We start from the raw sequence: 236,299 nt of genomic DNA, 5'->3' as shown, positions 1-236,299 counted from the left end.
TCGACAGTGCTGTCCTCATCTCTCCCGTCACATCCAAACTGGATCGATATTTGTTTTTAATGCAGAGAGCACTGAATCAGCGTACTATGAGTTTAAATGCTCTGAGGAAGACAGCACAGTATTCCCTTTGAGTCAGGAACCAGAACTTCTCCATGTATGGGTTGTCTGAGGCATTTGGTCACGACAACGCGATCAGCTGTTCGATTTCACTTACCGGCATGTCAACAGAGCCAGGATCACAGTCAAACGGATTTTGCTGATGCGGTCACTCATATGCAGAATTTTTTGTATTTCCCTGCATGCTTGCGTTCAATTTGTTCAGTTCCCCGAATAATGTATTACATTCTAGTCATTTAGCAGACGCTCTTATCCAGAGCGACTTACAGTAGTGAATGCATACATTTCATAATTTTATTTTTAATTTTTTTGGTACTGGCACCCCGTGGGAATCGAACCCACAACCCTGGCGTTGTACACATCATGCTGGCGTTGCAAACACCACGCTCTACCAACTGAGCCACAGGGAAGGCCATGTATGCATGTCTGTTACATAGGCAAGGAGACACATTTTCTTTTCATTAGACCAAGTCAGCAAAGGCAGTTTGTTTTTACATCCATTGTGATTGATAACAGTTGCTCCAAAATTGCTGGCCATCAACCTCCTCATGGTTTGCCAGTTGGGGTTAGCACGCTGTCCAACTGTTGCCTGCCGTATAGCCTCCTGCTGATCCACCGACAGTGCCATGCCAGCCAGGATCCCTGCATGCCCCAGGTGCCCTTGTTTTTTAACAATGTCCGGTACAGACAGGGAGGGTAGTGGTTGTTCTGGCTCAGGTTCAAGGAGACATGACATTCCACTGAACCTGCCCCGGAGATGGTTCCTTAGACACTGAAGAACCTTGTCTGTGGGCTCTCGGGACAGAGGGTTGTAGTCTTCAGCCGGGTACAGGTCCTCCACTGGACTCCACCTGGTTGGGCATGGCTGGCTTCCTCCACTCACATTCCAAATCCATACAGCCGATATTGTGAACAGGAAAAATAGCCAATGTGGCCACATTTGCACGTGGTAGAGAGAATCCCCTGGTCACCTATAGAGACCTGCCAAGAGGAACGAAGTTAAGAGCCACATGCCTTTCAATGCATGACTTAGAAGAAATGCATTTCAAAGTGTTCAAAGAAATGTGCTATGAAAATAAAGTTTGATTGATGACATTACAGCTGTAGAATATTTAATAAAACTGTAATTTTCACAAGGACAAGTGCAGTTCCCCCATGGAAAGTTATATAAATTTGTAGACGCATCAAAATGTTGTCTTTATTTCCCCTTTTAGACATGCGGAACATCAGGCTCACCCCAGAAGAAGCATTGCATGATCAACGCCACCCGTAGCAAGGAGATCTGCAGGAAGTGATGAACTCTCTCACTCTGGGGTAAGACATAATTTAAACCCCACAGATATAAATTCTCACTGTGCCCATGAAAAAATGCCATTTCAATTGTGTTGTACTAATGAATGAAACTGAGGAGATGCACTCAGACCAGCCTTTGTGATTGAACTTACGTTAACTATTTTAGTTGGCCGCTTTGAGCAAAACTTTAACGTAATTATAGCCCATTCTAAGAGCCTATTGTTTGTGTATGATCTTTATTAAATCATTCACTTGTTTTTCAACAATGTCAGGTACAGGCAGAGATGACTGGAGCCTTCAGCAAGTAAGACACAGGGGTAAGAAATCATTTGAACATCACAGATATAAATTCCCAATGTGCCCATGATAAAGTTAAGTACATTACTTTAGTTGGCTGCTTTGAGCAACACTTGTATGTAATATAACCTATTCTGGGAGCCGAGTCTGTATGATCTATGTGGAATATTTTGGGATCATCGGCTTCTCTGAGAACAGGTACTGACAGGAGGAGCAATATTAGTCTGCCAGAGGTCATCACGCTGGATGGAGATGGTGATGGAGGCTTTGGTGGTCCACACAACAAAGAAGCAGGTGTCTCTTCCAGTGATATGGAGTTGACATTGGACCTGGTGCCAGTAAGGATGGTCTTCACCGAGGCTGTAAAAACCTCCCTCCTTGATATCGAAATCCTTCGACTTCACTGCCTCTTCAATGGTAAGGTCCCTTGTACCTGTTGGATTCTAGCTTGAAATATACTTATTCATGTTATTATACATGTACAGTAATCAATATGTTGGTGTCAATAGAGAGCGGATAAAAACTAGATGTTTGGAAAGTTACTGACTGAGGAAGGGGGAGTGCAGATAGTTTACATTCTGTAAAAACACGGTGTTGTTAAATCTCATGGATCCTATGGAGGGAGGCAAAGGGCAACAGTCTGGTTTCAGTCACTGATCAGGTAGGACAGCCGTGCATTAGGGAGGAGTGAGGAATTCAGCCCGAGGTCAGATCAGGTCAGGTCTGATGAATTAAGGAGCAGTCCTATCCCACACACATTTTTTCACACCCACGAAGGTTCTAGCATGAGGCAGGCCATGACTACACAAGTGAAAGGAACCAGTTCAGTTCCTGCCTAACAACGGAGATGTATTGGCTGTCTAGATGTGCAAGGAGTTGACTCCTAGTAGGAGGGTATAAATATATGTGTTTGCGTAAACATGTCTTTGCAGTTGTTTGACCCAGTGGGGGAATAAACTTGGCTTGAGTTTTTATTCTGTTTGTTTAGAACCTAACACACCATAGGGACACTTGAGCTCCACCACTGCTGTGGTGTTCACCAGACCATCTGGTCAGACACCCAGGATCCCAGACCCTGTGACGCAAAGCCCTGAATGCTCCACATCTCTCTCTGTAGCCATTTTGAATGCCTTTAAGCCCTTTTCTTCGCTATCTGTGCCCCACTTTACAGACAACACCCCATCTAACGACTGAACACCTTGAAATGCATTCGTGGTAAGAAATGTGCTATATAAATAAAGTTTGATTTGATTAATGTCATTACAGCTGTAGAATATTTAATAAACTAATTTTCACATAAGGACAAGTGCAGTTTTCCATAAACTGAATTGATAACTTGGGATTTCATCACTTGACATATCAATCATATAGTGGGAAGGATCTTATAAATCAAGACAATGCATGTACCACTCTGAATAAATAAATACTGTGCCTTTGAAAGTGTGTTTCTGGTCATGAAACTACAATACAGGCCAGATGTCTAAAAGCTCCTTTCATAATGTCAATAGATTTTTAGATTAATTCTTATCAATGACATTCTAGAACTGAGTTATTACTCGAGGTAATCTGCTTAATGATTAATTAATTAAGTGGCTTTTTCCTTGTGTAATGTTGACAGATGTATAGAAAACATTGTATTGCTAAGATGCTCAAACTGAACTTAATCACTACACTCACTGACACAGAATAAACTTTCTGTCATGCTGGTCATGACCAAACCGGTAAATTGCCCCTCACTATAGCTGCACTTCTCCGCATAACCACACTTTTAATGGTCTTCTCCCCTTTTAATGCTCATCCTTGAAAATTGCCATACAATCTAAAATAGACACCAAAGTAGACATACTGTACAAACAATTATCTAGGCTAAGTAAAACAAAATTATTTTTGGACTGCTCTGCTACATAGGCACTGACTACACTTTAGCTAAGACAGAGAAAGGGGAAGCAAATTCATGGATTGGGCACAGGAGGTCTCTAGGTACAAAGGTCTCCGATTGCCCTGGTGAAGGGTAACCGGCAGTGTCAGCTAGAGGTGACGTGCAGGGTCTTCCTGCAGGAATTTGTATTGAGAACTCACCTTGTTAGAGAGAATTACATGGCTATCAAAACGTCACGCCAGGGTAAGCCTAAACGGAATACATACCTTATATGAAGTAGTTCTAAAATTCCAGATGGCAAAATGAATGGGGACAGAGTGGCATCAAATCAAAGGCACTCCTTCAATATAAAAGTTGTTTTTGACTAAAATGAAAACGTGTCAGTTTGTCACTTTCACAAGAATGGAGTAACAACATGTTCAGCATTGCCTCAAATCTAGGTTGTGCCTTTAGATTGAGAAAATGATCAACTAAGGATGAATTTTTCACTTCAAACCCTTGCCTGGTCTGTTTCACAAGCTTTCCCAGATGTCTCACTATGTTGCGCCTCCGGGTTCAGAAACTCTGTGCGAAGGCTGTTCTCAAGGTAGGCCTGGTCGTAGCTAAATACAGTATGTTTGAGTCGTGTCGGGGACAATTTTAGCTAAGGGAGAGATCGAAATGTACACAACAGTTACCCAGAGGACAATGGGGGAGGGTCATGCTTTTTCAATATCAGTCAACGGGAGGGTTTAGTATTTTTTACATTTAGTCCAGGGGAGGGTCATCTAATTTATAATCAATTAAATGTCATATTGCTCAGGGTTTTAGAATTAGTTTCTTATTATAGTATCTCATGGGCTCCCGAGTGGCGCAGTGGTCTAAGGCACTGCATCTCAGTGCAAGAGGCATCACTAAAGTTCCTGGTTCGAATCCAGGCTGTATCACATCCGGCTGTGATTGGGAGTCCCATAGGGCGGTGCACAATTGGCCCAGCATCGTCCGAGTTTGTCTGGGGTAGGCCATCATTGTAAATAAGAATTTGTTTTTAACTGACTTGCCTAGTTAAATAAAGGTTAAATATTAGAAAATAAATCATGTGCCCGATGATGCCCCTAATATCTGCTGGGCAGCAACATCAAGTGTGCCTAGTGTGGTCTCAAAATCTATCCATAGGCTACAGGCCTAGGCTATATGAAGATCGTGCTCGGAGAAGCACGTTATATTTTCTTACAAAATGTACTTTAAGTTTTTGCGTTGCTGGGATGGTGTATATAAAACTAGGCTACACTGCATTACACACTACAATGGATAGGCGTTCCCAATCAAGAGGCCCGGCCTGCCCTGCTCTTGCTGATGTAAACCCTTTTTTACTGCCTAGCCAATCAATGACTGTGCTGTGTATGGTGGCACTTCAGGAGGGGAGTCAATTTGTAATTTAAAAAAAAAAGAATCAATATCTGTGCGTGCGGACGAGGCCTACGGATGTCCTGTTCAATTTGAGAAGGAGAACATGAAGACGAGAAGGAGGACCAGAGTAAAGACTGCTACGGCTATAATCAATGCTCATAATGAAGCAATTTATTGGAGTTATTGACTTTACAATACGCCATATGACAAATTTACATAATTTTGAAGAGGGAAAGTATTCCCGAGAATATATAGTGCATTCGGAAAGTATTAAGACCCCTCAACTTTTTCCACATTGTTACGTTACAGCCTTATTCTAAAGTTGATTAAATCGTTCCCCCCCCCCCCCTCAATCTACACACAATAGCCCATAATGACAAATAAAAACTGAAATATCACATTTACAGAAGTATTCAGACTCTTTACTCAGTACTTTGCTGAAGCACATTTGGCAGCGATTACAGCCTCGAGTCTTAGATATGACGCTACAAGCTTGACACACCTGTATTTGGGGAATGTCTCCCATTCTTTTCTGCAGATCCTCTCCAGGTCTGTCAGATTGGATGGGGACCGTCGCTGCACAGCTATTTTCAGGTCTCTCCAGAGATGTTCAGAGACTTGTCCCGAAGCCACTCCTGCGTGATCTTGGCTGTGTGCTTAGGGTCGTTGTCCTGTTGGAAGGCGAACCTTCACCCCAGTCTGAGGTCTTGAGTGCTCTGGAGCAGGTTTTCATCAAGGCTCACTCTGTACTTTGCTCCGTTAATCTTTCCCTCAAACCTGACTAGTCTTCCAGTCCCTGCTGCTGAAAAACCTACCCACAGCATGATGCTGCCACCACAATGCTTCACTGTAGGGATGGTGCCAGGTTTCCTCCAGACCTTACGCTTGATTAACGCTGAATCACCTCTGCCACATTCAATTGTCTGGTGCCTGGCTGGGGGAGAAAGGAGCTAGACCCGTTGGGTAATTGTCGCCGAATTACCTCTAACAAATAAAAATCATCAAGCTTTCATTTCATTCATCCTATATTGACATCATGCATTTCACCAATAGCCCGTTACGTATTTTCACCAAACTAGGATCCGACTATGTCATATTCAAAGTGTATATCTATATTTTAGATTGAGTGAGGTGCCACTTACTTGTTAGAGGGAAACCACACCAGTGAATGCCATTTAATTACAGACTTAGATTAAAACGGGTGTCTGCTAACCTTTTTTTTATTTTATTTGGAGCTCTGGCACCATGGTGTTGGCGGTGGCACCATCCTCCAACCGGGGTTGACACTCACTCCTGGCAAACTCGCCAAATGTTGGGGTTTGTTCCTTGTTAATCATTGGCTAATTGGTGAAATTAGCATGCAGACAATATCTTTAAGTAAATCATTCATTCATTTATGCAATTGCAGACAGAAGTTGACAACAGGAACATAGCACGCATGTTTCCGAGTAAGTTCTGCAAAATAGAAAAGGTCCCAAGTTGCTTTTATCATGGTTGTAGTCTAACCCCTGTGATGTAACTGCCTACATCATTACCTTCTACTCATGAGACCAAAACCATGCTTACATAGCTATATAAACAAGAGTTTTATTGTTATCTAAAAGCTTAGCAGTAAATGTCCAAGTTGATTTATAGTGGAATGTCTGACGAGTCTCTTATACTGCCCTGCAGAGTTCTGTCTTCACAGTCACACATTTCAGACAGTTTCTTTATAAAAGGAAGAGATTAGAAAAGACTGTGGAACAATATTAAACCTCTATAATGAATATATATATTGTTAATCTGTAGTCTAGGACCCTATAAATGTAAGGAGGGAGGGGTCTTATAATCCCTCCCCTTCTATTAATACAATATAAGCATAATCAATTATTAGAATACATCAAAAATTTGGTACAGCCCCTATCATGACCCCTAGGTGAACCCCTGACACAAGCCAGTGGGATTCAGGGTGGTAAAACAGAAACCATTTAAACGCTTTGAAAATGTCATAGAAAATATGTCACACCTGATTATATCGGTTCGGTCAATCGAGACCATAACTTAACCAGTTCTGGTCACGCAGCTATAGCATTTCCTTCTGCCATTTTGTACCACCGAGCCAGCATCGGGGAAGCAAACAGTAGAACATGGTGCATTTCATTAATGTTTTAAAGTGCAGTTTTAGGAGTTTAGGGCTTCTGACTCAGACGGTCAGTGCCTAGCTACCATATTCCCACTTAGGTAGCCCAGTGCCTATGGAGTTGGACCTGTAGCTGAAAGGTGGCTGGTTCAAATCCTGAGCCTAGAATTTCTTTGGGGAGAATTGATTTGGCAACTGGAGAGCTGCTGTGTTCACATCCTAAAGACATTCCCCTACCTTAGGGCCCTTGAGCAAAGCCCTTAAAGGAGAAGTTCACTTAATTTGAACCAAATCAAATTTTTTATGTAAATGGCATGTTATAGAAGCGCTGAGACACTTGTTTTTGAGAAATGTACAGTATATCACCTCCAGCGATATACTTCCACATGCTCATTCAGCAGTTATAGGGGCAGAGATGGGGGGGGGGGGGGGGAGCATTTCCGTTGTTCACTGTAACATATGCAGTAATGATTAACATATTTTTTTTTTAGGTAGATACACCAACAGCAAAGAATCATTACCTGAAAATGCAGCAGGATTGCCAGATCTGCAATGAGACTAAGTCAAACAGCCAGCAGCTGAGCGTAAAGCACCTAATCAGAAACAATAGCGAGAGACAGATCCTCTTGGGATTTGCATCTTTACAAACCTAAATAATAGTAAATAAAAGTAAACTGTGTGTGTGTGCACGCGTTTATATGTGTATTGATGTCCTTTGTGTTCATTCTCACCAGAATAAGAGGGAACATTCAATTGTCTGGTGCCTGGCTGGGGGAGGAAGGAGCTAGACCTGTTGGACAAGCACTTGGCTGCCATGCATCCTGCTGTTGTAAGTCACACACCTTTTTGCAGATCTTTCAGTCCCCCATTGACTTCCAATCAAGTGCTTTATGCAGTATAACTTACATTTACAGGATGTTAAAGTCGCTAATCTCCTAGCAAAGAGAGAGGCAGCCATAGATCTCAGTGAACTGAGGTACTCCAATCAGCCATAGGGATGATCTCCGACCTGGACCTCCTCCTTCACACGCTGCTATGCTGTTAGACGTAGACTTAATGCCAGACACAGCCTCCGGCAGCAGCCCTGAGAGGGAGTGGAGATCTCATTGCCACCTTCCCCAGACAACCAGATCCCGCTGGGCTGACCCAGCCGCCAACAGGAAGACCAAGAGGAAGTGTCATCTTCTCATGATGTCAACGATGAAACAGACCGTCCCCCACCGGCAGCCCTCAAACCAATGGTCATGCAGCCCTCCACCCTCCCCTCCAAGAGAGGAAGGAAGGTTGAAAAGGCAGCAGACCCTCTTGAAAGTCTACAACGCCAAGCTCACAGATTCTCATAGGCAGCCCTCTCTCAGCGGTAGGGAGAATGTGCGGCAAAGTAGTGGTGATGGTTAGGGTTTAGAGCAGGGCTTCCCAAACTTTTTTGGCCCATGACCCCACTTTGATATCTGAACATTATTGCAACCTCAACCATGTGAAAATACATACTGTAACTAACAGCCAATTTTTACCTTTTCTTTTACTTTTTTTTTAAAACTTAAAAAAAAATATATATATTTAAATTGGGGCTATGGCAGTCAATTGAAAAACATTCTTATTGTATTCTCAACTCACCACAATATACTTTGAATTTAAGGCTATGACAGTCAATTGCAAATGAGTCTGATATACAGTGGGGGAAAAAAGTATTTGATCCCCTGCTGATTTTGTATGTTTGCCCATTTACAAAGAAATGATCAGTCTATAATTTTAATAGCAGGTTTATTTGAACAGTGAGAGACAGAATAAGAACCAAAAAATCCAGAAAAACGCATGTCAAAAATGTTATAAATTGATTTGCATTTTAATGAGGGAAATAAGTATTTGACCCCTCTGCAAAACATGACTTAGTACTTGGTGGCAAAACCCTTGTTGGCAATCAGAGGTCAGACGTTTCTTGTAGTTGGCCACCAGGTTTGCACACATCTCAGGAGGGATTTTGTCCCACTCCTCCTTGCAGATCTTCTCCAAGTCATTAAGGTTTCGAGGCTGACGTTTGGCAACTTGAACCTTCAGCTCCCTCCACAGATTTTCTATGGGATTAAGGTCTGGAGACTGGCTAGCCCACTCCAGGACCTTAATGTGCTTCTTCTTGAGCCACTCCTTTGTTGCCTTGCCCGTGTGTTTTGGGTCATTGTCATACTGGAATACCCATCCACGACCCATTCTCAATGCCCTGGCTGAGGGAAGGAGGTTCTCACCCAAGATTTGATGGTACATGGCCCCGTCCATCGTCCCTTTGATGCGGTGAAGTTGTCCTGTCCCCTTAGCAGAAAAACACCCCCAAAGCATAATGTTTCCACCTCCATGTTTGATGGTGGAGATGGTGTTCTTGGGGTCATAGGCAGCATTCCTCCTCCTCCAAACACGGCGAGTTGAGTTGATGTCAAAGAGCTCAATTTTGGTCTCATCTGACCACAACACTTTCACCAGTTGTCCTCTGAGTCATTCAGATGTTCATTGGCAAACTTCAGACGGGCATGTATATGTATTCTTGAGCAGGGGGACCTTGCGGGCGCTGCAGGATTTCAGTCCTTCACGGCGTAGTGTGTTACCAATTGCATTCTTGGTGACTATGGTCCCAGCTGCCTTGATCATTGACAAGATCCTCCCGTGTAGTTCTGGGCTGATTCCTCACCGTTCTCATGATCATTGCAACTCCACGAGGTGAGATTGACAGTTCTTTTGTGTTTCTTCCATTTGCGAATAATCGCACCAAATGTTGTCACCTTCTTACCAAGCTGCTTGGCGATGGTCTTGTAGCCCATTCCAGCCTTGTGTAGGTCTACAATCATGTCCCTGACATCCTTGGAGAGCTCTTTGGCTTTGGCCATGGTGGAGAGTTTGGAATCGGATTGATTGCTTCTGTGGACAGGTGTCTTTTTTACAGGTAACAAGCTGCGGTTAGGAGCACTCCCTTTAAGAGTGTGCTCCTAATCTCAGCTCGTTACCTGTATAAAAGACACCTGGGAGCCAGAATTTTTTCTGATTGAGAGGGGGTCAAATGCTTATTTCCCTCATTAAAATGCAAATCAATTCATAACATTTTTGACATGCGTTTTTCTGGATATTTTTGTTGTTATTCTGTCTCTCACTGTTCAAATAAACCTACCATTAAAATTATAGACTGATTCTTTCTTTGTCAGTGGGCAAACGTACAAAATCAGCAGGGGATCAAATACTTTTCCCCCCCACTGTAATTCCTATTTTCACCACCTCTAATGAGATGGGTGTGCTTGATATATGTCGCGTCAGAGCTTCTCAAAATCAGGGGGCGTGGTCGACAGTGCTGTCCTCATCTCTCCCGTCACATCCAAACTGGATCGATATTTGTTTTTAATGCAGAGAGCACTGAATCAGCGTACTATGAGTTTAAATGCTCTGAGGAAGACAGCACAGTATTCCCTTTGAGTCAGGAACCAGAACTTCTCCATGTATGGGTTGTCTGAGGCATTTGGTCACGACAACGCGATCAGCTGTTCGATTTCACTTACCGGCATGTCAACAGAGCCAGGATCACAGTCAAACGGATTTTGCTGATGCGGTCACTCATATGCAGAATTTTTTGTATTTCCCTGCATGCTTGCGTTCAATTTGTTCAGTTCCCCGAATAATGTATTACATTCTAGTCATTTAGCAGACGCTCTTATCCAGAGCGACTTACAGTAGTGAATGCATACATTTCATAATTTTATTTTTAATTTTTTTGGTACTGGCACCCCGTGGGAATCGAACCCACAACCCTGGCGTTGTACACATCATGCTGGCGTTGCAAACACCACGCTCTACCAACTGAGCCACAGGGAAGGCCATGTATGCATGTCTGTTACATAGGCAAGGAGACACATTTTCTTTTCATTAGACCAAGTCAGCAAAGGCAGTTTGTTTTTACATCCATTGTGATTGATAACAGTTGCTCCAAAATTGCTGGCCATCAACCTCCTCATGGTTTGCCAGTTGGGGTTAGCACGCTGTCCAACTGTTGCCTGCCGTATAGCCTCCTGCTGATCCACCGACAGTGCCATGCCAGCCAGGATCCCTGCATGCCCCAGGTGCCCTTGTTTTTTAACAATGTCCGGTACAGACAGGGAGGGTAGTGGTTGTTCTGGCTCAGGTTCAAGGAGACATGACATTCCACTGAACCTGCCCCGGAGATGGTTCCTTAGACACTGAAGAACCTTGTCTGTGGGCTCTCGGGACAGAGGGTTGTAGTCTTCAGCCGGGTACAGGTCCTCCACTGGACTCCACCTGGTTGGGCATGGCTGGCTTCCTCCACTCACATTCCAAATCCATACAGCCGATATTGTGAACAGGAAAAATAGCCAATGTGGCCACATTTGCACGTGGTAGAGAGAATCCCCTGGTCACCTATAGAGACCTGCCAAGAGGAACGAAGTTAAGAGCCACATGCCTTTCAATGCATGACTTAGAAGAAATGCATTTCAAAGTGTTCAAAGAAATGTGCTATGAAAATAAAGTTTGATTGATGACATTACAGCTGTAGAATATTTAATAAAACTGTAATTTTCACAAGGACAAGTGCAGTTCCCCCATGGAAAGTTATATAAATTTGTAGACGCATCAAAATGTTGTCTTTATTTCCCCTTTTAGACATGCGGAACATCAGGCTCACCCCAGAAGAAGCATTGCATGATCAATGCCACCCGTAGCAAGGAGATCTGCAGGAAGTGATGAACTCTCTCACTCTGGGGTAAGACATAATTTAAACCCCACAGATATAAATTCTCACTGTGCCCATGAAAAAATGCCATTTCAATTGTGTTGTACTAATGAATGAAACTGAGGAGATGCACTCAGACCAGCCTTTGTGATTGAACTTACGTTAACTATTTTAGTTGGCCGCTTTGAGCAAAACTTTAACGTAATTATAGCCCATTCTAAGAGCCTATTGTTTGTGTATGATCTTTATTAAATCATTCACTTGTTTTTCAACAATGTCAGGTACAGGCAGAGATGACTGGAGCCTTCAGCAAGTAAGACACAGGGGTAAGAAATAATTTGAACATCACAGATATAAATTCCCAATGTGCCCATGATAAAGTTAAGTACATTACTTTAGTTGGCTGCTTTGAGCAACACTTGTATGTAATATAACCTATTCTGGGAGCCGAGTCTGTATGATCTATGTGGAATATTTTGGGATCATCGGCTTCTCTGAGAACAGGTACTGACAGGAGGAGCAATATTAGTCTGCCAGAGGTCATCACGCTGGATGGAGATGGTGATGGAGGCTTTGGTGGTCCACACAACAAAGAAGCAGGTGTCTCTTCCAGTGATATGGAGTTGACATTGGACCTGGTGCCAGTAAGGATGGTCTTCACCGAGGCTGTAAAAACCTCCCTCCTTGATATCGAAATCCTTCGACTTCACTGCCTCTTCAATGGTAAGGTCCCTTGTACCTGTTGGATTCTAGCTTGAAATATACTTATTCATGTTATTATACATGTACAGTAATCAATATGTTGGTGTCAATAGAGAGCGGATAAAAACTAGATGTTTGGAAAGTTACTGACTGAGGAAGGGGGAGTGCAGATAGTTTACATTCTGTAAAAACACGGTGTTGTTAAATCTCATGGATCCTATGGAGGGAGGCAAAGGGCAACAGTCTGGTTTCAGTCACTGATCAGGTAGGACAGCCGTGCATTAGGGAGGAGTGAGGAATTCAGCCCGAGGTCAGATCAGGTCAGGTCTGATGAATTAAGGAGCAGTCCTATCCCACACACATTTTTTCACACCCACGAAGGTTCTAGCATGAGGCAGGCCATGACTACACAAGTGAAAGGAACCAGTTCAGTTCCTGCCTAACAACGGAGATGTATTGGCTGTCTAGATGTGCAAGGAGTTGACTCCTAGTAGGAGGGTATAAATATATGTGTTTGCGTAAACATGTCTTTGCAGTTGTTTGACCCAGTGGGGGAATAAACTTGGCTTGAGTTTTTATTCTGTTTGTTTAGAACCTAACACACCATAGGGACACTTGAGCTCCACCACTGCTGTGGTGTTCACCAGACCATCTGGTCAGACACCCAGGATCCCAGACCCTGTGACGCAAAGCCCTGAATGCTCCACATCTCTCTCTGTAGCCATTTTGAATGCCTTTAAGCCCTTTTCTTCGCTATCTGTGCCCCACTTTACAGACAACACCCCATCTAACGACTGAACACCTTGAAATGCATTCGTGGTAAGAAATGTGCTATATAAATAAAGTTTGATTTGATTAATGTCATTACAGCTGTAGAATATTTAATAAACTAATTTTCACATAAGGACAAGTGCAGTTTTCCATAAACTGAATTGATAACTTGGGATTTCATCACTTGACATATCAATCATATAGTGGGAAGGATCTTATAAATCAAGACAATGCATGTACCACTCTGAATAAATAAATACTGTGCCTTTGAAAGTGTGTTTCTGGTCATGAAACTACAATACAGGCCGGATGTCTAAAAGCTCCGTTCATAATGTCAATAGATTTTTAGATTAATTCTTATCAATGACATTCTAGAACTGAGTTATTACTCGAGGTAATCTGCTTAATGATTAATTAATTAAGTGGCTTTTTCCTTGTGTAATGTTGACAGATGTATAGAAAACATTGTATTGCTAAGATGCTCAAACTGAACTTAATCACTACACTCACTGACACAGAATAAACTTTCTGTCATGCTGGTCATGACCAAACCGGTAAATTGCCCCTCACTATAGCTGCACTTCTCCGCATAACCACACTTTTAATGGTCTTCTCCCCTTTTAATGCTCATCCTTGAAAATTGCCATACAATCTAAAATAGACACCAAAGTAGACATACTGTACAAACAATTATCTAGGCTAAGTAAAACAAAATTATTTTTGGACTGCTCTGCTACATAGGCACTGACTACACTTTAGCTAAGACAGAGAAAGGGGAAGCAAATTCATGGATTGGGCACAGGAGGTCTCTAGGTACAAAGGTCTCCGATTGCCCTGGTGAAGGGTAACCGGCAGTGTCAGCTAGAGGTGACGTGCAGGGTCTTCCTGCAGGAATTTGTATTGAGAACTCACCTTGTTAGAGAGAATTACATGGCTATCAAAACGTCACGCCAGGGTAAGCCTAAACGGAATACATACCTTATATGAAGTAGTTCTAAAATTCCAGATGGCAAAATGAATGGGGACAGAGTGGCATCAAATCAAAGGCACTCCTTCAATATAAAAGTTGTTTTTGACTAAAATGAAAACGTGTCAGTTTGTCACTTTCACAAGAATGGAGTAACAACATGTTCAGCATTGCCTCAAATCTAGGTTGTGCCTTTAGATTGAGAAAATGATCAACTAAGGATGAATTTTTCACTTCAAACCCTTGCCTGGTCTGTTTCACAAGCTTTCCCAGATGTCTCACTATGTTGCGCCTCCGGGTTCAGAAACTCTGTGCGAAGGCTGTTCTCAAGGTAGGCCTGGTCGTAGCTAAATACAGTATGTTTGAGTCGTGTCGGGGACAATTTTAGCTAAGGGAGAGATCGAAATGTACACAACAGTTACCCAGAGGACAATGGGGGAGGGTCATGCTTTTTCAATATCAGTCAACGGGAAGGTTTAGTATTTTTTACATTTAGTCCAGGGGAGGGTCATCTAATTTATAATCAATTAAATGTCATATTGCTCAGGGTTTTAGAATTAGTTTCTTATTATAGTATCTCATGGGCTCCCGAGTGGCGCAGTGGTCTAAGGCACTGCATCTCAGTGCAAGAGGCATCACTAAAGTTCCTGGTTCGAATCCAGGCTGTATCACATCCGGCTGTGATTGGGAGTACCATAGGGCGGTGCACAATTGGCCCAGCATCGTCCGAGTTTGTCTGGGGTAGGCCATCATTGTAAATAAGAATTTGTTTTTAACTGACTTGCCTAGTTAAATAAAGGTTAAATATTAGAAAATAAATCATGTGCCCGATGATGCCCCTAATATCTGCTGGGCAGCAACATCAAGTGTGCCTAGTGTGGTCTCAAAATCTATCCATAGGCTACAGGCCTAGGCTATATGAAGATCGTGCTCGGAGAAGCACGTTATATTTTCTTACAAAATGTACTTTAAGTTTTTGCGTTGCTGGGATGGTGTATATAAAACTAGGCTACACTGCATTACACACTACAATGGATAGGCGTTCCCAATCAAGAGGCCCGGCCTGCCCTGCTCTTGCTGATGTAAACCCTTTTTTACTGCCTAGCCAATCAATGACTGTGCTGTGTATGGTGGCACTTCAGGAGGGGAGTCAATTTGTAATTTAAAAAAAAAAGAATCAATATCTGTGCGTGCGGACGAGGCCTACGGATGTCCTGTTCAATTTGAGAAGGAGAACATGAAGACGAGAAGGAGGACCAGAGTAAAGACTGCTACGGCTATAATCAATGCTCATAATGAAGCAATTTATTGGAGTTATTGACTTTACAATACGCCATATGACAAATTTACATAATTTTGAAGAGGGAAAGTATTCCCGAGAATATATAGTGCATTCGGAAAGTATTAAGACCCCTCAACTTTTTCCACATTGTTACGTTACAGCCTTATTCTAAAGTTGATTAAATCGTTTCCCCCCCCCCCTCAATCTACACACAATAGCCCATAATGACAAATAAAAACTGAAATATCACATTTACAGAAGTATTCAGACTCTTTACTCAGTACTTTGCTGAAGCACATTTGGCAGCGATTACAGCCTCGAGTCTTAGATATGACGCTACAAGCTTGACACACCTGTATTTGGGGAATGTCTCCCATTCTTTTCTGCAGATCCTCTCCAGGTCTGTCAGATTGGATGGGGACCGTCGCTGCACAGCTATTTTCAGGTCTCTCCAGAGATGTTCAGAGACTTGTCCCGAAGCCACTCCTGCGTGATCTTGGCTGTGTGCTTAGGGTCGTTGTCCTGTTGGAAGGCGAACCTTCACCCCAGTCTGAGGTCTTGAGTGCTCTGGAGCAGGTTTTCATCAAGGCTCTCTCTGTACTTTGCTCCGTTAATCTTTCCCTCAAACCTGACTAGTCTTCCAGTCCCTGCTGCTGAAAAACCTACCCACAGCATGATGCTGCCACCACAATGCTTCACTGTAGGGATGGTGCCAGGTTTCCTCCAGACCTTACGCTTGATTAACGCTGAATCACCTCTGCCACATTCAATTGTCTGGTGCCTGGCTGGGGGAGAAAGGAGCTAGACCCGTTGGGTAATTGTCGCCGAATTACCTCTAACAAATAAAAATCATCAAGCTTTCATTTCATTCATCCTATATTGACATCATGCATTTCACCAATAGCCCGTTACGTATTTTCACCAAACTAGGATCCGACTATGTCATATTCAAAGTGTATATCTATATTTTAGATTGAGTGAGGTGCCACTTACTTGTTAGAGGGAAACCACACCAGTGAATGCCATTTAATTACAGACTTAGATTAAAACGGGTGTCTGCTAACCTTTTTTTTTTTAATTTGGAGCTCTGGCACCATGGTGTTGGCGGTGGCACCATCCTCCAACCGGGGTTGACACTCACTCCTGGCAAACTCGCCAAATGTTGGGGTTTGTTCCTTGTTAATCATTGGCTAATTGGTGAAATTAGCATGCAGACAATATCTTTAAGTAAATCATTCATTCATTTATGCAATTGCAGACAGAAGTTGACAACAGGAACATAGCACGCATGTTTCCGAGTAAGTTCTGCAAAATAGAAAAGGTCCCAAGTTGCTTTTATCATGGTTGTAGTCTAACCCCTGTGATGTAACTGCCTACATCATTACCTTCTACTCATGAGACCAAAACCATGCTTACATAGCTATATAAACAAGAGTTTTATTGTTATCTAAAAGCTTAGCAGTAAATGTCCAAGTTGATTTATAGTGGAATGTCTGACGAGTCTCTTATACTGCCCTGCAGAGTTCTGTCTTCACAGTCACACATTTCAGACAGTTTCTTTATAAAAGGAAGAGATTAGAAAAGACTGTGGAACAATATTAAACCTCTATAATGAATATATATATTGTTAATCTGTAGTCTAGGACCCTATAAATGTAAGGAGGGAGGGGTCTTATAATCCCTCCCCTTCTATTAATACAATATAAGCATAATCAATTATTAGAATACATCAAAAATTTGGTACAGCCCCTATCATGACCCCTAGGTGAACCCCTGACACAAGCCAGTGGGATTCAGGGTGGTAAAACAGAAACCATTTAAACGCTTTGAAAATGTCATAGAAAATATGTCACACCTGATTATATCGGTTCGGTCAATCGAGACCATAACTTAACCAGTTCTGGTCACGCAGCTATAGCATTTCCTTCTGCCATTTTGTACCACCGAGCCAGCATCGGGGAAGCAAACAGTAGAACATGGTGCATTTCATTAATGTTTTAAAGTGCAGTTTTAGGAGTTTAGGGCTTCTGACTCAGACGGTCAGTGCCTAGCTACCATATTCCCACTTAGGTAGCCCAGTGCCTATGGAGTTGGACCTGTAGCTGAAAGGTGGCTGGTTCAAATCCTGAGCCTAGAATTTCTTTGGGGAGAATTGATTTGGCAACTGGAGAGCTGCTGTGTTCACATCCTAAAGACATTCCCCTACCTTAGGGCCCTTGAGCAAAGCCCTTAAAGGAGAAGTTCACTTAATTTGAACCAAATCAAATTTTTTATGTAAATGGCATGTTATAGAAGCGCTGAGACACTTGTTTTTGAGAAATGTACAGTATATCACCTCCAGCGATATACTTCCACATGCTCATTCAGCAGTTATAGGGGCAGAGATGGGGGGGGGGGGGGGGAGCATTTCCGTTGTTCACTGTAACATATGCAGTAATGATTAACATATTTTTTTTTTAGGTAGATACACCAACAGCAAAGAATCATTACCTGAAAATGCAGCAGGATTGCCAGATCTGCAATGAGACTAAGTCAAACAGCCAGCAGCTGAGCGTAAAGCACCTAATCAGAAACAATAGCGAGAGACAGATCCTCTTGGGATTTGCATCTTTACAAACCTAAATAATAGTAAATAAAAGTAAACTGTGTGTGTGTGCACGCGTTTATATGTGTATTGATGTCCTTTGTGTTCATTCTCACCAGAATAAGAGGGAACATTCAATTGTCTGGTGCCTGGCTGGGGGAGGAAGGAGCTAGACCTGTTGGACAAGCACTTGGCTGCCATGCATCCTGCTGTTGTAAGTCACACACCTTTTTGCAGATCTTTCAGTCCCCCATTGACTTCCAATCAAGTGCTTTATGCAGTATAACTTACATTTACAGGATGTTAAAGTCGCTAATCTCCTAGCAAAGAGAGAGGCAGCCATAGATCTCAGTGAACTGAGGTACTCCAATCAGCCATAGGGATGATCTCCGACCTGGACCTCCTCCTTCACACGCTGCTATGCTGTTAGACGTAGACTTAATGCCAGACACAGCCTCCGACAGCAGCCCTGAGAGGGAGTGGAGATCTCATTGCCACCTTCCCCAGACAACCAGATCCCGCTGGGCTGACCCAGCCGCCAACAGGAAGACCAAGAGGAAGTGTCATCTTCTCATGATGTCAACGATGAAACAGACCGTCCCCCACCGGCAGCCCTCAAACCAATGGTCATGCAGCCCTCCACCCTCCCCTCCAAGAGAGGAAGGAAGGTTGAAAAGGCAGCAGACCCTCTTGAAAGTCTACAACGCCAAGCTCACAGATTCTCATAGGCAGCCCTCTCTCAGCGGTAGGGAGAATGTGCGGCAAAGTAGTGGTGATGGTTAGGGTTTAGAGCAGGGCTTCCCAAACTTTTTTGGCCCATGACCCCACTTTGATATCTGAACATTATTGCAACCTCAACCATGTGAAAATACATACTGTAACTAACAGCCAATTTTTACCTTTTCTTTTACTTTTTTTTTTAAACTTAAAAAAAATATATATATTTAAATTGGGGCTATGGCAGTCAATTGAAAAACATTCTTATTGTATTCTCAACTCACCACAATATACTTTGAATTTAAGGCTATGACAGTCAATTGCAAATGAGTCTGATATACAGTGGGGGAAAAAAGTATTTGATCCCCTGCTGATTTTGTATGTTTGCCCATTTACAAAGAAATGATCAGTCTATAATTTTAATAGCAGGTTTATTTGAACAGTGAGAGACAGAATAAGAACCAAAAAATCCAGAAAAACGCATGTCAAAAATGTTATAAATTGATTTGCATTTTAATGAGGGAAATAAGTATTTGACCCCTCTGCAAAACATGACTTAGTACTTGGTGGCAAAACCCTTGTTGGCAATCAGAGGTCAGACGTTTCTTGTAGTTGGCCACCAGGTTTGCACACATCTCAGGAGGGATTTTGTCCCACTCCTCCTTGCAGATCTTCTCCAAGTCATTAAGGTTTCGAGGCTGACGTTTGGCAACTTGAACCTTCAGCTCCCTCCACAGATTTTCTATGGGATTAAGGTCTGGAGACTGGCTAGTCCACTCCAGGACCTTAATGTGCTTCTTCTTGAGCCACTCCTTTGTTGCCTTGCCCGTGTGTTTTGGGTCATTGTCATACTGGAATACCCATCCACGACCCATTCTCAATGCCCTGGCTGAGGGAAGGAGGTTCTCACCCAAGATTTGATGGTACATGGCCCCGTCCATCGTCCCTTTGATGCGGTGAAGTTGTCCTGTCCCCTTAGCAGAAAAACACCCCCAAAGCATAATGTTTCCACCTCCATGTTTGATGGTGGAGATGGTGTTCTTGGGGTCATAGGCAGCATTCCTCCTCCTCCAAACACGGCGAGTTGAGTTGATGTCAAAGAGCTCAATTTTGGTCTCATCTGACCACAACACTTTCACCAGTTGTCCTCTGAGTCATTCAGATGTTCATTGGCAAACTTCAGACGGGCATGTATATGTATTCTGGAGCAGGGGGACCTTGCGGGCGCTGCAGGATTTCAGTCCTTCACGGCGTAGTGTGTTACCAATTGCATTCTTGGTGACTATGGTCCCAGCTGCCTTGATCATTGACAAGATCCTCCCGTGTAGTTCTGGGCTGATTCCTCACCGTTCTCATGATCATTGCAACTCCACGAGGTGAGATTGACAGTTCTTTTGTGTTTCTTCCATTTGCGAATAATCGCACCAAATGTTGTCACCTTCTTACCAAGCTGCTTGGCGATGGTCTTGTAGCCCATTCCAGCCTTGTGTAGGTCTACAATCATGTCCCTGACATCCTTGGAGAGCTCTTTGGCTTTGGCCATGGTGGAGAGTTTGGAATCGGATTGATTGCTTCTGTGGACAGGTGTCTTTTTTACAGGTAACAAGCTGCGGTTAGGAGCACTCCCTTTAAGAGTGTGCTCCTAATCTCAGCTCGTTACCTGTATAAAAGACACCTGGGAGCCAGAATTTTTTCTGATTGAGAGGGGGTCAAATGCTTATTTCCCTCATTAAAATGCAAATCAATTTATAACATTTTTGACATGCGTTTTTCTGGATATTTTTGTTGTTATTCTGTCTCTCACTGTTCAAATAAACCTACCATTAAAATTATAGACTGATTCTTTCTTTGTCAGTGGGCAAACGTACAAAATCAGCAGGGGATCAAATACTTTTCCCCCCCACTGTAATTCCTATTTTCACCACCTCTAATGAGATGGGTGTGCTTGATATATGTCGCGTCAGAGCTTCTCAAAATCAGGGGGCGTGGTCGACAGTGCTGTCCTCATCTCTCCCGTCACATCCAAACTGGATCGATATTTGTTTTTAATGCAGAGAGCACTGAATCAGCGTACTATGAGTTTAAATGCTCTGAGGAAGACAGCACAGTATTCCCTTTGAGTCAGGAACCAGAACTTCTCCATGTATGGGTTGTCTGAGGCATTTGGTCACGACAACGCGATCAGCTGTTCGATTTCACTTACCGGCATGTCAACAGAGCCAGGATCACAGTCAAACGGATTTTGCTGATGCGGTCACTCATCTGCAGAATTTTTTGTATTTCCCTGCATGCTTGCGTTCAATTTGTTCAGTTCCCCGAATAATGTATTACATTCTAGTCATTTAGCAGACGCTCTTATCCAGAGCGACTTACAGTAGTGAATGCATACATTTCATAATTTTATTTTAAATTTTTTTGGTACTGGCACCCCGTGGGAATCGAACCCACAACCCTGGCGTTGTACACATCATGCTGGCGTTGCAAACACCACGCTCTACCAACTGAGCCACAGGGAAGGCCATGTATGCATGTCTGTTACATAGGCAAGGAGACACATTTTCTTTTCATTAGACCAAGTCAGCAAAGGCAGTTTGTTTTTACATCCATTGTGATTGATAACAGTTGCTCCAAAATTGCTGGCCATCAACCTCCTCATGGTTTGCCAGTTGGGGTTAGCACGCTGTCCAACTGTTGCCTGCCGTATAGCCTCCTGCTGATCCACCGACAGTGCCATGCCAGCCAGGATCCCTGCATGCCCCAGGTGCCCTTGTTTTTTAACAATGTCCGGTACAGACAGGGAGGGTAGTGGTTGTTCTGGCTCAGGTTCAAGGAGACATGACATTCCACTGAACCTGCCCCGGAGATGGTTCCTTAGACACTGAAGAACCTTGTCTGTGGGCTCTCGGGACAGAGGGTTGTAGTCTTCAGCCGGGTACAGGTCCTCCACTGGACTCCACCTGGTTGGGCATGGCTGGCTTCCTCCACTCACATTCCAAATCCATACAGCCGATATTGTGAACAGGAAAAATAGCCAATGTGGCCACATTTGCACGTGGTAGAGAGAATCCCCTGGTCACCTATAGAGACCTGCCAAGAGGAACGAAGTTAAGAGCCACATGCCTTTCAATGCATGACTTAGAAGAAATGCATTTCAAAGTGTTCAAAGAAATGTGCTATGAAAATAAAGTTTGATTGATGACATTACAGCTGTAGAATATTTAATAAAACTGTAATTTTCACAAGGACAAGTGCAGTTCCCCCATGGAAAGTTATATAAATTTGTAGACGCATCAAAATGTTGTCTTTATTTCCCCTTTTAGACATGCGGAACATCAGGCTCACCCCAGAAGAAGCATTGCATGATCAACGCCACCCGTAGCAAGGAGATCTGCAGGAAGTGATGAACTCTCTCACTCTGGGGTAAGACATAATTTAAACCCCACAGATATAAATTCTCACTGTGCCCATGAAAAAATGCCATTTCAATTGTGTTGTACTAATGAATGAAACTGAGGAGATGCACTCAGACCAGCCTTTGTGATTGAACTTACGTTAACTATTTTAGTTGGCCGCTTTGAGCAAAACTTTAACGTAATTATAGCCCATTCTAAGAGCCTATTGTTTGTGTATGATCTTTATTAAATCATTCACTTGTTTTTCAACAATGTCAGGTACAGGCAGAGATGACTGGAGCCTTCAGCAAGTAAGACACAGGGGTAAGAAATCATTTGAACATCACAGATATAAATTCCCAATGTGCCCATGATAAAGTTAAGTACATTACTTTAGTTGGCTGCTTTGAGCAACACTTGTATGTAATATAACCTATTCTGGGAGCCGAGTCTGTATGATCTATGTGGAATATTTTGGGATCATCGGCTTCTCTGAGAACAGGTACTGACAGGAGGAGCAATATTAGTCTGCCAGAGGTCATCACGCTGGATGGAGATGGTGATGGAGGCTTTGGTGGTCCACACAACAAAGAAGCAGGTGTCTCTTCCAGTGATATGGAGTTGACATTGGACCTGGTGCCAGTAAGGATGGTCTTCACCGAGGCTGTAAAAACCTCCCTCCTTGATATCGAAATCCTTCGACTTCACTGCCTCTTCAATGGTAAGGTCCCTTGTACCTGTTGGATTCTAGCTTGAAATATACTTATTCATGTTATTATACATGTACAGTAATCAATATGTTGGTGTCAATAGAGAGCGGATAAAAACTAGATGTTTGGAAAGTTACTGACTGAGGAAGGGGGAGTGCAGATAGTTTACATTCTGTAAAAACACGGTGTTGTTAAATCTCATGGATCCTATGGAGGGAGGCAAAGGGCAACAGTCTGGTTTCAGTCACTGATCAGGTAGGACAGCCGTGCATTAGGGAGGAGTGAGGAATTCAGCCCGAGGTCAGATCAGGTCAGGTCTGATGAATTAAGGAGCAGTCCTATCCCACACACATTTTTTCACACCCACGAAGGTTCTAGCATGAGGCAGGCCATGACTACACAAGTGAAAGGAACCAGTTCAGTTCCTGCCTAACAACGGAGATGTATTGGCTGTCTAGATGTGCAAGGAGTTGACTCCTAGTAGGAGGGTATAAATATATGTGTTTGCGTAAACATGTCTTTGCAGTTGTTTGACCCAGTGGGGGAATAAACTTGGCTTGAGTTTTTATTCTGTTTGTTTAGAACCTAACACACCATAGGGACACTTGAGCTCCACCACTGCTGTGGTGTTCACCAGACCATCTGGTCAGACACCCAGGATCCCAGACCCTGTGACGCAAAGCCCTGAATGCTCCACATCTCTCTCTGTAGCCATTTTGAATGCCTTTAAGCCCTTTTCTTCGCTATCTGTGCCCCACTTTACAGACAACACCCCATCTAACGACTGAACACCTTGAAATGCATTCGTGGTAAGAAATGTGCTATATAAATAAAGTTTGATTTGATTAATGTCATTACAGCTGTAGAATATTTAATAAACTAATTTTCACATAAGGACAAGTGCAGTTTTCCATAAACTGAATTGATAACTTGGGATTTCATCACTTGACATATCAATCATATAGTGGGAAGGATCTTATAAATCAAGACAATGCATGTACCACTCTGAATAAATAAATACTGTGCCTTTGAAAGTGTGTTTCTGGTCATGAAACTACAATACAGGCCGGATGTCTAAAAGCTCCTTTCATAATGTCAATAGATTTTTAGATTAATTCTTATCAATGACATTCTAGAACTGAGTTATTACTCGAGGTAATCTGCTTAATGATTAATTAATTAAGTGGCTTTTTCCTTGTGTAATGTTGACAGATGTATAGAAAACATTGTATTGCTAAGATGCTCAAACTGAACTTAATCACTACACTCACTGACACAGAATAAACTTTCTGTCATGCTGGTCATGACCAAACCGGTAAATTGCCCCTCACTATAGCTGCACTTCTCCGCATAACCACACTTTTAATGGTCTTCTCCCCTTTTAATGCTCATCCTTGAAAATTGCCATACAATCTAAAATAGACACCAAAGTAGACATACTGTACAAACAATTATCTAGGCTAAGTAAAACAAAATTATTTTTGGACTGCTCTGCTAGATAGGCACTGACTACACTTTAGCTAAGACAGAGAAAGGGGAAGCAAATTCATGGATTGGGCACAGGAGGTCTCTAGGTACAAAGGTCTCCGATTGCCCTGGTGAAGGGTAACCGGCAGTGTCAGCTAGAGGTGACGTGCAGGGTCTTCCTGCAGGAATTTGTATTGAGAACTCACCTTGTTAGAGAGAATTACATGGCTATCAAAACGTCACGCCAGGGTAAGCCTAAACGGAATACATACCTTATATGAAGTAGTTCTAAAATTCCAGATGGCAAAATGAATGGGGACAGAGTGGCATCAAATCAAAGGCACTCCTTCAATATAAAAGTTGTTTTTGACTAAAATGAAAACGTGTCAGTTTGTCACTTTCACAAGAATGGAGTAACAACATGTTCAGCATTGCCTCAAATCTAGGTTGTGCCTTTAGATTGAGAAAATGATCAACTAAGGATGAATTTTTCACTTCAAACCCTTGCCTGGTCTGTTTCACAAGCTTTCCCAGATGTCTCACTATGTTGCGCCTCCGGGTTCAGAAACTCTGTGCGAAGGCTGTTCTCAAGGTAGGCCTGGTCGTAGCTAAATACAGTATGTTTGAGTCGTGTCGGGGACAATTTTAGCTAAGGGAGAGATCGAAATGTACACAACAGTTACCCAGAGGAAAATGGGGGAGGGTCATGCTTTTTCAATATCAGTCAACGGGAGGGTTTAGTATTTTTTACATTTAGTCCAGGGGAGGGTCATCTAATTTATAATCAATTAAATGTCATATTGCTCAGGGTTTTAGAATTAGTTTCTTATTATAGTATCTCATGGGCTCCCGAGTGGCGCAGTGGTCTAAGGCACTGCATCTCAGTGCAAGAGGCATCACTAAAGTTCCTGGTTCGAATCCAGGCTGTATCACATCCGGCTGTGATTGGGAGTCCCATAGGGCGGTGCACAATTGGCCCAGCATCGTCCAAGTTTGTCTGGGGTAGGCCATCATTGTAAATAAGAATTTGTTTTTAACTGACTTGCCTAGTTAAATAAAGGTTAAATATTAGAAAATAAATCATGTGCCCGATGATGCCCCTAATCTCTGCTGGGCAGCAACATCAAGTGTGCCTAGTGTGGTCTCAAAATCTATCCATAGGCTACAGGCCTAGGCTATATGAAGATCGTGCTCGGAGAAGCACGTTATATTTTCTTACAAAATGTACTTTAAGTTTTTGCGTTGCTGGGATGGTGTATATAAAACTAGGCTACACTGCATTACACACTACAATGGATAGGCGTTCCCAATCAAGAGGCCCGGCCTGCCCTGCTCTTGCTGATGTAAACCCTTTTTTACTGTGTATGGTGGCACTTCAGGAGGGGAGTCAATTTGTAATTAAAAAAAAAAAGAATCAATATCTGTGCGTGTGGACGAGGCCTACGGATGTCCTGTTCAATTTGAGAAGGAGAACATGAAGACGAGAAGGAGGACCAGAGTAAAGACTGCTACGGCTATAATCAATGCTCATAATGAAGCAATTTATTGGAGTTATTGACTTTACAATACGCCATATGACAAATTTACATAATTTTGAAGAGGGAAAGTATTCCCGAGAATATATAGTGCATTCGGAAAGTATTAAGACCCCTCAACTTTTTCCACATTATTCTAAAGTTGATTAAATCGTTTCCCCCCCCCCCCTCAATCTACACACAATAGCCCATAATGACAAATAAAAACTGAAATATCACATTTACAGAAGTATTCAGACTCTTTACTCAGTACTTTGCTGAAGCACATTTGGCAGCGATTACAGCCTCGAGTCTTAGATATGACGCTACAAGCTTGACACACCTGTATTTGGGGAATGTCTCCCATTCTTTTCTGCAGATCCTCTCCAGGTCTGTCAGATTGGATGGGGACCGTCGCTGCACAGCTATTTTCAGGTCTCTCCAGAGATGTTCAGAGACTTGTCCCGAAGCCACTCCTGCGTGATCTTGGCTGTGTGCTTAGGGTCGTTGTCCTGTTGGAAGGCGAACCTTCACCCCAGTCTGAGGTCTTGAGTGCTCTGGAGCAGGTTTTCATCAAGGCTCTCTCTGTACTTTGCTCCGTTAATCTTTCCCTCAAACCTGACTAGTCTTCCAGTCCCTGCTGCTGAAAAACCTACCCACAGCATGATGCTGCCACCACAATGCTTCACTGTAGGGATGGTGCCAGGTTTCCTCCAGACCTTACGCTTGGCATTCAGGCCAAAGAGTTCAATCTTGGTTTCATCAGACCAGAGACTCTTTTTCGTCATAGTCTAAAAGTCCTTTAGGCGCCTTCTGGCAAACTCCAAGCGGGCCGTCATGGGCCTTTTACTAAGGAGTGGCTTCCGTCTGGCTACTCCACCATAAACGCCTGATTGGTGGAATGCTGCAGAGATGGGAGAACCTTCCAGAAGGACAACCATCTCCACAGAGAAACTCTGGAGCTCTGTCAGAGTGACCATTGGGTTCTTGATCACCTCCCTGACCAAGGCCCTTCTCCCCCAATTGCTCAGTTTGGCCAGGCAGCCAGCTCTAGGAAGAGTCTTGGTGGTTCCAAATTTCTTCCATTTAAGAATGATGGAGGCCACTGTGTTCTTTGGGACCGTCGATGCTGCAGACATTTTTTGGTACCCTTCCCCAGATCTGTGCCTCGACACAATCCTGTCTTAGAGCTCTACGGACAATTCCTTCGACCTCATGTCTTGGGTTTTGCTCTGACATGCACGATCAACTGTGGGACCTTATATAGACTGGTGTGTGCCTTTTCAAATCATGTCCAATTAATTGAATTTACCACAGGTGGACTCCAATCAAGTTGTAGAAACATCTCAAGGATGATCAATGGAAACAGGAAGCACCTGAGGTCAATTTTGAGTCTCATAGCAAAAGGCCTGAATACTTATTTACATAAGGCATTTATTTTTAATAAATGTGCAAACATTTCTAAAAACCTGTCTGTCTGGCCCTACCCAGCTTTCTGGCCAATAGCCTACTTTATTGGAATCTCAATTGCTCTATCCCTCATTCATAGGTTGATTACTTGTGTTGCCCATGTTTGAATGGGCAATGAGCAAAAAAATGTATGACAAAAAAATATATATATTCTCACTTGATGTTCAAGATAAGTCATTCCAATTGAGCCAAATGTTGTGGAGATTGTTGCTGTGTAAGATATTTGTTTTAGCCTATAGTCGTTCATTCATAATGCCATGATACCGAGCTAGAACATTTAATTTAATCATTTAAAACTCTTCTGACAGCTGCCAAAATGGCTGACTGAAAGGCTTGACATGCATGAGGTTGCAGAACCTTGGCTGTTGATGTACTGTAGGCTTATTTGTGTTAAACTATCGACTGAAAAGTATACATAGGATACAGTAAGAAAAATAGTAGTAAACATGCAGAAGCAATATGAGATGGTTTTGAATCATGTTAGTTTATTTCCCTCTGGCTATAGTTCGTCACAAGTTAGTAATGAGTATTCTGGGGACAATATTCAGGATAATATTTTAATAATAATAATGCCTGAAGCACAATGCGGGATGGATTGAGATGGGACTGTTTTGTATCATGAGCATAGAGTAGGAGAGTTGCTAAAAAATGTAGACGACTCCTTTTCATGAAGAATGGTGCAATTGAAAGTGCCTTAACACCTTTTTTTCCCTTTTCTGCAGTTTCTCCAAATATGGTAGCCCCGCCTTCTTCTTTCTGGATTTCCCTCCCCCATCACACTTCCTGCTTTGTTTGAGAGGGAGCGAATTGGCAGACTGAATAGGCTAGCTGTGGAGTTTAGAACATACGAATGTGGGCTGGGAAGTTAAGAACATACTAAGAATGTGCTGGTTTTGAGTGGTTGTGATTCACTCCCAAATCAGTGACAACAGACAGGTCAAGTTAGGTTGTTAAATGACTGTGCAAGTTAGCATTTGCTGATTCAATTTAGCACTTAGCAAGTTCTGGTCACTACAGGATCCTGTTTTGAAACTGGATGTAAAGGGTGAGTGGCCTCACGTGTTTAACATTGAGTTACTGCATTAAGATATAGTTGAAATCTTAGTCTAAACTTCACTGAATGGATCATTTTATGTAAGTGGTGATGAATTGGTGAGGCCATTGAAGGCATCTACATACCTTACTGATGTAGCAATTGTAGGTCCGTTAACGCAGCATTTTGACTGAATTAAACGTACATAAATGTACTTAGTCCTCCTCATCTTCTACCGCTGGAGTGCCTTGCCACAGTGCCTGTCTCATGAGACCCAGCTACTCCAGCACAGCCACCACTGTCCGTCAATATGTGTCCAAGCCATCAGGTCCTGCACATCCTGATTTCAAGGGCAATGTTCCTACGGCCAGTCTTCTTATACATGTTCCATTAGAGATCTTATTTTGCCAGTGCAAAACAAACCACTGTGTCAAATATTCTCACTTCATAATTGAAATATCACAATACTCAACTTCAAATTGTTTGAGGCACGGAAGTGTGTCGTGATTTCTGGGCTGGAACAAAAGCCTGTGCTCTCCATGGCCCTCTAAGTAATGTCAGGATCGATGACTTAGTCAGCTAACTGAGAAAGATTCCATTTCAAGTCAAACGGTACCGACTCAATATTCTCAATAATCCATCATTTACTTGAGCTTTTCTTAATAAACCAGAAAACAAACCGCTATATCTGAAAGTTTGTTAGTTACCTGGCTAACTTATTGATTCTGCTTTGTGACATACACTGTAGGACTAGGTTGGCCACGCCTTCCTTCACTTAGCCAACACCTGGTGCGACAAATCAACAGTAATCAATTAGTATGCAATTAAATTCAGGTGTGCAGATTGATAGTCTCTACTGGAATTTTTTTCACTGGAAAACTAAAATCAAATGTCGTACTTAGTCTAGCCCTTGATACTTAGTCTAGCCCTTGATACTTAGTCTGAGTGTCCACAGGTGCATTTAATTGCCTCCTTTCACAGGGTAATCTAACTGGGCTAAATAGAATTTCATCCAACTGCAAAGGGAATCCTCCAGGAATGTGATCATGGGGGATTACCCCATACCCTTGGGTTTGACAAGTCAATTCAGGCGCATACTGTCAGTGGGGAGTCACATGGAGCTAATCTCTGAATCCCAGAACTGATCTTACATAATTGCGTCAAACGCTCAATTAGGTTCTGGGGGGGAAATTTCAGAAAAAATATTAAAGAGACAAGTAAAAAGTCTCCACCCTCCTAAACGGAAACACTTTACGTGGAGCAAATGCATCGCATTACATTTTCAGCTGCAGGTAGTACTGGATTTATGATGGGGCAGTTTAAGGAATGACATTCCATGAAGGCAACATTAAGTTTTCAACTCATTTTTGAAAAAGTGTACTAATGTCATTACAGATTCTTCCAACTCAATGGGGTTTATTTTATTGCTTTAAAAAAACTGAATCTTACTGGCTCTAAGACCTGTCCTAAATTTGTCAAGATGACATGGCTAAGATGGCATGGCACTATGCAATGTTACTTGATTGATTTGTTTTCATTCCTATTTTGATGAGGCAGTGGTAAGTATATGCAGAACTTACCACTTAGTTGGCTATAGCCTGGAAACCTGATGTTTTATTTAATGGAACTCTACATTGGGCATAAATTAGTGTTTGGATCAGGAAAGTTTCCTCTCACGACCTCTACAAGCCAGAATGTTGAATAAAATTGTATTTTAACTTTACTGGTTGTCCATGTGGTTGGTCTGTTTGCAGGTAGGAATGTGAGACAATATCCACAGGAAAGTATAATTCAAAGTGCTGGCAGAGTGTTCAGATTTGTCACCTGAAGCATGTAAGCATGAGCCTGGCAAGTATGCATGCATACATGTATTTATCTTGTGCGTGCTTCAATGAAATTCAACGTCAGGTTTCCAGGCTAGGTTGGCTATTGCAAATGAAGGGTAGGGTTCTTGTATCCTTCCTTCTCTCGCCTGCAGGCTTGGAGAAACTAGCAGCCTCTGTGAATGCTGCTAGGTGACATGAAAGGTCAAAAGCGGTGAGGGAGGAGCACCCTTCTCAAATGGAACAGTAGTCTGGGCTGCATGCTCATGCTGTCAACATGGCAGCATGGTGCATCATTCAGAAACATCTCTTTTGCATAAAATGTCAGAATAAACACAGATAAAGCGTTTAAAGAAAAAAAAATAAAAATTTGCATGTGAAAAGAGAATCCTCCTCATTACTCCACCTGCTTCACCCACTTTTTTTGTTTTGAGCCGCGGTCAGCCAGAGCAGGGCACCTGGCTCACGCCAGGAGGCAGCCTGGTTCCAAAACAAATGCAATCACTTTTCACCCGGTGCAAACACCTCACACCGGGGCCAGATATTTGAAACCCGTCACTGAATCACCTGCTTGAGTTGCCTGGCAGGCTTTGCACTCTACCAATCAGAGTTGACAGGGTGTAAAGAGGAGGAGCTGCATGATTGTGGGTGTGTCCTATCTTGGACTTCAACAATAGTGTGTACGGGAAAGTCAGTGCTCCCACTTCTACTTGAATTTAATACACTTCATTAATGAAGAGATTAATGAAAATGTTTGTTTTTCATTTGCATGAATCAAAGGCATTGAAATGCAATTAAGTAGAGTAAAACAAAAACAGAATTGTATATGATTGACATTCTTTTGCTCGCTCTTCTCCACCACCATTCAGGTCAAGCATGGATATTGCTGTCGCAGAGGAACCCCTGAGGAAAATCTTCAGAGCAAAAAAGACTATGAAAGTCAGTGATCGACGGCAACTGGAATCCCTTCACACCACTCTTTCCTCTCCATGTTCTTTCCCATCCCCATCTCAGCCAACAATGGTAAATGGGAAGCACTGTGAAGATGTGTCTATGGAAGTAGATAAAGAACTTCATGGAACTACACATACCACCACTCATGCCCCTTCCTCCCTGACAGCCACATCCCTAACCACTGAGACCTCTGAGGAACCAACAGCCTCTGAATTACTGGTTTCTTCATCACAGAACATACACTCTGATGTAAAAGATGTTGAAGGAGAGGGGGACAAGGAGTCTACATTACCCAGCCTCGAGGTAGAAGATAAAATGAATGGACTGATAAAGGGGGATAGAAATTCCAAGGAGGATGTTATCGTTTCCTCTCCTGTGAGTTCAGAGAAAACAGAAGCAGTAAGAGAGAGACAGGTTGATGGTATGGAAGTAGACCTGGTACCAGGTACCACTCAGGACACAGTGCCCATATTGAACCCTGCTGCCTCCCTCCTGCTGTCCTCCAACACGGCTGTAGAGTCTGTCTCTTCCCCTTCCCTCTCCCCGTCATACACGGCAGAGTCAGACCAGGAGGTCAGGCCAGGATTCCTGGTGCTTAGTGAAGATGAGGATGTCCAGGATGAGAGCGATGAGGAAGAGGAGGAAAAAGATGCGAAAGAGGAGGAACAGAGGGAAAGTGAAGGAGGGGTAGAAAAAGTTGAGGTTAACATGGAGAATCCAGAACAATTTGAAAGTGGTGCTCCAGTTGACTGTCCGTCCTCTTCATCACCGACGCCCCTTCAGATTGATGAAGGTAGTCCTATAGTCTTTTCCAATCCCAACTGAAGCACCAAAGGGATTATGTCAAGTTTAGTTTGTTATGTTAGCTAAGGTTGCAGGAATTGGTCATATTTCTGACTTCAACTGGCCTGTTGGCTAGTGGAGATATATTTGTTTTCAACATGTTAGCTTCGATAACAGCGGTGTTTTGATATTATAATGTTTTGTGTTCTCTCTAAACAAGAAGAGGAGGGTGCTGCTCTACTGAAGAAACGATCCTTGTCTGGAGACTCAGAGGATGGTGGCGAAAAGCAGGGAGAAAGAGAAGACTTGGTAGTGGTGGAGAGGCATCACAAGAGGCCCAGAGTAGATTGTGAAGAGCTGGAGGCTCATGTGGAGCTGAAGATCAGTGGGAGCGCTGAAAGGCAACACAAGCTAAAGAAGGTTGGTCCTCAATTGAGATGTGGTTTCTTTAAATAAAATATGAAACGTCTCAGTTCCCAAGTTGTAGTCATGTATCCTGAGTTGCATGGCATATTTTTGGCAATTTTTTATTTTTATTATTGGTGCTACCTTCTCGTGTTATTTATTTAAAAAATCTCAGTTGGACTGGTTTTAAGGTTAAACAAATAAACTAACCTTCCATCTTTTTTCCTCACTTGCCCATTAAAATCCCTGTCCTCTGTAGGTGGTGCAGCAGCTTGTTGAGGAGCAGTTGCGTGTTCTGCAGCTCACACTATTTGACAAGAGTCTTCAGGGGCTCAGAGACAGACTGGACAAAATAGAAAAACACCCGAGTGCACTCAAGAGCCTGCAGGTCAGTTGTCAAAAGATGACAAATAAAACACAAACAGGGTAATCTAGGATAAAGACATTGGAATGTATTGCCCATTAGACAAGCAAATCCATGCTCCACGTATGCCCTTTCAGGCAAAGATTGGCCGACTTTCTAAGAAAGTTGGAACTGCCAACCAGGTCAGGGAGAATGCCAAGAATCCTCCAGAGGTGAGTGAAAATGGAGGCAATTGATCTTTCAATAATGACGGTGATTTCAGAGGGAACTTGCTTTTTTGAAAGATTGATGGTACCATTGGAACTCTATACAAAGTGCTCTTCCCTATATTCATCAGGTACTGTTGCCACCTACCTCTACTTATGCCACAGCAACCACCCAAGCAGGATCAGCAATTCTCGGCCTGAGGTAAGTCAATGATTTGAAGTGTAGCAGCGTGTCCCAATTAATCAGAGGAAAAAACATTTCACTAGAGGGTAACCCAAAGAAATGGGTGCATTGACAACGAAAATTCAATTTATCATTGAGTTATTTGGGATAAAAGCAATTGATTGGATGCACAGTGACGTCCTACTGTATCTCTCAGCATCCACTTATGTTTGTGTTCTCCATCATTCTCCACTGAGCAGCCTTTTGATCAGCTTCCTGAATCCTCTGCCTGTAATCATTTCCTCTCCTCCTTGTAAACAGAACAATGGGGAACAACACACCAGATCCAAAGCGTAATGATCAGAGCAGTCAAACCCCTACTCCTGTATGTAATGATCAGGGCTGTCAAACCCCTACTCCTGTATGTAATGATCAGGGCTGTCAAACCCCTACTCCTGTACCCACAGGTGAGCAGGAGGGAGTTGGTCTGTTGGCAGGTTTCTCTTTATCTTAATCTGTGTGTTTTCTTTAACCAACTAATAATATCATTGTATACAGTCTCTTCCTTTCTTTTTTTTCAATCTCCATTTTTTTCTCCTCCACAAGCCCCCTTGCTACCTTCCCACCCTTCCACAGCCTCAGCCGGATCTCAACCCACATCCCAAACCTTGATGCTGAGCACCTGTGTTACCCCAACACCAGGCCCGTCCGCCTTCCCTCTCCAGTCATTCCTCATACAGCTGCCTGGTGGAGGGACAGCCATCCTTACCAACCCAACCAACTCACAGCTAATCCCAGTGTGCGCACTTCCCGCCATGACGAGTTCCACCGTGACACCCACCACTGCCTTCCTCCTGCAGAGGACTACTCCTTACACCCCTGCTGCTCCCAAGCCCCCCTCTGCTTCTGCCCTCTTATCTCATTTCGCTGCCACACCCACACCCACAACCACGACTACACCCACTGACTCACCAGCTGCCACAACGTCCCACATAACCACACCCATAACCATGCCCAGGGCCACAACCATAACCACAACAACACCCTGGGCCATACCTATGGCCACACATGCAACCACACCCTGGGCCACAACCATAACCACACCCAGGGCCACAACCATAACCACAACCACACCCTGGGCCATACCCAGGGCCACACATGCAACCACACCCAGGGCCACAACCATAACCACACCCAGGGCCACAACCATAACCACACCCAGGGCCACAACCTTAACCACACCCACACGCAGGGCCACAACCATAACCACACTCTGTGCCACACCCAATGTCACCTACCCTGGAGCCACTGGGACAGTCAGCAGGCCCAGCTCCGGTGTGTCTGTCTCCGTCTGTGAGTCCATTCGGCTTGTGTCTGTGGCGAACTCCACTTTATCCTTACCAAGATTCTCAATGCCAGCCACCACATGCACTCAACCCAATGTGCGACCAGCTACCTTTTTGCATCCAGCTGCCCCAGCACAACTAGCTGCCCCAACACAACTAGCTGCCCCTGTACCACAGGTGCCTGCGAAAACAGGTTAGCTTACACCTCAGACGCTTGGCTTGTCATCTTGGAAGAGTAAATGTAAGTAGTTTGTTTTGCCCAGATTCTCAGTGTTGTTCTGAGAAGCTGTGTTTTCCTACACTCTCCTATGTAGGTAGTGAATCTACAAACCCTCCTTCAGACTCCACACAGGCATCTCACCCTGCCAAATCAGAAGCATTCATAGACCTGACAGAGGAGGAGGATGATGATGATGTTCTAGGTAAGATTGATATTCCTTTCCCTCCCGCTTCCTTTTGGTGAGCAGTATTTTATGATATTATAGAGGCCAGACGTGCAGTGAGTTGTACATCTCCCGAAGTTGTCCCCATGTGTTGTGTGCAGTTACTGGAGTGCTGAAGGCTCCGATGGCTTTGAAGGCCTCACCCTCGCCTTCAACAGCGGGTCAGCGAACAACAGCCACACAGCAAACCGCCACCTCCACTTCAGTCGGAACACAGGCCGGTAAGTGGTGTCTTGTGCCAACACTGTCTGTGGTTATGTTGACAGTAGAATACCCAGATTGTTTTTCTCTTTAATTTATTGTTTCAGTGAGGTCATCTCTTGGTCAGACTTCAGCTGTTGGATCTCCGCAGGCTGTTTATCAGCGCCCCCTGCAGGTGAGACTACCAAATATTTGAAAGCATAGCAACTGTCTTTCAATACATGGGCTGCGTTTCAAACTTATAAAAGACACACCTTCCTCCACTTACCCTCGCCTTATGCAATTGGGGGATCCCCGCGGCCATCTTTGTTGTCGGTCCAAATGATTAGCCAAGCAAGGGAAGTTAGCAACGTAAGCCCCTCAGCCCTCGTTTTTGATTGAGTTTGTAAGTGTACAATTTAGAGGTCGACCGATTAATCGGAATGGCTGATTTTAATTAGGGCCGATTTCAAGTTTTCATAACAATCGGTAATCACCGTTTTTGGACACCGATTATGGCCGATTACATTGCACTCCACGAGGAGACTGCGTGGCAGGCTGACTACCTGTTATGCGAGTGCAGCAAGGAGCCAAGGTAAGGTGCTAGCTAGCATTAAACTTATCTTATAATCAATCTTCACATAATCACTAGTTAACTACACATGGTTGATGATATTACTAGTTTATCTAGCTTGTCCTGCGTTGCATATAATCGTTGCGGTGCCTGTTAATTTATCATTGAATCACAGCCTACTTCGCCAAACGGGTGATTTAACAAGTGCATTCTCGAAAAAAGCACTGTCGTTGCACCAATGTACCTAACCATAAACATCAACGCCTTTCTTAAAATCAATACACAAGTATATATTTTTAAACCTGCATATTTAGTTAATATTGCCTGCTAACATTAATTTCTTTTAACTATGGAAATTGTGTCACTTCTCTTGCGTTCTGTGCAAGTAGAGTCAGGGTATATGCAGCAGTTTGGGCCGCCTGGCTCGTTGCGAACTGTGTGAAGACCATTTCTTCCTAACAAAGACCGTAATTAATTTGCCAGAATTGTACATAATTATGACATAACATTGAAGGTTGTGCAATATTTAGACTTAGGGATGCCACCCGTTAAATAAAATATGGAACTGTTCCGTATTTATCTTAAAGAATAAACATTTTGTTTTCGAAATGATAGTTTCCGGATTTGACCATATTAATGACCGAAGGCTCGTATTTCTGTGTGTTATTATATTATAATTAAGTCTATGATTTGATAGAGCAGTCTGACTGAGCGGTGGTAGGCAGCAGCAGGCTCGTAAGCATTCGTTCAAACAGCACTTTCCTGCATTTGCCAGCAGCTCTTCGTTGTGCTTCAAGCATTATGACTTCAAGCCTATCAACTCCCGAGATTAGGCTGGCAATACTAAAGTACCTATTAGAACATCCAATAGTCAAAGGTATATGAAAGACAAATGGTAGAGAGAGAAATAGTCCTATAATAACTACAACCTAAAACTTCTTACCTGGGAATATTGAAGACTCATGTTAAAAGGAACCACCAGCTTTCATATGTTCTCATGTTCTGAGCAAGGAACTTAAACGTTAGCTTTTTTACATGGCACATATTGCACTTTTACTTTCTTCTCCAACACTTTGTTTCATAATGTTTCATAATTTATTTGAGACTAAATGTAATTTATTGATGTATTATATTAAGTTAAAATAACTGTTCATTCAGTATTGTTGTAATTGTCATTATTTTATATATATTATATATATATATATATATATATATATATATATATATATATATATATATATATATTAGAAGTGCAATATGTGCCATGTAAAAACAAATGTAAATAGGTTAGAAACGGTGCTACTAATGCACATGACGGCACAAACACTTATCATAAAAGTAATGATGTTTTAGTTTGGTTAGCTTTTGGAAACGATAGTTTGCGCACAACTTTCCCTGACATCACACTTATACTTTGTAATTTTTGATGTATCTGATATAGTAGGATGGCTAACATTCGATGTCTGCGGAGGCGTTGTCTCCTAGCCAAGATTATGAAATGCAATCAGAATTGACTGTAGCGTATATAAGGCACTCACAACAGCTACCAGTGGTTCCATGATGACTGACAACAACCATGAGATGAACGAGTGACACATTTCCGGGCAAGAGCGGTCCATTTAAAATATATTTCTTCCATCGCCCCTTGCCCTGCAAGTGTCAACTCATCAGACGTCATGATATGTCATCAGAAGTGTCCACTTAATTTGAGGGCTGAGGGGATAGGGTGTGTCTTTTTAAGTGTTTGGAATGCAGCCATGGAATACTGCATGTTCCAGAACGTTTTCCAATTGGAAGAACATTTACATATTGGCCTATAATCAACCAAAGAGAGTAAACATAGCAAATGGATGTGAAAGGCTGAGTGAAAGTTGATAAAATTCATCTTTCAGGGCTCCACATCTGAAAGTGTTGCCTCAGCAACAACCACTTCTTCATCTTCCACACCTTGCCCCCAGCCCTCTCCCCTTCCCCCCTTGCCTGTCCCACCTCAAACGATCAGCCTGCCCCTCGAAGCGGCCAGCACCAGACCTCCACAGCAGCCTCTGCTCAAAATAACCCGGGTTCCAAGCCAGAATGACGGCATCGTGCTCTCCTGGTCTGTGACTGAAGTAGACAGGAGCTGTGCTGCCGTGGACAGCTACCACCTATACGCCTACCACCAGGACCACTCTGGCCCCGGCACACCCCTCCTACTCTGGAAGAAGATAGGGGAGGTGAAGGCCTTGGCTTTGCCCATGGCCTGTACACTCACACAGTTTGTCACTGGCTCCAAGTACTACTTTGCAGTCCGTGCCAGGGACGTGTATGGCCGCTTTGGACCATTCTGTGAGCTTCAGTGCACTGACGTCTTAACGTCCCCTTCACTGAAAGCTCCAATTTAACCAAATGTTAAGATTTAAGTTAACTTGACACAATAAATTGTATATATTAAAACAAGAGGAGAAATGTTGATACTGTAGATTTTTTTTTTTCTGGTAACCAAGCTAGCCAAAGTGAAAAGTTCAGTAAAGCTTCTGGCATAACTAATTGCTCTATTTTCAAGTGAATGTGTTTGGTATTTGTTTTATCAGAATTGTGCACTCAAATCTTATTTGAGCCCAGGTGTTTACAAGAGTGACTTATTATTGGAATGTTACTGGAAAATGTTGTTGCCCATCTTGGTGAAATCGGTTGGCCGTGTGTTTGACCACATGGGAGCAGCATTGTACCAAAATGGTATCTTTGACACAGGAGGAGAGGATTTGAAAATCAAACCTGAAATGGCCTGGTCCCGTTTCTGATTATGGACAAAGTATTATTCTCTTAGTTTCCTGAAGGTATTTGAAAACTCAAACTTTTCATTGCAATTGTCAGTTTAACTGAAATAACAGACTATGAATGACCATGTTATTATATGGTAATACACAGTAGTTTTGCGTCTCATGAGAAATGAACCTGCCAAAGCCTATGCGATCTCTCTTTTCCTCCTGCTCAATTTCTGCCACTGTGAAGGACATGTTCTACAATTAAATGATACATGATCTAGGGCCTCCTGTGTATGTGCACGTCCTGTGCCAATTTCTTTTTTTTATGGGTGTAATTTAATGTTTTCTTTTTTAATTTGGCATGAACAGAACTAGTCATGTTTTCATATTGTCAAACAAATAACTAAAGTAGGCTACCTGCGTGTGTTCGTCTAGTCCAAAATCATTCCAGCATCCTAACATTGATGAATGGAAAGAGACATCCGTTACGAAACACCAGAAATTGTAATGACATTCTGCGATTTTCATTAGGTCGACACTCTTGTAGCCTGAATTAATTGATGCGTCTTTGACAAAAGGACCTTTTTTGTAGAAAGAAAAGTTGGGATGCCTGAAAAGGGGCTGAGAGATGGGACTGTCCCGGGATGACAAGTGCAGCCACATGGATATATATCCAATAACCGGTGGGGATGTTCGTTTCATTTGGAACACACTTTTATTTTAATATTTACCTCTGTTGCAGTACAAATTGCATTTTAAAGAAATAGTATAATTGTTCAATTAGTATTATTTAGAGACCCCGCCCCCCCACCACAAAGTTTGATTTTTATTGCATTTAGAGGGACTCATTCAGGGGTCCCCCCTGGGCCCCATGTAATTCACACACTGTCTGCTGATCGCTTTGTCTGATAGGGACATGTAAAGTCTTAATGGCTGGTTAGAAACATGTAAATAAATGCATTGGACTTGACAACAGATTGACCGAAAGGTTAAGTACCAAGAAATATTCAGACTTGTAATTGTTCATTAAAATGTTTGTAAATTATACCGGTATATTGATACTTGACTCTAGGGGGAGCTAGTCCCTTATCAGTTTTATTCACACTAACACCAGTTCCTAGACATTTATTGGAAAGGCACCCCCTCCTCCTCCACTCTCTCAATGCATACTAATTCTGCGAGAGGACCCTCCTCCCTCCCCTCCCACCCAGATTTCTCAGGGATAGGCGGGAGAGGGGACAGATAGCATTTTCAGTTCAGTAAGGCAGGCAATGCTTGTCTTATAGCCCCATGTCTTTTTCAGTAAGCAGTATTGATGAGCCGCTGCAACATGTCTAACCTGTGTGAGTGGTATGTACTAGACCAGAGCTAGAGGAAAATAACATGTTTTCTTCTGGATGGGGAGGCTTGTTTTGTTGAAAGAAGAAAGAAGATGAGCTGGGAGGGGGAATAACTGGCAACTGCCATTCCCCCCTTCCACATAGAGACAAGAAAAAACGGAGGCTACTGGAGTATTTGTTTTTTTCTTTCGTTCTTTGTTCTTCTTCTTCCTCATCGCCTTGCTGGGAGGTGCTTTATCTTTTCATTTGCTTGCTCTCTCCGTCCTCTGCCTCCTCATCTATTTCACCATTTACCTGGTCTACAATTTCTTCTATTTATGAACGAGAAAAGGAAGGAAAGAGATTTTTTTTTCCTTTTTTAATTTCCTTTTCCATTCTCCCTTCCCTTACCATTCCTATGACTCCCTATCTTTCCCCTGTTACCCACGCTCCTCCTCCCCCCCCCCCCCCCCCCCCCCATTTCTCCACTCACTGTCCACCCCATAACTTTGACTAGTTTTTGAATCCACCAGTGTTTCAATTATCCAGATTTTTCCACCAGAAAAGACAAGCTGGTTGATGACACTATTTTACCTTTTTCATGTTTTTACCTTTTCCTATTTTGTACCTCTTTTCTTCTCCCACAATCCTTTGCATCTCTATTTTGGGGATTCTTATTTATATTTATAGGTAGGTCTCTTAGTGTTTAGTGTCCGTCTCAATCTGTTTATGTGTGTGTATTTTTGTGTGTTACGCATCCACATAACACACACACACACACGTTAATCCACAGTATGGCTTGGTAGTGGAATGGTTCTTTCATCAAATCATTCAGCTGGTACTTGTTTTCATGACATGCCATCCCCCTATGCTCTTTCTCTCCTTCCCAAACATCACCTTTTTGCTTTTGACCTCCATCAAAACCACAGTGATACATCCTACAACGCCTTCCTCTCTTCTCAAAGGAGCACATTTTCTCTCACAGTATTGCACAACAGTCTCTTCTCCTTCTCCCATTAAATGTGTAACTGCCTCCGTTTCCTTATATTTAATCATTTTACTCACACACAGGAGGAGACTAATGCAAGGTCCCAAGGCATACTCCATATCTAGCAAAAAAGGAATAAACCAATATATTATACTGTTCCCATCTCATCCTGCACCTCTTATGAAATCACTGCTGTCTGATGAAGACTGACAAACATTATCTGTAGCTCTGCGCTTAATACTCACTCATTTCTCATTCTACTGGTCTGTCACCTGTGTATGCATCTCTCTCTACCCCCCTCCCCCCACCACCCCCTCTCCTATCACTCCCTCTGACACACACACAAGCACTCAAAGATAATGGACTAAACCCTTGCTGCAGTTTTTTACCTTTCAGAGGATATTTTTTGTTTCATGCTTTTCTCATCTGTCGCTCTCATTTTAAGCGCCGTTCATCTCTATCCCATCATTGTTTTCCACCTACACCCCCACACTTAATTATCCAGTCATTTCTTTATTTGTTGCTCCATCTTTTTCATTTGCCATCAGAAAATTATTCACATATCCCAATGTTCTATATGTTAGAGGGTCATTTTGTTTTTCTGATATAATTTGAGAGTTATGTTTACTTCTATGGGGAATCATTTTTGTAAGTTATTACTGGGACTACTGTGATATTAAGGGGCAGGTAATTTAGTGTAGTTATTTTTGGAACAATGTTTAGCAATAGGAGAAGAAAAGTGTTGAAGACGGTGGTGAAAAGGTTGTAGGGAATTAGGTTTATTGCGAACTAACCAAAAAACTGACTTTTTGGTGTGTGAGTGAGGGAAAGGGAGTGAGAGAGGGAAAGGGAGTGAGGGAGGGAAAAGGAGTGAGAGAAGGAAAGCGAGTGAGAGAGGGAAAGAGAGGGAAAAGAGTGTAATAACACAGCAATAGTAAACCACAATTCATTCTCTCTCCACCTCTATATTTCCTTTTGTTCTTGAAGGAGAATGTTATGATTCTCCTCTACATTATATGAAGATATTGGGGAATGGGATTTTTTTTAAAATATTCTTCACAATGATAAATGCATTCTGGATGTAGCTGTTTTCCTGAGGAATTACTCTGTTTCGGATTGGACTCCAAATGAAAGCCTCTAATTAACTGTTAATTGAAATTCAGGACTTTTTGGTGGTTTTTCCGAATGGACTAAAGCTGATTTTAATACTTTTTTCTACTAATGAATTTTAATGGGATTTTACTATCAAGGATTAAGGACTCAACATCTTATCTTCTAGTGATATATTTGTGATTGTTACAATTTCTCCTATCTACAAACACAATTACATTTAGAATCACTCAGTATTAAGGGTTAATTAGGTGAGTACAGTGTCTCTCTTACACACAAACTATCTCTATTGCTCTTCATTGTGTTGTCATTGATTAATGGTATGTGTGCACACATTTTGTCGTTCAATGTGGGTGTTAACATACATATTCCAAGTCTTTCATACATAGCATTGCACCACGGTGTGTGTGTGTGTGTGATAGAGGTGGATATTGAACGAGTTGAAGGGTGGATTATCGAAGATCAGTCATTTCCCCTAAATTCTACCATATCTATAGATGTTTTCTTTGAGCCTTTAATACCTCGTTTGAGGTCTTATATATGTTAGTCCGTCCATATAATCAAAAACTCTGATCTCATCACAGCCTTTCTATACATTTAGGCTACATAATCTGTATCTGGGTCTTTCCACGAATAGTGCCCTTTGATACCTTCAATTGTGCACCAATATTGCATTTTAAAAGCCTGTTATATTATATGAAGTACCCTTTAATATAGACCACATGGACAATTCAATATATCTGTTAAATTCAATACTTTCCCCCACGTTTTCACCATCATTGTAAAGCCGTAGTTATTTTGTTGCTTTGACAGTCATTTCTGAAGATGATTATTTATTTCTCATGATTAATGTTTCCAATTTCCCTCATTTTAAAGTCAACCTGTTACGTGAACCCAAAAGGCACTTTATTGGTGGAATGACCCATCTCCATACCTCATAAACAAGCTTCTATTGCTTTGCCTGTATCTGTACTCTTTACTCTTTAAACCTTCTCCCCACCCACTCTCCAATGCAGTTCTAGACACTTTGGTTAATGTACAGTGTGTGTGTGTCACTGTAAGAGAGTAGAAAGAGCGAGAGTGGGTCCATTGCCCTTTCCGCCTACCTCTCCCTGCAGTTTATCCGGTGAATACATCATTATTTCAAAGGAAACCGTCAATGTGTCGCAACGTACAGTATTATGCACTTTTCTTTGTTGTCTGTTTCCGCTTTGAGTTGAGAGCCTCAGCTCAGTGTGTCTGCTGCAACACACCCACCTGTCCATCCATCATATGTCCTGTGTGTTTGACCCCTTTTCTCTAATTCACTTTCCTATCATTTGGCTGACAGGGTTTGGATTTATACTGTGTGCTGAGAATTGGTCAAGGTTACAGCTCCATACGCATCAAATCCACCTGGGACTTGGTCTTGCAATGCTTGCCATTATCCATGGTGCGCTCTATTTTGACCCTACGTGTGACTAAGAGTCTACCTGCAGATGGGCCCTTAAGCCCATGTAGTCTGTCATACCTGTCAGTAACATCTCAATGAGGCTAGATGGTTGGCCAATGTGTAACTATGGGCTCAACCACAAGATAATTGTGGGTCTCCTAAAAGGAAACAACAACAACAACAATGGGTAGAAAGTTGATTATCATTAAACTGATAGAATTGAATACAATGGTTTTTACTAGTGTTACAGTATATGTTAACGTTTTATGTGTTTGTATGAGCCCACCCATCCCTTAGATTGTGGTTGTACCTGAAATGGTTAGACTGATCCTCTTGGGCTTCAGTTCCACAAGGTGTGTTGACTTTCTGTGGTCTGTGCATATCCTGAATCTATTCAGGTCCTCTGTAGCTCAGTTGGTAGAGCATGGGGCTTGCAACGCCAGGACTGTGAGTTGGATCCCCGGGACCACTCGTATGTAAAATGTAGATGTCAAATGTAGATTTAGATAAAAGTGTCTGCTAAATGGCATATTATTATTTTCTTAAATGGACATATTCTAAAATGCCATTTGGCACTGCAGGACCACGTGAATTATTCAGGATGCGTTCTGAAATTGTTTAACCTAAGTAACCATTTAAATACGCTTGAGTTTCATCCTAAAACATAGAAGTTTACATATGATCTCCACCATCAAAAAGACAATGTTGTCCTGCATCTTCTACATCTCATGCTGTACGTGCTGCAGTCATTGCTGACTCAATAGCAAGGCCAGGAGACAGCAGGGGCTGTGAACATTCAGAATCTCCATTCAGCCACCCTTAATCTTTGTCACTCGCTATGCTTTCTAACACAGACAGGGCCTAACCCATGTCTTAGGCCTACTTCTTCCCTAAGATTATGAAACCATCTCAAACTTAGAGTAATCTGTCAGTTTCCCTCTCATTCAACCCACTGAATGCATCTGTGGATCAGACACTGGTCTTGCTCACTTGGTGATAGGAGGGAGCTACAGTATATGGGGCGAGGAGACTATTTATTGGCAGTTTATTCACTCCAAGACTGGAGAATATGGGTCATGATCTGCTATAAAAAGTCTGTTTTAATAATTCATCATAGCTGATTAAGAAGAGTCGTATTGACACAACGACGGAGAGGATATAACTACAGGAAAATGTGTACAGCATTAATGCCATTTTGTGTGTATTAATGGGTAGAAATAGTGGCTGGATGGTAGCTTTCTCTATTTTTCTCTGACGTTTCCATTTAGGGTCACCCTCTTGGTTTATGTGTTAAGTGTATGTCACTGTGATTATGTTGTGTACAGCATGTGTCTGTGTGAGGCCTATCAATCTATTAAATATAGAACTTACAATCTGTTGCCCTAGAGACATAGTTAATTAAATATGCTGATAAATAATGAATAATTTATTTATCTAAAGTATGGCCTATGCAACATGCCCTTGAACAGACAAATCCACTTTCATTCATTGAGACATTGCTTGTAGGGTATTTTGAGATATGCATGGGTATAATTAAGATTAATAGAAGTTATTCATTACACTCCTACTGTACTAAGGGGGAATGGAGACAGTTTAGTACATACAGTACATTTGGGTAAAATACATAATTGCCTGTACTGAAGGGAAACAGCATCACTTGTTGGCCTCGTCAGTGTAGAGAAGCGTCAGCTGTGGTTGTGTGCAAGCACCAATCAGAGTGCCTGCTGGATTTTGGACCTACACTAGGTATAAAGAGCCTAGTGTTCTAGTGGAAGCTCTCATTCACTGTCTGTCTGACCCAGCAAGAAAGCACATGCCTATCTCGAAGTTCCAATGAATCACATTTAGGACCTCTGAAGCCTATTGCCAAATTCATGTGTGGTTGCACATCCATTTATAATGTGTTCCTAACCTCTCCCATCCTCCCTATTCCTTGATCATCAATAACAGATCCGCTGCAGTCAAATGGAAACTCGATAGCAACAAATACGGCATCGCAGAAAAGGGGTCAAAAAAGAAAAGTCGAGCTTTGGAGAGCAATTACATTGAACATCGCTTTACACAGTGCCCCAACGAGGATTTAGCGCTCGTGCCGTTTTCCCTGAAACCACTGAGTGTTTTGAGGCGCGAAAATCCAACCACATTCTCAATCAACTGATAGAAAGGATTAGGATTTAGCGAGGAGATAAATCAAAGGAAGGTTCATTTTGAATCTCTCCACACCATTCATGCTCTGCCAAATTCGTTAATAAACGCCCCATCTCATGAGGTGTCGAGGCCAATATGTGTCGATTAATATTCTCAATTTAACATTGAAAAAGCTATAGAGTAGGCCGGACAAGAGGGAGGTAAACTAAACTTGAAATCCGAGCCAATTGCACATAAAAAAAACAGGAGTGCAGTACATTCAAAACTTCAGAAGGGCATGGTACATTTGTAAAGGTTGTTGTCTACCCATTACAACCAGGGTCAATGCCATGTCAATGCCAGTGTTTTGTAGCCTAGTTTAACCATGTTCCATGAGTAAAATGAGGTGTAATACTCCGTAATATTTTGTAATGTTACCACATACAGTGCCTAGGGAAAGTATTCAGACCTCTTGACTTTTTCCACATTTTGTTACGTTTTGTTACATTTTGTTACGCCTCGAGACTTCTTGGGTATGACGCTACAAGCTTGGCACACATGTATCGGGGCAGTTTCTCCCATTCTTCTCTGCAGGTCCTCACTGCACAGCTATTTTTAGGTCTCTACAGAGATGTTTGATCGGCTTCAAGTCTGGGCTCTGGCTGAGCCACTCAAGAACATTCAGAGACTTGTCCCAAAGCCACTCCTGCGTTGTCTTGGCTGTGTGCTTAGGGTCGTTGTCCTGTTGGAAGGTGAACCTTTGCCCCAGTCTGAGGTTGTCAGAGCTCTGGAGCAGGTTTTCATCAAGGATCTCTCTGTACTTTTCTCTGTTAATCTTTCCCTCGATCCTGACTAGTCTCCCAGTCCCTGCCGCATAAAAACATCCCTCCAGTATGATGCTGCCACCACCATGCTTCACCATAGGGATGGAGCCAGGTTTTCTCCCGACGTGACGCTTGGCATTCAGGCCAAATAGTTCAATCTTGGTTTCATCAGATCACAGAATCTTGTTTCTCATGGTCTGAGAGTCTTTAGGTGCCTTTTGGCAAACACCAAACGGGCTGTCATGTGCCTTTTACTGAGGAGTGGCTTCCGTCTGGCCGCTATACCATAAAGACCTGATTGGTGGAGTGCTGAAAAGATGGTTGTCCTTCTGAAGGTTCTCCCATCTCCACAGAGGAACTCTGGAGCTCTGTCAGAGTGACCATCGGGTTCTTGGTCACCTCCCTACTTACCAAGGCCCTTCTCCCCTGATGGCTCAGTTTGGAAGAGTCTTGGTTTTTCAAAACTTCTTCCATTTAAGAATGATGGAGGCCACTGTGTTCTTGGGTACCTTCAATTCTGCAGACATGTTTTGGTACCCTTCCCCAGATCTGTGCCTCGACACAATCCTGTCTCAGAGCTCTACAGACAATTCCTTCGACCTCAAGGCTTGGTTTTTGCTCTGACATGCTTTGTCAACAGTGAGGTGTGTTCCTTTCCAAATCATGTCCAATCAATTGAATTTACCACAGGTGGTCTCCAATCAAGTTGTAGAAACATCTCAAGGATGATCAATGGAAACAGGATACACCTGAGCTCAATTTGAGCAAAAGTTATGAATACTTATGCAAATAAGGTATGAGGTATTTATAAAAAAATATATAATAAATAAAAAGAAATAACTGTTTTCGCTTTGTCATATGGGGTATTGTGTGTAGATTGATGAGGACATTTTTTTATTTAATGCATTTTAGAATAAGGCTGTAATGTATAATATTTTACATATTGTTTGGGGAGGGGGTAGCCTACTCAGTATTATTTTGTAATGTTACCACATAGGCCTAGATGCTTAAAATAACCTTGTTTTGACACGACATGAACATTTGTTGCAGTAGCCTAGTAAGCCATTGACTCCACCCCGTCCATTTAATGGATTCCTTTTTCAGAATACTGTAGGCCTATCTCTAGCCCGTTCATAGACAATCATGTTAAACCTACAGGGCCTTCAGAAAGTATTCACACCCCTTGACTTTTCCCACATTTTGCTGTGTTACAGCCTGAATTTAAAATGGATTAAATTGAGATTGTTTTGTCACTGGCCTACACACAATACCTCATAATGTCAAAGTGGCATTATGTTTTTCAAAATGTTTACAAATTAATTTAAAATGAAAAGCTGAAATGTCTTGCGTCAATTAGTACCCTTTGTAATGGCAAGCCTAAATAAGTTCAGGAGTGAAAATGTGCTTGACAAGTCACATAATAAGTTTCATGGACTCACTGCGTTCAATAATGGTATTATTTTTGAATGAGTACCTTATCTCTGTACCCTACACATACAATTATCTCTAAGGTCCGTCAGTCGGGCCTCCCAAGTGGTCTAAAGCACTGCATCGCAGTGCTAGCTGTGTCACTAGAGATTCTGGGTTTGAGTCTAGAAATGTGTTAACATCCCTGTTAGTGAGCATTTCTCCTTTACCAAGATAATCCATCCACCTGTGTGGTGTGGCATATCAAGAAGCTGATTAAATAGCATGATCATTACACAGGTGCACCTTGTACTGCGGACAATAAAAGTCTACATTAAAATATGCTGTTTTGTCACACAACACAATGCCAAAGATGTCTCACGTTTTGAGGGAGCTTGCAATTGCCATGCTGACTGGGGAAATGTCCACCAGAGCTTTTGCTAAAGAATTGAATGTTAATTTCTCTACCATAAGCCATCTCCAACGTCGTTTTGGAGAATTTGGCAGTACGTACAAACGGCCTCACATTCGCAGACCACGTTTAACCACACCAGCCCAGGAACTCCACATCCGGCTTCTTCACCTGCGGGATTGTCTGAGACCAGTCATCCAGACAGCTGATGAAACTGTTGGTTTGCACAACTGAAGAATTTCTGCACAAACTGTCAGAAACCATCTCAGGGAAGCTCATCTGCGTGCTCGTTGTCCTCACCATAGTCTTGACCTGACTGCAGTTCGCCGTCGTAACTGACTTCAGGGGCAAATGCTCTCCTTCAATGGTCACTGGCACACTGGAGAAGTGTGCTCTTCATGGATGAATCCCGGTTTCACCTGTACCGGGCAGATGGCAGACGGCATGTATGGGTGAGCGGTTTGCTGATATCAGTGTTGTGAATAGAGTGCCCCATGGTGGCGTTAGGGTATGGGCAGGCATAAGCTACGGACAATGAACACAATTTTGTCGATGGCAATTTGAATGCACAGAGATACCGTGATAAGATCCTGAGCAATTCATCTGCTGCCATCACCTCATGTTTAAGCGTAATAATGCACGGCCCCATGTCTTAAGGATCTGTACACAATTCCCGGAAGCTGAAAATGGCACAGTTCGTCAATGGCCTGCATACCAGACGTCATCCATTGAGCATGTTGGGATGCTCTGGATCAATGTGAACGATAGCATGTTCCAATTCCCTCCAATATCCAGAAACTTCTAACAGCCATTGAAAAGGAGTGGGACAACATTCCAAAGGCCACTATCAACAACCGATAAACTCTATGCGAAAGAGATGTCACACTGCATGAGGCAAATTGTCACACCAGATACTGACTAGTTTTCTGATGCACGACCCTACCTTTTTTTAAGGTATCTGTGACCAACAGATGGTTCCAAAGAAGTTTGAAACCACCAAGACTCTTCCTAGAGCTGGCTGACCGGCCAAACTAAGCAATCAATGGTCACTCTGACAGAGCTCCAGGAGAGATGGGAGAACCTTCCAGAAGGACAATCATCTCTGCAGCACTCCACCAATCAGGCCTTTATGGTAGAGTGGCCAGACAGAAGCCACTCCTCAGTAAAAGGCACATGGCAGCCCACTTGGTGTTTGCCTAAAGGCACTTAAAGGACTCTCAGACCATGAGAAACGAGATTCTATGGTCTAGTGAAACCAAGATTGAACTCTTTGGCCTGAATGCCAAGCGTCACGTCTGGAGGAAACCTGGCACCATCCCTACGATGAAGCATGGTGCCAGCATCATGCCGTGGGGTTGTTTTAAGCGGCAGGGACTGGGACACTAGTCAGGATCAAGGGAAAGATGAACGGAGCAAAGTACAGAGAGATCCTTGATGGAAACCTGCTCCAGAGCGCTCAGGACCTCAGACTGGGGCAAAGGACAATGACCCTAAGCACACAGCCAAGACAACACAGGAGTGGTTTCGGAACAAGTCTTCGGAACAAAATGCTTTGTCATTATGGGATATTGTATGTAGATTGATGAGGGGCAAAAAAACGGTTTAATACATTTTAGAATAAGGCTGTAACATAACAAAATGTGGAGAAAGTCACTGGGTCTGAATACTTTTCGAAGGCATTGTAAATCTGCTTGAAAATCTAGCAATGATCAACAACCAATTTGATAGAGCTTGAACAATTTTGAAACGAAAAGCGACAGGCAGATTTACTCAGACTCACAGCTGTAATTGCTGGGGGATTCTAACATGTATTGATTCAGAGGATTGAATACTTATCTAATCAAGATATATTACGCTTTTTATGTTTCATACATTTTTTTTATAAATGTTGGAACTTTTTCTCCACTATGACTACAGTATTTGGTGTAGGTCATTGATAAACAATTACAATTAAATACATTTTAATCCCACTTTATAACACAACAAAATGTGAAAAAAGTTAGGTGTTGTGAATTCTCTGAAGGCACTGTATACTGTCTGTACATAAACCTGTCTGCCGCCCAAGGCAAAGGCTCCGACGCTGTCCTGAAGCTTTGTCTGAACGTCACTATGCCTCGCTTGCCATATGGTTTTGGAAACATTTAGAACTTAACTTTCACATCGGTGAGAAAGAATAATAATACATAAAAAAATAGTTACTACACACCTTTACAGGGGCGGTAGGTAGCCTTATGGTTTAGAGCGTTGGGCCAGTAATCCAAAGGTTGCTGGTTCAAATCCCTGAGCCGACTAGGTGAAAAATCTGTCAATGTGCCCTTTGAGCAAGGCACTTAACCTTAATGGCTTCTGCAAATTGCTGTGTATAAGAGCGTCTGCTAAATGAATAAAACATTTAAATGTATAGGGTTAGGGCAGCCATATTTCCATGTTACAGCCCTTGTTTACGGAAGACAGAGGCGACCACCTGTTTTAATTAGTTATCGAAGTGTCTCCGAACACCTGTGTGTAACGGAAAAAGGACGTCAGAATAGTGTTGTAGCTGAAAATTACTGTTGACTGCAGCTGTGTTAAAACCATTTTAAACGGTGTACAGTAAGTGTATATTTTGCATTTGTGAAGTTATTTTGATTTGAGAATAGAGGGCTTTATGTTTCCAAAAATGTATCACAAGCTAGGATTATTAACGTTTTCAAACGTTAAAACAGAGCATCGGGATTGTAGTTAACATGGACCCTGCTGTGGTCCGTACCTTCAGTTGAGAACCCAAGAGTGGGAAGCTGTAAGCCCCCTGAGGCTAGCTCTTGAGAACCCAAGGATGGCCAATCTCAAAAGCCTATGTACACGATTATATCAAGAGATCAATGTAGTATGAAATAAAATCCAAGACCAAAAATATGACTCATATTACCTGATGTGTCTCATACCTTATTGATGCGTTGAGTCTTTTTCTATAAAGCCTTCCATTTACACACGGTCTTTGGATATTCAGGCCTGCATGCACAGTATCATCATAGCCATCCAAATGTAAATGAACTGTCATAATGTAATGCATACTTCAATGCTACTTGGTTTGTAGATGTAACAGGTTCCAGTGTTATCGTTCGATGACAGAGCAGTTTTAAAGTTTTTGATTAGGCTATTGTGAATCATCTCTTGTCTTTTTCCGTGTGTGTGCATCTCAGTTCACCCTCCCTCAGTCTGAGGCTATGAGAGGGAGAGAGGAGTCCCAGGCCACACCATCATGCTACTTCTGAGAAGCAGGGATGACATTTTGGCTGCCAATACACAAGGTAGGACACACTGATGGACCTTTTTTAGACTATCATTGTCTTACAGCAACTACCCACGCTCATCCCTGTGTGTGTGTTAGTCACCCACTGTAGTTTACACACTGGGGATACTATATGTATGATAGTTTGTCTCGTGTTGATATTCTTCTGCTCATCTGTGAAAATGAGTCAACAACATCATCTCAAATTCTACAACATCTCCAAGTTTACACATTTTTGGTGTCCCATAAAACTGCAATCTCCAGCATAAACATATCAATGTGGAGATGGTTTGTGGTGGTAGTGGTGCAGGGTGAGACCTGCAGGCCTTGTGGTGGAAAGGGGCACAGGATTTTAGCGTGGTGAAGTTTTTGGATCAATGGACTGCGTCAGTGTGTGAGCTTTACTTGGTTAATAAACCTGACCTAGCCGCTATTGACTACTAGCTTAATTTGCATGGCTCTACGGATATTGATCAAGCAATTAAAGGATTTGTTGAATGAGATTTTGACGCAAAAGGGTGTGCCCATTTGTGAGTGCTTGTTTGTGTGTAGATTGTGTGCAGATTTTGTATGTAGGCCTATGTGTGTCTGTGTTTTGTTATGTGTGATAAGATGAAGGAAGACATTTGTTATTCCCTGAAGTCCGACTGAGATTGGGCTCGCTACGTATATGAATACAGAAACAGTAAATAATGGCCCATAAACAGCTATTACCAACCAGACCCATTATCATATTTTTCTCTATGCAATGCGTTCAGCTCATCTCTCTCTCAATACTTGTTCCCGCTCTCATATGCATCCTCTGACTCTCACTATCATTTTGACTTTGAACGTACGCTCTACCCCTTTTCCACCCTCCTATCGTCTTTTTCTCCGTGCACTGTTAATCAGGCGTGACTTTCAAGAGACTGAGCCACTGTACGGAGTGTGAGACTGAGAAACTAAATTCTTCATTTATGGGCTCTGCGTAGATGCTAGCACACTACAAATGCTATTACACTATTACTACTATAACTGAAAAGCACTGCCCTTACAACGGCCTTCTTTACTGTTCATGGAACACTTTACTGTGTTACTAACGGCTGATGTCGCATTGATGTAGAACATAACTAGATCAGCAATACTATTGAATAATATTATCCATTTCACTACTCCGATTCAACTCCACCAACTTTTACATCGAGTGTGTTTAAGCCTTTTTAATAGCAATATTTTTCTACGTGAGGCTATTAGTCCTAAATTCAATCATTTTTTTCCCCCTCTAGTCTTTTTATGAAGCTTAGAAACTAAATAGGACATTTTAGAATAATGGTTTGAATAAGGATATTGGTTTATCAGAATTCTAGTTCATAGATCTGTTTTAGGTCTTATCTATAGCTCATGTATACCTATTACAAATGGGATTTCTTCTCTTTATTGTATTACTGTAGCCTTTATCATTACCATGCACAGTTATGTTTCAATGCTCTGCGGCTTGGCTCTTGCGTTAGTCATTTTTCTTTTGACTGATGGAGAGAACGGTGCCGAAGCAGATGGAGAGCAAGAGAATAGATTGCTATTTGAACTGGTAAAAAGGAAATCTTTTAAAATTGTGTTTTCTTTTACTAAGTCATCAAAGCAGTTTAAAAATAGACTCTCGCAGCACATACAAGCATGGATCCCAACACATGTCAGAGGTAGACATGCAGTAGCATATACAATACAATACAGCTACAACCTTTGATCTTGAAAATAGTCTGAAATATTCTAAAATAAGCACACTCTGCCCTCCCCCTCACCATAAAACCTAATTAAAAGATTAAAGGATGAGTAAGACTTACTACACATGGAGTTATATATCTTGTCAATATCTTGACACCTGCTCTAGTGTTTTATACTGCTTTACCCTCTTTGCTAGAGAGAGAGAGAGAGAGAGAGAGAGAGAGAGAGAGAGAGAGAGAGAGAGAGAGAGAATTTTTCTTTCAACTTATCCATAAAAATAGGCAAAATTGAGATCCTGAGAGTTAGTATAAAGGAGGAGGGAAGGATAGTGAAGAGACTAAGGCTATTCTTCAAGTTTCTGTAGATGTACAGTTGAAGTCGGAAGTTTACATACACTATGTTGACTGTGCCTTTAAACAGCTTGGAAAATTCCATAAAATCATTATTATTGGATCATCAACAATACAATTCCAATATTGTAGGCCTATTTGTGAGTATTCGGGGACATTTAAAAACAAATTATTTCTGTGTAGTCTTTCTGGGTTAAGATCTGCAGAATATATTCAACATAAATCTGGCTAATATCCAATTATTGAAGAATATAGTGGCTATTGTACAATTATATGGAAAATGTTGGCTTTAATAGGTTTTATTGCGGAGGTAATGCTGTCAATGAATATTAATTGGATCTACCAGAATCACCTTTTTAGATTGACCTGACATATGTCAGGCTGAGCATAGAACTGACTGAACTGTCAACAGGAATCAATACACCTTCACTCATCCTTGTCTCCACAGAGCAACATAAGTCACCTGGAAAACTGCCTCGAGACTCAGTCATTAGCTGAGCATTGCATTCCAACATTTGCTTTGGTGACATCTGTTACCTTTAGGTACCTCTTTGGATACTGCCGTGTCGAGACTTCAAAGATGTATGTTGATGCTCCAGTTGCTGTATGTATCTATGGAAAATCCTACATGCACATCGATAGCTTTGAACAGTTGTACAGTTGAAGTCGGAAGTTTACATACACCTTACCCAAATACATTTAAACTCTGTTTTTCACAATTCCTGACATTTAATCCCAGTAAAAATTCCCTGTCTTAGGTCAGTTAGGATCACCACTTTATTTTAAGAATGTGAAATGTCAGAATAATAGTAGAAAGAATGATTTATTTCAGCTTCTATTTCTTTCATCACATTCCCAGTGGGTCAGAAGTTTACATTCACTCAATTAGTATTTGGGAGCATTGCCTTTAAATTGTTTAACTTGGGTCAAACGTATCAGATAGCCTTCCACAAGCTTCCCACAATAAGTTGGGTGATTTTTGGCCCATTCCTCCTGACAGAGCTGGTGTAACTGAGTCAGGTCTGTAGGCCTCCTTGCTCGCACACGCTTTTTCTGTTCTGCCCACAAATATCTATAGGTTTGAGGTCAGGGCTTTGTGATGGCCACTCCAATACCTTGACTTTGTTGTCCTTAAGTCATTTTGCCCCAACTATGGAAATATGCTTGGGGTCATTGTCCATTTGGAAGACCCATTTGCGACCAAGCTTTAACTTCCTGACTGATGTCTTGAGATGTTGCTTCAATATATCCACATCATTTTCTTTCCTCATGATGCCATCTATTTTGTGAAGTGCACCAGTCCCTCCTGCAGCAAAGCACCCCCACAACATGATGCTGCCACTCCCGTGCTTCACTGTTGGGATGGTGTTCTTCGGCTTGCAAGCCTCCCTCGTTTTCCTCCAAACATAACGATGGTCATTATGGTCAAACAGTTCTATTTTTGTTTCATCAGACCAGAGGACATTTCTCCAAAAAGTACAATCTTTGTCCCCATGTGCAGTTGCAAACCTAAGTCTGTTTTTTTTATGGCGTCTTTGGAGCAGTGGCTTCTTCCTTGCTGAGCGGCCTTTCAGGTTATGTTGATATAGGACTCGTTTTACTGTGGATATAGATACTTTTGTACCTGTTTCCTCCAGCATCTTCACAAGGTCCTTTGCTGTTGTTCTGGGATTGATTTGCACTTTTCGCACCAAAGTACGTTCATCTCTAGGAGACAGAACACGTCTCCTTCCTGAGCGGTATGACGGCTGGGTGGTCCCATGGTGTTTATACTTGCGTACTATTGTTTGTACAGATAAACCTGGTACCTTCAGGTGTTTGGAAATGGCTCCCAAGGATGAACCAGACTTGTGGAGGTCTACAATTGTTTTTCTGAGGTCTTGGCTGATTTCTTTTGCTTTTCCCATGATGTCAAGCAAAGAGGCAATGAGTTTGAAGGTAGGCCTTGAAATACATCCACAGGTATACCTCCAATTGACTTAAATTATGTCAATTTGCCTATCAGAAGCTTCTAAAGCCATGACATAATTTTCTGGAATTTTCCAAGCTGTTTTAGGCACAGTCATCTTAGTGGATGTAAACTTCTGACCCACTTGAATTGTGATACAGTGAAATAATCTGTCTGTAAACAATTGTTGGAAATATTAATTGTCTCATGCACAAAGTAGATGTCCTAACCGACTTGCCAAAACTATAGTTTGTTAACAAGAAATTTGTGGAGTGGTTGAAAAACGAGTTTTAATGACTCCAATCTAAGTGTATGTAAACTTCTGACTTCAACTGAATCAACACAGCAACGATGTTATTACACAGCAATGATGTTATTACACAGCAATGGTGTTGTGGTGCTGGACATACAAATCCAGGCCTTGCTGCACGTAACTTGAGCCACAGGGAGTTCATTTTATTCAAATGTCCCATACGTATTTGAAGTAACAAAAACGTTAAGCTTCACAACCTGTGTGGAACCTGCGTGATGCGTTAATATGAATGTTCACAGACTAACCACAGCTTTATATGGAAGACTCTGTTTGAATATGCCAGGGCAAGTTCTATATTTGCTGTATGGGATTACCTTAGCATTTTTTATGGTCATAAATCTTACGAATGTGAAAGTAATGTTATTCAATATTTTTACCTTTGCTTAACTACAGAGGCAGTGGTCTCTGGGTAAAAATGAAAGCTTTGAGATGGACTGTGGTTTAATTCATCCTATCAAAGAAATAGGCTCTTTTTCTAGATGCAATAGTCTACATACAGTATGTTGTACATTACTCTGTGTTCTGATACATTATATGGTTGCCATATCAACCAAGCAAAACACTTACATTCCTAAAAGCCAGTTTGTGATGTCACAATCATATAATGTACAGTACAAATATACCAAGTGAGTGACCCTTGTCCAATCCACTGGCTCCAGGTCATCTACAAGACCCTGCTAGGTAAAGTCCCCCCTTATCTCAGCTCGCTGGTCACCATAGCAGCACCCAGCTTTAGCACGCGCTCCAGCAGGTATATCTCACTGGTCACCCCCAAAGCCAATTCCTCCTTCGGCCGCCTCTCCTTCTAGTTCTCTGCTGCCAATGACTGGAACGAACTACAAAAATCTCTGAAACTGGAAACACTTATCTCCCTCACTAGCTTTAAGCACCAGCTGTCAGAGCAGCTCACAGATTACTGGACCTGTACATAGCCCATCTATAATTTAGCCCAAACAACTACCTCTTCCCCTACTGTATTTATTTATTTATTTTGCTCCTTTGCACCCCATTATTTCTGTTTTGCACTATCTTCCACTGCAAATCTACCATTCCAGTGTTTTACTTGCTATATTGTATGTACTTCGCCACCATGGCCTTTTTTTGCCTTTACCTCCCTTATCTCACCTCATTTGCTCACATTGTATATAGACTTATTTTTCTACTGTATTATTGACTGTATGTTTGTTTTACTTCACGTGTAACTCTGTGTTGTTGTATGTGTCAAACTGCTTTGCTTTATCTTGGCCAGGTTGCAATTGTAAATGAGAACTTGTTCTCAACTTGCCTACCTGGTTAAATAAAGGTGAAATAAAATAACAAATAAATAAAATCCTGACGTGCAGGTTTTTCTAAGAGGCTATCACTGCCATAGTCCAGCCTCTCTTCCCACTGGTATTGAAATGTCATAGTTAATGGACACTTTGCTGGAGTGACCCCGCCAGCCAGCAACCCCTGCCACCCTAAGGAATCAGAAGGATTGATGTGACTAGTAGTTAATATTAGAAGTTATTGATTGGACTGTGTTAGGGAAAATTGCCCCCAGGAGTTTTCCTAGCACAACTGCCAATAGAAACCTAATTCTCCCCTGAGAGATTACCATCCAGTTACTGTCAAGATCTGTGAAATGTGGCAGCAGTGAGTTGTGAGTGTTGGGCACTGCAGACATATATTTACCACTGAGAGGAATAACTGGTTGAGCCTCTCTCTGACCTATATTAGGGAGAGGGAGCGATGTCTTGATGAAACAATGACACACTCAAGGATGTTACATTGTATAGAAGTTGCCACACTGTAACCAGCATCGAGTAGAATTGAAAACAGGGGGGTTCAATCTCAACACGCTCGTCAAAGTGTGTGATACTATAATATCTGAGAACAGCCAATGCAGAACAACATCATAATTTAAAGCACTCTGGTACAAATAATCGCATGTTTTCAATCAATTTCACATGTAACTCTCATTGATTACTGAAGCCAAACATGGTTGAGAGCTAATGAATATTGTTTATCAAGGTTGGATTATAAAAGTACAGCACCACCGCTTTGCCCTGTGGATGTCACCCTCCCACAGATTAATTTGCACAGATTTAGTCTAACCACTGTATTATAGGGAACACTGAGTTTCTCTTGTCATTTTCTATTTAGTCACATCTGCTGCTTAACTGCAACACAACTGAGTTTCAAACCCCAGGTTGAATACATGCAATATTTTCAGTATTTGATTTAGATTTTTCCCCCTTCTGACTTTTTTTTTTATCTGGGAAGCAAAGTGAATAATTGTCAGAACTTATTTTGAATCTCTTCTCAACCGCCGCTCAGCCATGGAAGCGACAAATTTCAAACACAGTGGCTGCTTAAACACCTCAGTGCAAAGTGTCCCAAATTCAACAAAGTTAAACTGCCTGGTAATGTGGATTACCTGCTACATAGTTCCGGGATGCACCTCCCCCTTGATAAATACAGACGGTACTCACTTCACACACCTTGACTTTTTCCATATTGTGCTGTTTTACAGCCTGAATTTAAAGTGTATTACATTTAGATTTTTTTGTCACTGGCTTGCACACAATAACTCATAATGTCAAAGTGGAATTATGTTTTTCAAAAATTTTACAAATTAATAAAAAATGAAAGCTGAAATGTCTTGAGTCAATAACTAAGCCTAAATGCTTAACAAGTCATAATAAGTTGCATGGACTCACTCTGTGTGCAATAATACTGCTTAACATGATTTTTTAATGACTACTTCATCTCTGTACCCCACACATATAACTATCTGTAAGGTCCCTCAGTCGACATTGAATATCCCTTTGAGAATGGTGAAGATATTAATTACACTTTGAATGATGTATCAATAATTCACCCAGTCACTACAAAGATAGAGGTTTTTCCTAACTCAGTTGCCGGAGAGGAAGGAAACCGCTCAGGACAATGAGGCCAATTTTGACTTAAAAACAGTTACAGAGTTGAATGGCTGTGATGGGAGGAAACTGAGGATGGATTAACAACATTGTACAGTAGTTACTCCACAATACTAACCTAATTGACAGAGTGAAGAAAGCCTGTACAAAATAAAAATATTCCAAAACATGCATACTGTTGGCAACAAGGCACTAATACAAAGTGTTATGTTTGGGCCAAATCCAAAACAACACATTACTGAGTACCACTCTCCATATTTTCAAGCACAGCGGTGAATGCATCATGTTATGGGTTTGCTTGTAATTGTTAAGGACTGGGGACTTTTTCAGGATAAAAAAATTAATGGAATGGAGCTAAGAACAAGCAAAATCCTAAAGGAAAACCTTGTTAAGTTTCCTTTCCACCAGACACTGGGTGATGAATTTACCTTTCAGCAGGACAATAACCTAAAACACAAGGCCAAATCTACACTGGAGTTGCTTACCAAGAAGACTGTGAATGTTCCTGAGTGGCTGAGTTACAGTTTTGACTTACATTTGCCTGAAAATGGTTGTCGAGCAATGACCAACAACCAATTTGACAGAGCTTAAAGAACTTTGAAAAGAATAATGATAAATGTTGCACAATCCAGTTGTGGAAAGCTCTTAAGAACTTACCCAGAAAGACACAGCTGTAATCACTGCCAAATGTGATTCTAACATGTATTAAAGCAGGTGGTTGAATACTTACAGTTGAAGTCGGAAGTTTACATACACTTAGATAGGAGTCATTAAAACTTATTTTTCAACCACTCCACAAATTTCTTGTTAACAAACTATAGTTTTGGCATGTCGGTTAGGACATCTACTTTGTGCATGACACAAGGAATTTTTCCAACAATTGTTTACAGACAGATTATTTCACTTATAATTCACTGTATCACAATTCCAGTGGGTCAGAAGTTTACATCCACTAAGTTGACTGTGCCTTTAAACAGCTTGGAAAATTCCAGAAAATTATGTCATGGCTTTAGAAGCTTCTGATAGGCAAATTGACATAATTTAAGTCAATTGGAGGTGTTCCTGTGGATGTATTTCAAGGCCTACCTTCAAACTCATTGCCTCTTTGCTTGACATCATGGGAAAATAAAAATGAATCAGCCAAGACCTCAGAAAAACTATTGTAGACCTCCACAAGTCTGGTTCATCCTTGGGAGCAATTTCCAAACGCCTGACGGTTCCACGTTCATCTGTACAAACAATAGTACGCAAGTATAAACACCATGGGACCGCGCAGCCGTCATACCGCTCAGGAAGGAGACGCGTTCTGTCTCCTAGAGATGAACGTACTTTGGTGCGCAAAGTGCGAATCAATCCCAGTACAACAGCAAAGGACCTTGTGAAGATGCTGGAGGAAACAGGTACAAAAGTATCTATATCCACAGTAAAACGAGTCCTATATCAACATAACCTGAAAGGCCGCTCAGCAAGGAAGAAGCCACTGCTCCAGTTTGCAACTGCACATGGGGACAAAGATTGTACTTTTTGGAGAAATATCCTCTGTTCTGATGAAACAAAAATAGAACTGTTTGGTCATAATGACCATCGTTATGTTTGGAGGAAAGAGGGGCAGGCTTGCAAGCCGAAGAACACCATCCTAACCGTGAAGCACGGGGGTGGCAGCATCATGTTGTGGGGGTGCTTTGCTGCAGGAGGGACTGGTGCACTTCACAAAATAGATGGCATCATGAGGAAAGAAAATGATGTGGATATATTGAAGCAACATCTCAAGACATCAGTCAGGAAGTTAAAGCTTGGTCGCAAATGGGTCTTCCAAATGGACAATGACCCTAAGCATACTTCCAAAGTTGTGGCAAAATGCCTTAAGGACAACAAAGTCAAGGTATTGGAGTGGCCATCACAAAGCCCTGACCTCAAACCTATAGAAAATGTGTGGGCAGAACTGAAAAGCGTGTGCGAGCAAGGAGGCCTACAGACCTGACTCAGTTACACCAGCTCTGTCAGGAGGAATGGGCCAAAATTCACCCAACTTATTGTGGGAAGCTTGTGGAAGGCTATCTGAAAAGTTTGACCCAAGTTAAACAATTTAAGGCAATGCTCCCAAATACTAATTGAGTGTATGTAAACGTGTGACCCACTGGGAATGTGATGAAAGAAATAAAAGCTGAAATTAATCATGCTCTCTACTATTATTCTGACATTTCACATTTTTAAAATAAAGTGGTGATCCTAACTGACCTAAGAGAAGGAATGTTTATTGGGATTAAATGTCAGGAATTGTGAAAAACTAAGTTTAAATGTATTTGGCTAAGGTGTATGTAAACTTCCGACTTCAACTGTTTCTCGTCAAGATATATTAGTGTTTTATTAGTCTTTGTGTTTTTTTAAAGTTTTTTTACTAATGTTAGAATTTGTAGGGTTGTGAATTCTGAAGGTACTGTATAACATCTCCATTATTATCCTATAACATCTTCCAATACTGGACCAAGGGAGTTTTCTGTCAGGGGAGTCGGCAAGCGTGAATGTATGTGGGTATCAACGTATCAGTGTTTTTCTATGTTACAGTTGGCATCGGCAGTGAACAGCTTGGCAATTAATTAACCATGACCAGAGAGGAATGGGGGAGGGGGGGTGAATTAAAGTTGGTGGCTGAGAGGAGTGCTGGGAGGAGGTGCAGTGGGGGAGGTATGAGGGTGGAGGGGGTGGAGAACACAGACTGTAAATAAAGCCCCTATAGGAAGACGATGGGGTGCTAAATGAAGCCACAGCCACAAATATTCACCACCTAGAATGCTGAGACAATTAGGCCACGTTCACACCGCCAGACAGACCCTGATACGTTCACACCGCCAGACCCTGATACGTTCACACCGTCAGACAGACCCTGATACGTTCACACCGCCAGACCCTGATACGTTCACACCGCCAGACCCTGATACGTTCCCACCGCCAGACCCTGATACGTTCACACCGCCAGACCCTGATACGTTCACACCGCCAGACCCTGATACGTTCACACCGCCAGACCCTGATACGTTCACACCGTCAGACAGACCCTGATACGTTCACACCGCCAGACCCTGATACGTTCACACTGTCAGACAGACCCTGATACGTTCACACTGTCAGACAGACCCTGATACGTTCACACCGCCAGACCCTGATACGTTCACACCGTCAGACCCTGATACGTTCACACCGCCAGACCCTGATACGTTCACACCGCCAAACCCTGATACGTTCACACCGCCAGACCCTGATACGTTCACACCGCCAGACCCTGATACGTTCACACCGCCAGACCCTGATACGTTCACACCGTCAGACAGACCCTGATACGTTCACACCGCCAGACCCTGATACGTTCACACTGTCAGACAGACCCTGATATGTCCCCACTGCCAGACCCTGATACGTTCACACCGTCAGACCCTGATACGTTCACACCGTCAGACCCTGATACGTTCACACCGTCAGACAGACCCTGATACGTTCACACCGTCAGACAGACCCTGATACGTTCACACCGTCAGACAGACCCTGATACGTTCACACCGTCAGACAGACCCTGATACGTTCACACACCGCCAGACCCTGATACGTTCACACCGCCAGACCCTGATACGTTCACACCGCCAGACCCTGATACGTTCACACCGCCAGACCCTGATACGTTCACACCGCCAGACCCTGATACGTTCACACCGTCAGACAGACCCTGATACGTTCACACCGTCAGACAGACCCTGATACGTTCACACTGCCAGACCCTGATACGTTCCCACCGCCAGACCCTGATACGTTCCCACCGCCAGACCCTGATACGTTCACACCGTCAGACAGACCCTGATATGTTCCCACCGCCAGACCCTGATACGTTCCCACCGCCAGACCCTGACACGTTCACACCGCCAGACCCTGATACGTTCACACCGCCAGACCCTGACACGTTCACACCGCCAGACCCTGATACGTTCCCACCGCCAGACCCTGATACGTTCACACCGCCAGACCCTGATACGTTCCCACCGCCAGACCCTGATACGTTCACACCGTCAGACAGACCCTGATACGTTCACACCGCCAGACCCTGATACGTTCACACCGTCAGACAGACCCTGATACGTTCACACCGTCAGACAGACCCTGATACGTTCACACCGCCAGACCCTGATACGTTCACACCGCCAGACCCTGATACGTTCACACCGTCAGACAGACCCTGATACGTTCACACCGCCAGACCCTGATACGTTCACACCGCCAGACCCTGATACGTTCCCACCGCCAGACCCTGATACGTTCACACCGCAGACCCTGATACGTTCACACCGTCAGACAGACCCTGATACGTTCACACCGCCAGACCCTGATACGTTCACACCGCCAGACCCTGATACGTTCCCACCGCCAGACCCTGATACGTTCCCACCGCCAGACCCTGATACGTTCACACCGCCAGACCTTGATACGTTCCCACCGCCAGACCCTGATACGTTCACACCGTCAGACCCTGATACGTTCCCACCGCCAGACCCTGATACGTTCCCACCGCCAGACCCTGATACGTTCCCACCGCCAGACCCTGATACGTTCACACCGCCAGACCCTGATACGTTCACACCGCCAGACCCTGATACGTTCACACCATCAGACAGACCCTGATATGTTCCCACCGCCAGACCCTGATACGTTCACACCACCAGACCTTGATACGTTCCCACCGCCAGACCCTGATACGTTCACACCGTCAGACAGACCCTGATACGTTCCCACCGCCAGACCCTGATACGTTCACACCGCCAAACCCTGATACGTTCACACCGTCAGACCCTGATACGTTCACACCGCCAGACCCTGATACGTTCACACCGCCAGACCCTGATACGTTCACACCGCCAGACCCTGATATGTTCACACCGCCAGACCCTGATACGTTCACACCGTCAGACCCTGATACGTTCCCACCGCCAGACCCTGATACGTTCACACCGCCAGACCCTGATACGTTCCCACCGCCAGACCCTGATACGTTCCCACCGCCAGACCCTGATACGTTCACACCGCCAGACCCTGATACGTTCCCACCGCCAGACCCTGATACGTTCACACCGCCAGACCCTGATACGTTCCCACCGCCAGACCCTGATACGTTCCCACCGCCAGACCCTGATACGTTCCCACCGCCAGACCCTGATACGTTCACACCGCCAGACCCTGATACGTTCCCACCGCCAGACCCTGATACGTTCACACCGCCAGACCCTGATACGTTCCCACCGCCAGACCCTGATACGTTCACACCGCCAGACCCTGATACGTTCCCACCGCCAGACCCTGATACGTTCACACCGCCAGACATTTACATTTTACATTTAAGTCATTTAGCAGACGCTCTTATCCAGAGCGACTTACAAATTGGTGCATTCACCTTATGATATCCAGTGGAACAACCACTTTACAATAGTGCATCTAAATCTTTTAAGGGGGGGGGGGTTAGAAGGATTACTTTATCCTATCCTAGGTATTCCTTAAAGAGGTGGGGTTTCAGGTGTCTCCGGAAGGTGGTGATTGACTCCGCTGTCCTGGCGTCGTGAGGGAGCTTGTTCCACCATTGGGGTGCCAGAGCAGCGAACAGTTTTGACTGGGCTGAGCGGGAACTGTGCTTCCTCAGAGGTAGGGGGGCCAGCAGGCCAGAGGTGGATGAACGCAGTGCCCTTGTTTGGGTGTAGGGCCTGATCAGAGCCTGAAGGTATGGAGGTGCCGTTCCCTTCACAGCTCCGTAGGCAATCACCATGGTCTTGTAGCGGATGCGAGCTTCAACTGGAAGCCAGTGGAGAGAGCGGAGGAGCGGGGTGACGTGAGAGAACTTGGGAAGGTTGACCTGATACGTTCCCACCGCCAGACCCTGATGACACACTCATTAAGTGAGTGAGAGAGAGTGTGTTTTGTGGCTCAAGGAGTAGAGAGAAGGTGGACTAGATAGCTACCACCATAGCACTAGCCTAATGATCCTTCTACCCATCCCGTCATTTAAGATCAATGGACACATACTGTGAGTGTGGGATAGATGGCCTCTTCTGGCTCAAACCTCCAGGACAAGAAAGACGTGGTATATTGCATCGTGTCGACCGTGATAAAGATCAGTCAAGACCAATGTGAAGGCATGAGGGAGAGTTGTGGATGGATGTGATCAGTGGCTCTAGAGAAACAAACGCGTAAGCCAGTAGAAAAGGTTCAAAAGATCTTAAAGCTTTCCACAGGTGAATGAAATATGGCTGAAGCCTAATGATGATTTACATAAGAGTTGCCACCGTATACCGTCTAAAAGTTCTTAATTAAAGGTCAATGGACACTATCTAACAAGGCCATACAAAAACATGCATAAGACATAAGTAAGAAACGTTTCAAAGTCTTGACACCCTGCTATCCTGCTTTCATTCACATTTACATGTATGATGTCCAATTAAAGGGTTACCCTGGGTTTACTGAGGAGAGGGCTCATTCCTGGTGGTGGTTGGCTCCAGCTCCCCCTGCCCTCCCAGAGCTGAGTCAGGAGTCTGAGGAGCCCGGCTGCATGCTAGAGGACCAGCCCCTGGGTTTACTGAGGAGAGGGCTCATTCCTGGTGGTGGTTGGCTCCAGCTCCCCCTGCCCTCCCAGAGCTGAGTCAGTATCTGAGGAGCCCGGCTGCATGCTAGAGGACCAGCCCCTGGGTTTACTGAGGAGAGGGCTCATTCCTGGTGGTGGTTGGCTCCAGCTCCCCCTGCCCTCCCAGAGCTGAGTCAGGAGTCTGAGGAGGCCGGCTGCGTGCTAGAGGACCAGCCCCTGGGTTTACTGAGGAGGCCGGCTGCGTGCTAGAGGACCAGCCCCTGGGTTTACTGAGGAGCCCGGCTGCGTGCTAGAGGACCAGCCCCTGGGTTTACTGAGGAGGCCGGCTGCGTGCTAGAGGACCAGCCCCTGGGGTGCAGGCCGATCAGCCACCTTTCATGTTGCTGCCATTGATTGGGCTTCGTTGAGGAGGAGAATTGATGTGTCTTATGAAGTCGGGGATACGAGGAACAGAATCCCCCATGGCTTCTTAGGGCACGAGCTACTAAGCCCTGATCTACAGTAGATACCGTGTTTGTGTCCATTTATCCGAGGTAAAGGATGTGTAATTGAGAAGGCGGTATGGTTATAGATGACTGGCTGGGGTAGTGTGTGAGTGTGTTTCTACATGTTCATTACCTAAGGTAAGGGCATTGTATAGTGTACATAAATTGATTATTGCATTGTATATGTACGTATGCATCAGTCAAAGTGTTGGTGTGTGTGGGTGTGTGTTTCTGTGTGTGCTTGTTTATGGCTGTGTGTTTGGCTGGGGTCTGCATTGCCAGTGTGTGCCAAACCTTAAAGAATCACTCAGTGAGAGGGACTAAGGAAGGGAGATGTGGAGAAGACAAGGGGAATGAAAATAGAGAAAAGGCGCAGTTACACACACACACACATTCACACACACGGTAAAACATCTGACCTGTACTGTGAGTAGAATGGGGGAAAAAATCCACAAAATGTGCAGTGAGTTATATAGAGAGGAAAGTAAGGAATAAGGGAAGTTTAAATGTACTTTAAACTTTTCCTAGTTTCATTTTACCCCTGAATACGCATTCTTAGTCTGTCTCCTCTGTCCTGCCACCATTCTCTTTTTCACACTGTTCCCTCTCTTATTTTCTTCTGTCCCTTAAGTGTATCACAGCTCTGATCTAACTTTGGTCCTGCCTCTCTATCTTCATAACTTTCTCTCTTTCATTCAATCTGCCTCCCTCTCTTGCCAGCACACTCTCTCTCTCTCTCCACCGTTTTTAATTAAAATCTCTCTGCATCAAGGGATTCCGTTGTAGCTGTGATTTAAATGGGAGAATGACATAAACCTAGCATTACTGTCAGACCAAAGCAAATTCCATCAATTTATGTGAAATTTGCTGTACTGGCCATATATACACTGCATATCATTTTTTCCCTTACTATTCTTTTTTAAAACAAACTTGCCAAAGCAACTCTGTAATGAAATGTTACCACACACACTGCCTTCCTACTGTACCACCTTGCTGTGTGAAACAAAGCACTTTCCCCCCTCCTAGGCATTTTGCCCACCACCTTCTCCCCACCCCTTCACTCACTGTGGACTCAGTCTTGGGTGGATGAGGTCGGGTCTTAATAAATCAGGATGTTACCACCGGCACTAAGGCTAGTTTTTAATTAAAACTGGGAATCAGTCGAGCCGTATTATGAATTGTACTCTGCCACGAGTGAATAAAACATCACTTCTCTCCTAAACATTTTTCTGAGAGTTGGGCGCGCTGTGCTGACAGTGTTATGAAAGAGTCTGGGAGCTTAGTGCTTGCATAAAAATAATAACTCAATAGTGAGGCCCACAGCCATTAGGGTCAACACCATTATATTACACAAAACAGCTACGAGGGCTTTAGCGCTGCTGCTAGGCCAGAGTGACGTAGACGCACAGGTTTCACATCGTGACACTTTGATGATGTTTAAAGTTGTGTCAGTTGATGATACCGAAACACTTTCACACACAACATGATTATTATGATGCTGATGATCAGGTACTCTTGTCCACTGGCTATTTCCAACACAAAACTAATGTGAAACATTTGCTTTTCAAACACAAACAATTGCTCAATATATTTAGGGCCATTCATAAAAAGAGGTGAGCAGGGAAACCTATTCTCCACCTTTCCCTTTTGATGGGCAGAAATGAAATAAATACCATCTATGGATATATTTATATGCAAAAATGTTTTTTTTTTTTAAAGCACCTCTTGAAAGTATCACCGGGTTGAAGCGTAACAACTTGTCTACTTCAATGGTCCTTATTGCTAATTTATGACCTTTTGGTGTCTGTGAGTACAACTGACACCGTCCCAGAGAGAGCAGGGATGAGCCAGCAGATGAAAATTAGCCCCGTGGAGCATAGCGAATAGGAAGCGCTTCATGAATTCAGTCAGAGGATGACTAACTGCAATTCAATCTTACAGCTTTTCACAAGCAAACTTATGAATGCTAATTGTTTCATAATTGAAGGTGTTGGCGGACTCACTTCACTGACTGTGGTGATGCAAATGAAGTCCTCTGGCACTTGTAACTACTGCCACAGAAAACTCAGGCGGGTTTAACCTGGTGGGAGTCACATCACCTTTTGCACACAGGCCTCTATGTTTGTACCGTCATTTGCATTTATTTGCATTATGAATATACTATAGGTAAGCTGTTCCATTTGGTATGTAACTAATGATAAGAAAAGTTTTGTTCTGTACAGCTAGCTATGAATCATCAGCCAATATAATGTGTGGCAATACACTGCAATTACTCACCATTATTTAATTGACTTTCTTTTTCTAAATGATATCTTGATAAAGAGTACAGAAAGTACAATGTCAAAGATATTCTACTTTGTGTTGTGCTTCTTATCAGTGCTTGATTTGGACTGAAATAGGTGTCGGTACTCATTTTGGGTGCCGCTACTGTTTACATTTAGGTGCAGGAGCTAATATTCTGTAGGAGTAACCGGAGCACAAGCAGTAGAAAATAGGAGGTTCTGCCCAGGTCAAGCACTGCTTCTTATACAGTAGTTCATGTAGGTGGGTCTCTTAGAACCGTACAACGAACACTCCAAACAAAGTGTGTTTGATTGAAATATTACGATAGTTGTCACACAGGTACCATGTTGGAGTGACAGCTCCAGATGTGGTGGTGCTGTCGACGGAGCTGAGGCTTACTCTGCGGCGTGCCTCGTGGCTGAGTGCTGGGTGGGATTAAACACGGGACATCTATTGGGAAGCGCTCCTGGATGTCATTATCCTCGTGGGGAGTCTCATCATTGGCTGGGAGCGGAGACGCACACGGCCCTGGAAGACGGCTGGAGACATGACAGCCGTACGCCTGCAAGAAATAGTGATGATCATAAAAACAATGGCGGAAATGAGATACTGAACTGGAATCCTAGTCTCCTGCGACTCTCACAGGGGTTTAAACATTCTGCCAAAACAGATGCTCCAGAGCTGAATTACACCCTTTAATAATGTAACCTATCTCACACCTTTGCAATGTGTGCCGGGTTCTCCAAATAACATGTCCCATGAATTAATGCTTACAATTAATCACAATCCATTAATTAAAACGTTAAATGAATACTTGAAAATGAAATCCATCAGTCATTCACCTGAGTGGAGAACAAAGTAACGTATTACTATTTGACCATTATCAGAGATAGAAACGTGAGGAGTTTGATACAGGTCAGGAGATAGCTGTTGTTATTGCTCTGGTAGAGTTAACAGCTATCACACACTATATTGAAGAACCCTGGTCACCATCCATCCAATCTGTAACCAAAGCAATATTACAGTCCAAGCCTCTTGAAAGTCAGTTAGGACACTGTATCTATGCACTCAATTAGTGAACTAGTTAGGACACTGTATCTATGCACTCACTAAGTGAACTAGTTAGGACACTGTATCTATGCACTCAATAAGTGAACTAGTTAGGACACTATATCCATGCACTCAATAAGTGAACTAGTTAGGACACTGTATCTATGCACTCAATAAGTGAACTAGTTAGGACACTGTATCTATGCACTCAATAAGTGAACTTTTTCGAAGCCGTAGTAGCCATTGGGAACAGAATAGAGTTGTCATCCTCAATTGTTAGTTTGTCGTACAGTAAGTCTTAGTATCACAAGGTCTGGGATGTTTTGTCCCTTTGTCCCTTTGTCCCTTCGTCCCTTTGTGCCTTCGTCCTCTGCCTTTGCAGGGGTGTAATGCAGACAGACATGGACACCACAGTACTGAACTGGATCAGGTTGTGCTCTTGCCTAAGCATATTTCAGGGTACCATTTTAATTCATTTGACTGTACACAAGAGCTGTTGGTTTTCACTCATGGGAGGCAGATTTTGAGCGGGTATCTATATCCCCATATCTTCTTTTAAGCAACTGCTGCAGCACCAAATTCAATTCAGACCATTTATATCCCTGCACGCAAGAAGGACAAATACAATATTTTCAAACTGTTGTCTCTCTTTCACACACACACACATGCACACAAAGGAAATATCCTGCACACCTACTAATCCAAAGACAGGATCCTGGTTCCAAAAATAACAGCTTGGAATGAGATGGATGGAGGAGGACAGATTATTGCGGCTCTGGTCTGTGAAAAGCTGTCAATAAAACACATTTAAAGTGATTACCGGGCCGTTATTGGCACGGGGGTCACTCTGGTTTTCTCACCATTCCAAAAGGCAACACTTTGAAATCATACACACCTGTAAAGGATGTTTAAAATGGAAATAGGCCAGCTGAAGTGGAATTGCTCACGTACACTGATAAGCATATGGGGCAGTGAGCCCACAAGTCAGGGAGGAGATTAACTTTTCTCCTCCAATCAGAAGAGTGGGTGTAAATAGAAATCTAAGAGTTATTACAGGACCAACTGCTTACCTTCATGGTTGTGTCAAAACGCATTACACAACTTCAGGCGTTGTTTAGTACTTTTCTCCTTCATGACACTTGATATTCAGACAAGCCACAGATATTGGGTTTTGTTATAACATATTATAACAATCGAATCCTTCTCCACCTGAAAACAGATTAAGATACAAACTTCATGGCTTCTTTTGGAGAAAATGTTTGGGTCTTTGACACAATTTCTCAGTACTGCAGTACTGTTACGAGTTCCGGGCAAAGATAGTGTATGAATACACGGGTCATAAACAGTTTAGACGTGCTGTTGTCCTCCGAACTCTCCTAAATATCAAAGCAGGCAATAAAAATGACATATTGTATTTGTTCTCCGTATTTATGCAAACATCCCGACTGTCAGGCCTGACACAATGAGAAAAGAGAGAGAGAGAGCGATTGGCACTCCAACATCCTCTCTCTTGAAATAGACACCATTATGCACTCAATGACTCTCGGTAAACATGTGAATGTATGCCTGGCTGTGTATGGTAATGAGGGGGCTGTGAGTGGCTGCTGCAGAACATCACGTCCAGACCTCAGGTTCAAATAGACCCCCCTCTTCCTCCCCAGCAGCCAGCTAAAGGCCATGCATGTACTTTTCCACTAGAGCAACATAGTTCACTCCTCTCAGCGGTTTGGCCCTGTGTTCTAGGGGCCAGCTCATCCCCTCAGGGACCTGATAGTACATGCTGCTGTCACAGACAAACCTCACCTTTTAGATAATACTGGGAGTCAATATTCCCCTGTATTGTATACTTTGCCCAACATCACTTGTGTTGTGACTGTAGAAAGCAAATGCGCATGAATTATAAATGACAGCTTTTGATAGCTTCTCCGTATTATGAATTTCCAGGAAACACAACAGCGTGTGTGTGTGTGTGTGTGTGTGTGTGTGTGTGTGTGTGTGTGTGTGTGTGTGTGTGTGTGTGTGTGTGTGTGTGTGTGTGTGTGTGTGTGTGTGTGTGTGTGTGTGTGAGAGAGAGAGAGAGAGCGCACTGTACTACTGTTATTTTGTGTGTTAGGCTGTCTTTTGCCAGTGTGATGGCACTCCATTACAGTACCAGTCAAAGGTTTGGACACCTACTCATTCAAGGGTTTTTCTTCATTTTTGCTATTTTCTACAGAATAATAGTAAAGACATCAAAACTATGAAATAACTATGAAATAACACATACTGTATAGTAGTAACCAAAAAAAAGTGTTAAACAAATCAAAATATATTTTCCAAGTGACTACCTCATGAAGCTGGTTGAGAGAATGCCAAGAGTGTGCAAAGCTGTCATCAAGGCAAAGGGTGGCTACTTTGAAGAATCTAAAATCTAAAATAGATTTGGATTTTTTTAACACTTTTTTGGTTACTAGATGATTCCATGTGTGTTATTTCATAGTTTTGATGTCTTCACTATTATTGTACAATGTAGAAAATAGTAAAAATAAAGAATTACCCTTGAATGAGTAGGTGTGTCCAAACTTTTGACTGGTACTGTATGTCAGTGCGTAAACGCGAGTGCCCGTCTAATTTCTGGGCTATTTTGACAAGGCATGCTCGCCACCATCACTCCGGCCCCGTACTAGTTGTAATTGTGTGATTTATGGCTGACGAAGGCGTCCAATTACAGAGCCATAATATCCACGTCATGCCTCATATCCTAACAGTGTCTCTACATCAGTTGAGCTATGTTAGCCCAAGCTTTCATTAATGACAAGTACACGTTTTATAGTCCATTTAGTCCCACTTATTACCTGGGGTTTTTCAGGGAAGTAACCACCAGTAGCAGTCGGCAGACATTCCTAATTAGTCGGTCGTTTGGATTCAGTGTTGGGTGGGGTTCTAGTCACATGGGCCGAGCGCTGCAGAGTTTAGCCCCTAGGCTGGTATCAGTGTGGGAGCCTATCTAGGGGTCCATCGGTGTGTAATTGATATCGCAGTGTGCTTTGGTGCGTTAAATAAACCAAATGGTGGGTGAGACGTCTTCAGGGCTTGCTGTGCGGTCTTCTCTTAGACTTCTCCTTCTGTTATGTGATCAACCTTTGTGTGCTTTAAGTGCCGTTCTGGGAATTATAGAACTTCATGGGTTCATCATCTGAATGGACATTGTGTATACAGTGAATGTGTAATATGTGCCTGTGTGTGTGTGTTGGTGTGTAAAATGGACCCATTGCAAGGGTACATTGATTGCTTATCAGAGTTTGCAATATGCCAGGGCACATCAATGTGTAGGAATGGGCAGTGTGTGTGCATGTGTGCATGCGTGCGTGCGTGCGTGTGCGCATGTGTGTGCGTATATATCTCTGTGTCCATCAACAGTGTGTGGAGAGGCCTATGCTAATTGTTGCCATGGAAACTGAGTGCTGCTAGAGAAGTACAGATTCAAAGGAAGCATCTTCCTTTTCCTCCCCCTCTCTCTCCCATCCCTCTTTCTTTTCTCAGTCTATCTGCTGCCATTCCCCTCTCCCTTTCCCCTCATTCTTTCATTCAGTCTCCTCTTCCCTCTCACTGCTTTCCATCAAGGCCCACTCCAGCTGACTATCCTCCCTCTCTTACTCTTTCTCTCACCTCCTCCATTCTCTCTCCATGAATCTCTTTCTCTGTCTCTTGGTGTCCCTCCACCTCCTCATATGCCTTACATTTAGCAGATTGTCTGTATTTCTATTCCCTCCCTCCCTCCCTCCCTCCCTCCCTCCCTCCCTCCCTCCCCCCTCCCTCCCTCCCTCCCTCCCTCCCTCCCTCCCTCCCTCCCTCCCTCCCTCCCTCCCTCCCCTGCTCCCTCTCCCTCTCTCTTTAGAGGAGTGTACAATTGACAATTAACACAGGGACCTGTAATTAGTGCTGACGAACCTCCAGCAATTAGTTATCCTAAAGAAGTATTTTTGTCATCTCTACACACCTCGCCCTTTCATCCCCCAGCCTCTCAATCTCTCCTCTCTCTCTTTCCCTCTCTATCTTGCTCACTGTCTCGTTCCTATAGGGTTTGTTTGTTCAGGATTTGTCTTTTTACTCCCTCTGCCTTTTAAACTTTTGCTTTTGTTCCACGGTGAGTGTGCACACACACACGCACACACACACGCACACAAACACGCACATGCACGCACGCACGCACACACACGCACGCACGCACGCACGCACATACACACACACGCACGCACGCACGCACGCACACACACACACACACACACACACACACACACACACACACGCACACACGCACGCACGCACAGACGCACGCACGCACAGACGCACGCACGGACTCACACGCTATTACAACCACCTACACAATATTTAGGAGCCGCTGATATGCACGCTCACATACCCACAAATATCATATCCCCCCATAAATGTTCAACTCCCCTGTTATTGTAGTGGTGATAGGTTAGAATGTCTTGGGGGTATGATATTTGTGCGTCTGTAACTTTCTCACTAATCATTATTCATGATTCATTCAGGATTATCCGTAATCATGTTAACATCCACATTAATGTAGAATTGTTTAGAAACGTATTCTATTCTTATTTACAATTAAAGTGACTCCAAAATGACCCAAATGATTTACAATTAATCTCTATTGGGTAAAACATTGTCTGAAACACAACCAAAACAAACTTTCTAGTCACGAGCTTGATGGAATCTGGAACCAAGTATTTCACTTTTTACTATTTTAATACACATGTAAGTGAATTTGTCCCAATCATTTTGATCCCCTAAAATGGGGGGGGGGGACTATGTACAAAAAGTGCTGTAATTTGGAAACGAGTCACCCGATATAGATGAAAATACCATCAAATTAAAGCTGACAGTCTGCACTTTAACCTCATCACCATTGTATCATTTCAAATCCAAAGTGCTGGAGTACAGAGCCAAAACAACAAAACATTTCCCAATACTTTTGGAGCTCACTGTATAGTTTTTCAAATACGATATGTTTAACTACTTTTTCTTCTCACTTTGTCATTCTCTCTCTCTTCTTCCTTCCCTCAGACCCCCCCCTGCATCACTGTTAATGAAGGTCTATAAAAAATAGAGATACAGTATGTGGTCATTCAAGTAAAGTGTTGGATGGAGAGAAAATGAGTGTTTAGATAAAATAGGACAGAAGAGAGGAGGGGTGAAGATGCGGAGGGTATTGAGACTTGTTATTCGCCCGGGGCATTCATCACTCCCTCCCTCAGAATCTGTCCATCTTTCTGTCTGTGTATCAGGGAGCCAGTGTTCACTCATCCCATCAAGCCAGTTCCTCAGTCAACATGCATCTCTCTCTCTCTCTCTCTCTCTCTGCTTCTTTCTCGTCCTATCTCTCCCTCTCTCCTTTGCATTTCCCTCTTCCCTCCTCCTCTTGCCTTCTCTCTTTCCTCTCTTCCCTCCCTGTCAGGGATTCAGCCACCCATCCAGTGGGAGATTTTATGTCATCCATAATAAAGACCATTATCCTGCTTGAAAACAACCCTCATGAAATATTGATCAGTATGAGTGTATGTATACCTTGTATCCATGTGTGTGTGTGTTTATGCACTATTGATGTACTGTATGTCATATACAACCTGTCCTAGCTAGGTTTCCATCCAATTGGCGACAGATTTTCATGTGAATATAAAAAAAATCAGCATAAAGAAACCAGTGGTGTTTCCAGTGAAATGTACTTTTCGCTTAAGTTTTCATTTACCGAATAAAAACCTGAAGTTCAATGTGTTTCTACGCATTTTAAACTCTACTGATATTTTTGTCACAAAAACTGTTGTATTAAATAGCAACTGTGCCTACTCTGGTCATGACACATGATCTCTAGCTAACTGTGCCTACTCTGGTCATGACACATGATCTCTAGCTAACTGTGCCTACTCTGGTCATGACACGTGATCTCTAGCCAACTGTGCCTACTCTGGTCATGACACATGATCTCTAGCCAACTGTGCCTACTCTGGTCATGGCACATGATCTCTAGCCAACAGCTCACAGATACAGTGAGGGTAGTCTACATGATGACATTATTATGGATAAACAGCAGTCAAGCATCAATCATCGTGTCAACAGAATAAGACCCTTGATATTTATTGGAAAGGTGCATCAAGATCACCGTGCACTTTCACCACAATGTGAAGTTCGTCATCATTTATTTCATCTGTAGCCTAATAAACAGAATGGTTTCCCGAGTCATAGTGGGAGAACCACACACCATATCTCTCCAAGTTTACTTCGATATGATGGTTATTCTATCAATATTTGCGCAGAAAGGCGTTTCCACCACCATTTCTCGCATAATTAATATTTCCAATGACAAAAAAAACATGTAGAACAAAAAAAGATCTGTCAGCATTTATAAACTTCCAGTTTCCATCACAGCTGTAGTGATTTTTTTATATGGTATGACTTTACTCGCATAAAAACTGTAGATGGAAACATGGTTAGTGACCTCTCTCTCTCTCTCCACATTGACCTCTCTCTCTCTCTTTCTCTCTCTCGCCTCCCTCCCCCCAGGTATTACATTCCCACTCCTCGATTATGCCTGTCTGCGGCTGCCACAGCCCCTCCCACCCTCAGGAAAGGCGAGCGTCCCCCACGCCCCTGCCCCCCCAGGAGGTGAGACGTCCTCCCCGGCGCCGTGCGGCCCTCTCCTCCCTCTCCCTGTCCCTCCTGGGCCTCCTGATGTGCCTGTTCCACTTGCCCCCCGCCTGTTACTCTCGCAGAGACAAGGGCGGGGGCGTGGCCCACTACATCCCCATGGCCCAGCCCCCCCACCACCAGGTGCTGCCCAAGCTGGTGCAGGGCCTCAGCATCGCCGTGGTGCTGGTGGGCAACTCTAGCGAGGTGGCGTTGGCGGGCGCCCGGGAGAAGGACGACTTCCTGCACATGCCGCTGGCGCCCAACGTGGAAGTGCTCACCATGAACGAGACGGACCCCAAGAGCATCATCAAGAGCATCTGTGACCTGATGACAGAGCACTGGCTGCAGGGCGTGGTGTTCGGGGACGATACGGATCAGGAGGCCATAGCCCAGATCCTGGACTTCATCTCTGCACAGACACACATCCCCATCCTGGGGGTCCGCGGTGGCTCCTCCATGATCATGGCTGCCAAGGTACAGTGTGTGTGTTTCTATGTGTACTGTGTGAGAGATCGAGAAAAAAAGTATGAGCAATGTTTTTATCTGTTAGTGTTGATCCTCTGTATTTCATTGTTGTCTTAAACAATGATCTGTTCACAAATGAAGCGGCGACGGCTTTCTGGTGCAACGTCGTTACCACTATCAGATCAATACTGGTTCATTCATGGGAAAACAGGTGCAGAGGTTTGACAGAGAGCAAGAGGGGTTGTTTCCTTTGAAGAAAAATGAAAAGAGTGGGGAAGTTGGAGACAGGATCAGCGTGGTGCGATAGGAGGGAACAGGAAGACAGGGAGAGAAGACGTGCATAGAGAAAGAAAATAATAACTCAAGTAGACTGGCATGAGAGAGAGAGAGAGAGCGAGAGAGAGAGCGAGAGAGAGAGAGAGAGAGAGAGAGAGAGAGAGCGAGAGAGCGAGAGCGAGAGAGAGAGATAGATAGATAGATAGATAGATAGATAGATAGATAGATAGATAGATAGATAGATAGATAGATAGATAGATAGATAGATAGATAGATAGATAGATAGATAGATAGATAGATAGATAGATAGATAGATAGATAGATAGATAGATAGATAGATAGATAGATAGATAGATAGATAGATAGATAGATAGATAGATAGATAGATAGATAGATAGATAGATAGATAGATAGATAGATAGATAGATAGATAGAAGCTGTACTGTCACCAGACACACAGTGTTACCTCGGCATGACAGAGTTCCACTAGATCCCTCTATGGCTCATCCCTATGATATTTCTCCCCCACCCCTTTTCATTCTATTCACTTTAACCATGTCTAATGGGATGAAGCAATCTGGTCCTGCTTTATCTTAGCCGGCTGTGATCCGCGTGCTACTGGACAATTCTTTTCTGCAGAATAATCAACTTTTATTCAGCCTGAACAAACACAACTGTTCAAAATGGGCTCCCAGAAACTCCTAGAATTTCAAACAGCCTCCAAAAAAAATCTGCCCGGAATGAGGCCGTCCGCTGGGCATTCCAACTGACATCACGTGCTTTCAGCACAACGGGTTCCACTGTGGATAAAACATTATCTCTGCTCACCCTTCCACGTTTGACCCTGCGTCAACAGGGTCCACCAGTAAACATGACCCACCATGACACACTAGGGCCACCAGCCAGCCATTCACCCCCCCCTATATCCCCATGACACACTAGGGCCACCAGCCAGCCAGCCATTCACCCACCCTATATCCCCATGACACCATGGAGGATAGCATTGGACAGTCAAATGACATTTACCCCACACATCTCTATCGACAGGTACGACATCCACTGACCCTGCCCCTTGTGCCACGGCCATACATACGTGTCACTGACCCCATAGTATATCCTACACACATAGAAATATTTAGGATACACCACCCGCCCGTCTTAAACGTGTAAACATGATGTATGTTATTGTTCATAAAGAGGTGTACGGGGTATGCATGCAGACTGAAGGTATAATTCATTAAGAGCACGTGCCCTCCATGCGCCAGGAACACAGGCTTGTGCCGCTGCTGCTAAATGGATTTCCCAGGCCGGAAGCCAACACAGGGCCCAGGAGAGAGAAATGGAGCCACATCCAAGGCCATGCTAGTCTCCGTCTCCGAACGGATTTGTGTCTGTTGTTTAACGGGCTGAAACAATATTGGTTGAGAATATGGTAGAATAAGAGCGAGAGAAGGAGAAGGAGAGGGATGGTGAAAGAACAGCCTCTCCTCCTGAGAGGGAATCTTGGGGGAAAGATGGACAGCAGGTGTGTGGAGAGGGTGGCACTAAAGAAGCTAGCTGCTGGAAACGTGGCAGACAGAGTGAGACAGCAGCACAGACTGGAGGCGTGAAGGAGCAAGGAGAGGCCCCGTAGCTGGGAAGAGAAAAGAGAGAGAGACATAGAGTGAAGGTAAAGTAAAAGGTTGAAGCAGATAGCTTCAAATGTGGTGTAACGCTTGAGGAACTAGACTGAAGAAAAATATAAACGCAACAATTTCAATGATTTTACTGAGTTACAGTTCATATAAGGAAATCTGTCAATTTAAATTATTCATTAGGCCCTAATCTATGGATTTCACATGACTGGGCAGGGGCGCAGCCATCGGTGGGCCTGGGAGGGCATAGGCCAACCCACCTGGGAGACTGGCCCACACACTGGGGAGCCAGGCACAGCCAATCAGAATGAGTTTTTCCCCACAAAAGGGCTTTATTATAGACAGAAATACTCCTCAATTTCCTCAGCTGTCCGGGTGGCTGGTCTCAGATAATCATGCAGGTGAAGAAGCCAGATATGGAGGTCCTGGGCTGACATGGTTACACGTGGTCTGCGGTTGTGAGGCCGGTGGGACGTTCTGACAAATTCTCTAAAACGACGTTGGAATCGGGCTTATGGTAGAGAAATTAGCATTCAATTCTCTGGCAACAGCTCTGGTGGACGTTCCTGCTGTCAGCATGCCAATTGCACACTCCCTCAAAACTTGAGTCATCTCTGGCATTGTGTTGTGTGACAAAACTGCACATTTTTTCTTGATATGCTACACCTGTCAGGTGGATGGATTATCTCGGCAAAGGAGAAATGCTCACTAACAGGGATGTAAACAAATTTGTCCCCAAAATTTGAGATAAATAAGCTTTTTGTGTGTATGGAACATTTCTGGGATCTTGTACTTCAGCTTATGAAACATGGGACCAACACTTTACATGTTGCATTTATATGTTTGTTCAGTATAATAAGCTTCGGAGAATGGACAGAGCGAGATGGGGGAAAAGGAAGTGTAAAAGAAGGTGTTTATCTCTCTCTCTCTCCCTCTGTCTCGCTCACTGTTGCTCCCTCTTTCTCCCTCTCCTTCTTTCTCCCTCCCTCCCTCTTTCTCTCTCTCTCTATCTTTCTCTCTCTCTCTTTCATACAAGGCCAAATGCCGCTGATGCAGTTGGCAAGGCAACCCTTTGCTTACCTATACAGCAGGATCATAAGTGAGACAGAGAGCCGAGGGGAAATAAGATATTTTCATAGCTGATGTCTGGATTAGAAAACAGGAATGGTGCTGAAATAGTGCACAGAGTTGTATCTACAGTGGATTTTGGTGTGGTGTTGTGAAATATACAGTATATATATCTATATATTTTTTATTGTGAAATTGAAACCAAGGGATGGGTGACGGATAGATGGATGGACCAAAGGCTGGTGTTATAGAGGAACAGAGGCAAGGTGCAACAGCTGGTGGGTCTCAGACAGTGTCACCCAGGAACGAGGGAAAAGATGGTTGAGGCGGAGAGAAGAGAAAGATGGATAGAGGGAAGCTGTACTCACATCTGTATCAATGAATAAGATGGAAGAGAGAGAAGGGTGAGAGATAAGTGAGAGAGGAGCGAGTGCATTACTGCATGACGGAAGGAGAGAGAGATAGAAGGAGAGATGGAGTGCGAGAAGGAAAGGGAGATAGAAGGAGAGAGAGATGGAAAGAGATATGGAAGGAGAGAAGGAAAGAGAGATGGAAAGAGAGAGAAGGAAAGAGAGATAAAAGGAAAGAGAGATAGGAGAGAGAAGGAAAGAGATATAGAAAGAGAGATAGAAGGAGAGAAGGAAAGAGCGATAGAAGGAAAGAGAGATGGAAGGAGAGAAGAGAGATAGAAGGAAAGAGATAGAAGGAAAGAGAGATAGAAGGAAAGAGAGATGGAAGGAGAGAAGAGAGATAGAAGGAAAGAGATAGGAGAGAGAGATGGAAGGAAAGAGAGATGGAAGGAAAGAGAGATAGAAGGAAAGAGATAGAAAGAGAGATAGAAGGAAAGAGATAGGAGAGAGAGAGAAGGAAAGAGAGATAGAAGGAAAGAGATAGAAAGAGAGATAGAAGGAAAGAGAGATGGAAAGAGAGATAGAAGGAAAGAGAGATGGAAAGAGATATAGAAGGAAATAGAGATAGAAGGAAAGAGAGATGGAAAGAGAGATAGAAGGAAATAGAGATAGAAGGAAAGAGAGATGGAAGGAGAGAAGAGAGATAGAAGGAAAGAGATAGGAGAGAGAGATAGAAGGAAAGAGAGATAGAAGGAAAGAGAGATAGAAAGAGAGATAGAAGGAAAGAGAGAGAAGGAGAGAGAGAAGGAAAGAGAGAGAAGGAAAGAGAAGGAAAGAGAGATAGAAGGAAAGAGAGATGGAAGTATGCAGATTGAAGCAGTCTGGGAAAGATCATTCTTCCATGGACTAGAGTTGCTGGTACTGTATATTGCTACAGTACCTAGCTTACATGCCAATCACTCTATTTAGTGATCATCATTAGCCTCTTAATCTAGCACAATGGGTAACATATTGTTTAGCTTAGCAAAAATGATATCAAGTCTTGTGAAGATATTTCTAGATGTGCTACTTGACAAGTCTTCAAGGTTAACTTGATAGCTTGACAAATAGCTGGTGATGTAGGTTATCACCTCAGAGCATCCTACTGGATGAACAGCAGTTTATCTAGACTACACCAGCCAGCCAGCCAGCTAGCCAGCCAGCCAGCCAGCCAGCCAGCCCAGACTTCAATATGGAAGAGATTGCATCCTCACCTACAGTGGTGCTGGGATTTAAATATCACAACATCAGCAATAAATGCAAACGGGAAAAGTAACTAAATGACCCCCGAGGAATCTAATCCAATATGAATCACGGTCTCTACACATTATTTATCAGCACAATCAAACAACAGAAGACGTGCGTGGCACCATAAATATTTGATTTGCACTGCACTGTCAATCTAACTACACTGTCCAATTTGCAGTAGCTATTACAGTGAAAGAATACCATGCTATTGTTTGAGGAGAGTGCACAATTATGAACTTGAACATGTATTAATAAACCAATTAGGCACATGTGGGCAGTCTTGATACAATTTTTTAAACAGAAATGCAATGGTTCATTGGATCAGTCTAACACATTGCACATACACTGCTGCCATCTAGTGGCCAAAATCTAAATTGTGCCTCGGCTGGCATAATACATTATGGCCTTTCTCTTGCATTTCAATGATGATGGTTAAAAAAAAAATACAAAAAACGCATGTTTTTTTCTTTGTATTATCTTTTATCAGATCTAATGTGTTATATTCTCCTACATTAATTTAACATTTCCACAAACTTTAAAGTGTTTCCTTTCAAATGGTATCAAGAATATGCATATCCTTGCTTCAGGTCCTGAGCTACAGGAAGTTAGATTTGGGTATGTCATTTTAGGCTAAAATGGAAAACAGGGGTGGATCCTTATTATTAAAAGACCATTGATTCTCCACACACTCACTCACTCACTCACTCACACACACACTCTCTCTCTCTCTCTCTCTCTCTCTCTCTCTGCGTCTCTCTCTCTCTCTCTCTCTCTCTCTCTCTCTCTCTCTCTCTCTCTCTCTCTCTCTCTCTCTCTCTCTCTCTCTCTCACACACACACACACATGCTAACACACATCACGGTCACCATTGCTGTTCATATTTATTAGGACTATTTATTGAAGCTGCTATACATAGTCACTTCTCACTATACTACTTGTATATAACAGTCATCATAATTTGGCATAACACATTTTATACATCCTACTGTATATATGTCTCATAACTACTTTTGATAGCTTTTTTTTCTTGTACTTTTTATTACTACTCTTGTAAATTTGGACTTTATATTGGGCATTTGATTCTGAAATAATATATTGATATTGTATTGTTGAGGAGAGTTATCAAGTAAGCATTTCACTGTACTGTTTACACCTGTGTCCGTGACCAATAAACTTTGATTTGTTTGGAAATAGCCCCCTCCCTCTCCCTCTGGTGTTGTGTAACAGTGAGAGTCTTGTGTAATGCTAACCGCTAGGTCTACCATGATGAACAAAACAAGCCTTTTTATTTAGCCTGTCAAGGTGTGACCAATTAGTTCTTGTTCCTGCCTGGCTGCATTAAGGGTATTTTTATTTCCAGTGTTTACGTTACGGTGATTACTGTGGGTGTTTATGTGTGTGTGTGTTTATGTTTGTGTGTGTGTGAGCATGTGTGTGTATGTTTGTTTATGTTTGTATGTGTGCATGCATGCGTTTATGTGTGTGTGTGTGTGTGTGCGCGCGTGCATGTGTGCGCGCGTGCATGTGTGCGTGCGCGTGTGTGTGCGTGCGTGCGTGCGTGCGTGCGTGCGTGCGTGTGTGTGTGTGTGTGTGTGTGTGTGTGTGTGTGTGTGTGTGTGTGTGTGTGTGTAGAGGAAATGGGCTAAATGATGGAGCTGAAATGTGTCCAGGCCTAATTGTTGTGGGGGGATGAGTGCAGCAAGCTAGTTGAAGCATTTAATCACAGTATTACAGTGAATTCACTGACACCAATTATGCCCATGCCTTGTTTATGGAAGCCAATGTCCTTCTTCCTGTGAGGGAAGGACATAAGGAGTGGCACTTACCTCCCTAGGGCACTATACTCGTTGTCATTTTAGGGCAATGATGTGAGCACAAGGGCAGGAACACCATGTTTCCCCCGTGAGGAACACTCCCCCCTCCTCTTTTCTTTACCGGGGTCTTTCATTTAAATCCTGTTGAGTTGGTCTTTCTGCACACATTTATATTCTCAATTATGGCTTACAATAGCACCTTTTGTTGTACTAATCAGCGAGGTCCTGTATTATATTATAGTAATGTGCTGTTCTGCACCACAGAGCCATGTCTCCCTAAAACACTGCCGCAATTAGAAGCATTTGTAAACGATAAGGGAATTAAAATAAAGCGCCTCTCTGTCCGGCTGGCTCTCTGTCCGGCTGGCTCTCTGTCCGGCTGGCTCTCTGTCCGGCTGGCTCTCTGTCCGGCTGGCTCTCTGTCCGGCTGGCTCTCTGTCCGGCTGGCTCTCTGTCTGGCTGGTTCTGTGTTGGTGGCATGGCTCTGAGTGATTAGGTGCTACGGTTGTGGTTCTGGTTCATAACGTGGTGCGGAGGGAAGGACCACACTGGAACACTCCATTTAGCCCATCTTTTGGTCTCGTTTTTGTCTGCTCTCCTTCTTTTTGGCATTGTTTCTCAACCTGTTTTTCTTCCTCCCTGTCTCCTAGTACCCCCTTTTTGTCCTGGTTTAGAAATGTGACAGTTCAGTGTGTGTGCTCGTCTTTTGAGCGAGAGAGAGAGTGAGGAGGAGAGAGAGCCCTAAATATATGTGTCCTATTTCCCCCCCCAGTCTGACTCTCTCTGCCCATTTAGAATGTGGACCATTTTAAAACTCAACTGCAACTTTTCTCAACCTTTTTCGTCTGTCTATCTCTCACTCCCCCCCTCTCTCTGTGTCTCTCTCTCCCCATCTCTCTCTCTCTCCCCCTCTCTCTGTGTCTCTCTCTCCCCATCTCTCTCTCTCTCTCCCCCTCTCGGTCTCTCTCTCTCTCTGTATCTCTTTCTCTCTTTCTCCCCCTCTCTCTGTCTCTCTCTCTCTCTCTCTCTCCTCTCTCTCTCTCTCTGTCTCTCTCCCCCTCTCTCTGTCTCTCTCTCCCCATCTCTCTCTCTCTCTCTCTCCGCCTCTCTCTGTGTCTCTCTCTCCGACTCTCTCTGTGTCTCTCTCTCCGCATCTCTCTCTCTCTCTCCCCCCCTCTCGGTCTCTCTCTCTCTCTGTATCTCTTTCTCTCTTTCTCCCCCTCTCTCTGTCTCTCTCTCTCTCTCTCTCTCTCTCTCTCTCTCTCTCTCTCTGTCTCTCTCCCCCTCTCTCTGTCTCTCTCCCCCTCTCTCTGTCTCTCTCCCCCCTCTCTCTCTCTATCTCTCTACCTGCTGTCTCTTTCTCTCTCTCTCCCCCCCTCTCTCCCCCCTCTCTCTCTGTCTCTCTCCCCCTCTCTCTGTCTCTCTCCCCCTCTCTCTCTCCATCTCTCTCCCTGCTCTCTCTCTCTCTCCCCTCTCTCTCTCTCTCTCTCTCTCTCTCTCTCTCTCTCATATCTTCCTATCCTCCTCCTCTTTAATTCCTATCGCTCCCACATCTCCTTTCATTGTCTCCATCCCCCCTCTCTCTATCTCATTATGGATGGTAATGGCAGTGCCTCGGCCTGGACCCTGGCAGCTCACGGGGGCAGACCGATGTCCTCCAGATGCCCAGGTGTTGGCCTGGCCTCCCCCACCCCCCTGCCCTCACACCCCTCCCTCTGGACAGAGCTCCGGCCCCATGCTGGGACCCTTATTACCCTTATCTTCCAAAGCCTCTGCCCTGTCTGAAGTGGCCGGGCAGGCCGGGCAATGGGCACTATCTATTCATAGGCTGTGGAATGACTCAGTGATTCTGAATCACACAGAGCCCCAGTGTTATCACCGGCTTGCTGCCCTTGCCATGAGGGGATCAGGGCCATGTTGCTCCATGTCCACCCTCTGACCAGCCCTGGTCATCCTTCGCTCTCCTCTCTCCTCTCAGTCTTCTCCCTCACTACTCTCTCTTTTCATTCCCTCTCTCCGTACTATCAACCCGTTATCCATCCATTACATTTCGCAGGGTGTTCCTTTTTATCCCTACTTTTTTTGCTTCCACACCCACCCTCTTTCTCACTTGCCTTGCACTTCTCTTTCCCATCTTTCCCCCTTCCTTTGGCTCCTCTTCTCGTCTCCTCTTGTTTGCCCTTGCTCCGTCCTGCCTCCCCCTTCGGCCTCCTGTGTCGAACAAAGATCACAGGCTCTCTGTCAATGGAGGAAGATGGAGGAAGGGGTGTGAAAGACAGAAGGCATGACTGAAGACCACAAGATGTACTCAGTCAATTACCCAGCAGCGCCGTGCCAAGCTGGTCCCTGGAAAAGCTTCAAACTGCGAGACACATGTGTACACACTAAGAAACAAAAGCACATACACACACAGTAATGGTCTGAAACACCAACCCATATAACACAGGCACACGCACAGAAACAAACCACACCGATTCCAGGTGACAATTCAATCTATTCAGGTGTCAGAGGCTATCTCCATCTCAAGTGACCCATGTCAGTGACCCATGTTAGTGACCCATGTTAGTGACTAAGAAACAGCCATACACCAGGTGGGATAAAAGTCCTGCCTCCGGCCCACACCCCACTAGACCGACGAAACACAATGAATGCCATAGTTTCGTTATGAGGTTTGTGAAAAACAGTGAAATCACACAGAGAGATCTCCCCCTTCTTCTCTCCTGTTCTCTGAGTTGAGACAAAGTGAGCTCCTGTGATGAATGTAAATGGTGCCCCTCCCCTGTTCTCCTCAATTAGAGCAAACACTACCTTCCTCACTCCTTCCATCTACAAATAACCTGAACCCAGAACTGTCTCCCTGCCCCGCCCAGCGCTCACACACACACACACACACACACACACACACACACACACTACCTTCCTCACTCCTTCCATCTACAAATAACCTGAACCCAGAACTGTCTCCCTGCCCCGCCCCAGCGCTCACACACACACACACACACACACACACACACACACACACACACACACACACACACACACACACACACACACACACACACACACACACACACACACACACACACACACACACACACACACACACACACACACACACTACCTTCCTCACTCCTTCCATCTACAAATAACCTGAACCCAGAACTGTCTCCCTGCCCCGCCCAGCGCTCACACACACACACACACACACACACACACACACACACACACACACACACACACACACACACACACACACACACACACATACACACACACACACACACACACACACACACACACACACACACACACACACACACACACACACACACACACACACACACATACACACACACACTACCTTCCTCACTCCTTCCATCTACAAATAACCTGAACCCAGAACTGTCTCCCTGCCCCGCCCAGCGCTCACACACACACACACACACACACACACACACACACACACACACACACACACACACACACACACACACACACACACACACACACACACACACACACACACACACACACACACACACACACACACACACACACACACTACCTTCCTCACTCCTTCCATCTACAAATAACGTGAACCCAGAACTGTCTCCATACAGAGCACCCTGCCCCGCCCAGCGCTCACACACACACACACACACACAAACACCAGTATACATACAGACAGATGTACAGTACCAGTCAAAAGTCTGGACACACCTACTTATTCAAGTAGGTCTCTTTATTTTTCTTTATTTTCTTATTTTTTCTTTATTTTATTATGTTCTACATTGTAGAATAATAGTGAAGACATCAAAAACCTATGAAATAACACATATGGAATCATGTAGTAACCAAAAACGTATTAAACTAATCTAAATATATTTGAGATTTGAGATTCTTCAAAGTAGTCACCCTTTGCCTTGATGACAAAGCATCAGCTGTCCGAGCAGCTTACCGATCACTGTACCTGTACACAGCCAATCTGTAAATAGCCCACCCAACTACCTCATCCCCATATTGTTATTTATCCTCTTGCTCTTTTGCACCCAGTATCTCAACAATAATAACCCTTATAGTCAGGCGCATACGTATTGCATATATTCATATTCTGTATATTATGTAGTCCACACACACACACACACACACACACACACACACACACACACACACACACACACACACACACACACACACACACACCACAGATGCTTTGTATTGGTCTTCTCATGTTGTCTGAGTCGTTTGAGGGAGTAAATAGTGCCTCGTTGGCATGGAGAGATTTGCATTTGCAATTCTAAAGTCAGTCAAACAGGCTTAGTAGACTTTATTGGCATGAGGCACTTAGGCTTTTAAACAATACAGTATGTAAATGTCCCTCAAGACTCAGAACGCCGTGTACCAAAACAAGAACAAAAACCAGAGACATGACACAACAGAACAGACCCCCCTCCCACGTCCCAATTTCTCTCTCTCTGTTCTCATCCCTCTCTCACTTCTTTCACTGTGCTTTTGTTCCATTGTTTCCCCTGCCTCCACCTGTGGATGTGATGATGTCTTTTTAGAGAGCTTGATGACAGACTGCAGTATTAGTTGAGGATCAGTTTGGCCATTCTAGCATACTGTGGTTGAAGGCAGCCTTTGAACACGGTACTGTCTAACAGTCAAAGACAGTGTAATACAGTCACAGTGGCTGTAGAGCCCCGAGCCATGTTACAGGATCAGACCCTGCTGCTCTGTCTGTGCACTGAGACTGTCACAGCTCTGAATACAGAGCAAAGGCCATGAACAAAGACAATTAGGATGCTGCCATTCAGGTTCAAGACCATCCATTTCTCCCGACTGATCCTGCTCACTGGCTAGAACGAGATGCAGCAGATCTCAATGGAATGAGGATGGGACTGGAATTGACCTCAGGTGTGTGAGATGTGTGTATGTGGGTTAGACGGTGTGTGTGTGTGTGTGTGTGTGTGTGTGTGTGTGTGTGTGTGTGTGTGTGTGTGTGTGTGTGTGTGTGTGTGTGTGTGTGTGTGTGTGTGTGTGTGTGTGTGTGTGTGTGTGTGTGTGTGTGTGTGTGTGTGTTAGGGGGTGGGTGTGTGTCTATTGTGTGTGTGGGTAAGAGTGTGTGTGTGCCTGCAAACTGTAAGCGTACAAGTGCATCATTGCGACGAGTGGATTGTTTTGTTCACACTAATGGCATCTTTAGCAAGACCGTTACGATGGAAACCACGTTACCACGGAAACGCAACCTGTCTATGAATTGGAAGTATATCTTTCCCTCTCTCAGCCTCTCTCTCGCTCTCTTTTCCTATCTCTTGCCTTCTCTACCTTTCTCTCCCGACCTGATAGTGCAGCGGATGCCAGTTGAGAGGTGTACACATCAGAGAGAGAGAGAGAGAGAAAGGGAGAGATAAAGTGTGTGGGTTAGAGGTGAGGAGTGGGGGCAGAGGTCATGAGTCAGGAAGCAGAGAGCAGCAGCTGTGAGAACTGTTGCTCTGAAAGAGAGAGGAGGATGAGAGGAGGATGTGTGTAAAGGAATCGACAGAAGGATGGATGGAGAATTGGGGCAAACGTTGAACTGAAAGAGTAAATAGTGGGTAGTTGGAGAAATCATTTCTCACACAATTGGGTGGAATGGAGAGATGGAGTGAGAAAGGGGTGAAAAAGTATGAAATCAAAAGAGTTCAGATTGAGTCAGTAACGACAGAGTTAGAGGAGAGAGAGAGGAAGAGTTCTGCCTCATATGTATTTGGGGAGAATAGAAAGGAGGGAGAGAGAGAGAGAGACAGAGAAAGAAAGAGAGATTGATTATGCTCTTGTAAGTGCTTTTGGCATTATTGGAACAATGCTGTCCTCCCAATCCAGCCAATTTGAATTAACATTGTGGAGAGAGTGATTGAGAGAGAAATGGAGAACCTGGCAAAGAGATAGCAAGAGAAGGGTAACGGCGGATGCTGAGCGAAGGGGCGCTTTGGCAGTCAGACAGAGAGGGAGTGAGTGAGGGTCTGGAAGGAGGACAGAGAGATGAATATAAAAAGAGGGGTTTTAAGTAGGGCAGAGATACAGTGAGCTCCAAAAGTATTGGGACAGTGACACATTTTTTGTTGTTTTGGCTCTGTACTCCAGCACAAATATCATACCCCCAGGACATGCTAACCTCTCACCATTAAAAGGGGATGTTAGCATTTTTTCGGATTATGATATTTATGCCTCTGTAACTTTCTCACTTATCATTATTAACAATTCATTCCTTAATCATGGTAGAATCCATATTAATGTAGAAGTGTTTGGAAACATATTATATTCTTATTTACAATAAAAGTGACTCCAAAATTACACAATACATTATTTACCATTAATTTCAATTCGGCACAAAATAATCTGAAACACAACCAAAACAAACAGCAAATGCATCCAACAAGCTTGATGTAGTCATGGGACCAAATACTTCACTTTTGACTACTTTAATACACATATAAGTGAATTTGACCCAATACTTTTGGTCCCCTAAAATGAGGGGACTATGTACAAAAAGTGCTGTAATTTCTCAATCGTTTACCTTATATGAAAATACCCTCAAATTTAAGCTCATAGTCATTGTATGATTTCAAATCCAAAGTGCTGGAGTACAGAGCCAAAACAAATAAAAAAATGTCAAGGCCCTTTTGGAGCTCACTGTAGATGGTTAGAGACAAAGAGAACAAGATTATGGTAGGGTGTGGAAGAAGTTCCTAATGCCTCAATCACACTGACAGCGTCATTGCATTTTGATACACCAGAATTACATTCATTTCCAATGGAATGCTGAGTTTGCCTTGCAGCATTGCGTTGCAGAGGCAGTTGCAGTGCGTTCTGTGTGGTGCATACGTTGGATTTATTGAACGCATGCGTCAAACTGTATGTATAGACGGCCTGACAGAAATGGTAGCAGAAGGTGAATGTTGAACTTTTGTTGCACACACATCCAAATGATGCTGTGGACCATTTTGCGCAGTGACGCTGTCGGTGTGATGGAAGTCCAAGAGAGATGGAGGGACACTGAGAGAACATGTGAGAATTTGAAACAAGGATGGGTCGATGGAAAGAGATTGAGAAAAAGGTGTGAGGGTGTGGTGGAGGAACCAGAAGAAGAGAGTGAGGGATGGATGGATGGAGACAGAGAGAGAGAGAGAAGATGGTGAGAGCGTAAGGAGCTAGCTGGAAGGGGAGCAGATAGGAGGTAGAGAGATGGGAGACCGAGGAGAGAGAGATGGATCTGAAGGGACAGAGAGCAAGATGGGCGGAGAGATAGATGGAAGACAAATGTACTGTACACTCACAAGGTTATGAGCATTTGTCTCATTTGATTCCTTTTGCAAACTCAACTTCCTCCCTCCCTCCTGCCCTTGCTTCTCTCCCGCCCTCTCCCTGACTGCTGGCTGATTGAGGAGGAGTGACCCTGGACATATTGACTGAATCAGCCAGACAAATAAAACAAACATGAAGTGTTTTTTTAATACTGTATGGGAATACATTACTCTCAGGATAATACGCTGAACTAATTGAAATGAAAAGCCATAGATGGACGGCTGGCCTCTTTTGCTGAATTAGATTTGGTCATTTGATGGGGAATTTAATATTTGTGCTGTGAATGATTCATTCCTTTGTATTTAACTGCAGGTTAAACGTGTGTGTGTGTGTGTGGTGTGTGTGTGTGTGTGTGTGTGTGTGTGTGTGTGTGTGTGTGTGTGTGTGTGTGTGTGTGTGTGTGTGTGTGTGTGTGTGTGTGTGTGTGTGTGTGTGTGTGTGTGTGTTAGTAACTGTGTATATTTGACTTTTGGCTTCACACACGCAAATGAGCGAAGTGTTGATGAGAGAGAGTGGAGAACACACACAGGGGCCTCTGAGCTACATCACTGTAGCGGATGGTCTCAGTGTGCGTGGAGGCCGGGGGGGGTTGAGTCAGACGGCTAGTAGAATAATGAGGGATAAGAGGTGCCTCCGTACCTGAAAGGGCTTTGGCCCCATCTGATGACCTGCCGCCCAACTAATATCACTCCATTTGATATCTCACTGTGTAAATGGCCAGCGGCATGGTTCAGTAGGAGTGTTCTGTTAGCAGCGGTAGCAGTGGAGCGCAGGTTGGTGGGAGTCAGTGTTGTCTTGTGGATGTGCTGAGATTAGTATGTAGAAAGTAGAGCTACTGGCAATATCTGACTCAGACACAGCTATTTATTCGGGGTTTGTGGCTTCCATGCATCTTCGCTGGCAAAAGTGTCTGTATTTCAATTACAGATGGTGTCTGGATAGTTTCTCACAATATGAGAATAGCAAGCTGAGATTCCTCTCCAGTGTTTTATCTCAGTGTATTATTCAGGTCTGTGTTGTATCCATGAAGGACATTTTCTTTCAAGTAGTACATCAGATGCTGAGAGTGAAATGGATAGCGTAGTCGTAGTGTGGCGTGTGTGTATGTGCGTGTCTGTAGGGTGTGTGTATGTGCATGTCTGTAGGGTGTATGTGTGTGTACTGTACAGTATGTGCTCATGATGTCAATTTCTTGCATATCTTTTTTTAGAATCTTTGGGAAATGTATTTATTGTATTCAGCTCAGATAGAGAGTGAGCATGGAAAATGGGAGCAGAGATCAGGCAGGAAAAGAAAGAGAATGGAGGATAGAGGGAGAGATGGAGAAAAGGATACATGTGGAGAAACAAAAGCTTTGCTTGAAATAGAGAAGTGTTTTTAATGAATTCGCAAAGAGAGACAGATTAGCCTATTGTAGATATTCCATTTCCAATGGCTGCTGCATACAAGCATCTTGTGGGAGTTGATAGTGTCGATATGTTAATGTGGCTGCCGTTGTTGAAAAACGACTGTACAGTATATTTTGCTCTGGCGTCCCTAAATTCACTGTCATGTTGACTCAACCCCAGTTTGAATGTGAACTTGTCTTCCTGCTCAATGACAGAGAGAGAGGGAAAGCGTGTGAGAGAGGTATAGAGGAGGTGGCTGCCAGAGGCTTGTCTGTACTGTGAACACAGCTGGTGAGACAGTGTGCAGTCACAGTGTGGGAGAGGAAGTGCAGCCTCATTCCAGCGTCTGTGCTGCTCCATGCCCGCCTGCCGCTGTTAGGAGGATGGAGGGAGGATAGCCAGTGGATGGATGCATGCAGGGTGGGTTGTAATAGGGTTTGAACAATATCATATTTTGATAATAGTGATGATAGGAATATAGTCGTTTAGCAGATGCTTTAATCCAAAGAGAAATTCCACGGTAACAGAATTACGCTGAGACTGGGCCACAGACAGCATGCTGAATATGTGCTAACTTTAAGTCGCTTTGGGAATATTCCATGGTAACAGAATTACGCTGAGACTGGGCCACAGACAGCATGCTGAATATGTGCTAACTTTAAGTCGCTTTGGGAATATTCCATGGTAACAGAATTACGCTGAGACTGGGCCACAGACAGCATGCTGAATATGTGCTAACTTTAAGTCGCTTTGGGAATATTCCATGGTAACAGAATTACGCTGAGACTGGGCCACAGACAGCATGCTGAATATGTGCTAACTTTAAGTCGCTTTGGGAATATTCCATGGTAACAGAATTACGCTGAGACTGGGCCACAGACAGCATGCTGAATATGTGCTAACTTTAAGTCGCTTTGGGAATATTCCATGGTAACAGAATTACGCTGAGACTGGGCCACAGACAGCATGCTGAATATGTGCTAACTTTAAGTCGCTTTGGGAATATTCCATGGTAACAGAATTTCGCTGAGACTGGGCCACAGACAGCATGCTGAATATGTGCTAACTTTAAGTCGCTTTGGGAATATTCCATGGTAACAGAATTACGCTGAGACTGGGCCACAGACAGCATGCTGAATATGTGCTAACTTTAAGTCGCTTTGGGAATATTCCATGGTAACAGAATTACGCTGAGACTGGGCCACAGACAGCATGCTGAATATGTGCTAACTTTAAGTCGCTTTGGGAATATTCCATGGTAACAGAATTACGCTGAGACTGGGCCACAGACAGCATGCTGAATATGTGCTAACTTTAAGTCGCTTTGGGAATATTCCATGGTAACAGAATTACGCTGAGACTGGGCCACAGACAGCATGCTGAATATGTGCTAACCTTTAAGTCGCTTTGGGAATATTCCATGGTAACAGAATTACGCTGAGACTGGGCCACAGACAGCATGCTGAATATGTGCTAACTTTAAGTCGCTTTGGGAAAATTCCATGGTAACAGAATTACGCTGAGACTGGGCCACAGACAGCATGCTGAATATGTGCTAACTTTAAGTCGCTTTGGGAATATTCCATGGTAACAGAATTACGCTGAGACTGGGCCACAGACAGCATGCTGAATATGTGCTAACTTTAAGTCGCTTTGGGAATATTCCATGGTAACAGAATTACGCTGAGACTGGGCCACAGACAGCATGCTGAATATGTGCTAACCTTTAAGTCGCTTTGGGAATATTCCATGGTAACAGAATTACGCTGAGACTGGGCCACAGACAGCATGCTGAATATGTGCTAACTTTAAGTCGCTTTGGGAAAATTCCATGGTAACAGAATTACGCTGATGTAGAGCTGAAGTCGGAAGTTTACATACACCTTAGCCAAATACATTTAAACTCAGTTTTTCACAATTCCTGACATTTAATCCTAGTAAAAATTCCCTGTCTTCGGTCAGTTAGGATCACCACAAATGAACCTACTATTCTGGTGTCACCCTGATATGACGATAATATAACAAGTATATCTACTGGGGTCAAGTCCTGGTCACTCAACATTATATTATAGCTATATAGTTTTGGAAGGATCTCTCCAATGTTTTACATAATTTAGTTTTATTCTACATTGTCCCACTTCATTAAAATAAAATGTTAGATTTCATCCATATGTATGCCAGCTATAACAAAGTAACCCTCTTTTTCCCTCTCTACCCTTTCTCGTGCTATCTCTTCCTCTCCCCCTCTCCCCCTCTCCCTCTGTTCTTCTTTCAAATTCAGTTCAAAGGTGAACTTTATTGGCTTATTGGCATGACTGCTGTGTTGCCAAAGCAGTTAAACACTGGATCAGCAGCACATCACTATAGAGCAGTCTCCTTTAACCCCCCCTACACCTCTCTCTCTCTCTCTCCCCCTCCCTCCCTCCCTCTCTCTCCCCCTCCCTCCCTCCCTCCCTCCCTCCCTCCCTCCCTCTCACATTCAGGTTCTAAAGAGTCTTTATTGGCATGACATGGTTATACATGTACTGCTCCAGTGTTAACACACAGCTAGTGCAGTAACGACAACCTCTTCCTCTCTGTCTCTCACTATGTTCTGTCTGTTCTCTCCAATAATACGACAACCTCTTCCTCTCTGTCTCTCACTATGTTCTGTCTGTTCTCTCCAATAATACAACCTCTTCCTCTCTGTCTCTCACTATGTTCTGTCTGTTCTCTCCAATAATACAACCTCTTCCTCTCTGTCTCTCACTATGTTCTGTCTGTTCTCTCCAATAATACAACCTCTTCCTCTCTGTCTCTCACTATGTTCTGTCTGTTCTCTCCAATAATACAACCTCTTCCTCTCTGTCTCTCACTATGTTCTGTCTGTTCTCTCCAATAATACTTCTCTAATGTATATAGTTTTTTACTGTTGGTGGGTTCCATGGGCTCCTGAGTGGCGCAGCGGTCTAAGACACTGCATCTCAGTGCTAGAGCTGTCACTGCAGTCCCTGGTTTGAATCCAGGCTGCAACACATCCGGCCGTGATTGGGAGTCCCATAGGGTGGCGCACAATTGGCACAGCGTCGTCCGGGTTTGGCCGGGGTAGGCCGTCATTGTTAATTAGAATTCTTAACTGACTTACCTAGTTAAATGAAAAAATGTCTGTGTACTGTGCAGAATGTGTGAAAGAGAGAGATGAGAGGGAAGAGAGAGAGAATAGATGGGAGTGAATGAAAAAAAAATTATGGTGGAAAGGTTGTTACTGGGTTTACTGACATTAATGGGCCATTGTTCCATTTACATATTGTTGTGTTTAAATAGCTTTGGCAGCGTCGCCTTTCATGGCAGTCTGAATCTCACGGAGAGCCAGTGTGTGTGTGTGGGAGTGTGTGGGAGTGTGTGTGTGTGTGTGTGTGTGTGTGTGTGTGTGTGTGTGTGTGTGTGTGTGTGTGTGTGTGTGTGTGTGTGTGTGTGTGTGGTGTGTGTGTGTGTGTGTGTGTGTGTGTGTGTGTGTGTGTGTGTGTGTGTGTGTGTGTGTGTGTGTGTGTGCGTGTGTGTGCGTGTGTGTGTTGGAGAGGGAGACAGAAAAAGGAAAGTATGAGAGGTGGAAAGAGATGCATGTCCCGTTGTCCCACTTCACAGACGGAGTCAGACCAAGTCAGAGAGTTAACAAGGGAGTGATACTCTTAACAATTCATGAGTCCAGTGGCAGGTTGGATGCTCTCCCACCAGAACCTAAAAAGCCACGGCAGACACATGCCTTGTAGGAGTTTTGTCAGCCAGCCACGGCCCAAAGGCACGTTAGTGTGCCAGTGTCACGCCTGGCAGAACGAGGGCACACACACACACACACACACACACACACACACACACACACACACACACACACACACACACACACACACACACACACACACACACACACACACACACACACACACACACACACACACACACACACACACCACACACACACACACACACACACACACACACAGACGACAACAAGCGACCTGGATATGGCAAGGGGACTGTTGTGGTATCAGTGATTTTAAAGGGAGGAGGGGTCTTGGGTGGCTCAGTGACAAAGCAGAGCGAGAGGCAGCTAGGGAAGGAGGAGGGAGTGTGTAGATTGGCTTATTATCTTACCCTGTCTTGTAACATGTTCCGCTTTGGAAATACTCCTGTCATGCCAATAAAGCAGATTTGAATTTTAATCTGGCTAATTGGTGGGAGCACGGGTAAGGAGGAGCTGCGAGGGAGGGGGAAAAAGGGAGAAAGAGGGTGGTCTTTTCACACTGACAGTGACGGAGAGCATGCTTACATGTTGCCTGAAAAAGAAGACATAGAAACTCAGACACTCGCTCACACAGAGACCTAGTTGACCTGTCTGAGCTGTCTGACCTGTCTGACCTGTCTGACCTGTCTGAGCTGTCCATGAGGTGGGGATGTGTTCTGGGTGCAGGGTTAGGGGCGGAGGCTGACCACTGCCCCTGTCCTGCCCTGCTCTGCCACGTGTGTGTGTGTGTGTGTGTGTGTGTGTGTGTGTGTGTGTGTGTGTGTGTGTGTGTGTGTGTGAGGGTGAACGCATTGAGGCTAACCTTGTGTTACCTCCAGCTCTGTGGGTGCTGGCACGGGGAGTCAGTGTCTGTTAGCGCAGCGACGTCTGAGTGTGAAGTGGCGAGACGCGGCCACAGCATGACCATGGCTCAGGGCTTGGTGTGGCGGAGAAAGAGGACAGGTGCAATTTAGGATGAGGGCAGAGAGAGAGGTAGGGAAAGAGAGAAAGAGAGAAAGAGAAAGAGAGAGGACATGCAGCAAAGGAATGACATTGGCCGCCTGCAAAGGACTAACCTACTGTAAGACGGGGGTTTTGAGTGCATGTCATGACCACAGGAGATGTTGTGGGCCGATCAGTATTTCTGCAGCCTTTTTATTAAGACAGAGCTGGTAATGGGTGGAAAGACGTCAAACTGCTGCAGCCCTCAGTGGGTTGCCGTCTAAACTTAGACAGGAAATGCGCCATAGAGAAACGATCTGTGTGAGTTAAGTGGTTCGGGTTTCAGGAAGCTAACGTCTCACGTCGAAAGGCAAAACAAAGAGCTCTCCGTTTTTTTCTTTGGTCTTCCGTTGGTTCCTCTTCTCTTTTCCCTGGAAGGGCTGCTGGTTCCATTATAATCACAGTCATGTTAGGGGCAAAATTAGCCAAATATTTTAATCAAGACCTGGGATTTTTTAATTAGGGTTCAAAAAGTAGTTAGAATAAGGTCAGCGCTAATTAGGTGATGGTCTGACAAATGTGAGAACTAATTAAGTCTGCATGTGTTTGATTAAAGATAAGGAGGTTTTTATGATAAGAAATATGATGATGAAGCATGAGAGCAGGGAAGAGAGGGGAAGAGAGGCAGGTCTAATTGAGGTAGAGATAATACTGGAGTGAGTGAGAGAGCTGGAGAGAGACAGAGAGGGAAATAATGAGACACAAGTGAGTGAACATGTTCATGACATTTTTTGAAATTCATTTTGATGATGTATTCTGAGTGCATGCATTATTTGTGTTTGTATCAGCGTGTTTGATTGGACAATTCTGTTAGCTATTATGTACTTTATGCATTGTGTTGTGTGTGTATCCTGCACTGTAGATTTTAAACAAGCTAGTCTTCTAGCAAGAACCAGCTGTTCTCTCTCTCTCTCTCTCTCTCTCTCTCTCTTTCTCTCTCCCGCTTGCTCTCTCTCTCTCTCCCCTCTCTCTCTCGCTCTCTCTCTCCTGCTTGCTTTCTCTTTCGCCCTCTTGCTCTCCTCTCTTTCTCTCCGTCTTGCTCTCCTGCCTCGCTCTTGCATCTCTACCCATCAGGCAGTGCAGAGCAGCAGTCAATAGCAACCCCCCTCGCTCATGTTCAAAGAACCCTTTATAGGCAGGATAGAAATATGCATTGTCAAAACCTTGGAGCAGACAGCACACTCACACAAGTAGAAAAACAGCAGTGGTGGTTATGAAAAAAATCAAATACACTTGAACATTCTTCAAAACGGCAAAAAATCCATATTGTTGCTGAGGCATGGAGAACAGGTACTCTTACAGGCTTGCAGTAATGCAAAGCACACCCACATACAAAATACAATGTACATTGAATACTTGTGTGGGTTGGGGTGGCGTGGACTGTATGTCCTCACTATACAGTATATGCTGTACTGTGGGTAACTTTGTCCCAGATCTGTTTGTGTGCAGTCAGTGTACATAACATACTGTACTCCTTACACTGTGCATATGGTGCATAAATGTATCCCTGTGTATTTTTGCCTCTTGCATACAGCTTGTGCCTGTATGCACGTATTCAGAGGCAGGGCTGGGAGAAGCTCCATTTCTTTGCAGGCATTGGTGTGTCCCTGCGTGTGTAATTGAAATACCTGAGTTATTGACTCTCTCCCTCCAAGTCAAATGGCTGCTTGGTGAGTGTGTGAGCTCTCTCATTGGACAGCTGTGGGGCAGGCAGCCAGGCAGAGAGAGGACCTATCTTTGGCTCTGTCAGGTAGGGCTGGTAATAGCCAGGGACCTCACGATACGATGTCAGGTGCCGGAATGATATGTATTGTGATTCCCACGATTCTATATGTATTGTGATTCAATACTGCGATTTTATTGCGATTTTATGTTCCAAACATATTGCTCACAATATGTCTGCTGCAGAGAGACAAGCGAGAGCATGAGAAAATTCGTTTTGATCAGTCAGGGAAATAAAAGCGCTGAAGGCATGTTGGCTCACTGTTTAAAAAGAAGATGGAGAACAAGCTATAGGATGAAAAATACCAGAGTTTTGACGTAGGTACAGCAGACTAGCGCAAGCTAACGCTACCTAGAAAAAATATATATTTCTTATTTTTACAAATTGATACTTGGAGTCAAAGTATCAATATAATATTGTCAAGAAAAATAATATAGCGATATGTAACTGAATCGGTTATTCCCCCTCACTACTGTCAGGGCTTCTGGGTGCTGCTGAGAGGAGGGCATACATGTGCATCCTGTCTGTCCCTGACAGCACCAATCGGCTGTGGGTTAGCAGCTGTGGCTGGCGCTGCCCTGACTCCCTGGCCCGCTGCTGCTCACTCACTCTGCAGTCTGTACCAGGTCACAGCCCACCAGCCACCCGCTCCCCTCATTGTTACCATAGACCCCCCTCCCCCTCCCTCCATACTCACCTTCTCTCACGATTCCATTGGTCTCTCTGACTAATTTCTCTACCTCCTTCCTTTTCTGTCAATTCCTCTCTCTTTTACCCTCTTCGTTCCTCACCCAGCTTACTCTCTCTGTCTCTGTCTCTCTCTCCCTTTATCCCTCAGTGTTGTTCCCTCTCTCCTCCTATTATTTAGCCTCTGTTTTGTGGTCCAGTACAGTAGACTGCAGCGGCTGCTTGGGACAGACAGAGACACACTCCCTCCTCAGGTATTTTAATGTGTGCTAATCGATACCCCAGCGCTCAGGGAGGTGATCATTCGGACTGACCTTAATTATTGTTGCTGTAAATGAAGCCAGTCTTTATTTGGCTCTGGGTCCTTTTTCTCTCTCTCTCTTTTTCTCTCTCTTTTCTTCTTCTCTTTTTTTTCTTCTCCTCTTTTTTTTTGCTAATGAAAATTCTGCGGACCTCTGGCTCTCTGAATGACTGCATGGGCCAGTACATTAACGCTGCTCTTAGAAAGAGAGGAGAGGAGCTGCAGGGGACCGTGTGGAGGAGGGGGTCTGGAAATTCAATTATAACTGTGTCCAGGCAGTAATTTCACTGGAATAAATGGGACAGGGAGCGGGAGAGGAGATAGAGAGAGATCACAGGAGAGAGGGACATGAGAAAGAAAGAGGCAAAAGGGGATGAGATGGGATGAAGGTAGTGTGTAGAGTGACACATGGAAGAGAGCTAGGGGGTCAATCATGGCTTAGTGGAGAGGAGGGTACAGTGGAAATTTACATTGACTTAGACATGTGGAATATACTGTTGTGGAATATACTGTTTATTCACAGTTATTATGTACATGTATGATATATCATATAAAAGTGACAAACACACACAGCATACTTATTCACCCCTTTCCGCTGTGCCTTTTCAGTGGTTTAGTCTGATCTCATTCATGTGGAAACAAGGTAACGGATCAACCCATGTGCGTCCCCTGGGTTGTAGAGGTTAGGCTTTGATGTTGAGTGAAGCACGGATTCCTAAGCCAAAGAGATTTCAATACCCTGCCCGGCTGACACTCCGACGCACACACTGACACACACAGAAACACGGCCGCACGCAAACACACACACATACAGTATTGGAGGGAAAAAACTGCAGAGTTGTCTAGACACCTCCTCTCCAGTTCAATATTCAATGTGGACATGTAACATAGCATTACTAACCCCCCCTCTTCTGTTCCCCCCAGGATGACAACTCTATGTTCTTCCAGTTCGGCCCGTCCATCGAGCAGCAGGCCTCGGTCATGCTCAACATCATGGAGGAGTACGACTGGTACATCTTCTCCATCGTCACCACATACTACCCCGGATACCTGGACTTTGTCACCAAGGTAACTCACCAATACACGCCCTCACGACAAGGTAGCTCTCTCTTTTTCCCTCCTTCATTTGAGTACTGCCACCAGGCAGTCCATGAGCAGATTCTAACGTCACCGTGGACTTATAGTCTTAACTTCTAGGATAGTGATAGGAAGGCAACTACTAAGCCGACGGCTAATCTCAACTTGTTCATGTAGTCAGGAAGTGTCAGTAGGTATTTAAATACTGTTACGTCGAGAGAAATCTGATTGGCCTTGTCAAATGGCCCTTCAGCCCCCTCACACGCCTCTATCTTCCTCAATGTCGTTGAACACTTTTTGTGATAACTCAATATCACATATTATCATAGCCAACCCTACCTCTCACCCACCTACCTCTTCCTCCCTGGTCCCTCCGTCCCTTCCTCTATCCTGTAGATCCGGAGCACCATAGAGAACAGCTTTGTGGGCTGGGAGCTGGAGGAGGTTCTGCTGCTGGACATGTCAGTGGACGATGGAGACTCGAAGATCCAGAACCAGCTGAAGAAGCTTCAGAGCCCCGTCATCCTGCTGTACTGCACTAAGGAGGAGGCCAACACCATCTTCGAAGTGGCCCACTCTGTAGGGATCACGGGCTACGGCTACACCTGGATCGTCCCCTCGCTGGTAGCTGGGGACGCTGAAGTGATCCCTGCCGAGTTCCCTACAGGTTGGTTTGGAATAAGTTCTATATGATTTATCTCCATTTAAAGTCTATGATTGGTTGTGGTTTTGATGTTGATTTATAGTTGGGAATATGTGGGACCAGGTAGCTGGTACTGATCAAATCCTAACTTGGAATCCATGCACGCAATGCACATTTTTGGGTGCAAAATCTTACATTGATATTTCTGCATGATTTATGATAATTCATCGGAAATCGTTTGCATCTCAAGTTGATGGATATGGCCCTTAATAATATATTACCGTGTTAGCTATGTAAATCATATGATGTGTGATGGTCGAGTGGGCAGGGTAATGAACATGTTTTTCTGCAGGTTTTAACTGTCCCTTGAGAAGGTTTGTCCTGCACATTAGTCTGTGACAGATGGCAGATACTGCATGAATTAAGGATGTTTTGTGTCAAACTGTCAAAATCAACACTTCAGTTTATCACTGTTTGATGAATTTACAGTATAGGCCTTACAGTAACCTTCAGAATGTGAATTGTCTCACTAAGTTCATAACTAATTGGGAGTAAAAATAATGTGGGACGCGATATAGTTAAGGCCTGGTGTTTGCGATGGTTCAGTGTGAAGCCAAGGTGCACGCTAACATGCTAATTTGCTAACAGGCACGCTAAATACTTTTCGGCCATGTTTGATGGCCTCCAATCCTCATAGGTAATTCCACTGATGCGTTCCTTAAGTGGCACTCTGGAGAGCTATAGTATCTCACCTCCTCCCCCTCCTCTATCCCTCTCCTCCTCCTCCCCCTCTATCCCTCTATCCCTCTCCTCCTCCTCCCCCTCTATCCCTCTCTCCTCCTCCTCCTCTATACCTCTCTCTCCTCCCCCTCCTCTATCCCTCTCCTCCTCCTCCCCCTCTATCCCTCTCTCCTCCTCCTCCTCTATACCTCTCTCTCCTCCTCCTCCTCTATACCTCTCTCCTCCTCCTCCTCTATACCTCTCTCTCTCCTCCTCCTCCTCCTCTATCCCTCTCTCTCTCCTCCTCTTCTATCCCTCTCTCCTCCTACTCCTCCTCTATCCCTCTCTCCTCCTCCTCCTCCTCTATCCCGCTCTCTCTCCTCCTCCTCTATCCCTCTCTCCTCCTCCTCCTCCTCTATCCCTCTCTCCTCCTCCTCCTCTATCTCTCCTCCTCCTCCCCCTCCTCTATCCCTCTCCCCCCTCTTCTATCCCTCTCCCCCCCTCTTCTATCCCTCTCTCCTCCTACTCCTCCTCTATCCCTCTCTCCTCCTCCTCCTCCTCTATCCCTCTCTCCTCCTCCTCCTCCTCCTCTATCCCTCTCTCCTCCTCCTCCTCTATCTCTCCTCCTCCTCCCCCTCCTCTATCCCTCTCCCCCCTCTTCTATCCCTCTCCCCCCCTCTTCTATCCCTCTCTCCTCCTACTCCTCCTCTATCCCTCTCTCCTCCTCCTCCTCCTCCTCTATCCCTCTCTCCTCCTCCTCCTCCTCCTCTATCCCTCTCTCCTCCTCCTCCTCTATCCCTCCTCCTCTCCCCCCTCTTCTACCCCTCTCTCTTTCGCAATTCACTTAAACACACTTCTCGTGACGCACAGATATTGCCAACGTATTTAGCATGAGACCCTCTTAATCTTACATCACAGACAATGATGAGCTGTCTGGCACCAATGGCGTGGTTTTGTAATCAGGTCCTCCAATCAACAGTTAGAACGAGAAGGAGGGGCGGGGAGTAGAGGACTACTGCAGTTCAAATGGAAGGACAAGGCGTCTGGTTCTCAGAGCACACGTGCTCATACACCTCCAAGTCAACGCCACTGTCCCCCACTTCCTGTTTACCCCCATCGCTAAGGGAGATGAGATTGTCTAAGTTGTTGCGACATTTTCCTCATGTCCTGAGATGGACATGTCCCACTGGCTACCAACCAACCAACCCTTTCCACTAGCATGCACACACTGTAGTTCTACAATATCCTTTTTGTAGGGTGACTATAAAAGCCTTGAGAAAGTGTCAACAGAGTGTGACATTAGATATGGTCCTGGAGAGACTGAGCTGTCATCCCAGAGCCCCGTGGGTCTACAGGTTGGATGCTGTCTGTCTATTTCTGTCCAGTTGCCTGGTAATGGATTGGCCAGACCCTGTCAAGCGGGCCGGAGCAGACAGAGAGGGTGTGAGGATGCAGTTTGACTGAGAAGAGAGGAGAGGGGTGGCTGGCAGTGGTGTGTGGCACACGCCTCATAGTGTGTTTAGCCCCTTGAGTGCATAACCCCTTTTCCTCTACTCTCTTTCTCTATCTCCCTCCTGTCACTGTTATGGATCTCTCTCTTTCTGCTCTCCCTTTCTCTCTTTCTGCTCTCCCTTTCTCTCTTTCTGCTCTCCCTTTCTCTCTTTCTGCTCTCCCTTTCTCTCTTTCTGCTCTCCCTTTCTCTCTTTCTGCTCTCCCTTTCTCTCTTTCTGCTCTCCCTTTCTCTCTTTCTGCTCTCACTTTCTCTCTTTCTGCTCTCCCTTTCTCTCTTTCTGCTCTCCCTTTCTCTCTTTCTGCTCTCCCTTTCTCTCTTTCTGCTCTCCCTTTCTCTCTTTCTGCTCTCCCTTTCTCTCTTTCTGCTCTCCCTTTCTCTCTTTCTGCTCTCCCTTTCTCTCTTTCTGCTCTCACTTTCTCACTTTCTGCTCTCCCTTTCTCTCTTTCTGCTCTCCCTTTCTCTCTTTCTGCTCTCCCTTTCTCTCTTTCTGCTCTCACTTTCTCTCTTTCTGCTCTCCCTTTCTCTCTTTCTGCTCTCCCTTTCTTCCTATTCTCATCACTCTATCTGTTTCTGCCTCTTCCCTCATTTCTCTCTCTCTCTCTGTCTCTCTACAGGTTTAATCTCTGTGTCGTATGACGAGTGGGACTACGGCCTGGAGGCTCGCGTGCGCGATGGGGTGGCTGTCATCGCCATGGCAACCTCCACCATGATGCTCGACAGGGGGGCACACACCCTGATGAAGTCTGAGTGCCACGGGGCCACGGACAAGAAGGGGCCCATTGCTGGGAATCCCAATGAGGTGCTCAGGTAAATCTGGGCGGATAGCCTATCAACCCTTTGAAATCTTTCAACATCTGCACACACAAAGAGTAACACACACATACACACATCGTCCTCCCTAAACAGCCCCCCATCCCCGTGCTGCACCCCCACACCCAGACCCTCTCCTTTCCTCTGCTGGGCCTTTTGAACTGGTTGTGATGCGGAGCATTCTGCCGCGCTTTGCTTTGCCAGTGCTTTAATTGGTCCCAGTGGCGTTTCAGTCTGAGAACAGTAGCCCATTGCGCTGCTCTGTGGAACTGAGCGTGGTATTGCATTCCGGGGCAGTTCCACCCTACTCTGTGTTTTGCCACTCTGCCTCTATGTGTTGGGGGATTGTTGGGCATACTGTTGGGACACCAAAGTGGGTTTGGCTGCTTACAAAAATCCTGTTTCCTCCACTGATTCAGGGCTTGTTGGGAGCGGCTGAGTGCTATTTCTGTTGCTGTATCATGGCAGCACCTGGGGATGCTCTGAGCTTTCTCTCGCACAAGCATTTCTGGTTGCAGTTCAAAGCCTAACTGAGTCTAGCTCACTTCGGAAGCTCTGCCTGCTGTATTGTCTCACAGGAAGCATTCAGATGTCATCTCAGCGTAGGCCTCTTACGTTATGCCGTATTTGTTTGCCACTGCCCAGTGCTTTTAGATAACGGCACAGCTACTATCCCTGGTATATTTGCCCTCTGTAATACTCTCCCCAGCCTCCTCTATCCCTGGTATATTTGTCCTCTGTAATACTCTCCCCAGCCTCCTCTAACCCTGGTATATTTGTCCTCTGTAATACTCTCCCCAGCCTCCTCTAACCCTGGTATATTTGCCCTCTGTAATACTCTCCCCAGCCTCCTCTAACCCTGGTATATTTGTCCTCTGTAATACTCTCCCCAGCCACCTCTAACCCTGGTATATTTGTCCTCTGTAATACTCTCCCCAGCCACCTCTAACCCTGGTATATTTGCCCTCTGTAATACTCTCCCCAGCCACCTCTAACCCTGGTATATTTGCCCTCTGTAATACTCTCCCCAGCCACCTCTAACCCTGGTATATTTGTCCTCTGTAATACTCTCCCCAGCCACCTCTAACCCTGGTATATTTGCCCTCTGTAATACTCTCCCCAGCCACCTCTAACCCTGGTATATTTGCCCTCTGTAATACTCTCCCCAGCCACCTCTAACCCTGGTATATTTGTCCTCTGTAATACTCTCCCCAGCCACCTCTAACCCTGGTATATTTGCCCTCTGTAATACTCTCCCCAGCCACCTCTAACCCTGGTATATTTGTCCTCTGTAATACTCTCCCCAGCCTCCTCTAACCCTGGTATATTTGCCCTCTGTAATACTCTCCCCAGCCACCTCTAACCCTGGTATATTTGCCCTCTGTAATACTCTCCCCAGCCACCTCTGACCCTGGTATATTTGTCCTCTGTAATACTCTCCCCAGCCACCTCTAGCCCTGGTATATTTGCCCTCTGTAATACTCTCCCCAGCCGCTTCTAACCCTGGTATATTTGTCCTCTGTAATACTCTCCCCAGCCACCTCTTACCCTGGTATATTTGTCCTCTGTAATACTCTCCCCAGCCACCTCTAACCCTGGTATATTTGTCCTCTGTAATACTCTCCCCAGCCACCTCTAGCCCTGGTATATTTGTCCTCTGTAATACTCTCCCCAGCCACCTCTAACCCTGGTATATTTGTCCTCTGTAATACTCTCCCCAGCCTCCTCTAACCCTGGTATATTTGCCCTCTGTAATACTCTCCCCAGCCACCTCTAACCCTGGTATATTTGCCCTCTGTAATACTCTCCCCAGCCACCTCTGACCCTGGTATATTTGTCCTCTGTAATACTCTCCCCAGCCTCCTCTAACCCTGGTATATTTGCCCTCTGTAATACTCTCCCCAGCCACCTCTAACCCTGGTATATTTGCCCTCTGTAATACTCTCCCCAGCCACCTCTGACCCTGGTATATTTGCCCTCTGTAATACTCTCCCCAGCCGCTTCTAACCCTGGTATATTTGTCCTCTGTAATACTCTCCCCAGCCACCTCTTACCCTGGTATATTTGTCCTCTGTAATACTCTCCCCAGCCACCTCTAACCCTGGTATATTTGTCCTCTGTAATACTCTCCCCAGCCACCTCTAACCCTGGTATATTTGCCCTCTGTAATACTCTCCCCAGCCACCTCTAACCCTGGTATATTTATCCTCTGTAATACTCTCCCCAGCCACCTCTAACCCTGGTATATTTGTCCTCTGTAATACTCTCCCCAGCCACCTCTAACCCTGGTATATTTGTCCTCTGTAATACTCTCCCCAGCCACCTCTAACCCACTGTTTCATAGTCAACTAGGCTGTGCATTTGATTAAATCATGCTGAACTGGTCTCAGATCATGCTCTGGTTTTACTTGAACTCACCTGTTTGTTGATAACCTCTGTCTTCAGGGGGTCAATGAGCTGATTAGCAGCAAGCCCACAGATAGACAGATAGACTCTCGCTAACTCAATCAGTGCTTCCTGTCATGTGATAGATCTAGCACTATGGGGCTATGAGAGCAGCCTGATGGGATGGCAGGGGTTCTCAGACCTATAACAGCCTATATTACTATGTATCGTTATTTTATTTTATTTTTGAATTTATCGGATAAAAAAGATAAAGAAGTCTATGGCCACTTACACATAGCCTTTCTGTGTGACTCTAGCTGAAATGTGAAACATGTATGTTGATACTTTGCTGTACTTCCCTTCAGGGTTTTTCACTCCCGGAGAGTTAGGGGACCTGATTGGCGCTATAAGTCATGTGCGGAAAAACAAAATGAAATCCTGTATTTGCCCGAGGTATTTGTCAAGGATCTAAGACACCGGTATAAGGTATCATGTGTGAGTGGTGTGTTTTTTTAAATTCTAAGTGAATGGATATTTTCTTTTCTTATAAGAGAATCATGTTAGAGTCAGTAGAAACACACCATGGAATACATTGAATGACTTTTACCTGTACTTTTACGTACAGGCAGAGTATAGTATGGACCATTCCATTAGTGGAACCAGAAGGCACCTGGATCATGGTCTAACAAAGCTGACTCTGACCCACCTAAACAAGAACAAGTTACGTGTTGTAAATGAGCAGTGTGTTGGAAAAGGGGTCAAGTGCTTTTAAGTGTTGTGGAAATGCAGATCTGCGGTAGTTTGTCTGTTGGAGAAGACAAATGCTTGAGCAGTATTTTGACCCTGCATGGTCTTTGGAGTGGCCTCTGCCAGGTCCAAGTCAGTAGGCAGCTGCAGTCCATAAACTGCTGCTGAGGATCTGTTGCTGGGGATGGAAGTGGAAGTGGACTACTTCACAGAGCTTTTGGGCGATGGATGTAAAATGGTACCTGTTTATGATGGGGCTTTAATGGAACTGGGTCAGACTGCTGTTCTCTCTTTCTTTCTCTCTTTCTTTCTGTCTCTCTCTCTCTCTCCATCTCTCTCTCTGTCTCACACACACACGTGCGCGCACACACACACACACACGCACACACACACACACACACACACACACACACACACACACACACACACACACACACACACACACACACACACACACACACACACACACACACACACACATACAGGCAATATGGACCCTATTGTCATTTTCCATAGATTCTGTTTTTCAAAATTAATATCAGAGTTAATTTATTAAAGCTTCCTAATCAATATTTCACAATATTGCCTGTGTGTTCACCGTACTGTATCTACATAATCTGACATGTGGCCTGTGTGATCACCGTACTGTCTCTACATAATCTGACATGTGGCCTGTGTGTTCACCGTACTGTATCTACATAATCTGACATGTGGCCTGTGTGATCACCGTACTGTATCTACATAATCTGACATGTGGCCTGTGTGATCACCGTACTGTATCTACATAATCTGACATGTGGCCTGTGTGTTCACCGTACTGTATCTACATAATCTGACATGTGGCCTGTGTGATCACCGTACTGTATCTACATAATCTGACATGTGGCCTGTGTGTTCACCTTGCTGTCTCTACATAATCTGACATGTGGCCTGTGTGTTCACCATACTGTATCTACATAATCTGACATGTGGCCTGTGTGTTCACCGTACTGTCTCTACATAATCTGACATGTGGCCTGTGTGTTCACCGTACTGTATCTACATAATCTGACATGTGGCCTGTGTGTTCACCGTACTGTATCTACATAATCTGACATGTGGCCTGTGTGATCACCGTACTGTATCTACATAATCTGACATGTGGCCTGTGTGTTCACCGTACTGTATCTACATAATCTGACATGTGGCCTGTGTGTTCACCGTACTGTATCTACATAATCTGACATGTGGCCTGTGTGTTCACCGTACTGTATCTACATAATCTGACATGTGGCCTGTGTGTTCACCTTGCTGTCTCTACATAATCTGACATGTGGCCTGTGTGATCACCGTACTGTCTCTACATAATCTGACATGTGGCCTGTGTGTTCACCGTACTGTATCTACATAATCTGACATGTGGCCTGTGTGATCACCGTACTGTATCTACATAATCTGACATGTGGCCTGTGTGTTCACCTTGCTGTCTCTACATAATCTGACATGTGGCCTGTGTGTTCACCATACTGTATCTACATAATCTGACATGTGGCCTGTGTGTTCACCGTACTGTCTCTACATAATCTGACATGTGGCCTGTGTGTTCACCGTACTGTATCTACATAATCTGACATGTGGCCTGTGTGTTCACCGTACTGTATCTACATAATCTGACATGTGGCCTGTGTGATCACCGTACTGTATCTACATAATCTGACATGTGGCCTGTGTGTTCACCGTACTGTATCTACATAATCTGACATGTGGCCTGTGTGTTCACCGTACTGTATCTACATAATCTGACATGTGGCCTGTGTGTTCACCGTACTGTATCTACATAATCTGACATGTGGCCTGTGTGTTCACCTTGCTGTCTCTACATAATCTGACATGTGGCCTGTGTGTTCACCATACTGTATCTACATAATCTGACATGTGGCCTGTGTGTTCACCGTACTGTCTCTACATAATCTGACATGTGGCCTGTGTGTTCACCGTACTGTATCTACATAATCTGACATGTGGCCTGTGTGTTCACCGTACTGTATCTACATAATCTGACATGTGGCCTGTGTGATCACCGTACTGTCTCTACATAATCTGACATGTGGCCTGTGTGTTCACCGTACTGTATCTACATAATCTGACATGTGGCCTGTGTGTTCAGCGTACTGTATCTACATAATCTGTAACGGCTGTCGTAGGAGAGAGAGGACCAAGGCGCAGCGGGTTGCGTGCTCATCATTATAATTTATTAAAGAAACGTGAACACGGAAAACAAGAAAACAAAGAACGACAGACCGACAGTTTCACAGGCTACAATAATAACAGCAGTGCGAAATACAACTACCCACAGTTAACAACCCCAAACACATACCTATATATAGGACTCTCAATCAGAGGAAAATAGAAACGCCTGCCTCCAATTGAGAGTCCACACCCAAACCTAAACATAGAAAAACTAAACTAGACAGAACGTAGAAAATACAACCTAGAACATACCCAACACCCAGAACTAACAAATCACACACCCTAAACACAACCAACCACCCCGAACCAACCAAAACAAATACCCTCTGCCACATCCTGACCAAACTACAATACAAATAATACCTAAACTGGTCAGGACGTGACATAATCTGACATGTGGCCTGTGTGTTCACCGTACTGTATCTACATAATCTGACATGTGGCCTGTGTGTTCACCGTACTGTATCTACATAATCTGACATGTGGCCTGTGTGTTCACTGTACTGTATCTACATAATCTGACATGTGGCCTGTGTGTTCACCGTACTGTATATACATAATCTGACATGTGGCCTGTGTGTTCACCGTACTGTATCTACATAATCTGACATGTGGCCTGTGTGTTCACCGTACTGTATCTACATAATCTGACATGTGGCCTGTGTGTTCACCGTACTGTATCTACATAATCTGACATGTGGCCTGTGTGTTCACCGTACTGTATCTACATAATCTGACATGTGGCCTGTGCGTTCACCGTACTGTATCTACATAATCTGACATGTGGCCTGTGCGTTCACCGTACTGTATCTACATAATCTGACATGTGGCCTGTGTGTTCACCGTACTGTCTCTACATAATCTGACATGTGGCCTGTGTGTTCACCGTACTGTATCTACATAATCTGACATGTGGCCTGTGTGATCACCGTACTGTATCTACATAATCTGACATGTGGCCTGTGTGTTCAGCGTACTGTATCTACATAATCTGACATGTGGCCTGTGTGTTCACCGTACTGTATCTACATAATCTGACATGTGGCCTGTGTGTTCACCGTACTGTATCTACATAATCTGACATGTGGCCTGTGTGTTCACCGTACTGTATCTACATAATCTGACATGTGGCCTGTGTGTTCACCGTACTGTATCTACATAATCTGACATGTGGCCTGTGTGTTCACCGTACTGTCTCTACATAATCTGACATGTGGCCTGTGTGATCACCGTACTGTATCTACATAATCTGACATGTGGCCTGTGTGTTCACCGTACTGTCTCTACATAATCTGACATGTGGCCTGTGTGATCACCGTACTGTATCTACATAATCTGACATGTGGCCTGTGTGATCACCGTACTGTATCTACATAATCTGACATGTGGCCTGTGTGATCACCGTACTGTATCTACATAATCTGACATGTGGCCTGTGTGTTCACCGTACTGTATCTACATAATCTGACATGTGGCCTGTGTGATCACCGTACTGTATCGACATAATCTGACATGTGGCCTGTGTGTTCACCGTACTGTATCTACATAATCTGACATGTGGCCTGTGTGATCACCGTACTGTATCTACATAATCTGACATGTGGCCTGTGTGCGTTAATGACTCATCCTCCCCTGGGCTTTATGCGTTGACTAAGAGGAAGGGGTGTATATAGGTGTGTGGTGATTTTACTGAGAGCGAGAGAGAGATAGGGAGGGCAGTGAGTGGGAGAAGGTGACATAGGCAGGAAAGTTAAACACATTTCACAGCAAAGAATAGTATCGTTACAGAGATGGAGAGAAACAGGGGGTAGAAGTGAAGTGAAGAGAGAAATATGGCCTGTTTCCCCCCTCTCTTTTCCCCTCTTCTATCACACTCTCTCTCTCTCTGTGAGATTATGGTTCCCATAGCAACGCAGCAGATTGGCTTGGAAATCTTGGTGGTTGTGGGTACCATGGCAACACATTACATATGCTTGTGTGAGTCTCTGTGTCGCCGTTGTCAACGTGTGTAGGATGGTACAGTATACACATTCGCACACAAATACCCCACATGTACATTGTCATGCATAACTATCCCATCCTAAACATTCAGGAGGACACATTCTCCAGTCACCTTGTAAATGGTTTATAATTTATGCAGCATATTCCATAGGCTTTGCGTCAGTGCCAAGGTTGCTTCTGATTCACATGGCGTTTCTAACAGACGGTTCTCTACTCTTTCTCCACTTAATATTTCATACTTTATCTTTCCACGTGCAGTAGAGTGAGAGAAAAGTAGAACGATTCAGTTGAAGGATATTTGAGAAATGTTGAAAGGACGTTGTAAACCCTGTGTTTTGGACCCCTGACATTTCGGAGGAGAACACAGAACAAGAATGTTGTTTGCCAGTTTGCATCTACCTGTTTATCTATCATGCCATTCTATCAAGCAAATCCACAGACTCTCCCACTCTCCAACACACACCTCATACCAAGGTGCAGCGGTGTACTGTATACCTCTCATTACGCAACATACAGGTAACGACCAAAAGGAAACACCATAATAAAGTGTCTTAATAGGGTGGTGGGCCAGAACAGCTTCAGTGCACCTTGGCGTAGATTCTACAAGTGTCTGAAACTCTATTGGAAGGATGTGAGACCATTCTTCCATGAGAAATTCCATCATTTGGTGTTTTGTTGACGGTGGTGGAAAACGCTTTCATGCTCATCAAATTATTCAGTGACCACTCTGGGCATAGCCATGGTAGCCAAAATAATGGCCCGTCCAGCATTTTTATACATGACCCTAAGCATGATGGGATGTTAAGTGCTTAATTAACTCAGGAACCACACCTGCTTTCAATAGACTATGAATCTCTAATTTACTCAAGTGTTTCCATTATTTTGGCAGTTACCTGTAGATGTCACAGTCAAACGCTCCCTTTTCCATGTGTGGATGTGTGTGGATGTGTGTGGATGACAGGGGCTGACGTGTGAATGTGTGACTGTGACTCCATGCTGGCATGCTGAGGTCTGTGGAGAGCTGCTCTGTGTGGAGAGGAAGTGAATGGTCGGGTCCTCAGGGAAGCGAATGGGAGAACATTGATAGTGGTGAGCTTTTCTAGTGGTTTAGTATGTGTAAGTTACTGGTATGCAGTGTGCCGGTCTGTCTGGCTAGTGTTGTTGTTGGGCATGCTGCTAAGCTCTCAATGCAGAGACCATTTAGTTCAGGAGGGTAGCACAACAATGAGCATGTGCAGTACAGACACACACACACACACACACACACACACACATACATACATACACACACACATGTCACTCTCAGCTCCAGTCATGCCTCATTGTTGTCATTTATTTATTTATCTATGTATTGTGTGCGTGGTTTTGAGGCAGAGTGTTGCCATGGAAACAGTAACCCAGAAAAAAAGAGAGCGAGGCAGAGAGAGAGAGGCAGAGAGAGAGAGAACGAGAGAGAGAGAGAGAGAGGCGGAGAGAGAAGTGGAGAGAGAAGTGGAGAGAGAGGCAGAGAGAGAGAGGCAGAGAGACAGAGAGAGAGAGAGAGGCAGAGAGAGAAGCGGAGAGAGAGGCAGAGAGAGAGCGAGAGAGAGAGAGGCAGAGAGAGAAGCGGAGAGAGAGAGGCAGAGAGAGACAGAGCGAGAAAGGCAGAGAGAGAGAGAGAGGCAGAGAGAGGAGCGGAGAGAGAGAGGCAGAGAGAGACAGAGGGAGAGAGAGGCAGAGAGATAGAGAGAGAAGTGAAGAGACAGAGTAAGAGAGAGAGGCAGAGAGAGAGAGAGAGAGGCAGAGGGAGAAGCAGAGAGAGAGAGAGGCAGAGAGAGAAGCGGAGAGACAGAGCGAGAGAGAGAGGCAGAGAGAGAGAGAGAGCGAGAGAGAGAGGCAGAGAGAGAGAGAGAGAGAGAGAGGCAGAGAGATAGGCAGAGAGATAGGCAGAGAGAGAGGCAGAGAGAGAGGCAGAGAGATAGGCAGAAGAGGAGAGTAGAATGGAGGTTGGCAGAGAAATTATTTGAGCTCACCTGACTGAAACACTCATGTTCTCACACACACATATACACACACACACTCTTCCCACACATGCTGGCACACATATATCTGACAGCTAGAAAACAGAGAGAAAGTGCTGACATGAAACAGAAGCACATTGGCAGGGGTTGCAATGTCATGAGCAGCCAGGAGACTGTTGCAGTGCTGTCCTGTCTGCCTCCTCACTGCAGCCAGACAGTAGACATGCTCACTGCTCTATTCTGTTCTATTCTATCCTATTCTACTCTATTCAGCTGTATTCTATTTTATTCTATTTTCACTGCACCCATATCGCCACTCTACTCTGTGTGTGGGAATAAGAGCCTTACTAACCTGAATCTCTGTTCCTGTCCAGGTACCTGATGAACGTGACGTTTGAGGGCCGGAACCTGTCCTTCAGTGAGGACGGCTACCAGATGCATCCCAAACTGGTCATCATCCTACTGGACAAGATGAGGCAGTGGGACAAGGTGAGGCTTCAGCTCTGTACGGTGTGTCTGTGTGTGTCTGTGTGTGTCTGTGTGTCTGTGTGTCTGTGTGTCTGTGTCTGTCTGTCTGTCTGTCTGTCTGTCTGTCTGTCTGTCTGTCTGTCTGTCTGTCTGTCTGTCTGTCTGTCTGTCTGTCTGTCTGTCTGTCTGTCTGTCTGTCTGTCTGTCTGTCTGTCTGTCTGTGTATTTGTATTTCTACGTCTCACTGTATGTCTCTTTCTTTCTCTTGCTCTACTTCTTCCTCCTATTATTCTGTATTTTTCTCCCCTCTCTAATCGTGCTCTGCAATCTATATTCTGTCCTCTGATAGGAGAGCAAGGTGACTCGCTCCCCCTTCTGCCTCCTCTCCTCTCTCCTCCTCCTCTCCTCTCCTCTCCTCCTCCTCCTCCTTCTCCTCTCCTTCTCCTCTCCTCTCCTCTCCTCTCCTCTCCTCTTCTCTTCTCTTCTCTTCTCATCTCTTCTCTCCTCTCCTCTGCTCCCCCTCTCACTGTCATGTTTAATTCTTAGCTTGACTTCCAGCCGGACCACTTTCTTGGATTCTAATGAGTGCAGGTTTCCACCCCTTCTCTCTCTCTCTTTCTCTCTGTCTCTCTCTCTCTCTCTCTCTCTCTCTCTCTCTCTCTCTCTCTCTCTCCTCCACTCTCTCTCTCTCTCTCTCTCTCTCTCTCTCTCTCTCTCTCTACCCCTCTCTCTCGCTCTCTCCCCTTCCCTATTCCTCTGCTTATTTGAAGTAGTTCTGAAGCTCTGGAGTGTCCTGTCCAGTTTACACACTGTGAGTTCACTGTAACCCTTCCTTCTCTGTCTGGAGGTTTCCATCTGGCACCGGGCTGCAGCCGAGTCAGTCTGCTGCAGCCGAGTCAGTCTGCTGCAGCCGAGTCAGTCTGCTGCAGCCGAGTCAGTCTGCTGCAGCCTGCCAACTTTCCTCTCTGGAGTGTGTGTGTGTGTGTGGGTGTGTGCGTGTGTGAGCGTATGGGTCTGTGTGCGTGCACGCACGTGCACCAACTCCTTGTCCATCTCCCATCTTGACAGGCCCAATTAGTTGATCATCCATATACATTTACGCCCACGCCATTCCCTGAAATAAGTGCTCGTTAGCTGCTGTTGGAGTAGAGGGCAAAAGACAGAGTCTTCAGGTATGATTTGTCGGCGGCAGTGATGGTGAAAATTGAGTAAATGATGGTGCTAATTCAGAGCTGGGGATTGGAGGGATTGGAGGGTCCTCCGGGAATCAAGTTGGACACTCTGGTCCAGGAGTGCTTTCATTTGCATACGAATTATCTCTCCTCCCTCTCTACCTCTCTCTCTGTCGCCCCCCCCCCCCCCCCCCCTCGTTCTGAATTCAACTCTCTTTCCCCCGTTCCTCTGCCGTCCTTCACGTTAACCTTTCTCCTACCCAGTGTGCTATGTGTCCCAGTCCTCGTCTCTGGCTGCTCTCTGGCCAACCGCCTGCTGCCGTGATAGAACAAGCTACAGTTGTTCAACTCACTCTTCTTCTTTCCTGTCTGTCTTTCTTCCTTCCTTTCTTTCTGTCTGTCTTTCTTCCTTCCTTCCTTTCTGTCTGTCTTTCTTCCTTCCTTTCTTTCTGTCTGTCTTTCTTCCTTCCTTTCTTTCTGTCTGTCTTTCTTCCTTCCTTTCTTTCTGTCTGTCTTTCTTCCTTCCTTCCTTCCTTTCTGTCTGTCTTTCTTCCTTCCTTCCTTTCTGTCTGTCTTTCTTCCTTCCTTTCTTTCTGTCTGTCTTTCTTCCTTCCTTTCTTTCTGTCTGTCTTTCTTCCTTCCTTTCTTTCTGTCTGTCTTTCTTCCTTCCTTCCTTTCTGTCTGTCTTTCTTCCTTCCTTTCTTTCTGTCTGTCTTTCTTCCTTCCTTTCTTTCTGTCTGTCTTTCTTCCTTCCTTTCTTTCTGTCTGTCTTTCTTCCTTCCTTTCTTTCTGTCTGTCTTTCTTCCTTCCTTTCTGTCTGTCTTTCTTTCTTTCTTCCTTTCTGTCTGTCTTTCACACTCACTCTGTCCCCAACTGTTTTGGTGTTTGCGTGTTATCATGACATGTTTAAGGCTCATTAATGCTTCCTTATTATAATAAAAATAGTAGCAGTTTGAATTGTAATGAATTTGTCAAGGGGCCCATTTCCATAACGCTATTGCCAACCAAATATGCGTTGGCAAAAAGTCCCCCCAAATGCAAACATCAATCTGAATCCAAACCAGAATTCCAATGTGAAGACAGAAGCCAGCCTTATGGAGTGTGTTTGCTTACTGTCTCAGGTGGGGAAGTGGGAGAACGGCTCCCTGTCCATGAAGTACCACGTCTGGCCTCGCTTTGAGATCTACTCAGGGGCAGAGAGCCGGGAGGACGACCACCTTTCCATCGTCACGCTGGAGGAGGCTCCGTTCGTCATCGTGGAGGACGTGGACCCCCTCAGTGGCACGTGTATGAGGAACACTGTGCCCTGCAGGAGACAGCTCCAAACCATGTGAGGGGAAAACTCGTCACAACACTATCTAATGCCACGTACAATGTCTAGTACACAATGTATGTCCTTAATACTACTGTAATGTGTATAATACCACAGAAATTCTCACAATTCCACAACGATGTATTCAACTATAATGTAAAGTATTGATGTCAAAGCAGTGTCCAAGTCTATAATTTTCAGATGTATAATAATTCTAGTTATGCCCCTTATAGTGTCCCACAGTATCCACCATAAAAGCCTTTAGACCCTCAAACTCCATTCTTACAGTACATTATGAGTATCTGCCATCTGCCTCCAGTATCTCTACATCTGTACTGAGTTGTATTAAGCCTCTAACTGTGTGGGTACGTCCTGTCCTGTGTCTCAATATGTTCCTCTCTCCACCCTGTCTCACTCTGCCGTGGCAACATGGCCGTGATGCTATCCAAATCCAGGCTCGCGGGGTAGGAAGAGCTCTGTTAAAGTCTCTAGAAAGCGGAACGCTTTAAGCATGCTGATAATGTCTCCCTCTGTCTAATCTCTGTCTAACCATACGTTGTTCAGCATGGGAGAAATATCTTTGCCTGCCGCCTCGAGATGTATGAATGCCCGGTGTTAATAAGCCCTATTGTTCTCCCTCTCACCTTTTACATCTTTTATTTTACTTCCGCTCAGTCTGTCTATTCCTGTTGCATTTCCTGTTCTATTTCCCCTACTATATCTCCCCCTCTTCTGTTCCGTTGTTTTCTCTCTTCCTTTCCTCCATTTTATGCTACCCTAATTCTCTGCATGCTTTTCTCCTTTCTCTGCCGCTCTCCTCCTCCCTCGCTCTTTCCCTCTCTTTCCCTCTCTCTCTCTCTCTCTCTCCCTCTCTCTCTCTCTCTCTCTCTCTCTCTCTCTCTCTCTCTCTCTCTCTCTCTCTCTCTCTCTCTCTCTCTCTCTTAGAAATAAAACCGTAGACTCTGGGATCTACATCAAGCGCTGCTGTAAGGGTTTCTGCATCGACATCCTGAAGAAGATCGCCAAGCACGTCAAGTTCACCTACGACCTCTACCTGGTGACCAACGGAAAACACGGCAAGAAGATCAACGGCACCTGGAACGGCATGGTGGGAGAGGTGGGCCTGCGGAGCTGCAGCTAGTCTGTCTGTGTATGATGGTGTCTTGGGGGTTAGCTACCTGTGTCAGTCTGTCTGTTTAGCAGTCTGCAGGTATCAATCTGTCTACTGTATCTTATGTTTGTCTGTCTCTGTTTGTCTGCCAGTGTCTGTGTCTGTGTCTGTGTCAGTGGCTATCCCAACAGGAATCATGCCCTCTGTTATTAACTTGGAGCTACCTGGAAGGAAAACTCATTCTGAGTGACTTATAGACAGACGTTCCTCTTCCACTTCCATGTCACCAGTTTGTTCATTTGGGCATTAGCTAATGTCAGCCAGGTTAAGTACCTCACTGAAGGGCAAAGAGCAGTCTACCATGAAAGTCCAGTTTGTGTTATGAAGATGTTGTGTAATCGACATTGGTCCCAAGGTAAGGTTGTTGTCAGTTGTAATATACAGCGGTAGCAGCAGCTGCACTGAGGCAGAGAGTAGCAGAGTTTTTAGTTTACAACTTTGTTCTAACTTCAGGACAGTTCTAGTGTTGCCCCTCACCTTAGTAACAGCCCAAAGGCGGTGGGTAAAAATACGTAGTGTAAGTTTACTGTAGCAGGGGATGTTCTGGTTGGAATAACCTTCCACTGTCATAGACAGGACTACATATCCACTGTCCTACTACAGTATAATCCACATTGACAGTATACATTTCAGCCATTTAGCAGACTCTCTTATTCAAAGCCACTTAGATTCAATATGGATACTGGGCCTCCAAGCCCAGAACAAGTGCTGCTGTCTACCATGAAAGTCTTTTAAGGGTCTTTTACTTTCTCTACCTGTTATAAAGGGGTGTGTTTCATGTGGACTAAAAGGATGCTGGTGTACCGTTTCTATTCCACCTAGAAGAGGAGTGTTAATGGAGTTAAGCGTCCGTCCCAGCGCCGCTCAGAGGACGTATCTCACACTCTTAATGACCCCAGATCTGCACACGACGCCTGCATGGATTACGTAGATGCCTCTTGACTTACACAATGCATCAGAGCTGTGCATAAAAGAGAGAAAGAAGTCACTGCAGGGTTAAAGTTGGTCCCTCCGCTCCATTTTGTGCTGACTTCATTTTGTTCACTGGTGTCGGCATTGATGGAGGGAAGGCAGCCACTAATCCTCGTAATCCAAAATATTTGAGGCAATACTCTTGATTACGTGAGTTTGGCTTCAAACAGACGTGAACACAGAACACACACGCAAGAGTTCTCGCTCGCTCGCTCGTTCTCAGTACCACCCACATAGGTCACTTTCATAACGGAGAGAGTACAAGCCGTGGGAGGGAGATGGAGAGAGAATACGGAAAGAGAGAGGAAGTGGGTACACTGCTGGACAGACTTGCTCCCCCTGGACACACACACACACACACACTAACACAAACAAATCCTTGGCTCGCAAACCTACAGACCACAGGTAAAAGAAAAAGTCTCACTCCCTCTCTCTTTCCCTCCCTCTGTCATTCACATTCACACCTTATTCACTCAGTCAGTTCTGTCCCACTTTACCCCGGCGCTGTAGGGCCCAGGTTTTTAGGGCTAAATATACCTGGAGAGATGGAGGGGCACGAAGGGAGGGATGGAAAGCAGGGAGGAGAGGAAGGAGGAGGCAATGGGGTGGCTATTTCAAGCTGCCATGACCCACTGTGGTAACCCAATTCTCCCTCCCTCGTTCTGTTAGTCTTCCCCCCTCGTTCTCTCTCTCCCTACCTTGTTCACGTCTGTCTCTCCCTCCCCCCTCGTTCTCTCTCTCCCTCCCTCGTTCTGTCTCTCTCCCTCCCCTCCCTCGTTCTCTCTCTCCCTCCCTCGTTCTCTCTCTCCTTCCCTCGTTCTGTCTCCCTCCCTCCCTCCCTCGTTCTGTCTCTCTCCCTCCCTCGTTCTGTCTGTTCTGCCTTCCCTCCCTCGTTCTGTTTCTCTCTCCTTCCCCTCCCGCACTGTGGATCACAAGTCTCCACTTTGACTGTTCTTGATGTGTAGACACTGTCTCTCATTGACCTTTCTCTTTCTCGCTCTCTCCCTCTCTCCCTACCGTCTCTCTCTCCACCTCTCTCTCAGGTGGAGACGAAGAAGGCCCACATGGCTGTGGGCTCCCTCACCATCAACAAGGAGAGGTCAGAGGTCATTGACTTCTCGGTTCCCTTCATCGAGACGGGCATCAGCGTCATGGTATCCCGTAGCAACGGCACCGTCTCGCCCTCTGCCTTCCTCGGTGAGTGTGACCCACAAACAGACTCTTCCAACGCTGCCAACATTAAAGTATCACCCAAATGTTCCGTCCAGTGTGTACTGAGACTGAATTATAATGTGCTTAACTCTCTTTCTTTCTGTCTGTCTCATTCCCCTCCAATCTTTTCTTTCTTACTCCCACTCTCTCTCTCTCTGACTTCCTCTACCTCACCTCTATCTCACTCACTTTTTGTTTCTCGGTATACTCTTCATTTGCATATTTTTCTCTCTCTCGCCCTCCCTCCGTTGGCCTTTCTCTCTCTCTGCCTCTCTCTCAGAGCCCTTTAGTGCTGATGTGTGGGTGATGATGTTCGTGATGCTGCTGCTGGTTTCGGCGATTGCTGTGTTTGTGTTTGAGTACCTCAGCCCTGTGGGCTACAACCGCTGTCTGGCCGACGGTAGAGGTGAGAGGCTCTGGCTCCACACCGGCACGAACATTTCTCTCACAATCACACACGCGCATACACACACACATACACATTTTTCTCTTTCTCTTCCTCTGTCACTCGTTCACTCACTCACTCACTCACTCACTCACTCACTCACTCACTCACTCACTCACTCACTCACTCACTCACTCACTCACTCACTCACTCACTCACTCACTCACTCTCTCTCCCCCATCTCTCTCTCTCTCTCACACACACACACACACACACACACACACACACACACACACACACACACACACACACACACACACACACACACACACACACACACACACACACACACACCTGCTCTGCGCGGTGACCTTCCCCAACTCCCACATGGCAGCCAGTAAACCCTGACCACCCTCCTCCCCAGCCCCTCCTCCTCCCCAGCCCCTCCTCCTGTCCTCCTTCACCTCTCAGAGCCCAGTGCAGGTGAAGTCTCTTCTCATTGACTTCAACACGCCTCCCCTGGATCTTCATGTATTTTAATGTGGGCCCTGTGTTTTGCATGCATTTCCATATTCTCAGGAATCACATGTCAGGCCTGACAGGGATGGGCCCGTTTTTATTACATCTCCCAGCTTAAAAGAAATAATCAATGTCTCTCCATCCTATTCATGACGGGACTATATTTAGAGACCATATCTTTTTTTAATCTCTCTCATCCTTCATGTTCTGGAGAATAAGACCCTCTTTCCTAAAGCGTTGTAGGAGGGCTATTGTTAGCTGGTCATACAGTAGTCTTGGGAATTCAGTGTTTGTGCGAACTGGATCAAATGTTGGATTCCAACTAGTGATACTCAGGTTGGCTACTTACAGAACAGTAAATACAACTGATGTGCCGAAAAGTATTATCATGATGGATTCAATCTTGTGTGGTAGTGACAGAACCACAGCACACATATTCAACAACAATAAGCATACTGAGTAGTGGACTAAAGCCTCATCTGCACTACAACACACTTACCCAGGTGTTTATCAGAATGACACAGCACCGTGGTCCAATCAGTCATGTTCCTCCAGCTTCCCTAGCCACATTGTGCTTCATGATCCTACAGCTAACCACAACATAACTACAACACTGAGACGCCTCCCTGAGACCATTGCTCATTGTGATCACTACCTGTCTCTCCATCAGAGCCTGGAGGGCCCTCCTTCACCATCGGCAAGGCCATCTGGCTGCTGTGGGGTCTGGTCTTCAACAACTCTGTCCCAGTGCAGAACCCCAAGGGTTGGACCAGTAAGATCATGGTGTCGGTGTGGGCCTTCTTCGCTGTCATCTTCCTGGCTTCCTATACTGCCAACCTGGCAGCCTTCATGATCCAGGAGGAGTATGTGGACCAGGTGTCTGGACTCAGCGACAAGAAGGTAAGGCCTGTCATTAAACTTCATTAGTCCTTTACTCGCTCTTTCTTACTATCTCTCTCCTCTCCTTATCTCACCTCCATTCCATCTCACTGTCCATCTTTCCTTGATTCTCTTGATTTCTATCTCTCGCTCTGTCCTCTGCCTGCCACCACTTTCTTCACGCCATCATTATTTCTACACCTATTATCTCATCTCTCTTGCTCCGTCTCTGTCTCTCTCTCTCCCTATCTCCTCCCCTCAGTTCCAGAGACCCAATGACTTCTCCCCTCCATTCCGGTTTGGGACGGTCCCTAACGGCAGCACGGAAAGGAACATCAAGAACAACTACAAGGAGATGCATGGCTACATGATCAAGTTCCACCAGAAGAATGTGGACGAGGCCCTCTATGGTCTGAAGACTGGGTGAGCAGGGGGAATGGGGTCTTAGACTGGGTGAGGAGGGAGAACAGGGCCTTAGACTGGGTGAGGAGGGAGAACAGGGCCTTAGACTGGGTGAGGAGGGGGAATGGGGCGTTTGACTGAGTGAGGAGTGGGAATGGGGCCTCAGACTGGGGGAATGGGAGAATGGGGCCTTCGAATGGGGCCTTGACTGGGGAATGGGGCCTTAGAATGGGGCCTTCGACTGGGGGAATTGGGGAATGGGGCCTTAGACTGGGGGAATGGGGCCTTAGACTGGGGGAATGGGGGAATGGGGCCTTAGACTGGGGGAATGGGGCCTTAGACTGGGGGAATGGGGGAATGGGGCCTTAGACTGGGGTGAATGGGGCCTTAGACTGGGGGAATGGGGCCTTAGACTGGGGGAATGGGGGAATGGGGCCTTAGACTGGAGGAATGGGGGAATGGGGCATTAGACTGGGGGAATGGGGCCTTAAACTGGGGGAATGGGGGAATGGGGCCTTAGACTGGGGGAATGGCGGAATGGGGCCTTAGACTGGGGCAATAGGGGAACATGTATTCTATTTTCTTTTATGTATTTTTTAATATCTTAGTTGAATTATTCTCCTTGTTTTTCATTAAAAGCTCTGGCTTTATTCCTTTCCCAGCACAACAGTGTCTACCATTATACAGTATGTGACAACTGTAGCCCTTGGCAAAGCAGGCAGAAGTCTATTATCCTTATCACAACATTAGGGCTACTTAGCAGGTTAATTGGGATGAGTAGTTACAGTGTAAAGCTAGGCCAGAAGTAATTACTGTAAATTCTCTCATTAGTAAACTGGACGCCTTCATCTACGACGCAGCAGTGCTGAACTACATGGCTGGAAGGGACGAGGGCTGTAAGCTGGTGACCATCGGCAGTGGGAAGGTGTTTGCCTCCACGGGCTACGGCATCGCCATCCAGAAGGAGTCTGGCTGGAAGAGACACGTCGACCTGGCCATCCTTCAGCTCTTTGGAGACGGTGAGATCGGCGCTCAGTTAGAATTACATACAGTTTGACTTCATGTATTTCAGCTAGGGAGTCGTGCCATTTTACTGAGGGTTTTAATGGTGTTCTCTGATGGAAAACAGCCAAGTTTTTCCGGTCAGATTACTTGCCTTCATCTGAAGAGAAATGCAATAAAACAAAAAGATTGGGAAATTATTTTAGAGTGTGCTGTTGTAATGTTTCCCCATGGAATTGTAGATGACTGTGTACTTTTGGCATACTTGCCAACTGGCTAAAATATAGAACACACAATTCTACAGGTATTGTCTATGTATGTTATATTGTGTATAGTAAGACTGTGTCCCACCTTGATTGAGCACCAGTCAGAGCTGCATTCGAAGCCATAGAGAAGTAGTTTTTCTCTCTGCAGCTTGTCTGTGCTGGAGCCACTTTATCTGGGTGTGTTCCAGCCTGTCTTGAGGATCCTGGTCCAAGGCCCCTCCAGGCCCCACTATAGTGTCCTAGTTAGAGGTGCCAGTAAAGCTGCTGGTGTATTCTACACTCTGTGGACAAGGGGTGTGTGTGAATGTGGGTCAGCCCTACAAAGACTGTGTGTGAAGGTCTCTGTGTCTGTCTACTGAATGTACAGGTGTGTTTTAAGACCTGTTTGTAAGCTTTGGATAAGGAGTGTGTTTTCTGTATTTAGGGATCGGTGCCAATACGTTATTGTGTATGTGTATAGTATACAGTTTGTTGTCGATTTTCTCGTGTGTGAATGTGTGAATATGGGTCATCATCTTGTGTCATCCCCTGTGTACAGCCAGCCAAAACTTAGCAAGTGGCCCTCAATGTCACATTGACACACCCCAACATGCACTCCTCTCAGTGTGACCTAGATTGAGAAAGCGATCCTCACGTGCTGAGAGACCAGGGACCTTTGACGGGTGCAGACGGGGGCCTGGCTGGTTTGATGATGAGGCTCGCAGACAGTGACTTAGATCATAGGAGGATGCCTAGGGCCCCAGGGAGCTCTGGTCTCGCAGACGCCACTGAGCCCCATCTCTCACACCAGTCGCCCTTGTCGTCCAGGAGCCATGCAGGCGCAGCAGGCAGTGGGCCCTGAGTTCGATCGTGTGTGTGTGTGTGTGTGTGTGTGTGTGTGTGTGTGTGTATGTGTGTGTGTGTGTGTGTGTGTGTGTGTGTGTGTGTGTGTGTGTGTGTGTGTGTGTGTGTGTGTGTGTGTGTGTGTGTGTGTGTGTGTGTGTGTGTGTGTGTGTGTGTGTGTGTGATGCTCAGGGGCCAGTGGTCCCATGCGAGAGCTCTGCTGACGTGCACAGCCATCTGAATGTATGCTTAGTTAAGTAACACCAGTCCTGCCACGGACGGTCCGCCAGAACTAACTGCTGCTGATGTTACACAAAGTGACCCACAAAGAGACAGATATAGACTCTGGGACATGACTGGACACATAGACACACACATCATGCACGCACACTGATATTTCCATATACTCATGCGCACACATGGGTCTATTTTCTGAATCTGAAGTGTGCTGTCATGAATATGAAAACTGGGATGTATTGTAAAAGTGTATTCATTAAATAGCCACCAAAGGCTTGCCTTTAAGTGTTTGTCCTCTTCAGTTTTAGGGGCCTTTGACGGGTGCATTCATTTTCAGACCTATATTTTCAATTGTTTTTCCCTACCCCTCATCCCTATACCTTTTCTCTGCTCACTTTGCATCAATCTCCCATTCCAATATTTATCCTCTTGCTACATCATGTCCTCCCTTCTCCACACCCTTCTCCTACTCCCTCCTTTCTCTCCCTCCAATCCTCCCTCCTTCTCCATACCTTGTCCCCACTCCTCCCTCCATCCGCCTGTCCCCACTCTCCCTCCTCTTCCCGTCCCCACTCTTCCTTGACTCCTCCCTCCATCCTGTCCCTCTCTCCAGGTGACATGGAGGAGCTGGAGGCCATGTGGCTGACGGGGATCTGCCACCATGAGAAGAACGAGGTGATGAGCAGCCAGCTGGACGTGGACAACATGGCCGGCGTCTTCTACATGCTGGGGGCGGCCATGGCTCTGTCGCTCATCACCTTCATCGCCGAGCATGCCTTCTACTGGCAACTGCGCTTCTGCTTCATGGGCTACTGCACGGGCAAGCCAGGCTTCGTCTTCTCCATCAGCAGGGTGAGCCAGTCCAGCTCAGACACCCATAGTAACTGTCTGGACACACTCATACATGTCTGTCCTTCACTTAGGTTTTCTTCCTGTGGTCCTGTGATCTGCATCAGCGCCCTTTGGCATCTTTTTAGAGTTATGACCTTCATCATCAACCTCACATCATCAACTTTACTGTCTCTAATACCCAGTAAATGAGAGTGCTTTATTCTTGGAAAAGGTAGTCCATCAGGAAACATGGTCAAGTAGAAGGCTTATAGACACTGATAGCAGAAATCAGTATGTAGTTTATGTCCACAGTGGCCAACCAATGCCAAACTCTGAGTTTAGTTTGAACACAGACAGCTTTCTTCTTTTGTTTTGATGCTAATGCCCGTTTCACATCCGGGGTAAATATTTACAAAATGTTGAGCCAAAATCAATTGTTCACTCGGCCAGAGAAATGAGGGTAGATTACTGGTTCTCCTGGGAGCAAAGTCACCCCGATGTATTTGAATTGCATTCCAATTGTTTTGACATGGCTCCAGTGTAACTCACCAAGGTGAAACGCTTGGGGTTAACCACGTGGCTCATTCACGACAGTGCCACACAATCCATTGCTCGCTTCATTTGAAAACCAGGGCAGAGGAAAAACAGTTGATTATTTTGTGTCTAGTGTTATAGTGTCAATTTTAGTGTGTGTTTGTCAGTGTTTGTCATTCCAAAGACAGATTGGTCAGTAAGCGTTGATGATTATACCATTATCATTCGTATGAGGACGAGAATGAGGAAAATTACTGTTTGCATTTCTGTGAGGTTCCATTATGACACGAATTCATGATATTATTTCCTAGTTGTTGTGACGGTAAATATCTGGATGTGACCCTTGACTACAGTTCAATCTTAGAAAAAACAGTTCCAGAAGGCTTCTTCGGCTGTGTCACGTCCTGGCCAGTATAAGGGTTAATTGGTATTGTAGTTTGGTCAGGACGTGGCAGAGGGTATTTGTTTTATGTGGTTCAGGGTGGTGTTTTGGGAAAAGGGCATTTGATTTAGTATTTCCGGGTTTTTGGGTTATGATCTATGTTTAGGTAATTCTATGTCTAGTCTAGGTAGTCTGTGTTTCTATGTTTGATTAATTGGGGTTGGGACTCTCAATTGAAGGCAGGTGTTTTCTCTTTGCCTTTGATTGAGAGTCCCATATATTAGGGTGTGTTTGTGTTTGGGTTTTGTGGGAGATTGCTTTTGCACTGCGTTAGGATAGCATGCAAAACTGTTGCACTGTCATTGTTTATTATTTTTTGTATAGTGTTCACGTGAGCAATTAATTAAATTCAAAAATGAACACGACATCCGCTGCGTATTGGTCTACCTTTTCAGACGACGATTTCGCAATATCGTCAGAAGACGAAGACAGTCGTGACAGGCTGTCCCTATAGGAGAACCCGTTTTAGTTCCAGTCAGAACCCTCTTTGGCTCCAGGTAGAACTCTTTTGGGGTCTATGGAACTCAAAAAGGTTCTACCTGGAACCAAAAGGGTTCTTCAAAGGGTTCTCCTAGCCGAAGATCCCTTTTAGGTTCTATATAGCACCTCCAAAATATTCAGAGGAAACAACCTACAATATGTTTATTTATTAGAATTCATCGCCACATACCAGATTTTCAAGGGATAATTAAACAACAATTGTCACGGATCCCTCCGGAACTTTCATCATGCACACCTGTCCTCTATTCCCACTGATTAGTATTTGTATATATGTACCCTTTGGTTTCCATTGGGCTGTCCATTATTGTTCCAATGTCCGTTGGTGCGTGTGAGTACCTGTGCTGTGTGTTTTGGGCTTTCGTGCCCTTGTGCATTGCGCAGACTATTACTAGTCTCGTCCCATGTGATAATCATTGTACGCTTGTGTATTTATTTGAGGTACTCCTTGCTCTTTTGTTTGGGTTTCAACCCTGTGTTTTGTGTACGGGTTTGTTTGGTCTTCATCCCTGTGCCCTTACATGGCACGCCGTAATTTGGGGCGTAATAAAAAAACAAGTCATTGTTACCAACGTGAGAACAATGAGGGAAATTATGGTTTATTATCTTTTCACAATCCTGGGGTAAGGCTTCACATTGGTTCATTCTCATTTAGTTTTATATTTTCCATTGACGCCCCTTTCCCTGCGCCACTGGATTGATTCTGTTTTTTAATTTCACAGCATAATCCAATAAACGTTATTATTATTACCGCAATTAACATTTAAGCTCAGAACTGTAAGAATGAGAAATCTGTCACAGCTGATCGGAGTCTAGTGTCCAAGCCCTTGTTGGTGAGAGTTTGGTGAAAAACATTAAGCAGGGCTTCGTTAGCAAAGGTATTCCTCTTACACCTGCAACACTGCAACTAATTCACTAACTAATTCATTACATTGATTTAAGAAACCATCTAATGACTAGCTAAGAATTTAGATATGTACTGTAAATATATTAAACCTAATCGCTGCATCTTCAAATGATCACATGGTAGTATTATTTGCACAAAGCCACATATAGGCTACTCAAGGACAGGGCAGCTAGCGAATCTTTGAATTTGAAACCAGATGTACACTCTGTAATCAGTTAAAGATTGTAGGTGCCTCCATGACTTTACATTTCTAACGCTCAGGCCAGAGCTATTACCATTCACACGTCCCTGCCCAAATAATCCCAGAGACAGTCTGTGAATGTTTACTTTATGTGGGCATGTGGAGTATCTCAGTTGAGTATGAAGCACCATTGATGATGCTAAGGCATTCTGTTGTTTTGTTTATTCATCTCTGCAAACCGCTCAAACGGAGCACACATGATGTCATCTAACATTGCCAAGGGTTGAGGGTTGAGTAAACACAAGGACAGCATGTCACAGAGAATATGGGAGAGTCAGTAGCGGAGTGTGGGTAAAATCACTGGGGAAGCCAAGCCAGAAAAAAAAGCCATATTACAACCTATGTGTTGTGATAATTGCGTTGTTTGCTCTATAACCTGTTAGTTCATATGCCTTGCCACTGTGATATATAGGCCTAAAACAGAGACAATAAGAACACAGTGGCAGAATAAATTCAACCACACCTTTGTTTCATCACAAAACCAGAGAGCAACATCTGTCCGGTGAAGTCCACAAAGCATATTGAATGTAACAAAAAGCTTCATGACCTACAGCATAGTCAAGCAAGTTAATGTTTCTGACATTTTCAGACTACTAAACAACTATTGATTTAGAACCTCGGACAGTTACCGCAAGTCATAAAGACAACAGGAGCTGCCTCCACTATTCCAGCACCATTTCAACTTCAACATTTCAACATCATCAAATCACCTCTGCTTAGTCTAATACAGTGACAACTAAAATATACCCAAAACAATTTAGTCCAATCAACAGAAGCTAAATATGATGTGGCTGTCCACAATTCAGATTTGTGTGTGTGTGCGTAGAGAAACGCCAATGCCATCCTCCTATCTTTCATGTTGACGAAACAGTCTGTGACTTATAGTACACGATTTTAGTTTTTGTTGTCCTAGGCTACCTGGCTAAAATGCTTGCTCGCTAGCCCAACTTCCTTTCATGGGCAACGTTAGCAAATTAACATTAGCCTACTACATCTAGCTACATATTGAACTTCCATCCTCTCAGTTCAGGGGTACAACAATGTATGAATTTATGGTCTGATCAGAATCACTGTATATTCATTGGCCAGTTCGGAGATTAAGTAAAACCACAAGTCCAAATCCCTATCTCCATCCATGGCTAGTTTAGAAAAGGGATCATTTTAGCTTGCTAGCTAGCCACTGGAGGACAACAACACAACAAGATGCAACAATTCAAGTTGTTTCTGTCAATGACGTATTTATCTTGATGCGATGTGACAGGAGTGAAGCCAAATCTAAACTGGCCTTCAAAGGGACACTTTGTTTTGGTGCCCCAAGTCCATTCACAGTTGAGCTCACTCAGTTTACCTCAACACTGATTGGCTATTATTTTATGTTTTTTTTATCAAGGGAGGAAAAATGCTTTCTGGCTTCTCTTACATTCAATGCTAAGGGCAACATCAATGTCATACTCTTTATGACCAGACAGCATCAGACACTGTAGATGACCTACACATACAGAGACAGAGGGGCGCTGTTTCGTTCGCTCGGATGCCTTCTCTCTGATGAGATACATTCAGCCTCTTGCGAATTGAAGGAAAATTATGAAAACACAGAGAGACAAAAAATACATTATTTTATATTTCTTCTTGGTCAATGTTTTTATTACACGCCACTGGGGAGAATAGTGGTATGGCAGGCTCATGGCCACATCAAAACAGAGCAATGGAGGGCACACGGATGAAACAAAGAGGCAGAAGAAGGAGTAAGAGAGATACAGTACCACAGAGACAACCAATGACTAACAGTGAAAAGAGGGAGATGTCAAACGTGATGAAAGAGTTGACAAGGAACAAGGTTGGCATCATGGTTGTCATGGCATCAAGGCTGAGAGAGAGGACAGATGACATGAAAATGACCCTGTTAAGGAATCATTGCCATTGACCAGTACAGCTTTGACCTTTAATGGCGGCCAAAGGGTCCTATTACCTCTGCTGTCATTTCCCAGACAAAATGTTTTAAAAATCATTGGGTCAGATTGATTTGATCCCACTCATCCATCTGTCACACCTTGTTTACCCCACTCTCCATCCATTTGTATTTGAATATCGTATTATACATCACAGGATGCAAATAGCACGGTTTGTCTTTCTGTCATCATTATGTCAGTGTTTCATGGCCTCATCCTCTCTCTGGAGTTTTATGTTATTGCATGGCGGTCTACAGTCGATGCCGGGGGTATTTATTAACTGCCACAGGGTATTGTTCAGCTGAATTCTAATCACATTGATTGAAGGTATTGACCGTTGAGACCCACAGGGCTTTACTGCATCTCTGTCATTATCAATCATCTCCCCATCCTCTCCTCTCCTACTTTCTCATGCTCTCCTGTTTCATATACCCACATACAGTAAAAATACGTTAGATGTATTACATTCAGTCCATGTGAATCTGTATTTTATCACTTAATGGAGAAACAATAAACAAGGAGTCAAATCCAGACTAGAAGTGGACACTTTACTTATCTCTGTTTACACTACCGGTCCAAAGTTTTAGAACACCTACTCATTCAAGGGTTTTTCTTTATTTTTTCTATTTTCTACATTGTAGAATAATAGCGAAGACCTCAAAACTATGAGATAACACACATGGAATCATGTAGTAACCAAAAAAGTGTTAACTTCTATGGGCTAGGTGGGACTCTAGACACAGCCAGTGAAATATCAGCGCGGCAAATTCAAAAACAACAAAATGTCAAAATTCAACTTTCTCAAACATACAACTATTTTACACCATTTTAAAGATACACTTCTCCTTGATATAACCACATTGTCCGATTTCAAAAAGGCTTTACAGCGAAAGCAAAACATTAGATTATGTTAGGAGAGTACATAGACATAAATAATCACACAGTCATTTTCCAAGCAAGGACATGTGTCAATAAAACCCAAAACACAGCTAAATGAAGCACTAACCTTTGACGATCTTCATCAGATGACACTCCTAGGACATTATGTTACACAATACATGTATGTTTTGTTCGATAAAGTTCATATTTATATCCAAAAACAGCATTTTACATTGGCGCGTGATGTTCAGAAAATGTATTCCCACCAAAATGTCCGGTGAATGTGCACATCAATTTACAAAAATACTCATCATAAACGTTGACAAAATATATAACAATTATTTCAATAATTATAGATAGACTACCAATGGGAGCAACCGCTGTGTCAGATTTTAAAATAGCTTTACGGAGAAAGCACATTTTTCAATATTCTGAGTACATAGCACAGCCATCACGGCGAGCTATTCAGATACCTGCCAAGTTCGGGGCAACCTAAACTCAGTATTAGAAATATTCTCTTACCTTTGCTGATCTTCATCAGAATGCACTCCCAGGACTGCTACTTCCACAAGAAATAATCCATATTTATGTCCAAATACCTCCGTTTTGTTCGTGCGTACAGATCACTTATCCAAAGGCATAACGCGCGAGCGCGGAACCAGAGACGAAAAGTCAAAATGTTCCATTACCGTACTTAGAAGCATGTCAAACGCTGTTTAACATCAATCTTTATGGTATTTTTAATGTAAAATTGTGATAATATTCCAACCGGACAATAGCGTATTCATTCAAGGAGAAAAAGAAGGAACAGCGTGCTCGCGTGACCCGTGCATTCCAATCCCTTTGTTGCCAGGCAGTCTACTCAGAAACTGAGCTCCTATTATCTGCCCAGTGACAGGAGAATACTCAAACCACTTTCTGAAGGCTTTAGACAGCCAATGGAAGCCTTAGGAAATGCAACGTCCCCCACAGACACTGTAGTTTCGAAAGGGACTAGAAAGAAGAACTACAATTCTCAGATCCTCCACTTCCTGGTTGACTTTTTCTCAGGTTTTTGCCTGCCATATGAGTTCTGTTATACTCACAGACACCATTCAAACAGTTTTAGAAACAGTTTTAGAAACTTGGTGTTTTCTATCCAAATCTACTAATAATATGCATATTCTAGTTTCTGGGCCAGAGTAGTATCCTGTTTAAATTGGATACGTTTTTCATCCGGCCGTGAAAATACTGCCCCCTAGCCCAGACAGGTTAAACAAATCAAAATATATTTTATATTTGAGATTCTTCAAATAGCCACCCTTTGCCTTGAGGACAGCTTTGCACACGCTTGGCATTCTCTCACCCAGCTTCATGAGGTAGTCACCTGGAAGGCATTTCAATTATCAGGTGTGCCTTCTTAAAAGTTAATTTGTGGAATTTCTTTCCTTCTTAATGTGTTTGAGCCAATCAGTTGTGTTGTGACAAGTTAGGGGTGGTATACAGAAGATAGCACTATTTGGTAAAAGACCAAGACCATATTATGGCAAGAACAGCTCAAATAAGCAAAGAGAAATGACAGTCCATCATTACTTTAAGACATGAAGGTCAGTCAATACGGAACATTTCAAGAACTTTGAAAGTTTCTTCAAGTATGGTCGCAAAAACCATCAAGCGCTATGATGAAACTGACTCTCATGAGGACCACCACAGGAATGGAATACCCAGAGTTACCTCTGCTGCAGATGATAAGTTCATTCGAGTTACCAGCCTCAGAGATTCCAGCCCAAATAAATGCTTCACAGAGTTCAAGTAGACACATCTCAACATCAACTGTTCAGAGGAGACTGTGTGAATCAGGCCTTCATGGTTTAATTGCTACAAAGAAACCACTACTAAAGGACACCAATAAGAAGAAGAGACTTGCTTGGGCCAAGAAACACGCGCAATGGACATTAGACTGGTGGAAATCTGTCCTTTGGTCTGGAGTGCGATTTTTGATTCCAACCGCCATGTCTTTGTGAGACGCAGTGTGGGTGAACGGATGATTTCCGCATGTGTATTTCCCACAGTAAAGCATGGAGGAGGAGGTGTTATGGTGTGGGGGTGCTTTGCTGGTGACACTGTCTGTGATTTATTTAAAATTCAAGGCACACTTAATCAGCATGGCTACCACAGCATTCTGCACCGATACGCCATCCCATCTGGTTTGGGCTTAGTGGGACTATCATTTGTTTTTAAACAGGATAATGATCCAACACACCTCCAGGATGTGTAAGGGCTATTTGACCAAGAAGGAGAGTGATGGAGTGCTGCATCAGATGACCTGGCCTCCACAATCACCCGACCTCAAGAAAATTGAGATGGTTTGTGATGAGTTGGACTGCAGAGTGAAGAAAAAGCAGCCAACAAGTGCTTAGCATATGTGGGAACTCCTTCAAGACTGTTGGAAAAGCATTCCAGGTGAAGCTGGTTGAGAGAATGGCAAGAGTGTGCCAAGCTGTCATCAAGGCAAAGGGTGGCTATTTGAAGAACCTCAAATATAAAATATATTTAGATTTGTTTAACACTTTTTTGGTTACTACATGATTCCCTATGTGCTATTTCATAGTTTTGATGTCTTCACTATTATTCTACAATGTAGAAAATAGTAAATATAAAGAAAAACTTGAATGAGTAGGTGTTCTAAAACTTTTGACCAGTAGTGCAGATATTATGTGTAGTGCATGTTCCACGGTCTAATGTTCAACAGTTGCATGCCTGTGTTATTTATCACTCTGTTTCCCTCTCATTCTTCTGTCTACTCTTAGAAGCCCTTTTTTTAGTTCTCCTTTATTCTGCCTGTGACTCTCCCTTACCCTCTCTAATGCTGCTTAATGACCCTCTTCACTCACAGGGCATCTACAGCTGCATCCACGGGGTTCAGATCGAGGAAAAGAGCAGCTCAGCTCTCGACTCTCCATCGGTCACCATGAACAACACCCAATCCAACATCCTGCGTCTGCTCCGAACCGCTAAGAACATGGCCTCCCTGTCCGGGGTTAACGGCTCACCTCACAGCGCCCTGGACTTCATCCGTCGTGAGTCATCCGTCTACGACATCTCCGAGCACCGCCGCAGCCTGGCAGGTCACTCGGACTGCAAGCCTCCGTACATGCCGGAGGATAACATGTTCAGTGACTACATCAACGAGGTGGAGAGGACGTTCGGGAACCTCCACCTGAAGGACAGCAACCTGTACCAGGACCACTACCTGCACCACCACGGAGGCTCTGCCCTGGGGCTCAGCGGCCCACCACTTAACAGACCCCACAGCCTGGGCAGCAACAGCTCTCTGGAAGGGGGCATGTTTGACTGTGAGAGTTTAGGTGGAGGAGTGGCACCCATCTTCACCACACAGCCACGCTCTGCCCTGACCCACAGGAACATGAGTAAGTTTGACCTGATTGCCAGTCAGAACCCACCCTCCGGGCCGGGCTTCAAATCGGGACTTTCAGACCTGTACGGAAAGTTCTCCTTCAAGGGAGGGGCCTCCAGCTCAGGTTACATCCCCGGGCATGACAGGTACTGTGGGGGAGGGGGCAGAGAGGATGACGGAAACATCCGTTCAGACGTTTCAGACATCTCCACTCACACTGTCACCTACGGGAACCTGGAGGGCAACGCTAAAAAACGTAAGCAGTATCGCGACAGCCTGAAAAAGAGGCCCGCCTCGGCCAAGTCGAGACGAGAGCTGGATGAGATTGAGCTGGGCTACCGGAGAAAGCCCTACCACACAGGCTACCACCACTACCACGGCCACCGCTCCTCCTCCCCGCCCCTACTGGCCTCCGAACGCAAGAGAGGAGGAGGGGGCAATGCAGGGAGCACATCCTACCTGTTCCGAGACAAAGAGAGTGTGAGGGATTTCTATTTGGACCAGTTCCGCCCCAAAGATGGTGTCCCCCAATGGGAACATGTGGATCTGACAGACGGTCCTGGAGGGGGGGGTGGAGGGGGCGGGGGGAACTGCACCAGTTTGGTGTCAGTGGACGACTTCCTGAAACAAAATAAACCCAAGAAATCAGAGTCTAAGAGTGGGGGAGGCACATCAGGGGCGGGGTTGGCAGGAGGAGACTGGGAGTGTCGAAACTGCCGTGCCAGCGGAGGAGGGGGGAAGCAGATGTTGATGCATGGTAGCGGGGTGGGGGAGAGGGGAGGCGGGTACGGTGGAGGGGTTAGTTGTGGATCATCGGGGGGTGGAGGGAACAGCCGTCCCAGCTCTGCCACCTGCATGCGCTGCGAGGGCTGCAAAAAGACAGGCAACCTGTACGACATCAGTGAGGACAACAACCACCTCTTGGAACAGATGGGGGGTGGGAAAGTCGGAGGCATGGGGGCTGTGGGGTTAAGTGGAGGTGCCCAGCCTCAATCTCAAGCCCAGCGTAGGAAGTCTGCCGGCTTTGGAAAGCCCCTCCGACGGCAACACTCGTGCGACACCTTCGTAGACCTTCAGAAAGAGGAGGCAGTCGGAGTCAGGGGGGTCATGGGGGATCTAGGAGGGGGCAGTGGGGGCATGGGGGGTGCAGGAATGAGCGGGATGTTGCCTCCTCCCAGAAGTGTTAGCTTAAAAGAGAAGGAGCGCTACATGGAGGGTGTTAGCCCTTTCGCCCACATATTTGAGAGGCATGGAGGCTCAGAGAGGGAGAAGGAGCGAGACAGAGACCCCCTGTTCTACAGTGGTGAGATGGTCAAAGAAGCAGGGTCGCCGTTCGGCTTGTTCCGAGGTGGCGAGGGCCTTCACCGCCGCTCAGTGGGGGAGAGGGACATGAGGGACAGAGAAAGAGCCATGATGGAGGGCGGTGGAGGAGGAACCTACTCGTTATCCAAATCTCTCTACCCGGATAGGGTCAACCAAAACCCCTTTATTCCAACCTTTGGTGACGACCAGTGTCTCTTGCATGGCGCCAAACAATACTACATGAAAAAGCAACAGCAGCAGCAGCAGCAGATGCCCCCCAAAAACAGCCGAAGTGACTTCCGGGGCTCCGTGGGTGTGACATCTTTCTTGCCAGCGACTGCCACTGCTGGGGTCATGTCCACCGTGGCCCCCAGGTTCCCTATGGAGCTGTGTCTGGGAGGGAACCTCCACGGCTCCACGCTGGGTGTGGGGCCAATACAGCGCCCGTTCAATGGCAGCAACGGGCACGTGTACGAGAAACTCTCCAGCATTGAGTCAGACGTGTGAGAGAGGAGACTGGGTGGGGAGGCATGGAGGGAGAGAGGGATGGCATTAGTCCTGGGAAGTCAGGGATGATGAGGCACCACTGTCCACATTGCAACCGCAACACTTTTAACAAGGAAGGAGAACAGTCAGGGAAGAGAAGATGAACGACAGAATGGTGAAAAGTTTCGACAGAAGAGAGCAGGGTGAGTTAGAAGGAAAGATGGGGACATTCATGCCCTTTTATTTTGTTACAAAACAATGAATTCAAGAGGTGACACGTGGGTAGGGTTATGTTAACTCTATTATTTATTTGGCCGTTGCCATCAACACACTCAAAAAGAACACAAAAGTGACACCTCAATGTGATTTTGCAAGTTTGAGACAAATGGCTTAGAGTCACACCTACAGAGTGATTATGAGAAGGGAATGTGAGTGAGTAGTGAAGTGTCCATCTGGTCAAGTGTTATTAGAGAAAGGAGATGTTGTCATGACTCATGTTTATGATAGCTCTGAGACCGAAAATGAGTTAGTTGGAAGACGATGGCCGTGTTTAGCCCCTGCACTAACTCTCCCTCTTTTTGCCTCTACACTCTTAGAGAAAAGGGGTCCAAAAGGGTTATGTGGCTGTCCCCATAGGAGAACCCTTTTTGTTTCCAGGTAGAATCCTTTATGTTTCCATGTAGAACCCTCTGTAGAACAGGTTCTACATGGAACCCAAAAGGGTTCTACCTGGAACGTAAAGGGTTGTACCTGTAACCAAAAGCGATTCTTCAAAGAGTTATTTTATGGGGACAGCCGAAGAACCCTTTAAGGTTCTAGATAGCACCTTTTTTTCTAAGTTAGTTGTTCTGCTCTCTTACACCCAAACAACCGTCTTTCACTCTTGTTTGCTATGATAATTCAATCATAAATGAAAATAAGATATTCTTACTGAAATAACAGGGTAAAACAACAATAATGTTATTAACATTGTGATTAACAAAAGTGATATTATGAAGTGCTTATGACATTAAGTTTGTTTTATGTTCCTTTGATATTTCAATACTGTTTAATATTTGTTGTTATTTCTTTGTCTGCCCGATGGTGGCAGGAAGCTTGTTATCTAATTCAACTAACAAGCCTGAAGGACTGAGTGAAAAGTCATTAGGTCTCTTGTTTTTGTTTTAATGATATACAGTCCATGCTCATTCGTTAATTTGCTGTTTTTAAAATTATTCCGGAAAGATCTGGAAGACATAATTTGCACAGTACTGAAAGGTTCTTCTTTGTTTGAAGTTTCAAGAGATTTCACACCCTGTTTCTGTACTTTTGTTGGTCAACAACTGTGAAAGACGTGTCTTGTCATAAAGCAGATGGCTGAAGATACTGACTGAAGGTCTTAAAGGACTCCAGATGATGTGTACCCCAGAGAGCACAGCAGGGCGTGGTGTAACAGCATGATGCGTACTGAACACGGTGTTAAGATGTGTACTGTACAATATCCACTTGTCTCGAAGGGAAAACGTACTGCTCTGAAACCAAGTCATTATTTACAGATGTGAGACTGAGAGACTGTGGTGTGTTTCAAGACAATAACATGTTTGATAACTAACACTTAACTTGATGTGGACATTATCACACAGACATTACAATACCATCGGAAGTGCTTCATAAACCTGCCACACATCCATACTAAAGAACACCACATATACTGTCAGACTGCTGTGCCTCATCTAACAAGCATTTGATCAACCCTTTTGGATTCAGGTTCTTAGAAAACAGCCAGCAGCCTTCTAGGCTCACTTTTTAACACACCACTTATCTCGTAAAAGCCGTTGCGTTCACGCTCCGAAGTTAGGAAGGTCCATACGGGCTTATGAGACACATTGAAGAAGCATTGTGAATGCAGTTTTACTTCACGTCAGTCAGAGTGTTTCATGTGTATTATAGGCGTATGCTCTGTAATTCTAAATTTAACTCAAATCCTCTTAAAAGATGTTGTTGCCCAAAGAAGATAGTAATGGTATTGATTAAAGGCTGAATGTAAGTCGTGAGGATGTCTCTAAAAGGGACATTCCTCCTCAGACTGAGGCAGTTAGACGGAGGGTGTCTTGAGAATGCTCACGCTGTATGCTTTGACAGATGTTGACAGATGTTAGCCCCCCCACCCCCACCCCACCCCACCCCCACCCCACCCCCCCGGGTTCAGACTTTCAGAAATACATGCCTTATCATATTAAACTGACTGATGACACAAGATATTGTACAGCGTACGAGCCTTTCAGTTATTGAAGGGTTTGTCTTCAATTAGTATGAGGTGTCATGAGTTCAAGGGCTGCAGGAAATTGTGTTTCAGTGCTGAATGGAGATTGAAGGTGCTGAGGGAGTAGATTGCGCTGAGTCATTCCTACTTCCAATACGACCAAACTGCACCTCTGTAATATGGAGGTGGAAGATGGAGGGGAAATGATTGAGTGACAACAGCTGTTTTCCTAGACCTGCTGCTAATCTATTTATTTATTCAGTACCGACTTCTCTCTCCATACTATTAAGATGAAACCCATCAAGTTAGCCTTAAATCAAACTGAGTCAACACCCCCCCCATGAATTACTTCACAAATGGATGGGTATCTTTGGACTTTTTATCTGCACATGTTTTGGATGGTCGTCCAATATCAGAAAGTTTGAAGAAGCAACGGAAAAGAAGAGGAAGAAATAAGAGAGAGTGAGAAAGAAAATAGAGTTATTATCAATCAATGTCAGCATTAGTATCTTCTCTGTTTTCCCTGTAAATATATTTAAAAACTATTTTCCCTTTGTACAGTAGGCAGACAGTCAGGATGTACATTTCAATATGTTTTACAACAATTTAAGAAATAAACAAAATGGTAATAAAAACATAAAAAATACAAAAACAAAAATATGCAAAATATAGTTAAGACAAATATGATTAATAATGATACGTGATATGATTGAATCTTTTATTTGCTTTAAATCTCATATTTACTTAATTATAAAAGTTCACCAATAAATATCATTATTATTTTAAGAATATGCTTTTTCTTATTTTCAGTAAAGTGTTGGAAATTGAGGATAATTTAGTGTAGACGTTTGGTGATAAGGGGGAAAGTTTAGTTTACGAGTCTTTGCTAAGTTTCCCTTGAATTGTGTTAGATTCTCTTTTAAGATAGGCTACTCTTCATGCTTTACGGGATACACACAATTATCTATACATTTATGTAATACAGTATTACATGTATACATACCAGTAGATGGCTTTTACATATAGAGACTGTATATTGTGATCCTTCATTTAAGCAATCCTCATTAATTAAGTAATTGACTGCAAGATCATTTGTGTTATGTTGCCCTTTATTCAACTGGGATCTGATGCCGATTGCACTGGTGTTGATAGAGCCTACACTACACAGGACTGGCTCTTCCTCCTCATTCTGTGTATCTTTAATAAGGATAATACTGATATCTTCAGTGATACGTGTCAGTAGCACTGGGCACAACACATTGGACATTTCCCAGTGTTGCTCTCACAGTAACAGAGGATGGTGGTGCAGATGGGGTCAAAAGGAAGTGGTGAGCTTCATCACATTGAAGAATCCATCTGAAATGGAAATGCAGTTTTGCAACCCTTTATAGAATGATGAAATGTTTCTCATCCATGTCACCTAAACATAATGTGCAGATGGTTAGAAATGAAGGGTGAATCAAGTAATTCAAGGTAATGAGTTGACATCATTATGTTCATTTGGGTTCTTGTCAGAGAAAAAATGATATCCTTTGTGATGTATTTATCCTTGATCAGATCTCCACTGTGTGTCAAACTTTTTGGTATGCATGTGTGAGGAGATATATATGTTGTCTAAGACATTTTTTACTTATCTGCTAGTTTTTGTCTGAGCATTGTTGCTTTCAATAACTTTCAATTAGTTTATTTTCCAACTTTTTGGGAGAGATCATTTTAGCTTGGCATTTCTCATTCAAATGCATTCATGTCCAGAGGGTTTTTTCTGAAAATGGAAATTGAAAGATGTGTTTTCACTGCACTCTGTCTGGGTCTGCATATTTTATATGCAACTCCTCATGTTGATTTTACTCATCGCAATAAACTGCATGATCCCTTGGAGTGTTTGTGTTGGAATCGACTGGTGTGTTGATTAGTCTTGAATAGAAGAATCCCTTTAAATGTACGGGCCTACATTGTGATAAGGATGGTCAGGAACTCTTCTTGAAAATGACACTCTGGTCTTCACCGTTTTTTTTTCACTGATATTACAGGGTGGAATAAATTGATACTGCTTTATACAGGCTGTCATACCCTTTACCACAACTACTCTACGGCCAGCAAGTGCAGCAAGTGAGAAACAGCAAGCAGTGTTTATTTCCCCAAGGCCTTTTGGTCCCACTTACACTCTGTGCACAAGCATGTCAGTACACATACACATTTGTTTAAATGGGGTATGAAGCAAAATGCAATGTCACATCAGCCAAAGCAAGGAAATGCTCTGCCATGGTAGTGGACTGTAGAACAGGCCGATGCTATTGGGTGAATACTCCAGCTGGAACACCTTTATCTAATATGATAACAAACACCACTATGTCTACAACCACGGTTTATTCCTGCATTTCAAAGTTGAATAAACAACACTGGTTTCATTGTGTTTTTATTATTATATTTTGCCTATTGATGAAAAGGACTTACAGTTTTTGAACTATTTAATTTGTATAACAATATAAACGTTGATAGTAATAGTATTACAATTATTACATCGAGAACACAGTGATTGGTTACAGGCCTATTCTCACTTGAGCGCTTTGGACAAATTAAAGAAAAAGTTCATCTTATGAATATTGATGGGTTTTGCAAGGATTAACATTGCAACTTTATGCATTTTTTTGTTGCGCTCTCATTTCTTGTAGATTGAATGAAAGTGGTGCACTGTGTGTGTTTTTGTGTGTATGCTGGAATGGTTGATCAGTTGTGGGCACGTGTTTATTTGAGCATATAACATGTATAACGGTTTGATTTTCTTTTGTCTTCATGATTAAGATACATAACATGACAAATGTTATAGTAATGTGGGTAACATTGGTTAAGGGGTTGTTGCAAAATGTATTTTATAAAAAAATATTCATTGCTGAGAGTGTGTACAGACAGCCTGCGTTTTAGGGCAAGGTTTGTGATCTTTCTTTACCCCAGCTGAGTATCCTGATTGAATTTACCATGAGTAGGTGAAATGTAACATGAATAGTATTAACTGTATACATATTATTGTAGGCCATTATTTTCTCCTTTTGTGGCCCTTTCTTTGAAATGTTACACCATTTTTACACCATTATACAAACAGAAAATTATATACAAATAAAGAATTGTACAGATTGTGTAAATATGAATATTGGAGAAAACATTTAAACTCATTCCTTCATTTTTTTTTGTATGGAAATGATTAAATTAACCACAATAACAAATTAATAAAGTCATTGGATATTTGCACAAAAAAATCATCATGGTACCTCTAATAAGGATAATACTGATATCTTCAATGATAAGTGCTAAAATATGACTTATTTCTCTTTGTACATGATGAACAAAAATTACGTGTTGAGTATTAATTAAAAAAATGCCAATCTCACGAATTTGGGGATGAGTCTTCCTTTCTCTGCCCTTGTGTGTTCTGTACCCCTCCCTCCCTCTCTTTCTTTCTCTCCCTCCTGTCATTTTGAAGATTTGTCATCTCCCCTGTACCCCCTCAATCTTTCGTTTTCCATTTCCCTGATATATTTATGTTCCAGTAAAGTTCCGCCTTGCTCCCTGCTTGTGTATGTCTCTCACGTTCAATCGCTTTTACTGGCAAGACATACTGAGTCTGTCTGCTCAGTCTACTGGACAGGGCTGCAGTCTCCCTGTCTCCCTTACACCCCATCTCTCACTCTGTCTCCCCCTCCTCCTCCTCCTCCTCCTCCCTCTTCTCTTCCTCTCCCTCTCTCTCTCTGTCTGGGAGCTGAGCTCGGCAGAGGTGGAAGGAGCTAGGACCGTGGGTGAGAGGTGGCAGCCCAGGAAGCAGGGCCACATGGTACCTTGAGTTGCAGGGCGGCTGGGTTTCCACTGCGACCCACACTGCTGGCGCTCCACAGCACCTTACAGACCACAGCACCACAGTCCAGGCCCAGGGCTCCGGTCGCTCCTGTGCTCAACCAGATCTAGTAGTCTGTGACCGGCTCTGGAACCCTGTGCTCCTCCATTTTAATACATTTAAATACCACATGGTGCCCTTACTTTCTGTGAGAGACACACAGCCCGCCATGGTGTGAGCCCAGAGAATCTGTAGCTCAGTTACTATGCTCTATTCATATAGAGATTGTCTCCCATGCATTAACCTCAAGATGTCATTTTGCCCGGGCCCAGTAGGACCAATGGAGTCAACCTTAACAGTCTGTCAGAGACATTATTCTATTATACTATGGTTAGGAAATAGTTGTGGGAATGAACATGGGAGACATACACTCTTAGAAAAAAAATTGCTATCTAGAACCTAGAAGGGTTATTCAACTGTCCCCATATGAGAACCCTTTGAAGAACCCTTTTTGGTTCCGGGTAGAACCCTTTTGGTTACAGGTAGAACCTTTTTGAGTTCCATGTAGAACCCTTTTCATAGAGGGTTCTACATAGAACCCCAAAGAGTACTACCTGGAAGCAAAAAAGGTTATCCTATGGGGATAGCCAAATAATTATTTTATAGCAAAAGCACATGCCTGTGAATGTACACCTTACTCATGATTCTCAGTATCTCTGTCCCTCTGTCTGTCAGTTTACACATCCCTCCATTCTTGTTCAGACCAACAACCACCATGACACTTATCTCCCCATGTATCAGCTTCATCTAGCATGTCTCTCTCTCCCCCTCTTATAAATCTTTCAGTTAAGTTGGAAAGCAAGACTTATTAAAGGATTGATAGCGGGGGCGAGGCATGAGAAAAAAAGGCGCAAGAGAAAAGCAGGACTTTTTTGAAGCCCTCAGACGTCTGGGAGGCAGAGGTGACGGGAGAAAGGTAGAGTGGTGGAGAGTGAGGGGAGAGATTAGAGAGGTTAATATAGGAGAGGGAATACAGAGGTAGACAGGCTGGGAGGCCAGGGCAGAGGCCAATGATCCAGTCAGAGCAAATCCCCATTCAGGGCTGGTTTGAAGGCCAAGCTTTCAGGGACTCTAATTTAACCCCATCTAACTGGCAAAGCTCTCTCTTGCCCTCTCTCTTGCCCTCTTTCACCCTCTCTCGCTCTCGCTCTCTCTTTTTTTCTCTTTCTCTCGCTCCTTATCGCTCTTTCCCTCTCTCTCTCGCTCCAAGGCCCCTATATATTGTGTCACCTTGAGTTATTAGGATGGGGGGGCAGGGATGGAATAAAATGGAGGGAGACCTGTGAGTTATGGATGAGAGTCCACTGGATTATGGAGAATGAGAGGAGCGCGAGAACGGGTAAGAGAAAATATAAATGGGACGAGAGGTAAGGAGGACAGATGACAGCGGTGAAGATACTATCTCTCTAAGTCCATAATGCAGGCTGCTTTTTCAATGTCAACTCTTAGCTTATCCTGTAAACACATGTCGGTCTCAGACTCTCTTTATTAATATAGAATATGCCATTTTTGTCTTCCTCCCCCAATACGTGTTGCCCTATTTTCCCTTTCTCTCAATGCCTGTCCTCGCTTCCACTACATCTCACCCCCACAATCCCAGAATGCACTAGAATACAAGTACCTACTTTTTAACAATTAACTGTTACCTAGCAACAGTGTGAGTGAAAGAGGTATAGGGAGAAAGGTTTTAGGCAGTAAAGAGGAGTAATTCTTTATAGTACTGATAAAATCATTTTCTCATACAATAAAATATCAAACATACATGTATTATATGAATTAAGAGAACGTGAATTTGCTCAATTTAGTACATGAGCATTGGGCAAAATGGCAGATGTTTTGAGGTTGCTTACATCACACTTACTGTATACTATATACACCCACACAAGCACTTAACACTGGATAGGAACTGGGAGAGAATTTGGCTGGATGATGCTCCAGGACAGGTGATGCAGTGTCTATACATAGTGTGTACCTCTTAAGATAGTGAAGACTGCAGAGTAGGCATGGAGGAGCTGTCCCCAGATCTGTGAGGGCCAAAAGGCATCCAGACACAACTGAAGACACAGCAGCACACAGCTGATACACAGCAGCCCAACATACATGAGCTCCATTGACACCGACAACCACAACATTCCTGTGGGGAGAGAGAGGATCAAATCACACATATGCACACACTCTAAATGCAGAAACACATACATAGAGAAAGGATTCAGACAAAGATAACAGTTGGGTGTGTAATATCCTGGGGGCGGCAGGTAGCCTAGTGGTTAGAGCGTTGGGCCAGTAACCAAAAGGTTGTTAGATCAAATCCCTGACCTGACAAGGTCAAAATCTGTCATTATGAACAAGGCAGTTAACCCACTGTTCCTAGGCCATCATTGTAAATAAAAATGTGTTCTTAACTGACTTGCCTAGTTAAATAAAGGTAAATGAAAAATATTGTTGCAGATGTCTGTTTTACTGGTAATACAGAGAGAAGAATAAAACAAATTCACACCTAAGAACATATGACTGTTGCTATGACGGTTAATCCTTTACAAAATATTTGTTGATATTTGCAAAACAGTTGTTTGCTCAGAGCTGAGGGCGAGTCAAGGTGGGATACACAGTAGATAGCAGTAGATGCATGTAGACATAATAGGTTTGATGATAGATGAGGTATAGGCGTGGATATCATAACAGTTTATGGTTATAATAACATGAGTAAATAGGGTTGAAGATTTAGTATCGCGTGAGAAAGAGGGAGGGAGAGAGCGGGATGGGATGTGGAGAGCGAGTAACAGATGGAGTGAAAGGACATTTACAAGTGATAGAACACTGGGAGGGTGAAGGACAGAAGGTGAAAGGAAGCGCTAGGGAGAAAGGGTTAAGGAGGAGAGGGGAATGAAATGGTTGCCGCGGCAACAAGAGCCAGCATTTCCATTGCTGAGCGTAAAAGTTTTGATGGTGGAGATGACAGAGTGCCATCGTGTGCCATAAGGGGTTACAAGGTACATGCTCTACGTCAGGTTTGGGAAGCACACTATAATGACTACTGTGTCTTAACTAATCAAATAAATCAGGAGTGTTTCAATTAAAGACATGCTCCGGAACATTTGCGACTGGTAAGTATTTTTTGAACCTCCCGCTTTGGGCTGGATGTGTCAATGTGTAGTTCATACATGCTTAATCCATGAGCAGAATTACTGTTTTACCACAATTAGCTGCGAAATCCCTAGCTTGAAAGCAACTGTTCACTGAAAACCGACTGTTTCCTGTTTACTGGCACCCTTTTCCCTACATTTTCTCCCACGTGGGCCAACACCCTAGCAATTTGAGCTAGTGAGAGAGCAATGACGTGGTGCACATATTTGCACATACAGTATGTGACGTAGTACGCAATTTTCGAGGACCACTTTCGGCTCGTGAGTGCTACTTTCAGAATTACTGGTATACAAAAGTATACAAAGTATACGAAAGTACCGGAGAATCTCTTTAACTTAATGATTAAATTGAATAGAATTGATATGGATTGACCTCCTAGCCCTGCTAAATGTGTTATCATTACAGAGCATGTCCTTTCTAAGAACCGCTGACAACATTTCAATCTACATGATTAACATGACTTAACCTTCATGAAGAGAAACCTGCATTACATCATTATGAGGTTCTTTCATAAAACACTAATTAGTTGTAGTTGGAATAACAGCAAGAGGTGGTACATAATCCTTTGTTTGGTTTTATTCCAATACTCCAGCAAGGGCCAGGACATGGAAGTAATTAACATTTGCATATAGTCTCACCAGCCTCTCGTTGTACATAGCCTCTGCATCTACCAAGGTAATACAAGCAGAATGGTATGGAACCAAACGCTGTCAACCTTGTGGCTTAGCAACACTTCCCTGACAACCACAGGAGGGATGTAAGGTCACGGTGACGTCACAGCAGGGGATCGAAGGTAGAAACCATACATCATGAGAAAGGACACCTCAGACCCCCTGGAAGAGAGAAGTAATAAAGCACAGAGGCCCACCATGAGTCCCAGGGACAGCACCGAGATGATGACACCTTCAAATGTAATGGCCGCTGGGTGGGGGATCTAGAGAGGGTAACCAAAGGGTACCCATAAGACAAACTTTCATTGGGGTAATCACTCTCCTCACTTCTCATTCTGTAATATCACTGATTTTGAAATATGATCTCAATATGGCCCTCAGACTTCTCTGGTCCCCTTAGCCCCTGTTCCCTGGCCTGTGTAAACCCTCACCCAAACACATTAACCAGCACCCAGCCTTTCACTGCTGCTGGAGAAGGCCATTCCTTCCTCTAAGCATGGAGGCCTTGCTGGGATGCCGATGCCTGCCTGCCTGGCCCAGCCCCCCCTCCTTTCCTCCCGGTATCCGTAGTGATTGAGGCAGGGTTCTGCGGTTGCTAGGAAATGTGGAGAGTGTGGCAGTCGGCCTCAGCGAGAGAGAGAACCTGCCATGAGGATGTTGTGTGGGCCTTTAGGAGAGGATGCACCCTGCTGGATACACATAGTCACTCTCTCTATTAGTCATAATGCAGTTATCTTACAACATCTCTGTTATTCTGCTCTGATAAAGGACATCTCCTTAGCGTAACGCATTTAAGATGCTAAGAATTCTCTCTATTAAATGACAGATATTTGCAGTGAAATTAGACTGTCTGGGATGCATTTTTAGACTGCCAACGGTCTCGCTCTTGTTTGCTGTCTCCATTACTGTAAAGTGCCTCCTCTCTTTTGTCAAGGACAGGAGGAAAGGAAAGATGGAGGGATGAATGCAGCCAAAGCTACTCAAGATGCTGTGCTAGACTTCGACATTTGTTTTCCATAGAAAGGTATCAGACCAACCCGTTCTATTGATTCAATGTCTATTATAATTGCACCAATTGAAATATTGTAGGACACAGACGCTACACCAGTAAAGAGCAAACGCCAGTAAACTGTAGATATATGTAGAACTGTAGATGCATGGCATACAAGCACACACTTCAAAGGCCTTGTTGGATTAATATTAAAAAGGGTTAACACTTGCAAATTCCTCATATTGTGCATGCTGCTGTGACGCTCTAATGTTTTTTGATTAGCATGTTGCATTTTTCTGGTATAACTCTGACTCCATGTGGTCATCATAGAAATTGCACATTGCATGCCATGCATGCGGTGCTGGTAGTTGGTTGCCATATCAATTGGATGTCATCAGACAAGCTGTAAGGTGGTGTCTTACATGTCTCTTCTGATGCATTCCTTTAAACTACTTAATTTGTGAATATAAACATCTGGAGCCTTAATTGGGGAGGATGGGCACGTGGTAATGGCCGGAGCAGAATAAGTAGAAAGGTATCAACAACATCAAACACATGGTTTCCATGGTTTCCATGTGTTTGGTGCCATTCCATGTGCTCCATTCCATTATTATGAGCCGTCGTCCCCTCAGCAGCCTCCGCTGCTGTGAACTACACCCACATGCCTACAGCATTTCTAGAAAGAGAGATCATTCTACTAGACAGTGACAACCTTTGACCAGACTCCAATATCCTTACAGATAAAGTACAAAAAGCAGAAGTCATAGGTGAAAAGTTTCGGGAGCCCTACAGGCATAAATAAATACCCCGTGTGGTACCTTAATGAAGACTCTATGCTGAAACACATAGCTGTTTTTATATGTTATATGCCCAGTATATTAAGGCCTTTTGTAACTTTAACATTTGCCTGAGTGCCTGGACCTTTCACTCTTTGGTTGGATTTGAGTTCTGTTTTTCTGATCAAAAGTAAGTAGCGCTTTATAGTTGATGATGTGATTCTAGTAATATTATACATTTGAATACATTGGGAAATGTGATGGTTAAAAGAGGTCTGTTGAAATGTGAAGGCTACAGTATAAAGAAAGATATCCAGTACAGGTACTTAGCCAGTGTTCCTCCCTGCGTGAGTTCAGGGTTTAGAACTGTGCTCCAACTGGGTTGTTAATTGCTCATTCAGGGATTTGATTGGCATCCTGAACACTTGCTTTTCATATATTAGACCTTTTCGACAAAACCATCTCAGGTCGGTCGAGTTCATGCCTTGAGTCTTTGCTGTTACTGGATCAATTCAAGTGTTCCTACACAGGTATAGATGCAACTTAATGTATTAAAGGGCTATCGTCGTTTTTCAAGAGATTATGCATATTGTTGACCCTCCTCACTTTGATAAACTGAAGATTAGCTAAATCTACAGACTATGTTTAGATCACTGTTCTGTTGAAAGGGGCAATCTGCAGTTGCTACATCCATTGTTTTTAACTTATAAATCAATGATATGTACCCATTGATTCTTGAAGAACATCATTTACAACCTTAATTCAACTGTCATGCCCCGTCAGAACCCACAATATAAGCTTGTTTTAATCCAATGTTTGTAAACAATGTCATTATAAATAAACACTGTATAACCTCAAAACATGGTTAAAACTATAATGTTGATATCATGGATGGTCAGTCCTTGCATCCATAGCTCTGTCTATGAATTTGAGAGTGGTTCGATTTCTCCAGCCCCATCCCTCAGCTTTCTACAGAAAAAATGTTGGGGATTTAAATGTTTTAATTGCAGATTGCCCCTTTAAGGTGGATATTGAGTTCCTTCCGTAAGCAACATTGTCAGCTTTGTGCTCCCTAAGGTATATGACATGTCAGGTGAAGGATAATTCACTGAAGAGGTAGATCATTAAAACATGCATTCAAACTGTAGATTCTAAATTTAAATTCTAATTATTTTATGACCTCGCCTGGTGTAACGTCCCTATAAAAATAATATATTTCTTTATAGATAATGGAATACTTTATTGACAACAATGTATTTATATTTTTGCCATGGCCTTGGCAGAGAACTCTTGTAAATTTGTAAATATTTTATTGATTTTATGTATTTTTCATCATCTTTTAATTTTGTTAACTTATCGATTCAACATTGTCATAAGACCGGCAATTCAGTTAGTTTTGTGAAGATAACCCAAAGGCTAGATAGCTAGCTTGCTAGCCTCTGGGTTATCTTGACAAAACTAACTGACTTGCCAGTCTTATGACAATGTTTAGCCTTCTTTTTTTTTTTACTGAAGATGGCACAAGCTTGGACATCATACAGAGGCTTGTAGTTTTGAGTGGATCTCTCACTCCAAGGGTGACTATCCCAATTGATGTGTAGTGAGCCTCTGCCCCCCCCCCCCCCGCCCACCTTGCTGGATGTGACCACTGATTTCCCCCTACTCAAGCCTGCTTCAGGGTATCAGAGGAGCTGAGAACAGCATGGTCGAGGAGAGTTCTAAGGGAGAGTGAAGGCTCTTGACTGACTTGGAGACAGGTGTACTGTAGACTTGACCTATGTGCAGCCCACCGAAGTTGGATGTGACCTGGATGTGCCAGCCTCTGACTGTTGAAGACATGTACTTTTTTGTTTTTAAGCGTCTTTGAGATTATCTTTATAAGGAAAAGTGCTATATAAAATAAATATACAGTATTATATATATCATTATATACCAATTATATATATCATGTATATAATTATATATATCAGCGATGGATTGATAATAATTTGTTTTAGAGTCAACAATGTTACAGAGAATGGACAAAGACAGCACGGTCGAACAGGGACACAACAGTAACATTGCCTGTGATACATTATCTTACATTCACTTATATCAGTGCCTATGTTTCCTGTATGTATATTGGATGGATATCTGTCCTTGTTGATGCCGCTTTTTTTACCTCTAAATTCTTTCAGTGTGACTAAGCATAGAACATGTTTGAGTACTACGCTGCTTCTATGCATGTCAGGACTACTGCTACTGTATTTGTGAGTGTATGCATGTTCATACTGTGTATGTAGGTATGTATAGGCCTACATTTACTGGTAAGTGTGTGCATGTGCACATGTGTAACCGGCATAGACACATTTTCCACAGTTAGGGTTCTGTGATGCAGTTGCTATGGTAACCATGATAGAAATAGATGGGTATCTGCATGGGAACAAAATAATTGAATGGTGTTGTTTAGAAATAGAGACAGAAAATAAAAGATCGGTGAATGAGTGTGTGCACACTGCAGTACATTAAAAGTGCAGCAGCGTGGATGGGGGCCATAGGCCAAGCCATTATGACTAGGAGAGAGTGAGTGGGTCTGCATTGCATTCACTGCCTGTGCTTGAGAGGAGATAATCACTCAGCGACAACACAAATTAAATAGGGAAACGATATTGTTTAGAACCTCTGTTATTGTACATGATAACATGGTTTCCTAATCACAATGTGTTAAATCTAATCAGGCTATTCGATAGCCTAGGCTTTCATTGCTTTAATTTCAGTGCATGGTATTCCTTGCAGTAGGGTAATTTAACGAGACATTTCATAAGTCAGGAGTCAGTTGAGAAGGGCTCTATGTTATGTGTTGGGGGTCAGTGTGCTGTAGCTAAGGTAGGCTACAGTTACTGAATGTCAGGCTTTATCCCTAAACATCAGAGATTTTAAAGACCAGGCAAATAACCACATCAACCAGTATGCTGTCTGTATCTTTATTAAACCCATTTTCTTAACACCGTTCAACCACTGTCACGTCTCTTTATGGGTTCCTTTGTAGTGAATTCAGTAATCATGCACTTGGATGAAATAAGAACAAAGAGACTGATTGAAAGACCCAATCCCAGAGCAAAGATAGCAAAATGCAGTGATTTAAAATTGTCATCTTTTGCGCTCAGTGTATATATAAATACAAAAATCATTAAGTAGAAAAGATTGGGAAAGGAGGGGAGATGGAGGGATGTGATGGGAAGAGATGAGAAGAGAGGAGGGAGGGGGTGCAGGAATATGAGTGTATGCATTTTCAAGGCGGTCTTTCAGTAGCAAAAAAAAACAGTAACAGGGAAACGAGTAGGTCTACGGATAGATGCATGCTTTTATACGATGTACGTATCATGGAAATAGGCACTTGAGATTTATAGTTATTAGTTGTACAGTTAGTGCGGTGACACTGGCAATGCGTTTAATTTGAGCTCGAGCTAGGTGGCTTCACCTAAACAGTGTGTGAAAGGAGAGGGAACAAGAGGGGAGGGGGTGTATGTACCTCACTGGTTACGGGACCTACAGGCACCCCGATTGTGCTCTCATAATTTGTGGAGGTGAGGACAAAAGAAAGGGAAAATTGGAGGAAAGGCCCGGGATTTGATTGTGACGGGGCCCCCGACTCGCCGCCGCTGGTCGGGGTTGTCAAGACGACAGAGGGTAAGGGAAAAGCGGCGGAGCAGTCGACTCAAGACCGGGGTTTCCTGCCAGAGCAGCGGGAGTGTCACAAAACAACCTTTTACTCTTCGAGGGGCCTTAAGCGTTCCCAGGTAACGTATGCATTGAAAGAGTGTCTCTGTTTTGTTTTTCTCTGCGTTTAGTAAGGGAAAATTACATGTTGGGGGGGGGAGATTGTCTTAAGCAGCATCCGCTTTATTCAGCGTTATATATGCTTACCCACCTACCACTGCTGTATTTCTAACATCTGCACCTAATCACCCTCTTTTTGTAAACTGCTTGCCTCCCCGTCCTATTATGATTATTGGACAGACCAGGTAGCTAACATTGCTAGTTAGCTAGCTAATTGTGTTTGTTGTGCACAAATCTATTTGAACAGGATAGCTAACGTAGCTAAATTGCAGCAAAATAACTCAAACACAATTTGCAATGACGCAAATGGGTTTCTATAGCACAGCCTAGCTAGTCCAGCAGCACCCACTAATTGTGATGCATGAAGCTAACGTTAAACGTGCTAGCTAGCTAATATTAGCTACAACTAACGTCAACATGAAACTACTATCCAGATTCTAGAAGCTGCTCGCGCGTAGTTTGGTCTGCAACTAACGTAGCTAACTAGATAAAATACAGTGTGTGCTCAAATGGCTAGCTGATATTAAACATTTAGCATCCTATTCAATGTTATTCACTATCCAGTTTTTTTTTAGGTAGCTAGCTAGCTACATTATAATATATAGCTATGTGCCATGGCATTGGTTTAGTAGAAGACGTGGTTGATCAACCTACTTCTGTCCTGGCCTATAACTCTACAGACAACTTGTTTACAGTGCATGAGGCCAGTGGTTACGTCTAACACCTGGTGTGACAGCAGTGTTGTCAATAAAAGCGTAATTTGTCTCTTTTCGAATTGGCTGTTGTTTCTTCATAAACTGTCATGTTGTAGCTAGCATTCAATGAAAACATTTTATACCATAATGAATTTATTATCACGTCACCACCATCAACATTTTAATTACAGCCAGTAAAACGGAGAATATTGGTCCAAAGTATTCAACCCCAAACCTATTAGGCTACTGGATATAGTAGTAAACTGACTTGAAAACGAAACTGACAAAATGTGTAACGATATCATTTGTTTAACTGTCACGATTGAAACCTGCCAATTATCATTCAAATAAATGATTATTGGTCATATAAACAGATTTGTATGTGCAGAGAAATCCAGCAGTGTAGTAATACATAGCAGTACAAAATTCAATAAAAATGCACACAAAATCCAGAAAAACACAAATTCAGAAATTCAGAAATATCAGAAGGAGCAATGTCAGAGAATGGAATATAAATACATATACAGTACCAGTCAAAAGTTTGGACACCTACTCATTCAAGGGTTTTTCTTTATTTTACTATTTTCTACATTGTAGAATAATAGTGAAGACATCAAAACTATTAAATAACACATGGAATCATGTAGTAACCAAAAAAAGTGTTCAACAAATCAAAATATATTTTAGATTCTTCAAAGTAGCCAACCTTTGATAACAGCTTTGCATACTCTTGGCATTCTCTCAACCAGCTTCACCTGGAATGCTTTCCCAACAGTCTTGTAGGAGTTCCCACATATGCTGAGCACTTGTTGGCTGCTTTTCCTTCACTCTGGGGTCCAACTTATCCCAAACCATCTCAATTGGGTTGAGTGATTGTGGAGGCCAGGTCATCTGATGCGGCACTCCATCACTCTCCTTCTTGGTCAAATAGCCCTTACACAGCCTGGAGGTGTGCTGGGTCATTGTCCTGTTGGAAAACAAATGATAGTCCCACTAAGCACAAACTAGATGGGATGGTTACTTGAACTCTGTGAAGCATTTATGTGGGCTGCAATTTCTGAGGCTGGCAACTCTAATGAACTTGTCCTCTGCAGCAGAGGTAACTCTGGGTCTTCCTTTCCTGTGGCGGTCCTCATGAGAGCCAGTTTCATCATAGCGCTTGATGGTTTTTGTGACTGCAATTGAAGAAACGTTCAAAGTTCTTGAAATGTTACGTATTGACTAGAGGTCGACCGATTATGATTTTTAAATGCCGATGCCGATTATTGGAGGGCCCAAAAAGCCGATGCCGATTAATCGGCCAATTTGTTTTAAAAATGCATTTATTTGTAATAATGACAATTACAACAATACTGAATGAACACTTATTTTTACTTAATATAATACATCAATAAAATCAATTTAGCCTCAAATAAATAATGAAATATGTTCAATTTGGTTTAAATAATGCAAAAACAAAGTGTTGGAGAAGAAAGTAAAAGTGCAATATGTGCCATGTAAAAAAGCTAACGTTTAAGTTCCTTGCTCAGAACATGAGAACATATGAAAGCTGGTGGTTCCTTTTAACATGAGTCTTCAATATTCCCAGGTAAGATGTTTTAGGTTGTAGTTATTATAGGACTATTTCTCTCTATATGATTTGTATTTCATATACCTTTGACTATTGGATGTTCTTATAGACACTTTAGTATTGCCAGTGTAACAATATAGCTTCCGTCCCTCTCCTCGCTCCTACCTGGGCTTGAACCAGGAACGCATCGACAAAAGCCACCCTCGAAGCAGCGTTACCCATGTAGAGCAAGGGGAAACAACTATTCCAAGTCACAGAGCGAGTGACGTTTGAAACGCTATTAGCGCGCACCCGGCTAACTAGCTAGCCATTTCACATCGGTTACACCAGCCTCATCTTGGGAGTTGATAGGCTTGAAGTCATAAACAGCGCAATGCATTGCAAAGGGCTGCTGGCAAAATGCACGAAAGTGCTATTTTGAATGAATGCTTACGAGCCTGCTGCTGCCTACCACCGCTCAGTCAGACTGCTCTATCAAATCATAGACTTAATTATAACATAATAACACACAAAAACACGAGCCATAGGTCATTAATATGGTCGAATCCGGAAACTGTCATCTCGAAAACAAAACGTTATTCCTGTTACATTGCACAACCTTCAGTGTTATGTCATAATTACATAAAGTTCTGGCAAATTAGTTCGCAACGAGCCAGGCGACCCAAACTGTTCCATATACCCTGACTGCGTGCAATGAACGCAAAATTACACAATTTCACCTGGTTAATATTGCCTGCTAACCTGGATTTCTTTTAGCTAAATATGCAGGTTTAAAAATATATACTTCTGTGTATTGATTTTAAGAAAGGCATTGATGTTTATGGTTAGGTACAGTCGTGCAACGATTGTGCTTTTTTCGCAAATGCGCTTTTGTTAAATCATCCCCCGTTTGGCGAAGTCGGCTGTCTTTGTTAGGAAGAAATAGTCTTCACACAGTTCACAACGAGCCAGGCGGCCCAAACTGCTGCATATCACTGACTCTGTTTGCAAGAGAAGTGACACATTTTCCCTAGTAAAAATAAATTCATGTTAGCAGGCAATATTAACTAAATATGCAGGTTTAAAAATATATACTTGTGTATTGATTTTAAGAAAGGCATTGATGTTTATGGTTGGAGCAACGTGTACCTAAGCGATTATATGCAACGCAGGACAGGCTAGATAAACTAGTAATATCATCAACCATGTGTAGTTAACTAGTGATTATGATTGATTTATTGTTTTTTATAAGATAAGTTTCATGCTAGCTAGCAACTTACCTTGGCTTCTTACTGCATTCGCTTAACCTCGTGGAGTGCAATGTAAAGCAGGTGGTTGGAGCGTTGGACTAGTTAACCGTAAGGTTGCAAGATTGAATCCCCGAGCTGACAAGGTAAAAATCTGTCATTCTGCCCCTGAACAAGGCAGTTAACCCACCGTTCCTAGGCCGTCATTGAAAATAAGAATGTGTTCTTAACTGACTTGCCTAGTTAAATAAAGGTCTAAAAAAAAAATAAAATAAATCGTCCAAATCGGTGTCCAAAAATACCGATTTCTGATTGTTATGAAAACTTGAAATCGGCCCAAATTAATCGGCCATTCCGATTAATCGGTCGACCTCTAGTATTGACTGACCTTCATGTCTTAAAGTAATCATGGATTGTCGTTTCTCTTTGCTTATTTGAGCTGTTCTTGCCATAATATGGACTTTTACCAAATAGGGCTGTCTTCTGTATACCACCCCTACCTTGTCACAACACAATTGATTGGCTCAAACGCATTAAGAAGGAAAGAAATTCCACAAACTTTTAACAAGGCACACCTGTTCATTGAAATGCCATCCAGGTGACTACCTCATGAAGCTGGTTGAGAGAATGCCAAGCGTGTGCAAGGCCGTCATCAAGGCAAAGGGTGGCTACTTTGAAGAATCTCATATAAAAAAGATTTGGACTTGTTTAACACTTTTTTGGTTACTACATGATTCCATATGTGTTATTTCATGTTTTGACGTCTTCAATGTTATTCTACAATGTAGAAAATAGAAAAAATAAAGAAAAATCCTTGAATGAGTAGGTGTGTCGAAACCTTTGACTTGTACTGTACATAAACTCAGCAAAAAAAGAAACGTCCTCTCACTGTCAACTGTGTTTATTTTCAGCAAACTTAACATGTGTAAATATTTGTATGAACATAACAAGATTCAACAACTGAGACATAAACTGAATAAGTTCCACAGACATGTGACTAACAGAAATGGAATAACGTGTCCCTGAAAAAAGGGGGGGGGGGGTCTTCTAGCTAGAGTTTCTTTGTCCAGTGTTTGTGCTATTTTGCCCATCTTAATCTTTTGTTTTTATTGGCCAGTCTGAAATATGGCTTTTTCTTTGCAACTCTGCTTAGAAGGCCAGCATCCCGGAGTCAGTCGCCTCTTCACTGTTGACGTTGAGACTGGTGTTTTGCGGGTACTATTTAATGAAGCTGCCAGTTGAGGACTTGTGAGGCATCTGTTTCTCAAACTAGACACTCTAATGTACTTGTCCTCTTGCTCAGTTGTGCACCGGGGCCTCCCACTCCTCTTTCTATTCTGGTTAGAGCCAGTTTTTGCTGTTCTGTGAAGGGAGTAGTACAAAGCGTTGTACGAGATCTTCAGTTTCTTGGCAATTTCTCGCATGGAATAGCCTTAATTTCTCAGAACAAGAATAGACCGAGTTTCAGAAGAAAGTTCTTTGTTTCTGGCCATTTTGAGCCTGTAATCGATCCCGCAAATGCTGATGCTCCAGATACTCAACTAGTCTAAAGAAGGCCAGTTTTATTGCTTCTTTAATCAGAACCACAGTTTTCAGCTAACATAATTGCAAAGGGTTTTCTAATGATCAATTAGCTTTTTAAAATGATAAACTTTGATTAGCTAACACAACGTGCCATTGGAACACAGGAGTGATGGTTGCTCATAATGGGCCTCTGTATGCCTATGTAAATATTCCATTTAAAAAAAAAAAAAAAAAATGCCGTTTCCAGCATATACAGTGCTGTGAAAAAGTATTTGCCCCCTTCCTGATTTCTTATTTTTTTCCACATTTGTCACATTTAAATGTTACAGATTAAACACATTTTAATATTACACAAAGATAACCCAAGTAAACACAAAATGCAGTTAAGTTATGATTTTATTTATTAAGGCTATCCAAACCTTCATGGCCCTATGTGAAAAAGTAATTGCCCCCTAAACCCAATAACTGGTTGTGCCACCCTCAGCAGCAACAACTGCAATCAAGCATTTGCGATAACTGGCAATGAGTCTTTCACATCGTTGTGGAGGAATTTTTGCCCACTCTTCTTTGCAGAATTGTTTTAATTCAGCCACATTGGAGGGTTTTCGAGCATGAACCGCATTTTTAAGGTCACGCCACAGCATCTCAATCGGATTCAAGGCCCGACTTTGACTAGGCCACTCAAACCTTCATTTCGTTTTTTTAAGTCATTCAGAGGTGGACTTGCTGGTGTGTTTTGGATCATTGTCCTGCTGCAGAACCCAAGTGCGCTTCAGCTTGAGGTCACAAACTGATGGCCGGACATTCTCCTTCAGAATGTTTTGGTAGAGAGCAGAATTCATGGTTCCATCAATCACAGCAAGTCGTCCAGGTCCTGAAGCAGCAAAGCAGCCCCAGACCATCACACTACCACCACCATATTGGACTCTTGGTATAATGTTCTTTTTCTGAAATGCTGTGTTACTTTCACGCCAGATTTAATGGGACACACACCTTCCAAAAAGTTCAACTTTTGTCTCATCAGTCCACAGAATATTTTCCCAAAAGTCTTGGCGATCATCAAGATGTTTTTTGCCAAAAGTGAGACGAGCCTTTGTTCTTTTTGGTCAGCAGTGGTTTTCGCCTTGGAACTCTGCCATGGATATCATTTTTGCCCAGTCTCTTTCTTATGGTTGAGTCATGAACACCGACCTTAACTGAGGCAAGTGAGGTCTGCAGTTCTTTAGATGTTGTTGTGGGTTCTTTTGTGACCTCTTGGATGAGTCGTCATTTTGGTAGGCCGGCCACTTCTGGTAAGGTTCACCACTGTTTCAAATTTTCTCCATTTGTGGATAATGGCCCAAAGCTTTAGAAATGGCTTTGTAACCCTTTCCAGCCTGATAGATGTCAATTACTTTGTTTCGCATCTGTTCCTGAATTTCTTTGGATCGCGGCATGATGTCTTGCTTTTTGAGATCTTTTGGCCTACTTCACTTTGTCAGACAGGTTCTATTCAAGTGATTTCTTGATTCAACAGGTCTGGCAGTAATCAGGCCTGGGTAATCAGGCCTTAAATACTTATGTCATGCAATAAAATGCTAATTCATTACTTAAAAATCATACAAATGGATTTTCTGGATTAATTTTTTTTTTTAGATTCCGTGTCTACATGCTTTGTAAGTAGGAAAACCTGCAAAATCGGCAGTGTATCAAATACTTGTTCTCCCCACTGTGTATATATACACACAGTTGAGGTTGGAACTTTACATACAGCTTAGCCAAATACATTTAAAGTCAGTTTTTCACAATTCCTGACATTTAATCCTAGTAACAATTCCCTGTCTTAGGTCAGTTAGGATCACCACTTTATTTTAACCTCTATGGGCTAGGTGGGACGCAAGCGTCCCACCCGTGGTGCACTCCATCAACAGCAGGTGCATTTCAAGAGCGGCAAATTTGAATCCAAATAAATGTCAAAATTCAAATTTTTCAAACATACAACTATTTTACACCCTTTGAAAGATAAACATCTCCTTAATCTAACCACGTTTTCCGATTTCAAAAAGGTTTTACGGCGAAAGCATAAATTTAGAGTATGTTAGGACAGTACATTTACAAGAGTTGTGTGTAATGTTGTGCCGATTCAAAGACAGGCGTCACCAAAACCATAAAATCAGCTAAAATTATGCACTAACCTTTTACAATCTCCAACAGATGACACTCCTAGGACATTATGTTAGACAATGCATGCATTTTTAGTTCTATCAAGTTCATATTTATATCCAAAAACAGCGTTTTACTGTGGCGTTGATGTTCAGGAAATCGTTTCCCTCCAATAACCGGCATTCAAGTCAGCACCACAAATTAAATCATTAAAATTAGAAAACATTGGTAAAATATTATATTGTCATTTAAAGAATTATAGATTTACATCTCTTGAACGCAATCAACTTGCCAGATTTAAAAATAACCTTACTGGGAAATCACACTTTGCAATAATCTGAGCACTGCGCCCAGAAAAATACGCGTTGCGATACAGTCTAGCCGCCATGTTGGGGAGATCTAAAATCGAAAATACTATGTAAATAATCCATTACCTTTGATTCTCTTCATCAGATGTCACTTCCAGGTATCACAGGTCCATAACGAATGTAGTTTTGTTCAAAAAAGCTCATCATTTATGTCCAAAAATCTCCGTCTTGTTAGCACATGATCTAAGCCCGCCGGACTTCACTTCATGAACGAGGGGAAAAAATATATTTACGTTCGTTCAAACATGTCAAACGTTGTATAGCATAAATCATTAGGGCCTTTTTTAACCAGAACATGAATAATATTCAAGGTGGACGAATGCATTCTCTTTTATAACGTATTGGAACGAGGGTACCCAACATGAACTCGCGTGCCAGGTGTCTAATGGGCCATCATCGTTCCATGGCTCTTGTTCGGTCAGATCTCCCTCCAGAAGACTCAAAACACTTTGTAAAGGCTGGTGACATCTAGTGGAAGCAATAGGAAGTGCCAAAATATTCCTCAGCCCCTGTGTTTTTCAATGGCATAGGTTTAAAGGTAATACAACACATCAGGTATCCACTTCCTGTCAGAATCTGTCTCAGGGTTTTGCCTGCCAAATGAGTTCTGTTATACTCACAGACACCATTCAAACAGTTTTAGAAACTTTAGGGTGTTTTCTATCCATATATAATAAGTATATGCATATTCTAGTTACTGGGTAGGATTAGTAACCAGATTAAATCGGGTAAATTTTTTTATCCAGCCGTGCAAATACTGCCCCCTAGCCCTAACAGGTTAAGAATGTGAAATATCAGAATAATAGTAGAGAGAATGATTTATTTCAGCTTTTATACCTTTCATCACATTCCCTGTGGGTCAGAAGTTTACAATACCTCAATTAGTATTTGGTAGCGTTGCCTTTAAATTGTTTAACTTGGGTCAAACATTTTGGGTAGCCTTCCACAAGCTTCCCACAATAAGTTGGGTGAATTTTGGCCCATTCCTCCTGACAGAGCTGTTGTAACTGAGTCAGGTTTGTAGACCTCCTTGCTCGTACGTGCTTTTTCAGTTCTGCCCACACATTTTCTATAGGATTGAGGTCAGGGCTTTGTGATAGCCACTCCAATACCTTGACTTTGTTGTCCTTAAGCCATTTTGCCACAACTTTGGAAGTATGCTTGAGGTCATTGTCCATTTGGAAGACCCATTTGCAACCAAACTTTAACTTCCTGACTGATGTCTTGAGATGTTGCTTCAATATATCCACATAATTTTCCTGCCTCATGATGCCATCTATTTTGTGAAGTGCACCAGTCCCTCCTACAACAAAGCACCCCCACAACATGATGGTGCCACCCCCGTGCTTCACGATTGGGATGGTGTTCTTCGGCTTGCAAGCCTCCCCCTTTTTCCTCCAAACATGACGATGGTCATTATGGCCAAACAGTTCTATTTTTGTTTAATCAGAACAGAGGACATTTCTCCAAAAAGTATGATCTTTGTCCCCTTGTGCAGTTGCAAATCGTATTTTGGCTTTTTTACGGCGGTTTTGGAGCAGTGGCTTCTTCCTTGCTGAGCGGCCTTTCAGGTTATGTCGATATTAGGACTTGTTTTACTGTCAATATAGATACTTTTGTACCTGTTTCCACCAGCATCTTCACAAGGTCCTTTGCCGTAGTTCTGGGATTGATTTGCACTTTGCGCACCAAAGTATGTTCATCTCTAGGAGACAGAATGTGTCTCCTTCCTGAGCTCTATGATGGCTGCGTGGTCCCATGGTGTTCTTACTTGCATACTATTGTTTGTACAGATGAATGTGGTACCTTCAGGCATTTGGAAATGGCTCCCAAGGATGAACCAGACTTGTGGAGGTCTACAATTAGTTTTCTGAGGTCTTGGCTGATTTCTTTTGCTTTTCCCATGATGTCAAGCAAAGAGGCACTGAGTTTGAAGGTAGGCCTTGAAATACATCCACAGGTACACCTCCAATTGACTCAAATGTCAATAGCCTATCAGAAGCTCCTAAAGCCATGACATAATTCTCTGTATTTTTCCAAGCTGTTTAAAGGCACAGTCAACTTAGTGTATGTTAACTTCTGACCCACTGGAATTGTGATACAGTGAATTATAAGTGAAATAATCTGTCTGTAAACAATTGTTGGAAAAATTCCTTGTGTCATGCACAAAGTAGATGTCCTAACTGACTTGCCAAAACTATAGTTTGTTAACCTCTATGGGCTAGGTGGGACGCTTGCGTCCCACCTACTCAACAGCCAGTTGAATCCTGTGGCGCGTTATTCAAATACCTTAGATATGATATTACTTCAATTTTAAAAAAATATGACTATTTTACACCATTTTAAAGATAAGACTCTCGTTAATCTAACCACACTGTCCGATTTCAAAAAGGCTTTACAACGAAAGCAAAACATTAGATTATGTCAGCAGAGTACCCAGCCAGAAATAATCAGACACCCATTTTTCAAGCTAGCATATAATGTCACATAAACCCAAACCACAACTAAATGTAGCACTAACCTTTGATCTTCATCAGATGACAACCCTAGGACATTATGTTATACAATACATGCATGTTTTGTTCAATCAAGTTCATATTTATATCAAAAACCAGCTTTTTACATTAGCATGTGACTAGCATGTGACTAGCATTCCCACCGAACACTGCCGGTGAATTTACTAAATTACTCACGATAAACGTTCACAAAAAGCATAACAATTATTTTAAGAATTATAGATACAGAACTCCTCTATGCACTCTATGTCCGATTTTAAAATAGCTTTTCAGTGAAAGCACATTTTGCAATATTCTCAGTAGATAGCCCGGCATCACAGGGCTAGCTATTTAGACACCCAGCAAGTTTAGCACTCATCAAAGTCAGATTTACTATAAGAAAAATGTTATTACCTTTGTTGTCTTCGTCAGAATGCACTCCCAGGACTTCTACTTCAATAACAAATGTTGGTTTGGTCCAAAATAATCCATCGTTATATCCAAACAGCGGCGTTTTGTTCGTGCGTTCTAGACACTATCCTAAAGGGTAAATAAGGGTGGCGAGCATGGCGCAATTCGTGACAAAAGAAGTCTAAATATTCCATTACCGTACTTCGAAGCATGTCAACCGCTGTTTAAAATCAATTTTTATGCCATTTTTCTCATAAAAAAGCGATAATATTCCGACCGGGAATCTGCGTTTAGATAAACAGACAAAGGAAAAGAAAGCATTCGGTCGAAGCGGGCACGCGCCTAAGCCCATAGTACTCTGAGTGGCCACTTGCCTAAAGTGTTTCAGCCAGAGCCTGCCTCGATATCGTTCAACTTTTTCCCGGGCTCTGAGACCCTATGGAAGCCGTAGGAAGTGTCACGTTATTGCACAGATCCTGAATCTTCAATAAAAAGAGCCAAGATGAAACACTACTTCTCAGACAGGCCACTTCCTGCTTGAAATCTTCTCAGGTTTTGGCCTGCCATAGGAGTTCTGTTATACTCACAGACACCATTCAAACAGTTTTAGAAACTTTAGGGTGTTTTCTATCCAAAGCCAATAATTATATGCATATTCTAGTTACTGGGCAGGAGTAGTAACCAGATTAAATCGGGTACGTTTTTTATCCAGCCGTGAAAATACTGCCCCCTAGCCCTAACAGGTTAACAAGAAATCTGTGGAGTGGTTGAAAAACGAGTTTTAATGACTCCAACCTAAGTGTTTGTAAACTTCCGACTTCAACTGTTTATATATAATGGTGTGTAAAGACAGTATATGAATAGAAAAGGTGTTTACAGCAGTAGTTATATAGGATGAGCCATGACTAGAATACAGTATATACAGTGCCTTCAGAAAGTATTCATACCCCTTGATTTATTTCACATTTAGTTGTTACTTATTCCACATTCAGTTGTTACAGCCATCTACACACAATAACCTATAATGTCAAAGTGAAAACATGTTTTTAGATTTTTTTTCCCGAATGTACTGAAAATTAAATACATTATTTACATAAGTATTCATACCCCTGAATCAATACATGTTAGAACCACCTTTGGCAGCGATTACAGCTGTGACTATTTCTACGTATGTCTCTAAGAGCTTTGCACACCTGGATTGTACAATATTTGCACATTATTCTTTAAAAAATTCTTCAAGCTCTGTCAAGTTGGTGGTTGATCATTGCTAGACAGCCATTTACAGGTCTTGCTATAGATTTTCAAGCCGATTTAAGTCAAAACTGCGACTTGGCCACTCAGGAACATTCAATGCTCTCATGGTAAGCAACTCCAGTGTATATTTGGCCTTGTATTTTAGGTTATTGTCCTGCTGAAAGGTGAATTTGTCTCCCAGTGTCTGTTGGAAAGCAGACTGAGCCAGGTTTTCTTCTAGGATTTTAACTGTGCGTATCTCTATTCCTTTTATTTTTATACCCTCAAAACACTCCCTAGTCCTTGCCAATGACAAGCATACCCACAACATGATGCAGCCAACCACCATGCTTGAAAATATGAAGAGTGGTACTCAGTGATATGTTCGGGGCAAATCTAAAACAACACAACATTTGGTATTCAGGAAGTTCATTTCTTTGCCAGATTTTTTGCGGTTTTAGTTTAGTGCCTTACTGCAAGTAGGATGCATGTTTTGGAATATTTGTATTCTTTGCGAGGCATTAGAAAACCTCCCAGTCTTTGTGGTTAAATCTGTATTTGAAATTTGCTGCTAGACTGAGGGACCTTACAATTATCTGTATTTGTGGGGTACAGAGATGAGGTAGTCATAAAAAAATCACGTTAAACACTATTATTGCACATGATGAGTCCATGCGACTCATAATGTGACTTGTTAAGCAAACGTTTACTCCAGAACTTAATTAGGCTTGCCATAACAAGGGGTTGAATAGTTATTGACTCAAGACATTGCAGCTTTTCATTTTTAATTAATTTGTAAAAAATCTCTAAAAACATAATTCCACTTTGACATTATGGGGTATTGTGTGTAGGCTAATGACAAACAATCTCAATTTAATCAATTTGAAGTTCAGGTTGTAACACAACAAAACGTGGAAAAAGTCAAAGGGTGTGAATACTTTCTGAAGGCACTGTACATATAGTGGGTAAAACAGTATGTTAACATTATTAAAGTGACCAGTGTTAATGACTGTACATAGGGCAGCAATCTCTAAGTTGCAGGGTAGAGTACCGGGTGGTAGATGGCTAGAACAGTGACTAAGGTTCAAGGCCTTGGCTATACAAATTACACTTTTACAAAAGACTGCAGAAGTTGGCTGCAAGCAATTAGTCAATTAAGCACTTTACAGTGTATTTAAAACAGACAATAGACGTGTCACATTGGCCCCTCATGAATGATGACCCCATCAAAGTGCCGTCACCCCATAAGTCCCTGTTGATTTAATGCCTTAGAAGGCTGTTAAATACATTTACGTTGAGCTATACCAACCTGTTTTATTCATTTAGTGAGGTGATAAGAAACCACATGGCTGGCTTACCACAGCTTTATAAGATTATTTGTAATCATGTACAATCCATGTAGGCCTACATGGATTCATTGTGATCTTTACATTATTGTGCCACTGTTTTGACTTCATGCTGCTAGGCCTCTGGGTAAATACATTTGAATTCAATCACTTTTTGTAAGCACCCCTTTTGATTTGAACGAAACCTTTCATACATACAGTATCTCACAAAAGTGAGTACACCCCTCACATTTTTGTAAATATTTGAGTATATCTTTTCATGTGACAACACTGAAGAAATGACACTTTGCTACAATGTAAAGTAGTGAGTGTACAGCTTGTATAACAGTGTACATTTGCTGTCCCCTCAAAATAACTCAACACACAGCCATTAATGTCTAAACCGCTGGCAACAAAAGTGAGTACACCCCTAAGTGAAAATGTCCAAATTGGGCCCAATTAGCCATTTTCCCTCTCCGGTGTCATGTGACTCGTTAGTGTTACAAGGTCTCAGGTGTGAATGGGGAGCAGGTGTGTTAAATTTGGTGTCATCGCTCTCACACTCCCTCATACTGACTGGTCACTGGAAGTTCAACATGGCACCTCATGGCAAAGAACTCTCTGAGGATCTGAAAAGAAGAATTGTTGCTCTACGTAAAGATGGCCTGGGCTATAAGAAGATTGCCAAGACCCTGAAACTGAGCTGCAGCACGGTGGCCAAGACCATACAGCAGTTTAACAGGACAGGTTCCACTCAGAACAAGCCTCGCCATGGTCGACCAAAGAAGTTGAGTGCACGTGCTCAGTGTCACATCCAGAGGTTGGCTTTGGGAAATAGACGTATGAGTGCTGCCAGCATTGCTGCAGAGGTTGAAGGGGTGGGGGGGGTCAGCCTGTCAGTGCTCAGACCATACGCCGCACACTGCATCAAATTGGTCTGCATGGCTGTCGTCCCAGAAGGAAGCCTCTTCTAAAGATGACAAGAAAGCCCGCAAACAGTTTGCTGAAGACAAGCAGACTAAGGACATGGATTACTGGAACCATGTCCTGTGGTCTGATGAGACCAAGAAACGTATTTGGTTCAGATGGTATCAAGCGTGTGTGGCGGCAACCAGGTGAGGAGTACAAAGACAAGTGTGTCTTGCCTACAGTCAAGCATGGTGGTGGGAGTGTCATGGTCTGGGGCTGCATGAGTGCTGCCGGCACTGGGGAGCTACAGTTCATTGAGGGAACCATGAATGCCAACACGTACTGTGACATACTGAAGCAGAGCATGATCCCCTCCCTTCGGAGACTGGGCCGCAGGGCAGTATTCCAACATGATAACGACCCCAAACACACCTCCAAGACGACCACTGCCTTGCTAAAGAAGCTGAGGGTAAAGGTGATGGACTGGCCAAGCATGTCTCCAGACCTAAACCCTATTGAGCATCTGTGGGGCATCCTCAAACGGAAGGTGGAGGAGTGCAAGGTCTCTAACATCCACCAGCTCCGTGATGTCGTCATGGAGGAGTGGAAGAGGACTCCAGTGGCAACCTGTGAAGCTCTGGTGAACTCCATGCCCAAGAGGGTTAAGGCAGTGCTGGAAAATGCTGGTGGCCACACAAAATATTGACACTTTGGGCCCCATTTGGATATTTTCACTTAGGGGTGTACTCACTTTTGTTGCCAGCGGTTTAGACATTAATGGCTGTGTGTTGTGTTATTTTGAGGGGACAGCAAATGTACACTGTTATACAAGCTGTACACTCACTACTTTACATTGTAGCAAAGTGTCATTTCTTCAGTGTTGTCACATGAAAAGATACTCAGATATTTACAAAAATATGAGGGGTGTACTCACTTTTGTGAGATACTGTATTTGCCAATTTGCCATATTTGCGAAAAGTGCTCAAAAAGTGACTTTTTAGACCTGAATGCCAAAACATTCAAGAGATAAATGTGGTCAAAGGTAAATAAAATGTAATAAAATGTGGTCAAAGTTGACCTATTTTGCATTCACTGGAAAAGATAAACGTTTGAGATTGATATTTAAAAGCTTACAAACAGGGTTGTCAAACTGTTTTTATAATTGACTGATTTATCTAATTATCATCAGAGGTTTTGGTGTTGTGCCCACCATCTGTTGAGACACAACATGTTCTTGAATACAGAGTGGGTGTCATGTTTTGGCCGATAAATGTATAAAAGAAAATAGACATTTAGACTTTCAAATGGTACCACAAACATGGTTGGAGGTCCACACATTAGAGAATGTTGACTTGAATGGGAATATAAGTTGGTTTAAATAACACTGTCAATCCTCCATAGGAAACCTATTGAAATATAGATAATAGAATAGACATGACCAGTTAAGTTGACATTTGACGGTGGGTGGACCAGTGGCCATCTTTGTGGTAGTAATTAGAAGTACAAATGTAATGGTGTAGCAGTTAAATTGCAGTGGTCTGAAGGGATAAGTCATTCTATGAATTACATTTCTATGATTTTAAATGACACCCACTCTGTATTCAAGAGCATGTTGTGTCTCAACCGATGGCGGGCACAACACACAAACTTCAGATTATGTAAAGTAGGGTCTAAGCAACAACAAATAATACTTCATTTCGGGGGGTTTTCTCCAAGAAATTATAAAATAGTTTGACAACCCTGTTTGTAAGCTTTTAAAATGATATCAAACTCAACCGTTTATCATTTCCAGTGATAAAGACATGGATGTCTCATAGGGCCGGGACGATACCAGTATCGCAATATTGCAAAACTCTTCGGTCCTTTAAAAACCTGTTGTATATAAAATATTGTGTGCTAAAGCTTGGAAAATAAATACATGTGACTCTGGATGACAACATAATGATTTTTGTTTCCAACACTAGGGCTGTTTTCCTAAAGAAGTTAAATCCACTTTGTGTTTTCTTCCCCTGCCGCGATACTAACAAACTGGTATCGTCCCTAACCTAATGTCTCTTGGTGTGGTGGGGTATGCAACATGGGTCAACTTTGAGCACCTCTGTCTCCTGAATGTTTTGGCATTCAGGCCCAAAAAGTAACTTTATGACAACTTATTCCATGGGCAAACATGTATGGAAAGTTTTTTGTTTAAATCAAAAAGGATGCGGTCAAAAAGTGATTGTACTCATATGGATTTACCCTCTACTCTAGTGCCTTTTGTTTTTGTGCAATTCCATGGATGTTTGAGTTACATGCGTTATCAGGAATTGAACAAACACAGCAGTGGCAGTTGACACACAATACAAATACGGTATATTGTCGCCGTTGACGTCCGGACAAATGTTGCCCCTCAAAATCATATAGTTGTGGTTTTGCACTTTTTAGTTTGATACCACTTTACAACAAGTGCCCTAATACCTGTGTATTTATTTACATACTAGTTACATGGGCAGGTGGGCCTGTAGTGTAATTACAGTATGATGTTATAAAGTTGGACACATTGACACCTGATTTAATTGTATTGCAGATTATATGTGACTATTTCTACAGTAAGACCTACAGTTAGTACAATACTAAAATAGACCATGTGGTATATGTTAAGGAACACAGTGAGAAAGAGTAATGGGTTATGCAATGGTTAACAACAAACCCACTGTACTTACTTTGTCAGCAAAAACCCACACAGAATGTTTGGATGTAATAGCCTATGTACAGTATAGGCTATGTGGTCGTTGTGGCACACACAGTTATTTTTGTTTCTTTTTCTGTTCTTTCAGATTTCCACAGGGCTCCTGTAAACAACTGAAGAGAGATGGACTCACATGGATGGAAATACTGGAGAGAAACTGCAAAAGAAAAACAAGAAGAAGCTGATTAAATGGAAACCTTACTTTTGGACATTGGTATGGGAGACGGTCAATTTGAATAATGATTGAAAGAAAAAGAAAATAAGGTAAGACAGAAACATGTTGGAGATCTAGAAGAGCACCAAGATAAACACTGGCGAAGAAGAACTAAAGTTGGGGGAAACTGGGGACCAAAGACTTTTCTACAATCCAACTACATACGTCAAAAAATCTAAGGGAATGACAAAAAAAATAGAATTTCAAAAAGTATTAATCTCAACAAGAACACGCAAATGTGAGTGGATTTTTTCCCCCCTTTTGGTTTGAGACATTTATTGGATGAAAGTATTGGCTAGCATTTCTAAGGCTGTTTCTACACAGGTACTAGCCAAATACATGCAAACCTACATGAGGGAAGCATTATTGTTTCACATAGGCTACTCCTGCCAGAACTGAATCATTTCTGCAATGGCAGTCCAGCAGTCTAAAAGGCAGTGACTCGGTTACTCTTGAAAAGTTTTTCCACATGGGACACCATTGAATCCCACTGCAATTTTATCTTAACTCTGTTTGCCTGTGCTCTTATACAGTGGAAAGGACATTGAGGCCTATTATTTCAAGTGCTGTTTTCTCTCTTGCACTTGATATTTTCACATTTAGTGCCAAACTGCAACATCTGTATCATATCCTTTTAACATTGAAATCTCTACTACATTTACTACAAAAACACAGATATTTTGTTGTAATTTGAACTTAGCTCTCCAACTATTACAACTGTAATGGAGTTACTCTACATCATCAGCAGATTTCAGAAGTTCTTTAGTTGCATCTAATTGAAAATTACTGGTCATTTTCTGCTCAAGCCTCAGTATTTGCTTCATCTTCAATTGCTGCTACAAGTGTGATAAAACATTTGTGATAAAGTCACTTGCTTCAACTCTGCTGGACTTTGTTGGACTCTCCATCATCATTTAACTGCAAGCCTACAAAGTCAAGTGACACAGTAACTGCCATTACGGAACAAAAAAACGTTCCCTCAAACAATTCGTAAAAATCCATAAAAACATGCAGAATTTCCCCAACAGTCCAGCACCTCCAGCTCTTCCTCCTGGATTTACTAGTAGGGGTGGAGGTGGCTCCTCTTACCCACCACAGTCAACAGATCCCCAGATATCCCCAAGGATGACAGACGACTACACTGGGATGCAACAGCAAACACCCCCAAATCCTCAAAGTCACAGTCGACACCTACTCCATCGAGGGCACCACCACCCTAGTCAGGCTGGCCATATGCTTGCTTATGATGCAAGAAACAGAGCTGGGGAATCATCACACGGTAATATTCACAGTGGCAGTAGTAGCAACCCTTACCAAAAGGAAACAATGGATTATTATTTTGCAATGGGTGGAAAGGACAGACATAGAAGAGGAGGTATGGCATATGGGGCAGGTTTTGGATACTCAAATATGGATGGACATATACCTCAGCAGTACAGACAAGCTGGAACTAGCTCCGGATTGTCCTCCGGGATGATGTCTCCCTATCCTTTGGACTATGGTTCGACGGCCGGCTCAGGTGGTAGTAGCAGTGGCAGCAGTGGTGCTGGAGCATTTTCCCCCTCCCATCAGTACAAAATGGGTCAGAACCCTGCTATGCAGCCAGCATCAGGGCCTCAGATGCAGCACCGCCAACATGGACAGAATTACCCCGCCCATCAAGCTCTGCAACATGGACAACAGCATAGGACTTATCCCATCTCTGGACACAGAATGCCTCCACAGTTCTCACACTACTCCCCACAGGGTAGTGCATCTACAGGGTCATCAGGAATGTACAGCTCCCCACCACAGAGATATCATGATGGGGCCAGCAGTGGTGGTGGATTTGAACCTAAAGTCAACAACTCTCCTAATATGAACTCTAATTCAAACTCAATTTCAAGTTCAGCTACAACAAACAATGTTGGATCACTGGAGAATGTTACACAGAGTTACCACTCTTCAAGTTACCCCTCATACTCCCCACAAACTCATCCACTCCACAAACAAGCCACCCTCCAGCACCGCAATTCTCAGCACAATTTAGGAATAGGTTACGACAACTCTCTCAAAATGCAGCATCATGCCCCTCCACCAGGTTCTGTATACTCTAAACATCACCAATCCACCAATCCCGGAATGCCTCAACAACCGTGTCAAGAAATAGCCAAATCGCCAATGCACTCTCAACCCCAACAGGGTCAGATTAACCAAAACTTCAGCCCTATATCTAACCCCTCTCCAGCTGCCTCTGCAGTGCAGTCTCCCAGTTGTAGCTCCTCACCTTCCCCGTTGATGGGTGTCTCAGAAGGTCATGGAAACCCTTCATGTCCCCCACATGTTCCATCACATCCTCCTCCCCCAAATCCTCGTAGTTGCCGTGGTCGGTTATTGCAGACTATGCCTCAGTTGAGTCCCACACCCAACTCCAACAGCAGCATCAGTAGTTGTGGCAGCAATGGCAGTAACAAAGCTACTGGTCTGAATACAAGCGCTGGAGGTGGTCACTCAGTCAAAAACCGAAGCAGAATGGCTGCAGGTACAGGAAAAGGATCACATGAAGAAGGGTCATCCTCGTCTGTCTATTCATCTTCTCCTCTTGACAAACTCATGCAAGATCCTGGCTTGAACAGTCTAAATGCGTTGACATCACAGGTAGCGAATTTACCCAATACAGTGCAACATATGCTTCTCACTGACACATTAATGTCACATAGAAGGGGGAAAGATGGACAAAGTCAAATGCTGCAGGCATTACAAGCCATTCCCTCTACTCAACCAAGGAGTCGAAGTGTGAGTGCTGCCTCAAGCAGTGGGATAGGTGGTGGTGAAGGTGCTAGCTCTGAGGCTGGAGGTGATGAAGATTCCTTTCTGGTGTCCGAAAGAGTATCATCAAGGGCCAAAGAGGAACGAGATGAGCAAATTTCTGAGGGGGAAAAATCTAGAATGCGGCAGATGAGTGGCACAAGCAGTGGATCGGAACCAACTGGCTACTATCCTCCATCTCAGAGTCAAATGTGCATGGGTTCAAGTAAAAACCAATCCCATACTGGAAAGAGTGATCAGGGTTCAAAAGGGAAGATGATGTTCACGGAATCTTCTACAAAACAATCTCTCAATCCATCAAATGTTTCTGAAAGAAAGACAACTGAAACCCGGACACCTTCATTGTCATCTCCCTCCTCTGCTCCTCAATCTGCTGAGCCTGGTCCAAGCGTACATTCTCGCCCTCCTGTTTCCTCTACTCCCTCATGCCCCATTCCCTCTCCTGCTCCTCAGTTCCACCCAAACTGTGTTTCTGAGCCTGGTGCCACTGATGTTAATACTAAAAATGGGCTCAGGAAAACAAGGGAAATTAAATATGAAGGAATTAAAGATGAAAGTGGAGGTATGATTGAAAAAAATGAAAAAGGCACCCATGGAGAGCAGACCCGAGAAGGACACATGCGACAAGATGGGCAGGACAAAGAAAATAAATTGGATCGATCTTCCTTCCGTAACAAAAAGGGGGATGAGAAGGACGGAAAACGATGTAAGACACGAGATTTGGACAACTCCAATCAAGATCAAAATATTGAGGAACAGCCAAATGTTGGTGGAGTGGGTGTTATTGTGTCAACTCGTTGTGAGGTAAATAATCCAGAAAAAGCTACACATGCACAAGACAACTGCATAGAGGAGAAACATTCAGACAGCTTCTTTAGAGAGTCTAGTCGTCATAATGGGGAGGAAGGAATGGATTTGAGTGTATATTCCTCTCATCATGAAGTTCCCCAGAAATCTAATTTTGCGCGGTCTGTCCCTCAAAATCATCCCCCCTCAGGTCCTCAAAAATATGGTTATCAAGAGTCACCACATGGTGCTGCCATGGGTTTGAAGACACGAGGGAGACCTAGTCCAGGGAGTGTAACGGGATCAAATTCAAGGTATCAAGGCTTCCATCAGCCAAAGGCCAGTTATGGCCCTGAACACACCAAGGATGTCGCGGGTACTACAGTTGAGGGATCAGTGAGGAGAAGAGAAGGATCAGGAGCAAGAGGACATGATGATAATTCTCAACTGCAGCATCAATTTCCAAGCCTCTTGCAGGAGGTTCTACAGGGTTATCACTTAGACCGGCGCTATGGGCGATCTGAACAGGCACTAACTGCCCATCTCCAGGCTCAAAATATGACTCGGCAACAGTACCAAACCAGGCATCCTTATGGCATGGCTGAAAGTATGAGAACCCAAACTGGAGTTGGAGAGGTCACTTCCCATCCCTCCCGAATGACCAGCCCTGGAAAGCCTCTTCAACTAAATCAGCGCCAGGGGCCTGGATCTGATTTTGTACCAGAATCACCTCAATCCTCCTTGAAGTCTGAAGGAGAATATACTAAGGGATCTCACAGTGCTTCTTCAGAGAAAAATAAAATGGCAACACTGCAGCGTCACCCCACCCATATGCCACAGTCTACAGAGTTTTTGTCTGGACCTCCACCAAAACACATCAATTTAGCCGACTACTCGTTACCTCACAGGAAAACCCCTTCAGGTCTGCCCAGCTCATCATCAGCTGTACAGGAACTCCTTTTGCAGGAAACAGAGCCGCTAGCGGGCAGTGTTGGAACCATAGGTCAAATTGAGTCTCAAATGTTGACGTCTTCCCTTTTACCTCCATCTAAAGAGCGCCGCTCTGTTATATGTGATGTTTGTCCCAATCGCCGCAGTACACCAGAAAGGGATGGGGAACGTGAAAGAGTGCGGGAAAAAAGTCCAATTGGTGCCTCTGTGATCCAACTGCCATCAACAAATGATCTAGGGAACAGTAAGGAGATGGGAGATAAAAAAGAGGTTGGAATGAAGGTAGCATCAAAGGAGACTGCAGAGGCTGTCCATCATAGTGTTCTTACAACCAAGGAAACTGATGTTGAGCATCATAACAAGGCTTTACACCCATCTGTGGTTATGAATGCAGAGCCTCTCAGAAGAGGTAAGATTGATTTGACCACCACCATGCCCTCTCGACATCTGCAGCAAACCTCTCACTATCCCTCTACCACCAACCCTCTGTCTCCACCATCAAGACGTCAGTCATACCCACATGGTGTAGATTTATCTACAGGGCATGCCAGTGGCTTTCCTGGTTCCAGGTTTGGTGATACAAGAGAGGGCAATATGATGCCACGTAACCCCCATTTTCAAAATCCCTACCACTCACCCCAAGTTCAATTACAAAACCCACAATCCGCAAACAAATTACAAATGTATACTCACCTCCATGCTCATGACTTGGATGACAGACTTGATTGGGCAGCTACCATTAATAGACCCACCAAGGATATGATGCAGTCCAGTACTTCTCCAGGTAGACATAAACTCAGTCATTCAGAGCAGAGACAAAGGATGCCGTCTCCAACTGACATTTTGCACAATCGACAACCGTTTGCTAAACAGCAAGTTCCTCATCAGAACACTTACTATGACATGAAAATGTGGGAGTCAACACACTCTGGTAGAGAGAGTGTAGGGATGTTGGAGGGGGACCCTTACCAGAGAAGTCAACAGCCACCTCCTGCTGCTCCTCTTGGGTCTGTTGCCCCCCAATTGGTTCCAACAGCTCCACCAGTCTCCAACATTCTTGAATCACCTGTCTCCCGAGTGGTTACAGAAGAAATCTTTAAATCACTCCATCCAACACCTACACCTAATTCCATGAAAACAGTTGGTCACAGTATTGGTGGGAATGTCAATTCCGTGATGCCACAGAGCCATCGACCAAATAAAACTGGGGGTTCTGGGGACACTAATCCATTAATGTTGAGGAGGAGAGTTCGATCTTTCATTTCCCCTATCCCTGCTAAGAGGCCGCATCAGGATGTATCACAGCAAAGAAGTGCCCCTAGTTCATATCACTCACCTTTGGCCTACTCTGAATCCAGCCTCCAAAATGATGATGACTCATCCAGTTCAGATATAACTACACTTGGTTCACCTAATACACCTTGTCCCACACCTGGACAAAGCACTTATTCACAATCCTCCTCCCCTGTTCAGGGTAAAAAGAGTCTGCCTCCAAGAAAAGGGAGAGGTTTGAAACTGGAGGCTATTGTTCAGAAAATTACACCAAATGTGAAGAAATCTACTAACAGCGGCCATGCCGATGTTGACTCAAATGATTTTGCTGGATTTTCTCACACTGAAATGTCACAGTTTACTGACACACAGGATGAAGAGGAATGTTTACCTTATCTAGATGAAAGTCTCTCATTAAGTGACATTATGCCCTACAGAGGGGTTGATGAGACTGGACCGTTACCTCCCACCGCATACCCTTGTGATCCTCACCAGACATCACAAGTTCTTAAACGTGGCTCCACAGGAACTGTTACAAGACCTTTGCAGCCAGACTTTGACTTTGGGTTAGGGACTGCAGCATCTAGCACTGGTGATAGAGATAAAGAGATACCCGCTGACTTCACCTTGTTAGGGCCCTTACCCCCACCTCCACCACTGCCTTGTCCAGTACAGGGCTCCCCCCCTCCTTCTTCATCTGCCTTGTCTGATATTCAACATTTCACTAATACTTACCAGCAACTTGAGACTCGAAGAGGTGAACAATCTGCTGCTAACCTTCTGAGACAAAAACTTGAAGAAACTGGGATTGGATTTGATGATTACAGTAGCAGTGACTATTATGGAACCACCCCACCACACCACAGTCAGGCTCAAGGGCACTTACTAAGACAGCCACATCAAACTTCTCCAAGGTCATCTTTGGCAATGACAGGGTCACCACAAGATTCCAAACAATCAGACAATTCTGTACCCAAAGGCTATTTCCCATCAGGCAAGAAGAAGGGAAGGCCTGTTGGAAGTGTGAATAAGCAAAAACGTGCTCAAGCCACCCAGGCCCAGGCACAGAATGCGAGCCCAAGTGCACTGTCTGGCCCACCCATTCAATCTCCTGCAACTGTTAGCCCACAGGTAGCCCCAAGCCCTAGCACTACAGCCTCTGCCCCATCAGTCACTCCTCCGACTGATCAGAAAATGACTCCTGAGATTCCACCAGTCTTGACCCAAGCAGTAAAAGTGGATGCTGAAAGTGAGGACACTCAGCCAGAGACGGAGGTGAAATCAGTCTGCCAGAAACAAGAGGGGGTGAAAGACGAGAGTGAGGTAGTGGGATCAAGAGGCAGGCAGAGGAGGAGGAGAAGAGGAGTAGCAGCAGCGGCGGCCAAAGATGACCTGGAAGCGGCTACAAGGGCAGGGGAACATTTTGATAACAGCAGAGTTTTTCCTGATAATGGCAAGTGTGCCTTTGCTCCATACATACATGTGGAGAGGAAAGTAGCTGAGATAGGAGCCGTGTGCACAATTGTGAATGGTGAAGAGGAAAAGATGAAGGGAGAGCGTGGAGCAGTTGGAGGGAAAGCAAGCAGTAGTGGTATTGAAGCTCTTTTGACCTCAGCTCTTTTGTCTCAACTGCCTAGGAGAGACGGAGAAATTGAGAGGGTCAAAGAGAAGAGGGAACTGGAGGATGTAGACTCTGCCCTCCAGGCAGGAAAGGTTCTACCTTCATCTGAGTACCTTCTACCAGGCCCTGTGATTACTGAATCCATTCATTCTGGCCGTCTTCTCTGCTGCCTGTGCCAGAAATGGGCCAATTTCAAAAACCTTGGGGATCTCTATGGACCTTACTACCCTCCTGAATATGCTACGAGGCTTCCCAAGAATCAACCCCAGATTCGACAGAGTCTTGTAACTACTGGGATGAGTAGAAATGTGCAAAATCTAGACACCATTTCAAATGTGTTGACCACCCAGGGCCCTGAACTGCAAGATGTGCCAACTATCAAGTCCTCAACTTATAGTGATTGCATGTTCAGTCAAGAGACAAACACAACTTCCCCTGCCACTGCTGTTGGCACTGCCTCTCCAGCAGGTGGAGGGGAGATGCTTTATCTGGCCAGCAAACTTGCTAAAACCACCACCAACAAGACAACAGTTCTTAATTGGGACATGCCTCCAGAGTTAAAACCAGTTACTGAGCTAAGGAAACAACCCGAACTTCAGAATGATCCCACTTACAGTCAGCAAAACCAACCATGCCAGCAACAGCAGACAGAAGACACTCAACAAAGGCCACAACACAGAAAGCTGACCTCGCACCCGAGATTTAAAAGGAGGCAGAAATCCAGTGAGGATTCCCCAAGAATGGTACCATCCAACAGCAAAGCCTCATTGCCATTCCAGCCTCCTCCCCCAACCTTAGACTCCCTTGGGCCTTTGGCACAGCTGGCCCAACTTCCTCAGATGCCTATGGACCCAAAGGAGCTGTGGGTGCATGAGGCATGCATGGTCTGGACCAGTGGGGTTTACCTGGTCAATGGAAGACTGTATGGCCTACAGGAGGCACTAGATGGGGCCAGAGACACAGTGAGTAATCTTTTTTGTTGTTGATGTCTATACAGTATACAATGTAATGATATTGGTTACTATATATAGATATTCTTTTCAGCTCAAAATACCTAAAGCAGTTCTCAGAACTCCACAGTTTTAAGTTTAAAGGATTTTTGCACTCTCTTCTGTTATTCTCTATGTTATGTCTGTTTGTCTTCAGGTCTGCTCATATTGTGAAATGGTTGGCTCAACCCTCGGCTGTTACAGCAAAGGCTGCACACTGAGATATCACTACCTGTGTGCCATGGATGCAGGTAAGAGCAGCGAAACAGTTCCTTAATACCGAATGTTATATCTCATTACTCATATGCTGTGCCCTAAACCTTACCTCCCACTGCCTACTGTAACTATAACAATAGTACCCAATTATTTTGTGTTATAAATTTCTGAGTTGATGGTTATGTCATTTGTATCACTTTTCCTTCACCTCTCCTCAGACTGCTCTCTGAATGAAGATAACTTTTCACTACGATGTCCGAAGCACAAGGTAAAAAGGGAGAGGTTGGTTATTATATAATTCTTAGGGAAACCAAATATTTGTGACTCTTCATTGTGTTAATATATTTTAAAGTCCTTTATCTCATGTGCCACTATAGTTAAGAAACTAATTACCACTTGAATTACCTTCTCTCCTTTGCACCTCCCCCCTCTTATATTCTGCAGTTTACCCAGAGCAGCCAGCCAGCTAAATCTGTGTACCTTGAGCAGTCTGAGAGAGGCTGAGAGAGACACTGAGGAGGAAGAGACGCAGGAGTATAGGATCGGTATGTTTTTAAAAGGCAGTGGTGCGACCAGGCGAGAGGGCACCGGAATGAATGTTACAATGCTCTGAAGGATTTGAAAAGACTAATATTTGTTTGGTATGAGACTGAGCACCCTGTTCTATTTGTTTGTGTTCATATCCCCTCAAATTATCCTCAAATTAGCAAATCGTTAAACCAAAAAAAGTGTCTGTCAAAAATGAAGCCCAATATTTATTAGCCAAGGGCTGCTTATTATTTTTGTTTATATCATAATCTTCAAGGTAACAACATTTTTTTTAAAGTATTCTGCTCATCATAAAAAGTATTCTGCTCATCAACAGAGATGCCCACTGTTTCGACCACACACAGGGTTGTGTAATCCCTGGTGTCAATACACACTTGCTTTTTGTATCCTTTCCTAGGTATGCTTGGACGATGAGGATTGTCAGTGAAACAAACAGCCCTAAACAGGATGGGACGTGCATCTTTTGACGGATGGACTATGATGACGGAGAAAAAAAGAGGCTTGTAAAATTTCTGAACAGGAATTAACTTTAAAACATTTAAGAAAAAGAAAAACTCCTTACTTTAAAAAGAAAAACAGATCAAAGCAACGCTGAGGAAGACTAAAAAGGAAGACCAAGGTGGGACAGAGCGAGACATTGCGAGTGACGGAACAGAAAGGAACTTCCTCTTAAAAGAAACAAACAGCCTCTCTAGGCAAACTTTGCATTTCTGGAAATACCTTCAAAATCTTCTTTCCGTCATGGCTCTAGTCATTTTATCGATCATGTTTTTTGTCCAAATGTTATGAATCAGAGTATTGGGAACAACCCACCCAGAAGACTATAAGAGAGCGTTGGGGTGAAAAGTTGACATTATAGTTGGAAGGAAAGGAGAGGCAATGTATCTACTTCATGTAGTATTTTATCATAACCTTCATAATCATTATTTTATCATTATTATTTTCTATCTGCATCAGTATTTACTGAAATGGATGTATCTACATTTATATTTTGTCAACATTTATCAAACATCGGATATTTTATCATTCCTGGAGAGGGAGGTGCCAGAATGACATCATTTGGAATGTCAAGGCCGAGTTGCCACAAAGACATTATTGCCTTGGAGAATGGACATTTGTTGCCTTTCAAAGTGCGTATGTATAAGAGTGAATGTGTGTGAAAATGTGGATTTGAGTGTCCATTTTTGGTCCTTTGAAAAGTGGTCTTATTTTTCATCCTTGGGGTTTTTACGGTACAGATAGTATTCATGAAAATCGAATGGACATGATCTTATTTTTCAAACAAAATATTCATAATGTGCTGAGAGAACAATTGAACCCTGACAGGAGGAGATCACAATATTGACTAATGCATGCCTGCCATCTTTGACCATGTTGATTGGGAGAAGACGTCACTTGACAGGTAAACCAAGTGTTGACGTTGTGGTGGACCTTGTTCAGTATATGGGTGGGGTTTTATGTGAAAAGAAAGTCACATTTGGCTGACAAAATTCTGACGAGCATTACCAAGACCTTTTGGAATCTAGAGGGTTTTTGGAATGACTGGGACTGGGAGTCCCCACCTTTACTGTGGAACGAGAGTCAGTATATCCCGAGTACTTTAATAGGTTCATTTCTCAATGACACTTAAGATATGGATCAAGAGATGCTAAATGCATTCAAAAGAAGCGTTGCCATAAACTAAAAAAGTGAGTCGTACGTGGTGTTGTCTATCATTTTTTATTATTGTACTTGTAAAAAAAATTGTTGAACTGAAAGAAAACAAGTATGATATTGAAAACATGCTGTATTAGAAACTTGTCAATATGTATATGAACTATGAATACACTTACTAAATGCTTCAAAGAATGCTATCCTTTTGAATATTTCACACTGTACTGTTGTCCCTTTAAGCCATTCATTTTTTTAATTCAAACTTAATTTGTTTTTATTGGAGAGGAAGATCCTTTCTGGGTTCTCAGCCTGATAGTCTCTCCTTTCATTCTGTCACTCCTTTTCTTCTCAGTCCCTTTTCTCTCTCACACGCACACACTCTTCTCACTCCTGCTGTGTCTTAAATTGTGTACTGCTGACAGTGAGCCTCAGGTTCACTGTATAGTCAAGTGAGGATTAAATCTGGCTCCACATATCAGACCCAAGTGTGAGTGATGCGTTCAGTCACAAATGTAATTCAGAAACCAAACGTCAGAAATGTGCTGAGAATTGTGCACTGTAGCTACATTTTGGTTGAAGCATGGTCGCCATATTGTCTTAGCAGTAACACCTTTTTGAGTTATGAGTGTCTGTCCCTCTGCATGTCTCAGGCAAGGGATGCTAGTATGTGTTTTGACATCATCATGGTGTTTTGAGTACTGTATGTTTCATCATGGATGTCTGTTGTGTAATTCTGTTTTTTCCTTAACGTCGATGAAGAGCTCCTTCTTGTGGTAGGAGCCAGCTCACCACTTTCCTGAAAACCCTAAGGGCTCGATTCAATCCGTGGCGCTGAAGATCCGCACTACAGCATGAATGAAATTTAAAGGCAATGTTCCTGTGTTCATGGAGACTGCATTCACGGTGAACACTGCATATGTCAGCATAAACGAAAATGACCTTTTTAAAGGCCCAATACAGCCAGAAATGTTACATAAACACAAAATGCTTATCTCTAAAATGTTTGGCACAACATGTTTACGAGGCTCCCGAGTGGTGCAGCAGTCTAAGGCACTGCATCTCAGTGCTAGAGGCGTCACTACAGACCCTGGTTCGATTTCAGGCTGTATCACAAACGGCCGTGATTGGGAGTCCCATAGGGCGGCGCACAATCGGCCCAGCGTTGTCTTGGTTAGGGTTTGGCCGGGGTAGGCCGACATTGTAAATAAGAATTTGTTCTTAACTGAATTGCCTAGTTAAATAAAGATATATATATATATTTTAAATACATCCCTGTTAGCATTTCTCCTTTGCCAAGATATTTAACAGCATGATCATTACACAGGTGCACCTTGTGCTGGGGACAAAAGGCCACTCTAAAATGTGCAGTTTTATCATACAACACATTGCCAGAGATGTCTTAAGGGAGCGTGCAATTGGAATGCTGACTGCAGGAATGTCCACCAGAGCTGTTGCCATACAATTTTGCCTTAATTTCTCTACCATAAGACGCCTCCAATGTCGCTTTAGAGAATTTGGCAGTATGTCCAACCAGCCTCACAACCACAGACCACGTGTAACCACGCCAGCCCAGGACCTCCACATCTGGCTTCACCTGTGGGATCGTCTGAGACCAGCCACCCAGACAGCTGATGAAAATAATTTATGCACAAATTGTCAGAAACCGTCTCAGGGAAGCTCATCTGCGTGCTCGTCGTCCTCACCAGGGTCTTGATTGCAGTTCTGCATCGTAACTGACTTCAGTGGGCAAATGCTCACCTTCGATGGCCATTGGCACGCTGGAGAAGTGTGCTCTTCACAAATGACTCCCGGTTTAAACTCTACCGGGCAGACGGTGTGTATGGCGTTGTGTGGGCGAGCGGTTTGCTGATGACAACGTGAACAGAGTGATCCATGGTGGCGGTGGGGTTATGGTATGGGAAGGCATAAGCTACGGACAACGAACACAATTCCATTTTATCGATGGCAATTTGAATGTACAGAGATACCGTGACGAGATCCTGAGGCCTATTGTCGTGCCATTCATCCACCGCCATCACCTCATGTTTCAGCATTATAATGCACTGCCTCATGTCACAAGGATCTGTACTCAATTCCTGGAAGCTGAAAATGTCCCAGTTTTTCGATGGCCTGCATACTCACCAGACATGTCACCCATTGAGCATGTTTGGGATGCTCTGGATCGACGTGTACGACAGCGTGTTCCAGTTCCCGCCAGTATCCAACAATTTCGCACAGTCATTGAAGAGGAGTGAGACAACATTCCACAGGTCACAATCAACAGCCTGATCAACTCTATTTGAAGGAAATGTGTCGCGTTGCATAAGGCAAATGATGGTCAAATCAGTTACAACCAGACTGTTTTTCTGATCCACGCCCCAGTCATGTGAAAGCCATAGATTAGAATTTATTTAAATTGACTGATTTCTTTATATGAACTGTAACTATGTAAAATCTTTGAAATTGTTGCATGTTGTGTTTATATTTTTTGTTCAGTGTATTTTCAACCAGAAACTATCAGGAAATAACACAGATCAAATTTTTTTCACGCTTTTACAGCTGTTGTACAATATGATATAAGACACAGGCAAAACAGAATTTTGACTGCGCTGGGCCTTTACATTTCAATTGCGCTACAGCGCAGATCTTCAGCGCTACAGATTGAATCAAGACCTTACAAGAAATAAAATAGTAAAAAGATGCTATTTATTCAGGATGTTCTGGGGAAAAACAGATGGGAGATTGACCATTCTGATAAAGTTCTATGGAAAGTCTCTCAGAGACTAACTACCAGGAACATGTCTGTGTGAGAATAGAATCTGTCCAGTTTCTTATTTGTGAGATGAAATACATCATACGGTGTAATTAATGTTCAAGTGATGTGAAGTCATACATTTTACTTTGAAAGTTGCTGTGGTGCTAGTACACTATATCTGGTACACTATATTCAAACTGGTGGTATTAGGAGAGTATGGCCAGTTTGAGAGAAAACAGGAAGACAGGAGGGGTAAAAGAGTAGATGAAAATGATGAAAATGAGAACAGATTGAATGGAGTTGTCCACTGTGGATTTAGAGTTGTATCAATAGATTAAAGAAGAGGGGAGCTTAAGGCTTGGTTGAGCACACTGACTTACTGACCAAGCGGTATCATGAAGAGTGACAGCCACACACTCCACATAGGTTACTGTGAGGGTCAACACCCTGAATCACTGACATGCTATCTGATGGAGAGGAAGAGAAGAGAGAGAGGAAGATGGGTAGAGGAATAGGAGTCCATTAAATACTACCACAATCCACACTCGCTACATGAAGAACTGAAGATAAAGAGGAAATAAGACAGGTTGAAGAAGGTGGGTCCTTTTTCTCTTTCAAATGACCCTTACTGTTGTCTGACGTCAATGCTTCTGAACATTTTAGCTATTATTTGTTCTATAGGATTCACAGATAAGCTATTTTCTCCTGTAATTGCTGACATTTTCTAGTCCTGCTGGTCTTCCTACCATTTCGATTTGTATTCTCCCATTCTTTGTCATTCAGTTATAATTAGGGATGTAATCCGTCTAAACTATACCTGCCCTCTTGCACAGAGGTAAAAACCCAAATATACATTTTCGTAAGTATTCAGACCCTTTACTCAGTACTTTGTTGAAGCACCTTTGGCAGCGATTACAGCCTCGAATCTTCTTGGGTATAACGCTACAAGCTTGGCACACCTGTATTTGGGGAGTTTCTCCCATTTTTCTCTGCAGATCCTCTCAAGCTGTCAGGTTGGATGGGGTCTGTCTCTGCACAGCTATATTCAAGTCTCTCCAGAGATATTCGATCGGGTTCAAGTCCGGGCTCTGGTTGGGCCACTCAAGGACATGCCACCACCATACTTTACTGAAGGGATGGTGCCAGGCTTCCTCCAGACGTGACGCTTGGCATTCAGGCCAAAGAGTTCGATCTTGGTTTCATCAGACCAGAGAATGTTGCTTCTCAGGGTCTGAGAATCCTTTAGGTGCCTTTTGGCAAAGTCCAGGGACGCTGTCATGTGCCTTTTACTGAGGAGTGGCTTCCGTCTGGCCACTCTACCATAAAGGCCTGATTTGAGGGCTGCAGAGATGGTTGTCCTTCTGGAAGGTTCTCTCATCTCCACAGAGGAACTCTGGAGCTCTCTGAGTGACCATCGGGTTTTTGGTCACCTCCCTGACCAAGGCCCTTCTCCCCCGATTGCTCAGTTTGGCCGGGCGGCCAGCTCTAGTCTTGGTGGTTCAAAACTTTCTTCCATTTAAGAATGTTGGAGGCCACTTTGTTCTTGGGGACCTTCAATGCTGCAGACATTTTTTGGTACCCTTCCCCAGATCTGTGCCTCGACACAATCCTGTCTCGGAGCTCTACGGACAATTCCTTCGACCTCATGGCTTGGTTTTTTCTCTACATGCACTGTCAACAGTGGGACCTTTATATAGACAGGTGTGTTCCTTTCCAAATCATGTCCAATCAATTGAATTTACCACAGGTGGACTCCAATGACGTTGTAAAAACATCTCAAGGACGATCAATAGAAACAGGATGCACCTGAGCTCAATTTCGAGTCTCATAGCAAAGGGTCTGAATACTTATGTAAATAAGGTATTTCTGTTTTTTATGTTTTAGACATTTGCGAACCTGTTTTCGCTTTGTCATCATGGGGTATTAAAAAAAATTAAAATGTTTGCCTTTATTTAACTAGGAAAGTCAGTTGAAAACAAATTCTTATTTACAATAACGGCCTACCGGACAACAGTGGGTGAACTGCCTTGTTCAGGGGCAGAACGACAGATTTTTACCTTGTCAGCTTGGGGATTCAACTACCTCATCCCCATATTGTTATTTATTTTATTAAATATTTTGCTCCTTTGCACCCCAGTATCTCTACTTGCATTCCTCTTCTGCACATCTATCACTCCAGTGTTTAATTGCTAAATTGTAATAACTTCGCCACTACGGCCTATTTATTGCCTAATCTTACCTCATTTGCACACACTATACATGGATTTTTTCTAGTGTGTTATTGACTGTACGCTTGTTTATTCCATGTGTAACTCTGTGTTGTTTTTGTCGCACTGCTTTGCTTTATCCTGGCCAGGTCGCAGTTGTAAATGAGAACTTGTTCTCAACTGGCCTACCTGGTGAAATAAAGGTGAAATGTATATATTTTTTTTTTTTTTTTTTTGATCCAGCAACCTTTCGGTTACTGACCCAACGCTCTAACCACTAGGCTACCTGCATTTTAGAATAAGGCTGTAATGTAACAAAATGTGGGAAAAGTCAAGGGGTCTGAATAGTTTCCGAATGCACTGTAAACAGAGTTTATACTGTATTTGGTATTACACTTACTGGAGTCTCTCACAGGCTTTGAAAAAGCACCTACGAATAAGCTACCAGTACGGAAAGTGACGCTGGCTGCTGGTAAGCTTTCTTGACTTAGACATAAGTGTTTCCCAACACATGGCTAACCTTTGTTTAACCAGCTAAACAGCTGCTCTTATTGAAAATGTGTTTGGAGTTAACTTTGTAGCTAATAGGCTATGTTAGAGTTTACACTTCCTCTTCCAATTATGTGTGGAGGTCAAAATAAAGTGGGGTGAGGGGTGTCCAGGCAAGGAAAGACATTGGGGGATTAGATTGTTTTCTTTCAGTTGGGTTGGCAATTCCTCTGAATACTTTCTTTTCCTTTTCCATATTCTCCCTCTCAACTCTCTCTCAACTATCTTAATACTGTTTAAAAGAGAGCTGGAGTCGAGTCTCACAGTGCAGCCTTTGTCAACGTCCATATCTGATTCCTGTCACATGTTAAGTGCTCTGACAGTCTCTGTGTCTGAAGTGGCCCGTCTCCATTTGTCATTATATAGTATAGACTGAGGGAGTGTTTGACATGCTGTTAAAAATACAACTTCTCTCTTTCTTCCTCTCTTCTCCCCCTCTCTAACACCTCCTCCCACCCCAGGTTCCCTCTCTCTCCCTTCATCATGACGTTTCTGTCCAGGGTGCGGTCCCCCAAGCTCACCTTCTTCCAGACCCTGGTGTCTCTGGTCCTGGGGGCCATGGCCCTCTTGTCGTCCTACTGGTGTGAGGGCAGTCAGAAGGTCCCCAAGCCCCTCTGCTCGGCCAATAAACTGACCAAATGCATACCTGTGCCCGGGGTCTCGCATAACTTCACCTCCATCCAGTTCTCCTGGGAGACGGGGGACGACCGCTTCGTCTTCCCTGCCTTCCATGCAGGCATGTGGATGAGCTGTGAGGAGAACATCTACACTGACGCCTGGGGTGAGATTTTGGGGGGTGAAAATGGATGGTTGGAACTTTAATACCACTAGGATATTGCACAAGAGTTGAAAATAGTGGGTTCAAAGTGGGGGAGTTGCAATCACACAGTAATGTAACAATGGGAAGCAAGGATCAAAATGAAAATCACTGGTGAGATTAAATGCAATGAGAGTCTAGATACGGTGGAGTGTGTGTGTGTGTGTGTGTGTGTGTGAGCTCTTGCACTCTATAAAGAGGATTATTATCGGTGCTCTGTTCAGGGGGATTTAGATTCTAACAGCATGACTCAATTATGGATTATGACCAGACAGAGAGAAAGGTTTATATTATTCAACCCCCCGCCTTGACTGGACTCAACACCCTAAAGCTGGGGCTGGAGAAGACTTGATAGAGCTCATTTGTCTCCAAATGAATCATTAACATGTTGGATTCTTGTCTCTATCTAAACCAAAAATCTAAATGAAAGAATAGGACTAAATCTAATTCAATCAAACTTTAGATGCACTTATTTAGTCCTGTTCTTTAACTAGATTTTTGGTTTAGATGGAGACGGGAATCCAACATGTTAATGATTAACTTGAAGATTACATTTCAAATCAACCAAAGCTTGAAACCCCAGGCCTGTGTGTGATGAATTGCAGATGCTATACAGGCCTAAATAGTATTAGTGATGATATATGACTTATAAAGTATGGTTACATTTCATTTTCTCTGTTAAACCTACCTTTTAATGTAATCTTAACTGCAATCCAGGTCAATTGGTTCTGCTGTTAGATGAAAAACAGTGATAACACAATCTGTAGTACAAATAAACCAAAAATCAGACATATAGTTGTGCTTTTAGATGGTTGAAAACACAGTGATAACACATTGGAAAAACTTTTGCCTGTCTTTATGAGTCGGTGAATATAGGTTGTCTAAACCAAATATTACCCAATTATCCAAGTTGAAATGACGTGGTGTGCCCATTGGGTAGAAAGGTTTTCTCAAGGACCACTATTCCTGATACTATGTATGTAATCTGTCCCAGACATAAATGTACCTTGTCTGATAGATGATCATGATTTTATTAATGAAATAGCGATATGTCTTTTCTTTTTTAGAGGAAAAGTGTCGCAGTTTTCTTTCTTTAACTCCAGGAGGTGAAAAAGGTAAATGATTCTGCAGTGTCAAGATTGTATGTTGGTACACATTGCACAGTCATGATATAGTTGTACTGTAATCGTCCTCTCTCTCCCCGCAGGAATGTTGTGGTTGTCGGTGTCAATGGAGCTCATGTATGTTGGGCTGCTGTGTATCAGCTGTGTGCTGCTGTCTCTTCAGTTGTGTCTGGATGCCTTTTGGCCCTCACAGATCTGGGGACAGCTCCTCAATGCCTACTCTGCAGTCTTCACTATATTAGGAGGTACACATTTTAATTTAGATTCTATCTTTTTTTAATCAATTAGCACAGGGTTTCCCAAACTCGGTTCTGAGTCGTCGTCACTACAGCTGATTCAAGTAAACAACTAGTCATCAAGCTTTGATTATTTGAATCAGCAGTGTAGTGCCTGGGCAAAAACCAAAACGTACACCCGGGGGATGGCCCCAGAACCGAGTTTGGGAAACCCTGACATAGCAGAAGCTCTTATGCAGAGCAACTTACAATCAGTGTGTCCCAACTAAGGTAGGTAAGACAACCACACATCACAGTCATTGCAAGTAAAAGTTTCTTTAATAAAGCTATTAGCGAAATCAGTGCTTCTATGAGAAATAAAAATGTCTCTCTGATGGAATCCACATAAAAGCTTTCAATGTCTGCCATTGAATATCTGTTTTATTCTCTTAGGGTTACTGGGAATGGTGGCTCACATGATGTTCATGCAGGTGTTTCAGACTACTGCCTCTATGGGTCCAGAGGACTTCAAACCACACAGCTATGGCTACTCCTGGGGCTTTTAGTGAGTCTGCACACACACACACTGTTTACTACAGTACCACTACTTGTTCTCTGATCTTCAGTGTGCTCTCCTGATTCTTTGGTCTCCAAGAGCAAGTGGGTTTAAGTGTTTACATTTTCCCCTTTAAATAAGAGAGACACCCAGTAATGTATCTCAAGGACTCTCATGAGGCCTGGGCTCCTGTTAAAGACCTCTGTCCATCTCAAATCGATTATTGCAATATCGCATATGCCTTGTAGCAATTGTGTTTTAGTAAGATAAGGGTATGAAATATGTTTGCAACAGTAGGCTTGCACACATGGGTTCAGATTAACACAATCCTCCTTGCTGCTCCTGTCTCTCTACTCTATTTTTCTGTCTTAGTGTGGCATGGCTGGCCTTTACCTGCTGCATGTTGTCAGGAGTCTCCACCCTCAACAACTACACCAAGAAGACTGTAATGGAGCGGAGGCGCAAAGCCCGCCTGTACCCCCCTCGATTCCCTGACATAGAGCCCCTGCTACCCCCGGCCCCCTACTACTGCCCTCCGCCCCCACACCCCTGCATGTCCCCACCATCCCCAGAACTCTCACCCCTGTCACCCTACTATGACTCCCCTTCGCCACCCCCAACCTCATCACCCCATCCACTCACCCACTCCCTCTCCCTCCCCCACTGCTACACACTCCCCCACCCTGAATACTTCCCACCTCCCCCGTCCCACCCTGCTCCCCTGTCCCCCTATCACCGCCACTCCCTCCCCTCTCCCTCCATCTCTCTGCCCCTCTCCGTCCACAGTTACACACCCCAGTACTACTCAGAGGACAGGGGCAGAGAGATGGAGGAAGAGGGGAGGGAGTACTCAGATGAGGAATACAGCCCACTTTGACTGTATGTGTGTGATACTTACCTATGAGCCAACATGCATTTGGATTTTGACAGAGCTAATCGGTGTGAAGTAGTCTGAAGCTCTCTGTCCAAACTTGTATGCATGCTGTCAATAAAACTTGGTGAAAATGTGCAAAATGATTTCATTCACAGACTAGTATGCCTTCTGTCAGTTTCACTGTGGTGTCCCTCTACCAGTGACTAGGTATCATTCATCTTCCTGCAATCTGTCCTCCTTCACCAATTATCATTCATATTGAATTGTTTAGCAATGACAGGAGAAATTTGATTTAAATCAGGTTTTAATACAAATTATTATCATTATCATACTTATAAGAAATAGTAACAAAAATAAAATTGCATTAGACATACAAAGCATAATGTGGAACCAAACATGTTCATATTTACACATATATCTCAATGTGCAGTGAGCAAATATGCTCTGTCAGATTTCAAGGCACTCAAGATCTATCCGTCTGTTTGTCTGTCAGTCCATGGGTGTGTCTGGGGGATAGGTTGATTCAGACAAATGGTAGAAAGCATAAAATAATTCGCAAAAATAATTACATAACTAAAAAGGGGAGGGGTCCAGTTAGCAGTGAGGTTAGTACTAATGTTCCATTCCATGTATGGACATTGGCAAATACATTATATTCTTTGTCTTATTCAGCACACTATAGTAGGGCTGTAAGTCAAACGGGGTAATGATCGTTGACAGTTTCCGAAATTGGATTCTGTTTGCGGCACTCTAGTCAATTCATTCTTCTATTTGGTTTTGAGAGTTTTGGCATTGTTTTATTATGAGCCTAATTGAGAAATAAATCAAATGTAAGCAAGAATAGTTCAGGACTATGATTCTGAAATAATGAGATACTGTCGCTCTATACTCTCTGACTCCACTATACCTTCTCCAACAAATATATGAGGGCTGTAAAAGTTTCATTAACTTTGAAAATGTTGTCCCGCTTTATATTGAAACCTAAACATGGACTTGGTAATATGCTGGCAGGACAGGTAAGTTATAACTATGTGGGCAGGACAGGTAAGTTATAACTATGTGGGCAGGACAGGTAAGTTATAACTATGTGGGCAGGACAGGTGGGTTATTACTATGTGGGCAGGACAGGTGGGTTATTACTATGTGGGCAGGACAGGTGGGTTATTACTATGTGGGCAGGACAGGTAAGTTATAACTATGTGGGAAGGACAGGTAAGTTATAACTATGTGGGCAGGACAGGTGGGTTATTACTATGTGGGCAGGACAGGTGGGTTATTACTATGTGGGCAGGACAGGTAAGTTATTGCTATGTGGGCAGGACAGGTAAGTTATAACTATGTGGGCAGGACAGGTGGGTTATTACTATGTGGGCAGGACAGGTAAGTTATAACTATGTGGGCAGGACAGGTGGGTTATTACTATGTGGGCAGGACAGGTAAGTTATTGCTATGTGGGCAGGACAGGTAAGTTATTGCTATGTGGGCAGGACAGGTAAGTTATTGCTATGTGGGCAGGACAGGTGGTTTTTACTATGTGGGCAGGACAGGTAAGTTATTGCTATGTGGGCAGGACAGGTAAGTTATTGCTATGTGGGCAGGACAGGTAAGTTATTGCTATGTGGGCAGGACAGGTGGGTTATTACTATGTGGGCAGGACAGATGGTTATTACTATGTGGGCAGGACAGGTAAGTTATTACTATGCTGGCAGGACAGGTGAGTTATTACTATGTGGGCAGGACAGGTAAGTTATTGCTATGCTGGCAGGACAGGTAAGTTATTACTATGCTGGCAGGACAGGTGAGTTATTACTATGTGGGCAGGACAGGTAAGTTATTACTATGCTGGCAGGACAGGTGAGTTATTACTATGTGGGCAGGACAGGTAAGTTATTACTATGTGGGCAGGACAGGTAAGTTATTACTATGCTGGCAGGACAGGTGAGTTATTACTATGTGGGCAGGACAGGTAAGTTATTACAATGTAAATCCATATGTTTAGACACACTTCAGTGGGAACCAAAAGAGATACATGAATCAAAATTCAAGCCAGAAAATCTGTGGATAACAACTCTCCCCTTTTGTATCCCACACTCATATCCATACCTAATTGTACAAAAAACGATCAGATCGTAAGATATTGAGCATGTCCCTTGGGTTTGGGCTAGTCTTCTGCTTCTAGTTTGCAGTCTTCTTTCGCAGGACAAAGTAGATTATACTGGAGATGAAGGTGAACGCAAAGGAGATCCAGGCCAGAATGAAGGAGTGGCCATACCAACCATCCGATTCATTCTTGTGAAAGATGTCTGTGTAGATGGAGGCAGCAATCATGATGCACAGGCCTGGAGGGAGGGAGGGACAAACGTCAAGCAAAGACAGAACTAGTTGTTTAACAGGTTGAAGATTGAAAGTGTTCAGGGCAATACGTACAGGCTAGGAGCTGGAAGATGCCAGAGAAGGTGAATCTCTGTCCCTTTGATAGAGTGAAGAGCTGTCCCACAAACACAAACAGGCCAATGGAAGAGAATATGCAGGCCAGAATGGAGCTAGCCTGCACTGCCTGGAGGTATTCTGTAGAGGGAGACAGAGACAGACACTGAATAAGGACTATTTACAGAACAGACACACCCAGAAATCAACACCATATTAACGAAACAGTGTTGTGTCACGCTCTGGAATGCAGAGGTGAAAGGGGCACTTCTGTTTTTTAGAGACACAGTGAAAGTATTTTAATCTGGAAAATTGTGTGCTAAGGAATATTTACGAGAGGATTTAAGACGAGTTCATTTCATAGGTTGTAAAAGGGTTTCTCAGCAATCAAATAAAACACTTTATTAGAGATACAACATTGCTACATACATACTTTTGACCACACATTCACTAAAGGTCTACACACAGACTCAATGTATTTGTAATGCACTTTCAGTGTACGTCCTCAAGCAAATCTGAACCTCCCCACCAGCCCCAACTCTGTCTCCGATCCTGCCACACCCTCTGTTCAGTTTCCTCTATGAGAAAATGGCATTGTTCTCCCTCGTTGGGCAATAGAGTGCTTACTGATCAATCATGCTTCACACTGACAGACACACAGAGACAGGCTAGATGGGAGGCTTAGTCTGACAGTTGTTATGGAGCTCTACCCTGAATTCAACCAAACCTCCAGCGCAGTAAACCCACATCCTGGAGAAACTACACTGTTCCTGTTTCTGTGCTGCAAAAATGTATATCTTGGGGTGACTTGAGACATAAAGAAAACGTTTAATTCACGTGTAGGACGATATTTACATATACTGTATATCCAGGAGCAATGCTAATTTCCTGCAGTGCTGTTTTTTTTCACAGAGAATGTTTCCTTACATTTTAGCCCAGCGGTTCAGTGTGGCCCGGGCTTACCTTGATGGTAGTAGCTGGGGAGATCGTTGGAGCTCCAGGTTCCATTGGTCAGTATCCACCTGGCCCACACATCAGTGGACACGGTTTTTGTCATCCACCAGGCCTGGACAGGACAGAGAGGAGAGATAGTCAATGGACATCCACAGGTTCATGTGTTGTAACATGCATTTGGATGTCCAGGCACAGGGATAACAGTCAATGGGTGGAATGTACATGGGTAGAACATAGCAGCATACCACAGCAGACAGGTATGCTCCTCTCACTATGACAGGCCATTTAACACTCACTGGACTACCACACATGAACAAGAGCATGTATATGCATCCACATTGTTGACGATAACGCACAGGCACACACACACCACACACACACACACACACACACACAGAGTGATGAAACACTGGCCAACCTGTTTGTCACCTATCTTCTTTCAGGGGTGAGAGTGAGCTCAGAAATGTACTCCAGAATACCAAAGTGGAACACTGACAGAACATCACCAAAGGCCTGAGCCGATGAGGGCTAACATAGCATGCTTTCATCTTTTGATTCAACACCCCACAGACATAGTGAAAGAGACATGCACTCATCTCATGTGTAGCTCCACAGGGCTATGTCAACATGAAGACAACTAAGTGGAGGAGGAGCAGTGGGGGATTACTTACATTGTCGATAGTTGCCACTAGGAGGAGGATGATGCTGGTGAGGTGAAGGAGGAAGATTCCGGCTAGAAGAACCAACATGATGACTGAGAGAAAGACAGAACAAGGGAGATGGAGAAAAAATATATATTTTTGGTTAAAAGTTGGTCAAACACTTCCTCGTTCTATACCATATCAAATAAAGGGAGACTGGGGGACACAGACACTGTCACAGGGATTAACATGAGTGACAGGAATCAGATACTCTATTTTTTTGTTCTCTTGCTGTACAGTGTCCTTTGGTTTCTTGAAAGTTGCTTTAAATCTCATGTATTTTTATTATTAAATATGATTAGATATGGATGTTGACAAAGGCTGCACTGTGAGGCTTGGCTTCAGCACTTTGAAACAGGAAGTCATTAATGATGGAAGGCCTGAGTCTGCACCACCTCAGGGTGCGGCTTTCTAACTCTTGATGGCTTATATCCACACACACTAACAGAAATGGAGGGAGGCGTGATAAAAAATGAATCTAAAGGATTCAGACGAAGAGATTTGGGATAGGACATAGTGATTGGTCAAGCGAGGTAGTGATAGACCTGGGAAACAGAGAGCGAGAAAATCAGATGGATAAAGGGGGAAGTGTAGGCAGGAGATGAGTTGTAACTTGTTTGCAGCTTGCAACAAACCGCCACTCCTTAAAATAACTGCACAAAATACCTACTCCGCTGCCTGCCCCACCTGCCCCAAATAAACACATACACACACCTTAACCCAGGGGTTCTCAAACGTTATGGGGCCGGGGACCCCTTTTGTGAGCACGTTTTGGGCCCTAGGAAGGAACAGTTTAAAGGCTCGCCTCTTGCCATCGGAGAGAAATGTTTCCAAGCTAATTTCCTGCAATTCTACAGATTTTGTCATGTGGCAGAGATTTTTTGTTGTTGCAGCTTTTAAGCTAATATCCTACAATTCTACACATTTTTATATGAGAAAGAGAGAGAACTTTGCAGTTTTAAAGATTAAATTACACTGCATTTATGTAAAAGTATTGTGGATACCAATATCCCTGTGAACTTCCCAGGCCCATGTTGCCCAGGGTTAAGAACATACTGTAGATTAATAATATTACATTGTGCTTTATTACAACCCCTAAACTTATTCCACGGATCCCTTGGACATTCTTTTTATTTTTTACATCTGTTGTTGTTAGTAATAGTCATATAATAAAATGTATGTTTAAAATATATATATATATATATTATTTTTTTTTCTTCATATATATTTTGAGATCTGGCTGCGAACCCACTGCAAGCCATTGTTAGTGGGTTTGAATGACCCCACTTTGAGAACCCCTGCCTTAACCAATTCAGATTAACTAGGCAGCTCAACTCAAAATATGGATAAACGACCTCAATTCACCAATTACAATGGCCCTTATTTGATTTATTCATTCAGTAAAGACCATAAACAATACTAAATAAGCTGAAGGACTGTTTAGATGTCCATTGTCAGTAGAGAGAAGGCGAGGTTGTTTGATGCTTGTTTTTCCTAAATACAATCATATTGTGAGAACAACTCACGGATACACTTTAGAGTTCCTTCCCACCCCTACTACTGGCAATAGAGCAGCTTGGGATCTGGTGGGTGTGGAGAGAGTGAGGCGGGACCCCATCTGGAATGCAGAAAACCTCTCTGGAATAAAGGGCTGGTCTGGGTTGGGTCCAGACATGTGATCTACATCAACACTGACCCACCCCAAGTTGTTTCCCGCCCACGTACACTTCAAAATTACTGTAATTGGGAACAAGTACTTCTTAATTAGCTCAACTGTGTGTAAATATTTGAGTACACAAAAGATGGTGTGTGTAATTTCTCATATGAGAGCTCATCTAAGTGCTGAAGAGACAAATAAAGAGGGAACTCGAGCTAGTCTTAGACAATTAAACCTCTGACTGTCTGAGCTGACAGCTGCTGAGGGAAGTTTAGCCCTGTTCTGTTATGTGAAGGAAATACAAAGTACACCCTATCCAACCTCAGCAGTTTGCCAGAGTCACAGAGAGTAAACACTGAATTCATGACAATCTCCCTGCCTTCTAGGATGGAGCATAGTTCCATCACGCACTCAGCTACCTACCAGAAATTACAGGACAGGTTTCATGGGCTAAAGCGTGTGCATTATGAACTTTAACTAAATGTATACTTAAAGTTTCAGAATTTCAGTGCATTTGGATTTTCACCTTGTAATGTTTGTTTCAGAACCAGCTACCTGATCAATTACCTGAACACGCCCACACTGAACTTACCTGACAAAGGAATAAACTGCATTACAAAAGACATGCTAGCTACAATTCTAATGAATTCACGCTCCTACTTACTGTGTGCAATTGTATTAGTCTTAAGAGTAATAAAATAGAAGGCATGCATATAGGCTACAATATAGGCTATTATCATTTAAAAAACACATGAAGAGCATGTCAAAGAGTTGAGAGTTCTGAAGGAGAACACAAATGTTCAACTTACTTTTTGATGGTAGCCTTTCTGTTGAAGCCCAACTCCTTCTGCTCTCTACGTTCCAAATGTCAGACTCAGCCCTCGCCGCCAAGACACGCACAAACACTCACAACCACACCTCCACCCACTTCCCTCCCTCTTTTCCTCGAGTCCACACCCCACCCAAATCTCTCACTCCTTTTTTCTCCCTCTCTCTCTCTCTCTCTCTCTCACATGCATGCAATTACCCAAAAGCCACTATTTCAACAACTTTGTGGTGGAGTTTTTGTTTTTCGTGCTCTAGCTATGTCTTTGTCACTCTGTCTATTTAGGACATTAGATCCATGAGTACTCAGAGGAAGCACACTGACTCACCCACTGATGTTTGGGGAACTCCCAAAATATTGTCATGAATTCAAATCCCTGCTGCCATGGAGACTCAGTAGTAGCCAGAGCAACCACATTGTTGCTGTTGTATCTCCACACACTGACGTGGTGGGTGTAGTGTTTCTGCCTGATCCCCACCCACTCTCTCCATTCCCCCTCCAAAGCTCTCTCTCCGGGAGAATAGTCAGGATGAAGGAATGTAGTTGGTTGGGAGGGAGGGAGAGGAGAGGAGGATAACAAGTGCAAGTCATAGCCTGAGAGAGAGATTGTGTGTTTGCATGAGAACGAGTGAGAGAAACCGGTTTACAACAAGTACAACTCATATTCACACTTGATTGATAGATATAGTGCACTATCTAGGACAATAGTCTGACAATATACGTAGGGTGAAAGAAACCTACCTCTGCTGAGGTAATGTGCTACATACAGAGTGCTTCAGCAGCCTCAGGTGATGTCACAGGGTAATGATAGGGTTTCAGACATGTTTGGCCAAGTGACTCTCAGACCTCAAAGTATTATCCACTGGGCACGTCACATACTGGGTTATTGGTGGATACGGTTCCACAAACAGCATTCCTCACTTGGGTCAAAGTCAAGGAATGCGGAGCAACCTCAAAAGATGTACTGCGGACTCCCCACAACCAACACTAAGGCTGTGACTGTCACAAAGCCAATAGGATACACCCTAGCCCCTAGGGGGACAGGCAACTCAAATACTGGGCTTCAAATATAGAAAAAGGGAATTTAGAAATATTGTCTAGCCTGCCTCTTCCCAGGGTGTATCGACCCCACCTACCTGACAGGTGAGGTAAGCTAGCTTGGGAACAGTGTGGCCTACTATATATCCCTGCTGCCTCTGTCTGCCTATGGAAGCTGGTCCCGAGTGAAATTAACAAATAACATGCCTGTGTAGCTTTTGAGAGGACCAATGGGATCGTTTCATCAACAATCAGCCCTTCGTTTCCCTTTCTTAATCAAAACTGGAAAAACCAGAGCCCATAAAGCAGGGGTGTCAAACTCATTCCACAGAGGGCTGAGTGTCTGCCGGTTTGTTTTTATCTTTTCAATTAAGACCTAGACAACAAGGTGAGGGGACTTCCTTACTAATCAGTGACCTTAATTAATCAATCAAGTAGAAGGGTGGAGAGAAAAGCTGCAGCCACTCGGCCCTCTGTGGAACCAGTTTGACACGTACCCTAAAGGCAGACTGGAACAGTTGTGATATTGTTTGAATTGAAGTGTTGTATGTACAGTATTAATAAGGTGTTCGCTCCTTCATATTCAAGGCAGATCCAAGGTGGGTCTACAGCGTGGCCGTGGCTTGCCTTGCCTTGTGTGGGATGAGACGTTAGAATGCGTGGGTTACTTCTGGGAGCGCTGAGAAAGATCACGCCGCTTGTGACTCAACGCTGAGGAGCTCCCAGGGCCGCTCACTGACAGAGTATTTCCACACGGCCGTGTGAAACAGTTCCAGTGTCCACATGCCAAGGGGAGTAAGCGTGACCATAAGCACATCGCTTTACAATGGTAAAATGATCTGCTGTGGTTAACTGTGTCATTCTCCCCGGTCTCTGCCTGTCTGAGTCTGTCTACAGCAACATGACTGTCCTGGATGTCTGATTGCTAGGTTTAAATTTAGAAAGACAGCAAGGCAATGTAGGGGATTTGCTGGGTAATTTTAAAGAAAACTGTTTAATGAGTCAGAACAGATAATAGCCTGTATCAAAAACAGTGTGTTGAAACTCTCTCCCTACCCAGTGTTGACTAATTGGGATGAGGCTATTGGGATCTCACTCATCCCTTCACTCCCACTTGTCGCTTGACTGGTTTCCTATACAGGTAAGGTACACACTGACGTCATGGTGCCGTTGTAACACACACACACATGATCACACCTTTCTGGCCCTCAGATTCATGTCATAGCCACACACACACACACACACACACACACACACACACAGTGGAAGCTGAAAGGAGCTCCCTATCCTACAGGGAATAGTACCTGGATCAAAGGAGCAAATGGATCGTCTAATTCTATGACTGCCTGTCAATGTTCCCTCTCATTTTTTTTCATCACTGAGCAAATTTCAGGTCTGTTGAACGCAAACTTGAAAGTTGTGAAAATTCTGTGCAACTTCCGGTGTGCGTTTACTGTGAACACCGAGGATGTACACGCTTTAAGTTAGTTCTAACAGTGGTCAAGTAGGCTACTGTGGCTATTTGATCATAATGTAGGCCTACCAGAGTGGCCTACCATCAAAAACAATGGAGAAAATTCATCACATAACATTTTAACATGGTAATAGCTGTTCTGTCGTTCAGCCTACAGTAGCAGCTAATGTGTGGTGTTCAATATAGGCCTACATTCCATGAGACTTTTGAAATAAATATGCAGGGCTTGACATTAGCCTGTTAATACACTTGTCCTTCAGACAAGGAGGTGACTAAAATGTTGTTTTTTTGATGCAAGAAACCACTTTACAAAATAAAATGCATTATTATTCCCATCCCGTTATTACAGAGAATCAGACGCATTTTGCTACCCTCTGCCTATTGGCTACTTAGCTTATTCAAGCCTGTCTCAAAATACAACACCGCCCCTTTAAGACAAAAAAAGCTCTTAAACTGACTTACTTTTCAAAGATGTCTAGAAATGCACATGTTTTGTGCTCTTGTTGGAAGCAATCACGACCCATTGCTGACTATAAATGATCTATAACTGGGCTAATAACTCACTAACTAGCAAAGGATAAGAACAAATGTACATGTCGCTACATGCAGTTCTCGCTTTGATCTCAAAACAAGGGCATCTGCTCACGACCGCTCATGCTGTAAACACAGTCCAGTTCAAAGTGAACGGCACAGATCCATATATGGCAATGGTCTATATGCATATAGGACTACTGCAGCTCTGATTGGTTATGGCACACTGGTCTGTGTAGAGCAGGGGCCTGAGTCATGCATGTCAATGCAATAGAATCCTTCACCAATGCTTTCAACAAAATCTCTTGCATAGTTAGTTTTGCATACTAAGTCTTGTACAGTTCATTTTGTTTCGGTATGTTGCATTGAAAGTGGCTAATATTGCGTTGATTTGATCACAATTGCCACAGTAAAGGGAAACGGTGATAGTGTTAACTAAGGGGGAAAACTCTAGAAAGTTGAGTGAAGTTTAATCTCGTGCTTCTCTGCACGCTGATATTTCTTCTGCATGGCAGTCCCGGGGAGCTGCACGCCCACACACGTGCTCACAGCTTAGAGGGAACATTGCTGCCAGTTGAAGGATACTACTCCCATGATCTCCATGTTGTGGCATGCTCCTTCCACATACATTATTCTCTGTAATGCACAAGTAATTCACAAGCAAAATCAAGCCCCTTGAAACAGCCCAGGTGCAGCTACCACCCATATTAGTGTAGTGAGGGCTGCTAAATCTGGTCACTCCCTCCATTAGAGATCCCAGGGACACAATTCAGGCTGAAAAATTCAAGAGGAAAGTGTAAAGTAGTAGGGGGTCTGTGATTATGTGGTGAACCTGGTAAGCCACTGGAGAGCCAGCCAATGTAAGAGACGTATGAGCCTAATTAAGGTGGAGCAACATTCAGGTCAGCCAGGTGCCATCATAGGTCAGCCAGAAACAGGCAGAGTCACTAGTGGTCCTGGGGGGGGGGGGGGGGGGGGGGGGCAGTGCCCGTGACAGCAATTTTGGACCCCCTTGTGGCCTGCCTAAATGTGGAGTATGAAATCATTTTTCATAACTAATTTTTGCTATCGTTATTTTTTTACATCCGTTGTTAGACAGTGGCAACGCGGAACACTCATTTAACCCACACATTTTCTAGAGGGACGGCTTTAGGCGGAACACAACAGTATCGTACCACATGCAAAATGACATGACAACAATAACGTCTAATGTAACTGGCCCCTCCGACAGTACAACTGGACCCAGCTTGGCCCCCCCAGTTGAAATGGTCTAGAACCGCCACTAGGTAGAGTTGGACTAGGTCCTCGGACATGTACATCAATGTGATTTTATGTAAGCCTCGAAACTAAATGATATCATTATGCACAGAGTACATGGACATCCTGTGATTTGTGTTACCCTTTACATGACCAGAATTAGAATGACATTTGAATTGCTCTGTCATTATCATTTTGGTTTCATGAAATTATATCTACTTTTGCATAACACTCTGATTTCCCGGGGGGATGATAGGGACAGTGATCAGTTGAGGCCTGTAACGGCAAAACTATGGCAGTCTGTGGTTCCTTTAGATTCGTCTGGGGTTTCTCAATGCTCCCCACATTTAAAAAATACTACAGTTTCCTATAGAATACAACAGTACTTACTATAGAATGATAGTAAACTGTATTATACTGTAGAATACTATACTATAACTGTAGTATCCCTCGATAATGTGTAGTACTTACTATATAATGTTGAAGTACACTGTAGAATACTATAGTAAATACTCAGTATTATCCCCCCCAAAAAACACTGTAGTAAATAATACAGTAATGTCCGCCAAAAATAAGTGAGAAACCTACATGCCAAGTATAGACCACATACAGTATTGTGTTACCTACAGGTTATAGAAAAGAGTAGAAGTTCTGAGCTATCCATTCAGACCCCAGTCCTACTATCTAAAGATTATGGAAAATGTGATCTTTTAGTATTTCTCCAGTAGGTTTCCTGAAAGAAAAAGCCTCCACGTCTAAGATAATAAAACAAAAACACTATAGTAAGCTAAATACTACAGTAATGTCTGCAAAAATACTACAGTAAACACTACAGTATACTACTGTCTGCAAAAACACTACAATACATACTACAGGCCGCAGAAACACTACAGTAAATACTACTGTATACTACAATCCGCAAAAGCACTACATAAATAACCATAGTTTATCCTACCATTTTCTTTTACTACAGTATTTATACTATAGTTAACTGGATCGAATCCCCGAGCTGACAAGGTAAAAATCTGTCGTTCTGCTCCTGAACAAGGCAGTTAACCCACTGTTCCCCGGTAGGCCGTCATTGTAAAATAAGAATTTGTTCTTAACTGGCTTACCTTGTTAAATAAAGGTACAAAAAATATATATAATAATAATAAATACTACAGTGTACTACAGTAAATACTCCAAAAACACTACAGTGAATATTATAGTATTTATACCATAGAATACTATAGTATTTTTTTCACGTGGGTCCCTGCAAGGGGAATTCCAACAAGTTTTAAAGCAGTCTGTTGTTGTTTTTTTTAAGAAGAAAAAGTAAACTGTCAGGGATAGCTTTAAGGGACATGTAGCCCAATGTAACAGAAAACAGATAAGAAATGTAGCCACTAGTTGTTTTGGTTGTTCCAACAACTGTTTACATTCAATACAAAAAAACATCCTGATATTTAGTGGAGCTGCCCGTTTCCATGGTGACTGGTCAGGGTTTTATTGTTGATCCACTCCCCCTCTGTCACTTCCACCCTGTGGCTCTTTTTTTAGATCTCACATTGCTACATTTCACTTTGTTTGCACATGATCTACCCTCCTCCTCCTCCTTCTCTGACTGTTTTGTCCCTCCTTTTCCTGCTCGGCCCTCATTTACCACCCCCTCTCCCTCTTTTCTCTCAATGAAATCCAGACATATTTTTTTGCTTTGAAACGTTGAAAAGAAAACAACTCCTGACTGTTGGTAGCTAGGCAACTCACAATATGAGTCATCACTCTGCCGCACCCATCAACCCCCTCTCCTCCCCTGTACACTCTCTTCATGTAGCCTATTGAATAGTGTGGTTCAGTTAGACAGTGTACATTATGCTCAGTTTCAATGAAATCCCTCTGTTACTTACTTGTCCTTCTTGAATATTACAATAGTTTGTATGCAGATGCCTGATAAAAGAGGAAAGTACAGTGGAATTTGTTTTTGTTTTTCACTGTCACTCTTAGGCCTACTGCTGTCCGTACAATTCATGCCACTGTACTATTCGGTTGATAATGATCAACATTGATGTTGTCATGTGGTGGCACAGTGTCACTATGGCAATAATAGCAATGGTTATAGTGATGATATTACAAAGGAAACACTAACTAAAATCCCTATGATGCACAAATGTGCTAGATTATTCCAAGTTGATTTCAGGGCAGTTCCCACACAAAAAATACTACAGTTTACTATAGTACTTACTATACAATTCTATAGAATACTATTTTCCACATTGTAGTATCCCTCAATTGTGTAGTGCTTACTATAGAATGTTGTAGTATACTGTAGAATAATATACTCCACACTGTAGTATCCTTCGATCATATGTAGTACTTACTATATAATTGTTTTGTATACTACACTACACACTGTAGTATCCCTCGATCATGTAGTGCTTACTTTTGAATTGTGTAGTATACTGTATAATACTATACTGCATACTGTAGTATCCATCGATTGTGCAGTGCTTACTATATAATTGTGTAGTATACTGTCGGATATTATAGTAAATACTACAGTATTACCCCCCCCCCCCCCCCCAAAAGCACTACAGTGTCTGCAAAAAGACTCGTTTTTAATTTGCATATACCCCAACCATTCCCCTCCCCCATATCCCAATTTGTGCCAGCCATCAGTGAGAAACCGACATGCCAAGTATAGATCATATGTTGTGTTCCCTACAGGTTACAGAAGAGCTGAACTATCTGTTCAGGTTCCAGTCCTACCTACATACAGGTTATGGAACATTTGCTCTTTTAGTATTTGTCCAGCAGGTTTCCTCAAGGAGAAAGACCCCACTTCTATGTCAAAGATACAAAAACAATACAGTAAAGTAAATAATACACTACTCTGCTAAAACACTACGGTGAATATAGTGTATAACTATAGTAATACTACAGTATGTATACCATAGTATACTATAGTATTACGTCATGTGGGTTGGTACAAAAGCAGGTTCCCTAGCCCATACATTCAAAGGTGAAACTTGATTAGGGTCAGGTTCACCTCTCAGCAATTGCTGATGTTCTTATGTTACAGCAGATGGTGGTTTATTTTCCTTCCATAATAACAAAGCAAAGTTATAGGAACTGCGTAAGGTTACTTGGCCATGCCAGGGTAAGGGTGGAATGGTGAGAGGCTCCTCAGGGGATTGGAGAATTCAATGTGTGCTTTGACTTGTATGACAATGCCACCCTCTTGTGGAGAGAAGAGAGCTTGTCATCTCTAACGTATTGTGGTTAAGTTTCAACTTGACTTTTATTATAGTAAATTATATAGCAAGCCTGTAATTATATATCCCTGTAGAACTGACAAGCATAATTGGAATCGGCATGCCATTGTTGAGATTAATTGCCAATTAAGACTACTTGAATACGTGAACACATGTGGTAAATGCGCAGCATTCAAAATATACCTTTCCCTTTTGCCTCGTCCCAGTGTGTTGATGCACGTTGAGAAACAATCATATTGGCAATGTATTTTAAACAAAAATATTACGGTATCCTCCTACTTTACATTCTAACAATCACTCGGTGTCAGGCTCACGATTCGACAGGAAAAAGATTAATTCACAGAATCCACACAAAATTCTCTTTCAAGCGACAGTGTCTCCCGTAATGATAAACTGACTCATAACATCCCGACGACAAAAACCAACGTCCGTCAAATAAACCAGTCAAGAATCAACGTAGAAATGTCGGCGCGAAGACAGCTCCACGAGACCAAGCCACGTGAAATGGGTGAATCATACGAAAACGCGCGAAAATATAAATGATCTCAGGACTTTGAAGAATTTAACAGATCACGACTTTCGGGTAGAAAACGGACGCGTTTTCAACCTAGAGTGGTGGTATTCAATGATAAGAACGGCAAGTACCATGCCAAACAACACGAGGAGAAGCATTTATGTTTCTAGAAACATACTGCAATTGAGAATTGATTCACATTTTAGATGGAGTATTTGACTATTTTGGCTTCCAGAGCCAATTCGCCTTTAAACAGAACATGTAAGTGTAACAGTATAGGTTCCGTCCCTCTCTTCGCCCCAACCTGGGCTCGAACCAGGGACCCTTGCACACATCAACAACTGACACCCACGAAGCATCGTTACCCATCGCGCCACAAAAGCCGCAGCCCTTGCAAAGCAAGGGGAAAACCTACTTCAAGTCTCAGAGCGAGTGACTCACTGATTGAAACGCTATTAGTGCGCACCACCGCTAACTAACTAGCCATTTCACATCGGTTACACTCACCCCCCTTTTGACCTTCTCCTTTTCCGCAGCAACCAATGATCCAGGTCACGGCACCAATGTAACAGTGTAGGTTCCGTCCCTCTCTTCGCCCCAACCCTGGACCTTTGCACACACTAACAACTGACACCCACGAAGCATCGTTACCCATCGCGCCACAAAAGCCGCGGACTTGCAACGCAAGGGGAACAACCACTTCAGGTCTCAGAGCGAGTGACGTCACTGATTGAAACGCGCACCACCGCTAACTAACTAGCCATTTCACATCGGTTACATAAGGTCCTTGGACTATAAGGAGTAAAGTTAGCCCAATAATGGACTAAAGGAGCCTAAGTCTGACCACAAGGTGTGTGAATGATGCATAACTAGGCTATTCTATTCATTTGTCCTCTTGCCTTTAGCAAATGCCTCTGCTGGCCCCCTGGCCCAACTATCCTCTGAATGTGGCTACACTGTCGAGTCGAAATGGCGAGACCTGACGTTTGTGGTACCTTATAATGCCTGTCACGTCAAGCAAGAAGAGGTAAAGTAGCACTCACCCCTCTCCCCTTCTTAAAAGTAACTCGATGTCCATAGTCACAATCCATTCTCCGAACTTGTCAGACTGGCAGGTCAAAACTGTTCTGTGACTGTCATCTGTCAACATAAAAGCTTTTTCTATTGTTCTTCACACACCATTATTCACTTCTTTCCCGTGGCCTGCGGTGCTGCTGACAGGATGATAGTTATGTGTTGCCTCTGAACTGGAGAGGGACCCCCGTGAAGATGTCCTGCCTAGTGTCCCAGGCTCAGGCCCTGGCCCCCTCCTCCCTCTGCTGCTCGTCTCAGGGAATGACTGTCAGACTGCAAGTTCATGGAGCCAAAGAGGAGCTCCGAGTCCAGGGTAAGTGTGGAGTTCTATAGTATAATGTATCACAATTGTACACAGCCTGCACATTATGGCTGCTGAACAGACAGATTTAGAGGCATAATTTGGACTGAATCCAATGTTTCTGTAACTATATTTCTACTGCTATCATGAGTCTGTGGGGATACTGTCAGGTCTGTATGTGAGCTGTGTTGGTTTCCCCCTGCAGTTAGAGGAAAATGGACACCACTGCTTTCGCTGGCCCTGCAGTGTGGCTACAGTATGGACAGGCAACATGGAGAGCTGCTCATATCTGCACCCTTCACTACCTGTGGGATCACATCAAAGGTGAGCCGTGACACTCCTATTGTGCTATGACATGGGATGGAAATGATGACTCAGGGCTACTTGACTGTCCTTTTTGCTTTTACATGAAATTTGCTAAACCAATTTCTTTGCTTAATAATGTTGTGTTTTACACTGAGTGAACAAAACATTAGGACCACCTGCTCTTTCCATGAGACTGACCAGGTGAAAGCTATGATCCCTTTTAGGCCTTGAGACATGGATTGTGTATGTATGCCGTTCAGAGGGTTGAATGGGCAAGACAAAAGATTGCAGTGCCTTTGAACGGGGTATGGTAGTAGGTGCCAAGCGCACCGGTTTGTCAAGATGCACATCATCTGCACATCTATCACTCCAGTGTTAATTTGCTAAATTGTAATTACTTCGCTACTATGGCCTATTTATTGCCTTACCACCTCACGCCATTTGCACACACTGTATATAGACTTTTTTCTATTGTTATTGACTGTACTTTTGTTTATTCCATGTGTAACTCTGTTGTTTGTGTCACACTGCTTTGCTTTATCTTGGCCAGGTCACAGTTGTAAATGAGAACTTGTTCTCAACTGGCCTACCTGGTTAAATAAAGGTGATTATTTTTTATTTTTTTTAAGAACTGCAACGCTGCTGGGGTTTTCATACTTAAAAGTTTCCTGTGTGTATCAAGGATGGTCCACCACCAAAAGGACATCCAGCCAACTTGACACAACTGTGGGAAGCATTGGAGTCAACATGGGACAGCATCCCTGTGGAACGCTTTTGACACCTTATAGTCCATGCCCCGAAGAACTGAGGCTGTTCTGAGAGAAAAAGCGGGTGCAACTCAATATTAGGAAACATGTTCCTAATATTTGTACACTCAGTGACATTATCATTTCCCCACCTAAATGAAATAATGTACATTTTCTTCCAGGATGGAAAATACACTCTCTCTCTTCAAATAGGAGAGAAAGCCATCACATTGGCCTGTCCTTCTTCTCTGCCAGACCAAGTAATACAACCCCTCCGACCTGCAGTAGATGTCCCCCATTATGCAACTATGGGCCCAACAAACTCAGTTTCCACAACCCTGCTGTCTAATCCTTCTTCCATAACCCTATCTTACCCGGTGCGTCACCCATCCTTCCCATTCAATCCCCTGCCCACATTGCCCCCTGATCAGCCTCTCAGCCCTGGTATCCATGTTACTTCTCCCTTGACTACAGGCCCCTCTGTCCATCCTCCCCTGGCTCAGCGTCTTCAGGGCTACCCATTCTATCAGTATTATTACCTCCACACGATGCCCCTCAGTGAGTCATACCAGTCACCCCTCTCCTCTAGTCCCCCCTCTCAACTCCCAACTACAATAACCCCCATTTTACTCAGTATTCTTCCACTACAGCTGGTCATCCAGTTCACTCTGAAGCCCCCACTCTCCGAACCCCTGAGTATACTCTCCACCCATACTACCACAACTACCATCACCCCAAAATCCCTATGCTTGAGCTACCTCAAGGGCCCAGTCCTGGTGCCAAGACGGGTACTTCCACCAATGGTCCTCAGGTTGAACCACCTGCCCCTCACACCCCTAACCCGATCTTCCCGGTGTTTCCACACTACTACCTCGACCACCCCAAAGTGCCTCCCTATAACCCACCCCAACGCCCTCAGCCTGATAAGCCCTTCCTCTCACTCCTCTACTCTCCCTGTTAGCAGTTCACAATCTAGAAAAAAGAAACGCACACCTATAAAGGCGAGGTGCTGGCTAGCGGAGTAGAACACTAGAAAATAAAGGAAAGCCGCACACTAAGAGCTCAGATGCAAAAATGTAATAACCAACGTTTCGACAGCAAAGCTGTCTTCATCAGGGTATCATCACAAACACTGCAAGATGAGTCATTTATATAGTGTCAAGAGACACACAGGTGTTTGTAATCATGGCCAAGTATGGCCTAATATCATTGGTTAACTCAAATATTTAAAAAAAAAATGGCATACAAAGAACATACAGAAAGACAAACAAATGAATAGCATACGATCATAGCATTTGTAGTCTAAAATGTATCTAACAAACAATTACAATGGCAAAATCACAATTATCACAAGAATGGCTTCAGATCAAAGTCTATGTTGAGACCGAAGGGAGCAAGGGTCTTTAAATTAAAGATCCAGGCAGCCTCTCGTTTTAACAATAAATTATCAAGTTCACCCCCTCTCCTCGGGAGGGTGACATGTTCGATGCCAATATAACGCAGAGACGAAATCGGATGGTTTGCTTCCAAAAAGTGGGCCGCAACTGGGTAAGTTAAGTTTTTGCACCTAATGGTGCTACGATGCTCTGTACTTTTAATTCACGCTTTGTTTTACCCACATCATTTTTACCACAAGGACAAGTTATAAGATAAATAACTGCCTTAGTGGAACACGTAATAACACCTTTAATTGGGATAGATTTCTCTGTTTGGGGGTGTTTAAAGGATCTACATTTATAAGTGCCATTGCATTGAGCACAGCCATTACACTTGTAATTTCCATCCAGTATGGGCGCAAAGAGACGTTGTTCAGGAATATCTTGGGGTGGTAAATCAGAGTGTACCAATTGGTCTCTGAGATTTCTTCCCCGCGAGAATACGACCAGGGGAAGATCAGAAAACACATTAACGAGACTATCATCATATTTCAGAATGTGCCAATGTTTGTGAACGATTCCTTTAATTTGTTCAGAGCACTTTGAATAGCGGGTAGTGAGAACGCAAGAATGCGTCTTTTTGCGAGACTGACCTTGAAAAAGGTCATGTCTCGTTTTGTTTTGAATTTTCTCAATGGCAATATTAATCTGATCATTGTTGAACCCCCTCTCCTTGAACTTATCCTGAGTCTCAGCCATATTTCTGTCGAAATCTGATTGTTTAATACAAATTCTTTTGATTCGACAGAATTGGCTGTAGGGCAAACTATTTTTCAAGGGAAGTGGGTGACAACTATCAGCCCTCAACAAACTGTTACGATCAGTAGGTTTCCTGTAAAGATCAGTGTATAAAACATTATCTTCACACAAGATCAGAAGATCATGAAAACTGATTTGACGTGTATCAGATTGCATAGTAAATCTCAAATGTTCAGAACAGGAGTTAAGAAAAGCATAAAACGCCTGGAGCAGTTCTGCATCACCCCTCCATAGAAGAAAAATATCGTCAATATACCGTTTCCAAATAATGATGTTAGGCAAGAAAACATTTTTGAGAGGGTTGAAAATGGAGTTCACAAACACACCGTAGAACTCCTGTTCCTCATGTGCCTCACCCTCCACCCTATCCTCACTACTACACCCCACAAACACCCAGTGGTGAAGTCAAGAGATCCCATCACCCTGATGACCCTTTTATTCATCTTCAACCTTTGAAACCTAACTCATCTCCCACCTTAACAGAGATCCCATTCTACCAATACACTCTTCATTTTCCTTACAAGCCTCCACCGATCCAGAAACACAGAATTGGTCTCCAGACCAACAATCCCTCTAGACCCATGGACGAACAACCTCCAGTTGTCCCATCTCCCCCTGCGTTGTCTCCTGATCAAAGTGGAAAGTCACACCCTCATGGTCACCTGAAATGGCCTCCACAACTACAACCCTACAATTCACACACAGCCAAGAGCCTGTCTACTAGTTCTACCTCTGTTGCCCATGCTGCAACCCAACCTCTTCTCTTTCCAAACTTCCCCCCGTTGTACTACCCTCATCTCAAATCACCCATCAGCAACCCAGTGATCCCAGTACACATGCCGAAAAGACATCAGGGGCTCAAGCTCCCCTAGATTCTGACCATCATAGAAGAGGAAGATTTGCCCACACTCTTGTGGCGAGTCTAACCCATGCACCCTGTCCTACCACCAACCCCATTCATAACCCCTCACACCATCACATCATTCATCCACAACCTTCAACCATTCCTTCCCCTCATCATCCCAACCCAGGGCCCCCTGGAGATCTGCCAGACACAGTGATGAAAGGTAAGTCTTCATCTTGAATATTTCTACTGTGTGTGAACTGCACCACTATTGAAAGGCTGTGGTTGTCTCATATCAGTGCATGCACTATAAAGAGCCACAAGAGGGCACCTCACCTCTACTAGGTGATCCTGGAGACAACAGTGTAATTGGTTTCACTTCCGTATCAAATATCCACTTCTTTCTTATGTAGAAGTTCATAAACCTGGTTTGTCACACCAGTACCGTTTCCTTTTCCTCCATACAGACCCTGGTTTAAAGGCCGATACACAAACACCCTGTGGCTTGTCCGACTATGACTGTGACGGCTCCTTAGGTTGCTGCTCTTACCTTGTGAATGGTTAGTCTCGATCTCAAGCTACTGGTCTTGGTGTTGCTATGTGGCTGTTTGGTGTTTCGCCGACATCAAAACACTTCCCAGGGGAAGATCTGAGATCGGAGGAGTGGAAGTGGTCTTCCAGTGTGTCCAAGGCCATGTGCACATGCTTGGTATTTCGGGAATGTCAGTTTTCGAACTGCTTTGCTACTCATTAGTTTACACAATGCGCCAATTTGTGTCTTAGGTCCTCAGGCTGTGTGTGTGTGTCAACCCTCAGTGTACATCGGGGCCTCAATTTGTCTTTGCGGTCCCTGGTTCTCTGGTGGACCCCACGGTCACCCTTCCCCCTCTGCCTGCGGACAGCCATGTGTCCTGCACCCCCCAGAGGATGACCTCTGACCTGTACAGTGTACCCCTGGATGGCTGTGGAGTGCACAGATTCGTATGTTACTGTACTGCTACTCCACATCCTTATAAAACTGTTCAACATATTACTTGTGTATGATTATTTTGTATGTTATAGTTTGATGCTCATGTCTGTTTGGTTAGGAGGATGGTCAGGCCATGGTCCACTTGTTGGAGTTCAACGCTCTACTTTCCACACAACATAAACACAGCACCACATCCTGAAGACTCACCTGTCCGGTAAAGCCATTTTACTACAAGAACAAATGGTTCACTCGATCCCTCCGATGTCAACAACTACAGACCAGTATCCCTTCTTTCTTTTCTCTCCAAAACTCTTGAACGTGCCGTCCTTGGCCAGCTCTCCTGCTATCTCTCTCAGAATGACCTTCTTGATCCTCATCAGTCAGGTTTCAAGACTGGGCATTCAACTGAGACTGCTCTTCTCTGTGTCACGGAGGCTCTCCGCACTGCTAAAGCTAACTCTCTCTCCTCTGCTCTCATCCTTCTAGACCTATCTGCTGCCTTTGATACTGTGAACCATCAGATCCTCCTCTCCACCCTCTCCGAGTTGGGCATCTCCGGCGCGGCCCACGCTTGGATTGCATCCTACCTGACAGGTCGCTCCTACCAGGTGGCGTGGCGAGAATCTGTCTCCGCACCATGCGCTCTCACCACTGGTGTCCCCCAGGGCTCTGTTCTAGGCCCTCTCCTATTCTCGCTATACACCAAGTCACTTGGCTCTGTCATATCCTCACATGGTCTCTCCTATCATTGCTATGCAGACGACACACAATTAATCTTCTCCTTTCCCCCTTCTGATAACCAGGCGGCGAATCGCATCTCTGCATGTCTGTCAGACATATCAGTGTGGATGACGGATCACCAGCTCAAGCTGAACCTCGGCAAGACGGAGCTGCTCTTCCTCCCGGGGAAGGACTGCCCCTTCCATGATCTCGCCATCACGGTTGACAACTCCCTTGTGTCCTCCTCCCAGAGTGCTAAGAACCTTGGCGTGATCCTGGACAACACCCTGTCGTTCTCCACTAACATCAAGGCGGTGACCCGATCCTGTAGGTTCATGCTCTACAACATTCGCAGAGTACGACCCTGCCTCACACAGGAAGCGGCGCAGGTCCTAATCCAGGCACTTGTCATCTCCCGTCTGGATTACTGCAACTCGCTGTTGGCTGGGCTCCCTGCCTGTGCCATTAAACCCCTACAACTCATCCAGAACGCCGCAGCCCGTCTGGTGTTCAACCTTCCCAAGTTCTCTCACGTCACCCCGCTCCTCCGCTCTCTCCACTGGCTTCCAGTTGAAGCTCGCATCCGCTACAAGACCATGGTGATTGCCTACGGAGCTGTGAAGGGAACGGCACCTCCATACCTTCAGGCTCTGATCAGGCCCTACACCCAAACAAGGGCACTGCGTTCATCCACCACTGGCCTGCTGGCCCCCCTACCTCTGAGGAAGCACAGTTCCCGCTCAGCCCAGTCAAAACTGTTCGCTGCTCTGGCACCCCAATGGTGGAACAAGCTCCCTCACGACGCCAGGACAGCGGAGTCAATCACCACCTTCCGGAGACACCTGAAACCCCACCTCTTTAAGGAATACCTAGGATAGGATAAAGTAATCCTTCTAACCCCCCCCCCCCCCCCCCCTAAAAGATTTAGATGCACTATTGTAAAGTGGTTGTTCCACTGGATATCATAAGGTGAATGCACCATTTTGTAAGTCGCTCTGGATAAGAGCGTCTGCTAAATGACTTAAATGTAAATGTAATGTAATGTTCAAATCCCTAGCAAATGTATTTCATTATTTTTCCCAGAAGTTACCATTTGAATGCTAATGCTTTCAAACCATGATGATGAACTTGCAATCCTTTAGTACATATGGGATAGTGTAACATGAGCTTGTCTTCTGTGTAGGTTGATGGTGGAGTGCAGGTCTTCTCCTGGTTCTTCAGGGAGGGTGAGGTACCAGGTGAGGAACACCACCCCTAGCCCCCGTCCCCACTCAGGGCTCATTGGCTGTCCAGCTACGAATCGCTACAGGTAGGACTGTATAAGTAATGAAACCTTCAGGAGTAGCAGCAGAGCTATGGAGACTGAGGAGTGGGTTTTATCATACTGTATCTGCCAACTAACCACGTACCCTCCCCATGTTTACCCCTGTCTGTAGATGAGCACTACAGCAGCTTCACCCAGAGAAACATCGACCACTCAGTCTACTTCAGGGGTGGCCTCTGTACCTGGAGGTGGGTCTGCTGAGCCCCCCAGACATGGACCCTGGCCTGGTGCTCCTGGTGCACTACTGTCTGGCCTACCCAGACACCACGGGCCCGCTGGCTGCTCATCTATGACGGGTAGGTTGTTCCACTATAGTTCCTGTTTGTTTACATGCAACAGCACAGAGAAAGCACTGCATAGATGCATGAAATATCCATATTCTCTAGGTTTTTCCACAGCACCTGCTGCTCAGCTCCACTAAATAACTGTCCATATAGTGAACAGGCAGTTATTTTGTCTGAAGAAAACCTCAATTGTTTTGTCTCGTTTTTCAGCTGTGGTGACTCCCAGTCTCCTGCCCAACCCCGTCACACCCAGAGGCTCACAATCACCACCTTCCAGTCTTTACCCACAGGAAGTCCCTCCCACCTGGAGGACCAGGAGGTCAGTTTAAGCCAATGGGGTCATATTATAGACTGAGTTTGTTACAGTACTCTGTGGTCAGTGCGTTTGAATGTGTTCTCCTGTCCTCATCCACAACAGATCTACTTCATATGCTCCACAGAGGTGTGCTCCTCAGCAGATGGGGACTGTATTGAGGGCTGCTTCAGTGGTTGAATGAACACTCCTATAATGGTTTGGACAATTTTGAGCACAAGGTGTGAGTACAAACCATCCATTTCTTGAAGTTATTATAATGTGCTGTATTAATACTGTAGTGCTCAAATGTACTTGTTTCTTACAGTATTCAATGTGACACTCACATGTATTTGCGGTCTTAGTTACATTAACTGTTACTCATTTGTAGGACCAAAGCTAGACAACTGAACAAATACATGTTTACTCACAATTGGTCAATGATTTGTTCTTCTCCAGCACTTAATCAGTCAAGCAGTAAGCACAATGACATCAGACAAGAGGGAAAAAACACTTTATTTTAACAAAAAGCTCCACATTTGGTGCCATGAGTGGCGCAGCATCTCAGTGCTAGAGGTGTCACTACAGACCCTGGCTCGATTCCATCACAACCAGCCGTGATTGGGAGTCCCATGGGGCGGCGCACAATTGGCCCAGTGTTGTTAGGATTTGGCTGGGGTAGGCCGTCATTGTAAATAAGAATTTGTTCTTAACTGACTTAGTTAAATAAAAAATAAACACGTTACACAGTCAGTAGTATTAACTTGCAACAGAACATAAGCGGTTCTCACAGTGCAAAACAAGTGTTGGAAATTGAAATTCTCATGAAGACCAATAAAATAAGACTCCCTACTAGTCACTTGACCTGGTTAGGTACACCATTTGGCCCACTCCTGTCTGACACGGTCTGCGTTTACAGGGCAACACTTTGGCTAGTGTCCCAAGGCACTCCATATGAAGTGTTTATTCTATCACACTCCATTACAACTGCTGCTTGACAGGGCATTCAGGGAGATATGATTCCCAAGAGCAATAAGGTTTGAGTGACTCAAAATTACAAGGAAATGTATCCCAGTTGCATACATTACAGTTTGCGTATAAAAATCAGTTCACATGCTAGAAATTGGCATCAAAGTAAAAGAATAAGTCAAGCAAATTTGAATGTTCCAGAGCCATATTTAAGGATCCCTGACTCAACTTTGTATATGATATCATCCGACGTCAACATCCAAACATGGAATGAAGAAATCAAAGGTGTTTCATATCACCTCAGAGCGTACAAGTGGAGCTGGAGTTGGGGGATTAGTATTGTAAAGAATGATTAAGATGTTAATTAACTACATTGTTAATAAATGTACTCAATTTGGCATGGAGAACCAACTTCAGATCAATCCAGTTCGCAGTTAAATCCGTGTAAAAATTATAACCTTAAGAAATACATTTTCTAAGATCACTCATTTTAAGATGCTAATTCTGTCAGCAGTACATTGATATGTATTGCAACACAAACATGATTCTAAACTGATGTGATTACAGGAAAAGGTCAACATGTTGGACAGTGAATCTTTTTTTTAAGCATGAGCAGCTTCACTTCTCTGATTACAGTAGTGCTCTCAGTCATACGGAGCATTGAATATCTTAATAAAATGGTCCCTTTCATGTAAGCAGCATTCATGTCAGCAAGAGCAGCTATTCAGTAACATTTGATAAGTGATTAAAAAGGTTTAAAAAAAATTAAGATTAAGGACTACAGTGGGAAGAGGGGCAGAACAAACAGCTGCTACAGAGCAACAGTGTCTTGTCTGCCCTGTTCATATGTCATCTAAATGGATGGTGTGGTCTCATTCTGAGCGCTGCTAATGGCATGTCAAGAAGATCTAGAGCCCTGTCCAGCTACGCAAATGAATGAAAGCCAATTAGGACATCCGTTTTTATTGGGCGCCTTACCAGAAGTATTACGTGAAAGGATGGGGTGATGGTCACTGAATGACAACTATCTGGTTTGGTCTCCTAGTGGAGAAAATTGTGTTTGAATATGGTGGTGGTCCTGTCCCCTCACTACACAGCCTGGTTGTGGTACAGGGGGCAGAGAGGTGACTCATCTTGATCTGTTTCATGAGGATGCTGCAGCACACCAGGGCCATGATCTAGGAGCAACAGGAGGAGGTGGGGATGCAGGGAGGAAAGGGTTAAGCAGAATGGGATCAGATAAAGAGAGCAGGGTGAGCGATCACCCCCCATCACCTTCAGGATTAGACCACATGCTGCAACAGGGTGAGATTCATGAGTGCAAATCACCACCTAAAATATTGCTTCTGAGACAAGCAAATGTACCAAGAAAGAGTGTGAATTGAAGACGAGAAACACTAATTCCAGACATTTAATGGTAGAAGTTGGATAGCTGCAGTGAGACTAGACATTGACCTTACTGAGCAGTGGAAAGAGAGGATCTGTGACTGTGCAAGGAAAGAATCATAGATCATTGGTGTAAATAAAGATGGAGGGGTAAGGAGTTACAGTGCATCAGCCACAGGTATGACGGGGAGCGGGGTGAAGACAGGGTCCTGGTTAGGGTTAGGGTGGGAGAGGACCGTAGAGGAGGAGAGGAGGATGTAGGGGGGAGGAGAGGACTGGGAGCGCTGGATCTCTTTGCTGAGGAGGGTGCTGCACACCAGGGCAAAGATCTGAAAGGATGGAGAGAGGGAAAGGAAGGGGGAGGGGAGAGATGGTATAGGATGGGAGAAACAGACAAATGTATGGGTTTATAACAAAGGAGAACCAGAGGGTTGGTTTGCTTCAACTCTCCTGACAATCAGTTTCATCATCACATTCAGCATGGGAACAATGTAACAACACCCGTCTGTGGCTCTCTTCTAACCAGTGCATTTCTAACCCTGCAGCAACATCTACCCTGGTTAACAAATTTGTCCACTGAACTGTGTGTAGTATTGCCTACCAGCATAGCAGCAGTCCCAAGGAAGAGGCCCATCACCAGAGGCGCTTTGGACTCAAAGAGGTTGAGAATCACTGTGGGGCAGGCCTGCAGGGGGACAGAGACACCAGAGGGGAACGGGTTAGGGCCTTGGGCTCAGTACAGAGCAGAGATATGGAAATCTAGGCCAGGCTCCTCGATGCCTCCATACTAGAAAAAACATAAAGTAACAAAATGTAATTTGTCACTGTCAATGGATTATTTTACATATGTTTTTATTATAGTCTTATACAGTCAATATGAGAAACGACTGATGCACCTGTAAAGGGCCGGTCCTGATGAGCAAAACAAAATGGTCCCAGTAAGAAAAAAAATCTGCCTAAAATACGTATTTTGCCAGACGTTGAAGTTATGTTCAATTTCGGTTCTGTATTTTATGGCACGTTGAAAAATACATATTTTCCAGACTTTGAAATCAGTTTTATTTTCGGTTCTGAATGAAAGTTGAAAAGATGTCGTTTATAGACGTCTATGTTTATCAAATCAAGGCCAGTCCACACAAGACGAAATCTGATTTGGTTCAGATTGGACCAAAAATCAGTGTCCGTGGACATTAAGCAAGGCCGCACCAAATCTGAACCAAACATAGACGTCTATGATTGGACCAAAAACCAACATCTGTGGACGTGGAAAATAAGGCCGGGCCGGACTGCACCAAGAAAAAAAATATGTCGGTCCTTGCTTACTGGGGTGTAGCCAACTGTCAGCCCACAATGGAATTTTATGAATGTCCATCCATGGGGTAGGCCCACCGTTTGTTAAACAGACCGTTGCATTGGCTGTGACTAATCAATTTGGCGATTAAAAACTCTGAATATCAGCTATCCAACATTATCAGGAGTTATCCTGAGCCTATTTGCAATGTGTTTACACAGCAGGAAATGCTGAAGTATTAAATATTTCGCTATGATCAGCTCAACAAATTTACAGATACAAACTTGAAGCCACTGATCATGACAATTTAACCCAGAGGGTGAAACTCCTGGACAGCAGTTGGTGTGACTAGCCTGATTGTCCATTCCATATTGTCCATTTTACTTTTACCTGTCCTGTTTTTAGCATATGTTGCTAAAGTGTAAGCACGTTTGATTGGGTGCCATTTAGGTTTGGTTCTTTGATCTGAGAAATCTGCATGTTGTAAAAGTGTCCAACTCATTACATTGACATAGATTATCTCCAGCCTGTAGGCTACAGAAAAAGGCCACGTACTCTTTCTACCATATCCTGTATTTGCTACATGATTTACACTAGATTTGATGGAACGTTGGTAGAGCGCCGCAGCAATGCGTCTCTCCAACAGCACCCTGGAGAGGTGCGCTGTGAATGGACAAGCGAAAAATGCCGTGCCTTTGAGAAAGTGGGCACAGGGCAGCTTCAGTGCTCACCTAAAAAGCTAATTTGCCATTGGTTGAGTGAATTTGTCATGGTTTTTAGGTAGAAAAATTTGAGGTTTTATGCGTTGTTGGAGGTGCGTCTTGTTCAGCTTAGTCTAGAAAATGCCGCCCTCGTCAATCTGCCACCACAGGCGTCTGCCTAGTGAGCGGGCCAGCCCTGCACCTGTAACTTATATTTACTCGCAAATATCCATTGGATGGACAACAATGCATGAAATACATTGAAGTTCAGGTTGCACATGTTTTTTAAGTTAATAGGATTTGGCCTATAATGAACACACTCACAGGGAGTCTGAGGGTCTCCAAAAAGCTGGTATCAGGACATGTTTTTCTGACCAAGAGGTCCAAGGCACCAACGACTCCACAGCAGTGCAACTAGAGGAGAGAGAGAGAGAGAGAGAGAAGGCAAGGGCCATTCAGAATGTGTACATAATTGTTACAATAGTTGTACAATTGTTATAGAGCTGTGGATTGAATTAGCTCTGATGGAATGAAATGTGCCTAACTAAAGCTGTGATGCTATTAATAGTTTGGGAATAGGTTTGATCTTTACCACATTGTGGAACATGGACAGGGTAACAGTCAAGCTAGGGTCTTGTTTGTTCACATACTGAGCGTACACAGTCATATAGAATTCTGCCAGCTGCTCTCCCACCTGTACAGCAAAAAGAGAAGACAACAACACATGAGGTAGAGTTACTGTTGACTACTACCACTTAATGAAATAGCACAGGGTTTGGTGATCTGCGTGAAAGGGAAGCCTTGGCTTGAAGTTGTTTATCATTCATAATTCACACTCCCTCTTTCCCTTCCCTCTCTCACCTTATCGCTTCTCACGTAGGCGAGCACACCAGCTACAATCTCTACTCCGGCCAGGATAGCCAGCAGGCAGGAAAACTAGGAGGGGCAGGTAAACAAATCAGGTAAACAGCAGAACACATACAGTATGAATTACCACACATATAACCACAGTATCACTGGATATGTATAAACTGTCCTTTTAAATTGACTTATTTCTTATGTGTTGACGTTAAATGTATGCACAATAAATCAACTTGAATTTGAAGTTGCAACAATGAGAATAGACCATGACCTTTCTGAGAAACTGAAGGTTACTATGTGCCTCTAAAGTAAATCACTGGCTATCTTCACAAGCTACTCAAGCATAGAATTGCTAACATTCCTCAACCGGAGTGCTGATTTTAATGTGAGAGCGATCACATACTGTATGACACGCTCAGTCATGCATCCAATAATAAACCACACAGAGAAAGCAACCGCTGCATCAAAATGGCAACAGGAAGCTCTGGGCAAGATAAATAATTCACTGTCTGATTTCTACCTTGAACCTGCAGCCAAAAACTAGTGTCAGCTCATCATAGCTGTAAATTAGTAAGTGCATTGCTTTGTCAATCTGAGATACGAAGCAATCATAATTGCATCATTTGTTTCTCTCTGACATCTAGGACTGTAGTGTGTTTCGTAGGGGAATAGCTAATAATAATAATAGTTTGGGTTATTTCATGCTGTGAAATTGTTTTCCAAATCTAGGAACTTTGTTAGACCCTTTGACCTCTTCCTTGAACTCACTATCCCTAAGAACTGGAAACCTGTCGCAATACCCATGGAATGGTGGTGAACCAAGAAACAGGTCACCCACTGAGTTGGCATACATTTTTGTGTATGACCATTTCCTGCAGCAAAGCTTCATACAGGAAGCAAGTATTTCCTATCTCAAGCTCTTGTTAAATGGGAGCTTAAAAGTCTCTGGCCTTCTCAGACAGAGGCAAGATTCCCAGTGCTCCTCTATGGTTGCAAAGTGCACCATGGCTCTTGAGGTAGCGGATCAGTTGAGGGATTGATGACAAGTGCTTGCTAGGCCTTTGAGAGGTCAGAGGTGCGGCAAGGAGAACCTGAGAATTCTGTGGCGGGAAAAAGCAGCAGGTTCACTCAACAATCCAAACACTCCATGTCACAGATTAGATTTCCACTGGTGCTTTGTGGGTATGGGCTTTGGGTGAAATATTGGGCTGAACAAGTTGAGATACTTTCTAGTGAGGAACTCTTATTAGGAAGTGAAACTAATGTATGTTCTTAATAGCTAAGGTTACTTACCTCTGCCCACTCATGCCTCTAAATCAGGGCTGTCAAATACTTTGTACCCCCACTTCAGTGTAGTGTAACTAATGGAAAATTGATGTTTTTCTTTTCGTTGTAGCTTACCACTCCCAATGCAGTCCTATTCTCATTGCATGCTCCATAGTCTCCGAAAACAGCCACGAGCAATATCACTGCTCCTAAAACAATCAACACTGACACACCTACAGTATGAGAGGGAGAAAGAGATGCCCATTTGTCAATGTTAGCTGTTCAGCATGAATTATTTTTCAGTAACACTTAAAAGGTATACTTTAAATTATTTTCAAGTGGTTTATAAGTCATTAATAAACAAAGTTGTATAGTCTGTCTATCCATGGCTTACAGCTGCAAAAAGCTTTCCAAAGCATTTGGGGATGAAATTTGTAGTGAGCAGAGTTGTGTGAGCTCACCGATGACAAACGGTTGTGTGTTGAGGTCTACGTTGAAAAATCCTCTTGTCTGAGAGCTTAACCTCAGCCACAAGCCCAACCCAAACATTGCAAAACCCACCAGCTGTCAGAGGAAGAAACAACAAACTGTGCATGAAACCGGTTGTGCAACCACACCTCAAGATCAGTCTCACACAAGGTGTTACCAACATAGTGTAAAAGATGTTCTAGTGTTAAAGGGATACTTCTGGATTTTGGCAACAAAGCCCGTTATCTATATAAACTCAGCAAAAAAAGAAAGTCCCTTTTTCAGGACCCTGTCTTTCAAAGATAATTCGTAAAAACCCAAGTAACTTCACAGATCTTAAATGTAAAGGGTTTAAACACAGTTTCCCATGCTTGTTCAATGAACATGTACCTGTGGAATGGTCGTTAAGACACTAACAGGCAATTAAGGTCACAGTTATGAAAACGTAGGACACTAAGAGGCCTTTCTACTGACTCTGGAAAAACACCAAAAGAAAGATGCCCAGGGTCCCTGCTCATCTGTGTGAACGTGCCTTAGGCATGCTGCAAGGAGGCATGAGGACTGCAGATGTGGCCAGGGCAATAAATTGCAATGTCCGTACTGTGAGACGCCTAAGACAGCACTACAGGGAGACAGGACAGACAGCTGATCGTCCTCGCTGTGGCAGCCCACATGTAACAACACCTGCACAGGATGGCAACAACAACTGCCCGAGTTACACCAGGAACGCACAATCCCTCTATCAGTGCTCAGACTGTCTGCAATAGACAGAGAGGCTGGACTGAGGGCTTGTAGGCCTGTTGTATGGCAGGTCCTCACCAGACATCACCGCCTATGGGCACAAACCCACCGTTGCTGGACCAGACAGGACTGGCAAAAAGTGCTCGTTGACGAGTCGCGGTTTTGTCTCACCAAGGGTGATGGTCAGATTCTCATTTATCGTTGAAGGAATGAGCGTTACACCGAGGCCTGTACTCTGGAGCGGGATTGATTTGGAGGTGGAGGGTCCGTCATGGTCTGGGGCGGTGTGTCACAGCATCTTGGACTGAGCTTGTTGTCATTGCAGGCAATCTCTCAACGCTGTGCGTTACAGGGAAGACATCCTCCTCCCTCATGTGGTACCCTTTCTGCAGGCTCATCCTGACATGACCCTCCAGCATGACAATGCCACCAGCCATACTGCTCGTTCTGTGCGTGATTTCCTGCAAGACAGGAATGTCAGTGTTCTGCCATGGTCAGCGAAGAGCCCGGATCCCATTGAGCAGCGTCTGGGACCTGTTGGATCGGAGGGTGAAATGTCCAGAAATGTCCGGGAACTTGCAGGTGCCTTGGTGGAAGAGTGGGGTAACATCTCACAGCAAGAACTGCCAAATCTTGTGCAGTCCATGAGGAGATGCACTGCAGTACTTAATGCAGCTGGTGGCCACACCAGATACTGACTGTTTACTTTTGACACGTTAGTCACATGTCTGTGGAACTTGTTCAGTTTGTTTCAGTTGTTGAATTTTGTTATGTTCATACAAATATTTACACATGTTAAGTTTGCTGAAAATAAACGCAATTGACAGTGAGGATGTTTCTTTTTTTGCTGAGTTTAGAAAATAGTAAAAATAAAAACCCTTGAATGAGTAGGTATGTCCAAACTTTCGAATTGTACTGTATATTGAAAGCAGTAACTCCCCTCAATGTACTGTGAACATTTCATGACTCTAGGACCAAGAAATGTATTCAAAATAGTTTCATTGTTAAATGGGGAAATATGGAAGTTTTTTTTCCCATTTCCTGAAAGGTTTGTTTTGGAGGTTTTCATCCGACAATGATGATTGGTAATATGATGACAGTAATGTCATCATGTAATGTGAGGTGCAGCACTGTTTAAAAAAAAAGGACTACAAATAAATATAGTCTAGTTTGGGAAAGCTAGATAAACAAGACATTAAGAATGTTTCAATAGGCATTCCTTTCAAAGCACAGAATAAATACTAAACAGAATAGCTTCCTCAGCCAGTGGGCAGGACTTAACTAGTTCAACTAATTAAACAGCACACCTGTGTGATTCTACTCTGCTATTTAAGTTTGTTTTTGGTTTCGTTTCTTACTTTTGATTCATTAATATGGGAATTCCCCTGCTTGAATTATCAGTTAGTGGACTAACCACACCCCAATGATGCAGTAAGTCTGTGGTTTTGCATCTGTCGGCTCATATTTCACATACTATTGCCTGTTCCATGATTTAGGCTTGCTTTTCAGCAGCAAGGTAAATGTTATTTTGTTGCTTCTTTTGTATTCTTATTACATTGATTGGATATAAAAGCCGATCAGAAGGGTCACCTAAGCGGTTGTGTGGATGAACGCCAACATGTTGAAACAAAATTTCTTGTTCATTTCCATTAATGAAGGAGAACTGATGTGTGCGTACACTACATACGCACGAACACACACGCATATCGAAACACAGACCTACATCCACATTACACACAATTTGCTGCTGTTTCTTTATTTTACTTTTACCGTTATCTTTTATCATTATCTATCCTGATGCCTAGTCACTTTACCCTGCCTTCATGTACATATCTACCTCAAATACCTCGTACCTCTGCACATTGATGTGGTACTCCCTGTATATAGCTAGCTGCACATTGATGTGATACTCCCTGTATATAGCTAGCTGCACATTGATGTGATACTCCCTGTATATAGCTAGCTGCACATTGATGTGATACTCCCTGTATATAGCTAGCTGCACATTGATGTGGTACTCTCTGTCTGTAGCTCCATTCTCCTGTATTTTATTTATTGTGTTACTATTTTATTTGTATTGTTCTTTTAAAACTCTGCATCGTTGGGAAGGGCTCATAAGCAAGCATTCCACGGTAAAGTCTGCACCAGTTATATTCAGCACATGTGACAAATCCAATTTTATTTGAAGTGGACAACTGTGAGCAATAGACATGAGCTGATACTTTGATGGGAAAGGGGTTTAATCAGACAGACAATACATGCAGCCTTTTAATAACAGCAGTGAATCTCTTACCCATACAGAGATGGTAGCAAGGGTCTGGACAAAATTGAAATATGAGATTTAGCTATTTGACTTTAAAGCTTATTTGGCTTTAAGTAAAGCATATATTATGGCAAATTCTGCCTAGGTTGATCAAAGATAAATATATAATGCCCTTTGAACTATTTACATTTTACACCAGCACCCTTCTCTTTCTCATACACACCAGATACCAATTTGTTACCACTAGGCCTACAGTTTAGTTAGATTACAGATACTTACAGCAAAAAGGATGTTGAAAAGGATGAGGATACACTTGCACAACTGGCCACATCCGTCCAGTGCCATGATCAAAAGTTGGCTAACACGCTACACTCAGGAAGTCAGAAATGCAGTCTGGTGTCCTGGGAAAAGAATGGAAGATATTGTAAACATTTAGATGTTTACAATGTGTGTGAAAAAAGTGTGGTGATAGGTAATAGACTGTGTCGAGGGTATGGGCCAATTTCACGCCATATGTATTGAATTCAAAATAAAATAAATGGTGAACATGAAAAATAAAGTTGAATGTATTTGAAGATGGGTCAATTGTCAGTCAGTACGGATATTAGAACCATGTCTATCTAATACATTTAATGACAAACCATCTAACTACTTAGGTAAACATATGAATTACCTGTTGCACAACATTCGGTGCAGGTGTATGGCGAACCAGTTACCAACACCTGCGCCGACCGTTGTGCAACAGGTAATTCATATGCTTACCTAAGTAGTTAGATAGTTTGTCATTAATAGACATGCTTCCAATATCTGTACATTATTGACCCGTGGTACGTTAGCTAAAACGAGGTGACGTCAGAACGTCTACCTAAGTAGGCAATAGAAAAAAAAGCCTGTCTATCATGTTGGGGCGGCAGCGTAGCCTAGTGGTTTGAGTAGTAACCGAAAGGTTGCAAGATCGAGTCCCTGAGCTGACAAGGTATAAATATGTCGTTCTGCCCCTGAACTAGGCAGTTAACCCACTGTTCCTAGGCCGTTATTGAAAATAATAATTTGTTCTTAACTGACTTGCCTAGTTAAATAATGGTAAAAAATAAAATGTTCATTGATTGGGTTAAGACGAACCGTCACTCCAAAACTAGCGGACAAATGGAGCCTCACTGTCTACGCCTTCGTGAAAGAAAAGAAACGAGTAGCGTAACCAAAAGGTAGTACATACAGTCAGAGCGTAGAAAAAAATTATTCGACAAGATTGGTTGCTGGGAAAGTTTAACCTAAATCATTTGTCATAAGGTTTTACTCTCGCTTTAAAAATTATTTGCTTACAAGTTTTGCATTTGTCTTATTTTTGTTTACAATTCTATACATTTTGCTTTCAATAGTTTTTTTTTTTGTTCAACATGCAATATTTCACCTGTCAAATATAATGTTTACATTCTCAGGTTTATTTTTCATGTTCCCGATTTATTTTATTTTGAATTCAATACATAGTGCGTGAAATTGACCCCATACGTGGGTTGGTGGAAGCATTTAGTTAACTATACAGTATCATAGACAGGGTTGAATCATTGCAAGGTAAATACTTCATTAGGAACATTTTGTAACAGCTCGTGTTTGATCTTCTACCTCGAACTACAGTGAGGGAAATGTAAAGCATGCTTTAAGAAATAAACCTACCTGGATTATTTACGTGCAGATCAGTCTCTTCACACTGCAGAATGTAACTGCGACACCAACCCGTTCTTAAATTTCAGACGTGTGTGAAGAAAACAATTTATTGTGGGATTTCGTCTGGTTTAAATCCAACCCCTCAATCCGAATGAATCATTTGATTGGATTAGGTTGTTGAGTGACGGGTGAGGGGGTCGGGGGGGCAGTACAACTCAGAAAACGTGAAAACAGAGGATTTAGGAGTGGCAACGATGGTGAAATGAAACTTATCTTTGGCCAGTTCTGGGAAAACACGTTTGTTATGCGACAAGCAGGTGTGTTGTGCATGTAATAATGAGTGAAAATCAGTAAGCAGATAAGTGTACTGTACAGTTATAGCCACATACAGTATATCATATAGGCCTTTCATGATCAAATGATCAAATCAAATGTATTTATAAAGCCATTTTTACGGCAGCAGATGTCGCAAAGTGCTTATGCAGAATAGTGATGGGCATTCTTTTCAGTGAGCCGGCTCGTTCGGCTCAGCTCACCAAAAAGAGCAGGCTCTTTTGCCTCCCAAACGGCTATTTAAAAAAATATGTTTTGTATTTTTTTTCAAGTCAAATCGTTTGCGATAGTTTGACTGGTGTTAAAACAATTCCAATTAAATTATTAAATGGAATCATACTCTACCTTAACCACAATGTATTTAAAAATACATTGGTTTGTTATGAAACTGCTATTAAACATTTGCATTTAAAGTATAACTTTTGAATGTATATAAACAAAGTGCATATAAATCTAACCATTCAAAACGAATACAATCTGAACAGCATAATAGAATATTGTACCATATCAAAGAAAAATAACAATTTGCAAAACTGCAGCATCCCACAAATTGGAATAAATGTAAAAAAGGATGCTATTACACATGTGCATTTAAAGTATAACTTGTTTCATGTATATAAACAAAGTGCATATAAATGTACCAATTCAAAACGAATACAATCTGAACAAAATAATATTGCACCATATCAAAGAAAAATAAATAACAATGTGCAAAACTGCAGCATCCCACTTAAAACATTTAAACTGGTCCCTCTTTTCTCTCTCTTCTTTATTGCCAAGTTATAACCAGCAGCACACAGCAATGCTGACCATATTTTGCTTTTATGAGAGATTTGCATTCAGAAATGCAAGCTGCCTCACTTTCGAGGGGCTGATGTGGTTTCTTCTCTCAGTAATTATTTGTCCCGTTTTCGAGAAGACCCTCTCAGAGGGAACGGATGTGACCACTGTGCAGTTGACCTGTCATGACTATAGTAAGCCTTGGGTAGACAGAGACCTCTTCCACCAGCTCAGAGGATCTGCAGATCTTTCAGAACGAATGTGTGCGCTTGAGCATTTAGGCCTATATTTTTTTTGTTTTGTTCTTTGAATTAGTTAATTCTATTCATTTAAATATTTTGATTATTCCTATGTTAATTTTTTTTAATTTTTATCTTCTGATATGCGAGCCAGCTCACAACGTTCACCTACAAGAGCCGGCTCTTAGAGCCGACTCGTTCGCGAACGACCCATCACTAATACAGAAACCCAGCCTAAACCCCAAACAGCAAGCAATGCAGATGTAGAAGCACTGTGGCTAGGAAAACTCCCTAGAAAGGTAGGAACCTAGGAAGAAACCTAAAGAGGAACCAGGCTCTGAGGAGCGGCCAGTCTTCTGGCTGTGCCAGATGGAGATTATAAGAGTACATGGCCATTAAGGTCAGGTCGTTCTTCCAGATGTTCAAACGTTCATAGATGACCAGCAGGGTCAAATATTAATCACAGTGGTTGTAGAGGGTGTAACAGGCCAGCACCTCAGGAGTAAATGTCAGTTGGCTTTTCATAGCCGACCATTCAGAGGTTGAGACAGCAGGTGCAATAGAGCGAGAGGGAGGGTTGAAAACAGCAGGTCCGGGACAAGGTAGCATGTCCAGTGAACGGGTTATGGTTCCATAGCGGCAGGCAGAGCAGCAGCACAACCAGGTGGACTGGGGACAGCCAGGAGTCATCAGGCCAGGTTGTCCTGAGGCATGGTCCTAGGGCTCAGGTCGAGAGAGATAGGAGTATTAGAGGGAGCATACTTAAGTTCACACAGGACACCAGATAAGACAGAAGAATTTCACCAGATAGGACAGACTGATGTAGATCAGGGATGCTCAACTTTGAGGAATAATGTTTACATACTGTTTGACCCACTTTATATGTACAGTATATATTGTATTGGCTCATCCTATATAACTACTGCTCTACACACCTTTTTTATTCATAAACTGTCTATACTGTATGTACACACCATTATTTATATACATTGTAGAATAATAGTGAAGACATCATCAAAACTATGAAATAACACATACGGAATCATGTAGTAACCACAAGTGTTAAACAAATCAAAATATATTTTATATTTAGCCATGCTAGTTAAGTGTGCATTGAATTCTAACTAAATCACAGACAGTGTCACCAGCAAAGCACCATCACACCACCACCTCCATGCTTCGCGGTGGGAACCACACATGCGGAGATCATACGTTCACCTACTCTGCGTCTCACAAAGACATGGCAGTTGGAACCAAACATCTCAAATTTGGACTCATCTGACCAAAGGACAGATTTCCACCGGTCTAACGTACATTGCTCGTGTTTCTTGGCCTAAGCAAGCTTCTTCTTATTGGTGTCCTTTAGTAGTGGTTACTTTGCAGCAATTCGACCATGAAGGCCTGATTCACGCAGCCTCTGAACAGTTGATGTTGAGTGTCTGTTACTTGAACTCTGTGAAGCATTTATTTGGGCTGCAATTTCTGAGGCTAATAACTCTAATGAACTCATCTCTGCAACAGAGATAACTCTGGTCTTCCTTTCCTGTGGCTGTTCTCATAAGAGCCAGTTTCATCATAGTGCTTGATGGTTTTTGCGACTGCACTTGAAGAAACTTCAAGTTCTTGAAATGTTCCATATTGACTGACCTTCATGTTTTAAAGTTTGATGGACTGTCATTTCTCTTTGTTTATTTGAGCTGTTCTTGCCATAATATGGACTTGGTCTTTTACCAAATAGCCCTATCTTCTGTATACCACCCCTACCTTGTCACAACACAACTGATTGGCTCAAACACATTAAGAAGGAAATAAATTCCACTATGTAACTTTTAACAAGGCACACCTGTTAATTGAAATGTATTCCAGGAGACTTCCTCATGAAGCTGGTTGAGAGAATGCCAAGAGTGTGCAAAGCTGTCATCAAGGCAAAGGGTGGCTACTTTGAAGAATCTTAAATATATTATGATTTGTTTAACACTTTTTTGGTTACTACATGATTCCATATGTGTTATTTCACATTATGTCTTCATTATTATTCTACAATGTAGAAAATAGAAAAAATTAAGAAAAACCTTTGACTTATTTTATTTTAAAAGTATTATTTTTTTATTTAACCTTTATTTAACTAGGGAAGTCCGTTAAGAACAAATTCTTATTTCCGATGACTGCCTACCCCGGCCAAACCGGGACGACACTGGGCCAATTGCGCGCTGCCCTATGGGACTCCCAATCAAGGCTGGATGTGATACAGCCTGGATTTAGTAGGTGTGTCCAAACTTTTGACTGGTTATATATATATATACACTGCTCAAAAAATAAAGGGAACACTTAAACAACACAATGTAACTCCAAGTCAATCACACTTCTGTGAAATCAAACTGTCCACTTAGGAAGCAACACTGATTGACAATAAATTTCACATGCTGTTGTGCAAATGGAATAAACAACAGGTGGAAATTATAGGCAATTAGCAAGACATCCCCAATAAAGGAGTGGTTCTGCAGGTGGTGACCACAGACCACTTCTCAGTTCCTATGTTTCCTGGCTGATGTTTTGGTCACTTTTGAATGCTGGCGGTGCTTTCACTCTAGTGGTAGCATGAGACGGCGTCTACAACCCACACAAGTGGCTCAGGTAGTGCAGCTCATCCAGGATGGCACATCAATGCGAGCTGTGACAAGAAGGTTTGCTGTGTCTGTCAGCGTAGTGTCCAGAGCATGGAGGCGCTACCAGGAGACAGGCCAGTACATCAGGAGACGTGGAGGAGGCCGTAGGAGGGCAACAACCCAGCAGCAGGACCGCTACCTCCGCCTTTGTGCAAGGAGGAGCAGGAGGAGCACTGCCAGAGCCCTGCAAAATGACCTCCAGCAGGCCACAAATGTGCATGTGTCTGCTCAAACGGTCAGAAACAGACTCCATGAGGGTGGTATGAGGGCCCGACGTCCACAGGTGGGGGTTGTGCTTACAGCCCATCACCGTGCAGGACGTTTGGCATTTGCCAGAGAACACCAAGATTGGCAAATTCGCCACTGGCGCCCTGTGCTCTTCACAGATGAAAGCAGGTTCACACTGAGCACATGTGACAGACGTGACAGAGTCTGGAGACGCCGTGGAGAACGTTCTGCTGCCTGCAACATCCTCCAGCATGACCGGTTTGGCGGTGGGTCAGTCATGGTGTGGGGTGGCATTTCTTTGGGGGGCCGCACAGCCCTCCATGTGCTCGCCAGAGGTAGCCTGACTGCCATTAGGTACCGAGATGAGATCCTCAGACCCCTTGTGAGACCATATGCTGGTGCGGTTGGCCCTGGGTTCCTCCTAATGCAAGACAATGCTAGACCTCATGTGGCTGGAGTGTGTCAGCAGTTCCTGCAAGAGGAAGGCATTGATGCTATGGACTGGCCCGCCCGTTCCCCAGACCTGAATCCAATTGAGCACATCTGGGACATCATGTCTCGCTCCATCCACCAACGCCACGTTGCACCACAGACTGTCCAGGAGTTGGCGGATGCTTTAGTCCAGGTCTGGGAGGAGATCCCTCAGAAGACCATCCGCCACCTCATCAGGAGCATGCCCAGGCCTTGTAGGGAGGTCATACAGGCACGTGGAGGCCACACACACTACTGAGCCTCATTTTGACTTGTTTTAAGGACATTACATCAAAGTTGGATCAGCCTGTAGTGTGGTTTTCCACTTTAATTTTGAGTGTGACTCCAAATCCAGACCTCCATGGGTTGATAAATTGGATTTCCATTGATTCTTTTTGTGTGATTTTGTTGTCAGCACATTCAACTATGTAAAGAAAAAAGTATTTAATAAGATTATTTCATTCATTCAGATCTAGGATGTGTTATTTTAGTGTTCCCTTTATTTTTTTGACCAGTGTATATATATTAGTGCCTTGCAAAAGTATTAATCTACTCAAAATACTTTGGAATGTCAAAGTGGAAGGCAAATGCAACAAAAAAAATAAGATGAAAACAAATTAATTAACTAAAATATAGTCGTTGCATAACTTTTCAGCCCCTTAATATATTCCGAACTTTGACATTGCTCGTTCTGATATTTCTTAATTTATTTATTTTTACTTTTGGATTATGTGTGTATTGTTTTGTATTGCTAGTTGTTATTACGGCACTGCTGGAGCTAGAAACACAAGCATTTCGCTGCACCTGTGATAGATTTGATGGGGGTGGGGGCCACAAAAAATCTGAAATCATCATCACGGGCCGCAGTGGCTCGCAGGTCTGCTAATTTCCTGCAATTCTACACTTTCTGACATAGGGTGGAGAGAAATGTTTGCAGTTTTTAATATGACATCTGAGTGAGAGTGACTAACAAAATCAATGGGGACCCTGCGGTCGGTAATTCGACCATGTTTGCTTACCAAAGAAATCTATGTTAGCTGACATGGGCTAATTGAGTGACTGACATAACGCTGATGCTTAACCAAATTTCAAAATTGCACCTTGTGTATTCTGTTATTCTAACTCTCAATAATCTGTTGAGACCCCGACTGGGTTGTGACTAGATGGAGTACAGCTACAACTGGAAGTTACTTTTTGTAGCACGTTAGGAGAGCATTTTAGCTAACCATAACCCTTAACCTAATTCTCCTAATCTGCTACGAAAAAGTCACTTCCGGTCGTAGCTGTATACCACCTAGATAGCCCGGTTAGCCAATTTGCGGGAGGACTGGTTGGTCAGGCCGATTGAGGTAGTATGTACATGAATGTATAGTTAAAGTGACTATGCATATAAGATAAACAGAGAGTAGCAGCAGCGTAAAAGAGGGGTTGGGGGGGGGGGGCACAAAGTGCAAATAGTCCAGGTAACCATTTGGTTACCTGTTCAGGAGTCTTATGGCTTGGGGGTAAAAACTTTTTGTCCTAGACTTGGCACTCCGGTACCGCTTGCCATGCGGTGGTAGAGAGAACAGTCTATGACTGGGGTGGCTGGGGTCTTTGACAATTTTTAGGGCCTTCCTCTGACACCGCCTGGTGTAGAGGTCCTGGATGGCAAGCAGCTTTGCCCCAGTGATGTACTGGGCCGTACGCACTACCCTCTGAAGTGCCTTGCGGTCGGAGGCCGAGCAATTGCCGTACCAGGCAGTGACGCAACCGGTCATGATGCTCTCGATGTTACAGCTGTAGAACCTTTTGAGGATCTCAGGACCCATGCCACATCTTTTTAGTTTCCTGAGGGGGAATAGGCTTTGTCGTGCCCTCTTCACGACTGTCTTGGTGTGTTTGGACCATTCTAGTTTGTTGTTGATGTGGACACCAAGGAATTTGAAGCTCTCAACCTGCTCCTCTACAGCCTCGTCGATGAGAATGGGGACGTGCTCGGTGCTCCTTTTCCTGTAGTCCACAATCATCTCCTTAGTCTTGCTTACATTGAGGGATAGGTTGTTATTCTGGCACCACCCGGCCAGGTCTCTGACCTCCTACCTATAGGCTGTCTCGTCGTTGTCGGTGATCAGGCCTACCACTGTTGTGTTGTCTGCAAACTTAATGATGGTGTTGGAGTCGTGCCTGGCCATGCAGTCGTGGGTGAACAGGGAGTACAGGAGGGGACTGAGCACGCATCCCTGCGGAGTTCCAGTGTTGAGGATCAGCGTGGCAGATGTGTTGCTACCTACCCTCACCACCTGGGGGCAGCCCGTCAGGGAGTCCAGGATCCAGTTGCAGAGGGAGGTGTTTAGTCCCAGGTTCCTTAGCTTAGTGATGAGCTTTGAGGGTACTATGGTGCTGAACGCTGAGCTGTAGTCAATGAATAGCATTCTCACATAGGTGTTCCTTTTGTCCAGGTGGGAAAGGGCAGTGTGGAGTGCAATAGAGATTGCATCATCTGTGGATCTGTTTGGGCGGTATGCAAATTGGAGTGGGTCTAGGGTTTCTGGGTAATGGTGTTGATGTGAGCCATTACCAGCCTTTCAAGGCACTTCATGGCTACGGACGTGAGTGCTACGGGTCTGTAGTCATTTAGGCAGGTTGCCTTTGTGTTCTTGGGCACAGGGACTATGGTGGTCTGCTTGAAACATGTTGGTATTACAGACTCAATCAGGGATATGTTGAAAATGTCAGTGAAGACACCTGCCAGTTGGTCAGCACATGCCCGGAGCACACGTCCTGGTAATCCGTCTGGCCCCGCAGCCTTGTGTATGTTGACCTGTTTAAAGGTCTTACTCACATCGGCTATGGAGAGCTTGATCACAAAGTCGTCCCGGAACAGCTGATGCTCTCATGCATGCCTCAGTGTTGCTTGCCTCGAAGCGAGCATAGACGATTTAGCTCGTCTGGTACGCTCGTGTCACTGGGCAGCTCGCGGCTGTGCTTCCCTTTGTAGTCTGTAATAGTTTGCAAGCCCTGCCACATAAGACGAGCGTCGGAGCCGGTGTAGTATGATTCAGTCTTAGCCCTGTATTGACACTTTGCCTGTTTGATGACATTATTATGAGCCGTCCTCCCCTCAGCAGCCTCCACTGACACACTCACACAGGTATACTGTACATGAACATGAACAACTAGTATATTGCATTTGATCGTGTATCATCGGGACGCAAAAGGCTTTTGCTTCACCTTTGGTGTGTTACCTGTTATGTGGACAATCTCTTCCTTAGGAACCAGATCCAACTTGTTTGGCTCTGTTCCATGATCAATAAAGTCCATGGCCTCAAGAAATTCCATGATATTATAGGACAAAATTATGGCTGGCCTGCCCTCCTTGGGCCAAAGCAGACAATGGAATGACCCCTGGAAGTTCATAGCAGGTTCAGTGGCTGCTGAAGAGAGGGCTGTGATAGCACTGATGGACACCCATCTCAAAGCGGCTGCAATAATGTTTTCTGAAGTAGTGATGCTGAAGGAATTGTGGAGGAGCAATCTCAAAGGTGAAGTAGAAATAGAATTGAATTGGTTGTTGCTTGTTCACCTTGTAAGTTAAATTCATCTTTGATGTTTTTTATGCTGTGATGTTCTTGCTTTCTATAATAATGTGAGTGTTACCACAGACACAGCAATTGATACAGTGATTTTGATGTCCCTTAAATCCCCACTAAAATAATAGAACTTGGTGGATTAGCCATTGTGGGTGAAAATCCAGCACTTTCACAAAGAAGAAATTAGGAATATACTTTATGTATTATTATTTAACTACATGTAACAGTTAAATAATGTAACATGTAACGTAGTTAAATAAATCATTTTGGGGCGGCGGGAGCCTAGTGGTTAGAGTGAAAGGTTGCTGGATAAAATCCCCGAGCTGACAAGGTAAAAATCTGTCATTCTGCCCCTGAACAAGGCAGTTAACCCACTGTTCCCTGGTAGGCCATTATTGTAAATAAGAATTTGTTCTTAACTGACTTGCCTAGTTAAATAATAAAACGTACATGTGAGTGAAAATAGCTGCAAGTAGCAATAGAAGTATTGCTGTCTGTTAGTTTACTTCAATCAGGGCAGGGGTGGTAGTGTTGGGGGGGAAGTATTAAAAAAAAGAAAAAATTAAACCTGTAATTTTCTATCAGTGTCAATAATTGCTTGTGATTGAAATTGTATGCACTTTATGGATTACTGAAACTGCTGCTGAAAGTATTGGCCTGTTATATTACATGCTTCCTTTCCATTGCAATTAACACTTCTACATTAATGTGGATACTACCATGATTGTGGAAAATCCTGAATAATGATGAGTGAAAAAGTTACAGAGGTATAAATATCAACCCCCCCCCAAAAAACACTAACCTCCTCTGTTAATGTAGTGGTGAGAGGTTCACATGTCTTGGGGATATATTTGTGCGTCTGTAACTTTCTCATTCATCATTCACAATTATCCGTAATCATGGTAACATCCACATTAATGTAGAAGTGTTTAGAAACATATTCTATTCTTATTTACAATAAAAGTGACTCCAAAAGGACACAATACATTATTTACCATTCATTTCTATTGGGCACAAAATAATCAGAAACACATCCAAAATAAACAGCAAATGCATCCAACAAGTTTTTTGTCACAAGCTTAATGTAGTCATTGCGTGCTAAGAATATAGTACCAAATACTTAACTTTTTACTACTTTAATACACATAAGTGAATTTGTCCCAATACATTTGGGGGATAATGTACACTACCATTCAAAAGTTTGGGGTCACTTAGAAATGTCCTTGTTTTTAAAAGAAAAGCACATTTTTTGTCCATTAAAATAACATCAAATTGATCAGAAATACAGTGTAGACATTGTTAATGTTGTAAATGACTATTGTAGCTGGAAACGGCTGAATTTTCTTTTTAATAGAATATTTCCGTAGGCGTACAGAGGCCCATTATCAGAACCATCACTCCTGTGTTCCAATGGCACGTTGTGTTAGCTAATCCAAGTTTATCATTTTAAAAGGCTAATTGATCATTAGAAAACCCTTTTCAAATTATGTTAGCACAGCTGAAAACTGTTGTTCTGATTAAAGAAGCAATAAAACTGGCCTTTAGACAAGTTGAGTATCTGGAGCATCAGCATTTGTGGGTTCGATTACAGGTTCAAAATGGCCAGAAACAAATAACTTTCTTCGAAGACTCATCAGTCTATTCTTGTTCTGAGAAATTAAGGCTATTCCATGTGAGAATTTGCCAAGAAACTGAAGATCTCGTACAACGCTGTGTACTACTACCTTCACAGAACAGCGCAAACTTGCTCTAACCCAGGGGCGAAAATCTGATATCAACTTTGGAGGGGACAATTACATGAAATGTTCTCAAGAGCAATTCCTGAGGGGGACACCAAAAGTAGTGCTGTAACACATAGCCTACATTGTAATATGGTAAATGTATATTGAGGAACCAAAGAAATAAGGTGTTTGCCGTACTCCTAACTACCGGTACCCAAAACTACTCACAACAGCAATACCATTGCCTTTAACAAATCTTAGTTCAGTCACCAGTTTAAGTTGAGAGTGGGGGTATCCATGGCATTTTCCAGTTATGTTCCTATTTACAAGTCAAAAAAATTGAGAACCTTTCATAATGTTGCCAAACAAAGACTCAACAAACTTACCTGAGACTCCCTGTCTCTGCCAGTCTGTCCCTGCATATCTGTCCCCAACTCTGCTGTCTATATGCCAACTGTTGCCTGCTCTGCCTAATGACATCATTGTGAAACATTTCCATTAGAATTTAATTTATTTCTTATGAACATTTTATCAACTAGTCTTTGAGATATTAGGCTACTAGGGTTCTTACTATGCGTTTTGGTGTTCTGAAAAATACTCTGATGTCCGTCTTTTATTTTTCTGCCATTTTTATACCTGGCTGGCTACACACACGCACAGTGTGTAGGTTATTTACAGTAGGAGATGGGCTTTTATCATCTTATCTTCTATCATTCTATTTGGGCTTCGATCTAAAAGGTAGCTAGCAAATGTGAAATGGATTAAAATGACAAGAGTTGACAGCTGTATGAGTTCACCATTTACACAACATATGCTGCAACCTTTTGTAATTTTAATAGTTTGTTTCATATTGGCTGGCTTCCAACAATAGCTGAATTTGCAAAGCTAGCGAGCACCAATTCCGTTTCAGTGGTGTTTGCTATAATCTTTGCTACCCGGGTTAAATAAAGGTGAAATAAAATAAATAAATAAAAGTTCCCTTGCGACAATTTAGCTTTTGCAACGAGACCATTAAATATATTTAAGACAATGGTAGAAGAGAGTGTAGTTCTGTTCAGTTTGGACTTCAGTTTATTGCTAACCTTATCACAGGGACTTTGAAGCACTAATTTACATCATCTGCATGCTGATCTTGGAATAAATTGACAATAGCAAAGATTCCATCTTTGATGACGCCACATAAATGGAATAGGTACTAGCTAGCTTAATAGTTAATATTTGCGCGCTAGCTCTGCATATTCAGCTAGTGTGTGTGCGCGATTGACTAGATTAACCTCACGTCAGTTACTTTCATTGAGTGCCTTTCAGACAGTAGACAGGACCCCTCTGTTACCTTGCCAACTAAGGAACTGGCAGTGGATCAAACCATTGTGAGGCAAAGGGTGGGGGGGTTGCAATCTTTTGAAACTTAAAAGCGCGCTATTAAGTGTCTATAATCAGCACAATTGCTTTCATTGTGTATTATTAATATTATTTAAATTACATAGTTATGTTTCAGTGATATATTGGGGGGGACAAATCATATTTTTCCCAGGATGGGGGGGTCGTGTCCCCCCCGTCCCCCCCCGGGATTTCCGCCCCTGCTCTAACCAGAATAGAAAGAGTAGTGGGAGGCCCCGGTGCACAACTGAGCAAGAGGACAAGTACATTAGAGTGTCTAGTTTGAGAAACAGACGCCTCACAAGTCCTCAACTGGCAGCTTCATTAAATAGTATCTGTAAAACACCAGTCTCAACATCAATAGTGAAGAGGCAACTCCGCGATGATGGCCTTCTAGGCAGAGTTCCTCTGTCCAGTGTTTGTGTTCTTTTGCCCATCTTAATCTTTTCTTTTTATTGGCCAGTCTGAGATATGGCTTTTTCTTTGCAACTCTGCCTTGAAGGCCAGCATCCTGGAGTCGCCTCTTCACTGTTGACTTTGAGACTGGTGTTATCCATCCACAATGACGGGGCTACAGTGGAGCGGGTCGAGAGCTTCAAGTCCCTTGGTGTCCAAATCACTAAGGATTTAAAATTGCCCACAAAGTCGTACAGTCGTGAAGAACGCGTGACAGCGTCTCTTCCCCCTACAGAGGTTGAAAAGGTTTGGCATGGGTCCTCAAATCCTCAAAACGTTCTACAGCTGTACTACTGAGAACATCTTGACTGGCTGCATCACTGCTTGGTATGGTAATAGCACCATGCTTGATTGCATGGCGCTACAGAGGGTGGTGTGGACAGCCCGGTACATCACTGGAGCTGAGCTCCCTTCCAACCAGGACCTCTATATCAGGCGGTGTGAAAGGAAGGACCAGAAAATTGTTAAAGACTCCAGCCACCCAAGCCACAGACTGTTCTCTCTGCTTCCACATTTCAAGCGGTGCCGGTGCATCAAGTCTGACACCAAGAGGCTCCTGAACAGCTTCTATCCCCAAGCCATAAGACTGCTGAAGATCTAACGAAATGGCTACACGGATTAACAGAGTTGACTCTTGAATTTTATTTTTGCACTGTCTCTATGCACACTGACAGGTCCCTATACACTCACGCACACTGACACTCCAACACACACTCACGCCATCATTTTCTCACACACATAATATGCACATACATTTATACTGACTCTACAGTCTACTGCTGCTTCTCTGTTTATCATATATCCTAATGCCTAGTCACCTTACCCCTATATACATATCTACCAATGGAGGTTGGTGTCACCTTAATTGGGGAGGACGAGCTTGTGGTGATGGCTGGAGCACAATAAGTGGAATGGTATCAAACACATGGTTTCTATGTGTTTGATGCCATTCCATTTGCACCATTCCAGACATTATTATGAGCTGTCCTCCCTTCAGCAGTTTCCATTTTATTTATTTAACCAGGCAAGTCAGTTAAGAACAAATTCTTATTTACAATGACGGCCTACCCAGGACAAACCCGGACGACACTGGGCCAATTGTGCGCCGCCCTATGGGACTCCCAATCACGGCCGGTTGTGATACAGCCTGGAATTGAACTAGGGTCTGTAGTGACACCTCTAGCACTGAGATGTCATGCCTTAGACTGTTGCGCCACTCACCCAAAGATCTACCTCTATTACTCCAGTATCCCTGCACATTGTAAATATGGTACTGGAGCTGACTGACCCTGTATATATTATTCTTACTTACTTTCTCATGTTCTTCTTATTTCTTATTTCGCGTGTGTTTTTGTTCTACCTTATGTTATTTATTGTTATTACATTGTTATTCATTGCAGTTTTGTTGGGTTTAGGGCTTTGCAAGAAATGCATTTCCCTGAATTTGTGTATGTGACAATAAACACCTGAAACTTGTCACTTGATGTCCATTGATTAAGTTGTTTGATATCCACCAGGCGTCGCACTATCATAAAAAACATGCTTTCATACCAGTCCTGTAAAATAATTCACCTTTGAAGTTGCCTAGGTTTGAGTGGTTTATAATAGATCACATTTAACATGTGTGTAGCTAGGTCTATACTACCCTGCGTCTTTTCTCACACATACGTATTCTACA

General features: G+C 43.5%; 5 protein-coding genes and 1 non-coding gene across 11 annotated transcripts; 4 read left to right on the top strand and 2 right to left on the bottom strand.

Annotated features, from left to right (window-relative positions):
- Positions 1–28,174: 28,174 nt before the first annotated feature.
- Positions 28,175–39,459, top strand: LOC106607101 (activating transcription factor 7-interacting protein 1). 3 transcript variants are annotated; one of them, XM_045720420.2, is made up of 12 exons: positions 28,175–28,438; positions 31,119–31,996; positions 32,210–32,406; positions 32,651–32,779; positions 32,893–32,967; positions 33,093–33,163; positions 33,446–33,591; positions 33,731–34,663; positions 34,785–34,892; positions 35,015–35,134; positions 35,222–35,289; positions 37,560–39,459. In XM_045720420.2, exons 2-12 carry the CDS (start codon positions 31,126–31,128, stop codon positions 38,049–38,051), a joined length of 3,210 nt encoding a protein of 1,069 aa, XP_045576376.1. In that variant the 5' UTR covers positions 28,175–28,438; positions 31,119–31,125; the 3' UTR covers positions 38,052–39,459. The 3 variants fall into 3 exon arrangements, with proteins under 3 accessions (XP_045576376.1, XP_045576377.1, XP_045576374.1); XM_045720421.2 differs by having other exon boundaries at positions 32,207–32,406; positions 37,626–39,459; XM_045720418.2 differs by having other exon boundaries at positions 32,207–32,406.
- Positions 39,460–51,013: 11,554 nt separating this feature from the next.
- Positions 51,014–137,324, top strand: grin2ba (glutamate receptor, ionotropic, N-methyl D-aspartate 2B, genome duplicate a). Its single transcript, XM_082976533.1, has 15 exons — positions 51,014–51,323; positions 75,527–76,126; positions 99,679–99,822; positions 100,228–100,498; positions 103,322–103,514; positions 113,254–113,368; positions 115,641–115,849; positions 116,777–116,948; positions 119,018–119,171; positions 119,467–119,592; positions 120,761–120,990; positions 121,232–121,392; positions 122,203–122,390; positions 124,312–124,550; positions 132,855–137,324. The coding sequence occupies exons 1-15, from the start codon at positions 51,297–51,299 to the stop codon at positions 135,183–135,185; spliced, it is 5,160 nt and encodes a 1,719-aa protein (XP_082832659.1). The 5' UTR covers positions 51,014–51,296; the 3' UTR covers positions 135,186–137,324.
- A 12,787-nt stretch (positions 137,325–150,111) lies between these two features.
- Positions 150,112–178,858, top strand: LOC106607102 (transcription factor 20). Of its 2 annotated transcripts, none has more exons than XM_014203704.3 (6): positions 150,112–150,653; positions 167,408–175,933; positions 176,118–176,211; positions 176,395–176,444; positions 176,621–176,721; positions 177,123–178,858. In XM_014203704.3, exons 2-5 carry the CDS (start codon positions 168,542–168,544, stop codon positions 176,678–176,680), a joined length of 7,596 nt encoding a protein of 2,531 aa, XP_014059179.2. In that variant the 5' UTR covers positions 150,112–150,653; positions 167,408–168,541; the 3' UTR covers positions 176,681–176,721; positions 177,123–178,858. The 2 variants fall into 2 exon arrangements, with proteins under 2 accessions (XP_014059179.2, XP_014059177.2); XM_014203702.3 differs by having other exon boundaries at positions 176,395–176,458.
- An 8,903-nt stretch (positions 178,859–187,761) lies between these two features.
- LOC106607103 (epithelial membrane protein 2) lies at positions 187,762–194,387 on the bottom strand. 2 transcript variants are annotated; one of them, XM_014203706.3, is made up of 5 exons: positions 194,369–194,387; positions 191,528–191,610; positions 190,866–190,968; positions 189,903–190,043; positions 187,762–189,814 (listed from the first exon to the last, which is right to left on the bottom strand). In XM_014203706.3, exons 2-5 carry the CDS (start codon positions 191,603–191,605, stop codon positions 189,651–189,653), a joined length of 486 nt encoding a protein of 161 aa, XP_014059181.1. In that variant the 5' UTR covers positions 191,606–191,610; positions 194,369–194,387; the 3' UTR covers positions 187,762–189,650. The 2 variants fall into 2 exon arrangements, with proteins under 2 accessions (XP_014059181.1, XP_014059180.1); XM_014203705.3 differs by lacking the exon at positions 194,369–194,387 and adding an exon at positions 194,024–194,180.
- A 6,717-nt stretch (positions 194,388–201,104) lies between these two features.
- LOC123743591 (U7 small nuclear RNA) lies at positions 201,105–201,160 on the top strand. Its single transcript, XR_006770447.1, has one exon. It is a non-coding gene; the product is annotated as a U7 small nuclear RNA (small nuclear RNA).
- A 10,501-nt stretch (positions 201,161–211,661) lies between these two features.
- Positions 211,662–223,044, bottom strand: LOC106607104 (CD9 antigen). 2 transcript variants are annotated; one of them, XM_014203707.3, is made up of 9 exons: positions 222,785–223,044; positions 221,390–221,511; positions 218,100–218,202; positions 217,774–217,871; positions 216,373–216,447; positions 216,104–216,205; positions 215,836–215,925; positions 214,121–214,204; positions 211,662–213,848 (listed from the first exon to the last, which is right to left on the bottom strand). In XM_014203707.3, exons 2-9 carry the CDS (start codon positions 221,453–221,455, stop codon positions 213,678–213,680), a joined length of 789 nt encoding a protein of 262 aa, XP_014059182.1. In that variant the 5' UTR covers positions 221,456–221,511; positions 222,785–223,044; the 3' UTR covers positions 211,662–213,677. The 2 variants fall into 2 exon arrangements, with proteins under 2 accessions (XP_014059182.1, XP_045576372.2); XM_045720416.2 differs by having other exon boundaries at positions 213,081–213,311.
- Between the last annotated feature and the right edge of the window lie 13,255 nt (positions 223,045–236,299).

Source organism: Salmo salar, chromosome 06 (genome assembly GCF_965601325.2).
Source record: "Salmo salar chromosome 06, fSalSal1, whole genome shotgun sequence".
Classification (NCBI taxonomy): Eukaryota; Metazoa; Chordata; class Actinopteri; order Salmoniformes; family Salmonidae; genus Salmo; species Salmo salar.
The sequence above is the reverse complement of the archived record's forward strand: the minus strand, read 5'-3'. Positions and strand labels throughout refer to the sequence as shown.

Coding starts and splice junctions, on each gene's coding strand:
- LOC106607101 (XM_045720418.2), top strand. CDS start 31,126: ATGGATATTGCTGTCGCAGAGGAACCCCTGAGGAAAATCTTCAGAGCA. Junction 32,780..32,892: donor GTGCACTCAAGAGCCTGCAG/GTCAGTTGTCAA, acceptor ATGCCCTTTCAG/GCAAAGATTGGCCGACTTTC. Junction 35,290..37,559: donor TTTATCAGCGCCCCCTGCAG/GTGAGACTACCA, acceptor TTCATCTTTCAG/GGCTCCACATCTGAAAGTGT.
- grin2ba (XM_082976533.1), top strand. CDS start 51,297: ATGACATTTTGGCTGCCAATACACAAG. Junction 76,127..99,678: donor CCATGATCATGGCTGCCAAG/GTACAGTGTGTG, acceptor TGTTCCCCCCAG/GATGACAACTCTATGTTCTT. Junction 122,391..124,311: donor CCTTCAGCTCTTTGGAGACG/GTGAGATCGGCG, acceptor CCCTCTCTCCAG/GTGACATGGAGGAGCTGGAG.
- LOC106607102 (XM_014203702.3), top strand. CDS start 168,542: ATGCAGAATTTCCCCAACAGTCCAGCACCTCCAGCTCTTCCTCCTGGA. Junction 176,212..176,394: donor CCTGTGTGCCATGGATGCAG/GTAAGAGCAGCG, acceptor ACCTCTCCTCAG/ACTGCTCTCTGAATGAAGAT. Junction 176,459..176,620: donor CACAAGGTAAAAAGGGAGAG/GTTGGTTATTAT, acceptor TATATTCTGCAG/TTTACCCAGAGCAGCCAGCC.
- LOC106607103 (XM_014203706.3), bottom strand. CDS start 191,605: ATGTTGGTTCTTCTAGCCGGAATCTTCCTCCTTCACCTCACCAGCATC. Junction 190,969..191,527: donor TAGTGGCAACTATCGACAAT/GTAAGTAATCCC, acceptor TGTCCTGTCCAG/GCCTGGTGGATGACAAAAAC. Junction 189,815..189,902: donor CATCTTCCAGCTCCTAGCCT/GTACGTATTGCC, acceptor CCCTCCCTCCAG/GCCTGTGCATCATGATTGCT.
- LOC106607104 (XM_014203707.3), bottom strand. CDS start 221,455: ATGGCACTGGACGGATGTGGCCAGTTGTGCAAGTGTATCCTCATCCTT. Junction 218,203..221,389: donor TTTTCAACATCCTTTTTGCT/GTAAGTATCTGT, acceptor TTCCTCTGACAG/CTGGTGGGTTTTGCAATGTT. Junction 215,926..216,103: donor TGTCCATGTTCCACAATGTG/GTAAAGATCAAA, acceptor TCTCTCCTCTAG/TTGCACTGCTGTGGAGTCGT.